The sequence below is a fragment of the Prinia subflava genome, chromosome 10 (assembly GCF_021018805.1).
Source record: "Prinia subflava isolate CZ2003 ecotype Zambia chromosome 10, Cam_Psub_1.2, whole genome shotgun sequence".
Classification (NCBI taxonomy): Eukaryota; Metazoa; Chordata; class Aves; order Passeriformes; family Cisticolidae; genus Prinia; species Prinia subflava.
The window spans coordinates 29,054,089-29,258,043 of NC_086256.1; the positions used below are offsets into that span (position 1 = coordinate 29,054,089).

A 203,955-nucleotide genomic window follows, 5' to 3' on the forward strand; every position below is an offset into this window, starting at 1 on the left:
ACGAAGCCACCGCAAAGGAATGGGCAGGGAGGAATTTTGCTGGAGGTCTGCACTTACTCGTGTGCTGGAGGAGGAGGCGGCCTGCAGACCTGTCCCTGGCACCAGCCACACGGCAGGGAAAGGGGGCTCAGGGCTAGCAAGGGGCTTTGCCTTCCTAGGGACACCCTGGACCAGGGGACCATGGGGAGCACGGCATGCGAACAGCAAGGCAAAAAGAGGGAAGAGCAGTTTAGGATGTCTGGCATCCTACAAGGGCCTTCTGGCACTTGGCTCCCTCCAGGTCACCCCAGGACCCATTTTGCCCCTTGGCACGAAGCATGCTGGAAGGGGAAGGAATGGGATCTGCCAGCCCGGGGCTGTTCAGGGCACCCAGCAGCAGCTGAGGCAGATGCTGACTGAGGTGCAGCCAGCCCTGAGGTATCACGTCTGCAGGAGAAGGAAAGGTTACTCTTGTTAGCTCTGTTTCTTCCTTTGCTCTCAGACACTGCCATATCCATTTATCTCCAGCTGGAGTTTAAGCAAGGGAAAGGATTCTTCCTCTTCCTTATAATAACAACCTTTAAATTATTTTTAAAAGTTGATTTTATTTCCTCCAGTTTCTGCTCTGCATCTGCATGGGAGGACTTGGTAGGGTGCAGTATTGGGAGGACACCATGACATGGATGCACAGCTCTTTATGGGCAGCAGGTGAATCAGATCAGCTCCTGGACTTGGAGTTTACCTGGGAATGGGAACCTAGCATTTGGAAGTGCATCTCCACACAGCAGAACAAATGGATAACCTGCCTGCTGTCAGGAGCAAGGAGGTTTGCAGGCAGTAGTATCAGCATTCTGTATAGCCCATTAGCTGTGGCTTAGGTTTACACACACCTTTTTTATTTTCTCACACTTAAAAAAAAAAAAGAAAACAAGAGATCAGTATTCAGAGTAGGTTCTACTGAGGCAAAAAACCACCAAGCAACTGCAGTCTTGCAGGGGGAATACAAACAGCAGAGATCACTCTTGTGTTTTCTATCTGGCCACGTTTCACGTCTCATTTGTTCTATTGCACAAACATTAATGGCACTGCAGAACTGTTTTTAGAGGAGGAGAGGCAGCTGACTACCAATGCTTACACATCCTTCTCACTGGCCACAAGTTTTGAGCTCTGGGGAAGGGAGACCAAAGGGTTTGATGAGAGCACAACACAGCAACATCTGACAGTGTGGTGCTGTGTCCTGTCCCTCTCCTGTTCAGCTGAGCTTGTGTCCTGTCCCACCACCAACCCGACATACAACGAGGCCATCCCCAGTGAATGTGCTGGGATCAGGCCAGTCCTTCAAGTGTTCACAGCTACATCCAGGTGCAGGAGATGCAGGCACAGCTCCTGTTTCAGTGGAGGCTGCCCCACACTCCACCCTGCCTGATCCAAGTGGCGTCAATCCCAGCAACCACAAGGATTTCTAACCTGTTGGCAAAGTTTGCTGTTTCAGATAACACTGCCTTGCCTCCAGTGCTGTCCTTCAACACCCACGCTGGGGATCCTTGTTAGGGGCAGGAAGCAAACACCAGGCACAAGGGAGGGACACCTCAATGGCAGACACCCAGGGCACTGCTGAGGAACAGGCTGCAAGGCGCCTTGTTTCAATCTCCTGATAGAAAATTGGATTTCTCAGCAGGGCAAGGTTTTTTTCCCTCTGTCACAAGATTGAAAGAAACATTTTTCAATTAAAAAAAAAAAAAAAGCCTAGCAAACAGTCTGCTTTCAAAAGAAGTGATTTTTCACACACACACACTCAATAAGATCCAAAACTTCCACAGCAGACAGGGGCTTTGTGCAGCCCCACACACGACCTGCCACAGAGGGATGTTTCTCTGATCTGGTGTCATGGGACGCTCTGGCACGATGGGAAGCCAGCACCCATGCAGCCGTGCAGTGTGACCTTGCACCCCTGGTGCCCAGGAGCCCACCAGCACTGAGAACTGAGATGCTGCTTTGAGACAAATCCACCCTTGCGCTGGAGTTTTGCCTCCGCCTGCTCGAGTCACGCCTCCCTGCCATGCCAGCCTGGCTTGTCCCTTGCCCTCAGGCTAAACAGGAGGGTTTGTGCTCCTGCCAAGCAGCCGTGGGGCAGAGCAGGGGCAGAGGCAGCTCAGTCCAGCCCTGGCAGCTCTGGGAACAGGGAGGTGTGAGCGGCGAAGCAGCTTTGCGTTCTAAGCACCAGCCGTGCCGAGATTGAGCAGCACCAGTAATTCTTACCCACCCCGCAGGATCTCAGCGGCTTTAATTCCATGCTAATGAAGTTTTAGTAGGGAATTATTTTTATTGATCTGCCCAGAGCAAAGAGCCTGATTTTAGACCAGCTCTGTCAGCACCCCCTTCCCCACAGCTCTTTTCTTTCTTTGGGAGAGGAAAGAAGACAAAACAGCCCTGAGCTCCTTAAAAAGGTTGGCAGTCCCAAGCAGTAAGTGGATTACTTTATTGATTTTTAGCAGATCTGGGTTACTGAGTGCTTAGCACTGCAGAACACATGCACACACAGAGCAACTTCAAGGAAACTCCTCCGGGCCCTTTCCTCAGGCAAATCAAGCGGCAGGCAATTAATTTAGGAGACCACCACGGATTTTGGAGCGTGGAGAAGTTCCAGTCCCTGCACCCAAATCAGTCTGTGACAGACAGACTCCAGGAGCCAGCCCAGCCTCTCTTAAGCAGTACTGCAGGACCTTACAGAGGCAGCCCCTTGGTTTCCTGTGGAATAGCACAATTCACAGCTTCAGAGTACTAAAGTCTTTTTATTCCCTGCCCATCCTCTTTGTTATGTAAAAGAAGAAGACATTACAACTGCCACTGTTAATTCAGGAAGGAAAACCATTGCCACGCTGCAGCCAGATGGGATTCAGTGCTGCCAGAGGGCATCCAGCAGACTGGGGGCACCAGTTAGAGCAGGACTCCTGGCAAAGCAGAACCATTCAAGCCAACCAAGATGCTAACGTTGTGTTGGGATCCCCAGCTCGCTCACTCACTCACTCACTCACTCACTCACTCACTCACTCACTCACTCACTCACTCACTACTCACTCACTCACTCACTCACTCACTCACTCACTCACTCACTACTCACTCACTCACTACTCACTCACTCACTCACTCACTCACTCACTCACTACTCACTCACTCACTCACTCACTCACTCACTCACTACTCACTCACTCACTCACTCACTCACTCACTCACTACTCACTCACTCACTCACTCACTCACTCACTCACTCACTCACTCACTACTCACTCACTCACTCACTCACTCACTCACTCACTCACTCACTCACTCACCTCCCAGTTAACTTTCCAAGGCCACTGTACTGCAGAGAGTGTTTCTGCAGTGTGCTGAGATAGCATCTCAAAGAACTCCTCCACCAGTACTACCCCACCAAGCCTTTTAGGGTGCTGGTCTCTGGAGCCTGACTGCATAAAGGCCTACAGGGGAATAATTTTATCCCGCTCTGTGCCAGAACCAGGAAAGCTGGAAAGCAAATATGGTCCCTTTTCCTTGGAGTAGGGAAAACCCCAAATATGTTCAGGAATTCCATGAAGCCCCACCCCATCTTTGTTTACAGGCAAAGGCAGATGCCATAGATGTGACCAAAGAAAAAGGTTGCAGCTCTTGTAATCCCCCACCTGTGCAGTCATCTTCCTCCTGCCACACTGCTGCAGAGTGACTGAATTCCAGGGAAAACCCTCTTCCCCTGGGGTGCTGGTGTTAGACCTGGGACTCCCTTCACATGGCTAATGAGGTGCAATAAGGGCTACCAGGCTGAGTGCCCCAGGAGCCCAAATGCCCATTCTCCTCCCTGCTGGCCTCTGAGGGTGGCACAGATGCCAAGTGACCTGCTCAGGGCCAAGCAGGAGGTCAGTGCCAGAACAGGGACTTGAAACTGGATTTCTCCAGGCCAGCGAGTGGATTGAGCCCACCTCATCCATCTGCTGCACTGGTCCATAGCATTGGCCTGGAACAGGAAAAAGTCACCAAAAGCAAGTTGTCTCCCTGGAGATGGAGGAAGGGAGCTGCTGCATCGGCCCTTCCCCATCCACCCCTGCCCTTCCTCATGTCCAGCAATAACCACAGACACCAAGCTAATGAAATTAGGCCCAGAGCCGCACCGGGCTAATGCAATTACCGGCAGCAGCACGTTCAAACAGCAGCACCACGAACACACCTGCAGGAGGAACACAGCCTGCCTCTCCTTCTCCCCAGGCCTGCCCTCTCTCTCCCTGAGCCCCACAGCTGCCACCCGGTGTGATTCCCATCCCCAGGGTGTCAGGGCCAGGGCCAGCACCCCCAGTGCCAGGCTGCTCCAGGGAGGGCACTGCCTACCTTGCAGAAAGCCCCGTCCCATGCAGGCAGGCGCAGCCTCCGAGGGCAGACTTAAAGAGGCCTGGAGGAACCTTGGGAGACCTGCAATTACCAGCACCGTAATGAGGCCCTGGACACTAATCAGCGGTGTCACCGAATCCTCTTACGCCTGCCTAAGCACCTCCAGCAGCTTTGCTGGTTGCGGAGCCCAGCTGCCCAGTCCTGCCGGGAATTACCTCCTCAGACAGGCACCACTGGTGGCTCTTACATATTTTGACACAGATGAAGGCAAAGTGCTCCCAGGCATTTGTGCAAGGTGACAGAGATACCTGACAAGGCCTCTGCCCAGCTCAGAAGGCATCTGGGCCAAGCCCACACTGGAGATGCACTGGAGTTGATGTTTTAGGATTTAGATTTTATATTTTCCAGATCCTGCACCACTTCAGTGTATAACTCTAAAACTCCATAACCTGTCAGCTACAGTTCTCCCATTTTATTCAGACAAAACAATTCTTCTCTAGGCCTGAAACTCAAGGACACCTCACTGCCTCAGGCCCTGAGAGGTGTAAACAACAGTGAACTGGGGCAGCAAACTTGGAGTAAATTACTTCATTACCTGAAGCTGTACTTGGAGGATGAACCCCTGATATGTAAGTGGACCAAACTTACAATTGTCTCAAAAACTCCTGACCATTGTCCATCTTGGGTGTAGCCATTCTGTGAGGCTTTTGACTGCCCAAGGTTGAAGGCCTTCAATAAATACCCACTTTTACCCTCTTAATTTCGACTAGCCTCTGTTCTAGGTGGCCACTCCAGGGCATCAGGGTGAGCAAACATTGCTGAGCTGGCAGAGACACTTCCACACTAACACTCCCTGGGATGCAAAGGGCAGATTTGTGCCTGTCAGCCGTACCCATCAAGCCGAGCCGACGCTCTGGGAGGCTCCAGGAGAGTTTGGAGCCCCCGAGCGAGGCTGGCAGGCGACCCCACCCTGGAACACCACACGGGCAGCAGGAACAACAGGTCCACTATAACGCCGAGAATATCCCGAGGCAGAAAACCCATCCGGAGCCCAGCTAGAGAGGGTCGAGTCAATTAGACACTTTCTGGGGCGTCAAGCTGCCAACAATCCCGGCCTTTGTCACAGTGAAGAATCACTGCCTATGTGCTTCCCAGAGACTCCCCCTTGCCAGAGCAGAAAGGTCAGCAGCGGCAGCGTCATGGAGAAATGTGCAGCAGAGCATTCCTGGGAAGGTGGATCCAAAAAAGTGGCCATTTGGATCCTCTGGAAAATAATAATAACTTTGTCAAAAGCATCGATTGCTTTGGGTTGGGAAAAGGGAATGAGCAAGCCCGTGATGCAGGAGATTTGTGCTGTGTCACAAAGGGGTTTGGGCATGCATTGCATACTGAAGCAGTGGGTCAAAAGAGTGGAAGCTCAGAGTTTGGGAGTTCACAGCTCCCTGCTCACTTTCAGACAGGCCACTCCACCTTTTTACCTTTCCTGGAAGAAAGATCAGAGAGACGAAAAAGGAACCACAGTATTCCAGCTGGGAGAGTCCCCCATCCCTCACGCTTCAAGGTAAGCACATTATTTCTCTTGTCCATGGTACAAGACAGCAAACTGTGCTGCAAAACCAGGATTCCAGGTTGGATGAGCACTGAATGAAGTGAGGATTTCTATGTGCAAGTGCTGAAGTCGCTCAGATCCAAAAGCAGGTCTCTGACAAAAGGGCCTTGTGTCCAGAAGAGATTTTGTTGGGAAAAGAGTACTGAGCTCTTAAGTTCATCTTGACAAGTCATTTGGTGTTCAGAAAGGGATATTCAAAGGACAGGTGAAGAAAGGTTCACTTGATACCTCCTTGATACCACCTTGCAAACAAACTTTCCACTCAGAATACCTAAGAACAGAGGTTGCAATTTAAACACAAGCCCATATTTAACCCTGCTGTTCACATGATGTGAAGCTGAGATTTCTGCAAAATGCCTGAAAACAGTTAGGTTATCTTCCTCCAAAGAAAAACTACACCCTGACCAGCATTTTCTCATCTGAAAAAAAAAAAAAACCACCAAAACCGCCCCCAAACAACAACAACAACAATAAAACCACAAAAAACCCAAAACAACAACAACAAAACCACAAAAAACCAAAACAACAACAACAAAAAACCCAAAAAAAACCCACAACCCCCCAACAACAACAAAAAACACAAAAAATAAACAAAAAACAAAACAAAACAAAACCAAAAAGAGAGTTCTCAGAGAAATCTTGAAAGACACAGCCCATGCAATTTCCTAGTTTTACCACAACAACCATTTTTCAGACAAAACTCTCAACAGAAGATGTTCCTTGTCTCGGTTAACCCTCCATTATTGCTTGTAGGGACAAGTGCTTTAAAAAAAATAAAAAGGCGACCCTCAGTCACAAATGAATACTGATTTAGAGGCTTCTTTGACTACTTAGAAACAAACCACCTAAGTGAAACTTGGCCCCACACCTATCTCTGCAGAACTTCTGGAGAACTTTCAACCCCATTTCCCCCCCTTGATCCTGCTCCATTCTTCATTCTCCTTTTTGCTGGGAGACCTGGATTTCTGTGAGCAGAGGTGCTGGCAGGAGGCTGAGCTGGGTGGCACACGAGGCGTGTGCTGGACCTCGCACGGCTCAGCACAGGCTGGGCTCTTGTCACAGGCTCTTGTCACAGCAGTGCCCTGCCCAGGGCCACCAAGGGCCCCCACCTGCCTCCTCCCTGGCAGGTGGCACAGCCTGCTGTGCAGCTGGGGGGCTTTGCCTGCTGCTCTCACGCTGTGCATCCCCACGTTGATGCTTTTACATTTCCTCCTGCTTCAGCAAGTGCAAAACTCCGGAGACAACCTGTCAATCTCCATCACATCTGGCTGCCTCAAGTGGTCTATTTATACCAGACAGGCAAACGTGGCTGTCCTGGAGATCAAGGTAACAGGGGTTATTTCTGCTTGGAGTAGCTCCTTTCTCAGGGGAGGAAGGCTGGAGGCATCCAAGAGGAACAGCTTCACATCAAGGGCCAGCACCATGGCTGAGGGCACAGCCATGGCTCCCCAAGGTCCCAGCCACTGCAGCCAGGCCCCAAAAGCCCAGAAGGTTGATATCTATCACAAGACATCTAATCCCAGGTCCCTCTGTGTCTTGCCACGGGAGAGGGGAGCTCAGCAGATATGTTTGGATTTCTGATTTGTGTTCTCTCCAAGGAAGGGCGCAGCTCCAACCTTGTTCACGCTGGGTTTCTGCACTGAGCTCTGCCTGCATCGGGTGTGAGCATCTGAGTGCACACTGCCAAATTAGTGCCACACTGAGGGCTCCAGCTTTCTCTGAATCACTCCTGTCTCTCCTTACATGTCTCCAGCAGAGTCTGCTCTCTGGCAGCCAGCAGATCTGGTCCAGGATAAAGCCTGCTCTATCAAATTTGCCCCATTACAATAATTTGTAAGGTCTGAGGAAGGAAAGGGCATTTATGCCAGATTAGCACTATGGGTCACATGGCCACAGAGCTTTAGATATGGACTAAGGGCCCAAAAGCTGCAGACACCAAATCACCAAGGCACAGCTCCAGTCAGCACTTCTCATCCAGCTGTGTTTGGAGTTTAGTCCTTGCTCCAGTCAGTGGGGCATTTTCTATTAGCCACAGTGGGATGCTGCCCCTCTCACAGGATGCCTGGAGCCCCTCAGGAACCAGACAGCTCACCTGGATCCCTCCTCCACTTCTGCAGGTGCCTTTGGCTCACTAACCCCTTTAACTGCAGATTTCTTCCTGTCCACTGGGTCCCCTGAGAGCAGGGGAGGAAATCAAATCCCCCTAAAGCCCAAGTGTGTCCTCAAGAAGGAGAGAGAGGCAAATTTCTCAAGGCATTGCTGTCTCCTCTCATGCACAAAGATCTCCTGTTTCTGTAATGACACAGGATTCCTGGGAATGGGTCTCCTGAACTCCACTGAGGAATTTCAAGCAAGCCTTGGAACAAGTTTCCATTGCTCCAAATACCCTGATCCAGCAACCCTGCCCATGCAAGCCCCCAGCTCACACCCGTGATGCCTCTGAGTCATCAGGGAATAAAAGCCCCACACCACAGGCCCCAGCCAGTAAACCAGAGCCCATCTGTGCCATGTCCATGCTCCGGTGCAGATACGCCTGTGCAGCCTCTCCACGAACACTGGATCTGGAGACACGGCCCAGGCATGGCAATTGGAAGAAATGAAGCTCCACCCAAGCAATGAGGCACGAAATTATGTATTTAAGCTGAGCAAACCCAAAGAATCCTTTCATGAACTGGCAGTAAAAGTAAAGGAGAAGGGGGATATAAAGACCTGTCTCTGCCTCCACTGGAGGCTCAAACCACTCCACTCTTGGTAGTTTGTGTCTGTCCTCTAAGCCATGCAGACATTTCCATCTCACAGAAAAGCAACAGGTTTTCCTTGAGGTCAGCCCTTTATAGGTACAGCCAATTTCAGCAGACTCTGCCAGCCCAGTCTGTTTGCAGAGGGCCAAGCCTCCTCTTTGCCCTGCCTGCAAACACAGCTCTCACCTGTCCTGGCAGCTGTCCTTCCCCCAGGACTCACCTTCCAGTGGCAGCCAAAGGGAGACAGACACAACAAGAAACTCCAGCCAAAATGTTCTTCCAAGAGAAGGGTTCCTCTCAATGTTTCCCTGCAGAAGTTGTTTAAATCCCTCCCTGTGCAGCCAAGAGGTGGCTAAAGAGCCAGCTACAGTGAGCATCCCTTTCCTCATCTGTGCCCTCCATGGCCTTTCATGTTGTCCTCCCAAAAGCCACATGTTCCCCTGTACCAAATGGAAAATCCACTGGTATTTAAAGCTGTGCGAGCATGACAAAATTCCTCATGCCCCAAAGAAAGGAACAGCCCCGGATCAAGGCAGGGACAGACCACACACGACAGCCCAGCAGCAAGGAGCAGGCACGTGAAGAATTTGCAGGGATGTGGGATGACATTTGCTGTCAAATATCTGCTCTTTGCCCCTCAACCCCTTCGCAGTAGAAAGAGAGAAAAGAGCACCAGCCACACATTTTGGCCATGTCCTTTAGAGCCTCTGAGCAGAAGGAGCAGCCTCTACACGGCAGAAGCAGAGAAATCACCTGGGATGATGTGGGCATACTCAAGTACTGGCACTGCACTGATGTGCACTGACTTAAGTCAGCTTATTAAATCCAGCCCTGAAGATCAGCTTCTCCACAGAGCTGTCTCCTCTGCCAGCCAGACAGATCCCAGCTGAAAAATCTGGAGCCCAGTCCCTTTTCAGGCCTTCAGTTTTCCAGCAGCACACCCTGAAAGGTTAATAAATTCACCAGTCCCAGGGCACAGTCCCAGGGTCTGTCCTGATGGCTGCAAAGCCTGGCACTTCCCATCAGATAGTTCCCAAGCACGGCTGGGGAGTCAGCACAGGCCCAGGGATGATCCCACAGGGAACTCTGGGCATTTAAGAGCCAAGCCATATCCACACAAATTAGTCTCCATGGCTCATTTAAGTAATGAGGCTTTTAAATCCCACCTATCTACTAAATCTTGCAGCCCTGGCACCTGAAACCCAGGGCAGCAAGGACCCAACACTTCAAGCATGCCATGAACTGTGCAAGATACATCCCTCAGTGCCCCAAGTATTTCCCTGAATCCCCCCAGGCCTCTGTGCCTGGCGGGCAGCTTTCCAGAAAGGAAAGATCCCACGAGCAGAGCAGACCCAGGAAACACATTTACAGTCCAAGCTTTGGCATAACCTCCGGCCTAGGATGACCCAGCAGCAAGGGAAGAGGAGGATTGATGAACCCGTGCTTAGGTGAAATGGGAGAGCTAAAAGAATCAGGGGCCTCAGCTGACTCCAAGAGACACACACCTCTCTGACAAACAAAACAATCCCATTTGGAATGCCCAAGAGCAGCCCTGGTGCCTTTTCCTGGATGGAAACCAAGCAGTCTATGTGGCCTGGCTCCCAGAACCCCAAGCATCGAGACCCAAAAGCAGAATCTCAGTCAGTGTTCTCCACCACTCCCACTCCTTTAGGAATTTGCACCTTTCTGTGCATTCCCATCACCTTCAGGAAAGAATCTCCCAGAACCTCCCCCATCATCTGTAACCCTCCTTGGAGAAGAGCCTTGCTCATGTCTCTGATGAGCACCTTGCACAGCCACTCCCCCAGAGCAGCCACCTGCCTGGCCTTTGCAACAAGTCAGCACTAAGAAAAAAGGTCATTTACATCCCTCACCCTCTGTGTGGCAGTGGATGGGGCCAGGGCTACCAGAGAACAGCCAGGCCAAGGCCAGACATGCTCTGCAGGGATGTCTGTGCAGATATCATTACAGATTTGGGGGCAGCCTGTCCTGGACCCACAAGGTTATCAGTGATGGGAGGTGCTGAGCAGCTCAGGGCAGAGGCTGCTGGTAGGTACCTGCTGGAGGAAGGACACACACTGCTCCTATCTTCCCTGGATGCATCTATCATTTTCAGGATGGATGGACCTTTGGCCTGGCTTTGTCTGAGTGCTTTTTCCATCCAGGACAAGCTCTCACCCGGCCCACACAGCTCTGACCTACGCCAAGTCCAAATCCCTGCCTACACACAGAGGACAAACAAACAAATTCCCAGACCCCAGCATCCCTGGAGAGGAAGGCAGGGAGGGTGCTTGATGCCAGATGTGATGTGCCCCCTCCCTGCCACCCCACCGCAGCCACTGCCCCATCCCCTGCTGCGCGGCCCGCGGGTGCCTGGCGCTGTGCGTGCGGCGGTGACGGCGCTGCCCGGCCAGCACAGCAGCCTCCCCAGGGGCTGAGGCTCTGCACGCCATCCCTGACAGGGACCGGGGACAGGGAGCATCGCCCGGCACAGTGACAGGGCTCAGCTCTCCCCACTCCCCCTCGCCGTGGGCCAGCAGTGTGTGTGTGTCTGTGTGTGTCTGTGTCTGTGCGTGCATGCGTGTGTGTGTCTGTGTGGGTGTGGGTGTGATGTGGGGTTAAGCCCAGACAGGGTGGGACAAGGCCTTTTGCATCTCGAGTGCCCAAGGGGCTGGTGGAGGGGTCTGTGTTGCCCAGCTGGTGATTTGCCAGGGGACAGATCCACAAATGCACCCCCTCCTCCCTCAGCAGCCCTCAGTGCCCTGTTTCCCTACCCAGAGCATTGGGGGGGACAATATTCCCACGCTCCAGGGCCACTCTTGGCTTCTGTGGTCACATACCCTTAAGAAAACCCACCCTGGAGCTTGTGTCAGGCCCAGCCTGCCTGCGAGCTGCCGTCCCCTGAACACAACCCCACATCCTGGCCTGAAAACCTCTGTCCCTGAAACCCTGCTGTCCCCTCCTCGCCCCGTGTATGCCTTTAACAGTTTGCTGGATTACCCATTGCAACTAAAATAACAAAGCTACAAAAGAAGAGGGCAAACAGACGCGATATTCTGCAGCAATTAGGGCTCAACAGGGGAACGGGGAGCAGGGAATGAATGGACAATGGCGAGGGCAGGGACATGGCAGCCCTGGCCCCGACAGGCTGGGCACGAACTGTCCTCAAGAGGCCGGGTCCAAGCCAGGGAGCAGCGAGCTGTACGTCAGGAAAGCAGGGAGATGAAAAGGGTCATTTAAACAAGCACGGGGCAGTCCCCACAGGGCCTCCCTGTCCGCTTGGCTTCACCACAGAGTGTCCAGGGAAGAGCAGCTCCCGCTTTCCCCCCTCTCCCGACCCTTTCAGGTGGCGGGGGACGCTGGCAAGCTGCGGTGGGGTCCGCTTAGAAAGGAAGGAATCCATTAATCTCTCTGGTAATTACTGCCACATATGGATTTGCACAATTACACTTCGTTAATTGGTTATTACAGGCAAGCCAGACCGATTGGGCAGAACGGCTGAGCTTTAACCCCTTCGCTGCCCCCAGGGCCAGCCACACATGCAGGCAGCCTTCCTCCCAAAACTGTGCTGTACTCTCCTGTAACCCTGCTGGCTCCTATGCATAGGACCAGCAAGCACAGCTGTCAGCACCCACACAAGACATCTTTGCTCCCATGCCTTCCTTTCCACTGGGGATCCCAAAGAAATGGACCCAAGGGGAAAGGAGTGAGCCTGCACCTCAAGGCATCCCAACTCCCAGGCAGCCTCTTCTGCTCAGGGTTTGCAGCAGACTCACCATGTACTCCCCAGGGTGCTGAGGGATAGCAGACTCAGATTTTGTTTGTTTTTAGAAGGAGACTGAGGTTCCTTGTGCACTTCGGCTCTGTGCCCTCAAGCCCAGCAGGGTTGGTGCCAACGACTGAAGAATCCACCCTGAGTCTGTCTCAGTCTCTGAACTCAGCTTCTCCTACAGGATTTGTAGTGCAATGCTTTTCTTCCTCCAAACACTGAAAACAGAGGCTTTACTCTAGCAACAAATACATACATAACCAGAGTAATATAAGTTATAACAAAAAATACAGATAAAGCCCTTGTAAGACTCCTGACAGCACAGGACTTCTGCCAGTTGGGAGTGGAGGCAGCCTGGCCTCCCCACAGTGCAGCCCTCACCTCTGCCACCCTCACAGGTAGGTAATGGACCATCCACAACCTGGCCCCAAAATGTGTTGCTCAGGATCCAGCAGTGTTTCTGGAGAAAGCTCAGAAGAGGCAGGCCAAGGTGAGAGCAATTTCTGCCAGAACGGTATCAAAGGCTTCCAGTTTAAAAACTGTAACAAGAAAGGAACTAAGAGCTTTGCAAAATCCCTACAGGGCAGAAGGGCTCATCTGACCAAAGAGCTGTGCTCAGCACCCACCAGCATCAAGGACAGAGCAGGCATTGGCATCCTGGTCCTTCAGAGCTGCTGCACTGCCCCTTGGACACAGGAGAGGGCACAGAGGAACCTACTCCAGGCACCTCCTGTCTCTCCCGAGGGCAGCCCAGTGGGCAGTGCCTTCTGGATATTGCTTAGGCCAGGCAGGGGACTTACAGAGCCAGGCATCACACCAGGCATGTGGTGAAGGCTCTCAGCTCAGCTTCTGAATCACCCCAGCAAGCTACTGCAGCAGCAGCCAGGAAAGAAACCAAGATCGCAGCAAGATGAGAGAACTCTAATTCCAAACCACCCTCTAGCCTCGTCCTTTGGGTAAAAAAAGTCCTTGGGACCTCAGCTGCAGCAGAAAATGTCTGCAACAAACACATTCCCACACTTTCCCCCACTGCTGTCACTGCAGTGATGCCTGCTACAGCACTCTAGGTTTGGCCTAGAAGTAACCTTCTCGTTAGCTAATTAAAGGGCTTTAAATGTTCCTTCTCCACAGCAAGGAGTAGCCGAGCAAGAAAAGTCTTCTCCCTCGGAGCTGTCTGGAGTTACATGAGAGTTGCAGCAGGAGCTGTTCCTGTTGTTCCAGTCACCTGTGGTTTCCCAGCTCCCTGGCTTCACACAGCCATTTTCTACTTGTGCACAAGCCAGCTGCAAGCTCGCTGTCTGCAGGGGACCACGGCAAAGGCAGCATCTCCCAGCTCCCGCCAGCGCTTTCGGGTGTGCGTGAGCTCGTCTCTGAGGAAGGGAGAGGCAGGCCAGCCCAGGAAAGGTTGCAGACCTCTCCCCTAAACCAGCTGCCTCTGCAGCGCTCACAGTGAATCTTCAGAGCTGTCAATGGGAAGATCGGGCAGGACCCGCAACTGAGCTTAAAAAGGTCAGCTGGGAAAAGTCAGGATGGGGAGGATGCTCACATAATTGACAGATGCAGAGGGAAGGGGCCAGCCTGGCAGTACCTGCAACTGGTTTGGGCAGCCAGACTCCATCTCTGGGCTCTGCTGGCTGCAGCTGGTGACAAATCCTCTGTGGATCACTTCCAGACAACAGAGTCTGGGGTCTAAGCCTGAAACTGAGACTGGGGCTGAGCACTGAGCGGGGATCTTGTGCAGCCTTCCTTCATCCTGAGGGGTGAAAGTAGGCTGAGAGTTTTTTAGGGCTCAGAGACAAGAAGATAATTTTCTCTCTGTCCTTTACTTACACATCTGCCCAACACAGGTTGGTTTTGATTCCCAGAGTTCAGAACTGGTGCAAAGGTTACTTTGCATCTGACTGGGTCAGTTCCAGGGTTGTGCCACTGATATATAGAAATCAAGCAGATAGTGTTCCTGCTGATGCTAACTAAACTTGATGTTTGTATGGATATGTGACATATTTACTAATAAAGCAGCAAGAGGGGTAGCTGGTTTATATTTCATGCGACTTGGAAATATATAAAGGCAAGTAAATATATTCTTTTTGGTCAGATTATTGATACACACATATTGCAAAAAGCCCATATGCAGCAGAGGTGGTGAAACACATTGAATCAGGTCAAAACCCAAACCAGGTTCAAAGGGATCTGAGATTAATTAGGCCATTAAGACAGTTTTCCAGTGGAATTCTCTCTCTGTACATACATACACATATTTAATATATTTGACAAAATCAATCTTTATCTAGGGAGAGGTTCAGTTTTTAGCAAACCATCACTTTGTTAAAAGTATTATTCTCATGGAAAACTCTTTACTAGCTCTACGGGTAGCTGCCATCTGTTCTTTTTCACCCTTTGTGAGCTGATCACCAGAACTCCTCCAGTATAAGCCATCAATGAACACAGTACCCCCTCCACACCCTGAAAAATTCTCTTTTCCTCTACTGCAGAAGGGAAACACAGACTCACGGGTCTGGAAGAAACACAGAGGAACAAAATCCTCCTGCCCCAAATCAAAGACCTTCAAGGACAGAGCTGCCACCTCCTTCCCGAGCCCATCTGTCCCATCACACCTGCACCCTTCGTGTTAAACAGCTCTTCCCAGTGTCTGAACTCTCACAGGGTTGGGAGGGTTTCTTTCCAAAACCTGCACCCAAATTCCCGTACAGGCTGTGCTCAGCTGGCACTGGTGGCTAAAGGAGCAGCATGCCCAGGAGGCTGGGCTCACCCCACACTCTTGGCAATGCTGGCAGTGGTGTCCCGTGCAGCCTCCCAGCCCACAGCCGAGCCCGGGGTCAGGGCAGGACTTACAGAAGTGAGGGAAGGATCCCATCTCCAGGGAATAAGGAGCCTGCGTGCCCGGCTGCATTTCCAACCCGTGTCCTGTCTCTTCAGCAGACTCAACCATGAAGGGAGCTTTGGGATCAGCTCCCTCAGCAGCTCTGGGCTGTTGGAGAAAGAAAGGAGTATTTACATATTACAGAGCAGCATCTTCACAATCTGTCCTGGGTTACAAATTTACCTCCCAGACCTTGACCGGGGCTGGGGTTTCCTGTGTTTGCTTTTCAGGCTCCTGTCTCTTTGGAAAGCAGGAGATGTTGCAATGCCAGGGGGAGGGCTGGGGAGGGCTGGGCTGCTTGGGAAGGGCCCTGCCACGTCAAGCAGTCAGTCTGCAGCGGCTCTGCTGAGAAAGTGTCTCCTGGAAGTGACTTCTAATCCCAGCTCCTAAAGGAACAAAACCGAGCCAACCACTGCCATCCATACAGTCTGAGCATCTGTCTCAGTTCTGCTTTCCTCCTTCTCTCTGCCAGTTGACTTCTTTTGCTCATCTGCACCAACTCTATCTGGTAACAAGCATCAGGAAGGTGGCAGTGTCAGCCACATCACCCCTGGAGTCCCGTGGAGACCAAGCACAGCCTGTTTTGCCTCACCGAAGCTGTCTGAGGACAGTGGGCGCAGGTGTGAAGGCAGCAATGTTCTGTACACATTCCTGGGCAGTGTCCCTGGCTCTTGCAGGTGACCTGGACAGACCCTTGTCTCCAGGAGGCTTTCAGAAAACAACCAGCCTGTGCTGTGACCGGTTTTTCTGGTGCTGGAGTTAGAGCCCCTGGCTTTGTTCCTGTTCTCGCTTATCTCTGTTACATTCTCTAACCATGCATAGACATCTTCATGTTTGGATTTTGCCAGTCCTGATGGAGAAGAGCTACAGGCAAACATTCCTCTCCCCTGTCTGAACTGATAATCTTGGTATCTCATCTCCTTTGCATCCCTTCAGGCTGTGTCAACACCGCTGGGGTTGTGAAGGGCAAGATTGCTCTGCCTCCACTGCCCCATGCTGTACACTGTGTGCTGCCCAGCCCAGCACAACTCCACCAAGAATTCCTCTGGGGTGCCAGTCAGGCCTGCAAGGGGCTTTTAACCACCTCTGCTAGATTTCTCCACGTTTACAGCAACAAATCACGTGGGTCTCAAGGCGCAGGGGGGTCTCAAGATATTGCCCTCTAGAGACTTTGAGGATCTGGGGCCTCTGCACAGCTGAGATCAGCAGCCAGAGCACTGCCAAAGCCAAGCTGGGTCACACAGCCCCTTCCACAGCAGTGCCAAATGCCAGGACAGCTCCTGCAGGAGAAGCAGCCACAGGGAGCCCAAGCATGCAGAGCTAGCAAGGGTACCAAATGGCTGGTTTGGTTTTGCTTGCATTTTCAGGAAATTCTTAATCTGAAACTGCAACAAATTCCTCAAATTCAAGTTCTCATGGAGCTGAAACCCTGCACAGTAGTCTGGATTGACACCAAGGAGGTGAGAAAGAGACTCCTCTTTAGAAGCCAAAGAAATCCAGTGTGCTCCATCAGCCACAAGCATTGCTCCTCTTATGTCCTTGCACTGCTGTGGGTGAGATGGATCCAAACTCCTTTTCCTTCTTTATTTTCTTTTTACCCTCACAGGAAGGGTTGTCCAGCAGTCAGACCACTACTCAGGGACTGCAGATCCCCCTGAACCTGCCAGTGACCTTTCAGATCCACTCAGGCTTGCCTCCCCAGTGCCCAAAACCAGCAAAATTTTCTGAGCCCTGAGCCGTGGTGCTCAGATCCCTCTTCCCATCCCTTTCCCTTTCCCAGACCTGACACATTACAGCAGCTGCCAGAGCATGGAGCTGCTCCAGAAATGAATCTCCAGTGTGCCGTGGCACAGCTTTAATTACACGACAGGAGCCGTAAGAAAGGCTGTGAAACACGGCTCTCCCAAAATCTGAAATCTCCACTTGAGGCACTCCATGACGAGCAGAAGCAGCAGGACATGAGCTCTCCAAGCACACAAAAGAGCTGGGTCCTGTCCTGTTGATCCAGTCCAGCCAAACAAACTGCTGATGGACAGGACTGTGGGTTTTCGTGTGAGAGGGGAGGATTTACAGTGATACCAAAGGAATTATTTCAGCCCCGTGGTGACAGCACCCACCGGCTTCCTTACAATATTTTATTGATCTTGCCCTAAATACATGTGGCTGGAGGAAATGATGCATAAATTACTAACAAGTTAATTTCTTGCTCCGACACAGACTCACAACAGCCCTTTGAAGGGGAACCAGGAAAGACAATGTGTGAAAGGATAAAGGCAAGGAGACAAGCTTGGATGTAATAATCCCATGTGAATGATTATTGCCACAACTAATGTAATCTAATAATGAAGAATTTACACCAGATGTCCCCCAGAATATGCCAGGCAGACTCAGGATTCAGCAGTGGATCCATTTCTAAGGAAATCTTGTTAGGAGGGAAAAAAAAAAATGCTGTTGTCTGTTCATCAAATGAGAGGTTGTAGACCTTTATAGTTGGAGCTGTAACAAAAGCCTGCCTTGCAAAGCTTCCTGGAAGGGTGTTCAGCAGATCTGATTGTCCATTTGTTTTCAGGTGAAATTTAAGGTGTTGGGTTTGGCCTAGAAAGCTTCTAACAGTCCAGGAGCAGCCTGTTTCAGGGCTGACACCAGGATCTCCCCTGTCTCTCCCTGGAACTCAGAGGGAGCTTCTGGGACATCAGTCTCCAGGACAGGTGAATAAAGAATGGAGAATCACTTATTTTTATTTATTTTGAACTTGAATCCCTTCAGCTCTCTCAAGTACATCCTTAAAAGAGTGCTCCATCCCTGTCCTGGACATCCCTGTCGGCTACCAACTGGGCATTGATTTCCATGGAATGTTTGGCAATCAGCCAAACCAGAGACCCAACATCCACATCCTCTTCATTCAAAAACCATTGTGAGCTAAGTGTAAAAACAAGCACAAACCACTCTTTTTACTCTCCCTCCTTGCCTCTGTTGCTTATTCATCACGTCTTTGAAGGTATTTTGTACAGGTATTCCAAACACCTCTTCTGGAGCACTTTGGGGTTTGAACTGCTGCTCATAATTCCTCTTTAGTAACCACAGTTCTTTAAGTAGCTCTGTGGGATGAGGGGGGAAGGGAAGCTTTAGCAAGATCCAGATCCACTAAAACACAAACCAGTACATTCAACTTGAAAGATTTGTTTAAGCCCCATTAACTTAATTGGGACTTAACATCTTGTTCATTGGTTGTTCTCACAGAAGACCCAGAGATCTCTGCAGTGAACACGTGTGACACCAGCCCTGAGTCGTGGGCACTGTGTGAGCACAGTGTGACTGTGTCCAAACTGCATCCCCTGTGCTTCTCCTGTGATCCTCCTGTGCCAGGATGGTGGGGGCTGCTTGTCTGTAGAGATCTGTTTCACAGGGGCTCTCTGATCCGAGCCTGGGCGCTGCTGCTCTGTCCTGGCAGGCACACAGCTGCTCCAAAGGACTTTGCAAACAATGACACAAACACAGCTGCACTTAGGACTTGCAAACCCTGATTTTTGCCAGTTTGTGTGTCAGGCATTGCCGTGCCTAGAAAGGACTTGCAAACAGGACCAAAGATCAGGCCTAATTTTAGTAAGCCCTTAGGCTCTGCGTCCCCTGACCCTGCTTGCTTTGATGAAAGACAATCGTAGGATGAAAGAAAGCAAAACCCAGCTGGCACCTGCTGGGAGGGCGGGGAGAGAGAATCTGGCAGGCAGGAGGTTCCTACAGAGATTGCCAACACTACTACACATCTGATTTGCTTTTTTGGGCAGCATGGTGAATCCGAAGGTGATAAACATTTGGCTTGGCTGGCCAGACAAGATGTGCCCACATCAGACACTGCACTCGCTCTCCTCTCTCACTGGCATCTCTGCACCTCTCAAGGCAGCTCCTTCTGCCGTGCTTCACATCTCCAGCCCTGGAGTTTCAGTGAGGATTGAGGCTCCGCTGGAGTGAAACACATGAGTGGGAATAGCTGCTCCCTTGCAAAGAGCCGGCTGGCTGGCTGGCCTGCTGACATCTGGACAGCCAATTCCACATTTCAGTTTGCAGCACAACACAAGGGTTGTTGTTAGAGGGTATTTTGAGCCTCAGGAAACTTAGTTATCTGTAGTATTTTTAGGACAACAGCTTTATTTACAACTCAGTGCCACGGAAAGACAAATGTTTAACCAAACTGGGAATGACTTTGTTCTCCAAATACTTTCAGTGAGGAAAGAGTGACTCTGAAGTGGGAAAAACCTTGCTGTTGTCTGAGCAACAAAAGAGGTTAGTAAAGATCCTTGACTACCTTTTCTCCAGCTCTGAAGTCATGAAGAAAGTGCTGCAGCAGAGCTGTGCTCTTTACCAGAGAGCATTTTGTGCTCCTTTTGCAGCAGTTTCACTCTGTAAATCCCCAGCGGTGTCACTGTGCCGTGGAACACGCAGGTGAGCTGGCTCAGTGCACTCCTGAGCCCAGTGAGTCAGTGCCCTGCAGCAGCAATCAGGCAGCCACCTCCTCTGACACAGGGCGGGCAGACAAGCCACAGCTCCGGGCTGTGATAGCCCCTGTGAGCTCCCCAAACCCAGCCCTGCCCCCAGTGTCTCTCCAGAGAAGCCCACAGCACCGCGCTGGAGGGCTGGGCTGTGGAGAACCTGCACCCTGGGCCCACCAGCTGGGCTTTATGGAGATGCTCTGCCCTGCAGGGGTGGAAGGGGTGCTGGGGGCATTTCTGAGTTCGCTCTCTGTCACTGGGGACCGTGCCTGCCTGCACCGGAAACCACACTAGGAAAACACACAGGCCTTCGTGGAGGCTACAGCAATTAGGTTAATTAAGGGCTGGGGCAGGCCCATATGTTTTCTGATCTGTTGTTTTTTAGGCCCCCTATTGCACCTGTTCCCACAGCATCCAAACACCCTGAAGGCTTAGGTTTTCCCACTGGAGACATGGGAACAGAAGGATGGCTGTCCCAGATCACAGCAAAGGCCTGCCTGGCCTCCCATCAAGCAGCAGAAAGAGAAGGCAGGGGGCTGAGAATAGGAGGGGGTGAGGATAGGACATGTCATTCCCCTGGTACAGGTCCTCTGCTCCTCCTGGGGAGGTCCCAGAGCTCTCCTCTAAGGACTTCTGCATCATCCTGTCACCATCCCTGGAGGTTTTGTAAATGTGGGATGTGGTTCAGTGGGAGTTGGCACCAAACCCCTGGGGTTGCTTGGAACATCCTTTCAGACATGGGGTGCCACTGCAGTGGGAGCCACGCAGATTCCTGTCAGAGAGCCCCTGCTTATTGCCCAGGGTGTACAGCACCAGCTTCCACCTGCAGAATAACTCAGTCTGAGACAGGGGTTTGAAGAGCTTCTCAGGGCTCTTTCAATCCTCCTTTCTAGGATCCCCTGACGAGTTCTTTCCTCAGGTGTGAGCTCAAGGAGAACTCTGCTCTTCAGAGTTAATTTTGCTCATTGAAAAACCTGGGGGAGCCCATGTTCCTAAAACTCCTCCCAATGATCCATCCTTGCACAGTGCATTTCTCTAAGGTAGAATCACTTTCTAGAGCTTCATGGAGGTAGAGTACCTGCTGTTTGCAACCATCTCCATCCCCCCTGCTCATGCAGGAACATGAATAGAGTGCTTTTAAAGCCTGTGGAGTCTCCATCACCCATTTCTGCCACAAAAAGGCTGACCTGCAAGACTTTCTCCCACTTAGGAGGCAGGGAAGGATGTTGTGAGGGTTCATTCACCATTTAATGGGCTGAGAACCAAAATGTGCCCTGTGTTCGTGCAAAGAAACAGGAAGAAAAAGTGTCAAGAAAAAAGCTTTGACTGATCATTGTGAGTGTGTGTGTGTGTTACTAGCTTTGTCTGGCAGCATTTGAAACACTTTTGTCAGCAACTAAAGGAACCACTTCTGGATTTAATGCAGCCAAACTGGACAAATAGCAGTCTGGAGAAAAGGGGGTCTGTGTGTGATTTCTTTTCAGCAGTTATGTGACTTCCACGAGCCCAACAGTTGTAAGTAGTTGCAGAAACTTTACGAGATACTTTGCACATCTGGTAAGTTTTAAAAATATAGATTTTAAACTCAGTTGTAGGACAGGCACAGATTAGAAGACAAAACAGAAAAACTTCTGCTGCATCTGGTTGTTTCCAGGGGTGGCACTGATCAAAAGTGATCTGCTGAGAAGTAACAGAGATCTTCTCCTTGCTCTGACAGTGAGCCAGCAGTTCCTAACTTACCTGCAGAGCTTTCCTCTGCTGCCTTCAGCAGAAATACAGTGAGGACTGGAGAGGGCCCTTTCTCCCTGTCGTAGGATTGGGATTCCAGGACAACCCCCCTGTCTTTCTGCTCAAACTGTATCATTTCCCCACGGGATATCTTGGTTGTCCATGCAATGACAGCATTCCACCATGTCTGATTTTCATGTTATCTGGATTGTTTGCACTGACACGAGGTGAGGTAAAGCAGGGACATCGCTTTTTCTTGCTGTGTAGGCTGTGCTGCATTTTTCCCTTGGTTTGGGCCAGGCTGAACTTGATTTCCCAAGATCCTGAAATGAATACATCCTGCCTGATTGCAGCCCCTCCTTTCCAGAAACCATCCTATGGAATAAGCCCTGAACAAAGCGTTTCCCATCTCCCCTTTAACACTTTTCCTTCCACCCGAGGGCTCCATGGCCCAAGGCTTGCTCCAGAAGGCCTGAATTCACTGTGATTCCCTCATCCTGCCCACTCAGAGGCTGTCAAAAGCCAAAAATGACAGCACTGGAGTGCCAGAAGTGAGCAAGTCACCTGCAATTTCACACCTGCCATCGCTGCTTTCATGGCAGCTGGCGAGGCGAGAAGTTGATGAAGGTCCCACTTGGCCCAGGCTGAAAGTCAAAGCAACTGTTGGGCTTTTCAGGGAATGTCCTTCCCTGAAGTAGGAGGGCAGGTAGAAAACCTGCTGGCAGCTGCCTGGGGGCATCTGCTGGCTTGCTTAGGAGGCATTTGTGCTTTTTGCACGCTGTCGTGTTCTTGGCAGCAGCTTTCCTGAGCTGGGGAAAGCACTGGCCATCATCAGCTGGGGAAACACTTTCTGGGCTGCAGATTTCTTTCTGTGGAGCCACAGCTGAAGTGTATTGGCCGAGTCTGTGTCCCTTCTAAGTGAGGTTTAATAGTGCCAGGTGAGTAGCAAAAACCATCCAGCAGGTTTTGACTCCACTGATCAAATTTAACCTGCAATTTTGATTGTTTCTTCCTACAGGTGTGCAGGAGAGAGGCCATAAACCAGGCTAGGGAGCTCCGCAGGACAACTGTGCAAAGGCTGTGACAGGCTGGGCTCTGGTACCTGCTTTCCTGCTTTCCACCAAGTTCCTGTTGGTCAGTACCAACAGGAACCTGTCCTGCCTGTGGCTGGGCAAGCCCAGGCTGCATTTCTCATTTGATGAGAGTTATGGCTCCCAGGGAGCAGCAAACCTGTGCACTTCTCTGTGCCTGACCAAGAGCTTGTCGCAACAATTTGCTGCTCTGGGTCTGTGGACTGAAAACCCCTCCCCAAGCACCCAGCAGCAGCCACACAAGAGCAGGACGCTCGAGCCAAGGGAAAGGAGCCAGCCCCTTGCAAGAACCAGAGGAATCCACACAGCAGCAAGACCCAGGACAGAAACCAGACCCACAGAGGCCCAGGAATGTTGCATTGCACAGACACTGTGTTCTGCAGTCTGGCCTCCTGGCCCTAATATCCTCTGACAGCTCCCAGAGCAGGTTACAGCGGTTGGATCACGGCACCAGCTCCTGCGGGAGCCGCTGCTCCAGAGGCCCCTCCGCCAGGCCCCAGAGCAGCACGCCAGGAGCTGCAGGGATGTGCAGCCCCGGAGCTCAGAGCAGGGACTTATCCTCACAAGAGAAACACTGCCCAAACGCTGGGTGCAGCCCAGTCCTGAAAAACTGGCCCTGGTAAATGACTGCTTGTTTGGTGGCTCATTGCTTATGAAAACAGAAGGCACAAACCCAATCTGTGTCTTACGCTGTCTGCATCACCAGAGCCCACAGAAACACCCACCCCAAATCAAACACTGCCCGTCTTCTGAGACTTTTAGTGAAATTTTGTTTCTAACTCCCCTTGTGTCAGACTGCAGAAGTGAAGAAGCTGAAGCCACCCCGTGTAGCTGGGTTCATCAGGAATGTGTTAGGTTACACCACCAAATCCATCCCCTTGCCAAGAGCAAACACACAGAGCCGTGAAAGGACAGGCGTGCCTCCCAGCTAATGTCACCTTCACAGCTTCCACAGGTCACAGCACAAGCAGACACCAAGATGCCAGGCAGAACACAGATCCCGTTCTGAACAATGCCACGGGTCCGGAGAGAGATGAGGAATTTGAGAGAACCAGAACAACAGGAAATAAGGGAAGTCCCTCCAGCAAAGATCCTGTGGCCCACCGGTGGCTGCTCAGCACTGCACAGGGAGCAGTGACACAATGGAGTGACTAAAGCACTGCCTGGCAGCCAGCATTCCCATGGCCATTGTTGCCAGCACGGGAACTACACAGATAGCAAACAAGAGCTGTGTTCCCAGGCACTGGCAGAGACACATCCACGACAAATCAAATGACTTCCTGAAGCTCCTCCAGGCCTGGATGCACCATGCCATCATAACTGGCAAATCATATCCTGAGGCAGGAAAAACTGTGCCAGGAGGGGATAAAGAATCAAGCAACCTGGAGGAGCACAGGCTGGGTTTTTGCCTGTGTCCTGGACTAACGTTAATTATGAGGATAGATGTAACTTGAGAGTCACTGCAAGAAGGAGAGTCTTTGTCTGGCCTAGGGGATATATGGGAGGAGCAGAGGATGAATCCCACCCAAATGTGACCTTACTAGAAGAGTGTTGCCTCTAGAAGTCACAAGGCTTGGAGAAAGAGGAGGGATAATTTTATAGTCTTTGTTCTGGCAATAAAGCCCCTGTAATATCCCAGGGAAAACTGCTGGAAGCACCAGCTCTGGTCAGGAAAGGAGAAGCTGGACTGCCCTGGGCAGCGGGGTGGGAGTTGTGCTGGATAAGCAGCTTGTTCCAGAAGATGCTACATGCAGGCCATGCATGTAGAGGACAACAACAAGGGCAGGCCAAGGGATCCGTGTGGTGCTTTAGCTCTGAAAACAGCTCCTGCAGGGATTCAGAGCAGGGCGTTCCGGGCTAATCTCTGCGTCCCCTCAGGGAACCTGAGGATTACTGCTCTGCATCTGCTCACAAGGTTGGGGCCCACCTTGTCAAGGCAGTGGAAGTGCTGACAGCCACTCTCAGCTCTTTAATCGGTTTGGGACAAACAGCAATGGGCTCTGTCCCCTGTGGTGCAGCACCTCTGAAGTGACTCCCTCACCCACAGGCCCGGTGGCTTCTCTTGAGCCTTGGCTGGGGCAGGAATGCATCTCAGAGTTTGTCAGCAAGGGCAGGCTCCTTCAGAGCTACAGTTCAGCTTCCCCGGTTATCCCAGGGGCTGGCAAAGGTGACCCCAGCAGTGTCTGGCCCCCCCGGTACCTCCCCAGCAGCAGCCACGGCAGTGTTGGGCTGCAGCCCAGGCCAGGAGATGGAGGTCCCGAGGCAGCAGTGAGAGCTGTGCTTTCAACCCCATGCTAACTCCTTCACCTTCCCAGTAGAAAGAGCTGCAAAACCCCGGCCGGGCTCAGGGGCTCGTGCTGTTACTTTTGCACTGTTTGCTTCTCTTCCTGCTCTTCTCTCCCCCTGCACATGCCGGAGCTCGCTGCTGGCCCAGGCAGCTGGGACACAGCACTGCTGCTTCTCCTCCCTCCCCGGCCTGGGGATGCAGGTTCGGGATCGGCTCGGCCGCGCCAGTCCCAGGCACTCAGCCCCATCTGCTGGCTGCTCTGCAAACACGGAAAGCTCCAAGGGAAATTTCGGCTGGATGTTAGGAAAAGGGTTTTTATTGAAAGAGTGATAAAGTACTGGAATGGTCTGCCCTGGGAGGCGGTGGAGTCACCATCTCTGGATGTGGTTAAAAACCAGACTGGTTGTGGCACTCGATGCCATGGTTTAATTGAGGTGGTGTTAGGGCTGGGTTGGACTCGATGATCTTAAAGGTCTCTTCCAGCCTGGTGATTCTCCAGTAATGGACAGCCTTGCTTTTAATCAGACTTCTCCCTACCCTCACATTCTTCAGCTGAAGCCACAAGTCACAGGGCTGACCCAAACAATTTAAATTATTCACATTTGCAAATAGGGAGTGTTAAATTGAAAACATTTTATTAAAAAATGCTAAAAATAGGACAATACATATTGGGTTAAATGAGAGATTTTTTAATTTATAATCATAATTTAAATATAAATTAAGAGAGACTCTCATTTGAAGACTTCTAACAGATAAAAAAATCAAATTTTCAATACATAAACATACAAATCTCAGTCTTACATTCCATTTGTAAACATTATGCAGGCATGCAATCCTTACAAACACCTCCAATTTATTTTAAAATAAATTCTGCTCAATTGCTCAACAGACCTACTCAAGAACAAGTGTTTTACAATACATGTACAGTTAGGAGCACAGAAATATCCACAGTAAAAGCTGCACAAATAAATATATATGTATATACACATATTACAGTACACAATCCCACAGGGATGAGATAATTTCAGATCTACCTGCTGTGTTCAGAAACCAGAGTACACTGTGTAAGCACTATGGTTCCTAGTGCTGCTATAGTTTAAAAAAAGGTATCTAAGTTTTCTGGGATATGCAGCAGAAACCCAAATAATTACCCATATCACTCCAGGCATATCTATTGACTGGGACATCTTGAAATAAACTGACTTCCACAAACCAGATCAATAGTTTCAAAGCTGTTCAGTGAATATTTTGTCATCCTGATTCTTCTGCAAGCATAACCCCTGTGACTCCAGAGGAGACACCTCCAGCAGTGTAGTAAGTGATGTGAAATAATGCATGTCTTCACCTCACCTCGGTACCTTTGAGTGGAGCAGAGGAGGAACCAGCCTCCTCTTTAGGCAGCAGTGCACTGTTTGCTCACCATCTGGACAGGAGATGGCAAGCTCCCAGGTCAGGATAACTACATGGCTGAATGTAGGCAGGGCTTGGCCAGAAGGCCAGGGTTTTCTGCTTGTCTTCAATGGAAATGCCAGACAGCTTGAGTTCAAGATTTCTGAATCACACACAAGGTCAATCATCTTGTCAGCAAAAGGTAAAAACATCTGGACAGCTGCTGATTTGCAGGCAGTTTCATTCTCCAGAAATCTGAGACGTAAGTGAAGGTGGCTGCAGGTACTGTGGAGAGAACAAAATTCCTCCATAAATCAGAAAACTGGAAGAGATTACTATTTGCTCTCATCTCAGAGGAATTTTGTGTGCAGCAGGTAGCAGAACTGCACAAAAGTGCTCCTAATACCATATGCAGCTGGACAGAACGCTAAGCACAATCATCCTTGAGGAGCTGAACAACCATTTCTACAGCAGTAAATCCATCAGTCTTGTTAGGAGCTTCCATGCAATGCCAGGATGCATATTAGGTATCCCAAAGCACATATTGCTGTGTCAGCAATTGTACAGCAATTAGCAGCTCTGATTGATTGCTTGTGTGATTAAAAGGAAGAGAATTTGTGAGTGAAGCCATCGCATGTGCTTACCTGAAACGCCTGAGTTAGACATTCTGGCCAGCACTTTGAAAACTACCTTCACTGGCTGTTTCCTGCCAGTTCCTATCAAACAAAAAAGTGAAAAGTACTTTAATGATAACAGGTTTTTATCAAATGGATTTTAGCAAAGTGACGGCAGTGGGTTTTTTAATGTTGCTTTTTGAGACACAACTTACCTGAAAGGAATAAACTTCTTTGCTGCAAGAAGAATAAGAAAAGGTATTAGCATTTCAAGACAAAAGCCTTCACTCTTGTTGTCTAAATATTTGGGGTTTACTATTATTTTTTCCTTTTTCAGATGTTCATCCAAAAGGCAAACATGGCATAGAAGGAGAGTTCTTGAAAACAATTTTGGAATTTATCTAAGTGTGGGAATTACTGCTTTTTCAACAAGCGAAGCATTGGGCTTTGGAGGTTTTGGGGTATTTTTCCTCCACTGAAGATTTTTCAGGAAGATAAATAAAGCCGTGGAGCCAGACCGAGTGCTCACCTTTTCTCCGGAAGCGCCTTGCAAGCCAAAGGAGGAATGATGCTGTGGACAGCAGAGAGGCAGACGTGGCTGCTATGCCCACAGAGATGTAGCTGGCTTGCTCAGAGGCTGAAAGGATGAAAAGGTTTCAGTGAGATCAAGGGGCACTGGTGGTCTTTGAAGCCCTCTCTGCTTCTTCCCTTTCCCTGTGCTCTTCAAGAGGAACCAGAACTGCAGCTTGTAACACTAAAGTTTTCTCTTGATGAAACAGGACAGTTCCTGTACACAAGGCAAAAAGCTGAATACCAAAAATTATCCCATCCATTGCCAAAGTAATGGCACAGCAAGAAGCTCCCTACACCAGGGTCTGTCTCTAACCTCCAGCCCTGCATAGCAATTTGTGCTCCTTTTATTTTTCATGTTGCAGTTCATATTTTAACTCCCTGTGTGCTATCTTCCTCTTTGAGCAATCCTGCTGAGATCAATGAAATGATTCAAGGTTCTAAATTCTGTTCAAGCAAATGAAAGTGGAATTAAGCTTTTAGGACCTTAAGCAAAAGCATTCCAGGCTGGCCAGGGGTGTTCCAGCTGAGGGCAGTGACAGAGCTCTCCCTGCCTTGAATGAGAAGGCAAGGCTGAGCTTTCTGTCCTTTGAAATCACAGCCTCTGAGAGAGGAGCTCTGTGAGGCCTTTTGGCTGAGGAGCTCATCCAAGAAACTATCGGACCAAATTTAAAAAATCTCTAAAATTTTCCACTGAGAAACAGACTTATGGATACAGATTTCCCCACAAGGTTCTGTTTCTCTAGAAAAGCTTTTGTCTCTATTCACATGAAAAAAAGCTCATAGTGAGAAATATTTTCTTTAAAAAACAAACAGAAAGAACTGAAATCTGGTTTCAGGGGGTTTTTTTATACAAAAGAAATCAACATTTCCCACCAAGATCTTTTAGGATTTTCCCCCTCTTCTATTTTGAAGCATAATGAGTGATTTTGTTGGGCTTTTGAATTTTTGGACTTCACTACATGTTCTACTCACTGGTTGCTATTGCCACCACTACCACCCTTCCATGCCTCATCTGACTAAAAACCTCTGTGGCTGCTCACAGGCAAAGTACCTTCACATGTGGGCAGGCTGGCACTCCAGTTTCCTGAAAGGCTGCACTCCAGGACACGAGAGCCATTGAGACTCCATCCTTCAAGGCAGCTGAAGTGGCAGGAGGTGTTGTAGGTGAAGATCCCAGCCCCGTGGGAGCAATCCACAGAGCCTTTCTCAGGAGAACTCAGTGGTTCACACTGTATGACTGAAACAAAAGAAGATAGGTTAAAGTCACTAAGGAATTTCCTGTCTTTGGCCCAATTTTTTGCACTAGTAAGTGTACAATTTATTTGCAAATTAATTTGATTTTGAGATGGGAGATGCTCAGAGCCATTAGCAGGCATTCCAAGTCCCAGCTGAAAACAAGGGAGCAAAGAGTTTAATTTGGAGCCAGGGCCTATAGGAATATGGATTTCTGTGTGTTCCCCAATGACCAGAAAACTGCAGTTTCCAACAGTCTCACCTTTGCATTTGGGCACCGGCTGTGACCACTGTCCCTGTGGCAGGCACTCAGTGCTGGACGAGCCCTCCAGGACATATCCCTCACCGCACTGGAAATCACAGCGGGAGCCAGAGGTGAGCTCTGCAGGAGCGCGGTCACAGCTCACGGAGCCTTCTGCTGGCCGCGGCACAGCCTCACACCTCACAGCTGCAGCACAAGAGCACAGCAGCCATCAGCACAGGCCCCGGGACAGCAGCACGGCAATGCCACAGCCCTGGGGGCTCAGGGGAGCGGGAGAAGGAAATTACCTGCACAGCTTGGCTGCTGCCTGTCCCAGGCCCCGGCAGAGCCGCACTGCAGCGTAGCTGGTCCTGTCAGGGTAAACCCTTCCTCACAGGTGAACTCACAGGTGGTTCCCCAGGTGAGCTGCACAGAGGGGTGGGAGCAGTTCACAGCCCCATGCACAGGCACTTCCAGGGCAGGACAGGTCACAGCTGGAAGGCACAAGAGACAGCACAGAGCTTAGCTTGGAGTAGGTCAGGATGAACACTCTTCTAGGAGCTGGCAAGAAGACATGCCCTGCCTTGAGCTGTCCCCTACAGAGCCATCACACCTCCCTTCAGACCTAGCAGTGTCTCAGGAACAGAGATTTCAGCAGGCTGCACAGTGCAACCAGAACTTTTAAATACCCAAAGCACACAGGTTATCCTGGGAATGGCTCCTGATTACTCTCCACCCTGAACTGCATAAACCGACACTTGCTCCCATTTGGGGATTAAAGAATCCCTGCCAGAAGACTCCACTCTACAAGTGGGTTATTGTATGTGTTCGGGACACTGCCCCAGAGGGCTGTTTGTCACCCTGCACTGCTGCTTCCTCACTAGTACACGAGGCTAAATGACCCCACTCTGAGATCTCTCATGAAAAGTACCACAGATGTGGTGGGGATGAATGTTACTCTTTGATTACAATTGATTAAAAAGTCTGTTCAGATTCCTCAAACTTCAGTCAATGGTTTCCAAGCCAGCAAGTCTCACCTTTGCATTTGGGCACCGGCTCTGACCACTGTCCCTGTGGCAGGCACTCAGTGCTGGGCGAGCCCTCCAGGACATATCCCTCACCGCACTGGAAATCACAGCGGGAGCCAGAGGTGAGCTCTGCAGGAGCGCGGTCACAGCTCACGGAGCCTTCTGCTGGCCGCGGCACAGCCTCACACCTCACAGCTGCAGCACAAGAGCACAGCAGCCATCAGCACAGGCCCCGGGACAGCAGCACGGCAATGCCACAGCCCTGGGGGCTCAGGGGAGCGGGAGAAGGAAATTACCTGCACAGCTTGGCTGCTGCCTGTCCCAGGCCCCGGCAGAGCCGCACTGCAGCATAGCTGGTCCTGTCAGGGTAAACCCTTCCTCACAGGTGAACTCACAGGTGGTTCCCCAGGTGAGCTGCACAGAGGGGTGGGAGCAGTTCACAGCCCCATGGACAGGCACTTCCAGGGCAGGACAGGTCACAGCTGGAAGGCACAAGAGACAGCACAGAGCTTAGCTTGCAACAAACCATAAAAAGTTTTTTTCTGTTCTGAAACTTAGCAACACACTCACTTAAAGAGGAGCAGCTTTAGAAAGGGATCTATTATGCCACCATCTCAGAAAGCAGACAGAAGGGGAAATATTTTAAAATGGGAAACTGGTTCTTGAGGCAAGACTGTTAATTTATTTGCAGCTCATGACAGCAAATTTTACAATGCAAAATTTCTCTATTTTGACTGCTGCTGGGTGATCTTTGATGCTTTTATTTGCTTAGAAAAGCATCCCATTCTAAGCCAAACACCTCAGAAAATGATTCCTACAGTCAGGACTACCTGGCCTGTTGAGAGTAGTCTCACAGTTAGGTCACCTCATTTCCCTGTTCCCACCTAAGAGCTGGAAAAGCCTTTCCCTGCAAGGAACAAGGCCAGAACATTCATCCTACTCATTTCACGTCCTCAGGAGCAGATCTCTGTGCTGAAATAAAATAGCACCTACACCATGTAATTAGTTACAAAGGAATTGGCCAAACTTCCATTTGCACCTGCTGCCCTGTGAGCAGCCCTGTGGTTTACAGGGCCATGTGCAATGCAGAAAGCTCACCTTTGCATGCTGCAAGGGGGGCAGACCAGAGCCCAGCAGAGGTACAGTGAATAGATCCCAGTGCAGTCAGCTCATAGCCCTCCTCACACTGAACTGTGCAGGACGAGTTGTAGCTGAAGTCCCCCAATGGATGGTGGCACTCAAGGCTCCCATGATCAGGTTTCTTCAGTGGATCACAACTCTCAACTTCAAAGAAGCACAGGAAGGTACACAGTCAGTCTCTTTGGCTGAGCAGGTAAACCAAGAAGCCAAACTGAACACTAGCTAGCATGAGTTGGTCAAAAAGCAGGATGAAATAATCTTACCAAACTCGCATTCCGGCCCATAGAACCCAGGGTTGCAGTGGCAGGTGTGGTTGTTGATAGTCTCTATGCATTCTCCATGGCCACTGCAGAGAGATGGGTTGCAAGAAGCTGGGAAAAAAAAAAATAAAGCAAATTATGAAAGAATCAACAACAGCCACTAATGAAACCTGGCTAGCACTTTGTTTATCTTTCTAGCCCTTTGTATACAAAGGAAAATCAGAGGGTTTGGTGTTTAGGATTATCCTGTCATTTCACAGAAGAATTTCTGAAATGCACACCTTTTACAGACTAGCTCACAGTAAAAGGATTCTGCTGGCTGTAAACGCCAAGACCATTTGTTCTGAGGTAAATATTAGATGAAGTTAAACAGCTCATCCCAGCCACCACCTCACCTCCCCAGGGTCACACTGCAATGACCTTTATCACACCATACCTGTGTAGCACAAGGCGACCTTCTTTTTCTCACACTGCTCATCATTCCATTTGCCATCATCCTTCCCTCTTTTGATGTAGATCTCAACGCAGTCCTCGTTGTTCCCTTTGCCATTTGGCTCCCCTGAAGCCCAGTTCCTTGCTTCTTCTGTCAGTTCTTTGTTAGTTCCAGTCCAGGTCCACACGTCATTAATTTTTCTGATTCCAATCCAGTAGTAACCCGGATTGAAGGGTAAGAAGGTATTGAGATGCTTGATTTCCTCCTTGTTCTGGATGGCAACCAGGTTAGTATACTTCTTTCTGCACCACAGCTCTGCTTCCCTGTAGGTCATGTTTGTGTCTGAATAATGGTACGTCCACCCATTCACCCCCTGCAGAACTGTAAGTCCTAGAACGAGAAGATATCCAAAAGTTGGTGTCTGACTTCTCCCCTCCTCTCTCTCCAGAAGAGGACATTTAAGCTCTATAAATATTGCAAACTTGTCAGTATCTGAAAATGCATAGAAACTAGTGGTAATTATTTTATAAATAATCACCTGGCAAGCTTCAAAACAGGCAAGTCAGCTTCAAGTACAGAGACTTCAGCCTATGAAACTATGTCTGACCAGACAAAGCTTTAAGACTGTAGGAGCCAATTATGGCTTTGACAGGCAAGCAGGGAAAACGTGCCATTGCATCCAGAGGTTCTTCTGTGTGAACACAGCCTCAGGTGAATTAGGGCAGGTTCAAAAATTCTGTTTGATGCTGAGCTCAAAGAGAACAGTCACACTAATATTGCCATCCCACTAGTTTTCCACACAGAGAAATACACACTTACCATAGGTAAGAAGAGATAGGAACTGCAAGCAAATCATGTTCCTGAGAGATTTCTCTATCTTGTAAGCAGATGGCTATGAGAAATCAAAGAAACACATTTTTAAAAAACAAATACTGAGATGTCAAATTTCCATATAAACTACTGACCATGCAATTTTGCTACATACGTTTAAACAAGACTTAAGTAGGATTTCCACTTTAAGGAAATTACTAATTTTAAAACAGTTTTTAGTATCAAGAAACTTTAAAATGTAAGCAGCTTTTAAGGAACACGAACACAGATTTCCAGCTGTCCAGTTCTCCTTTAGCTGGGCAATGAAACAGAATAGCAGAGTCCATTTCTACTCACAGTTTGTAGCTGCAGTGTCCAGGTGACAGAATTCCTGTGTGCTGCGTCCCAGAGACTGCTTTCTGTGGCTCAGTGGATGAACTCAGCTGTGCAAATCAAGTTCAGCTTCAAGTGTCTGGACTCTGTAATGCTCTGCCTTTTATTTCCTCAACTAGCCTTCCCTCCACGAGACGGGAAATTCCGTATGGAAAAAAATTTCTTGGAAAATCCCAGGATCTGGCCCTCCCACATACGTCAAGACGGATGTTACCCCTTGCCAGATAAGCCCTCCCAGAAAGACGCACTGTGCTGACAAACTGCCAAGTGCCACATTAAAAACTTTTACTGACAGAAACACACAATTCCAGGATATCAACGAGGAGGATGACAATAAGCTTGAATTAATTGCATGAATAAGCAGATTCCAATTTTTCACTTGGCATAACGTTTTGCAGCAAGGAGGTGTCGGTTCTTCCGGTCTCTCGGTAGGAAAGGCACCAGCACTCAAAGCTGGTTAACCAAGTTGGGGTAAAAATGGAAACTGGAGCTTTGGATGAGCCCTTCCTTGTGGATCTCAGCTGTGCAGAGCTCTCATTTGTGGTCGGTTTGGCAGACCCAGGATTGCTGAAATTCTTCACAATACAGGTTCATCAGTCACTTGTAGCAGTCAAGCTTGGAACGTGGACCTTGCTTTGAAGAGTCCCTTGGACCATATTCTTCAATGTCCTGATCTCAGTAGAGTTACAGCTCCTCAACCGTTGCATACAATATTTCAGACAATACACTAGGAATTAATGCACAATTATTGTGTATATCCTGATTAATTATACTTCTGCATAAAGCTTCACCATTCTGGGTGGATTTAATGAGGGTGAACATGCAAAGGGCTCAACAAGAGCTGGCAGCAGTAGGAGGCCACAGGGTAGCGCCCGCTTCATGTCTGTAAAGCATAGTTAGAGTTTATACAGTGCATGTTGGAGCTCTGATTTTGGAGCCTCAGTCTGTTCTTACAGAAGAAAAATCAGTGGCTTCTGGATTCCAAGCTAACATCAACTGGTATCGCCCAATTTTTTCACCAAAAAAAACCCCAACTGTCAAGTAGCCAAAGATCCCTGCCCATCAAAGAAAAGAGCATGGAATAAAGAGTATATTCTAAAACAGCCTCAGTTACTAACAAATCAGGAGAGTTGACTAGAAATTGCATCAAAGTCTTAAAAAGCAAGTCAGTTACTGAAGAACGAGAGGATTAAAACCAACACACTGAATATTTGTAGGCAGAGAAACACTTTCTAGTAGGTGTGAACTAGCAATGCTAGAAAAACAAATGGACAATCAAGAAACTGCAAAGCTGAGGTTAGCTTTTGGCTGGCCTGGGCAAGCCTTGCTTAGAAGAACCAGACTTCCTGAGGCTTCCAGGCAGCATCAGCTCAGGACTTCTGTTTATTTAGCCTCAGACTGGGAATGAAAACTCCTCCTGTTTGCCAGCCCTTCTCTGTTAGGAGGCTTTACCACCTGAAGAACACAGACAGAAGCTGGTGCTTTAATGCACCTTTACAGCACATTATGCAGCAGGGGTTCTGTAAACATTATTCTACTACAAACTAATGTTGATCATTCTTGATAGGGCAGGGAGTTTTTTTGTTTTGTTTTCTAAAGCATTGATCAGCTGTTATAACTGTATGCACAGAAAATGTATAGACAACTTCAGGACAGTTTTTATGCTCCCAGGCACCAAGAGGCAGAAGATGCTACGCCTTTTCCTGGAGATTCCCTTTTCCAAGTCATTTAATGAGCTTCCTACTGGTAAGCACTCATCCTTGTCATGGCAGAAACTCTGAGGAAAGCTCCGAGGAAACTTTATCAGAATCCCTTTGCCAATGGAATCTCCGGAGGAAGGAAGAGCTTATTGCATAGTTTAGAGTAGTCTTCCTTTGCAGGGGCTGTCTCAGACCTCTTGTCTGCAGTAGATAAAGAAAGCCTCACAAAAAAACCCAAAACACCAAAGCCTACAAGCAATATGCTTGTAAAAACTCCAGCCTAAAAAAAGACTTCTTTTTGTTGGCTGTATTCCCTTGTGCATCACTGACATGGGGCTCTTTTTGGTTTTTCCCAGGGAATTCTGCTATCTACTGATTACATTCTTATTTCCCTGTAATGTACTGGAAGATGAAGGCAAAATTTCAGGAAAAAAGAAAGCCTGAAAAATCATTCTCAAAGCCCTACAATAGAAGTTAAAACCTCATTATTAAAAGTCAAAGGCACTTAAAAACTTCAGGGGGACTGGGATTCCTACAAGCTAAAGCTCATGTTGGATACTAAACCACATATATATTTCAGGAAAAATACCTGTGATACAGTTACTTAAGTTGAACTGCAGACAATCAAGCTAAAAATGCCATGCAGCCTGACCTTAGCTGCTTTCTGTGTTACCTATTTATTCTCTTCTCAAAGTTATTTCACAATCATGCTTTTTTATTCTTTTGCCAATTGATTTGGGAACATAAGATCCTCATTTCTTGTGCTGTACAGAGCTGGATGAAGTTGTTGCTTTCTTCTTATACTACCTGAGCACAGACATAGTTCCTTAAAATTAATACAATTAATAATTAATCATCTCTTCCAGAAAAATAGGAGACTCCAAAGACAAATTTTTAGAAATGCTGAACACTTCTTGTTTCCTACGCACTCCAGACTTTCATTTGCACAAGTGAAAGTCCAGCTTTTTATAGGGAACACTCCAGATCACCTCTTTTCCCTCACAAACAGAGGTGCATTGACAATTATGTAGCCACAACTAATTTTCCAGTTGGAAAGTTCACTTAAGAGGCAACTCTGAGACATAAAGAGTAAGAAGGGGCTATATAAACAAAATATATTTTGGATTAGGAACAAAAATATTAGGAACAAAAATAACAAAATGTAGCCAAGACTGCTATTTAAAGGACAGCAATTGACAGGATATGTCAAATGTCATTTCTTTCTATATAAAGGAAAGTTAACATTCACTGCAGTAGTGTCATGCATTGGGAAAAGAGAACAGGTCAGATTATGGAGTGAAGACTACTTAGGTTGGTTAAAGCCAATCAAGCTACAGTTAAAAGATTCAAACCCTCAGGAATTAACTTGAAGAATATGAGAAAAAGGTGGGAAAAGGTGGACAAAAAGCAAATATTGCCTCTCTGTATCTCAGAAAAGAAGATCAAGGTAATTTGAAGCAGGCCTTCCACATGAACACCTAGAAAAGACACTAGAACACTGAAAAAATGTTAAAGAAAACCATTGAAAAATCAGCAGCAGTCTGCTAAGCTGTCAAGAACAGCTGATATTGATATGATTGATCTGTTCCTGGCAGATCAAGCTGGCTTGTGCCTCAAGGCTGTGTCAGGAATAACAAAACAATAGCGCAGCATGGTTGGCACGATTAAGATTTTTAATATCGTCCCCTGAGACGTTCTTATGAGGAAACAAGTGAAACAATGTTTAGCTGAAATCACCACAAAATGAGCACACAAGGGATGGAATCACTACTCAAAGGGCATTTTTTCAAAGAACCTTATGTGTCCAAGAGAACTGTTTTATTCCTGTCCCACTGTAAAAAAAGAGTGCTGGAGGAAAGAAATCTGTACAATCTTCTAAAACCCAAAAGGTGTTTTAGAGTATTTAGGAGGCACGTGATCAATAATGTTTCACATCCACTTGGTGCATAACAAGCAGTGGTGGATTGATTTGTGTTGCTACAAAGTTTTATTTTAAAAGTTTTCAAAGAGCCCATGAATTACTAAAAAAGGGGTTTTGTAGAGACTGCCTTTCATTGGAAATTTGCAAGATTTGGTTTGAGAAACATTTTTTCAGTATTCTATCAGTATTTCAAGAAAATTTAATGCAGTGGAAAATTATTTTACTTTATCTGAAACTCTGTTGAAGAAATCACAAACCCAAGACAAATACAGAATGTGGTGGGATCCCAGGTAAACAGAGTATATAGATGTACATTTGTACATACAGAAAAAGACAGAGATTAATTTCCCATATCTTTTTCAAAGACTAGTTCTTTAACCACAATATTGCATCTACATTTACATATCAACAGACAAAACCAGAGCCTTAAGTGTCTCTGAGTAATCCAGTTCCGCCTCTCTCCCAGAAAATATTTTTGTCATTCCTAAATTAAAACACTTGATAAGTATTCCTTTTAAAGTGCTTTGTATAATGGACATTTATCCCATGGCAAATAGTCATAGAACCACTTGAAATTTTGAAATAGTGGAAAAACCTCCAGCTTCACCCACAGTAATACTCACTAAGAGAGGAAAAGTAAGCTACTTAGCCAGCTCTGAGGGGGGAAAAGGAGTTTTAGTGCCAGTAGTGAAGGTGTTTCCTGTTTGGAGAGGAGCTTGCAAAATTTAATTATTTAGAAATTAAGAGACAAAGGGTTTAGAGGCACAAATTTTCCCTGAGGTCCAGATGGGAAGAAAAGATAATTTCCGAAAACATACTCATCCCTCAGCCTCTGTGTCTGATTAAGTGTGAATAAGGTAGGCAATGCCACTGCTACAAAGATGCTGGAATTTCTCAAGGCTGCCTAAGGCAGTCTCCACTCTGTCTGGAGTGGAACCCTGGGAGTCAGAAAAATCTTATCTCCACTTCTCATTTCGGGAATGCTGATGTGACTCATAGTGCTCAATTTCCTCCAAACAGGCAAAAAATAACCACTGAAGAATCTAACCTGAGGCTGGAGGCGGGGGGGGGGGGGTCACTTGCACTGGCCTGGTGTGATTCAGAGCAGTGAAAACGTGAGCAGCAGAGGAAACAACAACTCACACCTCGAGTGAAGATAAAAGCAGGACCGGCCTTAACATCACACACTGGCTGCCTGCAGTTGCAGGTGGAACTGATCCCATGCACAACTTGATTATTTCTAATTCCACTGTTGGAAATCACAGAAGAGAAGCTCTTGGAGCCTTGTCACCCTTCATGTACACATAGAAAGAATAAGTATATAATGCATGCATTGACTGTTCATTTACTGTCCCAGCTCTGTTCCACAGCCCATGGTCTCAGCAGGGGACATGTCACAGAAGTGACACTCACAGGGGATGCTGGCTCTGAGGAACAGAATAGCTACAGCTTTTGGCAAGTGAGAGGAGTGAGAGCAAGTTTTGGGGTTAGGAGATTAAGGAGGTGGTTGAGACTGTAAGAGTGGTTATCATGAGATATGACTTTGGTTTTGCAGATTCTTTGCATTGCTTCTGCCCAGCTCTGTTCCTATAAAATATTGGTTTGATTTATCAGAGAGCATGTGACCTTGTCAGCAGCACTGGGGTGCTGACATGACCCACCATTCTTCATTTGCTGTATCAGGAGGAAGAAGATACAAAAAGGAAGATACAGCAGCTTCACCCCCGTATTAATCCATTTCACCATAAATTTATGAATTCCAAGCTTCAGGTCTGTTCTCTTCAGTGCTCAAGTTCAGCTTCAGGTACATCATTTTTATACATCAATGGACACGGTATTTGAGTCCTTAACTACAGCAGTATTCAAGAACAACCATTAAATCATTAAACACAGCATTCATTATAACAAATATAACCATCATGAAAGGTCCAGCACCAAAACTACTGGAATTCTGTGGAATGAGAACTTACCACTGGGTATCTGAAATCTTCAAGACCAAAGCACAAGGAACAACTGCACAGCACTGAGAAGTAAAACCTGACCCAAGAACAGCCATCAAAGTGTGTCATTCATACCACTCATGACTTTTCTCAGTCAACAGACCATGAGAGAACAGAAGTTCTGGAATTAAGAACTCTTTCGGGAGCTTTTTTTGCCACAACCATAACATCTATGAATTATTCAGAGAAAGAATTTATGTCCATCAGCTGGATAAGTAATTACTTTTTAGTAATTTTTAACATAAGATCCATTTTTAACATAAGATCATTAGTGAAGTATACTTTAATTGCTATATATAATTGCTGTTTCAAAAACAAAGAACTCATCACTAACGTTGAAAGCAATGGTGTTAAATTACTTAATTTGATCACTTCCCAGACAAGAAAACCCCAAAAAGCTGGCGCCACAAGACCTTTCAAAGTTCCAGTTAACTGGTACCAAGAAAATTAGGACTTCCCTTAGTTCCAGGGCTTGAAAACAATACTTGAACTTTTCCAGCAAAGATTTTGCACTCCCAACACTTTAAGATTTCTTGACTCATCAGGAAGGATGGTCTGTCACCCATCCTGAAATTGTTGCATGTTTATGTTTGAGCCTACAAAGCGATACACAAAGTCCATTTTCTCAAGTGCTGAGCATGCACCCCAGCCCACAGACCCTGTTAATCACCCTTCTCAGGTAAAGGGTTGCAAGCACTGGAACAGCCTGCCCAGGGAACTGGTGGGGATACTGAGATGCTTAGGGACATGGTTTAGTGGTGAATTTGGCAGTGTTATGTTTCTGTTTGGATTCTGATCTTACAAGGCTTTTCCAAACAAATGATTGATTCTGTATTTATCCTTCCTGGTGCATACTAGTTGTGGGTTTTTTTCCTCTCATTTATCAGTAGGCATTTACCCATGATTTGTTTTCACATGATTGCAATCAGTAGCAGAGTCTGGTTATTTGGCCCAGAAGTAATATCACTTTCATAACAGGTATGTTATCAGCAGGAAGAGAAGGAATTGCCATTTACCAGCTATAAAACAATATTGGGCCTGCATATAACATTCTTACTTCAGGCAGCTAAGAGTTCAGTTAATCTAAATCCCCACAATGAGGATACACAAATACAGTGGGGAAACTACCCTAGTCTCAAAATAAAATGAAAGATTCAGATTTATGCCGACCTGAAGATAAGTAAATTAGGAGTGCAGCTGCTCTATACCCTCTAGAGTCAAATACAGACAAAGGTTTATCTAAAGGTTAAGTCAAAGGACATAACTTCAATTTATATCCAGAATTATGCTTCATACCATAACCATTCCCCATCCATCATCTTCATTCTGATTTTTTCTTAGGAGCTGCAATCCCAGCACCATGACAAAGGAAGGGCATGATTTCCCTGCTGAGTGCCTCCAGCCTTAAATCTACCAATCAAAACCCCCTCATATCTCTACTCCATGAATGCAAATGTGTGAACTTATCTTGAAGAAAAGCAGCTGAAAGGCCCATCCTGATATTCAGGATGTCACATATCCCACATAAATGAACTCTGATCAATTAAACAGCTCATTCACACCGTTTGTCTCTGCAGACCACAAAGGAACAGCTGGGCCTCGGGAATCATCACCTGCACACTGCTTCCACCGTGCCCCCAACAGATGGTGCAAGGCACGGACACCAAGAGCAGGGAAGGACAACCAAAGGACAGCAGAGCCCCGCAAACAAACCTAGAGAGCTGTCTCATTGAACAAGGGGACTCTGGGCAAGCGTTCTCTCACTTCAAACATGAACAATCCTGTGACAAGCAGGTGATATTTATGGTCATTCAGAAGGAGAGCCAGAGAGCGACAGCTCCTGGTAGGAAAGTCCAGGCTTTTCAAGGAATAGATACATGTCATGAGATCCTCGCTAAAGAAATGCCTCTCCAGAAGCCTATTAGAAATTTATGTCTAAGCCTGGGGAAGAGAAAGCAGCGAGGAAGGCTCAGAAAAGTAAAGAAGGGGCTCAGAAGTTTTCTGTATATAAACAGATACAGCTGGTACAAAAAACCCAAACAGATAAAATAAACCTTTTGTGAGTAAATGTAGACCAGAAATTAGAGGGGGTTTTTAGCCAGCAGAGCAATGGGGTTATGAAACTGCCTTCTATGAGGAGCAGAACAAAACTTGGTTTTCCCCAGATGTTGTTCAGTTTCTGAAAGGGATCATTATTTATGAAAGCAAGATATGAGGGGTCCAGAAGAGGCCCCTCACACTCCAGCATACTGGAGGTTGGCCTGGATTCCTAAACTTCAGCACACAAACCAAGCCTCTGGCTCCTGAACTATAAACGCACAGATGACAAAGATGTTAATCCCAGGAGAGATAATGTTACTATCCTGCATTTGTTCTGGCCTCATTCCTAATCTGAGGAGCTGCTAATCAACAGCTATAGAAGAGACTTTATTAAATCCTATTCAATTGAATGGGCCAAGCAGCAAAGAAGACCTGTGATATTTGATGTCCATGGCAGATTTTACAACAGTGGATTTTCTTTGCACAAGTGTATTATGCATTCTTCTGATCAATCCCAGGGTTACTCCTGCTCTGGAATAAAAAATAAGTAAGTAAGTACAGTTAACGTTAGCCTTAATTTTACTTTCTCTGTTGTGTGAGGGTTACATGCAATGGAAAGCACCTACTTCAAAAGGGTTTCCTTAATATTTTCCTGTAATACAAGCATGGGCTAAATGTATCCTTACATCTTGTGCTCTCTGTCAGAGAGCTCAATAAAAGGAAAAATTTATACACCTGGAGTTCAAAGTGATTGCTTCCCTTTTCCTGAATCTAGTAGCCTGAATTGATCCAATGGCTTGAGAGAATCTCACGTTGAGTTTCACTGCAGCACAGTGTACAGTTAACAGCTTTGAAAATAATAATAATTTAATTATAATTTAATAATATAATTTAATAATAATAATTTTCTAGTTACTTATCATTTAGAGTTTAAATCGCTAAATAAATGAAGGTGTTTTGGCATTAGGATACTCCTGGATCACAGGATCTGATGATAGGAAGGACATAAACAGAACAATTTTAGTCACTTGGGTGCAGTCCAAATCCTGCAAACTGCAATGCAAAACAAGACCCAAACAATGTTTTTTAAGACTCCAGTGCAAAGAGACAAGATGTCACTTGACCAAATAAATAAAAAAAACCCTTAATTTTTTCAGAAAATAGTGCCAAGCTCCCTGTCCCAGTTAGCCATAAGGAAGCCCATGACAAAAGGAAAGTCCCTCCGTGCAGTTTTGTTGGAGACAGGCTGTGTCTGGTTGAAGACCCCTGTCACCCCGTGCCATCCTCTCTGTACCCCTGAGGCCCACAAAGTCACACACTAACAATTCCTACCAGCAGTGGGGGATTTTTGTCTGCAGCCTAAAAGCCAACAGGAAGCTCCTATACCTGGGCATGGCACAGGAAACTACTCTTGGATAAGATGGGTGCTTAGGAAGGGAAAAAAGAAAACAGGACAAAGCTCTGCTAGGACTAAGTCACAGAGTTATCTGCTCAAATTCGTGTCGGGTGAAGCCTGATGCCAGTCCTCCTTGTTGTGAGCAAATTCCTTTCCAGTTTAGCTTCTAAGCTATGCCACAAGTATTTCCTTTGCCATCCTTACCACTATTGTTTGTTGCTAGTTCCTTCCGTGCATCATAACTGAAATGGGGCAATAAAGGTTTCCACAGACACGCAACAGACTTCTGTGCTTGAGGAAATGAAGGAAACCGTTCCAGTGAAAAAGAAAAATGGAATTCATGCAAACAGCTTCCATAGTGCTTTGTCAATACAGGATAAATCAGAACATAAGATATTAGGGTAGATTGGTAAACAAAATAGCCAAGGAATAAGCTAAACCCACAAAACCAACCAAAACAAAGCCAGACCTTCCTAGATTATTGGAAACAAATGTAAAGCACTAATCCTGCAGGCCTTTACTACTAGACAAAGCAAGCTTAAGCAACCACCTCAACTCCACAAGACTTTCTAAGCCTCCTTATCCTAACTAGGTGCAGATTTTATCACTTTCTCTGCCTGCCTTGAAAATCCTGAACAGCTGAGGCAGGAGGCTCGATTTCCACTTAAAGCCCTTTACACCTCTTCACCCCTTAAAAGTTACTTAGTAAGGATTTAGCTGCCTTGGGCTCTGGGTTTTTTCCTCCCAGGTTTCCTGTTACTCTGTGCACAGGCAAGGTAACTAACAATAGTCTCTGAAATAACAAAATACTTGATTTTTTTTTAAATTAACTTTTGTTACAGTTAATAAGGTAGCTTAGGAAGCAACTTTAGTTATAGAGTAACATATCTCAAAATAGTCTAACTAACCACCAATTTACATTTACCTTTGTAGTATCTCTAAATACTATATTTAGATTATATGTACTGTTCTCCTGTTTTACTGATGTTTTTCATTATATCTTAGATTATATAGTATATGGTTTGTGTATTCAGAAGAAGTATTCAAGCTCTAGTTTTAGAGTTTAAAACTATTATTGATGGAGAAATTAATTTCAGCAATAACTTAATATTTGTGTGTATGAAAAGAATAAAATAGCTCATTTAGAAGTAATCTACAATGTAACTTTAAAATGTCATTATGTTGAAGTGCCAGATACTTTGAAGTTTTTTTTTAAAAATCTAGTCTTTAAAATATGAAATTTCCATGATTTTGGAGTAAACATTTGATACAAGATCATGCTCTTACTTCAGCACTGCATGAAAACAATTATTTTTCCTTTGGTAAATAATATAGATTTAGTCTTCAATGAAGTGGTAACAAGGGGGGATGGCCTTAAACTGAAAAAAAAATTGGTTTTGATTGTATATCAGGAAGAAATTCTTCATGGTGAGGGTGGTGAGACTCTGGCCCAGGTTGCCCAGGGAAGCTGTGGCTGCCCCATCCCTGGAAGTGTTCAAGGCCAGGTTGGATGGGGCTTGGAGCAACCTGGGATGGTGGAAGGTGCCCTGCCCATAGCAGGGGTTAGGAATAAATGATCTGTGAAAGTCCCTTTCAACCTAAACCATTCAGTGATTCTGTGAAATTATTCATTCTACACATCTGTGACTGTGCCATCAATTTGTGTGGGGCTTGCCTTAATCACCAGGTGCACCTATAAAATAAGAAAACCACGAGTTAGATTTGTATTTCTCAGTCAGCTTCAGTAAACTATAACCTATGGAATATTGGCTATTAGAGCTTCCCTGTGGCCCCCTTCTCTGGCATAAACACCTTGCTTTGTCTTGGCCACAGCTGCAAAGGGAGGAATGCAGGACAAGAGCTCTCTGAAGGGCACTTTAGTGTCGGAGGCAGTGGTCAAATCCTTCTCTTGCAAAATACTTCGTTATTCTGCTTTTGGTGCCTTGATGCTCACAGAGGAGCATCAGGTAAAAGCAGAGTTTTATTGCCATGACGGCTTCTGTGAGGCAGGGACACCGAGGTTCAGATGACCTCAGTCCCAGGTGAGAAGTTAGAATATTGATTATATTGGTTCAGTGCTTCTCTTAACTTGGGTTTTTGTCAGATTCTGTAACAGAATCACCTTGCTGTTTTATTGAAACCAGAAAAATGGTGATTTGCTGCTGTTTAAGCAGATGCTGTGCCGCTATTTTTAAGGCTGTATGTGCTTACCAAGACAAGACTGACCTGCAGCATTGTTGCTTTGCAACTTGACCCAACGCTATAACTCTGTGTGTGTGTTTTTATCGGCGGGCACCTCGAGGGAGCCGCTCCCGTCCCCTCACGGGAGCCACCGCCCACAGCCCGTCCCGCCTCACGGCCGCCCTGGCGCCGCCCCGCCCCGCCCCGCCCGCCCCGCGGCGGCAGCGCCATGGCGGCCGTGCGGGACGTGGAGATCGACCCCGAGGGCACCTTCAAGTACATCCTGGTGCGCCTGCAGCGCCCGGGCGGCGGCGAGCAGCGGGACATCGTCCGCGGCACCAGGGCGGCCGAGTTCCACAGTGCGTGTCAGCCCGCGGGGCGCGGGGGGAGCGGGCGGCGGCCGGAGCGGGGCCCCGCGGCGGCGGCTCTGAGGCGAGCGGGAGCCCCGGCATGGGTAGCTCCAAAGTCCCCTTTTCTCCGCTTTCCGCGTCCCCCGTGTGGTACGAAAACTGGGGCAATAGATCTGTCAGGTGCCATTTCCGAACCCAATTGAAGGGAATGAGGAGGTGTCTTTACGAGCAAACTGCGGGCCTGATGGTAGATAAAGCCAGCCACTGCGAGGTGAGAGAAGCTATGGAGGGAGAACCATAAATTCCGTAGGAATTCCGCTAATTGACACAGATTATTACTCACTCAAGACTGTGCTACATCCCTGCATTTACAGAAGAAGAACAGAGACACAAGGAAAAAGAAAAAAAGTTAAGAGAGTACACATTAGAAAGGGGGTTTTTTTAGGCGATTGGGTCAGTCTGTACTTCTCAAGTACCACAGCCAGTAGGGTAAGATGGAAATACGGCCGGGAAATTAGGATAAAAAGGAGGCTCTAACAATTTGAGAGACTCCACGGGGAATGCCCATGACCTCTCCCTTCATTCCAATAAAGTTAAAGGACTCCTTTATCTCCTTTTTGGACAAAAACCTCTAGTGTTTGTGGATTAATTTTGCTGACACAATCAGCCTCATTTTGGAGAATGCTATATGCTGAGTAAAAAACTAACGGGCTTTAACTGCAGCTCTTCTACACCTCTGAAGAGAAACCTCCCTCCCTTGTAGGTGAAATGAGAAATTAGTTAAAAATGGGTTCTAGACTCTGTAATGCCAGTGCCTGTTCTAATGGCTCTCACCATTCTTCTTGTGCAGATCATATATTTGAAAAAGTAAATCCTGAGATGGAAAAGCTGGGATATGAGTGCAAGTGCCTTGGAGGAGGGAAAATTGAACATAATAGCAAAGACAAGAAAATCAGGGTATTTGGGCTCTCAACAGTAAGTGCATCTCTCCTTTCAAATGCTTCTGTCTCTGGTGCTCTGGGATTTTTGGTTAATAGCGTGGTGGCTTTTGGCAATTTACATCACACTTTAAACATTAACTGGGAAACTTGCCTGGCTCACTTTTAAGATAGATTAGAAAAACACTAGTTTTAGGGCATAAAATTGGTATCACTCGGCATTAGGTTAAGTTAGAATTAAGACTGAAAATGGAAGTTGGCATCCCTTGACTCAATATTTTAGTCTGACTGCTGGAGCAGGAATAGCCCATTTGTAGCCACAGGGGCTGGATCCAGCTATTGTATGATCTTCATATCTGCCAATAAAAGTGTTGGTTGGAAGTCAGCTAAATTGTGAATGTTTTGTGCCTGTGTTGGGTGGGAAGAGTAGATACAGTTTGTGTGTGGTAAATTTTTAGCAGGTGAAAATGTAGTAATGCACTTAGTGATACTAAAAGTAGCTTTTTTTTTTTCCTCTTATTGTTCTGTTTAAATTTGTTTTCTTTGAGAGGCTCAGTAAATGGTCAGAATTTCTCTAATTTAGGGAATGTGCTATAGTCTTTTCTGGTATTGCTCAGTGATGAAGAGTAGCTGCTTCTGTAGTAATAACTGAGTAAAGCTTCTAGGTTTCTAAAGGAGACAGGAAGAAAACAGTTCTATGAAGTTCATTTAATTTTCTATGGAAAGTGAGAGATAACTCCAAATCTGCTTACCTTTGATGAGCAGTGAAGGTTGGGCCTTGAATGTATTAAATGTTTTTAAACAGAACTACCAATTCTGTTAGTGCTGCTTTTGTTCCAAGATGATTCTGGAATCATAAGAAAGAAAAAAAACTCCTTAGGATTTGTGTGAGATGGGAAGGTGCAGTATATTGCATGTTACACTAAATTCTTCTGATGGTTTGTGTTCATCATGATTGCATTTTTAGGTGAGATTTGACACCTGTATTAGTAATCAAGCTGCCAAATTAAGTTTTAGAGGCAGTGTAGGCTTGCAGTCTGAGAAATACACTTTATTCTCTGCTTTTGGTGCCCTGATGCTCACAGAAGAACATCAGGTAAAAGCAGAGCTTTATTGCCATGAGGGCTTCTGTCAGGTAGAGACCCTGAGGCTCAGATGGCCCTCACTCCTAGGTCAAAAGTTAAAATATTATGTAGGTTTAATGCTTCTCTTGACTTGGGGTTTTGTTGTCAGACTCTAAAACAGAACTACCTTGGTGTTTCATGGAAACCACAGAAATAGTCATTAACGTCTTTTGAAGCTGTTCTGCTATTTTTAAGGCTGGATGGGGTCTTCAAAGTGGTTGCCAAGGCAAGAGTGAGCCGTGGATCTGTTGCTTTCCAACTGGCATAACTAGATTATCTGTTATTTTTGAAAAGCTTGCGTTTTATAATGCATGAACTTTAACCTTTTCAGTTTACATTTTTCATTTTTAAAATTTTCAGCTTGTTTATTTAAGCTATTCCTCTTTGGGGCTGTCACTGATGAATAAGAGTATGTTTTGTTTGATAATACAACCTTGGGCCCTTTTTTTTCAGTCTTCTAAGTAAACTTTCATGTGAAATGTTATGGGGAAAAAAAAACCTGTAAATCACAGATTTCTATCAGTATACTGCACTGTGGTTAAGTGTAGTTCAGCAAGAAGAGATCAAGATAATTCTGATCATGTAAGACAATAATGGAAGGGCCACTGACCACAACTGCCTTAAATTTCAGTGCAAGAATAACTCTGTGACCAGTGATCTTTAAATGAGGGTTAAAAATCCCATGGGTGATCTAACCTTACCTTGGAGTTGCAATGGCTGAAGAGCACGGATACTTAAAATTGTGCTATTATCAGCTAAGGCAAGATGGGAAATAAATAAAACATGAACACTATGATTTCTTTAGTGACCAGAATAGTGCTCAAATGCTCACATGTGTTTGCTTATTCCCTTTAGCTGAGCCAAATCAGCTGTTTGTATGCTCACACATTAAAGTGGGTTAATGCAATCTCTGTGGTGTAAAGGATTGTTCCATGAATACAGTGGCTGATGGGTTGGGAACATTTTAAAACAAGCTTTCTGCTGGAGAAATTCTGTGGAAAATGCGTTCTAAATTTGACCCCATCTCATTTATTTTCTAGAACTTGAATTTGGGGAAGGAGGGAATTGAAGAGGATAATAGAAAAATAAAACATGATACTGCAAAAGTAACTTTTTAGAACTTGTTTTTGATTTGCATGGGAACAACTGAATGGTTCTGAAGACCTAATATCCATGTCCAATTTGTTCTGTCTTGCAGGGCTATGGAAAAGCAGATCACTCAGTGACTGTGGAGATACTGAAGAAAGAGTATACAGATTATGAAATCTCATGGTCAGATGACAAGAAATAAACTTGTGAACACAACGAGCAGTTCCAGCCTGGGAACTGTGAGCTGTACTTTGATAAATAAAATTGAATGTGTGTATGTAACCATAAATCTGGAGTAACTGGACTCTGCTGTAGTTTATAATATGGTTGGTAATCCTCAGATATATCTTAATTTTTAGATCATTTCTTTGTGCAGAACCTGAAGTTCCTTTTCCCAATCCTTTTGATGTGCCCTTTAGTTAAATACTCCCACACCATCTTTCTTCTAACTTGTTTTCATCCAGTCCCACTTCACTGATCTGTTGCAGGATACCTCAGGATTTACCATCAGCTTCAAACACCACTGGACCAAACCTGTTCCCTGGTCTTTTGACCACAGTATTTGCAATTTATTTTTTTCTTACTTTTTAGGCTTTTCATCTTTCTTATCCACATTTTAAAAAAACTGGTGTGGAGGGTGGGGTTGACTGTTACAGTTCTTCACCAATGATCCAAATCTTTGATTTACTCAATGATTTTAAAATCTAGTATTCTGCAGAAGTAATGATCAAAATATTTGATTTTCCTGAAAGAACCTTCTGTACAGAAGACTGATGGCAATGTAAAATTCTGCCAATGCTTTTTTCATTCTGATTCCCCTGGACTGCTTTTATTTGTGTGAATTTAGTAATTCTTTCCTTTTTTTTTTCCTAGCAGTAATTATGTTATAGTAAACTACCTCCTCAGTACACCTAGGCAGTATCTGAATTAGTTAACATCACCCTTCTGTTGTGGCAGGATGTTGTTGCCTTTTGTTTGTTGTGAAATTACTTGCTACAATTTTCACTTTTTTGTTTCATGATAGTTTTCATTTAATGCGTTAGTAGATTTATTGACTTGCTTTCTTGAAGGCTTGCTGACTTCCAGAGGTATTTGTATATAAATTTGAATTCTTCCCTTTGCTGTGGTTCCCACTGCACTTAACCAGCAGTATCTGGTGATATAAAGAAGCTTTTCCTATAGGGAAGCTTTTTCAGCATGCAAGTGACTCTTACAGTACAAACCAGGAAATCTGAGAGACTTTAGGCCAGTTTCTATCTCCAAAAATCCTGCTGTTACTCCCTTCTTAGAGATGTGATCCATCTTAAGTCACCTTTCTGTGGCTTTGTTTCAGTTGGGTGTAATTTTCTGTTCTCATTCTCAACCCTTTCAGTCCAGTCCTCATCAGAAGAGTTCCAGGGGTGTCCATCCCAATGATCACCTTGCAGCAGAATCTCCTGAATCTGGTGCTACAGGTCTCTTGGTTAGCTCCAGATTCCCCCACTTGCAGCCTGGATTTTCCCCTCCAGCACCCTTGCCTGCTTTGGCATCTGCTCTTTGTGTTTCTCTTCGAATTCTTGTGCAATGGGTTGTCTGGGTACACTTCAAATACTGTGATAATGATTGCAGGATTGATTTTACTTAACAAGATTTTGATTTCACAGCATGATATAATAACCTGTGCCTAATAACCAAGAATAGCACACAAGTCAGTAACCTGCAAATTGGGCACTTCCCAGTTCCATTATCATGGCCTTTTCTTCCCCTAAGCTTTAGTTAAATAACTCTAGTTGCCAGTATACAAACCTGAGCTTTAAATAGCCTCATTTCCCAAAACTGGCAAAGAGTCTCCAAATGGAAGTCATCAGTTAGGCATAGCTGTGTTAAAACAAACAAGCCTTTCAACTTAGTTTCCTGAGGTATTTAATGAGTGATTTTAATCTCTGTCTCCACAATACTTACAGGAAAGACATCATTTAGACTGGACTTATTATTGTAATGACGTGTTCAAAATGTGAGGGGGAGAAAAAACAGTGATGATTTGGAGTGGGCTGATCAAAATTGAGTTACTAGCTGACCTCTACCTTTTATTTCTTTATAGAAGAAAGATTTTAATGTATCACAAAAAAAAAATACTGTGAGGAACCTCCCAATTCAGTTCTTTTTTTTTTAGTGCAGTGTCATTTGGGGCAATTGAATTTCCCTGGTCATTAAGTAATATGTGTAAGTGTACAAAGGAGTGAAAAGTTTATTTTCTTCTCTTCCAGTCTGTGAGGAGGAGCAAGCCACTGGTCACTAGGGTGGTGAGGAATTCTCAGGTAGAGCAAGCCTTAATGTAGATGAGGGAAATTAGTTTTATTTGAAGTTGAAACAACAGCAACAACCTACAAAACTAAGGGTTGAATTCTGTTTCTTCTCAGCATGTACCTGCTGAATTCTAAGAACAGAACTCCTCTAGAATATGGAAATTCCAATGCTAATTGTGCTGATTCCACTTGAGAAAAAGCATCCTTCATTTTCTAATCAGATTCTGAAATGGGAAGTTAATTATACTGAGGTTACTTGTTTTGCAGGTGTGCAATCACTATAAAATTGTGGCTCTACCATTCATCCCTAGAAGTCCTGAAAATTCTGATTCTGCACTTGTACAAAACCAGCTGTGTTTGAGCCAAATACTGAGTGAAGGAACAGTAATCAAACCAAAGATGGTGAGTTTGATAGTGGAATATCATAAAGAGGAAATACAGTAGAATATTTAAGTACCTTCTTCATTTATTCATCCAAAATGACATGAGATTCTTGTTCCTAATAACCATATTCTTTGTCATAGTGGTCAACATTTCTTATTACCTCAGATATGGTTGTCTGGAACTGCATTACACTGGGAGGTGTAGAACAATCTTTTTGAAACAAGGAGTTTGAAAAATGACAAATGGTAATCCATTTGTTTCCAGCTTCTCTGTTTTGACAGAAAAAAATATAAAGCTATTAACAGTACCTTCTTGATTTGCCAAAACTAAAACTTTTTTTGCTCCTCAGCCTGTAGCCAGCAGCTGTTATTAAGTTTCAGAGCTGGTGCAGAAAAATTCCAAAGCACTGTGGCAGTCATAGCAAAACTGACTTTTTTCCTCCTTCTCCTATCCTGTGAGAAGCTCAATTCAGTAGTTTCCAAAGCATCCCTTTAAAATAGTCTGAAGCAGCAGTGAAGGCTCTTCTGTAAAGTACAGGAAATCCTTTTCAACTCTCTCTTAATAGCAGCAGGTTCAAAATAGGAACCTTGGGATTGATTTTCAGCATCTTCAGTGATGGAAACTTGGTGTAATTAAACTGATTTAGGTCACTGCTGTACTAAGTTTCTTTCCACCACCTCAAACTTGTTCCTTCTGCTCTACACTGAATATCCTTGCATCCAGTTTACTGCAGTGCTCACTGTCTCCAAGTTTGTATTTCTGCAAGGGCACCTGATAAAGCAGTGCATGATGACAACAGCTGTCTAATAGCTTTCTGCCTGGTTTTGGCCAGGGCAAAACATGCAGTGGATTTCCTTTTTTTGTTAGAATTGCTGGTGACAGTGAGTGCTCAAGACCAGGATTTGTAGTTCTTTGGGGGTTTGTTTGCATTTCTGGTAAGGCAATTTCTTCAGCAACATCACTACCTTCAGCCTACGAAAGTGCCTTGTATTGCAGGCTTTTTTCTGAGTGCTTTCAGTCCTGCCAAACTGCTGAGAAAAGATTTAAGAGGTGTGGATGTTCAGTAGTACCCCCAGCAAGTTTTGAAAATGGGGCAATTAATTTCTAGAAAAACCTTGTTAAACCAGTACAGCAATCTATTAAACTGTGCTATTACAGGGGAGTTTATCTCCTTTTCCAATTGTCTCCTAAAGCTCAGTTTTATCATCCTCCAGTATTTCATTTGTAGGCATATTGGCTGGTAGAAGGATCTTATCTTGAGTAGGATATTCTTTCAAGTCAGCTTCTAAAACAGCATGGATTTTTCTAATTCCTTGCTGAAATTTTCTTCGCCTATGACAGAATCTGAATGTGAAAACTTGCAGACCACGGTAATTAATATTGCTGCACTCTTTAGAAGTTGTGAATAAGTCATGTGTGCATTGCACATGGAAATATTACATGGATTTCTGAGATCCCCGGCAGAGCAGAGCACGAGTGATAAATACAATCACATCCCCCTCTGCTGGCAAAGCAGCGGAGCTCAGAGGTGTGTGGGCCCTGCCTGAATCTGGCTGCAGTTATGCTGCCCAACTCTTGAGAAGAGCCTCTTGCACACTAAATTTGTCTTGTTCAGCCACAATATGTCATGCATGTCATTCCCATGTCATCCATGTCATTCCTGTGATGTACAGTTCTGGTGCTGACAGAATGTGGAAGCCTGGCTGCAGACAATGACTTGCTTAATCTTTATATATAAATTAATTATCATAAACAGATGCTGCTTTAAGCAGTGCAAAGTCAACATCAGGAGAGTCCCTCACTTCTAGTCAGACACCAGAATTTGTCAAACATTTCAACAACCACCATCCTTAATTTGTTAAATAAAAATAACAGAGGAAAAAGCGAAGAGACATGTGGATTAAAACATTTTTGAGTTATTTTTGAAGATTAGTAGTTTAATTTTAAGAGGAATTTTTAAAGGCAATTTCCATAATGCATCGCTGCAGACCCTGATCAATTGTTTTAACTACACTGGTTCTAAACACGTTTTTCTCCTCAATGAATTTCTCAAAGAGATAGATACCACCACCAACTCCAAAATAATGCACTTTGCTTGCCAAATACACACGGCCATTTCTCTCCAAGAGCTGAGCCAGTGTATCATGCAGAGCACTGTAGTAGTCAGGATTATAGATGGTCTCAGAGGTGAGAATTACATCGTACTTTGAACAGGGTTGGCTGCTGTTTAACAGGAGCTGGCTGACTTGAGACCACTCTCCAGAAAAAAATCTGCACCTGCTGAGCACATCAGGTGAGCCCTGTGCTTTCCTGGGCCTCTTTGAAGGAGGCTGGCTGGCTTTTGTGTCCTCCCCCCTGCCCACCCTCCTGCCTTCACCGGTGCAGTTGGCCACCACGTTAGGCAAGGTTATTTCATCAATCACGGTGCTGTTGTAGTCCTGAAAATGGACTCTGGCAGCGTCACCCTGTAAAGCCACAATTCCCAGCAATCCAGCTCCGCAGCCAAGATCCAACACAGTCTTGTTGGTAAACTCTACTCCAGCCTCGGAAAAGTAGTCCATGAGATCAAAGGTGCATTCCCAGATTTTCAGCCCCCCTTCGTAAACTCCTGGGATGAGATCGGAGTGAGAAGAAACACTCTTGGACACGATGCCTTCACTGTCAGTGTCACCTGAACACGTCATCTCCACTACAGACAGCTTCACATGAGACAGGTCCAATACTGTTTCCATGACTTTATTTTCCAATACTTTGTTGAGATCTTCTGGAATGCTGTGCTCCTTGGCAGCTTTCACACAGAGGTTTTTCTTGGAAGCTGCCTCATCCCGGTGCTCGGCAGCAGCCAGCTTCGGGCTGCAGTCTGCTGCAGGACCGGCAGTTTCTCTGCTCTTTTCTCTGGACTCCTGCTTGTGGTTTGGAGAATACAGCAGTAAGAAGTCACCATCTGCCTCACTGTTCTCATTTTCATCAACAGCAAAATCAAATCGAAAATCCATTTTCAGGAATAATAGTTTTTTAAAAGCTTAATGTATTACAGCCAGCTTTTATGAAGGTATTGTTGCAGGACAGAGTATTTCGCTGGTGCAGTATCAGATGTCTTGCCAAGAGCCAGGTGCATTGCTGCTGGAAATAAGAGCAAATAGTTTTATGTATCATTAATATCAGCACAAACCGTCTAATTGTAGCATCCTGGTTTTCATTACCGGGCTCCCCCGGGAAGTCGTGGAGTCTCCCTCTCTGGAAACATTCCAAATCCACCTGGGCGCGTCGCTGTGTCACCAGCTCTGGGTGGCGTCGCCTTGGCAGGCGGCTTGGACCAGATGATCTCCAGAGCTCCCTTCCAATCTTAACCGTTCTGTAATTTTTAAAAAACAACCCTCTCTAACCACTAAAGTTTATTAAAACACAGCATCACCGGTGACCCTGCCGTACATACCATAGGTACAGTGAAGGGAGTTAGGACAGCTGCCAACTCCGCTAAAGCTCGCATTTCAGACCCAGCGTTTCAAGGGGCGCAAACCCAGAGGGCCGGGTGAGGGACTCCGGGTGAGGGGTTCCGGGTGAGGGGCTCCGGGAGCGTTTCCCGTGCCGTTTCCCGTGCCGTTTCCCGTGCCGTTTCCCCGCCCCGTGCCCGCACGCACCGCGGCCGCCGCTCCAGCCCTGCTCCGCTTCTCCCACGTGGAGCCGCTTCCGCTTCCTGGGCGCGGGGCCTTGTGGGAGCGCGGCGCTTTCCCGCCGTCCGCGCTGAGGCGGCGCCCCCGCCATGTCCCCGGCGGACCCCGAGCTGCTCCTGCGGGAGCTGGGCGGCTGGGACTGGGAGCTCTGCCGCCGGGAGCTGCCCGCCGTGCTGCCCCGGCTCCTCATATCCTTCCCGGCGGGGCTCTGGGGTGGCTGCGGGAAAGGCACGGGAGTGGTGGTGGGGGAGGTGTGTGCATCCTTCGGGGTTCCACGGTTCAACCAAATCTGTGTGAGGGAGAGCGATGGGACCTTTGTGAGGGGCCGGGGATTCCGCTGCATACGGGTACAGCCTTTCCCTGGAATAAAAGTTTCATAGAATCTGGAAAACGCCTGTGGTTCACTCAGCACTGTAGAAAACCTCCGACACACCTCCCACCTACCCCTCCAAACAAACCCAACCCCGTAAAAAACCCCAAACCACACACCACCAAAAAGAGAAAAAAAAAAGGAAAAGAAAAAACCCTCAATACTTACCTTCTAATACGTTTTGGAAATACTTTGTTGATCCTGCGGGTACTCTGGGCTGTCAGCCTGCATTGATTATGAGCATCCCCACCAATTTCATACGTACGTGAGACAGTGATAGGAGTCGCTGTGGCTTCTGCGGGTGCTTTAAAGATATTCTTTATAGCAGAACAAGTTTGATTTTCTTTAACGTTTTTACTCAATGTATCAAGAGTCTGAAGACTGGACTGAGCATATTCGTAAGTAATGGCTAAGAAGTCCCTCTTCCTGTGGAGCCCTGTATTGCACTTGCAATAAAATCACTGCTGTGCTTAAAATACTTGTGCTGCAACTTTTCAGAGTCTTCAGCAATGCTGCTGGACCTTGCACATTCCACTAACTGCACGTTGAAAAAGCTTTATAAATGCCCCTGTAGAAACTGCTGCTTTTTCCTTTCTGCTACTTCTGATCTTTAAATCCATGAAAGAAAGGTGTTTTTTTATCTAGTGTTTTATTGTCTTTTGGGCTGTTATTTTCCAGGTGGCAAAGCTGATAGTTAAAAGAAAATGAGGCTCACATGTAACTCTGTAGGAGCCTTGCTAAAACTCACTGTTACATTGCATATTATGTTGCACTATAAAATGTGCAAATGTTTGCAGTTTGGAATGTGGCAAATACTGGATCTGTGGGCTGGCAGTTGTGCTCAGCCTTCAGCTAAGTTTAGCCAGGTGTGCTGCTATTTTTGATGGGTTTGTGCATGTTGGAGCTGTTGCAGTTATTTGATTTTTCAGATTATGTATGTGTGTTTTCATGCATTTCAGATAAGGCAGAGTTGCCTCTCTCAAAATCAAGTACCTGATCTGGTTTTGCTTTCTGCAGTTCTTTGTTTCCTCTGGTAGGTTGCTGTATATTTCTGAGAGTTACACATTGTAAATGTTTTTCTTTGCAGGTGTTTTGAGGATTCTGACTGAAATGTTTTTGCCTCATATCAGTCTTGAAGATGTGGAACAAATTTTTTTCTCAAAAGTATTACCTAAGGTGAGAACTTCAGTTAATTGTGGAATTGTCAGTCCAGTGTTAGAACCTGCTTAGATTGCAGTGATTCCTCTTTTGGGGTTGCATGGTATCTATGGGATACAAAACTTGAAATTGAAATATTATCCTTTAGGAGTTTTCACAGTGTTGTGTTGAATTGTTTCTGTGATCGTTCTCATTCTTTACAGTAGGGAGAGAATCAAATATGCAATATTCTGCTTTCTGTATTCAGCAATAGACTTGGGTTTTATTTCTTTCTGAGAAGGTTCTGAAGGTTTTTATAAAATGACTAAGGTGGGGAATTTTTTAATTGAGGGAGCTTCTCAGGACAAGTAAACTGAAGAGCTCAACACTCCCATATCATGAATAAATGTTGAGAAATTTGAGAATTAATACAGTGAATGAATTTTTAGACCGTACTGACCTCACACTTTTTTTTATTATTAAATTATGGAGAATTTTTGCCACAGTAGTATTGAAATCAGTGCTTGTGTTTTAAGTGAAGTGAAACCAACTTAAGTTTCAGGCCTCAGCTTGTCCATTTTAAGAAGCCAGTAAAAATGGCCACTTGCTTTCCCTTTCTCTTATTTTATCTCAAGTGACAAATTTTTGGAGATTACAAGAAAATTGTCTCATGATAGGCATATCCTGAAAAAGGATCACTGTACCACTGTTTATCCTACATGTGCCCAGAAGCACCTCACTGTATTGCAGTCTCAACTGTAACACTCATCAGATATCCAAAAATCACAACTAAAGTAGAAATAGATATTGTTTGTACATCACAGACTTATTTTTTAGTGTGTTCAAAATGTTAATAATCATTCACAACAATCAAATATTTTTTTCTGAGACAAAGTGAAAATCCTTTTTAAATTATGTGTTTTTATCTAAGTAAAAAATCTTTAGTAGAATGATATTTCAAGTAAATTAGCTATGAAGCTTGTTTTAGCAACAGATCTTAGAAAAAATAAAAGCTACAGTATCTTCTATTATATATATATATATATAAATGTGTGTATATATAGATATAAAAATGGTTTTTTGCTTCTTGTTATATCATGCTTTATAACTGAAATGCTGGGAAGTGTTTTCTGCTGTGAGTTCTGTCTGTGCCTCCATGCCAAGGAAACAAGCAGGTATAGAATGGTGTTATTGTTTGCATGTGTACCTTTGTAAGTCAAATGTTTCAGTTTTGTTGTGTTCTGCCAGACTCTGCAGTTCTTTGATAACTTGATGTGTGAATTATCCAGCAAGGCCAAAGGACTGACCAGCCAGAGTACTGAGTTATGCAGTACTGTCAGGAATCTGCTACAGGCAAGTCCCTCCTAAAAGGTTTTTAGAATGTTTTTGCCAGCTAGTGATGGTTAAAATGCAATTTAATCTTCCTTTGTAGTCAGTTAATGTTTTATGAATGATTTGAGTACATCTAGCATGTGATGCTAGTAATAATTTAAAAAATCATCTCAAATTCTGCTTAAGTCCCTCCTGCAGATGGAACGTGACTCCCCATTTTTAGAGTGAACCTGGCACGTGTTTATACAGTCACTTCATTCTGAATTTTGCATTTGTGTAAATTGAGAACAATTGAGAAATAAGGAGTTTTCACAGAGGATGTGGTATCGGAGAAAAGCCCTGGAGCTTCATTCATCTTTAACAAACTATTTATGCCAATAGCAGTGAACTGTAAATGCCATGAAAGCCGGGTGTGTTCCAGCTAAGGAGAGGTGCCTTTGGGGTGCTGCAGGAGGACTGATGTTGTTCCTGTCGCTCTCAGGCCGTGGTGCAGCTGCTGGAGACGCTGACGGGCTGCGTGCGCTGCGTGTGCTCCGTGCAGGAGCTGTCCCTGCAGAGCGTGCGCTCCCTGCCCTCCTCCGTGCTCTGGGTGGTGAAGAGCACCTTCACACACTGCAAGGTAGGGCTCTGCTGGGAGCGCCCTTGTGCTCCTCCGCTGTTGGGAACACTTTAGAACAAGATCTTATTTTGAAATGGTACTGTTGCCAAAGCATTGTTCTTTTAATCTTAGTTGTTCAGTCGTTTTCAGGATGCACTCAGTGCACAAGCACAAAGATGATTTTTCAGCTGTCTGCCCAGCAAATCTGACCTGCTGGTGAGAGGCTCAGACTGGGCTGTTTGCATCCTTTGCATCAGTGTTAACTGAACATCCTGCTCGCCAGCAGAGTGCTCTGAGGGATCTATGCAGTTCTGATGGCTACAGTACTTACAGAGCAACAAATGGCAACTTCCAGAGTGGATTGAAAGCTGAGATTAGCAGGTTTCTGCTGGTTACAGTGAGCAGTGTGTATCAGTTTCAGATATGGACTGATCTGGATTTTCAGGTGCAACAGTAATTCCCTCTAAGCATTGAAAATAAAACAAGATTATCATAAGGATGCACTAACTTTTGGTTGCCTTTCATTTTCAGTTTTGATATTTCTTTCTTATGGAAGGATTTACATCAGTTTTCCATGTCAGGACTCAAACTCAGGTGCCATATCTTTATCTAGTAATTCTGATATGAAAGTATTGGGAAGTCCTTGGAATGCTGCTTCCTTTGCTGCTGACATTGTCCTGTTTGGGTCAGAAATACCATCTTAGGTTCATACATGGAGGCTTATCCAGAGCCCCCTAAACTCACAAGAGCCAGCCAGACCTCATTGGTTTCCCATGAGCTGCAGGTGAACATATTTTATATTGAGTGCTCAGGGGCTGTGTATTGAGTTAAAGCATGTACATGTGTGCCTTGTTCTTTTTTTCTAGAGAAATGTATGGCAAAGCTCTTGGTGTTTTCTGCATGTGAAAAACCAGGCAGTGAGTCCTGAGCTCTTTTACAAACCTCTTCCTCCCCATTTCAGGACAGTGAATCAGTGTACTATGGGCACCTGCACTTAATTTCTGACCTCCTGCAATCCATGTTCAAGGAAACTTACTCCCTTCAGAAACAGCTGATGGAACTGGTGGATCTGATTTCCATAGGCTCTGCTTCCTCTGAAGATGACATCACATGTATGGTGTCAGGTATACACGGATTTGATACTTTTTTAGTCTTACTCAGTCTTTTTTTCCTATGGAGAGTATGTTTGAAATTTTAAAACAGGTTTCTGAGTGTGCACAGTTCCTGCTGTCCTGACCAGCTTTTCAGAAAGCAGCATTTTGAACTCGAAATATTTCCATTTCTCTCCTGGAGCTTCCTCTGTGGGAATGTTGTGTAGGTTTGTAGGAAAGGGCAGCACCTAAACACTGAGCCATTTTCCCAGTCCCTGTCAATGTGCTGGTATTCTCTCAGTCTTCTCTTGGGATTGCTGTGAACTCATAAACCTGATTTAACTGTTGCTGCTGCTGTTGTTTCCTTAGTTATCCACACTGTGCTGGAGATCTGCTCTGTCATTTCCAATATGGACCATGCTCTTCATGCCAATACGTGGAAGTTCATAATCAAGTATGTAACTAAACTCTTTGGGCTTTACTGTGGTGTAATTTTTAATAATTAATGTCTCAATTGCTTTGTGCTCAGAGTTTGTAAAAAAATGGAAATGAGAGAATTCAATGTTGCTATTTAGTAAGGAAATTTAGACATTTAGCTAGGAGGTAATATTAAAGCACTGCCAGTGAAGGTAGGTAGGAATTGGTATGAAAAGTAATAGAAACTTGACTTTTCTGCATTGCAATGCAGAAGAAAATTTGCAACACTGTTGTGTGAGTGATGAACATTAGGAGGTGTGACCTGCAGTTCTGTGGATGTTTTTGGCTTGAGTTGTCTGGAACTTCCATCGTGCCTCTCCCCTGGGTTTCAGCCAAGGCCATGGAGAGAGTTGTCCTCTCTGAGTTTCTGCTTCCAGTGTTCACAGATACTGCACCAGTCACTGCTGTATAAAAGGCTAAAGAGAAGAATTGGTTATTTGGATTGGTAAGAACTCATTGCACTGTCACTGCTGACAATTCAATGCTTGATTGTATTCCTGTCTTTCAGGCAAAGCCTGAAGCATCACTCCCTGCTGCAGTGCCACCTGAAGCACAGGGACATCCTCGCTGGCCTGTGCAAGGACACTCTTCTCTCTTTTGACTCCTGTTTGGAGCTGGCTGAACACATGAAGGTGTCGGAGACACAGGTGAGTTAAAAAGCTCCCAAAGCTGTCAGTAAACTTGAGGAGGAGAAATTCTTTGTATTATTGCTTGGAGTAGTTTGGTTTGGGTTTTTTGGGGTTTTCTTTATTTCATATGGTAGAGAGAATACCTTTGAAACCATATGAAAATGGGGCCCACAGTTTTGTGTAGATTGAGGATGGTTTAGTGAGTTTTCATAAAGTTTTCACCATACTATGTGAGATTTTTTGTATTTCCTCAACTGACAATATCCCGAGGTCAATCAAATCCTTAATATTGCTCTGAAAATGTTGAAGCATACATACTGAATGTTTTTAAAGTCTTCCTCCCTTAGCTTCAGAGTGTGTAGAGAATCAAATGTGAAGTAGGTTTTGAACCCTGTTAGCAATCTGACTTCCTATTTTACTGATTACACTGTATTAACTTTTAGAACTGCTTCTTTTGGACAGGAGGGCACTGACTTCAGGCTGTTCCAGAAAACAGTGAAACTGTGCAGGTTCTTTGCCAACTCCCTTGTACACTACACCAAGGTAGGTTTTAATACTTCAGTTCTATGTTGGTATTAAATTTAAGCCTCTGTCTGTAAATGGAATCATTTTGTACTGTGTGATATCTTAACAATTTATAGCTATCCCATGTGGGCAGTGTAATTAACATCCATACATAACCTGCTTTGGTTCTTCCACAAGCCTGTGCAGGCTTACTGCTGGGATTTCCCAGAATAATAAACTGTAAAAGATTGTTTCATTCAGTGGCACTAAGTAGTTGGTAGGAGAGTAATTCATGTAATTAATCATGGATTTTATTTTAAAAGTATCACTCAAAACTGATGGCTTTTGCAGGAATTTCTCGCCTATTTCTCTGATTCCTGTTCTCAGTTACATCAGCTCTTTCTTCAGATATACAGGTATGTGAAGTACAAATAATTGATTATTGATAGTATCTTAATAAAATTTCCATATGCATTCTTAAATTACAAATATTTTGAGGTGTAAAAATGCAGTTCTCGTTCCAGAGTTGTTGCCATCTTTTTTCATGTACAGAAAGCTAAAATATTTTTTAATAAATTACATGGTTTAGTGTTTTATAGTTAACCCCATTCTTGATCAATACTATGCATGTCACATAATGACAAACCATTAACTTTGTTGCAACTATTTATGGCAAGATGTATTAACAAATTATGTGTAGGATATGCAAAAAAAAATTCTACAACTAAATGCAGGTGTCAGCAGAGCCTTTTGACAGATTGTTTCTACCTTAAGACAAAGTTTGGAAAAATTTGTCCTGGAGAAAGCAGGGATCAGAAACAGAATGTGCTGAAATTTTTCATAACTTTACCGTTGTGTTAATAATCTTGTGGAATCTCACAGAAGGACTCTGGTTCTCCTGGAAGCAGATGCTCTTTTAATGCTACACTTAGATATGTCTGCAAGTGGTTTATATCACTTTCCTTTCAAAAAGTGTTGTTGCTGCAGTGATGGAGAAACAGAAGCCAGACTTTATACTAATAACTCTTTATACTGTGAAATTAGAGGGCTGATTTCAGCCCTTTGTTGGAATTCAAACCAGGTTCTGTGGTGAGATGTGCATCTGAGTTCACTGCATGTTCTACTGCGGGATTGGGTGGATATTTTTTATGAGATTCTTCTTTTAAGTTCACTCACCTTGTAGGTTTTTCTCAAGAGGAAGGTTGTAAACTTTTATTCACTCAGGGAAGCTGAGCAGGATTTTTGAGTAGGAAGGTAGTGTTTTTACAGTTCACTTGATAAGCTGCAAGAGTAGAAGGTTTTCATTTCATGATCTCTTTCTTTATTCTCTTATTGGTTCTTTTTATCTTTTATTGCCCAAGGTGTTTTTTTCCTCTTCAGAGAAACTGTGATACCCTTTTAGGGTCATGTTAAGTTAGTGCTGTGACATTTATGGCTATCAATTTGTGTATAAAGGCGTTTTCTTGGCTTTTCCCTTTCACTTTACTCTATGTGATTTGATATGTTTCTTCTGAGAAATGTATTTTACATGCATTTTCAGTGAGCTTGTAAGGTTTTCTTCAAATGTTCAGTAAAATATTGGATTCTGATGCTTATTTTAAAGGCTGAGTGCAGAGTTGTGATGCTTGGGTTATCACAGGTATTCTAAAATGGGGAGCCTTTTCTTTTATTTCACAGGAACAAGAAAATAATGAATTTGCCTTTTGAGAATATTCAACTTTTTTTTTTTTTTTCCCATTCCCCCTCAGCAAATTTCCTCCCAGTCTTTATGCTCCAGAGATCTTGGAAGCTCATCAAGATGAAATATCCCGGGTTTTTCTTGTGGCTCTGGACCCTCTCATCACCCAGCTCCTTCCCTTTAGTCCTTTCATGGAACGAGTGTTAAGTGAAAATTTAGGTGGGTTGAAAGTACAGCTTTATAACCAGTGCTGTCTGAGGGATCAGCATTGACATTCTGACTTTCTGGACCATAATATTCTGTACTCATTAGCTTGTCTCTGGTTCTTTTGTAAGTACTGGCTAACTTGGATGGATTTTATAACAGATGGTTTGTGTTGTTGCTGAATTAATCTTTTCCAAAGTACTCATAGCCCCTGCACTATTAATCTGGTTAACAGAAATCCTGTCAATTCTGCTCTTTTGCATCATTTCAATCCACATTTGCCACAAACTTTCAAATTAAGATGGATTTTTCCTGCTGTTCTGTTGGTTGGGGAAGACAGATTATTTTCCTTAAAGTAAATATTTTCTCTGAAAAATAGCATGCCTTTAAACATGGGGAAATGTCAACTTTTTGTTTCAACAAGCTCTTCTTGATTTCTGCCCTGACCAACATCTCACAATTCTGAGATAGCTCATCAGTTTGCCCCTCCACTTGCTCAAAAGCCAGTTTCCACACACAGTAAATATATCCAGGCAACTTGTTCCACGTTTGAACCCCAAACTTCTGCAGATCTCCCTCCTGAGCAGCAGCTGCCCCAGTGCCTCCTCCTGCTCACCATAATGGACAAGCTGCCCTCTCAACCTGAGGAAGTGCAAACTCTCTGGAACACAGGAAAAAGGTACTTAAAAGGTTTTTGTCGTAGTTCTTCAGCACAGCAGTTGTTCTATAAAAGCAAACAAAGGGGCTCAGCTGCTGGAGTTGCCTTTGCAACTGAACTTGTAAAATTGTCGCTATGGATTTCCATCCTTGTGCCAAGACAAACAGGATCTGATGTTCATTGCCTTAGGAGTGAAGGAGACTGAGACAGAGATGTCCTTGTTTTTTCAGGGAAGGAGTGGTGTTTAGAGTACTTGTAGGGTAGGAATAAGGCTATATGGATGGAATTTGTTGATACTTCACTAAGTTAAAATCTGACACTTTTATGCCTGAACCCTCTAATAATCACCTGAGTTGATAAAAGAGGAAGGCAGTCAGGAACATAAATCTGGTGTAAAAGCACTGAAGTTATTGCCATCTTTTCTGGCTGAAGACAAAGATTTTGTAATACCAGTGTTGCTTGCAGGATTTGGGACTTACATGTCTGTAACCAAACCGTTTCTCTCTTTGTTTGTTTTTTTCCTTTCCCCCTTGCAGCCTGTGTCTGTTTTCAGCTCTGTTCCTCAGTTTCCAGCAGTGCTGTGGGGAGCTTTCTCTCCCTGTCTGTTTGCCACAGGTGCTCAGTACTGGACAGCCAGCAGTTCCCACCACCCTCTATCACTATGTCTGTGTCCACCTGTGCTCCTTCATTGCTGCCACACTCCCATCACACTTCCCTCAGCTGGTAAGACTGGGGTTTGCTCATTGGTTCTTCAGCTGTCGTGATGTATAGGTGCTATTTAAAAAGAAAGGGTTCTTTCTAATGTGGCTCTGAGAAGAAGCTCAGAGAGAACCATCTCAGAGATGGTTTTGTAGAAATCAGCTGGGGCACAGTTGCATGGCTGGAGTTCAGGGACACAGCAAATATCACTTGTGGGAAAGAGGAAGATAGAGTTCTTGAGGACCTCAGTGGTCTTGGCCATTTTTATTCTCTTTCAGAGGAGGGAAGGTCAAGTTGTTATAAAAGTTTAGTGCTTTCTTTTCTGTGGTATCCAGATTGTGGTAATTTCCTCCTCAGGAGCGTGCCCTGCTGGATGCTGTGCTGGGTTCCAGTATGATCACGTCTCTGCTAGCAATGGACTCGTGGTGCTTCCTTGCCCGGTAAGGTGCTCATAGTACAAGTCAAGCAGCTGTTCCACAGATCAAGTTCATTCTGTTGTTGTACATAATTTGCAATTTGCTTGAGAGAGATTTTTGTAAGACAGAATTGCCCTGGAATTGGATTATTTTCAGATACAGAACATATTTTGAAAATCAGGAGTAGAAATGGCTCAGGCATTTTTATGTTCTTGCAAGCAAGAGGCATGTAGCTTCTCTATTCTCTATTCTAATTCTAGAATTGATTTTTGAAATGGTTGTGTGGTTTGAAATAAATTGTGTCTCTGCAAATAGAGTTTAAATGTGTTAGAGGAAGTGGCAGTTTCTCAGACCAGATGTATGATACTTAGTCTGTAGAAGAACAGGAGAACAGATTCACAAGCTGTTGTCTCTCGTGTTTCAGGTATGGGACAGCAGAGCTGTGTGCTCACCACGTTAATGTGATTGCCCACTTGGTAAGAACCTCAGTGATGTTTGCAGTTTGGCACCAGTTTTTATCTGAGTGCTACCAGCAAAGGTTCAAATGGAGATTGTTTCAGTTCTTCAAATTGGCTTAGTAATTAGCAAAAGCAGTATGGTGAAAACACAAACCAATACTGCTTATTTCATTTATAGTGTTACTGCTGTGATCCCACATAGAAACTCTCAGAACATCCTGTACAGAATTTGTTTGCTCAGTGGTGGTTCTTCCCTCAGTGTGACGAGGTGCTTTATGTTTTTATCCTAATGCAGGTAAAGGCTTGGCCCAGTGACTGCTGCCAGGTCTCTGCCCTGGGTGTGCTGCTGAGGCGGATGCTGTTCCTGATGGCTCCAGAGCATCAGGCAAGTACAGCACCAGCATCTGCTACTGTCAGTAGAAGAGATTTCAGTCAGTGGCCTGAGTTCAAATACTCCCTTTCAGTTCTAGAGAAGTGACAGGATGCTGAGTGCTCACTTTCTGCACTTGTTATTGTACTTGTTATTACTTAGTCTATGTCCTTCAGTCAGTAATTTATTACTTATCCTGTTTTGTGCGGATGTGCACCTTAAAACAAGAAAAGCATATTGACCTTTCTAGGAGTCTTACTGTGTTGCAATGAAGTCTTTTTAATGACAGTGTATGAAAGCAGCACATCTTAGATTTGCTGAAACTGTGCTGTCATTGCGTCTGTGACCAATGTATTCTCGTGACATCAGGTGTCAAGAGGAGTGTCCTGTCCTGTCCTGTCGGTGCCTCCCTCTGTACCCTGGGGGGGCTAAAGCCCTCTCTTCTACTCCCTAGGGCCATTGTTTCAAGAAAGAATCACTTGCTTGATCATTCTGATGTCCTCTATGTGACAAGGGAGGTGGCAGTTTCTAAAAGTTTTTCATATAAAAAGATGGATTTTATTGAAATACTTTGCACAGTTTTTTTCACTTAATAAATCTGAAGCAAACAGTGGTGCATTTTGGGTTCTCATCTCTGGGGCTATCAAATTGTTTTCTGGTCTGTTTAGTTTCCATTACCTTTTGTTTGCAGGTAGAATTTGCTCATAAGTTTCCTCCTGAAGAGGTGGAGAGCTTGGCTGTGTGGCAGCACGTGTCCCTCGGAGCCCTGAATCCTGACCTGAGGGCACAAGTGGCATCTCAGCTGTGCTCAGCAGGGCTCGTGCAGTGCCAGCAGTGGCTGAGCAGCAGCCGGGCCTTGGGAGGGCTCCCACCTGTGGTAAGATCTACCTCTCTGTGGAAAAATGAATGAGCTCTAGTTTTTCAAACTGCAAGGATTCTTTTGCTATCACCCCAATTCTGTTACTCAGTCTGTTGCACAGCTTTTTTCTGCAATATGCATAAGCAAGAAGTCTCATTTTAATATTTTCTTGCATGCAGCACCTTAGGACCTCTGCTGTGCTAGTGGAGGTTCTGTGATTCACTAGTTATTCTAGTTGTTGTTTGCTCTCTGGCTGAGCAGGTGATTTTTTCTTCAGAATTTCTGATTCATGCTGTACCTTAGCATACAATTCCTCTTCAGTTTTGAAGTCCTGGCTGGTTTTACACACCATCAAATCTGAAGGATGCTCACTGGTCTCCTTGATTAGGGAATGTGAGAAACCAGAGGCTTCCACATGAAGTGTCTGCTGCCAGACTTCTCCTGCCAGTGCAGCAAATGATCTGCAGTGTGTGTGAAATTCACAGGAGTAATGGATGGTTTCCCTGCTCTGGAATCTTTGTTGGCTGCTCTCCTGGTGGATTAGCTGTTCTGTACAGCTGAGGCAGCACATTGGGCTTCTTGCCACCTTGTATCATTTCAGATGTTTCATCTGAGCCTGGGGTTTGGGGTTGGTTTACATGTAGTGTGTTTTCGCTGGTCTTACACATTTTCTCCTCCTAGAACACCGCCCTTTCTGTCCTGCTGGTTGCCTGCAGTTCTGCTGATGCCTCTCTGGAGGCGGAACTTAAGACATCTGTCTTGGGAGTGCTCTCTCAGTTCTGGTCTTTTCTCCAGGCTAAGCAGGTAAGAAAATTTGCTACTCCAGCAGTGAAAGCACCTCTTGGAGAGGCTGGTGCTGTTTCCTCAGGTTGTTGTTACTCATTTGTTTTACTTGGATTGGACTGTGTCAGTAAAGCACAGTGTACCTGTGCTGCCCATCTGCTCTCAGCTGGTTTATCTGTAGGGCAGGCATAAGCTCTGGGAAGCTTGAGCTTGAATTTCCTGAATGTTTCATATATGGTTCCTTGTTACTCCATCTGTTACTCAATGTCACATTCAGACTTGCTCCAGGAGAAGCCTGAAATACCTGATTTTGTTTCATACCCGTTATGAATTTGGTGTATTTTAAATATTCACTACAATGTGAACAAAACTCAGGGTGAATTGATTGGAGCACAGCAATGGAGACACACAGGGCCAATCACCCTCCTCCCAAGGGGGTCAGGCGGTGTCCTTGTGATCATGTACCTGTTCATGGCTGCAGCTGCATAAAAAAAGGATTGTCAGGGTTTTCATGCTCCAGATTAAAAAAGAAAGTGTGAGAGTGGGAGTGAAGAGCCAACAATATTCCCCCTCAGAGGTCTTTTCCAACCTCAGCCATTCTGTGATGACATTTGGCAACTGAAAGTGAAAAGAAATAGTTCAGATAACCTTTAGGTGCTTATTTTAGTGAGTGGTGGAAAGGGAGGAGGGTTAAGAAATGTTCTTCAAAAAAAAAATCAAAGAAAATGGTCTCACAAAATATAACTGGCTAGAAGTACTGATATGATTATTTTAATATTTTCTTTGCTGCTTACATTGCAGTGTTTTATATATGTGAAGTCAGGCTAACTGTTTGGAACATTACTGCAACTTGACATTCTCCCCTAAGCAGTTATTCCATGAGCTAAAATTCAATGTTACTGGCATCTTGTGCTCTCTTCAAGGTTTCAGATGAGCCATGTCTCCAGAAGACACTGTGTTTGTTACTTCACCTTTTGGAATTTTTCATCCAAGCATTAGATGCTCAACTGCTGACCCAGGTGAAAAAAATTCCTAAAATCCCCAATACCACCTTATGAATAATTCACTACATGAAAACCAAGTTCTTTGTGATTTGTTGAAATCTCAAATGAGTTATTTCATGGTCTGGCCTTCTCTTAATAAGGAAATAATCTTCCTTGATTACTTTCCTGGCCTTTAAACCAGGCACATGGCATTTTGCTTAACACTGCTTTTGAGAATCCCTTTCCTCTGTAAGATTATTGAGATATATGGATATAGAGAACGCACTGATTTCTGTCCTGGCCAGTTTTATTGGAGGTGCAGCCTATCTCCTTCGGGTTTCTGAGCTCCGCTGTTTGGATTTAAAGAGGAGCCTGCAGAGTTTTCTCGTGCGGTGTGCCTGAGGGGCCTTGCTGGGTTTGCCTCCCGCAGGTGTTTGCACTGCAGTCATCCCTGCTCCAGCTGCAGCCCCCGGATCACGTCCGCCTGGCAATGCTGGGTTTCCTGGCTTCCATGGGAAAGGTCTTTATTCCACAAGAGGCACAGGTAAATGGGATTGTGGCCTTAGCGAAATTGCCTTGTCTTTGCATAAAAAGACTTTTATTTAAATACACAGTTAAAGGATTGAGCTCATTAAATACATACAGGAATGCCAGGACACTTGTCTTGGATTAACAGTCTGCAGCAGGTTTATTTTTCATCAAGATGTGCTGAGTGCATGCAAGATACTTGGAGGTTCAAATGCCAGTCCTTTCTCACTGCTGAGAACCAACAAGAAGTGAGAATAGAATGTCACCTCCCTCACAGTGGTTCTTTAGCCAGACAGGGCAGTAGCACTCTCATATTTCCCAGACCTGTCCTTTGGTCTTAGAGCAATTCTTTAATAAGAAATCATGAGGGTGAGATATGCACAACTAACTCTTGGGAACTGATGGCTGTTTGTCCCTGTTGCAGAGGCAGGTTGTGCCCCAGCTCTCCTGTCTGTTTGCCTCTCTGCTGGCTGACCAGACCTGGCTGATTCACCAGCATGCCCTGGAGGCATTCACACATTTTGCAGAGGTGAGCAGAGCACAGCTCTGGGTGCAGGCATTTGGGTAATTTCTATTGTACACAAATTCTCCTGTCTCAAATGTTTGCTGCTCCTCACTGCACAGCCTGGATCTGAGTTACAGATGCTATTGCACGTTAAAAGTGCCGAGGGCTAGTGCAGTTGGAAGAGATATCAGGAGCTGGAAGTGAAAAAAGGTTGGGCACTGGTTGCTTAGATTGGTTGCAAGAGGGCAGGGACTGTCACAGAAACATCTCCTTTGTTCCTTTGTTAGCATGAATATACTGAACAACCAATAACATTTTTGACAGGAAACAAGACATGAAGATGTTGTTCCTTGGTGCCTTAATTCTGAAGAAGTCAAGAACAAAGTTGTTAATTTTCTGGCCAAGGTATATATATTGTTTAACCATTTCACTGCTGTCTTAGTTGGTGTTGTACATCTGCTATCAGCAATACACAGTGTGGGGCTACACTTGCATTATCTGCATGACCGTTAAATAACTTTAAAAATAAACTAACAGTTGAACTTTTCTGCTTGCTTTAGTCAGCAGAATTAGCAACTGCCATTCCTCTGCACACAGGTCCTCCAGCACTTTCAACTTAAAGCATTTATCCTCCTTAAACAAAAAATACCTACTAACTTGCACTGTTATTTTTGAAAGCAGTTACCTGTTAAAAAGACAGGATTTGATAATTGGATTTCCTTCCCCATTTCTCTTGGATCAGTTTGTGCAATCTAAATGAACATGTATGAAACATCTTAGTGCCTTTTGCATATTAGGAGAAACCCTCCTAGGAGCAGGTGGCTGTTGCTGCAGAACTGGGGAAGAGGAGGCAGTTTGGGGAAGAGGGGCAGCTGTAACCTGAGGCAGGGCTCTCTGCTTGAGCAGCTTTTGGCAAGTAGGTAATTTACCAAAGAACTGACAGCTGCCAGTGCTGCCAACCCAGAGTTGTAGATAACCTCAGTCTTTGATCAGAAGAGTGTGTGAGATATATTACTCTTTGAACTGCACATTAAAATCCCTCCCTCTCTCCCTTTTGTTCTGGCCTATAAACTGAGCCTGTGAAGGCTGGTAATGCTGCCTGGGTTTAGTTGTCTCTCCTGGGGCTTTCTCCCTAGACAAGGCAGGTGGAAGAGACAAGAGAAGCACGAACAGAACGCCTGAAGCAAGAAAGGATTACCTGGAGTGCACAGGTTGTGAAAGTTGTGAAAGTGGATGGAGAACTGGAGTCAACAGGAGAGGTATGTGTGCTTCTTTGAACTGGTAATTTCTCTCCCTTCTGGGGAGTCTCTGAAAGGGCTGAGATGGTCTTGCTGCCCCCCATTTTCTAATCAAAAAGCTCATGTGCACTGCTGGCCCTTAGTATGATACCCTAATGGGCTGTAGTGCCTGCCAGGCAGCAAGAACCCTCACAGGACAAGGACTCCTGCAGCCCTGTTCCATCTAAGGGGTTTCTTGCATTTGAATGAAGACTGACTGCTCAAGTACAACGTTAAATTGACCTTTTGTGTTTACTTAAATCTGCAGCCTGTGGCCAAAAGAGCGTGTCACGCCCCCTCTGAGGAGCAGTACAGGGCAGCAGTAGGCTCGATGGAGGGGGCAGTGGAGGCTGTGAAGCTGCTGCTCCAGAAGGGGTCCCCTCCAGGCTGGCTGGCAGTGAAGCTGGAGGCTCTGCACGCAGCCATAGCCACCCTCAGGGACAGCTTGCGGTAGGTGCTCCGCAGGGCTTGGGGACAATGACCCAGCTCAGCCCCCTGGAGGGAGGGAAGAGGTGCCTCTGTGCCAGGAGTGCTGCAGCAGGAAAAGCTGTGACATGGGGCAGTGCTCTGCAGCACTGCTGGGTCGTCGTTTGCGTGCCAGAATGGACTGAGGGGGCAGTGCCAGCCTCTCCTGCAGAGCCTGGTGGAGGGGAGTGGACACTGCTGGCCATTGGAGCTGTGGGTTTGTATATTGCTTGTTCTTCTTCTATGTGGAGATAAACATTTCATGACATTGTATTCTGAATACTGAGAGCTTTGAATCTGTTGTAAAAGTAGCACTGACCTTGTTCCTGTCACATGCAGGGGCCCAGGCAGTAGATGTTTTTATCTTTATTTTAAAATACACTCAGAAAAAACAATTAAAGGCTCTCCACTGTTCTCTGAGTATACCTCTGCTGCTGGTTCCACTCCACACTAGGATGATCCTTTAAAAATAATCTTTATTGGTCACAGTTAGGAGCAGAAAGAACATGGTGTTTAAGCAGTTTGTGGTGGTTCACTGTATGGTTCCTAGCACCTCTTGTGCCATCCACTGACAGAACTATACAAACAGAAATAAATAAGTTTAATAAACTGTACATTCATCTTAAAATCATCTCTTAGCTGAAAGGTTAAAAGGAGCCATTTCTAAGGGCTTCACTTTTCTGGGATAGGAAAAAAAACCAAGAAAACCAAGGGAAAAAGGCACATTAACCAAGAAACTCAGTGTGACTTTCATTTATTGTCAGCAGTTTTTCAGGGCAGGGGTGAGTTCAGGATCAATCAATCTCCTACACCACTCTTGGCCTCCAGTAGCATGTCAGCACCATCACCACCATCACTGTGTCCTCTCTGGGAGCAGTGGCAGCACCACAGCTGGGCATATTGCTCGAGTGCAGGCTCACCCCTGCAGCTTTTGGCACAGACTGGGAAGGAGCATCCCTGGCAGAGCTCAGGCCCCACAGATCTCGTGGCTGTGCAGCAAGTGCCTGCCTTGTGGCAAAAGCAGCGCTGAGGTACTCAATCCATTGTACTGGGGAAACAGCAACTCCTGTCAGAGGATCCAACACTCTGTACATCGCCTTGGTCTCCTTCACAACTGTCACCAGTTTGTGTCATCTTCCCAGTTCAACTCCTCTTCTTCACCCCAGCCTGTAGCTTCAGCCTAGAATCACATAAAATTACCAAGATTAAGGTATGTGGAATGTACTCGTGCCTAGCACAGCCCTGGGAGCCAGGCAGGAGCCTGTGTGCCTTAGGATGGCAGAGCATTCATCCACAAGGCCAAAAGCCCAAAACTGAAGTGTTTGCAGCCTATGGTCGTACAGAACTTTGAACTACAAGAGGAATCACCTTAAAGACAAGGAGTCTTACTTTTTTTTTTTACTGTTTGTATCAAACCCACTTTCCATTAAGGATGCCATACATTAGATGATTTCCTTCCCCCAGGAAAGAACTGCTTTCTTGTATTCTAACACTAAATTTCATCTCTCCCTCCCACTGACAAAGCACTGACTGCCTTCCCTCCAAAATGAGGTTGGGATCAAGACAGTCACAGGGCACTGCCAACATCATAACATCATAACATCATAAACAACTTCAGTTTACAACCCAGGCTCCTCTCCCCATGCTCCCTGCTATTCCTGGGGTAGCTCTCTCGAGGCTGAATGAGCAAAACAACTTGAAGTCAACACCTATTCCCAAAGGGAACATGTTCAAGTGGGAATGCTGCCTTCCCTCCTAGGAAATAGCACTGGTCTTTGGAGTCTCCCTGATTGAGCCACGGGGATTTATCTGCTTAAAGAAACCCCAGTTTTGTGACACCTGTGTCTCTGAAATAAATGTTTCAACTATTCTTTCCTGAAAGCATCACACCCAAAAAGCTTTACTCTCTAATGCAGAGGTTCAGGTTTCCTGGACTTTAATGTACAATGTTGCTGTGTTTTGCTAGAGGAGTCAGGAAAAACACTTCAGTCCTGAGCCTTCTTTGTGCCTGAAAGCCCCTTCTGTTTGTGCACAGGACCATGTCTGTTCAGCAGCCGGGATTCAGCCCTGTTTTACCTGGCTGACAAACCAAAACTCTCCTTAACAAATCACAGGATTCCTGCATCCAGGATACAGCAGCACAGACTAAAAGCTGGAGCCTAAACTCCTTAGTACTTCTAGTACAAATGGAGTCCATTCCCTGTTTCCTAACAGAGCTCTCTTTGCTGTATCAAGTGCCCACAGCAGTACCTGGTGCCTGCTAAGATGCTGGGCAGCCCCTCAGGGCCGCAGTCACCCAAACCTCCAGCCTCTTACCTCAGTCACATCAGCTGCTGCAAATTTGGATGAAAACAGCACAGTCTGGGAGGCACCTCCTCTGCTGGACACCCCACCCGAGTGAGGTGCTTCTGTCCTTGCCTCAGGTAAAATCAAGAGGGCGGAAGGTTTAATGTCTGGGGTCATGTCAGCAAACCAGTCCAGCTCAGGGTCTTGCACAGGTTTCCTCTTTACTTTGATCGTGAATTCTTCTCCCAGGCCAGACTCTGATGAAGACTTCAACCTTTCCTGAAAGGTTTTTGGCAACACAGTTTCTCCCAGTTGTTCCTCAGGGTCCCACTTGTCATTGCTCCAGCTGTTCCCAGGGCAAGGCTTTGTGGGGGGACTCAGTCTGAGGCTTTTGAATTCTTTGCTCAGTTGATGGGTACCAGGCAGAGGCCTCGGCCTTTCAGCTGCATCAGCCTGAGTCACAGTGGGGCACTTTCCTGAGGACAGTTTAGGACTGGGGCTGCTGGGTTCAAAGTCATCCCAAGGCTTCTCGTCTACATCATGATCAGCAAAATAAGGTCCCGTGCTGCCCCGCAGCTCCCGGGGCTGAATCTGAATGTTCACAGTTTTCTCAGTGTCCGTCTCCTCTGGCTCGCTCCAGTCTGGCCACTCCTCTGCTGGCTTTTCCGAGGTAGTCAGAGAGCTCCTGCTGTTCCCCAGTGCATTAATGCCTCCAGGAATGCCATTCACGGGGGGCTGAGTGCCTTGCTCACCTGTGGAAGACAAAGGTGTTACCTACCCAGTCAGAGAGAGCAAGTGCAGGCAGAGATGGAGTTGTGTCTAAAACCTGACATTACAGGCACCACCTGGCATGGGAACAAAGCAGTAATTGATTGGAAAGCAAGCTCCTCTTGGATTAGCAAGGACACCTTCCTGCTTGCAAAGGAGGGAATTCACCTCAGAGCCCAGGGGCAATACAAGCTGATTGCTGATAAGCAGCAGGTGACTGAGGAAAGGCCATAGAAGGAAACAGAATCAGCTTTGACTGTCAGAAAGAGCTGACCTGTAAATCCAGAGCATCTGCTGGGCTGTGGGAGGGCTAAAAGCACAGCACAGAATCCACCCTAAGAAAACAAATCCAGGTCCAGGCACCCAATCTCTGTATATCAGCTTCCCAAAGAGCTATTTCCCTGGATGTTAAGGATCATGCTCCCCTTCCTTCACTGTTGCCTTCCATGGTTCACTGAATCTTTCAGATCAGCACATGGAGGAAAATGCACATCTTTTCAAGCAACACTTCCTTGGTGAATACTATTTCTGAAGGGAGGCACTAGGGAGGTGTTACCTGTCTTTGAAGCCAGGGCATTGTCTCGTCGCACAGGGAGCTTTTTGCCAGGTGCATTTGCAGAGCTGGGGAATGAGCTGGGACTGCTCTTCAGGGGCCGGGAGGTTTGTTTCCTCTGATTGCTCACACCATGACTGGGGGAACCTGCCAGGATAAAGGGAGAGAAAGGACACGAGCTGAACTGCCTGCAGCACTGGAATGTTCTTTTTGAACAACACTGAGGCCTGACACAGCAATCCAACAGCTGCACCTCCTGATCCATATATAACACAATACTCCTCTGTTCCTGCTGCCTGCAGCTCTTGCCAGTACAAAGTTATGCCAACTGGACATGGTCAGCTTTTGCTGAGATGTTCTTTCAAGAAGTATACAATAAGTAAACTGATTAGAATCAGAGCAGATGCTTTAAAAATGGTGTTTGCCACCTGGCTGGATCCAAGATCCCAACTGCATCACAAATCCCCTGGTACCTGCCTTATACAAAAGCACTGCACTCGCTCACAGCAATGCCAAGCATACACTACACAAACCCCTTTCCATGCCTGGGCATGGGCACAGCAGCTTCCTGGAATGAGTCTCTACTCTGAAGGCTGACTGCCAGCCACCCCCATATCCCAGCCTGAGGTGAGGGGGGTGGTGGGCAGTCAAGGCCCTGCTTTGGAGCTGTGTATTTCCCTGGCCCAGTGCTGACAGCTAGGCAAGCCCCTGGCTGCAGTTCATTTTTGGGAGCTGCAGGGTATGATCAGTACTGGTGATGTTTTGCCAACACCAGCCTCAGCTGTGTGGGACCCTGCTGCCACCACTTCAAACTGGCACAGTTTGGGCCAGTGCTGCACTTCCTCCCACAGGGCTCATGTGTGTTCCCAGCCAGCTGTGCCTGCCCAGGCCAGGGATCACCAGTGCCCACGGGAAAGGACTGCAAGGAACACACAGAACCCACCCCCCTCCCCAGTGCCCTTCAGAAAGGGCACATCCTTTGAGGGGCTTGAGCAAACAGCTTGTTAAGCCTCACGTGCCCAGCCTCTTGTGTTGCCTGTGCAGATCGTCACTCCCTGCTGAGGACAAAGGTGGGGTTTTTGTTGTTCATCAATAGTTAAATCAGACCTAATTTAACTATATTCTGAAAAATAAGCCTGGTTTCAGCCTGCAATCCAAAGTGGTTTATTTACTACGGTCTACTAAAATAAAATAATATAAAGAAACTAACGCAGTGAGCCATCCACAGATTTTAATGAAGAGTGGTAGCTGCCAGTACACACATTAACAGGAAGCAAACACTTAAACTGATCTCTGTCACATATTTCCTTTGGCATCTCTATGTCTAAAGTTGCACAGATGCTGGCTTTTCCCTTGTTATAAACATTCTTAATATCAATATCCAGAGAAGCTTTCCCTTAGCACACTTGGCTCCAAGTTATCTAGCAGGTGCAGGGGCTACTGTCTTCACTTGCATTAGCTGAAAAGCTTCCAGAGAGCTGATAAAATAGGGAAGTTCGTATTCCTTTTCCAATCTATGAACAGAAATTGGGGGAAGAACATGAGATTTACTGTTTTTAAGAACAGGAAGGACAGAGGGAATATTAACTAACTACCTATATAAGTCCTTTAGAAAGGCAATATAGTTTTTCCACAAAAGACACACACACTCTATCTCTTTTACTTAAAGGGTTTCTTAAATTAAGAAAAGGTTTGACTTTTTCCCAATATATTTGGTATATTTAAAATACTTTTATATAACTCTTCTTCTGATAACAATTCTGTATATTCTGCAAATAGCACCTAACTTAAAATCCAAGTTTGGCTGCAAAAGAGCTTTTTTTTCAATTAACTGTTACAGGAACAGATTAATAATCCAAGCAATTCTGCCTGTGCTGCTTGGACAGAACAGGCAAGCATCCCAAGAACACTCTGACTGTATCTTTTACCTTCCGGGGAGAGATCAGCAGTTTTCATGAAACTTGGTGCAGAGCTTTTGAAAATCTTGGTTCTTTCTCCCCCTACAACGACGTCAGGCCCAAGCAGGGAGACGAGGACGGCCAGGCTGTGCAGGGTTATCGCCACGATGGAGTCACTGGTGTCCCGCAGCCCCAGCAACACCTGCACCAACCACAACCCATGTCAGCACAGCACAAAACCCTGCTCTGCCACTGCTCTCCTCTTTGCAGCACCTCCCCTTTCTAATCCACGACAGCTCTCAGTAGAGGCTGGATGTTGTTTCATAGCATATGTTTCATAGCATAAAATCAGCCTTCCACTTTGTGCTACCAATTAAATGGGGTGGCTGACCCTAGTGGGCCAACGGGGCTCTGAGCAACCTGGTGTAGTGGAAGGTGTCCCTGCCACAGGGGTTAGTTAAGATTAGGTGGTCCTTAAAGTCCCTTCCAACCCAGACCATGCAGTGATTGTGTAAAACCCCATATTCCAGGACACACCACCCATTGGTCTGCTGCCTTGACCTGTGGCAGTATGATGTTCTTCAGCTCCTCCCGAGAGAACAGCTCCGCGTAGGCGTGGATGTGAGACAGCAGCACCATCCGCACGTGCTCCTCGTGCACCTCGAACAGCTTCAGCAGCACAGGGATCACGTGGGCCTGGAACAGGGCTGGAGACAGCAGGCAGCTGGTCTGGCTCTCCCCACTTTGCTCTAGGGAACAGAGGGGAGGATGGCAAAAGGCTGCTCCACCCTCGAGAGACAGCTCACCCAGATGCTACTGAGGGCTGACACCGGGATCATTCCTAATTCTGCTCCCAGCATCAGGAGAGCAGTGAAAGGAGGAAGCACAGATAATGTTCCTTTCCAGTTCTGTCTGTTATGTATTTGTTCTGCTTAGGGAAGCACCACTATCGCCTTGATTCAATGAAATAACTGCTCTGAATTCGTTCCAAACTTGTCAGGAATAATTGTGATGAGGAAGTATTTAAAGGTCACCTTTCTTTGGGCCCAGCAGATGAGGAAGAAAACTCTTGACAGCTACAGGTTCTGCAAACACGAGCTGATTGAGTAGGAGAGGCACCAGCCGTGATGCTATCAGCTCCTCCGACAAGCCAGCCACCCTGTCCAGCAGGAATCTGCATTCCAGGAGACAGCAATTAGTATCAAGGCAGCCTTCCATGCATTTATGCCTGTTTCCCTTAACATCATTTTCCCCTTTTCGTGTCTGACTCATCCAGAGTCAGTGTCCCACTGCAGCCTCTCACTCTGCACTCTGACCTACAGAGAGAAGCCTCTGCTCCTGCCTGAGGCAAAGATAGCACAAAGCAGGAGCCACAACCACATCCTGTAAAACCCCACACCAGGATCATGGGCTGGCACAAGCACATCCAGCTGGCACAAGAAGCTGCTGGGGCATCAAACTGCCTCAGAGCTGGCACCTCCCGAGAAGAGCTACAAACAAAACTGCAGCAGAGTTTTCCTCTCACCTCACACCCTGGTCCATCACAAGGATTTTCCTGCTGCTTTGGAAAAGGCTGTTCTACCTACTACACAAGGGAAGTTTCTCTTGCACAAAGGGAATCCCATTTTGAAACCACTTCCATCTACTGAAGCCAACAGAGTACTGATTTGGTTTATCAGGGTTTAGTTTTGTGCAACTGCTCTTGTCTGTCAGATTTTCATTTTTAAAGTATTAATTATCAGTTATTGCTTTTTCTCTACACTTGGAGGAGAATAGAAGGGTGCACGTGAAGGCCCCTCTGCCTGATAAAAGGGCAATACTTTAAGCAAAGTGTTTATCCCCACCCCCAGTAAACACTGCTGACACAGAGATAGTGAGAACCACTCTGAATGTTCCTGCTAAGGATCCCCATTCTCCTCTTACTTCCTCCACTTAAGCCTCAAACTAATGAAAAATAACTGATGTATAAAATAGGCAGGAAAACATCTCTGTGAAAACACCAAGGCTCTTTTATATGGAAAAAGAAAAATTCAGCTTCTCCCCTTTTCAGGCCTAGATAATGCAAAGATTACACAGAAGATTCCCTGACAGAAAAATTCTTGGGGACCACAACAGTGGGATTTACTTAAGATGTTCCACTACTGCAACCAAGACATCCAATACAGGCAACAGCTTTACTCTTGGCACCACATGATTAATTCACCCAACAAGTCTTATTGCAAACTCTTTCATTGGCAGCTGCGTCACTCTGGAGGCGGGGGAGCATCAGGATGATGCAGAGCCCAGCAGGGACTGCTCTTCCCAAACACCAAACCAGCCACAAGGAACTGGGAAACAAGAGGTGAAGAGTTTCCTCTTTGACAGGACTCTTGCTTTGGCACAGAGTGAACAAGGTTCTGCCAAAGCCACCAAATCTGCCACTTGAGGAAATCTCAAATCTACCTCTGTCCTGGAGCCTTCCCAGGTCCCCACACAATCCATTTGCAGAACTGTGCTTTATCATTCTGAAATAAGAAGCTTCCACATTACAGATCCTTCACTTACTTGAAAAATTCAGTTTTCTCCTCCTCAGACTTGAGTGTTAAGGTCTTCAGAAAATTCACAACTTCCAGAAAATCATTCCTAAGCAAAAAACCAAAAGCTGCCAAGTGTAATCCTTACTGACGCTTAAACCACCCACAGTGAAGAGACTGCAACCCCCCACCTTTCCTTTAGCAGAGAGAATGAGACAGAGGGATCCAAGTCAAATGCTGGTGGATCAAGAGTGCCAGCAAGGAGGTGACACCTGAAGGCTGCTGCTCAGCACCTCTTTGGGAGGGCCGGTAACACCTTCTGAATTTAAGGAGCCTCTTTGTCAAAGATCCCATCTGCACTCCCATCCCACCTTCACAAAACTGGTGCTCTGCAAGACACAAACAAGCAGTATCAAGACCAAGAGAGGCCCTGTATTCCTGTCCTTACCTGAAGAACTCGTGAGACAATAAGCTGGACAGCGGTGGGCGACACTTTGGGTCTGGATTCAGCAGTGTACAGTGCAAGGTTTGCTGAAAGCTGGAGAGAGTATCTGCTGAAACTGAAATCCAGAGCACCCACAGTTAGATTTCTCTCTCCACACTGAACAAGATAATTTCAGCAGTCCTCCACTCCCAAAAAAACTTATTTTTAGCTCTAATTGACTACAAAAGGAAGGGGAAAATAGCATTTCCATTTCTCTTCCTAACCTGCCTGGCTACTGAGCCTCCAAGGAGTGCTGCTGTTCTCCCAAGAAACTTCTGCTGCCTCTCTGCTGAAGTGGCAGCCCCTGCTCAGCTGTGGCACTCAAGACCCATGTGCCACATCCATAACCCTTGGTAGGACCAGAGCAGGTTTGGCAGTGCTCGTGTCACACAGGCTGGTGACCTCCAGCCACATCTGACCACGTCCCCACAGGAAAAGGGGAACACAGGAGAAGCCAAGGTCTGCAAACAAGGAACAACACTGGCCACTGAGCCCCCAGCACTCCTGGCAGCTGCAGCAAAAGGTGGAATATTCAGCCACACAAGGAACAAACCACAGGGCCTGTCACCAGCAAAATAAACTGTGTCATTCTCACCCTGGTCATTGAGAACTGTCAGGAGATTCTCAACTGTTGTCCCAAATGCGTAGGCGTCCCTCGCATGCCCATAGCTGCTGGGCAGGATTTTGAAGTCTGCAGACTGAAAACAAAACAAAAAAAGAAACCAGCAAAGCAGGAGCTTATGAGATATGTGGTGTTTTCCATAAGTCTTTATTCTCACCCCCCACTATATACACTCTCCAGTTCTTTTTATAGCACTAAAGCTCCACTGTGTACCCTACAAGTAGAATATTACGCTAAAAAGTCCTCCACTGGGGAATTTATAACCCAAAGGAGCAACTCCATCATGATGGAACAGCTCCCCGATGAATGCAGGTAGTCAACAGCTTTGAGCATTTCTATGGAAACAGGCAGTAATTACAGAGCAGAAGTGTGCTCCTCCAGCACAAGCAGCTCCAAGGAGCCTCAACAGCTAGGAAGGGACTAAAAGGCTGTGCTGAGAGTTACACAGCCATGGGACCACAGTGACCTGGGCAATCTCAGCAACTACTCTGATTTTTGCAAAACTTTGGTGATTTAGAAGCAACACAAAGCATTTGAAAATTAGTATTACCTGTGCCCAACCCCACTGCCAAACCAGGGATGGGGCAGAGGAGGGACAAAAGGAACAGAGGAAACCTCAGATATTATCCAAGAGCCACTTCCATGCCATTTAGGCATGAGGAGATATAAAGTGAATGTAATGTTATTTCCTGACCACCCTGAAGTTTTTCTCTGCTGCCAGCAGGAAGCTCCTCGAGCTGTCACTCACCATCTCCTCGCAAGGGATGCACGACTGGTCTCGCACCGACCTCACGTGACAGAGGAACTGCAAGGACAAGAGGGGGCCCTGAGCTGCCTCCGTGTCCCCTCAGTGCCAAGCAGCAGAGCAGGCTGTGCCCTGGGCAGGGCTGGGGCTGGCAGCAGCTGTGCCCCTGCCCCTTCTGCTGGCACCCAGGGCAGGCTGTGCCTGCTGCTGCAATGACTCTGCACAGCAGGCAGCAGAAATCAAAACAGGAATTGTTCTTTCTGCTACCAAGCAGTGAAAATGCCACCAGCCCAAGCTAAGGAGGCATTTAAATAATTTTCCTTAATGACGCGTTTCAACCTGAATCTTCCTGCTCTTTTTTTATTTTTATATCGGTCCAGAAGGGCAAAGATTTCTCACTCTCCAGCCAGCAGTGTCCCTTAGAAAAGTAGCTGCACTTTGGCTAATGGATAATCAATTTGTGTGGACATTTTAGTTTACAGTTATGGTGTCCTTAGAGCAAAGATTCAGGACAGAGCTGGAAGTGAGCCAAAACATTTAATAGCAAATCCAGCTAAGTGGAAGGACTTGGGCCTTCACATCCATAGATGGCCAGAAATCCTCCCCTGGGCACCCAGGGTGAACTTGGCTTGGCTCTCACCTCTGGGGTAGCTTCACTGAAGTTACACACTGTCTCCATTCCTCCCAGCTTCCAGTGCCCATCCTCACTCACAAACACTGACGATAAACAGACGTTGTTGTGCGTCAGGTTTCCCTAAAACATAAAATCCAAAAAATGGGTAACTGACCTGGGGGATAGATGAAGATGTAAAATCTTAATCAGCACTAATTAGGTGCTGCAGGAGGCTGAGGGAAAGCTGCCAAAAAAAGCACACAGTTCCTCTGGGATTTTGTAGGTGACCAGCAGGTGCCAGGCAGGAGGGCCATGGTTTTAGAACAGGCAAAGCCCTAATTGTCACAGCCCCTGCAATGCAACTGTAAATCCAGGGAAGTTCTCCAGCTGTGAAGACAAAACCCCAGAGCTTCAGTCTGAGCTGGGATTTACCTGCAGTCCTGGGCAAACACAGTGCCCAGACAGGGCAGCATGACACCAATCTCTGGCATGGGCCAACAGCTGTGAACAAACACCAAGGCCAAGCAATCCCATTTCCCTAAAGTACTGCAAGCGGATCCATGAACTGAGAACTGCTTGTTCCCTCATTTCCACAATGTTTTCAATTGCCCTTCCTCCTCCAAAGCAGCCAAGTTGAGCAGTTTCAGCCTACAGGAACTGCGGGGCGCATGTCTGTGTTTTTGGGAGGAACCAGCAAGGAGTCACCCGGACAAGGCCAGGTAACATTTCTGTCCTGTCACACTTCCTCCATCTCCCACCAGGGCCTGACGATGCTGCCAGGGGCACCTACCCTGTCATGGAGGAAGATGAGTGCCAGCAACACGTCGTAGATCCCTGCACAGATTTCTGCGGCCGAGAGCGTCTCCAGGACCGCCTCCAAGGGCCTCACCCGCTCTGTCACCAGGTGGATCCCGTTGGCTTCCACAGTGCAGGAGAGGAAGCGCAGAAGGCAGGGGTGGCGCAAGGTTTTCAGGTGCTTCCAGAAACAAAGATGTCTGTTAGAGCTCCTCTGAGGCATCTCCTCCAGAGGCAGAGCTTAGTCCTGCCCCCTTAGCTATGTTTTCTTATGGAATTCAGGCACCCCATCCTTGCTCCTCACCAAGCACCCAGAAAACTCCTCACTCAGACTGCAGGACTTTTCATAGTACACTGAAACAAAATCATAGAATCATCTGGATTGGAAGGACTTGAAAGACCATCTTGTTCCATCCCCCTCTCATGGGCAGAGACACCTTCCACTATATCTCAGGCTGCTCCAAGCCCTGCCCAGCCGGGCCTTGACACTTCCAGGGATCCAGAGGCAGCTACAGCTTCTCTGGGCAACCTCTCCCAGGGCCTCATCACTCTCACAGAGAAGAATTTCTTCCCAATATCCAATCCAAACCTATTCTCTCTCAGCTTGAAGCCATTTCCCCTTGTCCTGTCACTCCATGTTCTTGTCTCTCCATCTGTCTTGTAAGCTCCCTGCTGGCACTGGATGGAGAAAATCTTACACAGAATAAAAGCCTTACTCATAATAAATAGGGTATTTTGGGTGGGCTTCACCCAAGGAAGACCCTGACTTGCATCTGCAGGAGGAGGCAGCACCCTTAAAGGCAGGCAGGCACTGCTGCCCTCATCATGCAGCATGCAATGAACTCTGCAGCTGCCAATCCCCTTCTGCCCCACGGCCAGGCTGCTTCCACCTTTCCTCCTGCCCTCACTCCCAAGGGTTTACCCCTGTTAACCGATTCCCATCGTGCCAGTAAAAGCTGTGGAGCATGTCCCGGGGCAGGGCAGTACCTTGGCAGCTTTATTGACCTTCTCCTCGTTCTCGCGCCTGTACACGAACACGGAGGCGAGTCTGCCATCCTGCAGCACGGCCGGGTGCACGGTGTGGCCGGAGGGCAGCGTGAACGGCGGCTCCTCCAGTGTGCAGCTCCTCAGAGCGCTGTTCTCCGAGCCCATCCCGCGCACGGCACCCCTCCTCACCACTAACAGCGTGGAGGAGGATTTTCTTTGGACAGATTTAGTTCCAGCGGGTGCCACCCAGTTCACGTTCAGAGCATTTTCTGCAAAGCACAGAACAGCCATGAAGAACCTCCTCCCGCCAGTATCCTCTCCTTGAGTTTAAGGACAAGAACAAAATCCCCAAAGTTGACTTTGTACAGGAAACCCAGTGTCCACAAAAGGGTTTGGATCAACCAGCAGCTCTCAGCAGCTGGGCTTGGACTGCACTGGCACCTACCTGTGTCAGCACCAGCTGTGACACAGTGCAGCACCCACAGCCCAACCCTGACCCGGCTGCCAGCCCAGATCCACCAAAAGCAGGATCCACCAACAGCCCCAGCCACACAGACACACACTCCCAAGGGCTTAACTGACATCAAGCACAGTCAGCAGTTAGGAAGTGTGACTGCCACTCCACAAGGAGCCTCTGGCTTTCTTAAAAACACCGTCCCTCAATTCTCCAAGCCACAGAAGAATCCAGTGAAGGAAGCTGGATTTCAGGAGGTTACCTATGGCCAGGTACCCTTTTCCAGCAGCATGTTTTCCCCTTTGATTACCTCCTCTCCATGTGACAAATATTCCTTCTGCCTGCCAACCGTGCCTTCCTCCCACAGCCCATCAGGAAGAGGCTGACACAGATTTTTGTGCCGTTTCCTCACACACAAGACCAGTAAAACAAACACACTGATTGCAGAGGCTCTTTTGGAAAGCACTGACCCAGCACATGCTCTGTCATCAGGCTTGTGATCACAGACCACGGGCGAGACCTGAACCTGCCTGTACACAGAAGTCAGCAAACCTTCACCAGGAATCAGAAGGAAAGAGCAAACCCTCCATTTTCAGGAAAAGTGGGGGGAAACTGCACACCCCCAAGCATTTTTATTTTTCTTTTGCAACTGGAGAATTGCTTTATTGTGGTTCTTTCCAGCCATGACCTGAGGATTCAGGAAGGCAACAACACAGGATTCTCCCAGCTCCCCAGCAGAGCTGTTCCACCAAAGCTGCTGCTCTGGCCCCTCACCTGTGTCTCCAGTCGGGTCTCCCATGAGCCCTGAGGTCAGAACTGCTCAGGGCCTTTGAAAAAAGAGGTGGTTACAGTTTCTGGCTCCTTTAACCCTCCAGAGGGTACCAAGTGAGGGTACAACAATCCCTGCAGCCTGAAATGGCAGGGAAGAGGGGCTTTTAATTGAGCTTCTGTGTCCTGATCCACCTAAAATCTAAACTGAATTAACTACAGAACTTGCAGCTTCTTCATCCTCTCCCCTCTGGCGTCAGGCATGGATCTGCACCTTTTCAGCACTGATTCCTTAAATGGGACCTTTAAGACATAAATGGAATGTTATGGAAGTCTAAATTGCAGCTTCCCAGCACTACACAGAGGGGCTGACAGGTGAAAAGGAAACAATGCAGCAATAGCACATTGTCTCTAAACTGGATTTTTTTTTTTGTGAACTCCCTGGCACAGAAGCATTCATGCTGCCCCCAGACAGGATACTCTCCTCTCCAGAACGTGGGAGCTCTGCCCTGGCTGCCCCAGGTTATCCCTCCTCACCTCTCTGCAAGGCAACAGCTGCTGCTCCTGGGCACAGGCAGTGCATTTCTCTGCATTCTGCACCTCCCAGCTGTGCCTTGTTTAGTTGTTCTACCTCAGTGATTTCTCACTCAGATTGCACTCAGGACACCTGAAAGCACCTGGGCTGAGCTGATGCCTCAGGTTCCTCCAAACACACATGGCCATATTTGGCTTCAGAGACACACAGAGCTCAGAACAGAGTCATAGAATGGTCTGGGTTGGAAGGGGCTGGAAAAGCTCAGCTCATTCCCACCCCCTGCCATGGGCAGGGACACCTTCCACCATCCCAGGCTGCTCCAAGCCCCATCCAGCCTGACCTTGAACACTTCCAGGGATGGGGGATCTGCAGCTTCCCTGGGCAACCTATGCCAGGGCCTCACCACCCTCACAGGGTTTCTTCCACACACCTCACCTAATTTTCCCCAGGTTTAATGTGCAGCCATTCCCCCCGTGTCCTGTCACACTTCCTGATGAAGAGTCCCTCTCCAGCTTCCCTGTAGCCCCTTCAGATCCTGGAAGGCTGCTATGAGGTCTGCATGCAACCTTCTCCAGGCAGAACAACCCCAACTCTACCAGCCACAGGGGAGGTGCCCCAGTCCCCTTATCAACTTCTCTGGACTTGCTCCAACAGTTCCACGTCCTTCTCATGACGATATTGTAACACCAGAGTCATCCTCCTGCCTGTGATGTCCCTGAGATCTGGTGTGCGACACCAGCTGCAAACACACCTCCCCTCTCCAGGGGAGCTCCTCTCAGGAGGCGCCCGGCAACTCTCAGTGTCAAACGCAGACCAGCCTGTGGCACCCCAAGCTCCCCAGCTTTTTTACGGCTACTGAAGCACCAGCTGGCAAAAGCATCTGCAGAGGTTTATGCCCAGGTGTGGCTCTCCAGAGCCAAAACAAACCATTGCGCAACTATGAGTTAAGAGCATTAACCTTTTTGTATCTTATTTTCAACAAACTGTAAACGTGAACGTCTGATGTAACACACAGAACAGCCTGGGATAGAGAGGAGCCCTGCAGGGAAAGCCAGAGGGATTGGTAGTTAAGGACAATGTGGATTTGCTACCAGAAAGAGGTGGAATTTCCATTTAGCTTCCTCGTGGAGCGAATGACAGCCGCATACAGGGTATGCACCTGATCGCCGAGCCCTGGCGCTCCACAGCTCAGAGAGAGGCAATTCCCGGCTTTCCAGGCGCCCTGCCCGCCACCTCCCACGCCAGCAGAGCCTCCTGAAGTGCTCTCGGCGGTGCCAGGGCTTTGCTCCCACAGGCAGAGGTGTCCCAAGGTGACACCTCCAAACGCCCACCCGGCACCCTGCACAAAGCACACCCTCGCAGGCAGCCGGGCCATCGGCAGGCTCCGTGCGAAGGAAGCCCGATTCTATCGCACTCCCCCAAGGCCGGTCCGACCCTGGGCACCGGGCAGAGCACAGCCTTCCCGGGAACAGCACGGCCAGAGCCGCCACTGCGGGAGCCGTGCCCGGGACCGCAGCCCCGCGCACACGCTGCCCCGGGGCACGCCCGGCCCGGGGGGCGGCACCGCGTCCGCAGCGGGGCTGGCAGGGCCCGGCCCGCCCGCCAGACCCCACGGCGACCCCCACAACATCCTCGCCCCGCGGCCCGCCTGTCCCCGCTCCCCGCTCACCTGTCCCCGCCGGGCCGGGGGTGCCGGTGCCGCTGGGCCCCGCCGGCCGCTCCGTCCGTCCGTCTGTCTGTCCGTCCTTCCGCCGCCCGGCCCGGCAGCGCCGCCCGCCTCGCGCGCCCCCTGCCGGCCGGCGGCCGCAGCGCCCTCCCCGCGCGGGGCGCGGCCCGCGAAGCGCCGGCCGCCATTTCGGGTGAGGGCGAGCGTCCCTGCGGGCACCCCGGGGAGCCGGGACTCGTGGGATCCGCGGGTGGAAGAGACCCTGGGGGTCACCCACCACCCGGCAGTGCCACTGGAACCTCAAACCGCATCACGCGGCGCCGGGTCCGGGCACCTCCTAAACGCGGCCGGGGATGGTGACCCCAGCTCCTCCCTGGCAGCCTGTCCAGTGCCTGAGCACCCTGACTGTGATTTATTTTTTTTCCCCTGATATCTAATCTGCCTCTCCCCGGTCTCAGCTGGGCCGGTTCCTCTTGTCCTCCCGGCAGAGGAGCCCGGCCGGAGGTGCTGCACCCTCCTGTCAGGTGGCTGCAGATCGCGGTGAGCTCCCCGCGCCTCCCCCAGGCTGAGCACCCCCTGCTCCCGCTGCCGCCCCGCACGGGAGGTTTTGTAGACCTTTGTTGCCCTTGGCTGGACACGCTGCTGCCGCACAATGCCCTTTTGCAAAGACATTTTAAAATACCCTTGCCCTCCCCGTGCCCGCTGGGGTCCGCCTGCAGCCCGGTGGTCCGACACTCGGCGTGAGGGGAGCCATTCGCGCCATTAAAACTAATTGCTCTCCGCGCTGCGGCGCAAAGCGGCTCCGGGGAGAGATTCCAGCGAGCGTTTTGGACGGCGGAGCGAAGGTTGAAAGGAACGGCTCCAGAGCGGTGGGAGGTCTGCGCTTTCACACGCTATTTTCATATCGCCGGTGTTATTCCAGTTTCCTGCAGCGCCAGGACGTGAGGATGTGGTTTGCTCAGCCGCTCCGCACAGCAGCACGGCCCGGCCCCGTGGCCTCGTCTAGACGCAGGTTTAATGGCCAGGGCAGTGTTTAACACAGGTGGTCTGAGCTCTGCAAGTGCCTTGGCTTTCTTTAGTAACTCAACTCCACGAGTGTAACCTGCACTGAGTTTTGTGCTGCCAAATGCAGCACGATCTGCATAGAGTGTGTTCTTTAGCAATACGCTTTGCCCCCTCCATTTCTAGGGAAGCCTTGCAGTGCTTGGACAGCACGGATGATCCCAGACACACAGGGCAGCTGGACAGTGGCTCATCAATGCCAGAGTCCCTTGAGCACAGCCAAAGCTCTGCTCCATGGATAGCAAAAGGGATTCCCTCAGATCCACACCCAACCTCAGCTGAGCCTCACCGACTCTTCAGGCGAGTGAGGAGAGGATTTCTCCTGTGACTGTGCATGGGGAGGGCTGTCAGGGTTAACATGGGGACACAGTACTAGAAGGAGTCTGCTCGTCTGGCAGGATATGCTGATAGATGGATGATCTGAGGCTTTTTTAAAAAAGAAGAAGTATGATGGGTGAAGCAGGGTGCAGGAAAGTAAAATGGGCCATAGATAGCATGACACATGTAGTACATCACACATTACAGGGTAATATAATGCACACAGGAACTGAAATTAAATAAAGTTCAGGTACACCACCTCTATCTGTCAAAGGCAGGAAAGATCCAGAGTCTTTGGCCCAAATGGGACAGACACACAAAAAGCTCCTGGCCCCAAAGTGCAAACTAAGGGGAACTGTGAACATTAGTCACCAGTTTATTCAAGGGGCCAAGCATGGGTTTGTGTGTCCTGTGTGTGTTTGTGGCAGGGCAAAGGCAGAAGGTCAGAAGACATGAATAACTGGAGATAAAGATAAAAACTTCTTAATAAGGAACAACTGATTTCTACTCACAGCCCTTGGCTCCACTTCAGGCTGTGGTGAGATTCATGTGGCTGTCAGGAAGAAAAAGCAAACTTTGGCTGTTCTGCTTCATTTTGGGTGTTTCCTTGCTGGGCTGTCCTGTGGAGCAGCATTCCCTCCCTTTACCTGCTTTTCCCGAGCAATTCCATTGTTTCACAAGTGGCACTGAGGGTGTGCCCTGCTCAGGGCCCCTCACCAGGTGCTGCACAAAAACCTCAGCCGGGCTTCTGCCCCCAAACTTCACCCTTTGCCTTTCCCAAGCACAGCCAGCGTGGGCTCCTCCAGAGAACAACCCAGGACCTCATTAGGGAGGTGTGAAGCCTGTCCTTGTCTTTCAGGGGCAGAGATGGAACCAGCAGGATTACAGAGCTCCTAGCAAATGCCTCATTAGGACTGGAACCGGTTCTTTAAGGCAGCTGGGCAAGAGTGGCTTAGTGGAGAGACAGAAAGCTGGTGACTGCAGAGGGGGACAGAGCAAAAATCACTTCAGTGGAGTAGAGCATGTAGGGTCTAAAGGAACAGCTGGGAGCGTTGCCTTAGAATCCCAGAATGGTTTGGGTTGGAAGGGACCTTAAAGCTCACCTCATTTCAACCCTGGGCAGGGTCACCTTCCTCTGTCCCAGGCTGCTCCAAGCCCCGTCCACCCTGGCCTTGCACACCCCAGGGAGCGGCAGCCCCAGCTCCAGTCTGCCCAGCACACGGTGCAGGCTCTCAGTAGTGCTCAGACGTTCCCCAGCTCAGCCTCTCCCAGGCCAGGGCCTTTGGGAAGGGCACAGGGAACAAAGGCTGCAGTGGTGCTCCCTGCTGATGCCTTCTGCAGTGATGTCCCACTCCTGCGTGGCCATGTGAATTACAGCTACAGCACAGCAGCTTTTTGCTCCCAATGATATTTCTCAATTTCTTAATAAACAGAAGTGGGTTACTTTTTCTTTAGGGGGCAGGGACCCCAGCATATTTTTTCCAGCTCAGGAAAAGTCCATTATTCAACTGGGTGTCCAGACCAACTGGCTACAAATACCACCTTGTGACTATGAAGTACCTGCAGGGGAGTGCAGTCCTCCTCTGTTTGTGCACCTCAGAGCTCTTTCAGGAGAAAACCCCAAAACCTTAACCTGGAGGAAAAAATGAGCAGATCACCAGAGCTCCAAGGGTGCCATGAACTGCAGCAGGAAGGCAGCTTTGTGCATTCCATGGGGTTTGAGGACGGTCACGGAAGGGATGGAGGTTGTCACCATTCTCAGCCTCTGGCCACGGTGAGTGGACAGCTGAGCTCAGCAGTGCTGCACTACAGGATTCCATTAAAAAACCTGCCAGAGGGGCCCAGGATCTCTTGTATCTAAACAGAGCTTGTCCTGCTTATTCCAGAGGAAGATACATCTTGTTCCTGTTTCATTTAATCCAGAGTGGATAAAATTAAACAGAATCTCAGCAGTCTGATTTCAGAATGAAATGCACATGTTAAACTGTTAACAGAGACCTCCACAGCCCCCTGGGTATTTGAGAGACCTTGAATCAGGTCCTCAGCTCTCAGGGAGGAGAATATTTGTTTACTTTTGCTTTCCCCCGCCCCGTTGCCTTGGAAAGCTCCTAAATACTGGTGTAGTACAAATAATTGAGCACAAGGTCCTAGGCGGCTGCATGGAGCAGACTGCTCCTAGAAATGAGCCCGTCCATCTGCACAAAGCCTCTCTAATAGCTACCAGACGCAGGAGCTTCTCAGCCATTGCTTATTTCATTGTGCTATTAACTTTACAGCCTAATTATATCTGAAACACTTGCCTAACCAAACTCATTAATTAATTAGCAGCAGGCTGGGAAAGAGGATACTCCTAGAATGGTTCAGGATTGCTGCTGTAGGGAAAGAAAAGAGGAGCTCTACAAAGCCAGGGAGAGAAACCAGGAAAAAGAGGACCAAAGTTGCAGAAGCTGCTAAAAGAACGCAGATCCCCCCTCGCCGTTTTGTGCAGGACACAGTACCCAGGGACTGGATCCATAAAATACAGATAATTAAACAGGTCAGACTCTCCTGTCTTCCTCCGACGCCCACAGGAAATGTGATATAGATTGAAAAGTCTACATGCTCCTATCCTTTCTCCCTTTTCTGGCTCAGGAACTGTAATTAAAGGGAAAATCAGCCTCTCTCCTGCCTTGAAAGTGCATGGCACAGCTGGTTTTCATCTTGGCGAGCAGGCTTGTCCTCAGGCTACTAAGTGCTGAGTAATTTTTACCAAGCTCTGTTTGCAGATAAATGATGTTCTTCTCTTAGCTGCTGCCAGGCAAAGCTACAAATACTTGATCTTTTATTCTTTTCCCATAAACTCCTAACATTGAATACTAAAAATGCAGCCAGAGATTTTTCCACTGCCATTTATTCTCAGCATGGTCACAACTGTATTACAATTACAGGCACCCACCCTTCACTGGAGCTCCACTGCAGCTCCTCGTTAACCTGAAGCTTCCAATTAAAGGCTCCTTCAGTTTCATTGATAGTTTGCATATACTCCAAGGACCCACTTCATTTTGTTTTTCACATTCCATGGGAAGGGCAACTGCTTTAAATAACTTCACACTAATTTCTGGAAAAGCCTGATGAGTGAGTGCCAGTCTCAGAAGAAAAGCCTGAGTGTACAGTTTGGGGAATTTCTCTCACAGCTATAACTATAAAATATCTGAAAGCTTTTGGCTAAATGTGGCACAACCTCTGGGCAAATCCACTGTGGGCTCAGAACAAAGGAAAGAATCTAGAAAGGTACAACACTGGAAACCCGTTAGTGTAGTTCAAGTTTTCTGCCATGTTTCTTAGTGAGATCTCATCTGTTCTAAGAAACTGTGCAAGAATTAGTTTAAAATGGTAGAGAAAATAATTTTAAAAATACTGCTTAATCTTGGCAACACTATTCTTCCACCTACCTCCAGTGAGTGAAGCCCTGAACAAGAAGCCAGCACAGGGAGAAGGCTGAAAGCTGGCATGAAATACCATGGCTAATTTTAGACTCCTTTCCAGTCATGCAGCTTGAAACACAGGGAGTAATGGTGCTTATAAAAGTACTTGCACACTTTGTAAAGATAACACAGGGATTCAAAACAATTTTTATTTCAAAGGTATTTTTGAAGTCTAAGACTAAGAGTTTGTCAGATTCCCCAAACAATCCCAAGCCTTTGAAGATCACCTTCCCAGCACAGACCCCAGTCTTACGGAATTACTGGTGACTGGTTTTGTAGGGCCAGCCCCTGATGCAAGTCAGCTTTCTGTTTAAGCCATAAAGGAGGGAGGAAGGAGGAGAACAGATCTGCAGATCGGTAGGCATTAACAAAAGAGAAAGGATGAGGCTGAGGCTGACTTTTCTTTTAGAAAGTGAAAACTGAACTGCTGCCTTGGTAGCTGTGGCAGAGAGGGCTTTATCATCCCTTTCTTTTGTGTGTTACAGCAGGCATGCACAGCTGAGGAACAGCTTTAGCCTCAATTCCGTTTGCAGGTTGTCTCAAAACATGACATAAAACAATCACCACATTGCAAGTCCAGCGTGAAGGGGTCCTGGCCTGACTCTGCTCAATGAACCCTGCTTAGATCCAGCTTAAACCCCAGAAACAACCAGGACAGGATGGATTTGTGTTTCCAGATAGGGAAGCTGGGGTACAGGCTCTGCCTCTGGATTCTGAACCAAGGTACAGTGCTTCCTGCTCTTGGTGGCCCTCAGGATGGATGTGGCTGTCTTCTCTCAGCCCACAGAACTCTGTTCAAACACCAGGTAAGGGTATTCTGTTGTGCAGTTTCTAATGTTAAGTGTTTTCAAGCATTTAAAATAGACTGTAAATGTCTGAAGCTGCAGGGGACTGAATCTGTGCCATCTTTCCATTATTCAAGTGTTCAGACCCAGGACTGGACTTTGGTCCAAACTATGTGTCAGGGGGTGCCAGGAGCTGCTGGGGCTTACTGGTGTTCTGTGAGTGACGTGTGAGAGGGAAACAGTCCATGTTAAACACGCTGCACACGGAGCACTCCTCTTAAGTGCCTTGTAAAACACACAAAACATCGGTTAGGAACACATTCACCACTGCTGACCACACAGGTTTTTATATTTAATAGAAATTAAATTAGTAGCTTAATATACATAATGTGACACTTTCCAGTCCAGTAGTTTCCACTTCCTGCCTTCAAGTCACAGTTACTGTACAAAAATAATAACAACCAAGAGCAACCAAAGAGCAGACACTGTCACTAACACAGCGGACCGAGGAGGGCTAGATTTCAGTGGAGCTACACATGCCAAGGGTACAGAGTGGGGCCGTGGTGGCACAGTCATGCAGAGCAGGGCAGGGCCGTGGCCGGGCTCACCGCGCTCCGTAGCTGTAGTAGAAGGGCTCGTCCGGCCGGTAGCCGTAGGCGGTCGCTGGGCGCCCCGGAACCGCCGCGCTCTGACCAAATCCGTCCGCTCCAGGGCTACAAAAAAACAAGCAGAGAGAAGCTGCAGGCGTTTGTACACTATGGAAGGAACACCAGTGCTGCTGGCTCCAGCTGCTCCTGCTGATGCCTTTTGGGGCTTACCTAGAAACAGAGGTCAGACACAATTAAGGGAATTAAAAGCAGGCATACTTATTGAAGGGCCTTCAGGTAGGGCAGACAAAGCCCCCCAGGAGCCACACCCAAAACAGAGGACGAGTCACAGGTTTTCACACTTTTATTGGTCCCTTTGAATATTGGGGGTTAATCTTCCAATTACAGCTTCAGGTAATGAAGTAATTTACCCCAAGTTTGCTCCCCACCAACTCACTTTTGTTTGTATTTCCCAGAGACAGTGAGGTGTCCTTGATCCCCAGAGAGGAATTGTTGTGTCTGACCAGAATGGGAGAACAGCAGCTAGCACTGTATATGGAGTTTAGAGTTATACACTAAAGAACTGCAGGATTACAAATAGATGGAAAATATAAAGGCTAAAATCCTAAGGCATCACCGCCTCAGAGATGGTTTTGTGAGGAAACTTTGCCAGCCGTGTTCCCCTTCTGGACACCACTTCCCTGGTGGGAAAAGAAATGCTGTGGAGACATCAGTAAAAGATGGTGCTTCTGGTGGGATACAAGACTGGCAGCCAAATGGCAGAAGGAATTAATAATGTACTGAAAAGCTATGTACTAATGAGACAGAATAATTATTTTTGCATGTAAACCAGCATCTTTTACACCTAAAAAGTCCCACAACAATGAGGTAGATACTAAAACACAAGAACTGCATAGAGAAAAGTGGCACATATTTCATGCTCAACAATAACTCATGCAAAAAATGAGCATTGCCTAAGACACTGGATTACTGCCTATTCATAGCCATGTCACTTCTTAGCTTCCACTTCAGTAGGGGGACAAATGGAAAAGGATCCTGATTTATTGTCTGACTAAAGATGCATTGAAAGGAGTTGAACTTCCCCTCTGAAGAGTGTCAAAACACAAAGAACCGAAGTGCTTTTGGAGTGGGGAAAAGCTGAACCTCATTACTGCCAATTATCCATATGGAACATGGGTTATGCAACAGTCAAGGCTGGGAAAGAATGACCCCTGCAGAAGATGTACAATGGGTGGGCCCCAGGCCCAGGCTCTGCAAGAAGCTGGCACTGCTGAATTGATTGGGCTGAAAGGGCTCAGCTGCATGGGGGGAACCATGTCCATCACCATCCTACAAAGGCACTTTCCTTGGATTATATCTCAGTGATGTCCTAGAAAAGGATCCCTAGTGCCTGGCTTCTCAAAAAACGAGTTCACTCATGGGATATCCTGATAGTCAGGTGAAGGTGGAAGGTCTGAGGCTCAGATTTGTCCTCTGAGATGGAAGGGATACAATCAATAGCCAAGGTGCAGAGAAAAAAAAAATCACTGTTCACTTGGATGTATCTTGAGAAATGCTGTGTCCTGATCTGCATTTCCACATCTGCCCGTGCGTATCTGAATTGGCACCACCATCTCCTAACTCCTGCACAGAGCCATCAGCCAGCCTGCAGGCTGATCAGCCCTTCAGCACAGCAGAGCAGAGTGGCCCTGGTGTACCCTGCAGTGGTGCAGAGCTCTGTGAGTGCACTCCTCTGGCCACTATTCCTTCCTGTATTCACTCCCAAGTCCTCTTACCCTTTTCTCAAGCCCATTAGGAAATGAGCTGGTGACCTCTGAGGTACCTTCCCCAGATGCCTCCATTGTACCTGCAAACCACAGCTTCGGGCATTATCAGGCCTGAGGCTTTGAGACTCCTGAAAGCAGGGATTACGAGAAATCCTCTTACTTTGTGTTTATCTCTCATCTCCAGAAACCCTAAACCCAGCAGTCACCTTAGCCAGTCCCTGCCTCTCCTGTCACTGACTTGCAGTGTGCAGAGGGACTGACAGACAGACAGACAGACCTCACCCGGGCTGCCCTTGGCTGTGGTGTCTCCATATCAGGCCCAAAGCTCTTGTGAACAGGCCAACATGGACAAGCACGAAGCTGAGCAGTTTGTTCAGCACTTCAGAAAACAAACCAGTTAACAAACCTCTATAAACCAGTGCCAATTTCTCAAGGGTTCTTTCAGTACTGCCAGTGCCACGAGTTAACAATGTACTAAAAGAAGGCATAGTGGGAATTGAAAGTGCAGGGTCTGGTTCTGTTGTGCTTCTCCAAATTCCCAGTGCCACCAGACACGTTACACTGCAGATAAGCAGGACCCTTTAAGGCTACCTTTAAACTCAGGAATTTCATTGCTTTCCTCCAAAGCTCCTTAAAACATCTACAGTTGATTGATAATGAAGAGCTGTTTTAACAGAAAACGGTTTTCTGGGTTTATCTTTCCATGATGCTTTCTGTGACTATAACAATGTTAGTTGTGGATGTGTTGTTTTTATTACAAGTGTGGTAGAACAGGGGCTTTTTGCATTTGTGCAAACCACTGCAAAGCCCATTCTGGAATGGTACACAGGTGAGTGAGGAGGCTGGGGGTGCCCAGGGCTGCTGACTGCCAGTCAAGCTCACAGCAACCATGCCCAGGCCCACAGCAGTGCCATCCTCAGGTTTGCTGTGGCAAAGAAGGACACAGCAAAAACAGGAGCCTGAAACCTGAACGCCTTTATACACCCCAAGCTAAACCACCACGGGTTTGGCGGTGAGGTGTAATAACGCCCTGAGCCACGCGGTGGCAATGGGCCTCTATCCCTGCAGGCTGAGCTCTTCCAGCCACTTCCAGCTCAGTAATCCTTATTCAAAGACCTCCTAAATGTATTTAAATTGATAACGAGTGCAGGGAAAATATGGTTTCAATCACATTCTCAACAAATCAGTTTTTTAATTTTTTTTTTTTACAAATGTGTAAGTAATTAGGTAAAGACCCCTAGAGTTTAAACTTTGAGGAGTATCAGTTATTTCCAAATGGTTCAGACATATGTTAGTGTCCTGAAAAAAACTGGAAGAGATGGATCAGCTGATAACTGCTTTGGACAGTCAACCCCCCCCCCAAAAAAAAAAAAAACCCAGAAAATCACATTAAAACACCTTGATCAAATCACTACTCTCTCCTATCTAAATATTTCCCTGAAGTGAGTGAAGTCTTGACCATGCTTGAAACAGACTGGCTGCGTTTTTCCACGTTAGTGCTCTTGAAGCATACCAGCTTTGCCTGCTGGATGTTTGCACTGGCAGCCTGCAGCACGGATCCTCTCGGGGCTGAGGGGAAGGGTCCTGAGCCCGGGAGGGATGGAGGGGCAGGACAACCCCAGAGCCAGCACGCGCCTGGAGACCGGAGCCTGGCTCGCTCCCGAGGCTGCCAGGCCAAGGGCATAACCCACTGAGGTGAAGACAGATTTAAAAACAAATCCTGATGAATCCTTGCCCCTTCTGCCAAGAACAGCAGAAGGGCAGAGCCAGCAGAGATGGCAGTTCTGGGCTGTAAACACTTGCTGGGTAACGACCGGCCTGAGATCATGATCTGTGCCATGTATGCTCAGATTTATACCAGCAATCAACCTCAAGACTTGCTCCTACGAAAAACCTGCTGTTGGCTTCATGCTACAGCATGTCCCAGGAAACTAACTTAGTGCTCAGCACAGCAAGCACCAAGCCTGTCTTCCCATAACTTAGGGACACATAATTATCCACTGGGGCAACAATACTCGTGGCTGAGTCACCATGTTCTCCTCGCAGTGCTCAGTGCTGTGTAAGCGGTACCCAGGAGCGCAGGCACGCCTGCAGCTGCAGAGTGGATATGGGTTCACTGACATGGTGCACCACAGAGCACCACAGCAGCCTCGCATACGTGGCCCAGGCTGCTGCCTCCATCTGCAATCGCTGCAGGCGCTCCTCTCCCAAACCACGCGTGCGCACAGAGCGGCGCTCGCCGCCACCCTGCCACTGCACAACTGTGCTCTTGTGCAGAGCTCAGCCCCACGCCTGGGGCTGATGGAGTTAAACAGGGAACAGCCCAGCTAATTACTATGTACTGCTAACCTCAGTTGCTGGTTCATTTTGAGACCCTTTAAAATATGAACTGTGTATTTTACCCCTATGCACTCTCTTAATGATTTGTTTTTTTTAGACTGAAATCACTTCCAGCCATCAGTTATACTCAAGGTCTCTACACATGCACTTCTCTAAGCACAAATATTTCTTTTTCCTATTGGTCTGCCAGCCCCTGTCAGAGTAAATTTCACTTTAAACTAAATGCTGTGATACTTAAAACCTCTTGGATTACTCAGGCTGCTAGTGTGATCTATGACCTTCCCCAAATGACAGCTGAACTTTCCAATTTGCTTGTACTGCTAGGGAACTGAGGAACACATGCCGAAGAGGAAAATGTTCCTGATGTGCATGAGTGAGGAGAGATTTCTTAACAGCCCTGCTTATTGATGCTTGCTCTGATTCAGAGCATCCACATTAATACACCCCTCTAGGATCTTAGGTGCCCTGACAAAATTCAAGATGTAAAGCCCAGTTGTGTCCTCTCTCCCAAAAGAAAATGGCAGCCAGCATCCTGCTACATCCACAAAATCCTTCTGAACTAGACAGGCTTCGGACTAGATGGGTTTCTGTGGGGTGTGTGGAAGGCTCAGCAGGCTCTGACAGAGAGCACTCCATGGAGAATCCTCTGCTGGGCCTCCCCTCCAGGAGTTTGTGCTGCTTCCCAGGGCAGGGTATCAGGAGAGGCTGGTGAACCTGGGCTGGGCTGAGTAATTAACACCTGGGTAATTAACACCCGGGTGCTGAGCTCCCCTGACACTGCACACCCCCACCCTGTCCACACCAGTGCTCACATTGGGACCAGTGCTGCTGCTGACAGGGGCTCCCAAACCACAGCCTAATGCCCAGGTACTAATTCCTCCAGCAGGGCCTCAGAAAGGCAAGTCCAGCATCACTGGGGACATTCTTGGTCAAAAGCAAACACTTGAAATCCTGCTGAAAGCCCCCCTGTGGATCCATGGATCTTGGAGTGATCCCAGCAGGAAGCACTGCCTGGGACAGGTCTGAAGCAGTTTGGCACACACTGTATCAGAGCGTGCTGTAAGAGACTGTCACTGCCTGTGTAGGTGACAGTGGCCCCAGGAAGGCCTTGCAGGGTGAAATACCAGTTTAGGAGCTCAGACTTTAGGGCCAGTTTCATTCGTTCCTGCCCAAAATTAAAGCACCCTGGAATCACTGCCCCCTGAAAATGAACTGCAAGCTAAACACAAGGAGTGCTTCCACCAGAGCCAAGATTTCATCTCTAATTCTTTTCATTATAAACTTTTTCTAAAATGCTGTCAATCCTCCCTCCTTACTCTGCATAAACAAGCCCTCATGCCTCAGAGGCTCTCAGCCACTCAGTGGGGATACAAGATTTATAAGCTTATTAGAAATAAAATCTATTTTATTTTTTAAAAATCTATAGATTTTAATTATGTAGATCCTCTGACCTTGGTAAGACCAACCAAACACTACTTGCAACTCTCAACTCATCAGCAACCGTCCCAAGTCCTAATGAAGGACTCACACCCGAAGTTCTCCACATGCTCCACTGAGCTGTTGGGAGGGTTTATATGCAGGTGTGAACAGGCAGCCTCTGTTGACACACGTGGCACCTCTGATCACACCTGCAGCTTTCCAAAACTCCTCCTGAGGATCAGAGAAAGGGGTTAGAACCAGAAAGGTTCTGAGCATCTTTCAGAAGCCTGATATCAGTACAGTTCATAGCAGTCCCACTGTTTCCTCTGTCCCTTCTCCCTCTATACACTGGCTATTATTGTCTCTAAAAATCTGTCTCCACTCCCAAGCCATCCCCACCAGGCGTTCAGAATTTCAGCCGCACATCACTGAAGTCAAAAATTTTCTCTTCCAAGAATCTACTCATGTGTGACAGTACAGTTCCCATCCTGTATTCCCTTATAAGCTCTCATGCCATGAACCCCTGTATTCCACAATGCTGGACCAAGTCCCTGTGTGTAACAGACAAAACAAATCACGTTCAGATGAACACTGAAGGCTGTACCTTCCCCTCAGGAGGTGCCAGAGCCACAGCAGTGGCACAGCAGTCCCATCAAGACAAGCACAGCATTGTACAAATGACACGCAGTTCATTATAACCTGTACAAATGACATGCACTTCACTGATTAGAACCCTTGCCAACAAGACACACAGAAGTTTGCCAGCAGCAAAGGCTGTATTTTCTCCTCTCATCTCAGTGGGTGTTTTTGTTTGTTCCTGAGGTGTTGATGAGTGCTGCTCTGAGACAAGGACTGCAGTGCAGGGCAGTGTAGTCACACAGGGGATGCCCAGCCCTGCCAGCCCAATTAGCACACTGGCTGGTGAAAGCTGCAGCTCCCTCCCTTCCTCCCTCCTCAGGCCTCCTAGAGCCCAGGCATGGAAAGGCAGGGGGAGCTGGGGGCATCCAGGCCCTGAGCCATTGCACAAGCAGGGATCAAGGCACAGTGTGCACCCAAGCACAGCAGGTGGGAAAGGGTTTTGAGTCCCACAGAACACACACAGACCCCAGCTTTTACAGCTGTCTGCAGGTATGACACATTTAGCCAATCCTTCACAGGTACCAAGGAACCATCACACCCAAACCAAGGCTCAGAGCCTCGGAGGCCATGGGCTCTGTGGCCTTTCTGCTGATATTCCCTGGCAGCTGAGTACTGGATGGGACCCCACTCTCCCAAATTCAGCCATGGCAGGGTAAAGGGCATCAGAAAGGGGCACAGGCCTGTTGCTTTTGTTCTTGCTTAAAGTCCAGGGATTTAGATGATGATCCCATTTCCTCCTACAAGCCAGTTACCTCTGGTTTGCCTTCACTGACCATAAATTTTCTGTCCTTCAGAGCAACAGGACAAACCATGGGTTATGGAGAAACTCCATACAACTGAGAAGCCTTAGGAAAAAACAATGTTTCTTTATATAATGTCTTGTAACTGTAGATTCTCCCACTACTGGTAATGACGTTAAACTATAAACCACAAGTCTCCTAAATCCTGCCTCTCATGATCCCGAGATTTTCTCCCCTATCTGTGAAGCTTTTTTTTCATGCTTTCTATTCCTCAGGCTCAAGTGGGAGGGGAGATTTTTGGCATTGTCTGTGACTGTGCCCACTGCATCAATCACCCAAGTCCATCTCTACATTAGCATTAAACATTAATGTCTCTTAAATAGTAATATTGTATCTGCTCACAAGACAGAAGGTATCCAAATGAACCTGTGCAATAATGCTTTAGCTCCCTCGTGCATCATAATACAGCTTTTATGGATATGACCGTGTCTCTCCTTCCATCTGATCCAGCTTTCTACAGTGTACTTAATGACTTAAAGTTTCCAACTGCTTCTGGACTTGTTGCCCAGTTGTATCTCAGCACAATACTGCTGTTTCTCCCATTTAATTACAAACAAATGGAAAGCTGACAATGGTGGAGAAATGAGCACTGTGTCTTCTGTGTCAGGCTCCAGCTATGCACCAAGCAATAACCACGCCAAAATCCACTGGGGGAAGGCAGCATTAAAAAAAAAAATTCCCAACTGAATAGTAAGAAAGCACTGAACCAAAAACAAATGACCTTGCTTAGCCAAATTCAGTGTGAGCCTTGCTGTAGCTCCTGCCATCCCTGCTCGGCAAGCACAGCCTGGGATCTGGCCTCAGTTTCTTGCTGTCAGTAACCTGCTGTGTGATCCTGGACAAGCTGCTCCTTTTCTCCATGACCTAAGTTTCCCATGGGAGTATTGGAAGAGAAAACACCCCAGACATTAAAGACAGCCAAATGACAAACTACAGTAATGAGAAGACTCAAATTAGACTGACATAGACAGAAAAGACTTCTGCTTATTCTGTAAGACCCTTTAGGAAAAAAAAGATTATTTCTGTTCTGCTAGAAAAGCAACCAATCCCCAACAGAGCCAGGGGGTAAACCAACAGCTCAAAGGCTGCAGTTGTTTCATGCAGCCACATTGTTCCTTTGAAGGGCAGCAGGAGAGCTCCTGCAGCATTCCTGCAGTCAGGCTCACAGGTCTGCCACAAGGACAGGGAGTTTCTCAGCCGTTCTCTGCAGGATTTCTTAAAAGGTCAAGTGCACAGACAGAGCTGGAACGGAAATCAAGAGCTCTGGCTTTCCATTATGAGCCTGACAGAAACATCTTCTGTGCTCTTGGCCCAACAACTGTCCAAACCCACTGATTAGATACATCAATTTCTTAAGAATTAATTAAGAACTAAAACAAAAAGCCCCGAGGAACAGGCAATGAAAAGCAAGATGTCCTTTCCTCCCCCTCTCTCCTTGCACAGTCCAAAGTGTATGTGTCAACTGCATAAACTGAAAGAGTACATTGCCTTAATCTGAACTAGGAATAGGCCTGGCTTGGGATGCTTTCACGCCTCTCTCTGAACTGTCTCCAGCAAGTTCAGTGTTAGGCTGGGTACAGAAAGCTTCAGGCAACTGCCTGAACAAAGTAAGATGCTGAAGTTTCACAGAGATGACTGGTGTCACTGACCAGATCAGGATCTGCTCCAACTTCCAACAGGCTTCCCATTTCCACACAGGAAGTATTCCTTGCTGTTTGTGCTACAGCAGGTCACTGAAAACTTACTCAGAGATAAGCAGCTGAAGCAAAAACTCAGCTTTCTGGTGGAGAATTTTCTCTTTAAATGTTTATACAAACTCCTCAAGCCCAAGCTTGATGGAGAATTTTGTCTTTAAATGTTACACAAACTCCTCAAGCCCAAGCACAGCCACACAGTTCTGTCCTTCAACACAAAAGTTGCCTGCTGTGCACCACAGCCTGCAGAAGCCAAGGCCTCGGGCACTGGTGACATCGTGCTGTCTGCAGGGCAGCTGTGGAGGAGAATCCAGATGCTGCAGGGAAGGAGGGAGGGAGAATCAAGAAATCTGTTCTGCTCTGACTTCCAGCTGCAGCCAATAAAAGCTTTCAAAGCCTTTTCTGAAAATGAACATTGCTGGGGATTTGCAGCGCTCACTTGAGCACACATAGCAAATGCAGTGTTATTATTGATGAAGAAACTTTAAATATTTTTTTACAACACAGATGACTGTCCTGATTTCAGACACTTTTATAGATCAGCACAGGGCCCTAGTGAAATCTTGTCAAGATCTATCCCAAATCAGCAATGATTTTAGTGAAAATCAAGAAGAAAGCAAATCTCAATGTCTCTCATTTTTTTTTCCTTAGGAATAACACTGGATACATCAGGAAACAAGGCAGATACATATACAGACAAGGAACGTGTTTTTGGAGACCTATATCTTAGAACAGCATTATTACATAAAAAACTCAAATTAAACAAATGAAAAATAAAATGTTTCCAGACCAAAAATATTGATCAGGGAGTACTGGAAAAAATAAAATTTAAAAAGCTCAAAACCCCGAAGGCAAATAAACTCAGTAAGCCAATTTATTGTTTTTTAAATCTCAGAGTTAAAAAACCCATCATCTTAGTTTTCCAGAGGGAAAAGGGTGGGTCAGTCTTTGGAGCTGGATGACTGAGGCTGATAAACACAGAATCAGAATTAAGTTTTAGAATCAAAACAGTTTTAAGTATTTGGCAAAGAAATTAATTTGGTGTATTAATTTTTATGCTAGAGACTTGTTCAGAGCATATGTTCAGTTCAGATAATAACCACAAGAAATATCCCACTGGTATATGGGCCTTTTTAAAACTCCTCATTTTAAGTTTAATTTTGAATCCTGTGAGCATGCTTAAACCCAGCACACAAAACACTCCTCCACTTTATTACAGTTTTAAATCTTTCTTCCAGATCTGGCCTTGCAACCACTTGTCTTGATAAAATAGTTCACTTGAGAAAGGAAAGCTCAATAAAATGAATTACAAAACCAACAAGATTAAACTGATTGTACTGTTTTTGTACAGTGCAGCCGAATTCTGCAAATATGCTGCTGGCTGTGGTTTGGCATTTAACAGCATGTGATCAGTGAGAAGGAGGAAATTTTATTCTCATTAACTGTTGCAGATTTACTGCAGTGAAAAAGGGCTATGTAACCTGAGAAGTGACAGAATGGAAAGATCAAAGCAGCAGTCTGGAAACTAAATAAACCTTCTGGCTACTTCCTGCAAGGAAAATTCACTCTGGCAATGTAAAACAGAGTCCAGTTAAAAACTACTCTCAGTTTTATGAGCTGTCACAGCAGCTTGAGTGGTTTGGACCAGTCAAGTTTAGAACATTATATTTCCTTGTTTTTGTCTCAGATACTTCTGTAAGCAGTTTTATAGTTTCTTTTTCTTTTTTTTTATTTTTAAAGAGAAAAATAAAATTCTTTTCTTTTGGTTGAAATTGAGAAGGTCACAGCTAAACTCATTAAAAACAAGCAGGTCTTCATTTGCACATTCCATTCCCCTTTACTACATTTTAATATTTTACTTTGAGATTTATATGCAATGTACATTTGCTTTAATAACTCTTCCGCATTCTGTTCACTTATTGTTTAATATAAGTGCAAATCAGTTTACAGAGCCCAGATGGCTTGTAACCAGGGAGCCAGTCTACTCCTAGTAGCACATCTGGAGGGTCTGAGCAGCAGACAGAACGTGGGAATTAATTAATGTTACATTTCAGAAGAGACAGACCCAGGTTTGGGGGATTTTTTGGTAAGACATTCCTAAGGACTTGAGCTCACTGCTCCAGCATTTGGGTATTCTTTTAAAATTCTTAATAGCCACTTAAACCATGATGGTTAAATGAGGCCAACTGCAGGTGGAATATAATAAAATAAAAAGCAACTAAAAAATGTAAAAGAAGTGACTGCAAATGAAAGAGGCCCAAGTATCCTGTATTCCAAAAGAGCTGAAGTGCATTAAAACCTCAGTACTTTTTCTCTTCCCAAACAGCATCTGCAACTGGCTGAAAAAACTGTGCTATTTTAACTGTGTTAAAATATTCCCCAGCATGCTATTTCATCTCTCCCATACTGCTGCCATTGTTGGGAGCAATTAAACTTCTCTTACAGTAAATGAAACAAGGGCAACCTGATCCTTCCCGCTCCAGACCACACACCTTGGCGAGGTGGTGTGGTCTGGTCACTGTGGGAGCACTCAGGAGAGCCCTGCCCTGCCCCAGCTCTGGCACCTGGCTCTGGAGCAGTACCTTCCCTTCTCCTGCCCCAGCTCTGGCACCTGGCTCTGGAGCAGTACCTTCCCTTCTCCTGCCCCAGCTCTGGCACCTGGCTCTGGAGGAGTGACCTCCCTTCTCCTGCCCCAGCTCTGGCACCTGGCTCTGGAGGAGTGAATTCCCTTCTGCCCCAGCTCTGGCACCTGGCTCTGGAGGAGTGAATTCCCTTCTCACCTGTGCCTCCCTGCCCACCTTGGCTATCAGCTCCCAAGGACTTGTGGGCATTGGCTGTGTGTGTGGGATACATGGGAAGCTGCTTGGGAGCTTCTCCTGATCCTAAGAACATAGTGAAAACAAAGAAATACCCACGTACATTCAAAGTTGTTGTATATCTAATACTGGATATGAATAATATTGTCCTTTTATGGATATTCCTCGATTACAGCCCTAATCCTTCCGAGGTGCAAAAGTTCTCCAAATTCTGGGAAAATCTCATTGATGAATATGGGCCACAGGGCAAAATCTTCATCCTCTGGAATAGTCAGACCCTTGTCTTCAAAAATGCTCCAGTAACTGTCCACAGCATAACAGCAGATTTTGGTCAGATACTTATTAGTGACATCCAAAGTGGATTATATGATCAAGTTGCAGCATTTCTACAAACAAAGCTTTGAGAAGACAGTATGAAAAAACAATGAAGTGACAGCTAGCAGGAATATGACCACAACTCAAAAAAATCACAGAAAAGGACAGGGAGAGCTCTAGTTTAGTACTGATGCAGAAACAAATTACTGTAAGACACAAAGAAATTCAAGCTCACATTCAAAAGCTTGTAGCAATGAAGCCTCCCTGTTCTGGAAGCACCAGTGCTACATTTCAGTACTGCAGGAGAATAACTACACAGAGAATTTTGGGTCATTTTAGGCCATGATCCAGGCAGGTCCTGAAGCATTCAAATGAAGTCTTTCAATAAGCCCGTCCCAGACTGTGACCAAAACCCTCCAAAGGCAGCAGTTCCCACTTCCTTCTCACATTCTTTTAGATGCAAAAATCTCAGTTCCAGGGGAATGTAGCACCTAGATAGGCACTGAGGAACAAAACTTCTCTGCCACTTACCCAGGAAGTCAGTGCCTTTAACTTGTATAAAACTAAACATGTAGGCACACGTAGGACAACAGAATATGATAAAAAGGTGACTCTGCTGCCACCAACAAGATTTTTGTGGGATTAAAAGAAAAAGAACACATAAACCAATCAAAATAAACTCTCTATTTGTGTCCAGGAACTTGATTGGTTCTGGGCTTTTCTTTAAGGCCTTTTCAAATTCGTTTCAGTGGGATTTACAATTTGCTAATACTGATGTGTGATAAACTAATAAAACCTGCCTGCAAGGTTATAGGCCCAATTTACTAATAAAACCTAATTCAGTTCTCCTGGGAAAGCAAATTAAATAGCGTCCAAATGGTAGAAGCTGAGTACAACTCTGCTGAACACATTACGAAGGCAACTAAGTTGGGTCTCATTTTTAAAATAAAGTTTAATTATGGAAAAGAAGAAGTATTGCACAGAGCCGCAAGAAATATCACTACAGTAAAATGGTTCAAAATAGAATCCTCTTCTAATAGTAATTTATACTCTTTTAGGCTTTCTTTCCATTAATTAAAAGATTTTATACTTCCTGTATGTCTACCTCTAAGACAGGGAAGTATTACTGCCTCTGTTCAAATGAGGATGAAAGGGATGTGGGTACTCTCAGCACAGACCCCACATGAGAACATTTTTTGTCTAAAGGAGCATGAAACACTGTTCTGCCACTGATCCCTGCTGCTGTCTGCTAACAGAGTGGGTTTTCACCCTCAGAGACAGCCTGCAAGACAGTTCTTACCTCCTGAAAGGCTGGGAAGGGAATGTTCCAGCTTCTAAATCAACTGTGCTGAACTTTACTGGAAATACAAGGTGGATGAGACACAGTCCCTGGCAGGGTCACCAAGATCACCGATTCCGTCAGTCCTTTCCTTTAGCAAATCGAATTGAGGATGAGGATCTATATGGAATACAGCTCTAAATGTCAAAGTAGGACGCAAGTTACAGATACAACCATTTAAAAGCATTTTGATAATCATTCACAAGGTGCACATTTGCCAGCACCTGCTGCAGCTCCTGTACCTGACCCAGATGGGAGCTGTTGAGCTGGGACTGGTGACTGGGAATTCATACCACAGTGTAGAAATCAGAGGCAGTGAAGGGCTACAGCTCCAGGTTGTTCCACCATGAAAACTCCCACCTGATTTTCATCAGGATTTCCAAGTGAAAAAAGGCCAGAGATAGGAGCATTCTTGCCATTCATGGTGGACTTTTAGCACACGCAGACATCACACGTGGTTAGCTCAGCTACAGATAAGCCAAGTCACACTGAGAGTGTTGGAGCACCAGGACCTGTGGCCAGGTCCTGTTTGCATCAAGCCCAGACACAAGAGCCCGGCTGTGCACCGTGGAATTTGCCAACAGCAGCCACAGCTCCCCCTGCGAGGGCCTGGCTCCAGACACTGAGCTCACAAAACATCCCAATGACCTGCCATGGCAAAAACAGGACATGCAGCTACAGCTTTAGGCTGTAAATCCAGGCAAGAGGAAAGATGTTCCACCAAGGACAGAGACACACAGTCACCCCATAAAACTGGCTGTGCTTGACATGCCAAACCTCACTGCTTCCTGGGAAGAAGCCTCAGTCAGATCTCTGGGAAGAGCTGGAAGGGCACATGCTGGGAACAGCACACAGAGAAAGGCCTTGTCTCAGAGAAAATGAGGATTGTGCAATGGCAGCCCTGCTGCATTTTATAACAAGGTTAAAGGATCCTGCTCTGGAGAAAACTTCCTCAGGGAAAAAAAGTTCTGGCCAGCTCTAGCATTCCTAGCGATTAATCTTTTCAAAGATACAGACTGAGAAGATTTGAGAACTCTGTTGAAGATATTAACCAAAATTTGGCTTTTGCACTCAAGAGTTTGTACCATTACCTAGCTGTAGCTGAGAAAGGTTAAAAGTGGCCCCAAACGGCAAGAAAAATACTGTGGCTATCTATATTATAAGGTATTTAGCCATCACTATTATGTTTGTGTCTTAAGAAAGTAATTAATCTCCAGAAGGTGATTACAATTTGATAAATGACCAGAGATTCTGGAAGATGTCTTTCAGCTTGTCTTTATCCCCTGCAGATCAGACACTAAGCTGTCATCATATCAGCCAAAGGTGAGGGAATTTTGTTTGCCACAATCATAAAACTTTCACTCAATATTACGCATTATCAGAACCAGAAACCTTGAACTCAGATTTTAATAACAGATGAAAATTTCAAATCTATGCCTAATGCCCATCTGCTTCTGAAAGACAGATGATTCAAAGCTGGTAATCTAATCACAAAAGTCTTTTCCCAGCCAATGAAAAAAACCTGGATAGAAGCTGTCAAAACAACCTCCTCAGCCACGTCTTTTCTGCTGAATGGAAAACATACCTTACAATCTGTCTGCATTCTGCCCCAAACCTTTGAGGAAAACAAGAGATGCTGTTTATGGACTTTATCACTGGTCCTGGGGATGTTACATTCTGAAATAATGCTATTTATAGGTCTCATACGTAACAGTATAACTCCACTCAGAAAATATAGTTCAGGAATAAAGAGCTATAAATGGAAGCTGTGAAACACACAAGCTAGATCCCAGAAACAAAGCATTTCTCAGGGTGGCACTGTCGGAAAAATGGCAGCTGCCCAGGTCTTCACTTTTGTGCTGCTTCTGCTTCATGATGACAAGTACCAGAAATAACAATTATCAGGATGTGAACACGTCCAGAAAAGCAAGTATGCAAGCAAATCTACAAACTGAATGCAGGGCTAGATACTTTTACAATTCCCTTCAAAGCTGTTCTTCACAATACAAGAACTGATCATGTGAGGTGGCATTCTCAACTCCTGAGAGTAGCACTGCTCCAGGTTTCCAAGGAGAAGTCCAAGACATCCCATGAAGGGAAGGCAGTGTCTTTGAAAAAAAGCCTCTAAGACACCTAATTCCCCAGATGAACAGATGTTTTTACTGCTAATGCTGTCACTTCATGTTTCCCTCCCGAAAATGAGAGGGGAGAACAGCCCCAATGTGGTAACCCAGTGAGAGCAGATGCCTGGCCATAATTCAACCATTTTTAATTCCTGTTCTGCTTGACTTCAAGAAAGCACCTCCCTACCCTGCTAAGACTGTGCAGTGTAGGTGTGTAAGTCCAGTAGTGTGTAAGTCTCCTGGGACAGGGACTCCACAGGAGATGCTCGTGGTATCCTTGCTGGACTACAGGAGAGTCAACCACTTCAGCAGCTGCACCTTCAGATCCAGCTGCTGCTCCAATTGCCCTGAATGTTCCCAAATGAAAGAGCGTGGAATTGCAATGGCAGAGGGTGCCCTGGATCTCTGCTAGAACAGCCTCCCCAGCCAAGGAAGTTCACAATATAAACGGAGTAACAACACGACACATGGTAGGTGGTGTGGGCTGAGTTATCAAACATCACTTACACAGAAAATGTTCAAGACAGTCTGAGTTTCATTGTGGTCCTTGACAGCCTCTTCTCACAGACACATTTCTTTGGCTCCAAAAATTAGGACAGTGATCAGAACACATTTAAGCCCTGGTACTGCACTGAGGGCACCAACACCAGTTCAACACGAACTCAGTTTTTCAGTGATGTGCAGCCACTAAAAACATGGGACTTTCTGGCTGCCTATTCAGCTCTCCTGGAGGCAAGGGGAAGTCCTGATCCACTCTGAGCACATTGGAAGGACAGGAAATAGCCTCAGAGAAATTAAAGAGGTAACATATCCTCATTCTTTCTCACAGAAATGCAGAAAGGAGAAGAAAGGATTAAATTATTCAAGGCTGAGTAGCAAGGAGTCAGCTCACAGTTGTTACCTACCTCAAAATTCACAGGGTGGTCTTAAATGGCAAAGAGACTCTCTCTTAAATCTCTGATAGAGACTTCAGAACTCACCCCATTACTTAGCAAAAACTGCTTCTATTACAGAATTGAAAAGCCCAATATAAAAGGCAAAGACCAGAAGACAGAGGCACAACAAATAAATGTATAATAAATAAAGTATAACAAATGAAAAGACAAAACACAAGAATCTACTCATAATTAGCAGTCTCTGAACTTCCAAAGCATGTTACTATTAACTGACTTGCTAATTGTCTATGAAAACCACAGCTCAGCTTTCTTGCTAAAAAAGTTTCGGCAAACATATTCAAATATTAATAATAGAAAAATGAACCATTTTTATAACAAAAATCTTGATTTATTAAAAGCTGGAACTGGTTAAAAATAAATCCTTGACATAAGGTTCTTGTTAGCTTTAAACTGTAAGCATAAAAATACCCCAGAATTATGTTTTGGTATGGCTGAAATGTACACTATATAACACATAAAAAGCGCCTTGACTTGCTGCTATTATTTTTAATTAGGCTCTGTAGCACGTATGGTTTTACCTTCCAACACCAGTTCAAATTGGGAGAAGGGAGCTCCAGACTCATGGGACTGGCAATTGCATGGCTCATGCCTTGGAGCACTAATGCATTTTACATTAGGTCTGAGCATCAGGAAATCCTGGCTGCTGGCGCCAAGCAGCTCCAACCCATAATGACCAACATGTGAAAAGTCGGATTCGCCACTCAGCTGCCAGTATCTATTCTATCAAACAATTCACTCCTGCTCTGCTACAAATAAGACAGAACATTTGCAGCACTCCACACTGTTTCCAATTAGACTGTGTGTCTGGACTGCAGATAAGACCATGGAGCAATAATATTGGAAGACGTCTTCCTAGAAAACAGAATTCTAGTGAGAAATCCCAGTATGTCCAGAGGCCATCATCAGTGTGCCAACCTGCAGTTTTACTGTTTTCATTCTTGAGGTGAGCCTCCAGAATGCCTTGAAACATGCAAGAAAATTCTACAAATACTTAATTTAACTAGGTATACACCAGATGTATTTTGCTGCTCATGTTAGTTGGAATATAATCCAATTAAAAAGCAGGTTCCTATTGGAGCTCCCTGATGAGGGACTGCAATTTGAGGCTGACTGATGTGCCTTCACTTTTAACCAAGGACACTGAACATGGTTTTGTTTCCCAGCTAAGAGCTCTCTGCCAAAACAAGAGTACCTTGACTGGGACTTTCTCTGAGTTTACTGGAAACAAAGGAGTCCTCAAGCTCTACCCTACACCTTTCTGCACACCTCCAGAGGGGCTTGCAGACTGCTGGGAGCACCTCCAGTCTTCTGGTGAACAGAGAAATCCATCCCTTGTTGTGTGGTTGTGTTTCTATTCTGAAGTTAAAACTATGAATCACCCACTGAGACCCCAAGAGCAGCACAGAGCTCACACTCACCTCAGTTTCTCTCTCACCTACAAGCTCTGCACCAAAGGTTGCACATTTGGAAATGATCAGCACAGGCACCAGCATCCCCTTCCCAAACACAGACTCACACTATGCTGAACTTGATGCTTACTGAGTATAAATATTTACTTTTTCTAGAAGATCCATCTCAAATCCTGCTTTTTTCCCCTGAGCATGTTTGTTTTAAGGACAATTTTAATTTGTCCTTAAAAATGTTACCAGCACTCCAACCCTTACTCAATGTTCAGCTTTCTGGTGCATCACAGGTAGAATAAACAAAGGTAACTGTCCACCACCCATTAATTACAAGAAGCCAAAGTAAGGGAGAAAAATCTTTTGTGCTTCAAGTGTACATCTTGTGAATAACTTCCATTTTACAAATGGTGACTGAAGTTGTTAGTGGTGAAAAGAACATTCTTCTTCTGGAAATAAACAGCTTCAGCCCCAGGGCTGGGCATATCCAGATAGCTGGATCCTGTACCTTGACTATCAAGTGTTTGAACTATTTCCTGCTCATGAGTGCACAGAATTCATGCTTTATAAAAGGCACTTCCTAAACTCTATGGCATCAGGATTCATGAAGATTCCATTCTTGGAAATTAGTATTTTCAATTTTGAACTCATAGAAGTTTACTCAGAAGTTCAAACTGGAACAGCTTGCCAACATGGAGAAGGAGAGGTCTTTGACCAGAAGGAAAATTCAAAGATCTCCCAGAATATCAGTGAAAGCTGATGTCTTTTGCTCCTACAGCCCCTTTTCAAAGTGCCCTGGGGAATCTAACTGAGAATACCTTGGGCAGACTTAGGTTAATGGAAAAACGCCAAACAACTCTAGACCCACAGCAGCTGAAAGACTTCCTCTGAATTTAAGAATATTTGAAACAAACATCATCTGGGTAATCAGCATCTCAGTCCTCTCTTTAGATGTTTCTCAGTGTCTGAAGAGTATTTGAGTCATTGTCATAACAGGTGCTGTGTTCTGTGTTATTGTTCTCTTCCAGCTTTTGCAAAGCTGGCATGTATTACAACACAGGGTTAGGGTGTTAAAACAGAGGTGTGATTCAGACAACAGACTAGAATTCCTTGTGCAAATTCCTTGTGTAAATCATTCCTACTGCTATGGGGGCAAAAATTACTGAGCACTACAAATGAAGCCCCATAAAGAAACCTGAAGAGTTATTGTTGGATGATAAGAATTCTTTATTAGGAGCAACTTACTTGCCAGAGAAGGGGTGCTGCCCAATCAGGTCTCCATTCTGAAGCTGGTAATCCCCGAAGATATCCGGACTCACTGCTCCATCAGGGGCTACCAGCCCATCTAGAAAAACAACACACAGTGACTTGTAAAGGAGCAGGACTGAGGGCAACTGGGCAACACCATCTGTCCTGGTTTCTTTTAGCAATTCATCAGGAATTTAACTTACAATATTTCTGAGAGGAACAAAAATCAGCAATAGTACTGAAACCCAGCAACTTCAATTACAAAATAATCCTTACAGGGACTCCAGCCCACTGCCCTGAAAAATGCTGTACTTAAGAAACACTCTCTTAGACCTTCTTCCTTAAGCCTATAAAAATTATTTCATGACAAATCTTGTCTTACCCATCAAAGTAAGCCCAGAGAACAAGTAATCAAAAAGATAAAACACTAATCTCGGCCAGCAGCATAAAAACAAAAAAGCAGCAAAAGTCGTAATTGTTCAGACTCTACCCTGCACCACTGTATCTCTTCAAACTTGTTGAGAAGTTGAGAACAAGAAAGTGACTTCAAATGTATTTCTTTCATCTTGTCCATCTTTTAATATCTCAGAGCTCTTTCCAACAAGGGCAGGCTTTTCACGTGATATCCTCTCAGGAACACAGATTACAGATTTTTTGTGCTTCCTTTACATTACAACACTGGAATATGAAGATGCAGACATTTGTAAAGCCAGAAGTATTCCTTAAAGGCTTCACAGTCTCTGCTTGCTTTATGAGGAAAAGAAAATCAGGAGCTAGCATCTTCCTTCTGTTACATCAATGTAAATCCAGAGAGTGTCTTTGAAGTAGTCACTGAACTGATCCCAGCTGAATGAGAGCCCAGCTCAACTCTTGGCTGTTCCCATTCACAAAACACATTTCTTTTTAATATTAAGGACACAGTTCTCACTTGGTAATTAGTATTAGGCTCTAATCAGATAAAACAAGCTCTGTCATTAAAACAGACCCTACATCAGTTTTTCTCCATTACTGTATGAAAACGATTCCAGACTTGAAGTGCACAAAGCATCCCCATAAAACCAGGGCAGAAACAGGTACATCCAGACTGATACATTAAGGGTTTAAGAGAGGGAAGAAAGAGATTCCTAATGACTAGGAAGTTACAAATGCCATTCCACTTTAAAGAAAGAGAGATAAGATCCAGGGAGTCATAGGCCACTTAGCTTAACCTCTGTGGTTTCAAAACTACTAAAACTGCCTGCACAGGAAGCGATGGAAAGTTACTTACAGACACAAGGGCTTAGAGATGACGACTCTGGCATTCAAACAAATCTCCCTGTGCTTTATGAATTTACCTGATGTTTTTTGAAGATAATATAGTGACAAGTGATAAAAGGAATAGAATTGACACATCTAGATTTTTAACAGACATTTGATGAGGTGCTACAGAGATTCATTTAGAAGATAATACCTCATGGGAAAGCGACTGAATGCAGGGCAGCAGATTGCAAATGAAAAATGCCAGCCATGATCAGATGACATTTTAGCAGCATCAGATTGCCGTACACAGCCTCGTTCTAATTGCAGACATGTGTGTGCAGTGTGTGAAGGGGCATGACTTGACAAGCAGGTGATCTGGCAGGGATCAATATTCCTGTCTCTCAGCATGTTCATGGGACACGGGTGCCCCGTGACATCACACAAATAGAAAATGTCCAAAGAAGTGAAAAGAAAGTTGAAATGGCCTTTATTAAGGCTTGTACTGAATTTTTCTATATCACCTCCTGGTGTGTATGCTCCACTGAACTGAAAGGAAGGGGACTGTAATCACTTTTATACCTGCAGCACTTCAGACCGAAGGCAGTCCATTTAAGTGACTCTGCATTTTAAATAGCCAGGCTAGGTTAAAACTGCTCTTCTTTGAGAGCAGAGAAACTTAAAAATAACGTCTGTCTTTGTATCAATAAAGCAAGCACTACATTTTAACTCCGAGGCTACTGCTACCACTACTTAAAGTGTCTTCAATCAAGAGTGTTAACAGTCAAACCATAACACTCAGAGTTATGGGTCACATGAATTTATAGGAAAATGAAAGCACATGGATAGCATCAGCTGCAGAAAATGTGATTACACAGTTAAAGGACATCTGTTGTTATGTACATTTCAACATAAATTAGGTTATGTACTTTCAGAGGAGGAGAGACACGGAGCTCAGGAAGGTAACTTCAGAGATTCTACCACATTTTTCATGTAGATTTAAATTACTGTGCAAGAGAGAGATTGGCCTGTCTTGAAATAAGGAACTCATCTTGCCATCAGCGAGCTCAGAAATGATTATGGTCAAGGTGGGACTTGTACTGAATGTCAGCCATCAGTGTAGATCACTTCTAAAATTATCAAATTGAAATATACATATTTCATTTCTGACTGCACAAAGACTTGTACTTTTGGTGGGTTTGGGTTTTTTTTCACTAAGTAATGATCTGTCCTTCAGAACTCAAATCCTTGCTCCAATTGGTACCTTAACCTGTTCCCTTTTCAAAGGAATATTATGTCCCATTTGAGATGCCACATTTCCAAAATTGAAGCCTAGGAAATTGCAGAAGCACACAATTACTGACACTTGTTGCAATGAAGCTGAGAAGTGAATCTACCTTTTGAATATAATCACTCTTTAGAAAGGGCTACCTTTAAAAACAAAAGCACATTTCAAACATCTGCAGAACATATCACCACAATTCTACCTTTCCTTCCCAGTCAAGTATAAATTCCAACACAAAAAATTCAAAGGGAAAAAAATTACACTAAAGAGGCAAGTTGCTATGGCAGAAGAAAAAGAAACCTTATGTTCTGATATCCTTTAAGAACAGTATTTGAAATGCTAGTGAGATCTTGCACAATTATTTTCTTGCAGCAACTCTGAGTGAAGACGATGGGGTTTAGTGGTTTTGTTTTTCTAATTACTCTTCCTGCAAACTGAAATGGAGTCACAGAGTTTTGTGACTCATGCTTCATGGCAGAGGACTGGACACTTATGTGGAAAATGAAAAACACAGACTTAAACCCAGCAATTCCAAAAAAAAAGGCAAAAATTCATGCCCTCAGTTTTCCAAGTGTTTGAGAAGGATCTAAACCTGCAAGTTTGAGAGAGTTAGCCAACTCCTAGTTACAAAAAGTTATGAAGACATTTATCTACTGGGTAAATTATTTCATTATTGTCCCCTGCAGGTTTTTTGGACCTTCCTCCTGAACAGCTGGCAACACTGGCTTGGATAAATCAGCATTTACAGAAGAGATTCACATACTTCCCTAGATCCTAGATATACAACAGCAAAAACCATCCAGATAGATTAGTTTGAAGTCATGAAATGATGGCCTCTGCTAAGGAATCTACAGGTTTGCTGTGACTCAACTAAAGTCTTTCATCAACATCTCCAATAAAAATCCCATTATACAACACAATAGTCACAACAAAATTCAGCATAAATTCCACAGCTGTGAATTTAGCAGGGATGAGAGAAGGTTTTTATTTATAGAGGAAACAAACTATGGACACAAGAAATAGGTGGGAAGAACAAGGCTGGGCCGCCTTTCCTTGACTCCATTGTCATGGTCCCTCAGCTCTCCGAGAGAGGTCTGTTCATATTCCTGCAGACCTGTAACATTTCCTAAAATCATGGATATGCAGTACTTGATCCATCACTGACACCTGATGCCTTAGGATTTTAGCTTTTATACTTTCTAGATCCTGTACTGCTTTAGTGTATAACTCTGAACTCCATATAGACTGTTAGCTACTGTCTTCACATTTTGGTGAGACAAAACAATTCCTCCAGGCCTGAAACTCAAGGACACCTCACTGTCTCAGGCCCTGAGAAATGCAAACAACAATGAACTGGGGGAGCAAACTGGGGGTATGTGACTCCATTACCTGAAGCTGTAATTGGAGGATTAACCCCTGATATGTAAATGGACCAAACTTGTCTAAAGAACTCCTGACCATCTTGGGTGCAGCCCCTCTGTGAGGCTTCTGACTGCCCAAGGTGTACTGTTGCCGGGAACCAGCCAGAGTCAAGACAGCACTCAATACGAGTTAAAAATCTTGCTTGTTTATTCAGCTATTTGACGTACATTTATACTGTGCTAAGCATATCATGCACCTAACTCTGAACATCATTGGTTGAACCACAGTGTTCACACGTCCTTGCAGTATATATAATTGGCTTAGAAGCTCTGTCCACACGGCTGGATGCTGTGAGCCTTCTCCAACTTATGGTCAATGCATCCTGTCTAGCATCCTGTTACAGCTATTGCTCCAAATTTACTTCCTCCTTATCCCATCTAAGGAACGGTTCAAGGACGTTTCAGCTTCTACTCATCCTTTAGGCTAAAAGCAGGATTGTGCACATGTCCCTGGTTTTCCAGCCACGCATCCACAATGTACCTATTGAAGGCCTATAATAAATACTCACTTTTACCCTCTTAATCTTGTCTAGCTTCTGTTCTAGGTGGCCACTCCAAGGTATGAACCCCAACAAAGACAAGTCCATCCCTGGCTGGCATCAGTGCTGCTCCCAGTGCCACAAAGCAGGAACTGTCCTGCTGGTTTGAGTCAAGCCCAGCTCATGTTCCCCTGCAAATGCAGAGGTGGCAATCCCAGTGCTAAACAGTGACAGGTGCTGCCTTACCTGCGTTATAGTAGAGGTCAGGTCTCTCCAGAATATCCCTCTCATGGATGTAGGGCTCGATGGGATCGTCCCCGTACTGGTACTGCTCGCTGTCATCCATCTGCCGGCTCTCCACCATCTCCAGCCACTGCGAGTTGTGCCATCGAAACTTCTCCGTCTGGATTTTTTTAGCCCATTCCTCATCGTATTCCTGGTAAAAATCACCACACAGTGGTTTAGGATGAGCTGTAGACAAAGCTGGTGTAACAGGAAATGGCAGGGGAATCCAACATCAGCAAAAGATGCAAGTTCAGGGCCCAGTGATTGAAATGCTCCACTCAGCTGCATGTTTTTGATCAAAGAAGGGATTTTGCAAGCATTGGGCATTATTCTGGTTTGTGATGTAGCAGTACAATCTTCCCTTCATGGTTAGGAACTTTACACCATCCAGAAAAAACTCCTGCTTTGAACAGAACAGCTCTATCATCAGTCTCCTCATTTGGTTTAATTAAGATGACCCAATTACTGCCAATCTTCAGGGCATTTTTAGTAATTAATTATTAACACTGTCCAAATACCCTGCACATCTTCATTAGATGAACATTTCCTAGGACAACTGGTTACTAAAAAAATCTATTAAGAAAAAAGGCTGTGATAAAACCAATAAATTTCTTTTCTTTCATGAGCTCCAGCAAGAATTTAGTTTTCAACTTCATGCCAAATTTTATGCATAATGTTGAACAACCACAAAAATGGTAGGCAAGTAAACTCTGAGGGGAACTTCTCCAAAAAGCTGAGTAAAACAGGATATAGGTTCCAGTCACTATGGAAAAACATGCAGGCATGAAATTCCAGTCTGGATTAGAGCCTAATTGCACTCAAGTGATGTGACACATGTAAAGAACACCAGTATGAGGTGACATAGCCTATGGTCACTGCAATCAGCTTCTAAACAGAGCAGATTTGGGGGGCTGGTGACTTCCACAGAGGCAGCACCAACCCATGGATAACTCTCAGTTCCTCAATCCTGCTGGAAGATAGGCCCAGCTATCTCTATGAAGCTTATCAACATGGGAAATCTGCAGAAAGTATCAATTTGGAATAGTCACAAATAATGCACCATGTGTGCTTTTTTAAAATAAACTATTGTGAGCAAGAATAGCATCCATAACCAGAAGGTTTTTTCTTGTGGGAAGAAATATCCTTAAGAAATACATCACTCCACTGTCTTCTGACATAACTAAAAAGGAGAGAAAAGTTAAAAATAATTTCTTAACTCTCATGGTGGTTAACACATGATCTAGACAGACTTTTCTCAGAGATCTAAGTTGGAGTAGTTTACAGCTTTAAAAATCTGCTTTACTGAGCCCTGAACAGGAAGATGACCCACAATTAGTGACAATACCTTGGTTGTGGAAGGGGGAATTTCTGCTCCTGACAGACATGCCAAAGTAGATCTGTCTACGACCAGAGGCCATTAAATGGCAGAGAAGGCAGAATCAGCTGGATTAGTAGCTCAGGTTCAACTTCTGGAAGTCCTATAGTCTGAACTGAGCTTTTACACTGACTTAATATCCAACCAGCCTTGTTTTCCTTGCTATCATATGTGTTCCACAGGTAACACTCTCTGCCCTGTGCCTTTTCCACCTTTGGACTGGTGGATAACACAAAAGCCAGCTGGCCCTGCCAGTCTGGCAAAGCTTCTCTGACATTGCCAACAAGTACCTAGAACATGAAAGATTTCATTATTCTCAGTTTCTCCAATTCCACCTCTGATTCCTAGACCTTGCTCATTCCACTTCTCACCATCCTGGCACTTCTGTTCAGTGATCCTGTCCAAAACCTGGTGTCTGGCACCACTTCCACACCCAGAGCAGGTATCACCTGTGGGATCTATAGATACCCTCACTGCCCAGGGAAGCAAAATTCCACTTTCTGCCTGTCAGTATTACTGCAGCCTTAGGGAGGGAGAAAAGACAAGACCAAAACCCAACAAACACACACTTACACCTCATACTGTTTGAAAAAGAACACCTCAGGTTATTTCTTGATTTCCCCCCCCTTATTTCCACTCTTGATTAAAAAGAAAAAAAACTAGAAGCAACAGTAAAAACTTGGAAAAGGCAAGCTCACCACTGAGCTTTATAAAATGACCCATATAAATAAGACAAGGCAGGACTTTCAGTGATGACGTTTGCCCAGCACCTTGGAACAGCTCCTTTGTTGCATCTGCCAGAGCTAAACCCTGGGCTGGCTCTTATATCAGCCTCCAGCAGTTGGGAATTACTTGCAAGCTTTAGAGAAATATCTTGTAACTGCCAGAAATCATACTGCAGTCTCAAGAACACTATTCCCAGAAGTCATGATTGCAAAGAAGGAGAGGAAAATAAACAAATTTAACAAACAGCTAATTAGATTAACCTCTGTGAAAGCTTAATGCCTTTTACAATATCCCGTTTACTTGTGTAAGTTCTCAAAAGCCAAAAGGCCATCAGCTAAATCACCTCATTCACATTTACCATCAATGCACTTTGAAAACACTTGAATATTCCCAAAGTTTACAACCCTAAATGTATCCCACTTCCTAATGTCAGAGTTCCATTCACACCACTGTCTGAACATGCTGAATGTCTGTCAGAAACAGACATCACCTTTTACATCCTCCTGCAAAAATCAGTTAACATTTCTCAGATTCTGATTTTGCCCTCAGATGATGACAGCAGGGCAGAATAGTCCTATATATTCTACATTTCCCATCCTATATTAAGAGGTTTAAGACTCCCAGGTATTTTTCCTCAATCATTCATCTAAATTTTGGAAAACAGTATTAGCAATTGAACAGTACATTACTTAAAACCCACAATTTATCCATTCAAGTACTTTAGCAACTTTGTTCTTGTTGTTCATTGCCAGTGAAAAAAGCAAGGTACAAATGTTACAAAGAAGTGACAGCACCAGAACTAGATCAGTGATCAGTTTTGTCAGGAGTTTCATTCTGGCAGCAATCACAGAAAAGGAAGATCTGCAATAATCTAGAATGATTTACATTGCCTCAGCACAAAAAAAAAAAAGTTCATTTAAGCAGTGCTAGATCAGGAATATGTCTGTAGATTTTCCATGGAAATATGCAGAACCACCACTGGGTAAATGATTAATGGAATAACAGCAGAGTGGAAGAAAAGCTGTAAATGCGGGACTACAGCCAAAAGGCACAAAGAAACCAAATTAAAGCCATTTAGAGCAAAACAATTCCCTAAAACACTGCAAGTCTTCCAGTAATTATATTTTGAACTATTAAAACATTTTTATTATTATTTTGTGGGGTGTGGGGTTTTTTTTGTTTTGGTTGGGTTTTGGTTTTTAAACACATGAAGCATTCCTTTACAAGGGAATTTCTGCAAACATGAAACCAGAAAACTAAAAGTAATGGAGATACAGCTATAGCTTTGAGCCCTCCAGTCCTTTCAAATATTAGGCTACTGGAAAAGCACTGCAAGGGAGAATGAAAGGTGAACAGAATATGCCTATTTTCCAACACCAACCCCCTCAAACACCAGTCATGGTCAGAAACTTAAAAGCAGGAATTCTGAAAGCTGATTTTATTCTCTTTGGAGCTCCCTGACATCACTGTTTTTAACATTCGGTTTCCATAAATCCACAAGTGTCATAGAAGATGTATGGCTTGACTCAGGGAGGAATGTGCCATCCTTTTTGAAGTCCTGCTTCCAGCTTTGTTTACTACTGAACCATTGAAATATTATGAAGCGTTAACTGGCCTATTATCAGAGCGTGTCTGTTCCCTATCAGGGTCCCCTTTGTCACTGGCTTCCGTCACACCTTGTATCTGATTAACACACTATAGGATAACACAGAGCTACACAGATCTGCTTTGTGTTCTCTCACAGCTGATGAAAAACAGATTTTCCTTTTCACTTTAATGTGGTTGCCCTTTAATTGGGTCTGTAATAGGGTTCATTTGATGTGATTCTTCAGACTGAACTGAAACTGCAGTACAATAAATAGAGTGCTCATTATGTTCAAGGCTCTACTTAGTGATTTGTTACATTCATCATTAAAAACCTACTGTTTACATGAAAGATTAAATTAACCATTTATTAAGAAAGAAAAGATTTATCTTGTCAAGCTATCAAAAGTTAGGCAAGCCGTTTTAACTCTGTGCCTCTATAAACCAAGGTGAGAAACAGATGTTAGGGATCACGTTCTGCAGGTGTCTACCACACCTACCTTAGGGCAAGCACCACTGCAGGGCAATTCCTTCACAGGCCACGAAAAGAACATCCTTCCACCACTTACACCTGTGCAACCTGGAGTCACTGCCTCACAGTCAGCTTCATTACTATAAATATATTCTGACAGGAAGCTCACAGAAATCTGGGAGCTGAAACTAGTGGCAAAGCAAGAAAAGGTTGATACCCTCTAAATTTCAGTGGCTTCATAAAATGGAGGGCACCCTCAAAGTTCCTCTATTGGCAGTAGCAGACTAGAGAAACCTTTTTCCCTTGCTTGTGGAGGAATGTAAGATATCTCATTGGCAACCTGTTATGTGAGTAACACATCAGTGGTTTGGCTCACCTTCCCAGTCCTACAAATCCAGAGACCAGGCAACAGTGCTGAAAGGGAATCTGTCCAAGGCAGGATTATGTGAAGACAAAGACAATCAGGACACTCTTGCCCTGTCTAAAGCTGCCTGTGGTTACTGTGCTGCAGGCAGAGCCACAAGAAGCAACCAGCACCAAAGCAGACTGCTGGCAAATTGAACAATGAACAGGAAACTCCAGCAGTTCATCTGCAGCCCCTGCCCCTCCTGCCCACCCCTCTGTTTCCATGCTGCTAAAGGATAACAGGGCAACAAGATGCACCACAGAAAGGGGTCCTGTCAAGTGGAGGGAAAACCTTTCTTCCTGGAGTGACTACAGCACCCTTCACGGAAAGAGGACACCAAGCTGGAGTCAAAGGTTATCTATGTTCAGAGCATGCTGCCTATTCAAACAAAGCCCACACCAAATCCCTGTGGCCTGCTCTTCCTTGACTCTAAGGGAGCTGGCCAACATCTCATCCAGCTGGCCCCAAATCCCAGAGCACAGAAGGTTCACGGCACATTCCTGCTGCTTATGTGAAATTCCAGCATTCCCAACTTGGAGGATTTCTATCGGGGAGCTTAGCTAACACGGAGAGATGCAAGCTGTTCATTAACAATGAATTCCCTAAAAGGCAAACATTATTTGCCATTCATTACAAATACCCAGGGCAAAGAACGAGAGCTGGAAAAACACCTCAGGCATGAGGCCCTTGCCAAATGCCATGGACAATGCTGTAACTATCTAAAAGATGTTTTTACTCCTGCAGGAAGTATTGTGAGCCACTCTTAATCATAAGAGAAACAAGATGGTACAGCAGGTCTGGATTGGAAGCTGCAAAGGCACTGAAGAGGAAAACTGGGGGAGAGGGGGAGGGTCAGACTACAGAGTCCTAGGATCTGATGATGGTTAATTAAATATCCTTTGAATAAATGAGGAAAATAGTTTGACTGCAATAAAACTGAGATAGGAGCAGAAAAAGAGTAAGAAACCTGAGAGATTAGCAGCCCCCTTAGCTCTTGATAATGTTGCCTAAGGTGAACAGAATAAAACCATCTCAAGTAAGGTGACATCTCTTTTCACATGCTGGGAGTTGCAGTAGTCCAGGCTTCTGAAGCAGGGGAAAATGGAAATTAATTTCCTTGAGACTCCTATACCAGCTGCTGATTCCAGGCTTTGAACTTAGCCCTGAGAGTTGCCCCACTTTAGGGGTACAACACACTGAACTGGCTGCTTGCTGCCAAAGCTCAGCACATGACTGAGACTGAGGCATTCCTAAATCATCAACTCAGACTTTTTTTTGACAAAAGGGATATCTTGCTTCTTCTCCCAGTGCAAAGCTGAGACTGCCCAGTATATACTGTGCTAAAGCAGCACATCTGTTTCAGTTCATCAGTGGCACAGTCCAGCCAAGCTATATTAAACAAATCATCACTAGTGTAACATATCCATAATTTCTGTGACAATTACTTTACTACAGAAAGCATTTCTCCCCTAAGGCTTATAAGCCATGTGATTTTCTCCAGTGCTATTTCAATCACATTATATACAGCTCATTGATGAGTGAAAGAAGCATTTGTCTCCCTGAGTAGAAATCATTTTCAAATCTACTCCCCACCATTTATTTTCTGATTTCCATCAGAGGACCTATTCCTGTCAGCATGTGTGCAACAAGAGTGAAAAGTGCAGATTTGCTTCTTGTGGATTCAGCACAGATAAGAAGCTCCACCACTCTTGGAGACTATTCAGACACCTCAGCAGGCACTGCTGGTGTAAAACTGCCCCACAGCCAAACACCTCTGTGTTTACAGCCTGCTTTAACATTCCTTTAACACATATCAAGATCTGAGCTTCTGATAACTTCCTCTCTTAAATTTCCTACCATCATTATTTTGAATATGTTGCATTTTTGCTTGTGATTTTTTGTACTGAGAGACACAAGTGCAACCAGATTCCAACATCATTAAGAAAGCAATCAAATAATTAATGGTTCTCTTTGTCTTCCAGAAAGGAGAGCACATTATGTTTTCTGTTCCCCTCTGTTTATGCAACTTATAACCCCAATACCCATATAATAAAGCCAGAAAGAGCTTCTTGGAAAAGGAACTCCTAATTCACCAGCTAACACCATTTTAAGTGTGGCATTGCTCCACAAGCAAAGAAAAATATAATTAACCACCCTGCAAGCTGCTCTCAGTATCTTTGTTGTGTCCTCCTCCACAGTAACATGTCATTTCCTCCCTTTATTCCTCCTCAAGGCCCTGAAAGTCCTGTCCAGTGCTTTTTGCAAGTTGAGAAGTCTTTCCCATCCATTATCTTAGCGCTCCTCACTGACTCATGGTGAGCATAAAGATTTTGTGTTGTCAGGAAGGGAAAAAATGCCAAGTACATTTTACTCAGATGGTAGTATTGACTATGAAGCTGTATTTTGTTATGTTTATTCTTCTAGATTCTATATATTTTGCTTAATAATATTAATAGCAATTTTTCACTAACTAGATTTTACAACACACCTCACTGCAAAGCTTCCCCATACAAACAAACCAACATGTGAGTCACCTGGAAACTGAACTGGCCCCAAGGTAAAACAAGTGTTGGATGCACTCAGATTGTCCACCCTCACTCAGAAGATAAAAAAATCCTTCCACTGCTTCCACTGGAGATTGGAGATATTCCTAGAAATAGCTGATTGTGTTATGCTGAACATGATGCCCATCATAAATAAGTACTCAGTGCAAATTCATCTGAGTTTAAATCTAGTCCTTAATAAATAGCAACAGCAACTCTGCCACTGGAGCAAATCTTCATTCCATACCTCCATGAAGAAAAAACAGAGCCAGATAAAAAGAATTCCAGTTCAGAAAATCTTATGTAATTTTACTGGTTTAAGGGGAGTAATTAATTAGAAGACATTATTAATGAGTATAACAGAAGAGGGTAAACTAGATTATTTCAGTATTTTGCAGTGTAAGTTAGGCTTTACACGTTTCAGAGAACAAGCTGCAATACAGATAATTAAACTGAAAAAGGAACAATGTAGATGACTGAAAAAGCAATAGGAAGACAAAGGTACTGCTGCTCTTGACTTAGTTAAATTGTCTTTGACTACAAAATTTTACTTCATAACAGCTACTCTATACCTAAAGGATGTACAGTCCTTACAATCCTCAACAGCACCTGATAATTTAGTATTCTTCCTTTTTAGCAGTGTAATACAACTGTCCCAAAAGTTTACTGTGATCATGGATAGTTGAACACACTGTGTTACATACCCAAAGGAAACCTATCCAAAAGGTGAAGACAATATTAGAGTCATTGTTCCCCTGGCAGGGAACAGCCAGCATCAGGATCACTGCCACATTTTCTTTTTGAAACAAATACTGGCATCAGGCAATGTAGAGAAGCTGAATAAAGCTGCTGGGTAACAAGAGCCATTTGTCTGGAGAACTAAGAAATAATGAAAGCTAGGCACACTTATGTAATGTGATTAATTTATTGAAGTCTAAAAGCACTTTTAAAAAGTGTCAAATTAACTTGTATGAATTTTCAAAGTACATACACTTCTTAGAAGTTTGATGCACAGCCTAATGATTGTCATTGTGCTCTGAAAATTCATCTTTTATCCATACGATTAGAAAGTTGCACAAGAAAAATACTTTCAAATTGCAATCCATTTAGTTATTTTAGAATTGTCTTGTTAAGAGGCCGTGGAAGGATAAAGAAAGTCAGACCTACCGCGATGATATCCAGAGTGTTGTCACAAACCTTGCGGATCTCAGCATTTTTGTCATGCATCAGGTCTATAAGATATGCTGGGGCTTCTGCAAAGCAACTGTTAAGGAGAAAAAATTTTTCCCCCCCTCACAACCCTGGGTTCTTCAAACTGCAAATCTCACTAAGAAGCAGAGGCAGGAATTTTTCATCTCACGTAGCAAGAAAATATTTTTCAAATGTTGGTGCTTTATAATTCCAGAATTAGCAACTTCTTATTTTCAATTTTTTAAAGCTAGCAACCTAGCAATCCAAACAGGACACAAAGAACAGCCACCCAAATGGCTTCTCAGATATTCCACCGAGAGTAAAGGCAAAAAGAACAAGAAGAAGTATTCTTTGTATTGTTAGCAATGTAATCACTAACTTGCTATCCCTCCCAGGGCTAATTCAAACCCATTCTGAATGCTTCAATAAAATTTAACATTCAGGTAAGGCCATGCAACATATTTGTATAATGGTGCAATGCAAAAAGTTTGCCTATGTTCTACATATGTTCTTCTATGAACAGTGAATTTCATTATGATTTGCAGAACAAACTCAGACAGTAAATCAGACTGGACAGCAACTAATGAGTCAGTGATGCCCCTTCTATTCCCCTCCCTGTGTCAAAGCATACCAAGTTTTAATCTTTACTATTAATCTTACAGTCCCTTTACATGCTTAGGCTGCTTGGGTTTTTTTCAGCTGAAATAAACATTTACAGAGAAACCTCTGAGATCATGAGGTTACTGCAAGAGAAATGGAAGTCAAACACGAGCAATGGCAAATTAAGTGCTGCAATTCTAGATGCTTAATCTGTAAAAAGATACGTGTTTCCTTGATGATGACATCTCTGGTGGCTTGGTGGAACACCATCTGATAAAATACATAGATGATCTGGCAGACAAACTCATCATCTTCCTGCTGAGCTGCAAGGAGAAAAAAATTTCCACCACTATTTCAAATATCAGAAATTAGAATCTTTTGACAGTTAAAGAGTTGTGAAGGTTTGGGAAAATGTATTAGACCACTACTCAGAATCTATCCCTAATGGAGTAACTGCTCCTCCTTCCTCATACAAGCAGCAACCCCTGCCTTGCAAGGAAACAGCAATGCCAGTTCCAGCTCCTGCTGTGCACAGGTCACCTCAAACACGGCCAATTTACCGTTCAGAAGCACGATGAGTGCAGGGATGATTCCAGATTTAGCCAGCAGAGCAGCACAGGAGTCATCCATGGACACGGTCCCAATCATGATCACCACTTCCAAAACAAGGTCATCCTCGGCAGAACCTGCTGGGGCAGAAGGCAGCAAGTAGGAAGGGTTACCTCTCTCAGGAATTCCTAATTTACTGCAGTTGTGGATTTATCTGCAGACATGATTCTGTTCTTCAGTGTTATGCTTTCCTAAACAACCACAAATTATAAAGGTAAATAGACGCTACTCTGAGCACTCTAAATATTCTTTGAGAGACTGTGCTTTAGAGGCCCAACCCAACTTTGTCCAGACCTGGTTTTAGCTTGTCCTTGAGATATGGAACCAGTTTGTATTCCTTCAGCACAAGTTCCCAGTCCAGCTCTGGTAAGGTCAAATTTGCAAGTGTTCCCAGGCATTCAATCACAAATTCTTCTTCTTCATCATTTGATACTTGAGCTGCTAAATCACCAACATATTCCTGAAAAAAATACAGCAACGACCATTACAAAGGAATAGTCTGGGTTTCTGAAGAACTCACGTCTCAGCCAAACTAAAGCTAGCTCCCAAAAGAAAACTAAAGAGACTTTGCTCCTGAAATAAGGACTAAAAAGGCAATTTCAATTCCAGTTGATGAATAATCCAAGAAAACATTCTAGCACTCTTCCTCTCCATCCTTTCACTTTCAAGGGATGTGGATCATTTGTTCCAAAGTTCCAAAAGTAATTACTACAACACAGAATTTAAAGAAGCTCTTAGAAAAAAAGAAAAAAAAGAAGATAGAGAAGACCATCCTGCATTAGTGGCAGTAATGGAGCTCTTTACCTAAATATTTAAATAAGTAACTACAAGATTTTCTGAGGACACGAACAGGGGAATAATGGCTTCTATTTACTCACTTCATTCTGCTTTAGGACAATTTGATATTTGATCCACATTTTAAGAGTATGTTTAAAACATGATTAGAATGGTGTGTTTTCCTCCTTTCTTTTGAAAGGGTGGCTTTACAGGATCAATATTTAAATATTAAATATTTAAAATAAAGTATTGGCACTTTATTAAAATAAATATTAAATAAAGTATTTATATTTAATATTTATTTATAAATAAATAAATATTAAAATAAGTATTAAAATAAAGTGGGGCAGGGCGGGGGAACCACCAGATTTTTCTCTCTAGGTCCAAAAGCAGAAATTTAGGATAATTTAATTGTTATGATGTTCACCCCAGCAGCTGGGCTTGTTTGTTTGTTTGTTTGGGTTTGTGTGTTTGTTTTCAAACTTGCTGGATAAGGCTTAAGATCTGTTTTCCCCATAGTAGGGGAACCAAACTCTGATCTACCAGCTGAGATAGCCTTAGAAAACAAAACAAAAATCACCCCAGGATAGACAAGGAAACTTAAATTGGATGCCCTGCAAAACAAACCATGGCAGCTCTCCGGAGCCAGTCCTTTCCAGAAGGATAAAAAACAGACATCACATTAGGTAAGACCTAATACTTACAATAAACTGGCTTTTAGTTGGTCCATCATGTTGTGAAATATTTCTGATCATCTTCATCAACAACGGGTCCTTAAACTTCAAGGCCCGCTTCATGAGCATTTTCAACCCATTTCCTGAAAAAAAAAACCACCTAGAAAATCCTCCAAAAAAAATTTAAAAAAGAAAAGGAAAGTACTGGCTGATCAAAAATCAATATGCACCCAAAAATATGCTTTAAGCTTTAGAAGTTTACAATGGAAAAGTGCACAGCAGTTAGTCAGGCACAGATTTCTCTCCCCATTCCATGCAATAAATACTTTGTTATGCTTTTAAAAGTTTATTTACCAAAGATCAATGCATGGGAACAGATCTGAAGTACTTGACTGCACAGAGCAAATCCCAGTGTTAACATTATGCTTCCAAAAGATCACCCTGCCTATCTAAAAGGTGCTGCTAGCTTGAGTTTCACCTTTAATATAAAACTGGATCTCCCTGCTCCCCCTTCTGCAGAGCTATGCACAGAATTTTAAAGTGGAATTTCAGGCCACAGAATCTCTTGATTGCAACTGCCCCCTTTGAAGGCCAATAATTGACTGCAGCAGTTCCTAGGGAAAATGTTGAGCACAAGTGAAAGTTGGAGCTACTGAGCAATATTGTTTCATTTAAAACTGCTAATATGAAAATAATGAAATTTTAAAAGCAATCCAGAGCTACTGCAAGAAGTGCTGAACTATCTAGACCATGAATCAAAATATTAGAATGCAAAAGAAGCTCAATTATAATAAAAAAAATTATGGAAAGATGCAACTGAAAGACATCACTGCTGTTCATTTGATACTGGCAGGTGAAACACCCATCAGCCAAAGATGGATTTTAGGCATCAGGCAGAATAAACCCCTGATGTCTCTATACAGTCATAGTTTCCCACAGCAATGTCATCAGCCTGTTTTTCAGAACTGTGTGCAGGTACAAGGGATGAGGGATTCTCCCTCAAGTGTCATTCCTGCCACCAAGGGCAAATGTAAGGAGGGTGTGGCCATTTGCTTGCAATCATTACCCAAACACATGCATTTTATTTTTAAAAACACATATATACATTTATAACTAACTAAAATATACATAATTTACATATGGAAGTATAACAAAAGAAAATATATGAAGTGTTGTTATCTCCAAACCCCCACCAAAATCTCAGTGCAGTTACCTTCACAGATAAGCTGCACATTTCTTTTGTTGGCAGCAAGGTTAATACAGAAAGAAATGAGTTCCAGGTCAACTCGCTCATCAGGACATTCAAAAAGCATCTTCATTAACTGCCAAGAAACACAAGCACACTTGGTTCATTAATCTTTCCAAAACAACAGAAAAGCAGTGTTATGATATCAACTACAGTACCTCTTTTAAAAATTAGTATTCAGAATTTCTACAGGAACAGTGGAAGTTACAAGGGTCAGGGGCATGACATTATTTAGGAATAATAATCCTTATAAAGCGCCAAAAATGGCAATCACTCATCACCTTAAATTAACTTAGTTACATTTTATTGCTACCACTGAAATTTTTGTTTTACTGGTTTTTAGTATTTGTGAATGCATAAATTTGTTTAGAAAACTTAGGTGAATTTAATATATAAAAAAAGCAACCCACAACTTAATTCCGCAGAAAGTCAGATTAATACCTATTAGCTTAATAAAATTATGACTCTAAACAGATACTTCATTGCAAAATAATCCTACTACTATTTTGCTGTGAGTTACTCCATTGAGAGGTAATTTAGCTGTCCCTGCAGCAGTGTCCTTTATCTTTGCAGCTTCCAGCTAGAGCTGAACACTGCCACATCCCACAGACTCCTCAGCAGTAATCCCATTCTTCTGGTAACATTAATGCAAGTAGACAATCACCTACAATCCTGTTCAAACTGTTCAGCCAATGTCAGTGAATTCCCAGGTGATTCCCAAGGCTCCTAACCTATGGATTGCCATCATTTTACACACCTGGCCCTGTATTGTCCATTACATCACAGGCTGCCTATCCTGGCTCATTTGGTTCAACAGGAACAGGTTTTGAAATGGCATTTGGAATATACGAACATGACTAAAATAAACCCGTTTCTTTTCCCTCTGGTTCCAGTCCTGGCAGACAGGCCCTGCACAACTTCAGGGCTGGGGAACATCACCCTGTTTGCTTCTCAAATCCACTCAGTTCATAAGACACGTTTGGATTATAATGCCAGTAATTATAAACCAGTGATGACAAGACTGAGATTACTGGAGGAGGAAACAACTAAGCCTACAGATAAGCAGGACATAAGGTACAAAAACTGTAGCTCAGAAAGGGGTGGGAGGACAAGAAAGCAACAAATAATCATTGAATTTAATGATTAACTAATCGTTAAATATTTGTGTGCTTGCCCCCTGGTGGAAAGACAAGTTTGTAATGCATTAAAAGCTAGGGAAAGTAGGTAAAGAATCCATTTAAAGAGGAGAAAATAAAAAGAAACAATAGGATTGCAGGAATTCCCTCTGAAGTATTTTACTCCAGCCATTCTGTATGTTTACCTATTATCAGATAGAAGGCTGTCATTCCAAAGGGACCCCAAAAAAACCCCAAATAAAAACTAGATTACAGCATAGCTATTTAAGTCTTTCCTGAGACTTTCATGTACTCGTTTAAAAGCTATCATTGATTTCTTCCTCCCTTTCTTAAAAAGCTAGAATCGGATTTCTCTAGGTTGCTTTAAGAACTTATAAAATCCCTGGTTTATTAAATCCTTAAGCCTGACAGTCACATAAGAGGGAATTAACAAAGAAAATTGCTATTTAACAAGTAGAACACGAGCATTCAAAAATCACCCCCTGCAACTCTTCTGTTACAAAACCTTTAAAAACAGATTTTTAAAACCCTTCAAATAATTTGAAGGGAAACATTCCCATTACTTACACAATACAAAATCCATGGAAATTAAATGTTTAACAAGATGGGATTACACTGTTAATTACTGAACTACTTCTCTATAAAAAGAAAAAAATATCCAGTTTCAATTAAAGCCGTTCAAATTTTAAAATAATAGTTTCATACGAGTTCCATGTTTCCCATTATGTCTTCATTTAATTTGATTGTTTCTTGTGCCACTTCAAAAGGAAGAGTAATTGCTGCCAAATAGGAAATATTAAAATTAAATTTGTTCTGCTTTTACTATGTCCATTGTCATCTTTTACTGATTTAACAGGAAGGCAGTAAAAAGACTGCAGCATGTGCAATGAAGAGGCAGTAGTGTTCAATCAGACAAGTCCCATATTGAGTATCAGATACCACAGACCAGCACTGAAATCACTGTGTCTAGACTCTCTGGCACCTGCCTTCACTTATTTACCAGTGACCAGAGGCCAACCCCCACAGCTCTGTGTTCACATACACCTCTGTCCAACCCCCTCCCCGAGCCCAGCTCCAACATCTTTGAATGATTATGCCAGAACTGCATGCCTCAGGAATCTCTCCTGAGCGGCTACTCCCCAACTCTGCTGTTTGAAGTGATGCTCTGGTTTCTGAACTTCAGCAGATAATGGCGGACAGGAGCAAAGGGGGCTGTCAAGAGAGGACGTTTACCAGCATTAAGCTGAAAAGAAGCTTAGAGATCAAAGAGGGGCCAAACAGGACAACCGTGGTGGAAAACATGTGGGCAGCTTTGGAGAACCTTGCACACCGCTCTGCGGTAAAATATTAAATATCACCATGACATCACTGCCTAACCATGCCCTTTGATTGGCCAGGTTATTAGCAATAAAGGCTTTTATAAGCATCTGGATGGCATTTGCACCTATTTAAACAAAACACGCATTGCTGAGGTCTAAACAAGAATGAACTGTTAATACTCACTTTTAACTGTTACTAGAGTAGCACCCACTAACTCCTGCACTCCACAAGGATGTTTACCCGGACAGCACGCGCGAGCCCTCGGCGAGCACTTCACAGCCACAATTACCACTGGGGGCTGCTTTCCCAAGCACTTGCTACAACTGCTAAGCATTAATTATCATTTGCCAGTCTAGATGAACACCTTTCCTCAAAAAGAGACAAACCCACGCAAGGGCATATACCACCACTGGAAAGAGACTGGGGGTTTTCTGGGTAGAATTAGATAGCAGTGAGTCCTTTTAGAACAGTCATTTTCTTTTCCTGGTGCCTTATCCACTTCCTAATGCTTTCTGCTACCTGTCTTCCTTGATAACCATCCTAAATTTGAACATTCATTAGTAAAATTTAAGCTCTGGCTGCTCAGATTCTTTTTGGACAGTGAGCAGATGTGACCTGTGAAGCATCAATAGCCATAGTTATGCTTCCCAATGTTGCTGTTTACTTCACTGAAGCCCAGTGAAGTTGGCAGAATTGTTTGTTGCTCCACCAGTTTGGACACAGCTCTGTATGCACCGGGGGCCTGGGAGTCATACCAAGATTCCCTGAAAGCCATCACAAGCAAGTCCTGGTGCGGGAATTTGAGTTTGGCTGGTAACTGCTAGAACACAGCAGATCCCTTATATCACACAAATGCCTTAAAAAGGAATTGCTTCTTGCAGTAGAAACGACAGCAGGATGCTTACAAGACCACTTTGCAACATATATTAGGTATTCTCAGCAGTTCTCCCCTCTCTGTTGTCCAAAATCATCTTGTACACGGAAAAACTTCTCTGATTTTGCCATAAGATAATGACCAGAAACATTCTGATAACGTCTCATGACAACTTACCATTCTGGAAGTATTCGATGTTAAAAAGCCATTTAGCAGGAAAGAAGTGCACCATGGTGCAATTCTTAAAAAGCTACCAGAGAGCTCTTACACTTAGGCAACACCGGGTTTCTCAACGCCAGCCTCACCAGGGCTGAGAAAAAGGTCAGCAAGACAGGACTTGGTATTTGAGGAACACAAAAAACCCAAACCAAAAACAAACAACAAAACACACACACACACAAGAAACCAAACACACCTACAAACCCCTAAACCCCATGGTATTGTGTCTGCTTAAGTCAACAAATTAACTATGAAAATGCAGCCTGAAAGATCAGTGAAGAGCCTTCCACAGTCATCAAGTCTCCCTTGCTGTACACGCCTGCAGTTGGAAAAGGAATTGTCATGTAGGAACGTAACCCTCCTTGGCTGGTTTCCAGTTCATATCCTGCAATGCAGGAAACACTGAAATTTTGATACCCAATGGGATCAGGCAAGAATGCCTTCTAAAGGAAATACTTTCCACTGCATTCCCTAAGGAGCTGCTCTGCACAAGCTTTAATCTCTCTCAAGCTTTCCGATCTTCTGCAGGAACCCACCGGGTCACCTGTAATTTCAGCGGTTCACTGGTGCAGCTCAGGTGTCGGCAGCAGGGACAGAGCTCGGTCACCTGTGCCTCTGCTGGGGACCGAAAGCCCAGAACAGTCCCCGCCTGAGGAGGAGGTGCCTCCCTGCCGAGCAGCACCGTGGCTGTTCCCCTTGTCACCTGCGGGTGTCAGTGCGAGCTCTGCCATGAGCGGGGACCGAGAGCACGGGGATGGATTTTATCAGCTCATCACATACCTGAGGGATACAGTCTGTGTATGCAAACATCGACTTAAAGCAGTCGTCCATGCTGATGTGATACAGAATGCAAATCGCTACTTTTTTGTTATTTTCGTTTCCTAGAAGGAGAAAAAAATATATTATTAGGAGAATTTTTAGCTGTTGTTAAATGCTCAAAAGAGGAAAATGAGAAGCAGAACAATCCTAGTTAATAGAGGAAAAATTTAAATCAGAAATGACACATTAATGAAAGGGTCTTGGCCTGGCCTAGCCAAATGAACCCCATATTAGTGCAAAGAGGGAACCAGGGCAATGGTAAATATCCCTTCCTCTTCCCAGCATCTCAAAAAACTTCCTTAACCACTTTGCAGGGAATATATTTTGTGAAAGGAATGCTTAATAATGACTGGTGATCCAGAGAAAGGCTTAATCAGTTTTCAGCTAGACAATTAGAGATGATTTAGCTGTGGATATTCCTACTGAAATAACAAGCATGTCTTGAAGTGAAATAATAAAGAATGTACAAATGCCAGAGAGAAAAATAAGAACTACCACTACAACGTGTTGTAGAAGAAATCCACTGCCTTTCAAGCAAATCATATGGTAGTTGTTTTACTCTCCTATATAACAATATTATCCCATTGGTGCCTTTTGTGTTTCATACCCATCAAAACCTACATTAGTGTATTCTCATAGCAGCACTCACCAAAGAGAAAGACTCTCAGGAAAACTGGAGAAGTTGATGTGAGTGGAGTGTGAGGTATTTAACTGAAAGGTTCTATAAAATCATTTTACACAAACACAAATGTTTAAGAACAACACAGACAGATTTGCTTCTGACTCAGTGCTGAAACCCAGACTGGGCATTCTCAAGCTCTCCTCTAGCCCTGCACGAGCAGGATATTGGCTATATATGGGATGAACCCTGCAACTGAATGTGTACGTTAGTTAAACCAGGATGTAATAAAGTCACCAACTCCCAATTCATTCACAGTTCCTACACAACTCATCAGCAATATCCTACCTCCCACTTCTACGTAAGCTAAGTCAGAAAATATCTGTGTAATAATTTGGCAAAGCACAAACACCTCAAACAGCAACCAACACAGTGAAATTTTCCTTCTGCATGCATCACTGGGAGCTGAAATTTCCTTTATTTCCTTTGAGCAGCAAGGATATGATGCCTTTATCCTGAGAATGAGCCTTTTTCAAAACTGAATTATTCAAAGAGACCCATGAAACCCCTTTGGCAGCTGCCATACAAGTGAGTGAAGTATTCTTAGCCACATTAAACCTAAAATCACAGCTGACCTTCCAAATCCTTCTAGAGTCTTACCTGCTTGAAAAAACATAACTGGTATCACAATCTTCCACACATTTAACAGCTGGAGGAAATATAAGGCCCAAATGTGAAAGCTATTCTCATAATTATGAAAATAAAAGCACAGAAGGTACCAGCAAACAAAATGAAGTGGATGTTATCTTTAGTGCTTCTCCTGTGACTGGTCATCTTACCTACCTATTCACCTGCAGAAATATAGGGAAAACTAATTTCATGAAAAAAACTTCCCACACATACAGGCAAAGGTTTCTTCTATACAAATTTAGTAGTTTACAGAAGAAATTATTCCTCGGGTTTAAGGAAAAAAAATCTGTTTACACTGCTCTTTACACTTTACTTCATGCCTGTATTTAGGAGTTAAATACAAGACTCATGTTACAATTACACTTAGCTAGATAATGCAGGAAACTGTGTGTGAAGTAAAAGATAAGCCAGTATAAAAGAGAGAAAAGCTTCCCAAAACATCAACAAGAAAAACTGGAACGAAGTTAGACCAGACCTTCACTGCCAGACCATTAACAAGAATGATGCTAAATTTTACTGTTTAACCTCTGTCTTTTGTGGTTTTTTTCTTCCTCTTTATTTTTCCAAGTTTCATTTGTGCTAACGTAAAGCATCAGCTAAGGTAGAGTTTTACATTTGGTAAGCTCAGCAGCTTCCGGGTATCTGGCAATATTAGTGGCTTATTTTCAGTCATAACAGGCTGACATAACAGTAAAGGCCTCCTGTTTGCTTTTTTAGAAGAAACTCTGCATGACTTTCTAATCCCTTTTTTTTCAAAGGTCCAGCTGGTCACAATAACCCTTCTGATACCTGAACACCACCTTGGGTGTCAGTGCTAAATTACAGCACTACCTTCATTTCAAAACTACCAAAAATAATCAGATACTAAACATAAAGTGTGAAAAATACGTGAAAACCAAATAAACTTATTTTATCTGAACAAACTCCTAAAGAGTTGCTTTATAATGACTGGCACTTAAATAATTCTCTGAAAGTGCATTCCATAAAGTAGATTTCATGACACACAAAAGGCAAAGACAGCTACACTTTCCAAGAGAAGAACTGAATTTAAATTCCTCCTTCCTGTGCATTTATCTGACCAATTTTCCCTGAATTGTCCTGTCCTATTGTCAATAGTGGGAACAGAGAAGGGTTTAAAGCATTTAAGTCACAGACAAATATTGCACAGCCTCAGCAAGGAAGTACTTTTCAACTGTGTGTAAAACACGTGAATTCTACTAAATTTAAACAAAAGTTAACAAATTTAATCAAAAGTTAAGATGACAAAAGTTAACTACAGAACTAAAGCTGAAAGCAAGCAGTCTGCAACTAATCCATCCTTTTAAGTTTAATTTTATTTTAATTTCCCAGAAAGGAAGAGATTTCAGGCTGATGTCTCCAAGTTTCACTGTTCTACTTTCCCTATGGATGCACTTTGGTGAAGGAAAAGCAGAACTTTGTGATTTTTGTCAGTTTTCACACAAAACAGCAGCAACTCCTGATCCACAGAGTCAAAAACTGCAAGCAAATCAAGAGGGGGTGGTTGTCCCTAAGCACATTTAACACAAATGTTCATCTCATGCTCACTTAGAAGCACACAGGCTGCTGGAAAGCTGACTGGAGACCAGGTGAGAAGTAGTTGGTTGAGGATGAGGGAAGAGGACAGACACAACAGCTAAAGCATTTTAAATTCAAAGCATCACCTGCAGGCTGAAGGTTACACAAAAGCAGAAGACATGACAGACTTAAAACCTACCAAGCCAGCTCTCATCCTTTTACATTGGTACTTCACTTCCAAAAATATGAACTGGCAGCTGCTCACTATTACTTGAATATGTCAGTACCAAGCTTCCTTTTTCTAATTATTTTCTACTCATCTGAATGCTAATTAATTAACCCTGAGTCACGCATTGCATAAAGACTTGGCTGTGAAAATTTCAAACCCTGCCCAGCACCTGGCTGGAAAACAGCTTCCAAAGCACCCAGGTGATGACTTTTCTGCTATTTTTGACCACTGCTGAAGGCCACACGTGGAAAAGCAGACATTGCAAGAAGACTTCCTTCTGACTGGGTACAGTAAGGATCAATTATTGCCCTAACTAGAAAAAGCAAGAGGAAAAAAAACCCAAAACCAGATCTCTGCCAAATGTGTTCATAAAAATCACCAAAGTTTTGGTGGGGTGCCAGAAAGTTGTAGCCTACAAATTCTGTGAGTTTTGAGCATCAAGGTTTTTATGACTGAAGGTGGAATAGCCAGAACGCCTAAAGCAGTAAGGGCAGCCCTGGAAAATAATGGCCTAGTCATTACAGATTCTTCTGGTATTTATGGCAATAAAACATGAATCATAATGAACTCATTGGATATTAAACATGGGGGTCACAAGCACTTTGATAGGATTTCCACAAGAATCTACCATTAATTAACCAAATAATTATTTGAAAGTGTAACTGAATTAGCCTTAGTTCTTACACAGCCATTCCTGAGAAATTGGTCATTCCCAGCTGAGTGCAGTTAATGCCTTAACAAACCAGTCATTAACTGCAGTTACTGATTTTGTGGGAATTATTGTGTTATAAAATACACTCAACAGTTTATAGAAACAATACTTAGATTTTTTTTTTTGCAGCTGTAGTTCAGCTGGAGCAGATGGGATGGAAAAATATCAGGTCCCTGGGGCTGTTTTCACAACTAGTTTTCTGCAAATTAGAGAGGGAAATAAATACATGATGGGTTCTGAGTTCAAAACGGCTTCAGATTTTTAGCCTTTGAACATTAATAAGAAGCCATGTGCCAGTTCTGGGGACCAATGCCTGAATTCCATTTAGTTCTTAGTTCTTTAGTTTAGTAAATATGGTTAAAGATCTAAATAGTATTAGTAGCAGAAGCTAAAGAAAAGATATGATTTCTTGGTCACAAGATCAAGTCCTACATTTTGGTTAACTGTGACCTTAAAAGAAAAAATCATCCATTAGCTCCATGACAAAAAGAGAAACCCTAAAGCTGTAAAACTGAATTACCAGTCTTTGTTGCAGCAGCAGCAACCAGCTTTCAAATGCTAAAGTAAAAAGAATATAAATTATAGAGTAAATTATTCAAACATAACACTATCAGTAAATCAAGCAGCCATCACTTCTAATGGAATAATCAATGTCTCCACATTAGATATGAAATAAGCCCTATCACACTCATGTGCAAAACATTAACAACACTAAATCAAAACCAGAACACAAATGAAGATAAATACCTGTTAAAATGGCAGAGTGAATCTTTATTTCAGTTTCAAACTCTAATACCCTAACGTGACGTGCTGCAGAATTAGGCAAGTAAGAAATCTAGATTATTAGGAATGCCACAACCTGAATATCAGATCTATGTGCTGTCTCACCCTAACGTCAGAAAACAGATTAATCAAGAGTTTATTGAAATGTATCACAATTAGCAGTGATTTTAGGAAAAAAATTGATAGAAAGCTATCTCCACATACCTCTATCCCATATCATTCCTCACAAGCAGCTCTGAAACAGTTGGACTGAGTTAGTCCATGTGTGCTTTAGACACATATTGATTTGATTTACATATGTAAATATAAATCATATTGGATATATCAGTTTATTTTATCAAGAGAAACTGAAAGAATTTTCAAATCTGCTCAGACTCAAGGAGACTAGACATTGTAAATAAAACATTATGATAGTAATTACATACTACTAACCCCTCTTGTGCCACCTTTATGTTATTTGAAACTGGCTTCATACCATAAGCCTAATTCAAAACCTCAGTGTTGCCATGGTTGGGTTTGGGGTTTCATTTTCTGAGGTTTTTTTTCCCCTTCACCCAAAGAACTCAGTACATGCCACATCTGAAAGCTGGTTACACTTTTTTTCCTAGGAAACAAAGAAGTTTAATGATGAATCCTAAAGGACTCAAAATTGACTAATTTGAGTTATTTCATGTTGGAGCCCAAGGAAAAAATGAAGCTGCATGTCTGGAACTGCAGGCTCCATTTCTTTGCCTGGAACTCCATGCAAGACAGACTGAAAAACATTCAGTAACCACCTCAGTGAAGCACAGCCACTCAGAAAGACAACACAGCACAGGCACTGGGCAATTAACACACTGCTGTAATTAGGTGTGTCCTTTTTTGAGGCTAAACATACCCCATTTCTGTCCTTAGGAGGGGCTATAACCAGTCATACTTGAACTCATGTGAAACTGGAAGCTGATTAGTTGCAATATCCCATATACCTCACAAAGCAGAAAGAAATAAACTAAAAATTCAGATTAGAGAGAAATCAAGAGGCAATAGGATTATCCCTGGATGATGAAGGTAAAGCTGCCTCTCTTTTCTCCACAAAAGTATTATGTTTTGGGTTAGGCTATGACCAAGAAAGAAAGCAAGAGATTAAAAAAAGAATTAATGACACTTGTTATTATCAGAAACTAGAAATCAGAACAGGTTCTTAGTCTGATTCAAACTAAGGGAACACATACTTCCAAAGTAAGTGGAAAAAATTCTAAGCAAAGATCTTCTAGAAGTCTCCACCACACTACGTAGATTAAATGGAAATGTATAGGACATGTATCATTTTTGCCATATCTGCACTATTATTTCATTAAAATGTATCTACTGCTACAATTAAAATTACTAGAAAATATTGAGACTTTTTGGATCTAAGCACACTCTTTTAATCTAGTTTGGAATTCAATGGGAAAGGAAATAGGTGGAGGTTTTCTGTGCTCCTGGCTCCACAGCAGAGCATCTCAGCTCTGAATGGATGGTGCAGCTGGATTCCAACACACTCCTGCCTGAAGGGGGAACAAACCCAATGCAGGATGCTGCCTCCAGCCCTGAGAAAGGAATGATTCACCACTCTGAAATGGAAACTGCTTTTACCACTGTTCTGAAGATGCTGAATTCCAAAGCTGAGGTTCAAATCTACTAAGCCCAAAAAGTAGAGTTAAATATTGGTTGAGCTTTCGAGTCTTCCAGATAGCAAGAACTGAGCTCTGTATTACTCAAGCACCCATTTAAAAGGATTTGAAGAGAATATTTTCAACTGACAAAGCATTTCTCACCTCAGCAAATGCAGATGTGGGTAATCTACAGTTGGTCTCCTGGACTGCAACAATCATTTAAGAAACTCTTAAGGAAGGAACAAACTTATGAGTTCAGATGCTTCCATATGTCTTGAAGGAAAGCAGATAGTAACCTTGTCCCTTACACCTGAACTTGTAAAATCCTCAGGAGCTCTAGGACTACTCCAGCAGCAAAATTGTTCCATGTGGTCCTTTGAGGCCGGCCCTCTGCAGCCTTCACAACAGCTCTGGAAAAGGTGTGTCACCCTGGTTTTGAAGACTTTTCTAAGCCTTCTGTAATGTTCTTCAAAACCAGACAAAGGTGACAAAGGTGCTCCTCTCTTCCACCCTGGCCCTCTTTATGATGATATCACCACAGATCAGGAAGATTTGCAGAAGTGCCCCACCCCTTCTTTATGGAGATTTTTCCAAGAAACCAGAACTAGTTGTTTGTGTTCTGTCATGCTTCAGGCATTCAAGTTAAGCTCTGTAAAGCTGTCAGATGTCAACAGTTCAGCAGAAGATTAGATTTACTTTTTACTGTTAAGTATTAATTTGCTCTTGCAATAAGCTCAGAAACCATTAAACGCTTTGAATTAATCAGTCACATCTTGTAAGCTCCACAACAGAAATACTGGCTCAGGGGATCCTTTCCATTCGTGACTTCAGTGAATTTCCAACAACTCAGCTCCCTCATCTCTAGACTGCTGCCATCTCTCCACTCCTGTCCTTGCTGCAGCCATGAGCATTTTTATTTTCAGCCTACACACATGAAGTTAGTTTCCTATGTTCCACTCAAGTTATTCTCTTTACTAGAAAAGCCAGTAACACAGGTAAATTCACTGATATGCACTTGTCACCAGCACACCACAGCAAGGAGCTTTCACTCACCTGATACTGATGAGTCTCTACATTCAGTTCATACAGATTTCTCAAAATGAGAAGTCATTTCTTCTTTAAAGTTTGCTGTAGAATCCACATTTAAGGTATCTAAATTTAAATGTTGAGTTCTAAGATATATTGTACACCTCTCCTTAAGTCACTCAGACATGCTTAGGTCTATCTGCACTTCTAATAAGGATTCTGAAAATTATTGTTAAGACATGTTTTTGCTTTGAGGGTTTTTTTATGTTGGGGTTCTTTTTGTTTGTTGTTGAGGGTTTTTCTCTTTTTTTAAGCCTTGGCTATACTCACCACAAATGATAAAAAAACTACCATTAAAATAAATCCCTTAATAATTGCTGCTTGCCAACAGACTGGTCCCTGTAGCTGAACTGTTACTTAATGTGCTTTAGCCAGCCTTTACTATAAAGGAATGGAGACACCCCAGGCAATATTCACACAAGTAGTATTGGAACCAGCTGCTGCAGAACCACCTTAGGAAAAAAAGGTTTCTCAATTTAATTGGGAAAACAGGAGGAAGCATAAATTTTACTGCCATTAATAACTTCAAGCAATCCCGATATGACTTTACCTCACCCTGATGGCTGGACATGTGCTTTTTGTTAGGGTCTTTGCCACATCTGACCCTTATTGTTTGCTCACTTGATCAGGTAAGAAAATGTATGTTTCTTTATAGGATAAACGAGGCCTATTAAAGTCAGAAAAAACACTGCAGTAGCCTATAAGAAGCTCCATTTTTCAACAGATGTGTGAAGCTCCATAATAAGTTCATTACAAAAAGGCCAAGTGAACTCATAAAGAGAGCACATCTACTTTAAGCCTTCTTAAAAGAAACTTTCATAAAAGGAATAGAGCATTAAAAACCCACAGCACTCCGTTAATTAGAGAGCAAAGTACTACTTGGCTTTTAAACAGCAGTCACCACATATAATCCAGCTTGGCTGCATACCATATCAAGCCTTGACTGTTAAGAAGCCCAACATACAACTGTTTGGCAATTCTTTGATTGCTCATTAAACCCAACTTGTAAAGAATGGAAAAATATCAGAGGAATTTCAGCAGTTCCCAGAAAAGATTCTGTCAATGAACCCAGTAAAGACAGGCTCTCCACTGAGGACTAAATGTGACTGTCAGTGCTACTCTCTGCTCTGGCTTCTCCAGCTTAAATGAACAAGTCAGAGAAGTCTGACTGACTTTGGAGTTTGCACAGCCCTTGAATTTTAATCTAAAATTAGGTGGCTACTGCTCCTCCTTGTGCTTATATTAAGTCTTAGAACAGCAAGAAATTAGGACCATCATTCCAGGATGCTCACATTAGTAAGGCAGAGAGACTGGGCACAATCTGTGACTGGCAAGACCATACTGTTGCCGCCTGGGGCTGCCCACACTGTATTTCAGAGTGCTGTGTAACAAACACTCATGTGCTTGGCTGAACACAAATCCACAAAACCAAACTGCTTTGAGCCACTGTACTCAGTGCTGGAAAACATAACCCAGGATGTTCCTTACCACCTGAAATCTTGTTGAGATTGACTACCTTGGCCCTGTGTGGCACTTTCACAGCTGTATGGACAACCCTTTTGCACTCCATGTTCTGTTTGGGCCTGATCTGCGGCTGATCCTCAGGCTGATCCTGAGTTTTGTGACTCACCCACTTTTCAGCTCATCTGTGTTCAATTTTTAAAAGCAGATACTAATTGCAAGCAACTGAATAGATACTTAAGTCTGACTTCCAAGCATAACGGGGTTTCACTCTTTCAGCATGGCTCACACTGGGGAGTGAATGAAAAGAAAATGGCATTTCAAGAAGATATGTATTGAGTACCCCTAAGAACTGTCCAGCAGCTCCAGGAGAAGAACACACACAACACCAAAAAAAAAAAGTTTGTTCCCTGCAGAGTCAGACCTACTCCTTTTACTCTTTGAGCAGCAACACAGTTCCCACTGTAACAGCTTTTGCAACATTCCCTGTAATTTGCATCCTTGGAGAGGGATACCTCACTGATGGAAGGAACCAGAAACGCCAGCACTGCCACGGCACAGGGATGCTGCCAGGAGCTGCTTCTGAGCAGGGATCCACCCTGAGCTGTTCAGGCTGCCTTAACCCCACAGCAGCACTCAGCTGGCTCTGCTGCACAAACTGCCTGCTGTTCTCATGGCAAATGGGGAACTATTTGTCTCACTTCACAAAGGGTAAGAAATAACTCAGACGCAGCATAAAATAGCACCCTTATTAGAAGACTACCAATTACAAGCTGTGCCTATATTTAAGAGAGCTGTACTAAAAATTTTGTATTCAGTTTAGCCATTTAACTGAAAAACAAAGTGGATTTGGTCCAAACAAAAAGTGAGGGGGGTTTATTTTTCCTTGTAGACAATGTTTTGTTCTGTTTGCTGCCAGGGCATTAACTTTAGAAGCCAACCACATATCCAAGAGAAGAATTATGAAAAAGGGTAACATTTCCCTTACGTCCAACAGTGGAAGAGCATTTCCAGGGATCAAGAAAACATACTGGTATCCTGTTTTTAAGTTCAGGTCTATGTTTCCTCTGTTTTCCAAACTCTGTCATACCTGGAGAAAGTCTGCTCCACTCCCCTTGAATTCTGCCATGCAAAACCCAACGAGAGCACTCTAAGAGGGAAGCAAACCTCCACAGAGTAGTGTGCAGCAGGCTGCTTTGGTCTCTCTTTCCAAGGGGATGACTGCAAAACACTGAACCTGTGTTTTCCACATTTCAGGCAAACATCTAGTTTAAACCACTTGGTGAATTCACATGAATTCTCACCTTAGGCAACTGAAGTCATACTTCACATATATTGGCACAGAAAGGAAAGATCGCTCTCAACAAAATGTCTAAGTATTAAAACAAAGCCACACTACAGAAAACCTTCTCTGCAGGGCTCAGGTGGTTCAACATTTAAAAGGTTTTCTTAAAGGATGGAAGTCACACAAAGCAACAAAACCTCTTTCCATAGCTCCTTAACCACCCTATGTATGGAAAAAGCTGAACACAGCAGACTGTATCTTACAGGCCTCCACAGCTCTGCTCCAGCTTCACATCCCAAATGTGAAGCCAAACCTCCCTTAGCTGCACAAAGCTCTTTGAGAATCCCAGCAGAACAAAGATCAGCTGTGGCTGATTAATTTGGGTGCCTGCAGGGAGCAAAGGGAGCCTTGTCATATACATATACAATACTTGAGACTTGTGAAGAGAAGCCACCACAACGAGCGAGTGGTGCTGACTGGCACAGCTCCATGGGGAGGCAGGCATTGGCACTGGTAAAAAGAAAAAGCTAATTAAAATGGAAACCAAGACTTAAGCAGAATTTCTCATGTCCATGCTTTTAACAGCAGCCTCAACACTCTGGAGTGTGATTGAAAGAAAGAAGATGGTCCTTCTCCATTATATCCATGGCACACTTATTCCATTCCTGAGAGCTCAGCTGGAGCCAGTCCATCCCCACTGCTTCAGCCTCTACCTCCATTTAGAGCCCTCCTGGTCCCAAGCAATTCAGTGTCCCTTGGGAAAGCAGTGCATCTTCCAGAACTGCACACTGCATTCACCTCCATGCTCAGCCCTAAACCACTGCCTACCAAATCCTTTAACTCTTTGCCATCTCAACTCTCCCCTTAAACACCCACTGCACTTAATCTGTACCCACCCCAAACCCAGTGCTAGAGACTCAGAGGCCCAGCATGCACAAATGTTAAATTTCAGGAGTTGAGTCAGCACGTTTGACCTCTTGGCATTAAGAGTTGTACAGGGACTTGTCAACAGCTGTTGTGCTGTGTTAGCACTTGGAGAGGACCTGCAAATGTAAACTGAAGGGTACTGACTTGAATAATGTGTGTTTAATACCCAAATAACCTGTATAAATGGGGCATCTGGCACATGGCTCTTTTATTATTCAGCCTGCAGACTTCTTTCAGACAGGATATGCCAAGTGATGCATTTGAGAATTGCTTGAATCACCACACCAAGAAAAGTCCCACAAATCACAATGATGGCTTAAAGAAATAAGAAATAGACCATTTCTCCCTAGGTTTTCTAGTTAGCACATCAAAAGTAAGTATCAACCAATTCTACAGGGAGAAGCAAGGTCAAACAGCACATGCCTCTATGAAAAATTAAAAACAAGAGAAAGAATGGCTGAATACTTCCAAGATGAGAAAAGAAACACACTGTGAATATTCTGGAAGTACCAGCAGAACTTGCAGTAGATTACCCTAACAGCCACTTAAAGAAGAGATTTCAGTTTTAGCAACCAGTTCTTCAGAGCTAAACAGCCTTCACACAGACCTAGTTACAACTCTAAGAGAATGGCATTTGAAAAGCAGTTCTCCTCTCCACATCACAAACAGACTCCAGAATGCAGATCTGAACTGGTGAGTTCTGTCTGACTCTACTGTTAACTGGGAATTTCTGGGAGCAGGGACTTCAGTGATTTGTGTCATGCCATTGCCTGGGGTGACAAATCCCCTGAAGCCCCCCTTTAGATCACCACATTATCTGCTGTATGAACAAAAAGGACAAGTTCCTGCTCCAAAAAGCTTTCAGCCCAAGCTGAACCAAACTAACTAACCAACCAGATCCTCTCTCAAACAAGAGGAAAGAGATTTCCTCATCAGCTTCCATTTCTCAGTTCACTTTACTACCAAATAACATTGTCTTGAGGATAAAAAGATAAAGAAGAGGGATTTCAAATGCCAATTTTCATTGTCCTAGCTCAGACCAGTGCAAACATAGTAGTGGGACAGAAGGTATAAAAGGATGTGAGGCATTTCAGGTTGTACCAGGTAGCTGTGATATAACAATTACCAACAGGATTAAGGCTTCCAAAGCACTCTAAGTTTTCATGGTCTTCACTCAACAGCAATAGGGCCATATAGAGGTTGAAGTAGAACTGAGGAGACAAACAGCCTCAAGAGACTTCAAAGCCAGAGGAGAAAGCCGAGATTCACCACTGCATTGCCCTTGCTCCAGCCAGTATCTGGATACACCCTCTGCACTGGATTTAGCACATCCCAAAGCCAACAGATTTCAGAAGACTTCAGCAATGTCTTGCATGAGTGATTCACACCAGACAAGATCCTCTATTCTCACTCAGCAATCCTTCGAGCCAAAAGCTGCTAAACCTTTCGTGCATCTACCAGAGCAGCCTCCAGGTAGTATCAGCCAAAGAACACACAAAAAGAAATAAAATTCCCTCCTCAGAACTCCAGCATACAACAGTGATCAAACAGAACAATCCTCTGCTTTTTCCAAACTCCTTATTGTTTCCATGGTTTTCCCCTAGAGATAACAAAAAGTTTCACTTGTAACTGATGTACTTACATCATCTTAACACAAGACTGCCAAGCTGAAAGTCTAGAAATCAGTACTGCCTAGACTGAAAATTAACAAAATTGGGAGATTTTCTGACCTATCTGGACAAGTTACAAGAGCCAGCAGGTATATCAAGCTTCATTAAAAACATTTTATATATATATAGTTTGTACCTTCATCAGCTAGGCTCTGTGAAGCTTCTGGCTATTTTTCCTTGCTGCTACCCCAGAATTTCAAACATCATTCATGTCAGCTCATGTGGCTTGATTTTCAGGTAGCCACTGAAGTAATATTGAAAGACTGCAAGATTTATTCTACAGTTTAAGACACCCTAGAAGTAAATCCACTGGAAACATTCTAAACTTCTGTTTAGACCTGTGTGTGACAAGATGATGTGAATGCTGAGAAGCTGGGAGTCGTGAGGAAGTGGCAAAGGCAAAAGTGACACAGCAACTTTTAGGTACACCATACCACGATGCAAACAGCTGCACTGAAATGCTGAAATGTCTGTGTTAGACCAAAAGGAGACGTACCCAGGAGTGCAGTGAGCTTGGGGAGCAAACCAACATGGACCATTTTACTTCTCAGGCCTGTGTCAAAGGAGAGATTCAGTAAGAGTCGAAGAGTGATATTCAGCAGGTCTTCATGCTCACATGGTACCATCTTCACAAGTTTTTCAACAATATCCATTTCAACCTGTATTTCAAAGAAAAAAAAGCGAAAGCCATAATCTATCCAAACTCACTTTGGCTTCAGTATCCAATTTGTAGCCATAATAGTGACTGTTAATGCATTTTCATCTGAAGCAGTTTTGCTTATGCCTCTGTGGTTGCAGTCTTCTAGATTGGGTTACTGGGAAACATTGATTAAAAAAGGTTTTGAACCAACCAGTTCAGAGGTCTTGGAAACATTCCTCACAGTTGGAATACTGCAGGAATGTGGTGAAGACATGACCTGCAAAACTAGATTGGGGTGAGCATACTCATTTAAACTTTAACACATGCAATCCTGCAGCAACAGCCAGTAGAGTCAAAGATAGACTCAACCAAGAAAGACAGAAAATTGGCATCCAGAAAGAATTTGAGACCTTTCATTATGAATTTCAAATGAACCCCTAGACAGAAGTGTGCATGTGCTCTTAGAAGAGGCATGCCATCCTGCATGTTAATTTAATAAAAGCATGAAAGTCATCTTGAAACATGTATCACTTTCCAATTAAAAAGTGGAATCCAGGAACTGAGAAGTGGTATCAGTTCCTGAGATCATGTTCACTTTACCAGCCAGAAAACACATCTGAACTGGCAAGACTTCAGAAAGTTTTTATCATGTTTTAAGCAACATTTCTGTGCTTTTATTTGACATAATCTTTTAAATGCATACATTTTTTTGTTTCCCAGATCCTTCTTTGGCCAGAAGGAGGCACATAAAATTACTTGGCATTCTTCAGACTTCTCCATGTACATTACTACTCTAGTTATAAATAGACACTGAATGAAGAAACTACAGCTCTCCTCACACAACACAGTGCAATAATCTAACAACTGCCTAGACAGCTTTGATCAGAAACAATCAGATAGCAAGAACTCCTACCTCACTGATTTAAATTTAATATGGCCCTGGAATAGCCAAGGAAAGAATGTGCTATAAATACATATGGATTATTCAGTTTTACTTAGAATCAGGTGCTGCACAACTAATCTTGGATCATTTTGTCTTTGACAGTCTTGTATGACTGCCCAACACAAATGTCAGAACACCTTCTCCTTCACTGGGTGCTTTCCTTAAAAAAAACAGGGAGAAAAAAATCATCATATTTATTATCAGTAAGGAATGCTCAGACAGCTGACCTGAATCACACCAACATTTTCAAAACTGTTAGAACGCTCTGAAATAAAACTGATTCAACAACTTTGTTTCATTTGTCTTTCCACTAAATCAGATGGAATGGGGAAAGTGTGCCAGCAAATCAGTGAGCTGCAGAGCTAATTCTTATTTTCCTAACCAAGTCACATATAAAAATAAGGGAGATACTTCTTGTCTGCAGTGCTCAGTGCACATGCATGCAAAGGTCCAGTTAATTCACTACTGCTTTTATACAGAGCTTTTCATCTGAGTCTGTGTACCATTGATCTCAGATTATACCTCTTGGATAAGGAAAATGTATCATTTTCATCCAATAAATTGTAATAGAGGCTCAAAGGTGAAGTCAAGCATCTCTTAAAGCATCAGTAAAGGAAATACTTGGCTAGAGGTTGAAGTCACAAAAAGAAGTATGCTACAATTTCAGAAGTGTAAAAAATCTTATGAAGGATAACTGCCTCCAGTTCTTAGGAGCTAATGGCAGCAGGAAGGAACAGATGTGAAGTGCCCTTCAAAACCAAACTGACACAGGAAACAAGTAAACTAGTCTAGCAAACTCCAGAAGGACAAATACCTCTCTTCCTAAGTCAATGCATGGCAGAAACAATAATATCTTGTCACCAGCATAGTCTGGGGGCAGAGTCATGGGCATCACCAGAAGTGTGGGTATGACAAGACTCTGAGGTGCTGAATTCAAAATTTGGGATTTTGTGGATCATATTTTGGATCATATTCTCTGTTTGGGATGACATTTCCTCAAAACTATTTGCAGTAGGTTTGACAACCAACTGACTGGATGTTGTGCTTTCCTTTCACTCATTTTACTTGTAACAAAATAGGATAATCAGTGCTAGAGATACTCAGCATGAAAGCAGAGATCTCTCCCTCTTCCCTCCAACCACACCAAGTTTTCAGAACTCCAACCTTTCCAGCATGGCAGTGGAGTGCTACAAGCCTCACCATATCATTTTTGTTCTCCATGAAAATGCTGAGTTTCTTCAGGAAGGTTACAACGAGGATGAGCAGCTCAAAATTATCCCGGTCCAGTGCTTTGACCAACATGTGGACAATGTTCTTGTTCCTCATCTTCAGCTCAATGCGCGTATCCTCAGCGAGGTTCAGCAGAAGGTAAATCGCAACTAACAAAGGTCAACACAAATCAACAGATCACAACCAGCACAACTAAACAAGTCTCTATTTACACTTTAGGTGCTGAAGACAAGACTTTCAGAAGCATTATGCTCCCTTTTCAATGCATTTTGAAGGAAATTGCCTGTGAATATTTTTTTGCCTCTTTAAAAAGCATTAAGAAGGTTAATTCTAATCGTGGCCCTGAAAAGAAATTAGAATTATGATCACTAGAAGCTTTTTATGTTGTGTGGTTTGTATTTTTTTTAATTTCAATTCCAACAGGAGCCATTATAAAGCCCCTCTCAGGAAAGGTTTGTAACTCAGATAATTCCAATCTAACATGAAGTGTATTTTAGTACAAAAACTGAGATAGAATGAAATCTATTCTAAGAGTCAGATACAAGCTAAGTTAGGCAAATTCAAAAATCCCAAACACCCAACTCCTCCCAAACCAACATCATGAGCAAAGAAGAATGGATCACTTTTGCTCTTCTTCAGACAAACGGCTTTTAAAATTATTAATAGTGTCAATCTGATAAAGTACTTGTCTTCTCCCTCTTCTTTGGCAACACTCTTCCATATTCATCCACACATTCAGGATGTTTAAGACATCCTGGTTATAACAAAAATCAAACAGGATCCCTCAGCCATGTTTACCACCAACAAAATAATTTGCTATCTGGATTTGGTACCTCTAAGCAGCTGCTCCTGCTTGACAACCAGCCCTTTGTATTTCTTGTAAGTTTTCTCATAGTCCTTTTTCAGGGTTTGATTTTCAGGATCTTCATCAAGTGAATTACAGAAGTTAAGGAGTTCAGAGAAAAGTGATGCAGGCTAGATGACAACTGTCCCCTAAAGTGTGCCTCACTCACTAGTGAAAAGCAAGGGATCTGTGGAATACCCAGTGTCACGACTCTCCCTCAGCACCAGCCTGCTACACCTGCAATCCAGGCCATGGCTCTTCTATCCTTCTAGGTGGGTATATTTTACACCCTAATAAGGAGCACAGATGTTCTAAGACATACCGGTGATAAAATACAAATTTTTTTTTCTTGTGTTGCTTTAGTAGCTTCAGCTTAACCTCTTCCATACCCCAAAATCTTCCCTCTTGGTCTTTCTCCTATCTGCAATTATATTTCGCACTTTTGTGTAAATTCTACTGCTTTTACAGAAGGTGCTGTGTATTCCTCTAGTGTAACCCAACAACACCCATGAAAACAGGTCAGAAGCCATCAGGCTATGCCAGAGCATCAAAAGGATATCAGCTTTCTTCTTTTTAGCAAGTTCTTCCTGCCAAAGCTCATGTCTCTTCAGTTCATGGTCTATGATATTCATACACAGAGCTCCAATTTTGTAATGTGTGATTATCCCATGAAATTGAGAGAAACTACAGTGAAGAAATAATACTTGTGAGGAATAAATGCCAACAACTCCGTAGCTATTTTGACATCTATGGTAGCAATACTGCACCACATGAAATATTGAAAAAGATATTTACAGTGAGCCCCATTACAGCACTTCCCTACTGGAAAATTATTTCAAAATAAGAATAATCCCTGAAAACATGAATATTTTCTCAACCTGTAGAAAGAAAAGGAACAGTCTGTTGTTCCAGATCAAAGTGAAAACATCCCAAATTTCATGCATAAAGGAAAAGGTTTTCCCCTCAGCCCTGCCTTCCATACTGCAAGAGCCCTCTCTCCTCACCAGAAATATAATAGAAACCTAAACTCAAGGTAAATGCAATTTCTGCTTGAAGTATTTCTAGGCAGGGTATGCTGAAATACTGGCATAGCTAAACAAGAGCAAGCACTCACTTCAGTTTTGAACATTGTTTCTTCCCTACAGGAGTACAGATGGAAATTAGAGGTGGCAGCTCAGCCACCTTTCATTTCTGACACAAAGCTGTGAGTCAGAATCTTTACTAGCTTCTTCCCAGATCTCTTACAAACTGCCTCCCCATGAGAGTTCTTTTTGTTATAAGTGACAAAACTGAGGCATAAGCATGTTTCTGTCTGTTTTTCCTGCTTCAGTGAAGTTTTGCAGTGCAGAGCAGAAAACAAATGAAAAGCCACTAAGCAGAGCCAAATTCTTTATGTTCCTAAATCCGGGACTCTGCACTCACCTCGAAAAGCAGAAGAAAATGTAAATTATATTGGTAGCCAGTTCAATGCTTTGTTTCCAGTCTTCCCTCAGCACTCTAGCCAATGCGCCCAGGGCAGTTTCTGAAGTGAAACAAGATTCAGAGAAGCATCAGCATTTTGTGTCCTTCCTTTTCAGCTTGTGAGTGTCAGAGTTTGAATACACCTTATTTTAAATTTTCTAGTGGAACACTTTCACAGGTATCTCACTTTAGCAGGACACGCTGCTCACGAGTTCTGTTTGGAGACAGCACCAGAGAGTACCTGGGTGGTCACCCTGTCACAAACCCCAAGAGGCAACGACATAGAGGGAAAGTGCAACCAAACACCAAAGTTATCTTAAAACCACCACTAACCCTTGGATCTTTTTGGCCTCTGCCAGCTCTGTGTTCCACATCACTTTGTGTCCCCTACCTAAAACACTACAATTTGCACTTTCAAAACCCCTTTAAATTCTACCTTGACAGATAGTATTCCTTATCCATCTTTCTATTTATTTTCCTCCAAATCTAATTAATATTATCTAATAACTTGGTTTCTCCTTGTCTTATTTAACTCACTTTTCCATTCACCTTCCCCTAGCTAGTCTCTCCTCATGTACACCATGTTACTTGATCAGAAAAGCAGCGACAGGGAATACGAAGCACTAAATATTTTCAACAACTCATAGGGACAAGCCATTATTTCATGGCTCACCATTCCCATCCCATTCCACCTTCTGTGGTGACAGTGCAAGATGGGCATGTATTGAAGTCATAATTTACTTAAGGAATGTGAGGCTATAAGAGCTCAGCAAAAGAGACAAAAGGGGCAAGGAAAGAAAATCACAAGATTAACTTATGTCAGCTTGCAAATCCCCTTTTCAAGGCAAGTTTCCTATCTACAGAATACAACAATCCATTCCCATCTCTAGCAGTAATGCCAGCTGAAGTTAATTTAGCATCAAAATAACTGGGATCAGAAAAAAACAGCTGAAGCCTGTAGAGCCTAGGAAGATTGCAGTATTAGGTTCACCTAAGAACAGTCTGAGTAGCATCCATTTGTAGAGAGACCCAACTAGGCTCAGATGGCTACCTTATTATATACAGAGAAATAGAGTCTAGCAAACTACAGAAAATCCTAAATTAAAGGTGAACGACTTTTCCCTGGACACAAATTAACAGCACACAAAGAGAAATTAATATTGGGTTTTAAAATTACCATTTATAAGCAGCTCCTCCAAGTTGTCAGGATTCCTGGCCAGTTGCAGGATGAGGGCAGAGCCACGCACCTTGTCAGGAATGTCCTCGTACAGTAACTCAATGTACTCATCCATGCTATTGATATTGGCAACTTCATCAATCTGAAAGCAGTCAGAAACAAGGGTTTCAGAGAGAGATGGCAATCCAAGGGTTTCAGAGAGAGAGATGGCAATTCAAGGGTTTCCCAGAGAGAGATGGCAATTCAAGGGTTTCCCAGAGAGAGATGGCAATTCAAGGGTTTCACAGAGAGAGACGGCAATTCAAGGGTTTCACAGGAGAGATGGCAATTCAAGGATTTCCCAGAGAGAGATGGCAATTCAAGGATTTCCCAGAGAGAGATGGCAATTCAAGGGTTTCACAGAGAGAGACGGCAATTCAAGGGTTTCACAGGAGAGATGGCAATTCAAGGGTTTCACAGAGAGAGATGGCAATTCAAGGGTTTCACAGAGAGAGATGGCAATTCAAGGGTTTCACAGAGAGAGATGGCAATTCAAGGGTTTCACAGGAGAGATGGCAATTCAAGGGTTTCCCAGAGAGAGATGGCAATTCAAGGGTTTCACAGAGAGAGATGGCAATTCAAGGGTTTCACAGGAGAGATGGCAATTCAAGGGTTTCCCAGAGAGAGATGGCAATTCAACACCAGCAATCACAACGTTATTCAGTCATGACACCAAAGGGCACTCAGCTTCTGAGTACAGATCTTAGGCAAAAATAAAATACAAGTTTAAAAACCCCAACACATGTAGAATCGCTGCCAATGAACAGCAAGAAATCTGAGGAGGTATAATTCCTAAAAATAAAAGGATGCTCAGACACGACTCTGTGTCCTGTCCGATGTTCCAGACCTCACTGGCTGCCCTGCTGTGTGCTATAGCTGGAGGGGCAAGTATGCAAGTCAAATATTTTACCCTTTATGGAGATAATTTTTTTCCATTGTGTAGTATTTCCAAACCAAGTTCTTTGTTTAAAAAAAACAAGAATCAAAAAACCACAACAATTCAGCATTTCCTCTCCCCTCCTCCGTTTGGTAACTGCTTACTGAAGTAGTAAACAAGGTTTTCATTTCTCTTTTAACACCAATATTTACCTCTGTTCCTTCAAAAGGAGGTGGATCTTTTGGCTTGCTGGTTTTCTCTTTCTTTTCTATAAAGAAAAAGACATGAGTGCAGTTAAGTTACACACAAACACAGAGCAAGCACATGAGTGTTCTCATAATGAACACTCTAGTTAAACCAAGGTCAAAGTTCTTTAGTGTCCAGCTGACCTGCCAGACTAATAGAGGTTTCTGAACAGTCTCTAGGAAGTAAAGCAAATCCTCAGCTGCCTTTGACAACTCAGTCTAAATAATCAGTGACAGCCCAATCAGCTGCGGAGACAGAGGGTAATAAATGTCAGAGCAAGCCCAGAATGACAACACTCATTCCCACAGTGAGAGACCTCAGCACTTTGATTCTGCTTGTGCCCTGTGACACACCAAGAACAGAAATGCAGAGTGAAAGAGGGTAAAACATGCAAAGCTCTTACAATCAAACCCCATATATAACATAAATTTTCGTTTTAAATTTGTGTCACTAGCAATCCAGCTTGAGAAGAAAGCTTACCATTTCATGGTTACAAGAAACCTTGATAACTGCAAGGTAATGTGGAATCTAATGATAAATATTCAACTATGCCCTGAGCAAAAAGTTTAAGGTGAACTTAAGACACGAACAGGAGCACCAAGAGGCCAGGAACTTGAGATGAGAGAAATTCCCCAAGCTGTCTGCTACACTGGACCAAAGCTTGTCAGGCTCTGAAAGTCTCCAGCTTTCCACACAGCCCAAATTCAGCCTAGGCACACTGTCTACCCCTGAAAGAGGTGATGGCAGAGGTCTCTCTAGGAAGATCCTCTTAGAGACTTTTGATGTCACTGTAAGTGCAGATTAAATGTGACAAGGCTGCACCCAATAGCAGACTCTGTACCTCTCAAGTCCTGCTAAAGCACAAGGCAGCCATTAAGAAGCATCGAGTGCAACCAAAGTAATAAATTTGGTTGTTAAAAAGGTAATTTCCTCCAATTTCACTTCAAGATCATAACTGTTTCCAAGGGTGATAAAACATACATGTCCCCTACTGTCACCATCCCCTGAGAACTGGTACATCAGACACACTGGGCTCTCAGCTGGAAACCTCAGTATTTGTTCAAGGCTGAGGCAGCCCAGTCCCAACACTTTGTTCCTGTATTTGTTACCTTTTCCTGCTGAAGAATCTCTGCGGTTCTGCAGGTAGTACAGCAGCTGCTCCACTTCTGCGAGTTTGGAGGGGTGAATGAGCTTGCACTCCTCAACAACCTTTCGAGCCAGGGAACAAATGTCTGTATTTGCATTAAGACTCTTCAGCCGAATTCTGCAACACAGACAAGTTTCTTTTCAGTTTTTAAGTTTTTTTATTTTCAGCCCTTTGATTATGTTTACACAGTCATGAATTTCTTCAAGCAGAAATGATCCTGATAAACCCAGTGCCCGTGCCTTTCATGTCAAAGTGGTGTGTCTGAGCTCCAAATGGCAAACAACTGTCAAACAGATTTGGTGGAGCGTAACTGTTCGTGAGCTGACAAGCAGCAACATTAAAGGCAGCTGCACGAACCCATCCCCTACAACCATCTTAGATACAAAGGACAGTAATTGATTTGCAATATACCTCATAAAAAGTGCACAGGACCTCAAAGGCGTATTGCACATTAAAAAGTCCCAAATGAGAGACAGTTCTGGGTGTTGTGTGCACAGGAAGGTTCTTTTGCAGTGCCAGGAGCCTCCCACAGCTCTGGCAGATCTGCAGCCAGATCCACAAGCAATGAGCAATAAGAAATCTCTGTGGGCATTAACAACAGGGTGGAACAAAAAGGAATTCCACCACCTTGAAGATGCAAGTTGCTGATTCATCTGATGACAGAAGAATGCTTCTGGTGTCTTCAAAAATTGAAGGCAATTTAAGGATACTCTTTTCTTTTTCCCCCAATTACTCTTCTAACACGCACACACAGGCAGCCACTTCAGCTCAAATTTTCAAAAAGAAATCAGTACAGAGATAAAACCCTCCTAGAATAGATCCAGCCTTGCAGCTTGAAAACTGAAATTATGATAGTTCTCTGGGCTTTTCCAGTGGGGAGTATTTTAATGGTCTTGAAAGAAATGAACCAGGCAAAAGTAAAATGCAAATAAAGCAGTGAATTCACTGATTGGGCAGGGACAGATCAAAACAACAGGAGAGCCCACAGCTGGCGCTTAAGGCTGTCAGGAGGTTCAGTGGTACTTCCTGCTCCAACATGAACTATCATTTGCCAGGAAACAATCCCTTCACTTTTCTCTGCCTCAATTACCCATCATGTAAAACAGGAGCCATCACTTTTCTCTACAAAACACCTTAAAGGATATGGCTGAAAAGCAATTTACAATGTGTGTTTCAGATGTTAACCTTCCTAGGCATATGTTAGCTTTGAAACCCTCTGGTAGTCCAGCACTAAGCTGCATAAAGATTATAAGCTACAATTTCCCAGAGGTAGGTGGTACTCTGAGTTATTGAATCTATGACTACGAGGATTAAAATAAAACACCAGAGCTTAATATGACCTTACATTTTCTGACATTCCTTGCGCTCCCCCAGCATGGGGTCTCCCATCTCTCCCAGAATCGTCGCTTCCACTTCATAATGGACAATGAGGGCTTTCTCAGATGGATGCACATCTATGTTACCTCCTTTTACCTTCCTGTCATAAAGGGAAAAAAAACTGATTAAATGAGCAGCTCAGAAAACTCACCAGAGCAGAAATCAGTCACCTGCCTCCCGTTCTATGCAAAGCCTAAATCCAAGTAGTGCTCCCCTTCCATCCCACACAGCTGTACCAAAGCCTGGTGCTAGTGGCATGTTCTTGGCTATTACCTGTAGTACAGAAATATCCAAGCCACCAGTCAAGCCTTCCTCACAGAAATCAGGAAAGAAAACAAAGTTGTCCTGTTCCACATCACCACAATGAGTAAAAAGATGTGATTCACCACAGGTGAATTTCCCAGTTGATTCCCCATTATCTTGTCGGTATTGACAAATCTTTGTCTAATGGCCTTCATTTAGTGCAGTCCTCTACAAACAGAATTTTTTTTGTCATTCCCTTCACTAACTCTTAGTAGTTACAACTCTATGAGACTGAGTTACAAATAATTTGTATTTCAGTTTAAATATTCTTACTTGAAACACAAATCTCTTTGCTACTATTCTTCACCTCATTGTGCCTGCTGCCAGGCTTGAGGGATTACAGAAATTAACAGCTGCCATCAAAAGATATAAATTACGTCTACCTGCTTTTCTACAGCTACAGATCCTTGGGAGAAGTATTCTCCAGGGTATGCCAGTGCCAAACGGGCCTGTCCTGCTCTCTCCTCCTTTGTGCCAACAATTGTGTGTCCATGCAGACCCACGGGTCCTGAGGACAGGCTCTGGTGGATGAAGACACACCTCATTTCTGTTTTCAAGCAGTGGCAGAACCACATCCAGAGAATCCAAGGACACATTTTTATTTACTGGTAAAGACAATATTTGTTCCTTTTCCACTTGGTACTGCCAGTCAAATATATACAGTCGTGCCATAAACCAGGCTGCTAAAACACTGCAAATTAAAAACACCACCAAAATGTAGGTTTGGCTTTTGGGATGTGGAGTGGATTTTTTGTTGGGTGTTGAGGTTTTTTAGACAGATCATATCCACAAAGAGAATTAAAGGTGGTTTCACCAGTAGTGATATCAACATCAAGGAGATAGCAGGTAGCCGTGGCATTGGGTCAATTAGATCAGGGAAAAGACTTCAACCTCATAAAGCTGGAAATGCCAGCAAATCCAGATGCAGCCTGTGGTGTAACCACTCTCAGCAGAAAATGTTTGAAATGTGTCTCCATCTACCCAGCTACTCTGGTGTCCACTTTCCCTTCTGCAGAATACAGCTGCAACAAATACCTTTGTCTTGAGATACAGCTGCCCAAAAAACCCTACAAACCACAGAAAGGTCTGCTGTGGGAAATGAAGAGTCCAGTTCAACTACCAGCCTTGCAAGGACATAAAGCTACGCAGAGCAAACAAAAATACCTCCCTGCTAGAGGACAACATTTTCCATGAGAGTATAGCAAAACTCCCTTTATGACTTGAGATTTTTTTAAGAGATTTGGGTTCATTCCCCTTTAAACATTTGTTTCATTACAGTCTGTTCTCACAAGGTCCAGTCTTGCAGGACAGAAAGCTTATGGCAAAGCTATTTCAAAAGAATCCAGCTCTCACTCCCCGCCTCCAAATATATTTCTCCCACACTAAGATCTATCAGGAGATGCCAACTGCAGACACTCAGACTGTCCCTGACAGTCAAAGCTCTGGCTAGTGACAGCTTAGTAATATTTACAGATACAAAGAAAAGGATGGGTACAGAACAGGTTTTAGAATAATAAAGCTGAACTAACAGCTCATTGCCAAAAGGATTAGATCTTCCTGTGTTTTCCCTGCTCCTGGCAGTCACCTTGGAGTTCAACATGAGGGCTCATCAATCCCTGTCACAGGCAATTCCAGCAATCCAACAGAAAACTCTCCATGTTTTGGAGAGAGGAAGTTTTTCAGTGTGTAATAGAACTATGTGCTCTACGGAAAAGGAACAACACTTCCTATTTATCATCAGGGAAAAGAAGGAGTGAAACCTCCTCCTTTTGGCAACAGTAAACCACTGATGAGCTTAGCAACCAGGAGAGCTTTAGCTTAAGACTTCTTAAACAGTTTTAGGACTTTCCATACTTAATTTTTCCTTTCAGAGGGACAGATGGGTAAAACTGAAGACCTTCCAGCTGCAGAGATTTTCTGCCCTTTCACACAAACACCATCTCTGCCTGAGCTATTTCTGAGCTAATGAAGTCACAAATCAATACACAGCCAAGTTCTCTCTAAAAATCCTACCTTGGGAAAAGCTTGAGGACTTACACTAAAATGTACTCCTCAGCCACTGAAGTTGCTTTTCATTTGGAAAACACTGCATTCAGATTGTTAGCATCAGCAGGTAAATCTTTATTTACTGAAAAAATTCCCCTCCTCTCCCAAATCTACAAACATCTTCTTTACTGATTTTCTACACATCTTGAGTCTGTAGATCAGTTCATAAAGCATTTGAAACTGCAAATACTATAATGAGTAGAAGCAGCAATGCACTGGGGAGCTCTCATGTGCATCAGCCTGTCCTTTCACTTCACTGCTTGCTTTGTCAACAAGAACCCAGTTCAGTCCAAGGTTTAAAAGAGGAAGCCTTTCTACAGACAAAAGCTGGGCAAGCTGAGCTCACATAACCAAAGCTGGAGTGTTAATATCTTTTATTAACTAATTCCTTTAGAGGGAAAAAGCAAAAGCAAACTATCCTAATGAAAGGTGGGACAAACGGCGCACGTGGGTAAGGCTGAAAATTCAGTAACAAATCCCTGCAAGTCAGACTTGGTGGGAGGGGGAGGGCCCGTGCAGGATGACAAAGGGAAACAGGGGGCACAGGAGTACCAGACTTGCACACATCAAACAGCACAGCAGGCAGGTTCGGGGTTGTGCTCCCAAAAATGAGAGACAATTACACCTGTTGCAGGGACTACAAAACAAAGATTCCTACAAAATCACAGAAGATGGCAGAAACTGAACAGGTAAGGCTTAAAAAACAGGCACTACTCTGAAGTTAGAGCTGTTGATTTAATTAAAGGTGGCCATTTGATTTTTATCAGTCAGGGCATTGCTATGACAAAACTGATGTTCAAAGATTGTCAAGAGGGTTTTTTCCCCTGTACTGTTTCCAACTGTGGGTCTTAACATGTGGCATATAAGGGGAGAAAAAGCAAAATCTAGGCAGTCTAAACAGGAAATTCAGCAGACACTAAGAAGTGGAAAGGAAGTAAAAAACAAGAGCAGGAACTCCTTAGGATTCATGACGATGGTGGATAAAATCACCAGCATGACAGGAGGAAGTGACACTGTCCACATATCACATCTGAACAGAGGCCTAGATGACCTGGCATCTCTTGGGATTGATTCACTTTTGCTCTGAAACAACTGACAGAGACCCATCAGTTGCCAACTCAGGCCCTGTTCTTCAGCTGACTGGTCTCACTGTCAAACAGACAGATAAAAGGCACCATTCATTTATCACGTCTGCAACTCAAACTCAGATCATACACTTTATACACCACAGTTACCTCCTCCATTCACCTCACTTGTCCTGCCCAATCTGCCTTGCAGATTCTTAAATTCTCTGTATCAGACTCCCAGCTTCGCCCTGAACCTGGCCTTGCTGTCCTTTATCCCATCCCTGATCCCCAAAGCAGCTACCTGCCCCATCCCAGCACCTAATACACAATGATCCTCTGCACTCCTCTCCTAATAGCACCTATTCTCCTCTCAGCCTGCTGTCATTTCAGTGCCTCATCCCAAACACACCACAGAATGCCACCACAGCCATCCTCAGACTAGAGCACCCCTCCAAACCACCACCTTCACCCCAGCAGCACCCACCCCATCTCTCTGCTATCCTGACTTTGTAATCTTCACTCATCTCTAACCCTTCCAGTCCTCATCCAAACCAAGAGACTGGGGCAGGCTGAGGGGGAACGGCCTAAACAAACCTATCTCCTATCCCCCATTCCCAAACCCCTCACCCATCTTACCCACCACACCACATCCTCCAGTCAACTTCCAAACCAGCCACTCCTCACTCGCAATACCTCCACCCACCTCATCATCACCCCTCTCAAACACACTATTCATTGTCACCTCCCCAACTATAATCTCCCATCCATTCCCAAGCCAGTCCTCAATACAACCAGCGACACCACAACCCACCACACCCTCAGCTCCCCTAGATTCCTCCCGCCCATCCACCCCTCTGCAATCAACCCGCAACACCTGTGCCTCCCACCCCATAACCTAACACACTCCATCCCTCGGGACAAGCTGCCGCGCCTCATCCGCCCCGACCCTCCCCTCCCCCGGCTCATCCCCAGCATAAACCACCGCGCCTCATGCCCTTCCTCCCCGGTTACCTCTTGAGGTACCGGGCGTCCTCGCTCTGCATGGTGGCGGTGACGGGCTGTGACGGGCTGTGATGGGCGGTGAGGGGCTGTGAGGGGCTGTGAGGGGATGGGGGGGCGGCGGCCCGGGCAGGGCGCGGCCCCGCGCGCGCGGTGCTCGTTACCAGGGAGAGCGCGAGCCCCGCCCCGCGCACGCGCGCGCGCTCTGAGCACGCGCCGCCGCTCCCCCGCGCACGCGCGCCGCCCTCGCCCCCGCCTTCCCCTCCCCGTTAGCGCCCCCTGCAGGCGCGGGGGAGGCGCTGCCCCTCACGGGCGGTAACAGACCGTCCACCCTCGTTCGCTTGGGAGGGATCAGGAAAAGAAGCTGCGGGGTTTTCCCCCCTAATTATGTACGCAAAAGTCAAGTTTCTGCAATTGAGACGCTGCGTTTCTGGGCGCCAATGTGATCAGCTGCGGTTCAAGCTGATAGAGACTTGGCTGAGAGTGAAAAGTGACCTGACCTCACTACAGTAAAGGCAGGTGGGTTGGTACCCTTTGCTTAGTCTTCTATATTTATTTAATGCTTATTATTTTGAAATTGATATGCATCACTGCCGCCTCCTGACAAATTATGAAATGGTTTTTCAATTAATCAGCAAGTTGTTTTTGGTGAGAGGTGCTTGAGGACACTGCGAGCAGCAGGAGTGAGGGCACTTCTCGTTCCCAGAATCCCAGCATGGCTGGGGTTGGGAGGGAGCTCTGGAGATCATCCTGGCCAACCTCTCTGCCGAGGCACGGTCACCCACAGCAGGTGACACAGGGGTGCATCCAGGTGGGGTTGGAATGCCTCCAGAGAGGGAGAATCCATAACCTTCCTGGACAGCCTCCTCCATCACACTCAGTGCAAAGAACTGCCTCATGTTGAGGTGGAGCTTCTTGTGTTCCAGTTCGTGGCTGTTGCACCTCATCCTGTCACTGGACACCACCGAAAACCATCTGGCACCATCCTCCTGGCACCTGCCTTTGAGATATTTCTATGGATTGATGAGAACCCCTTTCTTCTCCAAAATAAATTGTCCCAGCTCCCACAGTCTCTCCTCATCAGGAGATGCTCCAGACCCTGTGTGCAGTATTTAGAGGAGGATTGAAGAGGGGCTGTTTTTGTGTCCTGCCCCATTATGCCACCTGAGCTGGCCACTGGTCCTCAGCTCTTGGCTAAGCCCAGTCTTAAGGCAGCCTTGCTGTTTTGAAACATAATCCCTCTTTTGGGTCAGCCACTGTCACACAGAGAGCACGGGGATGACACTGCTGTAGCTCCAGACTCAGGCAAAGTGGCTGCAAATCCAAAATCGTGTTGGAAAAGTTAACACATTCAGCCAGCACCTGAATCCTCTGTCCCTTTATCTTGTCTCCAAGCTGCTCTAAAGAACGAGCAAACAGCATCATATCCAAGAGGTCTCAGAAAGGATCTTAGAGGGCTGTAGGTCTCTGGAGTACTCTTTACTGCCCTGTAAAGTACAACTGAAAATTCTCTCAACCCAGACTCATAGGGGTAATGCAGAAATAAATAGTAGACAACAAAGCTTTTGTTTTTCATTGTGGCAAAAAAATAGTAAGCATAAATACTTAATGTCTACTGATTCCATTAAAGACTAAGAATTTTTATGCTTTCATGATCTGTAACTGAGAAGAATAAAATATTTTGTGGAATTCACACAGTGCCTGCCTTTGTTTTAACAGAAAATGGAAAAAGAAAGTACCCTGTGAAATATGAGGTGCTACCTTAGTGCAGTGAATTTACAAAACATTGTTAGAACATAACACCTTTGTTACTAGGCTTATTCTATTTTTATCACAGTAATATCATCATAAAGAAAAAAATACTGCTACCTAATCAGAATGATAATTCTCCAGTGATTTCAGCAGCTCTCCTGATAAGCATAAGCCAAACATTAAACTCTGAAGCCGTATAAATAGTCTGATATTTACTGAGCACTCAGTACCTGACAGTCTCCATTTACTTCACTACGAATTTATCTTGATTATCTGGTCACATATGCCTGTGAATAGAGTAGTTTTAGACACCTATGGAAAATAGGCTAAAGATTATAAGATGAGAATGATACAATAGAATGTGAGAACTGAAGAAAAATATGAGTAAAGGAACATTTATTCCAGTTAAGTGTGCCATGACGTTTGGGCTAAAATTGGCTCTTTGTCAGGACCTGAAGGGAGAGCAGAGCCTGAAAGAGTCCAAGTGAAATATCTCGGCTTTGTAGGTATGGAGCCACCAGCACTGCCAGGATCAGACAATTCTGTTGGTCAGTGACAACCAGCTGATGCTGGGTTTAGAAAACCACATGGCATAAACACCAAAACCCACGTATTGCATGGTAGAGTCTTCTAAAATTAAATTGTAGAGCACATGATGCCTGAGGTTTTGCCTCAACCTTCTGATGTTGTTTTGCACAATTCCTTACATCCCTTTCCTTAGTGTGATGAGGTTTATGGGATGGGACTGGAGATCCCCTCAGCTGCATGGTAGAAGTATATATGAGGAGGAGGAAAGAGAGGGTGGCATTTGAGCAGAAGGGTGATCAAGTTGCAAATAGAAGCTGGAATGTACAAGACTTTTGTGTTTCTACTTTGTTCTTTTGTTTGGGTGATTTGGGGGTGGTTTGGGTTTTTTAGCAGAACAGTTGTAAGAAATACTGTTCTGGAGTCACCTTGAAGAAGAGATTTTTTTGTAGTGAGGGAATATAAAGGAGGGTGTGAAAGAGCGTGGGAGCTGCAGAGAAAATCAGAATAGGAAGAGAATGGGGGAGAAAGTTGCATGAGAAGAGGTTGGGCAAGAGGACTGAAGCAGGTGGGTAAAAAGAGGAAAGACAGCTGCAGAGTCCTCGTATGGTACACGTGTGTATGTGTATATGTATATATATGGTAGAATAAGCACAGATGGAGTAATTAACAACGTTTTTATGGAAAAAACACCCAAATTTATATTTTTACTCAAGCTGCAGGCAGATTTTATTAACTAGATGGACAGAATACACTCAGGTGACATTGGAGCAACAGCACATTGCCTCATTGTAAACTTATTTCTTCCTCTTTGTTCTCTTAGGACTAAAAATTACTGATACTAGCAGTGATTTTTAAGTCAAAAAAGGTGTTTCCATTGCCTTCAATGAGCCTTTGGTGTATGACAAAATTGCATGTTGAAAATGCATTGGAACTGCTTTCTTTTACATCACCATGAAAAAAAATTCAACCAAAATAACCAACACTGGTTTTCTGCAGCAAATGGAATTGTTAAAATGTAATAGACCAATCTCTTCTGTCTTGTGGAGTTGAGAAACCAAAGCAACCCTGAAATTTGTAATCTATCCATCGAAGATTGCATCTTGCTCTCAGGAAAAAAAGAATTCAGTGGTTTTGTCAGGAAAAATCATGAATACGGGGCATTTGCCTAAACTTCATAAAATGAACTGTGCATAAAACTCTTAAGACTCTTTATTGGCTAAAATAGTGGAGCACTCTGAAAGGATGACTTGCAGGGAAACATGCTAGGTGATTAGACTGTGCAGCTCAGTGGGGGATGGAGATGATGTTGTTCTGATGTGCTGTCACACAGTAAGGGATTGAGGAATGGAGGTAATAAACCCTGGGCTTAAAAGTTTATACTGGGAGGAGGAAGTGAGACGAGGCAAAGCAAAATCTGATACGCAGAAGGAAAGTCTGGCTTAACTCTTCTGGATGGAATTAATCTTGGGGCACAGATCAAGGTGATTCTGGAATGCCTTTTTGATCAGCAGTGACAAGGACATCTGTGCAAGAGAAGGGCATTTTCAGTGTGACACTTGATTGTGCTGGCAAATCCTGGATGCTTTTGTTATTCTTGAACATGAGACTTCATAAAAATGAAAATAAGATTGATCTGTATTTTATAATATATTTAATCAAATGCTGAGCTAACTAAATGCATCAATTTGCAACTCATTCAAACTAGGGAAGAAAATCACTTGTAGTTTTCTATTGTTTCAGATGTTAAAAGGAAACATCCAAGGATGTGAAAAGAAGCAGATCTCTCCATAGAGTTCACTGTAGAGCAGAGTGTGCTGTTCTCTCCTTTGGCCTATGGAAGTCAGAATTGCTGCCTTCCATGGGATTGATCTTCTTTGATGGCCTTGTAGCTCCTTCAGGAGCTGGGGTTGTGGTAAAGTAACCATCTACACGGACTTCAGTGCCTGACTCAAGACCAAGCCTTTAAGAGGGGATTTTCCTGGGAGAAACAGAGAACAGCACATTGTATATTGCTGTAGAATCTTAGACTCATGTAGGTTGGACAGACTTTTAAGATTGAGCCCAAGAATAAACCCAACACTGCCAAATCCACCACTAAAGCACATCCCAAAGTGTCCCACCTACCTGCCGGTATGTTCTGGATGTGGGCGTTCAGTATTTGTGCTGCACTAGGATTTCCATTTTCCATTTCTCCTCATTTTCTGGCAAACAGCCTGAAAAGATTAAATATAGAAGTGTCCATACAAGAAGGAACAGATGGCCTCTCTCTGTTTGTGTCATCTCGTGACTCCTAATGACAATGAGGGGGATTTCTCATGCAAAATCCTGGTTCTGCTGAAATCAGTGAGAGTTTATCACTGACCCCAGTGGGGACAGAATCTCACCTCTTAATGTTTATTAGATGCAGCAGGCAGAAAGCAGACTCATAGCTATAAAGGCTGTGACATTTTATGGTTCTGACTCTGCAACCACTCAAGCACATGCTTAATTTTGCCACAGTAATAAAGTTAAGCACTAGCTAAAGTGTTTTCAAGGAGGGGTCTCTTTTACACTTGAACAAGTCTATATTTCATCATAAATCAGGAATTCCTCCCCTTCAAAAGAAAAGGATTCTGCATGTGATCGTCAAATTGTTTCTCCTTTGCACAACAATAATTGCCTTTTTTCAGTTTTTGTCCAAAAAAGGCAAAGGGAGAGCAAGGAATGAGTACCTCAGCTTAAGTGGTGTTGCTCTGGTGACATTTGATTTAACTAAATTCAAATGGATTCAAGAGGGAAATATCAAATTTTCAATATTAATTCTAAATACTTCAGACACTGGCTATTTCCTTTAAAAAGCAAAGATTTTGCACAACACTTTACAGCCAAAATCTTTTAGTTAAGTTTCTAAACTGTTACGGACAACACCAGCATTGTTCTTCCTATCAGGAAAAACTTCTACTTTTACAGATAGCAGTATTTTGTATTTGTTTCCACCTAATTTTAGCCAAAGCACATAAGGAGTGTAGCAGAGTGGAAGTACAACGAGAGGCATTCAAGCTAGCTGAATTTAGATCTGAAATAAAGCATAAAATTTTAGTGGGATAGCACTTAACACATGGAATGACTTACCTTAGGATTTATGAGTTGATGCTTCCCATTATTACCAGTCTTTATATCAGGAGTTTAGGAAAGAGAATGTGGGTGAGTGTAGAGTAAATCCTTTCCCAGGGCCTGTCCTGATGCTAATTTGTTTTATTTCCATCGTGGAAGGAACCAAGCAGAGGCTGGACTTGGGTTTGATTTAGTGCACTTTCCCCTTTGCCCTGCTTGGTGAGGGAAAAGCAGGAGAGCATTTGGGGCACCTGGAAGAGGCTGTCACAGGAGGATGGTGATGGTGTAGGGTGGCAACAAAAGACCTGAGAGGTGGAAGGGAACATGGGGTGAAGAATACTCCTTCACCCTCCCAGCTGTGCTTTCCAGGAGTCTGGAAAGCACTGGGGGAAGGGAAAAACAGGGACTGGTCTGGCTGGTCCATGAGTAAGAAAATACAAGAGCCCAGGATTTCAGCTCTGGAAATTACTGGTTCTCAGGAGCTTCTGGATTACAATAATGGAAGTTTTACAGTGCTGTTGAGCTGTGTGTTGAAAAAACAATCCTTCAGCTTTCAACTAATTTAGTTACCATCTGTAAGCTGTTTAAGCCATTCCCCTCATTTCACTTTCCCCATTTAATTTTGCTCTGTATGCTTTTTCTTCATTCCATCTCCTACACGTGCAGGCACAGAGAAGCACATAGGTGTGTGACTGGGGATTTAATGTGGAGCTGGCAAACACAACTGGCACTGATGTTCTTTGTGGGCAGAGCAGGGTAATGCTACATCACTGTACCCCATCCACAGACTGCTGGCGTTTTGCTGTGGGGACCCATGGCCTATTCCTCACACCAGTGTATTTTATATAGACACAGAAAGAGTGAAATACATTATTTTAAAAGTGCTTTGTGCTACAGAACTCCAACATTGGCATTTGCACAGATACCTGAATTTTATTTTGTACAAAACTCAATTTGCTACTGGATTTCAGATTTCAGAGTTAACATATTAAAGTTGTCCTTAGCTCACCCAGCTGAGCACCTAATACATTTCCTGGGATTGCCCTGGAACCCAGGGGCATGGATCAGTTGTGGTGGCAAAGCATGGTGAGTTAATTAGTAGCATTCCAACATATCCTGGGCTTTATTGGCTAGTAGTGAAGGATCCCAGAAGAAGGAAAACACTGTAATTGTGCCAGATCCATCTTCTCTTTCCTATAGTTTCACTCTAGAATTTTTTTTCATGTTGTCTCAATGCCAGTGCTCGTGGTCTCTGAAATTAAAAGCATTTCTCATAAAGGGGATTATGAGATTAAAAATACTGCTCATAAAGAACGCATTGATCCTCGCTGGGAGGATGACAGACATAAAAACATCAAATTACTGATGTCAGTAAATAAAACTAATTTAGGAGATAACAGTACATTTTTAAACAAATAGTGGGGATGTATTAGATTTACAAACTGCAAGAACTTTCCTTCCCAGTGTGCTCATTCTTCATTTATCATTTTATAAGGAAACCCCTTAAACTAAAAGTTAGTCTCATACAAATGTCACTTGCTAGCTTTCTTGCTAATCCAGAGGAAATATTATCCTAGTGGTCCCTGAGGTCCAATGTCTAGGTGTTGGATACATGATAAACTTACTTGAAGCTTTCTCAGTGAGATATAGTCCTCTGGAGACAGCTGTGGATTTAATTTTTCAAGCTTTAGTACAACCTAACCTCTTAAAAACAAGATTTAAGTTTCCCTTGTCAGGTCAGTTAGGAGTTTCTTCTTTTATTTTACTTTTTCTTTTTTTTTTTTTTTTTTTTTTTTTATTTCCCTCTTCTGCTACTTGCCCAGACTGTTAATCCCCAGCCTCTGGAGGAAACATTTAAGCATCTCAAACCTTTCACGTCTTGATCAGTTCTTGGTTCCAAAGGACAACATGCATACATTTGGCTTTTGAATCGTTCTAGTCTGAGAGTTTATCTAGAAAATACCAATGCAAAGCAAACAATTTCCAGTCTTGATCGTGTAGGTTTCTATGTCAGTTCCGACCAGAGGTGGTTTTTGCAAATTTTGAGCCACTCCTCTGTGTAAGAGCAGTATTTCACACACAGAGGTGTGTTTTTCTCTGTAATCCATCTTCCTGTGTGTTTATGCTGTCCAGGAGTTGAGTTTAATCTAGTTTTCTTGCCCCTTGATAATTATCACTTAGTGTTTCAGAAGCAGTAAATTTAATGTTTCAAGGCTTGCACAGAACTTAACTGGTGAGTTCCTGGTGTTGAGAAACTCCACAGAACTCAGAGACAGATTGAGGATGAAGGCTAATCAAGCCAGCCATGTCACAGACACTGAAATGTATCTGAAATGCAAGGGATATTATACTCCTCATACTTTTACTGATCCACAAAAAATGCTGCTTGCAGCTCCTGACCCCCGCTTATCTCCCTGCTGTGCACACACACACACACACACACACACACACACACACACACACACACACATATTCACTTCTGCCAGACTGTTCCTTCTCAGGAGCTAAAGGTGCCAGAGGTCTTTCGAGGTCACTTGTCATATTTGTTCTCTACAGTCAACTTTTCTTTTTTCCTTTCAGCTCGTTTCGCTTCGACTTCCTGAGGAAATTAGTTTTATCTTGCCTTACCTATCCGTGCATTCATCAGGTTTCTTCTCCATCCGTCTTAACAACCTCGTGACATGTTGGCCAAGTGCAATTACCACTGAAAGATGTGCACGGAGTCTGCAAGTTAATTAAGTTTCTAGAGGTTTGTGTGCTCTGGCTGCCAGGTAGATGAGGGAGAGACCTGTGCTGAGGACTGTACTGAGGGAGAGTTAAGCAGAGTTCAGCTCTTTGGCAGCAGTGAGGTGTCAGTCCCTCCGTGCACACTCTCCAGACAGCATAGAGGAACTGCTGGCCAAGCTGTCCCAGAGCAGCTCCAGACTGGCTGCAGCACAGGCAGTTTCTTGTCCAGGGTGGATCTTTCCCAGCAGATGGCAAGTGAGAAGAGCTATGGGGCTTTTTTCAGATGGAAGCAGAAAAACACACATCTAAAAGAAGCTCTCATGTTGCTCTGTGGCTCACAGAACAATATATTTTCCAGTTTAATTCTAACAGTTCTAACTGAAATGATGTTCACCACTGCTGTGAAATGTGCTGCTGTATCAGATCAGGGAAATCCAGTCTGATGTTTGCCATCCCAGCCAACAGCAGGGAGGGATCCACAGAGCTGCAGATCTGAAAGTCTGGATTTTTACATCCACAGAGCTGCAGATCTGAAAGTCTGGATTTTTACATCTCTGCCTCTGCAAAAAGATATGCAGATTGAAAAGGTTAAATGGTCTCTCTTGTCCGTGGTCTGCACACAGCACTTCTTTCTACAGCTCTGTTGTTTCCCATTGCACTCTCTTCTTTCTCAGGGTGAAGCTTCTCTTTTGTCAGGATGTTCACACGCCACACAAAGGCTGTCCCCTCCTGACATCGCCACTTCCATGTCACATCACCAGCATGTGCCCTGGTTTTCCCACACTGGGGCAGGCTTCATGCCTGGGCCTTCCAAGAGTTCAGGAAAATACCTGGTCTGGCTCTGTGCAGGAGCAGCATGGAAGTGCTAAGAGCTAGCCAAAGCACATTTCCTGCCTAATGGATTTGGGCTGTTCCCTAAATCTGCTGCCAGTGGCTGTCAGACACAGGATAACTGGGCAATAGCTCTGTGGTCTGAGCAGTGGGTCAGTCTCATGCCCTAGGTAGGAAGGATCCAGCTGAGAGGAAGTGGGAAGGCATGTTTTTTCTGGCAGTGTTGTATACAGAAGGAGCTTTGATGGTGTGGGTTGCCATCTTTCTTTTGCTTTGGAATTGAAAATAAATCCTTGAGAGACTTTCCACCAAAGCATTTCTGGCAGTTGCATGCCAGAGCTGAAAGACATTAACACTAACTTATCTCCTGTTTGCCCAGTTCTCCCTGAGGGGTTTCTGCATTGCCTTTTGTGCTGTTTCATGAGTGTGCAACATCCTCTTTATCCCCGCTCACCAAACCACAATCCCTTCTGATCACTCCTTAAAACTTTCTTCTTATGTGCAATCTTGAATGGCCAAACCAGGGCCCCTTCCTCCTTGGTCAGAGCTGTGCCTACATTCTTAAACAGAGCTGTGGGGGCATAGGAGCTGTGCACACTCACATGCACAAGGCTACAGCAGACTTCATCCTGCATTTCCCAAACCCCACAAGCCTCCCCACTCAGCCAGGAGGAGATTTTTGTTAGCTTTCACCTCAGAAAGGAGCTCTACTCTGTGCTTGAGCCAACAGAGGGCAATAGACTCAACATTCAATATTGAAAAGAAATGCTTTTAAAAGATGGCTCTGAGCAGCCCAGCCCTTACCGTATCTGGAGTCACATATCACAGTGAAAGGCAGCATTCCATGCTGGACCTAAAACCTTCTCAGGCTCCATCAATTAAACCACCACATCTGGGGTGGAAGAGACTCAGCAAGGAACTCTCACTAGGGTTCAATGAGAACCAGATGTTGTGGGCACAGCTGTCATGCTTCTTATCAAGAACAACAGAGCAGCCCCTGCTGCAGCTTCATCAGGAACCCTGCCCTTCCTTCCCTTCATCCTCAGCACTACTGAGCGTCCCTAACGAGAACCAAATAAAATCCTCACGACCAAAGCGTCCAGGAGTCCTCCCCAAATACTGCCATTTGTGTTAGCATAGTGTTTGTGGATCTCCAAATAAGGGTCCTGCTGAGACTCTCACTGTGCTTGGGACATGATCTTCAAACTGCCTCTCCTACTCAAGAGCGGCTTCACTCACTCCCTTTATAATGTAATTTAGTGTTGGCACCGGGGCTAGAAGGGTTAGAGGGAAAGCAATGTGTGTTCCCTCCATAGGGATAGAGCTCTGGCCAATTTCAGTTACATTAATTTTAATATATTTACCCACAGGGCTCAGATGCCGTGTTTTGTTGCTTTAGATGGAATTCCAGATTGCTAAATTCCAATTGTATAAACGATAACAGATTGCTGCTGTGACTGCACCCATGAAAGCGCATGGGAATGGTGCAGGATATGCCCTGAAGGCTGTGAGTCATCCTGACCTACAAGCAGTGAATTCTGGTTAGGAAATACGGTTCACAGCAAGAGTTTCTCCTGAGACATCAGAAGTCCTATCCTCCCAATGCTGGGTCTTTGCCCAAGGACTTGCTTTGCTCTGCATTTCTTTGCCACAGAGTGATTTTGCAAGACTGACCAGTCTGCTGGAGACATTATTCTTGTTTGCACTTGTAAATGATAGGCTGAAACCAAATCTACCTGAATCTGATTACAAATAAACAAATAAAAAATTAGAAGGGAAATAGCCCTGCAAACAAACCAAAGCATTTTGTTTGGCCTGACACAGAATTTTTTGTGTGTGTCTGAGAAAAGTGCAGTATTTCAGTTTCTCATCAACCCAACGTGCTTTTTTTTTTTTTCAATTCTACAGTCAACTCAAAACTAAATTATTTACATAGTAATAATTTTGAAAACTGCTAAGTCTGATTGGACCCAGGAGTGGTGTTCAGGATTGTGACTAAGAGTTCTGGACCTCAGCAAGTTTCCATCCACTGCCATATTGCTGTTTTCCAGCCTGACAGCCAAGACAGGGCCGCTCACTGCTGCTCTGAACGAGCCACCAAAGCTGCAGAGCAGTCCAGGCAGCAGGCAGTTGTAAAGGTTACCAGCTGCCACCCAACCTTGCAGCTGTTCTTCACTGCCCTCGGAGCTGCACGTGTGCCCTCTGCCCATGCCTTTTCTGTCGACATCATCCCGTGGCTCTCAGGAACTCCTAAACACCTGTTGTCAAAGATGAAACAATAATTACTTGCTTTAACCACATCTATTCCTGACACCATATGCCAAGCATGAGTGTGAGGGAGAAGAACGACTGCAGAGGCCTTTCTAAGATGAAGAGGAATCTTACAGCAGTCCTGATGACTTGTCTGTGAGGAAATTAGATTGCATACCAGGTGTTTTGTAAGCAGAACACAGTCATTTAAAGGCAACATTGACCCTTTGTGATCTATGGGATACGTGGAGCTTGTGCACGTTTTTATTTTTCTCTTCCGTGCAGTTGATTTGTTTCAGAAGTAGCGTGTACAGCTCAAATCTGCAGGGAGAGGTGGTTACCTACTAATATAAAAGCAAGTCTAACCCCTCTTTGAATATCCTGATGCTCCAACAAGCAGATCTGCCTTGGATCTTGCAGCAACTCATCATAAGCCATCTGATACCTTATTTTAAATGGGCTACTTAGGCAGAGATGAGCTGCAGGTGTTCTAACAAGAAGCTGCTCTAGCTGATCCCTCCTTTTAATTTCTGCTAAACCTCTTGTCGCAGAATTGCCTGATCTCGAAGGAAGGAAGAGGAAGTCACACAGCAGAACTATTTGCTTATCCACATGAATACAAGCACATTCCTATTTTAGACCAAAAGCTGTTCAAGCCAATGACTGTCAGGCATTATGCATGTGTAGACTGTTAGTTTAGTTTCGTTTAGTTTACTCCACTTTATCCATAGCTCTGGATTCTCCGGGGTCCTGACCACCAAGGAAAAGGCTGGGTACCTGGCTTCAACTTCAGAAGGAGTCAAATGGCCATATGGGAAAGAAAACTAAGGCTGAGAGGTGGGTTTGCTCCCATTTCAGCAGTCACACCACAGGTAGTATGGGTGTCATCATGCCCATACTCAAACCCCACACTTCTTATTAATGCAGATGTGGGATGTGTAATAGTGCTTGAATTGTTCACAGCTTCTGGGTAGACTGATACTACTCCTGTTCAGCGTGTGAGTTCAGGAGACAGCGTGAACCACTTGTGAGTTGTTCTTAGCAGAAAATATTAATATGCTGCTGTGGACAAATGGAAAATGAAGCATCCACTTTGTGAAAACAAACAAAAACCCAAACAAACCCCCCCAACCTGCTATTTATGCACTCTTTATCACAGAGTTCTGGGCACAAATCTGATTGATCTAAACTTTAACAGCAGTAGGAAGTGCTTTGAAAGTGCTTTAAAAGGCTCAGTGCTCTTGAGATTCACTTGCTTAGCTGCACTAGGATCTGAATACCAAGGGTGTGTCCACAGCAACTCATAGATTACAGAGCTACAACAGGGATTTGATCACATGCAGGTAAAATAAGAGGAGTTTGTATTTATGCAGCCTTCTGGAGATTTTCACTCTTTTTTGTAGGGCAGGACTACTGTGAGTCAAACCTACCCCTAATTTATCTAAAAGAGTTAAAACCAACATTCACCCTGAAAAACTAACCCTGTTTTTTTCAGAACTGTTTTTTCTGACACATTTGTATTGAGTGAGAACTGTACCACGGAAAGACAAGTGTGGGTGTCACTGTGCCTAACTATTCTTTTGGGATTTATGGTGTCTGGTAAGAGGAAATCTCACTTTGCTGAGTGAAACCAGGATAACCTTTGGCTGTTATGGCACCCCCAGAGCACACCTCTCTGACAGGATGAAGCAGTGAGATCTGCATTATGGATAGGCCACTGCCATCTGAGGTGGCCATTCCAGCCCCCAGACTGTGGCATGTGACAAATCCACACATCATCTGTGAGCTAGACTAGGGAACTGATCCCGCTTAAAGGAAAATTAAGTGTATTTTTCCAGATAAGATTTATTTTCCTTGGTGAAGGCTGGGTCCCCTTTGTGCTGTTCTTAAAAACTTGGTCAGATATTTGTCAGGAGGTTGCAGTGCTGCTGGGAATGTAGGGCAGCCCATAGGTATTGGGAACATCCAATTTCCTGCCTGCGTTTCTGCAGTGCAGCGTACTGATACTGCAGACACCTGGAACAAACAGCTTGAAAAGGGGAAACCTTTGCTTGCTAGAATCACAGTTTATCAGGACTCACACTTTGTGTAGAGGCACATCCATCTTTTGTCCTCTGGCCTTCCTCTTGAGTGCCCTGCACTGAAGAACTAATAGAGGGAGAAACACAGAAACAAAATCACCCTGCAAAATATAAGTGGGAGATTCTGGATAATATCTGAGTTCCTTTGAAGTGAAAGCTGAATAGATTAGGAAAAGTACAATTGCATTAAAGCCACTCCTTTTTGGAACAGATATACTTTTACCCTGGATAAGCCATTTCCTGGTGGATTTTTTTTTTTCCACTTTCCAGCACCTGCTTGTTTCAGAGGGCAACACTCCAGGGATAAGTGTGAGCCAGTGCCAAGAGCCAGCATTTCTCACTCCCTCCTTGCCCGCCTCCTCCCCCTGCCACACACCCCGATATAGAATGACAGCACATTGCCACAATTTAAATGACACTGCCTCTGCCCCCTCGGAAGGACAGGTCCTCCGAAGAACACCAGCCACAGCAGCTGGCCACTCTCCCCAAAAAAATCTTCATCATGGCCTACAAAGCTGCACATTTGGCCTTTAAGTCACGCTGGCACAAGACAGACGAAGAACTCTGTCGGCACAGCATGTCCTTTGTCCTGCACAAGGCGATCCAAAACGACTTCTTCAAGTGTTACCTCTATCTGCTGGAGAAGCTTCCCCTGGGTGAGTAGCCGTGAGCAGGGGTGTCCGTATGTGCTCTGCAAAGAGGGATTGTGTCAGATGGCGCAGGGCAAGCACGTTACTGACAGTGACGAGGAGCAGTTTAGAGAAACCCAGCTCAAGCGACTGCAGTGATCGCTAAGAGCTCCCAGCTCCCACAGACAGAGCCTAGCCTGTTGTTTCACCTAAATACTCCACAGATTCTTAGAGGAGGGCAAGGGAGGGACTGGCTCCCTCCCTTAGTTAGTTTAGTTTCTGGCTGACCATTCTTATTTTTGCCATAATTTGAGTAAAACATGCTTTGACCTGTTTGGAGCTTGGAAGGACAAATGGAAAACTAGCAGATCTGGCAGGTGCTTCTTTGTTTTGCCTGATACCTGTTTTGTTGTCATTCTGGGTGTCCTTAGCTCTGGTGTTTGCATTGTTTTGGACAAGTGCTTGAAAGGAAGTGATTTAAATGTTTTTTCAAGAGTCTTCCTTATGTAGATCTTTGCAGCAGATTTTCTAACCTGCCGTTTGCTCTCTGGGAGGAAAATGCTGCCAAAAGATTATTTATAGACAAATTTCAATGACAGCCTCTGGTACAGAATGCCAAGAGGGTTTTGTGGGTTTTTGTATTTTTTTTAAGATGTAGAAAATGAATGTTCATTTCTTATGAAAACTTGATCCTGAATAAGAAACAAAATTTGCGTTTGAGAATAAAGCTAAAAAGTAGATTTGACTTAAGTCTGTATTACGTTAGCATGCCCTGTTTTAAGCAGAATTATCCAGCCTACACTCAATGTTAGAACTGTAGGAATTTTAAGATGGGAAGGATGAACCTTTGCAATCTGTTTAAGTGAATTCTTGGGGGTTCCTTTCTAATTGAATGATCCATTTAGGCAAAACAAAGATCTTCCCTGTTTGTGTGAACTGAACAGATGCCAATGATAACTCTGCTCAAGAGGGTAGAATTCATTAATCCTGTAAAGAGAAAAAACATTTCCGTGTTATCCTAGTATTTTTAATGTGGCTTTTTAAATGCAGCAATATCTGCAGCTATTTAAAATGAAACATGGCAGATAAATACTCCTATCCCTAGTGGTAGGTAGCTGTGAACAATGGAAAGGAAGGAAAGGTGGAAAGGAAGGGAAATCAATTGCAAGTTGATGGAATCTCATGAAGTCGATGAAAATGTTATTCTTTCATTTGTTTTGAAAATAAACACAACTTACTACAAACTGGGCAGGATTTCCTACAGTGTTAACTGTTAGTGTAAGTACCACTACATCATTTTAAGGTTAGAAAGTATCATTATGAGCATCTAACTTAAAATTGAGTGTAAAAATTCTGGCATCATGCTTGTAGCTTGTCTGGGTCACAGTATGTATTTATGAACACAGAAATACCTTGTTTTAAGGGTTTCAAATGGCTGAGAACCCATCAGTCACCATTCAGCTGTTTCCAGACCTAATTTCTTCACTCATAAAACTATACTTATTTCTTGTCTGAATTTTATTTGAATTTCCATTCCTGGCCACAGGCTTTGAAAAATGTTCCTATCAGACCAAAGGTCCCCTCTGCCAGGTTTTTCATGACCTGACTGATTAAAACTGAACTAATGATCTTACAAGTCTATTGCCAGCTTATCCAAATTACTTTGACTCCCTGGAAGATGGACTGTGAGCCCAGTCTTCACATGAATATGCAGCCTGTCTCTTACTCCATGGTTGTTGTCTTGAAGTGAAAGTGGGCATGAGGACAGGGGGAGTAGTTCATCTGCCGTGAATCCAGGGAACTTCACATTCTGCTGGGTCTGGATAGGGGGAAAGGCAATGTTTGGGTGATTGGCTCAGAGAGTTGTGGTCAAATCTTGAGCTCAGTGGAATCCTACGAGGGTCTGTCCTGGGACCTGTCCTTTTTGGAACCGTGGAATGGTTTGAGCTGGAAGGGACCTTAAAGTTCATCTGGTTTCAACCCCCTGCCATCTTTATCAATAACCTGGAGGAGGTGAAGGATTGTTTTATCATCACATCCAGAGATTGCAGCCAACTGCCAGGACTTGCTCACAAGCTCTAAATCAAGACTGCCATCCAGAGGCACCTAAATAGGCTGGAGGAAAGAGACAGTAACAACCTAGTGCCATTCAAATCCACTGAAATTCCAACCCAAACACCAGGTTGTGTACCTGGATAGGAAAAACCCTGGTAGCAACACAACAGACTGGTCAGTGTCTGGCCAGGGAGTGCCCTTCTGGTGGGGTTTTGGTAGGCAGCAGCTGAGTGTCCTGGAAGCACAGGCAGCCAACAGAATCCCAGGATGAATTAGCAAAAGCATGGCTAATTGGTTGAAGGAAGTGATGATCCCCTTTTCTGCAGCAGTCATTGGACCTACGTGTAGAGCCTTGAACTGCCGGTGCAGGAAATGACATGGAATGAATTGGAAGACCCTCAGTGTGGTGAGGGAACAGGAGCACGTGTCCTGTGAAGACAGACAAAGGGAATGGGGCATGTTCAGCCAGAAGAGAGGCCAAATATCATCCTGTAGTACCTACAGGAAGGTTATGAATAAGATGGAGCTAAGATCTGCACAGCTGTATGCAGCATGAGGACCAGGACTGGTGTTGATAAATCAAAAGTAGTCCAGACTGGCTATAAGGAAAAAAATCTTTTTATGTGAGGATAGTCAAACATTGGAACAGGTTGCTCAAAGAAATTGTGCAACTCTCCATCACTGGAAGCTTTCTTAACCTGGCTGTCTAAACCCTGATGAACCTCATCTGACATTGTGTTTGTCCCTGCTTTGAGCAGCAGTTTGGAGCAGACTTCCTTAGGTCCCTTTCAACTTGAACTATCCTGTGATCCAGTGCTCTCTGTGATGGAGAGGACAGAATGTGGCAGTTCTGAACACCTCTGCATAGTGCCAGTTTCCAGCTCAGTTCAGAGTGGGCCTGAGCAGAAATGAGCTGAACTTCTCAGGCTTCAGGACTAGAGCCACATATCACTGTGTAAACAGTGTCAAAGGGCTAGAGCAACACTGACCTAGCAGGGAAGTTAAGCATGTGCTTGACCCGACTTATGAGTAATAACACTGAAGCCAAGCCTCACACTGAATCCTGCAGTGCTGCCCAGGGTCAGCAAGGTCCAAAGCTTCCCCCAGACTCTGCTAACCCCATGCTCCCCCCACTCCATTGCTGGGTTCAGTGGTGGAGCTCTTCTGGGCGTGTTTACTTAGGAGCTGAGCATATCTGCTATCACAGCCTGTTAAAAGAAACATGTCACTTTTACAGACCAGCCTAACATTTATAAATAAAAGACATGAGTAACTTCAGGCCCCGATCCAACAATGTACTTAAATGTGTGTGAGAGCCCTTAAGCCCAGTGGACTTTATTGGAGCTGCTCAGATGCTGGAAATTATGCACGTGTTTACACGGGCTGTGGGACTCGGTGCCAGTGGGCTGAGATCTGGAGTGGAAAACTGAGAAGATCCATCCCTGGAGACAAATATTCCTGCATGTGAGGCACGTGGCTGTAAGTAAAATCTGCTTTGGGGGCGGGATGATGTTCATCCTCTATAAAACAGAATTTACATGGTACTCAGACCACAGTAGAGAGGTAGATCCTACCATGCACGCAGATAACTATTTTTCAACTGATGCACAAAGCAGATGTTGCATTTAAAAGGGAGCACTCAGCCAAACTGGAATTAGTTCAGTATCTTGCAGAAAGCAATTGGAGCCACAAAATAATGTTCACAAATAAAAACTTCAAAAAAATTACTTGCAACATTTACTTCTGCCAGGGAAATTTAGTTGAGGAAACCCTGAAGTCAAGAACTATAAGTCAGCATACTGCAGGTTGGGATTGCAGTGGGTCTTACCTATTCAGTCATCCATTTCTTCAGAGGTTTAGACCAGATGCCCTGGAAAACAACATTTTTAACTGATCGATAAGAAAATATGAGAGATAATGTTTTGAACTTTGCAGGCAAAAGGCTCAGGTGGATAGTGTCTGTCTAGTCCACATTGGTTGACATTCAGTAGATCAGCACTCTGCATCCAGACTGTGTTTGCACTGACTGAAAATTATTGATGTCTCATGACTGGAGTGACCTTTAGGGAGCCAGTTCATGCCCTCGGCCTGCTTGAGCTGTGGGTTTGCTTCAACCATCTCCACTTGGGGACTTGCCAGCAGGTTCAGGTGGTGAGGGGCAAGTGGGCCATGAAAAAGTTTCTTCTTTACTGGAAACACATTTCTGACTTTCAGTCTTACAAGTTACCTGCCTTAACACTGAAAATCTCATATGTTAGACAGCTGCCTGCCCTGTGATGTCTGAGGAAGCTGCAGCCTGTGCCGTTCTATCCTGCTCGTGCCCTGCTTTACAAAATTCATTGAAGGCAGGCTGTGTAGCCATAGCAGGCCTCACAAGTATTTCATTTCCTGATGCATGAGGCAGTCCCACACAGGTCATGGAAAGGGAGATGCCTCTGGCTAGGCAGGTCCTGTGATGAGGGGGAGGCACGGCTGCAACACTGACAGCCACCAAGGACATGTGGCACTTCCCTTTTGGGGTAGATCCCTGCAAGCTGGCAAACCTCCTCCTCCCTGTGGTGCTGCTGCTGGAGCCTGCCAGGCACAGCTGCAAGGCAGATCAGAGGTGAGGTGGATTGGCTGTGTCTGGAAAACCAGGTTGTGCACTGGGAGAGTTGGCAGTGCTGCAGATTCCTGAGAGGAGCACTGAGCGAGCAAGAGCTGGAAATGACCTCTATAGATTTCACACTGTACAAGCAAGGCTCTGGGTCCACAGGAGAAAACTTTGGGTACAGTGCTCCTCTTTGCACTGGCCCGTGTCCTTTGCATGCCCTGGGGTGGGAGACATGCGTGAAACATCTTTACACAGTGTAATGCATAGAGAAGCCCCTGTGGATGCTCACCCAGAGCTGGTTTTGGATGCCAGCACGTAGGGCAGGGCTCTGGGGCCCCAGATGGCCCAGGAGGAGCTGCAGTCAGCTGGTGTGTGCATGCAAGTCCTGGCAGGAATTCTGTAGGCCTGATATTGGTTCTGAGTGAGAAATGTGAGAGCACACACTCCAGATCTGATATCCTGAACACCATATCGTCCCCATGTGTTGCCGCAGGTCAGGCTCATGTTTTGAGTAGAAGGACTCTGAATATTTGTTGTTCATGCTGTCCTGGTGTGCAGACAGCCTGTAAATGCCTTTCCTTTCAGTCTTGCAAAATGGGATAAATCACTGTCCCTTGACAGGTCCATGAAACAACTCCCGGAATCATCACTCGGCTCATATATGGAAGATCTAACAAAGCCAACATACAGGGATTCAGTTCTGTTCAGCAGAAAGGCTGACCTCTGAAACAGAGCAAAAGGAGACAGAGAAGACAAGATGGTGCCACTTCTGGATAAGGACAGAGATCCCTTACTGGAAAAATCCCAGCCACTGATGGAGTCTTTTTCCCAGGCTCTGGGAGCCACCCTGGCCAGGTTTGCTGGGGATTGGCTGCTGCCCCCTTCATATTAATTTCTTCAGCTGAATGGTTTCTTCTGAGTATGTGAATATAATCAGTGGACTGTGTAAAACTCCCAGGTTTGACCCTTGCTGGGCTCAGTGCTTCTTGTGGTATAAATTTCTCAGGCATAACATAAATGTGTAATGGATTAAAGCTTTAATAGTATCCGTTCAGCAGTTGACTTAAGCAGGTGATGACAAGAGGGGCTGGTAATGCTGCTTTTGTTGGATGAGGGATATGCTGGGCATGCTGCTTATATGTAACCCAATAGCACTATTCTGTTCCGAGTGGTCCTTGGTGGTAATTATTCCCTACTCTACTTCCTTTGTCCCCCCCTCATTTGCCTCCAAAATGTCACTCTCCTGCTGAGGATGGGCAGGCACACACTTATCATTCCCCGCTGAGCTTGCTTGCCCTCAATTAAATACATTCCAGGCTCATATTCAGGGCCTCTGGCCTTACTCTCCTCCTCTGTGTGGAGGGCATAATTCCTGTTCCCTGGCCTGCACAAGCCAATTCAGCCCCTTCCCAGCAGCAGCTGGCAGTGCTCCCATGGAAGTTTGAAGATGCAGTGACAAAGAACTGCTCCCTGGTCCTTCTGTGCAGCTGGCAGGGAGCTCTCCCTCTCCCTTGTCATGAACTCAGAAGGTGTTTGCTACTGGAGCATTTCCAGTTCCCTGAGCGCTGGGAAGCTGCAGCAGAGCTGGTCTCATGCTGCAAGGTGGTGCTTGCAAAGGCTTGTTCCCAGTGTGAGCCGTCCCTGCTCCTTGCTTGGCTTTCACTGCCAGGCTTGGGGTTGTGTTTCTGCTGGAGGGTCTGCCACACACACAGGAGAATGCCCACGCACTTGTGTGCACACACGAGACAGTCAGAGGTGATGGTTTCCAAGCAAAATTCATAGCCTGCTTCAATCCAAACTTTTGAGCTTTGAATCCATACTTTTGACATGCTGATGCACATCAAGTACAGAAAAACCCAGGGTGTGGAGGATAGACCTCACTTTTTAAAGAACAGGGCAAAATAGCCCTTTATCAAGCAAAACTCACAGGTTTTAATAAACATCTTCAAAATACTGATTGCTGTGTATTAGCAGCAATGCAGCCAAGCAATGAAAAGAAATATCCAAGGCTCTGGCACACAGGAACCTTTCAGTATATCATCCACTGATTACCTTGCTCCTTGACCTGTGACAGATGAAAATTTAGGACTGTCTCTCCTAAATTGTGTCCCCCCTGTGTACTCATTTAGGCCTGAGACTACCATCTGCTCCTTGGTTCAGCTTACTTGCACTGCCACAGACCGTACAGTATCACTAAAAATAAACCAGAGCAAGTGCCTCATTCATCCACTCTCTTCCTGGTGCACTCTCCGTGCAGCTGTCAATAGCTGGGAAGCATACCTGGAAATCTGCACAACAGTCAGGTCAGTGATAGCAGAAATGATGATCCTGCATAGTAGTAAATGCTGCCCACAGCTTTTCCAGGAAAAAATCAGACTTGGTGTCCTTGGCATGTGTGTCACTTCAAACCTGAAGTGATTTTTCACTGACACAAAAACATAGTGTGATGATTGAAATTACTTCTGAACCTGGAAAGCACCAAATTTGCCTGAGGAGGGCTGGATCCCTTCAAGGTCTTGTAGGATTCAATCCAACACCTTTCCTTCCACCATTGCCTTAGAAACAGATTTGATATTTTGAAGGCTCAACTTAAATTCACAGGTCTTCATCATCATGCCTCTGGAGTCATTAACTAAGCCAGAAGTATCTGTCACGAACAATAAAATGGTGATTTATCTGCTTGCAGTGAAACTTTATGCTTTGACAAGTCAAGTCATCAATGGGGAGATGCAGTTCTACGCCAGGGCCAAACACTTCTACCGGGAGGTGCCCGCCACAGAAGAGGGAATGATGGGGGACTACATCGAGCTCTCCAACACAGACGTTGAATCCTCCCGGGAATTTCTCAGGAAGTTTGTTGGGGTGAGTCATTTAACCTCATCTTCTGCAAGAAGCAGTGGTGATGTGTCAAAAATGACGTGCACGGTGCCCAGCCACCATGTGTCACATCTGATTTGCAGTCACAGGTCACCACTGTCGTTGGGTCTAGCCATGTGTTCTGCCGGGTCATTCATCAGCATGAATACACATTTTGCCTGGTCTTACATCATTATTTACCTGTTTTACATCCTTTTCTAATGCTCCTAAACGGCAATGAGGATTGTGCAAAGAGTTCTTGTAGATGGGTTTGAGTGAGGGGTTAATTCTGAGTGCAGGACTGGGACCTTTCATGATAAAATCCTTGTTGGCTTCAGTGGCAGATTTGTCTGTGCAAATTCTTGCAGTCCTGTTGGGAAACTGGCTGAGACTAAATGCACAGCTTCTGGTTTGCCTATTTATAGATACTTCTGAGAATCCTGCAGCAAAACCCACCATCTCCCACACATTGGAAGTATATAAAATAAGTTACACATTAGGCAAAATATTTTTCCTTAAACATTCCAGTGTCACTGAACACCTTTTCAGGCAGATTGCTAAAGGTCTGTAAACATCTTGAAAGGTCTGCTTTGGCCTGAGTTGCAAGGAAATGCCAAGTGGGATTTTAAGAGCAGTATCTCTTTGGTCCTTAGGTTTCTGAAAATCCTGTTGAGTCCTAAATCTGTCTTTGGAAATCTGAAAATCTTTAGAAGTGTGGCCTGATGGTTTTCTGACTGCCCTTCCCTCTTCCCAGGGAAGGAGCCCACTAAATCAGCTCAACAACAGTATTAGATGTTAAAGAATCCACAAACAAATTTGTTAAGTTGTCCTGCTGACAAAATTACTAGTTCTACATAATGCTACCATAGATCTTTAATTTTCTGCTCGAATGTACAAATTTGGGATAACCAGATGAACTTTTTTTAGCCCGAGTGATCCACTGTGGGAAGAAAGCTCAATAGGTTAATTAGATGTTGTATATGGGAGGAAAAAAGGGCACAGTTTAAATGGATTGGGCTTGAAAATGAGTGTGGCTTGACAACAGATAGAAATCATGCAGAGCAGTGAAGGGCAAGTGATGGCAAAGGGGTGATGATAGAGGGAGACTTTTGGGGCCGTGAGCCAGCAAAACACAAATGAATAGCTGCATTTTTCTATATCAACAATCATTTGTATTAATGCTGAGGCAAAAAAGGCTTCTCAGAGCCTCCCTGTATCATGCTGACAACAAACACAAAATGAGAAAATGCAAAGGAGGTTCAGTAAGGAGCTGAACCTGATGGTAACATTTCTGAATGACATTTCTGAAAATGGCATTTTCAGAAGAAAAATGAAATGCGGTTGAGGCACATTCCTTAGAGTTTCTTTAAGTCTTGTTTTAAGGACATTTGTGAATTCAAGCAGTGCATAAGTGTGTGCTCAGGGGAAGATGTCACCCTTCCCAGACATCACATAGATGCAGTTTCTTGCAGCAGGTTTTTGTCACACTGTTACACTTTCTCCTCTCCAAGACCCGAAAAGGAAGACGTACAGTCTGTGACAGAGTTTCACATGCCAAAGAGGAATCATACCCAATGCATCAGCTGTGATGACAGATACAAAATACTCCAGAGCAAAATTCCTACTCCTATAATTAGCCAGGGATAGAAAGGATACTCTGAATGGCCAAGATCAAACAAGAAAAAAATAAAGAAGGAGCAGAAAGGAGTCTGCACCTTTTGCTTATTCTGATTTAGTTTGTGAAAGCCTGTCCTTTGTTGAGATGTAGTCAATTGATTATGTTTCCTATGATTTATTTTCCTTTCTTACTACTGAAATTTGAATCCTGCTCAACTAGATACGGATATTTAGTGGCTTTCTGTAGCAGTGACTTTATAATAAAGCTAATGAACTGTCTTACCAAGTTTGTGGCCCTATGAATATTTTTTATAACCCATAAGGTGATCAAGATAGAAAAAAACAGTCTGATTCACCATAATATGCTTTCTCTTTTTTAAGAGAAGTCTAACAAAATTGTAAAATTGGAAAATTTGTTTCAGATCAACTGAACAATTTTTTAATTGTTCCACCCTCTGAAAAACTTTTCCCTTTGTTTTCAAGAGCTCAAGTCAGTTCCAAAATAAAAAATGCTCTTTAGAAATTAAAAGTTGACAAGTTTGGTTTCTTTTTTCCTTGAAAATGACAAAAAAAAAAAAAAGAAGTACTTTGACATTTTCAGCGTTCTTTACCATGTTTTTTTGGCTAAAACCTATTCTCTAGATTTGAAATACCAGTTTCACAGAGAGTTTTATTCATTTAAAACTTTACATTCTGGCAAAGCTGGTGCTCCCTAAAAAAATACCTGCCCGGTTCCACTCAAATTACCCCTCTTGAGTTAGCTTGGCTGGCGTGGAAATGCCACACTGTGACATTTCCCTTCCATGACTGATGTTGCATACCTTCAGGTATGGCATTTCTTAGCATGATCCTTAGCACCACTGTAAGCTGAGCTACAGATTTCTTTACCATTGGAGAATTTATCTTGCCTGGGCACATGGAAGGAATTACAGAAAGGGACTTGAGGGCTTCCCGTATGTTTTAGCCTGTCTCGTTCACGGGCGAGTCGAATGGAGTTGAAAGTGCCACTGTGCTCGAGTTAAGAGGTTTTATGTGTGTGTGGGCAGAACTCAAACCAAGAGCAACATGGCTTGAGCCAACAGTGCTGTGCAGACAAGCTCCAGGCTGTCTCAGCCACAGGGTTATCAGCACAGCTACAGCCCTGCATATTTATGGCAGCGTGCTAATGCCTCGGTGTCCACACAGCCACTGTGTTTCCAAGTGCCTGATCCGGAGGTAGTGAGTAAAAAAGAAAATAAAGAAAACAAAGGAAGCATTAATTCAGCGTCGGTTGTGAGCTCTAGGTGTGTAAAATATTACAGATGGAGATTATATTGACTTTATAGCTCCCTCTCTGCCCTCAACGCTTTCTCCCTCTCTTACCCCCAACTCAGTGCCGTGATTGGTTACTTGCTGAGTGAAAACTTCTTGAAACCGATTTTTCTCCAGTGTGATCAAAGTGATAGAAGAGATGTTGTTGAAAATATGCTCTTTTAAAATTTATTTAAAAAGAAAACCACTGGGATTTTTATCTGTTTCTTGAACTCTGATTCCTTTTTTTGTCCTACATAGCTTCACTGCTTTTCTGCTCTTCCAAGACCTAAGTAGCACCAGGAACGTATCCCACAGCTCTTTTATTCAGAACGAAATTTATGAGTGCCACATTTAGCTTTAGAGAACAATTTTGGGGTGTGTATATGTGTCCTAAAGGACAGCAATTCTGACTAATGGGAAGCAAGTAGTCAGAGGAGCAGTCAGTCTCAAATTTTGAAGCCTGTTCTGGCTTACAGTTTTTACTTATACTATTTTTTTAAATAAGGAGTCTGATTTTCAACTCAATTAGACTTTTGGGAAAATGTTTGCCTTCCAAAGAAAATGTTAATACTCTGTCAAAGCCCTGAGCACTTCCAAACTGAAAATATATTAGCTGAACATGGAATTATGTCAACATTTTCATTACAAATGGAGCCGTGGTGTTTTGCAGGGCTTCTCAACTGACTGCTTGAAGCTCTCACTCCTTTTCAGCAAAGTGTGGGATCAAACTTCATCTTCCAAGACTGTTCCCTTTCCTTCTTCTCGATGGCACACAGAGATGTGTCATCAGAGGTCCTTGCTGTGATGTGTCATGGGAGATGAATTCCCTGTTTTGAGCGAGGAACTGTGACTGTAGATTCTATGAAACACAAGTGTTGACAGAATTAGCTGGCTTTTTGTCGAATTCTGTCGGTGGTTTTGGTAAATCATCCCAGTTTTTGCAGCAGCTTTCTCAAAGATTTTTACTTAATCCCATCAGTGTAGACCTGTATGTATCTGCCAGCCAGCAATATGGAAACCCACCTTGTAAAGATCCAAGACAGTGTTCCTTCTCCATTCCTGAACTCCTCGTTACCTCTTAGTCTGGTCCTCAGTAAAAGCCACGTGCTCCTAAGTGCAGCCTGTGGATGAGGAATGGCTCCCATTTTCTGGCTAACTACAAACAGGTAGTCTCCAGAGCCCAACAGGGTTGAAGGTCTGTGGACTCGTGCACACATCAGGAGATTAATCTTCCTGGGCATACAAATTGGGAGCAGCAGCCCTGGAGACTGGTGAGAGCCCTTGAGGGCCGTGTGCTCTTTCTACAATTACTCCGTGTAATCAGATGCTCGCCTGGGCTATTCATAGTCATGTCATTGACAGTGCTGTCCTTTGACCTTAATAATCTACTGAATTACCCACTGAAGCCAGGCCAAAAAAGTGTGACTTACATGATTTGTGCTTGGTTCATTACAAAGGGGGGGTATCCCAACAAGCAAGAAGAGCAAGACTCTTCCAGTGAGTGCAGTGAAGTTGCAGCAGGGGCTTTGGCCCACAGCTTTCACTTCAACACTCAGTTCCAGAGGACAGGGAAAAGGTGTTTACATTTGCTTTTAATATATTTGTTTAACAGATAACTTTGGCCAAGGGAGCTTCTATCCCACAGTCAGTGCATGTGTAGACTCAGAATTTCTGTTTTACAGAACAGCAGCAGGCTCTTAAGAGCCGTTTTATAGCTAGAATGGAAGCTTTAGGAGTGAAATACAGCTTTCAGTATAAAGCTTCTTTTACAGGGCTTCATTATTTGCTCATAGTCACAGCCTTTGTGCCACATTTTTTCATGTCTGATCTCTGTCCAAAGATGACATTTATGAAGAAAAAAGGAACAGTTAAGCAAAACCTAGTCAAACATCTTTCTTGTCTCTATGCCTAAAAGAGAAATTCTGTATATGCTCCAGCCCAAACTTCTTGAGTTGTTGTAAGTTACCTACCACTACAAAATCTTTGTTCAAACACAATTTGAGAACTGCTCTTTGATCCCAGGGATTCTGTGTATCTGCAGAAATGCCCATGGGCACCTCAGGAGCTCTGTGTTGCAGAAGTTACTGCCTGCATGCAGTATTTGCTGTACACTTCCTTTTTATTAGGCCTTTACAGGGCACAGAATGAGGCTTACCCAGCCACATAGTTGCCTGTGAGGTGTGAACATTTGAAATTGCAAGGACTTTACAAAGAGTAGTGGATCTTCTGAGAAGGCTAGGAGCTTGTGAAAGACTGTCTCTTCTTACACCATGCAAAACCTTCCTGAGGAGCAGTAAATGCAGTGAGAAGTCCCAGCAGCAGCAGCCCAGGAATGTGACAGCCCAGCTCAGCTCAGACAGCACTACCCAAATCTGTGCTGATTCTTACCAATCCCCCAACAGCCCTGCAAAGATAAGGAGAGTAGACACCAGCCTGGCTGGACACCGAGTGAGTGACAGTGTTGCTGTGATTTTTTCAGGTGGTGTTTTTCAGATTTGTAATCATTTTCTTGCATCCCACAGGGGGTGGGGAAAGCTGGCACCAGCCGTGCCCTGGACTGTGGCTCTGGGATAGGCCGGATCAGCAAGCACGTCCTGCTGCCGGTTTTCGAGAGTGTGGAGCTGGTGGATATGATGGAGAATTTCCTGGCTGAGGTCCCGAACTACCTGCAGGGCAAGGAGGACAGAGTGGAGATGTATTACTGCAAAAGCCTCCAGGAATTCACGCCGGCCCCACGAAGATACGATGTCATCTGGATTCAGTGGGTTTCAGGTTAGTTCTGCGGGATCCTTCTGGCCTACATCTCACAGAACAGGCAGCCTGTGCTCAAAGGAGGTTCTCAAATCTTTGGGACTACTTCCTAAAACATCACGAGAGACTTCTGAGAGTTCCCCCAAGCCACATGTACAGTGGGTACAAATCAAGTTGGATTTTTCAGGTCACGTATTGGAGAAAGGACCAGTTCCTGGAGAGCAGCCTGCCTGCAAAGGTGCAGCTGAGGGGAAGGCTTTATATATGGATTTTCTGGAGCAGGAATACTCTTCCTTAGTTGCCTGAGGTGCAGAGAGACACACGGGGCTGACCACATTTGTGAACAATGGTTTCTGAACCTGCTGGTTGTCCAAGCTTGGAGGTATTTCAGGAAACAATCAGGAAAAAAGCCACAGTGGAATCACCAATATCTGTAAATCAGGTCAGGTCTTATTGCATGCACTGATCTTTATCAGACAGGTTCCCTTAGCTGTGTCCCACAGTAGCCCCTCCTATAAGAAACATCTGCTTCTTCTCCTGCAGCCACCCTGGTGAATGTCCTGCTGCATTTAGAGCAATCAGATAATGAAGGCTATGTACCTTACCAAACAAAAATAAAATTCTATGCAGTGGAAAGAAGGTTTTCTCCTAATCTGTGAACCAAAGTGTCCATGGTGCAGTTTCAGAGGGCAGAAGGAATTATTCAAGAGGAGGTCTGAACAAATTGCTTTAGACCAGCATAATTTTCCTTTGTATTTTTGCTTTTCTTTAAAAATGAGTCATTGCAGTCAATGTAGCTGCTGCCTCACCTTTTGAGCAAATTCAAGTCAAAATGAGAAGGAATGAGCTTAGACCTACCTAAGGCTCCTATGGTATGTGGCTCTTAACTAAGGGAGCATATCATATTCTTAGCATAGACACAGATCTGAATCTTCTTTCTCCATCAATGTCAAGGACATGTGGAGTCATCTTAATCATTAATCAGACTTCTATCCCTATCTTGAATTTGGCTGAAATATGCCAACAAATTCATCTGATGGAGCGAGGGCAGGACTGTCTGCTACAGAGAAACACCTTCAAGATCTCATTTTCTTAGGAAACTACACTAAAAGCCAAGTAAAGAGAAGAATAAGTTCCAAAATAGGTGTCAATGAATCTTGCCAGTGAAATCTTGATTTGTCTTATGCATGTGAACCCTGGCAGTCTTGCAGTCATTTTGTAAAAAAAGTGAAAGTGCAAGCTTATATTTCATCCAGAAATTACCATTTTCATTCAATTTGAAAGGTATTCAGCTTCAGCTCTTGGGGCTTTTTAGTTAAATTTTTTTTTTTTTTTTTTTTTTTTTTTTTTTTTTTTTTTTTTTTTTTGGTTAGGAGTGGTAAAGAAACTTGACATGCTATGTCAAAATGTGGTTTTGAAATGACAACTTCAATTTATAAAAGTTTAAATCTTCCATCAAGAAAACGAAATAGTTTAACTAGAAAATACAGGTGATTCTTTTTTCCAAGTTTTTCATTCAGTTTCTGATCACATGTCCTTGTTTATTCTTGTTAGATATTTCACATGTGAGAGTTCTCCTTTTGCTCTTCTCTGAGCTCTACACCACTGTTCTCAGCAGAACTCCTGGTCTTTGAGAAGGAAGGATGAGAAACAGAATCTCAATAACATATTGAAAAAAGCACCATTTGAAAATATATACATATCTGCAAAAATCCCATGGGGTATGGAGTAACATGTGGATTTTAACTGGCATTGTGGAAGGTCTTGCATTCTTTGCTGGACCTTTGATCCAGAACTCCTTTGATGGGTATATAGTGCTACACAAATTTACAGAGATTTCCAGCAGTAAAAGAGGTGACTGGGATTATCTGGTTTGACCTACTCTACATCCCAAGCTGTTCTATTCATTCCTTTACCCTTGTGCTAAGCCAGCAGTTTGTGTTCAATTAAAACATATCTTGAAAGATTCAACCACACTTGGTTTGAGGATTTCAAGAGGTGGTAAACCCCACTTCTGATGGTAGTTTCCAGTGGGTAATTGCTTACACTGTTAAACAGTTGCCACTCTTTCCCTGTATGAATTTGTTTGGCTCCAGCTTCCTGACACTGATTCTTATTATAACTTAAACCACCAGATTAAAGAATCCTTCAGCACCCACTATTTTCTGCACTCTCCTCAGTGGCTTCTGTCCACATCTGTTGCTGCTCCCAGTATGGATGCTAAATATTGATTGGAGTCTGTATTTGTTGATCTCGTTGATTTGCCCAAGATTTCCCAGTTAAATCTGGCAGGACTAGAATAATAATTTTCTGCAATAAACAGGCTATGGAGACTCAGATCAAGGCACCGTTCCAATGTGTCTGAACGGTTACTAGTGACCTATTTTCCATCTTTTCTAGGATATCTGACAGACAAGGATCTCCTGGAGTTTCTCATCCGCTGCCAGGACGGCTTGAAGGACAACGGTGTCATCATCCTGAAGGACAATGTGGCCAGGGAGGGCTGCACGCTGGACTGCCTGGACAGCAGCGTGATCCGAGACCTCAACATCCTGCACAGCCTCATCGCCATGAGCGGGCTCACGGTGCTGCGCGAGGAGAGGCAGGAGGGCTTCCCCGAGCAGTGCGTGCCCGTCTGGATGCTGGCCATGCAGAAAGGCCACTCCTGACTGCCCCCGGAGCCTGCAGACACCGGGCTGGGGATGAGCCATGGCACTGGCAGGGAGAGGAGCACTCCTGGAGTCCTCCTAACCATGCACTGCTCCAGGGCAGCAGCTCCTGAAGGGTCGGGAGAGAATGAGAAAGCTTCCACCAGGAATAGTCTGCTTCTAAATCCTACCTGCTCCATCATTCTTTCCATTTTTAAAATGTTCCTAACCTTTCCTAACCTCCTTGTCAGATTCCTCTTCTGTTAAGCAGTCAATACTGTACAAAACTCATTTAATAGAAAATAATCAGGTCTGAAGTTTCTGTAGTAGTTAATATAGTTTGGGTTGTTCTGTAGGAGGTGGCAACAAGCCTGGTTTTTCCTATGGCACTTAAGTCTTCTGGGGATTTAAGAAGGATCTGTCAGATCACTGAAGCAGGAAATTCAAGTAACTTCTGGAAAACTTCACCCAAACTTTGACTGTCCTCTCTACCTGTATTTTAAAATATTTAAATCAAGAATATAAGGAAAGTTTCATCTTTTTGTTGGCATCAGCTAGGCAGATTTTTTTTGTGGTTGGGTATTTGTTTGGGGGGTTTCTGGTTGTTGGTTTTTTTTTTTTTTGGTGGGGTTTTTTTGGGGGGGGGTTGTTTGTTTTTGGTTTTGTTTTCGTTTTTGCATTTCTGTCAATTTGGACGATAAAACAGCCTGGTTAATTTTCCATTTTTAGGAGCTACTCCATCTTCCTGATGTTTCTCCTGTAGAACAATAGTGGTGCATAAGGGATTTCACACTCCAGGGGAACTTGGCTGACAAATATCTGCATGTTTGCATTGAAATTTTGTGAAAAGCTTGCCCCACATATTACATTCTGGAAAATATATTTTTTTCCAGAATGTTCACAGTGGAAACCACTTGAAAGCCTCTCTTTATTTTTCATACCACTGTACATTTCTCTCTTTCCCACATTCAGAACAAGTCTGGCACCATGTGCAGAGCTAATGGGATTTCACGGAGCGTTAATAGTAAGACTGTAAGAAGAACTAATACAGTATTGTATTAATTAAAAACTGTGCTAAACTGCAGAGAGTGTTAGTGTAACCCAAAAGCTGTGATTTATATTCAAAGAGCAGCTGTATAAGCCTGGATTTGAAGATACTGACATGCAGCCCATCTCCTTAAGGCTCACAGAAATTACACATTAAGCTTCTTGTCCTCTTTGTGGAGGCACAGAAAGTGCTGTGGGAGGACAGAAATTCATTTTGTAAACCAATCCAGAATTTGAATTCTGCTTCATTCTAAAGATGTGAAAGGGGAAGTTTTGAAATTGTTAAGAGGGAAAGCTACACCACCACAGTTTTCCAAGTTGATTAAAATTTTTATCCAGACAAAATCAAATGTTTCTTTTGAATTGAACATGTAACATAATTCATGCTTAAAATGTTACTAAGGCCTGTTCAACATTTTAGAAATTACTGATAACATTAGAAATGTTCTGACTGTCAGAATTTTTATCACATCTTACTTCCCTGAAATGCAGTCCTGGCAAAGCTTTTCAGACTTTGTAAAGAGTTGCACTATGACAAATCTCTCTGTGCTAGTGGAATGGAGTTCTGTAAAACACCCCTCACATGACAGCAGGCACAATTGGCTGTGTCAAATACTGTCAGCTGTGTTAGATTAACTAAAAAAGAAGCCTGAAGATAACAAGATAAGAGAACCTCTCAGCTGGATTTTAGTGCACATTGCTGTTCTTTGATAACAAATCTCCAATTTCGATTTTAATTGTATAACTCATCTTCTCTGGCAATATGTTTGCACATGTTGAGAATTACCAGTTTATGGCAGAAGGCTTTCTGCCATCAGCTCTTATCCAGTAACTCTTCTGTTAATGTTCCATCACTGATTGTAGCATTAAGGAAAACCACACTAGTGATTTCGTGAATATTCTGGCATTTCTTATAGCCTAGAAACCTATGGCTTCCACGACACAGATGCTTCTGGAATGTTTTGACTAATTCTTCAATTCTGATCAGCTGGTATTGGATGGAAATTGAGTAAGTAACATTTTTATCAAGAAAGAGGCATTAGTCCTATAGTTAGCACTGATTAGCGAAAAGAAGGGAATATTTACATATTTTCCTTTACATGGATTACAAATTAATTTGCCCTTCACCATTTTTTTTCTTCCAGCCAGAGACATCTGCCATGGTGCAGAACACTTGGGGACTGCTGGAGATCCTTGTGCAGTGGTGCCTGTGCCAGGCAGGTCTGAGTGGTGTTCTCACTGCCATGGTGAGAGAATGGCATTGTGGAAACAGGGAAATAAAGAATTTTACACAAATCTAAACAGCTGCCACATCTTACAGGGCACACTATATCAGCTGGTCATGTACACAGCAGAGTGGGGGCAGTTCAGTAACAGACCTGGTTCCAAGGTGGGTTTACAATGCAAAGTGGTTCAGGGTGAAAAATGGAATGTAAATGGCTGGTGTGGTTACCAGTGAAAGGCATTTTTCAATGTAAAAATGTTCTTCCTGAGTTTTGTGTATATTTCCTGTTAGAATTTCCAGAATGCATATACATAAATATATAATGAAAATTGGTTCCCTTAACTATGTGAGAAGAGAGAAAAGTGAAATCTTAATTTAGTAGAAAAAAACCATATTTCATGGTTTCCACATTCCTGAAAATTAATGTTTCATGGCTATGTTGCTTCCACAGTAAAATAGTAAAGCTTTTCTGGTGACATAATGAATCTCAAGAGTAAAGAAACAAGTCCTTCAGGAGCTTAAATGCATGAGAAGGCTGCAGACTGAATAATATTTTGGTTTCCTCCCTTTCTGAGGCATATTTTAATTCAAGAACTCCCAGTCATCTGGTACAGGCCACCCTTAAATGTTCCTTAATTCAGGGAAGAGCCAGTCTTGGCTTAGAAATTCGGGGCTGCCTGCATTTTACCAATAGTATATAATAATAAAAAATAATCACAACTGACAAATAGAAGATTTTGCTTAGAAATCATCTATGTATCAGTTGTTCTTTAGTGCTCAAGGACTGAATAGTCAATTCAATGGCTCTGCTTCAACTGCCATGTTATTTAAACCACTCATTTAAGAAGTCTTTAGCTCCTTGAATTGCAGAGGGGGTTTGAATCCCATTTGTTTGGTGCTCCTTTAAGACTTGTTCTCGATCTTGATGTTACCAGAGATTTAATCCAGTATCAAGACCCTTCCTGAGACAAGGTTCCCAGAACACTGAGGGTCCTTCAAACTCCAGTCCTCATTCACCACTGACAGGTGATTAGGGAAATACCCAGCTCATCCTTCAATCAGATCTTTCTCCCAGGCAACCACACCGAGTAAAGGCTTAGCCAAGGCACGGTAAATCCCATTTCTGCCAAGCCACCACCCAAGGTCTGGTGTCTCTGGGTTTCCCCATATCAGGTCCAGTGCTTCTATTCTGTGTGACTGAAGGCCAAGTATTACCTTTGCCATGAGAATGTGAGCCTCAAGCCCTGACCATGGCCTCCAAACGCCACTGCAACCCCACAAAATGTAGAGAAACAATTATTGCAGCATTCTGACCAGCAATCCCAGCCATGCAGCTCCAGCAGCCACCACAGCTCAGGCTGTTCATGTTCCAAAGGCAATCCAGACATTGCAAATGTCCTTTCACTCCTAAATGGAAGAGAGCACCATCATTTTGAAACATACATGTGCTGAAATGCTTTGTTTCAGAAGTACTGAAATGATATCAGATATTTTTAGCTTGGCTTTCTTGTTTGGATGTTTATATAAGCTACTTTGACCTGACATGTTATGTGAGATGACAGTGTAATACATTATGTGGTATTGAAATAGCTGAAGTGAAACACCAGCTTCCTACAGAATACACTAATAAAATCAGCACATTCCCTGTCCTTAAATTTAGTGAAACAAGTCAGCAGTTTCCAGAGGAAACTGATTTCAAGAGGAACAGCCCTGTCAAGATGCATTTCCCCAAGCTCTGTCCAGACCTATCCCATCCACTCAGGCAGCTCAGCATGCCTGGTGTAGGAAGCAGCCAGCGGAGGCTCTTTGACAGGCAAGAAGAGGCAGCTGACACCTGCAGAGCTCTCTGACCAGCTCAGAGCAGGGCTGAAACGAGAGCTTCCCCTCTCCAGAGCCTGTGCAGTGACAGTGCATCCCTGTTACGACCAACTCAGCATCTTCACTGTAAAGTCAAATGGGATTTTCTTTGTGCTGTGTGTTCTGAGAAGCTGTGGCTGTCAAAAAGAAGGCAGGGACTTGGATGACCAAACACCCACTGAAAATCAGTCATGGAACCAGCACTCTGCATTCAAGGGACGGTTTAGCACTGCCTAATGCCAGCTGGCAAAAGCTTTGCCAGTTACTCCACCTCAGCACCTTTGTGCCATTCACTTGGCTTTTTCCAGGCTCCCCAGAGCCCTGGCAATGGAATATCAGACAGCAGGCCTGTCCAGAGGAACTTCACTCGTGTGTGATTAAAACCAGTTGTGCTGTATCCCATCCTTCTCCTTCTTTGATGCTTCTTCCAACTTGCCAAAGAAAATCCTGCCTCCACTCGCCAAAAATGATTTGTTTTCTGTGGACATCACGACATCTCATGGAAGTAAAACAGGTTATCTTTGATTTTAGGAGAAGATAATTCTGTTGTCTGAGAGCAAGAACAACACGCTGCATTTCAAACATCCAGGTCAATTCCTGTCTTTCCCAAATGATGGCAGGTAGGGACCCCCAGACCACTGTATCAAACAAAGCTCACGTTCTCATCACCATAAATAACAGTATTTGTATAACACCATACACCCCTAGGCCATGAAGAATGGGGGGTTTTGTGTTTGGGAGAAGGAAACTGAGGCACAGAAGGGTGATCTGGGCAGCATTACAGCTTTACCTAAGTGGTGAGTGAGTAGCACCTCTACAAACCAGGCCACCAGAGGAACTACAGAATGTTTTGCAGGCAGACATAAACTGATTCTGGCTGTGCTTGGAACAGATTGAAACAGCAGAGTTGCAGTTAGCCTGCTTAACCCAACCGGGAATGTTCTCCAAGGAGAGGGCTCAGGCTGAACATTATGCTCAGGAATATTAACAGCTTCTGTTCCTTTCAAAGTATTGAAACAGCAATGCAGTGTATGCTTTGCAGCAAAAATATAGACACAAAATTGGTGAGAAGTCTCTCTCTTCCTCTCTCCTCTCTCTTCTCTCTTCTCTCTTCTCTCTTCTCTCTTCTCCTTCTTCTCCTCTTCTCTCTTCTCTCTTCTCTCTTCTCTCTTCTCTCTTCTCTCTTCTCTCTTCTCTTTCTCTCTTCTCTCTTCTTCTCTTCTCTCTTCTCTCTTCTCTCTTCTCTCTTCTCTCTTCTCTCTTCTCTCTTCTCTCTCTTCTCTCTTCTCTCTTCTCTCTTCTCTCTTCTCTCTTCTCTCTTCTCTCTTCTCTCTTCTCTCTTCTCTCTTCTCTCTTCTCTCTTCTCTCTTCTCTCTTCTCTCTTCTCTCTTCTCTCTTCTCTCTTCTCCCAAGAAATGTTGAATTTGCAGGCATTTCAACCTGTTGTGGTGTCTTCAGGCTCCTGAGACTGAGGTTTTTAGAAGCATCTCCATTCAACTGTGCCTCTTCACAGTCACCTGAACTAGTTTGTAGGTACATTGTAGGTACATTGCCTGATGGTTCCTCCCTCCCCCACTGAGTCAAAAATCACAGATCCGCTTCAAAATCTTTGGGTTGTCCCCCTCTGTGTGCACACAGGTAACAGTTTCACCTATGCACACACCTCTGTGTGGAATATGTGCAGGTTGTACTGGCCAAGGTAACCTGTGGTCCTGGCAACCTGTGTGGCTTGCCAGCTTTTCACGAGGGGTCTGCTGCAGTGGAACAGGGACTGCTGTGTGATTTGGATCCCCAGCCACACAAAGCAATTCCCTGTTTGCAAGGGAACTGCTGCTGGATCAGCACTGGATGTCATCTGCTCAACCTGGCCCCATCCCAGGACTTCATGGCAAATCTCCTGGGTGACATCTGACATGTCTCGTCTGTAAATCCCACTCAGATCTGTCCCAGCCTCTCTGAATTAATGCTGCTTGTGTCTCAAGCCTCCCAAGTCATGTGAGGATTTCGTAATGTGGGACACAGCATCGGCTGAAGTGACCTGAGCGCCTTGTGGCTGCCTTCTCCATGGCTGCACATGTTCACAGGGCACACCGGGTGCTTCTCACCTGATTTGGACATCTAAGAGAAACTCAGCTGGGGTTAAGGCAATGCCCAAACTTCCCACAGTTGTCATTGGGGAGAGGTCAGGTCCTCCCAGAAAGCTGCTTCCCTCCTATGATGGTTATCCCAAGGTTATCCCATAGACAGCAGGAGAAACCCAGGGGACTGTCTCAGGTGCAGACAAGCCATTCTTTGGTGTCTTAGAGAGGTGGGGTGAATTTCAGCTCCAGTGAATGGAAATTCATGGACCTCACTGTGAGACTTCAGTGCGTTCAAAGCTGTTCTTTCTCCCACAGATGCAAACTTGGATCTGCAGCCCCAGCTGTAAAAATCTTACAGCTCTGAAAGTCTCTCCAGAGGTCTGAAGTAAAGGTTGTTGGAAATTACTCCATCTTGGACCTTTTGGCATTTTCCTTTCAGAAGGTATGGGCACAGAAAGTCCTGAAAACTGAGTGGAGTGCAAATCACACTGATGTTTGGCCAGTACCTCCCTCAGTCACACACGATGAGTTTCCTGAGAGGTGCTTTTTGCATTCTGGATTGATCAGTTTACCAATGAACCAGGGCTGACCTTCTGTTAAGTCTTATTAAATAACACTCTAGTTTTATTTATGGATCAGTATGAGAGTGCACTGCTAAATAAACAAGTGACTCCTCCTAAAATTGGGGTACCATCAGTAAACTCTTAAAAATCCAACCTGTAAAATAAACAGACTCCAGGAGTTACCTCTTACTCCCACCACTGCAGGAACTTCAAGGTAATAGAAGTCAATAAACCCCCAACAACAAAATCCCCACTGGGAACCAGGCAACTGAGGCTCTGAAGCAGCACTCATCAAGAGAAACTAAGTGATCCAGTAAAACATTAGAGTTCCCAGAGGAACCATATTTGCCTTGATTTGAGGCAGCCCTGACCACTCACCAAGGGCAAGGAGGCTCCTGTTGGATGGTGTCTGTAGAGTCCCTCTGCTCCACCTCTAAATGTCTGCATGCCAGCTGAGCAATGAGAGCTTTCTCATCCTACACCAAATCACTTCACTGCCCAGGCAGGGTTCAGCCCCTGTTGCTCTGTTCTCCTCAAGCTGCTGTCTAATAATACCCTCAGTCTGTAACATGAAGCAATTCTGATTTCCATGGGCAGAGCAAGCCTGGCCTTGGCCCTAACACAGCTGAGATCAAGAGTTAATTTCCTCTTTTTCTGGGCTCTTTCAGCACAGACAGCTTCATCCTGCTTCCTCCAACAGACTGCAGTCTCTACAGCAAGGAGAGAAAAGCACCTCCCGAAAGATGGCATGGAGCACCAAGGAGATCCCCATCAGTTATCCAACAGCCAGGACAGGTGCATGTCCCAAACAGAAAGGATTTAGGAATCAATGAACTGCATTCCACCACTGCCTTCTCAGCTAGATCGCTTACAGCCAGGCTCCTGTGGCCTTGAGCATCTCAGCATTAGAGCAGGTTGATCCTAATGATTAGGATCTTCTCCACCTCACTGTCAGGTAGGGAAGGACTAAGTAGCTTCACTGCATGTATGGGAAGCCCAAAAAGCAGAGTACATTCTGCTTGTGTTAATTCAGCTGTTTAGTCCAATGGGTCCAACAATCAGGGAAGCAAGGCCACTTCCTCTGCAAGACTTTTCAGTACATCCAGTGCTCTTGGACAAATCTGACATTAGGAATATCCTCTCTTTCACTGCTGATGCGTGGTTTGGTTTTCAGCTGGAATCAAATGCAAGATGGGTTGAATCTCATCTTGAGGGAAGAGGGGCCTTGGAGATCTGTACGAGTTAGGGCAGGGAACAAACCCAGCTCTCCTTGGTCACAGCCACGTGCTCATGCCACTGAGCCATTTTCTCTCTTATTTGTGTAAACCAAGGGGATTTGGGTTTCCAGCATGGTAAACAAGGATTTAACTACTTCCTCCCTCCTCCCAAATAACTTTCCCTGAAATTACCAGGGTAAACAGAGCCCCTGCTCTCAAAAAGCCCTTTTTGTTTGGTGTTGTTTTTGTAACTGCTCCTCTACTGGAAAACAAGCAACTCGCACTTCTGCTAAAAAAAACCCAAGGGAACCTCTTAATAATGGCATTACAAGCAGCCTTATACCCTGCTCCACTGGGTCCTGTGACAAAAGAAGAGGTACCCACCCATGGATGGGTTTGCAATCCTGTGCAATAAAGAAGCTCTGGGGGAGCTGGCAGCACACAGCACAGAGAGCTCCTCACTCCCCTCCTGCTTTGTACCTTGCTTGGCAGTCAGAGTGGACAGAACAGCGTCTATCCCCTGGCATTAGGAGCCAGAAAGAAAAAGTGGCCTCATGCCATGTGTGAATTGCAAATATGGTGGTGGGAGAGGAGGGGGATGCTTGACGTAGAAAGCCAGAGAGTTGACAGGCTGGAGTATTTTCATCCTCATGGACACTACAGTAATAATGGCTTTCACATAATGACATTTCAGAAAATTATTATCTTGTGTTTGTAGTTAACACCTTTTAAGGCTTAATTCCATGGTGAAGGTTAGAAAACTGTTCTTTCAAAATGAAAGTTCTCACATAACTCGAGAATGCAGAAGTGGATCCAAGTGGCTTTTGCAGACTGTCCTTCCTTTCTGTCCCCTAACTGTGAGTGCACACAAGATGTATCCATAACAGCACAGTGGCAGAAAAATGGGGGAAGAGGCAGTGTCACAGATGTGAAAAACATGTGCTACTCCTTTTACCTGGAGAACAGTGAGAAACCTCCTGTCTATCACACAGTCTAGGAATATGTTTTGGAACTGTGCCTTCTAAATGTCTTTACTTAAGGCTAGGCCTAAAAGTGGTTTCATATATAGGTCCCAAAGGTGCAGTGCAGAGAGAAGCAAAAGGAATCCCTGTTGTGGAAGGGAAAAAGCTGGCCCAGAGCATCAGATCACTGAGCAGCCAAGCTGGAAATCCCTCCTGAATCAATCCTGCCTCCAGACAAAGCTGCTCCTTCCTTATGTGTACCACAGGTGTGTTTCTCACGGGCTAGGCCTGGGGTTTTTTTACACACTATGGAGGTTTCGTTCCCAAAGGAGCTGAAATGAGAGCACACAACCAGCCCTTGGCCACAGCCATGCTGCTGTGGGAGGCACAGCAGGGCCTGCAAGGAGAGTGTCTTGGTATGGTAGGACAGGAGCTTCAGCCAGGACAGCTGAGGTGAAAATCCTGCACAAATCCATACGAGAGACCCTTGCAGCTCAAGACATCCATCAGCTAATCCTCCCTTTGGCAATGTCCCCACTTCCATCAAAGGAGTTTGGGTTACGATGGCTGCTGTCTTAATGAATGTGACTCTGAGGAGGATGACTTCTCCAGGACAAAAATAGAGTACTTTGCACTGCCTTGGTCACCTTGCCTCCTAAGAGGACCAGGCACTTAACAAACTGCTGCTGAGCCTCAGGAGGGAGGTGAGTCCTCGCCCAGGGAGCTGTGCACGCAGAGCTGGGACTGAGGGAAGCCAAGTGCCTGTCCCATGCCTCAAAATAATTCTGACCTGAACTGGGCACAGAATGTGCATGTCCCACCGTGCAGGTTTCTAAGCAGTTTGTGAGGCCAAGGCCCTGGCCCTGGCTGTTCACTGTCACACAGACCTAGCAGTGTTCTTTCTTTGGCAGATGGAATGTGTTAACTCACGTTTCCTGGCCACACTTCAATTTGCCTGGCTGTACTTTTACTTTCTGATATTCCTGCTCCACCCAACCAACCAGTTTTGACCATTTGCTGGTTCCCCCCATCCCTTGTCCCCGATGGTTGTGGAGTGGTTCCTCTTTCAGCCTGCAACTCACTGCACTGTGCTGCATAAATGATCTCAGGTTCTAAGCTCACCCACAGAGACATTCCCTGTTCTGGAGAAGTGAATTTGCCAGATGGGTTCCCCCCACTCCTTTCCAACCCTTCGAAGTACAGCTGTCACAAGAAGTGTGGTGGAATGGGGTGCCCTCATGTTCTGTCACAAAGCTGATGTTCTTCAGGAGGGCTTTCTAGCTTCTCATTCCTTTTTTCCCCTGTAACTCTTGGAACAAACTGGCCATGCCCCTCTAATCAAAGAAATGTGAGGTTAGCAAGAGGCTCCAAATACATTTCCTGGCAACAAGACAAAAGTAAGTCTACTGAGAAGTTTATGCAGAGGGAATATTTCTTGTATATACAGTTGTGTCTTGTTCTCAGATGCCCATACCAGAGCAATTACTGTATGGGAGATGCCGACTGGCTGGAAGAACCTGTTCATTCTGGGTCTGTAATGGAGTCTGGGAGGAGCTCAGCTGCCTGGGGTGGAAGGAGGTGTGTGTGAGGAAAGGAGGCTGGGACATGTTTATTTGGGAGGGTTACCTTTCTGGGCTGGGAGCCTACTTTTTAATTTATTTGGTGGTCCGGGAAAATTTGTCACATCACATTCTTCAGCTCCCATTTGCACTGAGGTGGTTACATCACCCCAGAGCCTTAGGCAGCTAACAGGGCTGCAGCTGTATAAAGTGCAGGCTGGCCCTCCCATGATGGCAGGAGTGCCATTTGTCCCTAAGACAAACAAAGTTGCACAGGAGAGGTAGAAGTGTGTGCCCAGCCAGGGAAATGCAGATCCAAGGCCAGCTCTGAACTTTGAGCCAGCCCATGGGCTGGTATTTTCCATGTGTGCTTTTACCCCACCCATGAGCTCCTCACATCAGAGAGGCCTCACATTGTGGCCTCTATGTTTCCTGCAAGCACAAGGGCTGTCATTTCTGGGTTCCTGGAAGTACCTAGCAACAGTACCAAGGATTTCCAAAAGGTAGCTCCAATGGTCTGAGCAGCATTTTGATGGTCTGGAGTTGCAAGGCATTTTGTCTTCTTTACAACAGTGTTTTGCAAAGCAAGAGTGAAGGCTCAAGGTCCACGGAAGTTGGGGCAAAACCAATCACAGGGTTGTGGAAAAGTGCTGAGGGCTGAGGAGGGTGGAAAGTGAGAGCTCCAGAGTGTGGAATTTCCATGGCAGAGAATCAGTGGATCTCCCATCACACACTCCCTTTTTGGTGCCACCCCATACACAAGAGTGAATACAGAACATTTTGTTTTCTTGGGTCACAAGTCCTTGCTTTGGCAAGATCAGCCTCAGTGTTCAAAGGGACATCGGGGCATTTACTCATGGAATCTCACAGCACATCTGAGAGGTGTCCAAGTATTTCACCCCTGTTTTGCTCACAGCTAATTACGTCTTTTTCTGGTGGTAAGGCAGTGCAGGGAATCGCCTTTCACAGCAGAGTGCAGCAGTCTCAGAGCCAGGCTGCTGCATGCTCAGCTCACTGTGTTCTCCAGATCCTCTGCTTCCTCTGCAGAACACTCCATCTGCTTCTGTACCCCATGTCTCATGTTTCTGGTCTATCTCAACACCAAAATCTTAACTGCTGCATAAAACTGGCATAACTGGTTTTGATACCTGCAAGTTCTTGCAGGCAGGGATTCTGTCTCCAAAAGCTGGACCATTCCTCTTGCCATAAAATGCAATCATACTTCTAGAGAGTTAATAAATCCATGCGAGCTCTTTAAAAGAAATCAGGGGGATTTTTTTAGATATTTTTAGGCAAAGGTCCTTTTTTTTTTTCTCTCCATTTTTTTCCCCATTTTTTCCATGCAGCCTCCTTGGTAACCAGTTAAAACAAATTCCTCCAGACTGTAAACTAGAGATAATGGAGTGCGCCTTTAATCTCCGTCCGCTACAGATCAAGTTACCTCTTAGAAATTACTTATCCTGGCCAAGCAAATGAATTGGAATTGATGTTCTTAATTGTTTTCTAAATTGCTGTTCCCCACTCCCTTCCTCCCCTTCTCTGCACACAGCTGGTTTGCATCAGAGTCTAGTCTAATGGGTACTGTCACTCACACGAGGGGGCGAAGCCATGTGGTCATAAAAGAGAAAGATTGGGGGGGAGAGAGGGAAATACCACCCAGTGCATTATCTGGCTGGGACACTCACAAACTGAATAGAACTAATTCCTCCTAGGGGGCTAATCCCAACAATGGGCACAGTGCTGTCATGGGCTAGAAAAATGTGGGGACTCACTGTGTTCTCTGATACTTGTTTCTCTCTCACAGAGAAGGAAGATGATTAAAGTCCTGGTTTGGGACACAGGAAACCTGAGTTGAAACTGCTGACTCTGTGGCAGCTCCCTCTGTCTGGTTTTGTGCAAGTTGCTTTGTTTATGCCTTAGTGGCTGCAATTGTAATGCATAAATAATACAATTCCCTTCCATTCTCCTCGGGGCAACAATGGTCTTTCATTAGCTGTATCTTACAAAACAGCTTAACCTGCTCGACCTATCCAAAAAGTGCTCCAGTACTCCCTGTGCTTACATGTATCAATCTCCAGCTCACTCAGAACCTGCACTGCAAAGCCTTTGGGCTCTGGGACCATCAGGCCAGGACTTAACACCAGAATCCCATTCCTCTGTATCCCCTAAAGTGGGCACAGGTCTCAAGTCTTAAGCAGGACCCATCCCCTGAAGACATTTTGCTACTATAAAATTCATTCTTGCATGTGAAATGCCTGCAAATCATTCCACCAACCTCTCTGTCCTGCCACTATGTTCCCTCCCAACCTATAAATGACCAATAATTCCAGTTTTGCTGCCAGCAGTTTTCCAGAATGCAGCTGCTCCCTTTTAGACCATGCAATTCCATGGACTTTGGATGATGTAATTCCATGGACCAGCAACTGTTTGCATGGCCTGGCAACCCTCTGCTCATCAGTCCATTCGGAGTGGAAGCACAAGGAACGGTGGTTGTCCTCTTTCTAACATCTCCCAGAAGGTCTTTCTTGACAAACAACAGTCTAACAGTCTTGTTATAATGTCAGATCAGTTTTCTGAGAGAGATCAGAGATTCAGAGAATTTGCTGCCCACATGAAGTCCTGAAGTGCCTGCTGGAAAAGCAGCAGACTCTTGGATACCTGCTTGTAACATCTGAGAGCAGTGTGTAGGATAAATCCAAGATAAAATGGCAGGAAAGAAGGAGTTTTATACAGAATGAGTTAAAAATCATGCTAACTGCTGCTAATGGTGAAGAAACCTGACTATTGTAAGTGAGAAGTTAGTTCCCCTCCTTTTCAGTAAGGAAAACATGGATTTCTGAGCTGGTCACTGTGCTGGAAGGGAGGGAATGAAATGTGCAGGTGTTGGGTGTTGGGAGTGAGATTTTCAAAAGACTGAATACGAGTTAGGAGCACAGCTTCCAAGTCATGTGAATGAGGTACACCTGATTGTCTAAATGTGGGATTCATTCAGCTGCCCAGTAGTTTAACTGCCCAGTTCAAAGCTAGGAGGAGAAGCAGACAAATGCTCAGGAAGGAACTCTGACCTTCTCATCACAGCTTCCTTTTATCACAGGAGGATTTTTGTACATGTTGGAGCTGTCAGCTGGGCTCCTGTACCTCTTGCATCTCATCACACTAGCAGTAAGGAAGAATCTGCAATCAGCATTTTGCTGGAGAGGTGCCCGGAGGAAGGGAACCCAACGTGCTTTGTCTGCAGCAGAGTGTGCTAATAGAGAAAAAACTCATTTATGCCAATGGAGCAAACGGCTGTGAGCCTTAGATGGGGCTGCCCTTGCTGACATGAGGTACTTGCTGACTCCTTGAATAGCTCCATTGCAGTCAATAGAGCTGCTCTTGGAGTGAGTTCTGCTCAGTGTTAATGAAGATGTCAGAATCTGGCCCATGGGGAATAAATGCATTGAGCAAGAAGGAGCTCTTTTATAAGCTCTTTCCTAGAACATGTTTGGAGGCCTACATTTGCAGCTGGTTCCTATCTCAAAAGCAGGCCAAACCAAGCTCCCCCTCACCAGAAGAGGCAAGCGTGCCCAGACTTTGGGAAGTTCAGCTCCAGATCCAAACGTAGGCCTGATCCAAAGCTGATAGACTCCCACTGACCTAAACAGACACTTGGCCCCAGTCCCCATGGCTTGGGCCCATCCTGCCACAAAGCAATACACCACACACCAACACTACTGGCATGTCTGGGCCATGTCTGTATGAATATGATCCCTTTTCTCTTTTTTCCCCTCTTGCTTCTCTTTTTTTTTTTTAGGGAAGGGATTAGTCTCAGGGAGGCATAAACTCCCTTCTTTTCCATCCCTGCCTGAGTATCAAACTCCTCCGCTGAGATTTCTCCATGGAGACATTGGGTTTTCCTGGCAGGCAGGGTTGCAAACTACTCAGAGGAATGTCTACAGCTCTGCAGCTCGAGAGGAGCCAGGAGGCTGGGCACCCCAGCCAAGGGAAATACTGCTGTCGTCCCAAGAACACTTTCATGGAGACTGAGGTGCATGCTGGATTAGAGGCGGCTGAGCTGGGCTCCTGTGTTTTTTTCATGGTTTCCTCTTCCCCCTTGAAAACCTAAAGCACAGGGAAGAGAAGTGCACAGATGAGAAATCTGGGGATCCTGGTGGATGTTGAAAAATGTGGTTTGTTAATGGATCTTTTTACTTCTGGTGCTTCTGGCTTGTTCGATGCATACACACACAAACACACACGCGGAGAATAACTTGGCAAGCTTGTGTTTTCGTGGCACAGCACCAGGAAATGGGAGTTCCCCTCCCAACAGGGAAGATCAGGGCAATGAGGCAAAGGTGGGGAATCAGACCCAGCCTGAGTCTCAGTGGAGCTCTGGCCCGGACAACTCTTACACAAATAATCTCCAGGAGCTCTGAACCCATGCTTCATTGTGGACACAGACAGTGCTGTAGAAAAAACAGACTGATGTTGCTTCTTTTTCATGGCATCTGTAG

General features: G+C 44.5%; 7 protein-coding genes across 21 annotated transcripts; 3 read left to right on the forward strand and 4 right to left on the reverse strand.

Annotated features, from left to right (window-relative positions):
- Positions 1 to 25,607: 25,607 nt before the first annotated feature.
- On the reverse strand, positions 25,608 to 33,187 carry SELE (selectin E). Of its 3 annotated transcripts, XM_063406642.1 has the most exons (14): positions 33,025 to 33,182; positions 32,677 to 32,749; positions 31,861 to 32,247; positions 31,428 to 31,535; positions 31,123 to 31,308; positions 30,321 to 30,506; positions 30,034 to 30,219; positions 29,305 to 29,490; positions 29,018 to 29,203; positions 28,574 to 28,759; positions 27,479 to 27,586; positions 27,165 to 27,186; positions 26,980 to 27,051; positions 25,608 to 26,620 (listed from the first exon to the last, which is right to left on the reverse strand). In XM_063406642.1, exons 2-13 carry the CDS (start codon positions 32,711 to 32,713, stop codon positions 26,994 to 26,996), a joined length of 1,836 nt encoding a protein of 611 aa, XP_063262712.1. In that variant the 5' UTR covers positions 32,714 to 32,749; positions 33,025 to 33,182; the 3' UTR covers positions 25,608 to 26,620; positions 26,980 to 26,993. The 3 variants fall into 3 exon arrangements, with proteins under 3 accessions (XP_063262712.1, XP_063262715.1, XP_063262714.1); XM_063406645.1 differs by lacking the exons at positions 30,034 to 30,219; positions 30,321 to 30,506 and having other exon boundaries at positions 33,025 to 33,187; XM_063406644.1 differs by lacking the exons at positions 29,018 to 29,203; positions 29,305 to 29,490 and having other exon boundaries at positions 33,025 to 33,186.
- Positions 33,188 to 44,483: 11,296 nt separating this feature from the next.
- LOC134555226 (14 kDa phosphohistidine phosphatase-like) lies at positions 44,484 to 48,088 on the forward strand. Its single transcript, XM_063406660.1, has 3 exons — positions 44,484 to 44,657; positions 45,499 to 45,623; positions 47,909 to 48,088. Exons 1-3 carry the CDS (start codon positions 44,528 to 44,530, stop codon positions 47,999 to 48,001), a joined length of 348 nt encoding a protein of 115 aa, XP_063262730.1. The 5' UTR covers positions 44,484 to 44,527; the 3' UTR covers positions 48,002 to 48,088.
- A 2,442-nt stretch (positions 48,089 to 50,530) lies between these two features.
- METTL18 (methyltransferase 18, RPL3 N3(tau)-histidine) lies at positions 50,531 to 54,844 on the reverse strand. 5 transcript variants are annotated; one of them, XM_063406650.1, is made up of 3 exons: positions 54,681 to 54,844; positions 53,905 to 54,502; positions 50,531 to 53,588 (listed from the first exon to the last, which is right to left on the reverse strand). In XM_063406650.1, exon 3 carries the CDS (start codon positions 53,462 to 53,464, stop codon positions 52,412 to 52,414), a length of 1,053 nt encoding a protein of 350 aa, XP_063262720.1. In that variant the 5' UTR covers positions 53,465 to 53,588; positions 53,905 to 54,502; positions 54,681 to 54,844; the 3' UTR covers positions 50,531 to 52,411. The 5 variants fall into 5 exon arrangements, with proteins under 5 accessions (XP_063262720.1, XP_063262721.1, XP_063262722.1 ...); XM_063406651.1 differs by adding an exon at positions 53,672 to 53,823 and having other exon boundaries at positions 53,905 to 54,844; XM_063406652.1 differs by adding an exon at positions 53,672 to 53,823 and having other exon boundaries at positions 50,531 to 53,591; positions 53,905 to 54,844.
- Positions 54,845 to 54,870: 26 nt separating this feature from the next.
- FIRRM (FIGNL1 interacting regulator of recombination and mitosis) lies at positions 54,871 to 81,538 on the forward strand. 2 transcript variants are annotated; one of them, XM_063406662.1, is made up of 24 exons: positions 54,871 to 54,910; positions 55,600 to 55,688; positions 56,898 to 57,002; positions 57,463 to 57,600; positions 58,541 to 58,703; positions 59,040 to 59,124; positions 59,656 to 59,794; positions 60,239 to 60,319; positions 60,632 to 60,696; positions 62,029 to 62,177; positions 62,733 to 62,841; positions 63,357 to 63,543; positions 63,877 to 63,959; positions 64,360 to 64,411; positions 64,689 to 64,778; positions 65,455 to 65,640; positions 66,304 to 66,426; positions 67,329 to 67,424; positions 67,819 to 67,932; positions 68,341 to 68,445; positions 68,746 to 68,826; positions 69,558 to 69,680; positions 69,967 to 70,148; positions 81,407 to 81,538. In XM_063406662.1, exons 1-24 carry the CDS (start codon positions 54,874 to 54,876, stop codon positions 81,411 to 81,413), a joined length of 2,589 nt encoding a protein of 862 aa, XP_063262732.1. In that variant the 5' UTR covers positions 54,871 to 54,873; the 3' UTR covers positions 81,414 to 81,538. The 2 variants fall into 2 exon arrangements, with proteins under 2 accessions (XP_063262732.1, XP_063262731.1); XM_063406661.1 differs by lacking the exon at positions 81,407 to 81,538 and having other exon boundaries at positions 69,967 to 70,443.
- SCYL3 (SCY1 like pseudokinase 3) lies at positions 70,623 to 86,008 on the reverse strand. 3 transcript variants are annotated; one of them, XM_063406639.1, is made up of 14 exons: positions 85,854 to 86,008; positions 82,428 to 82,696; positions 81,436 to 81,621; positions 80,673 to 80,786; positions 80,036 to 80,092; positions 79,261 to 79,363; positions 78,630 to 78,741; positions 78,213 to 78,290; positions 76,703 to 76,842; positions 76,230 to 76,417; positions 75,699 to 75,870; positions 73,774 to 73,917; positions 72,480 to 73,201; positions 70,623 to 71,343 (listed from the first exon to the last, which is right to left on the reverse strand). In XM_063406639.1, exons 2-14 carry the CDS (start codon positions 82,590 to 82,592, stop codon positions 71,281 to 71,283), a joined length of 2,244 nt encoding a protein of 747 aa, XP_063262709.1. In that variant the 5' UTR covers positions 82,593 to 82,696; positions 85,854 to 86,008; the 3' UTR covers positions 70,623 to 71,280. The 3 variants fall into 3 exon arrangements, with proteins under 3 accessions (XP_063262709.1, XP_063262710.1, XP_063262711.1); XM_063406640.1 differs by lacking the exon at positions 85,854 to 86,008 and adding an exon at positions 83,192 to 83,216; XM_063406641.1 differs by lacking the exon at positions 80,036 to 80,092.
- Positions 86,009 to 91,810: 5,802 nt separating this feature from the next.
- Positions 91,811 to 159,416, reverse strand: KIFAP3 (kinesin associated protein 3). Of its 3 annotated transcripts, none has more exons than XM_063406637.1 (20): positions 159,260 to 159,416; positions 154,801 to 154,932; positions 153,418 to 153,572; positions 152,275 to 152,330; positions 151,147 to 151,288; positions 149,931 to 150,030; positions 149,068 to 149,192; positions 148,498 to 148,596; positions 147,635 to 147,813; positions 145,348 to 145,510; positions 132,181 to 132,281; positions 127,819 to 127,927; positions 126,636 to 126,748; positions 125,449 to 125,614; positions 125,106 to 125,231; positions 124,770 to 124,868; positions 123,922 to 124,007; positions 115,610 to 115,799; positions 110,940 to 111,039; positions 91,811 to 92,192 (listed from the first exon to the last, which is right to left on the reverse strand). In XM_063406637.1, the coding sequence occupies exons 1-20, from the start codon at positions 159,289 to 159,291 to the stop codon at positions 92,084 to 92,086; spliced, it is 2,382 nt and encodes a 793-aa protein (XP_063262707.1). In that variant the 5' UTR covers positions 159,292 to 159,416; the 3' UTR covers positions 91,811 to 92,083. The 3 variants fall into 3 exon arrangements, with proteins under 3 accessions (XP_063262707.1, XP_063262706.1, XP_063262708.1); XM_063406636.1 differs by having other exon boundaries at positions 125,106 to 125,234; XM_063406638.1 differs by having other exon boundaries at positions 92,157 to 92,297; positions 125,106 to 125,234.
- A 134-nt stretch (positions 159,417 to 159,550) lies between these two features.
- On the forward strand, positions 159,551 to 189,493 carry NTMT2 (N-terminal Xaa-Pro-Lys N-methyltransferase 2). Of its 4 annotated transcripts, none has more exons than XM_063406655.1 (5): positions 159,551 to 159,766; positions 172,949 to 173,165; positions 180,473 to 180,648; positions 186,075 to 186,324; positions 188,704 to 189,493. In XM_063406655.1, exons 2-5 carry the CDS (start codon positions 173,012 to 173,014, stop codon positions 188,970 to 188,972), a joined length of 849 nt encoding a protein of 282 aa, XP_063262725.1. In that variant the 5' UTR covers positions 159,551 to 159,766; positions 172,949 to 173,011; the 3' UTR covers positions 188,973 to 189,493. The 4 variants fall into 4 exon arrangements, with proteins under 4 accessions (XP_063262725.1, XP_063262726.1, XP_063262728.1 ...); XM_063406656.1 differs by having other exon boundaries at positions 172,954 to 173,165; XM_063406658.1 differs by lacking the exon at positions 172,949 to 173,165.
- Positions 189,494 to 203,955: the final 14,462 nt, after the last annotated feature.

Bases quoted from the DNA above. Each gene is read 5' to 3' on its own strand.
- SELE (XM_063406642.1), bottom strand. From the start codon at position 32,713: ATGATTTGCTTGCAGTTCCTATCTCTTCTTACCTATG. The intron at 31,536-31,860 runs GTATGGTGTGAT...TTTTTTTCCCAG, and splicing joins GGTCGCCTTGTGCTACACAG to CTTCTTGCAACCCATCTCTC. The intron at 29,491-30,033 runs GTGAGACTTGCT...TGTGCCTTCCAG, and splicing joins GCCGGTGCCCAAATGCAAAG to CTGTGACCTGTCCTGCCCTG.
- LOC134555226 (XM_063406660.1), top strand. From the start codon at position 44,528: ATGGCGGCCGTGCGGGACGTGGAGATCGACCCCGAGGGCACCTTCAAG. The intron at 44,658-45,498 runs GTGCGTGTCAGC...CTTCTTGTGCAG, and splicing joins CAGGGCGGCCGAGTTCCACA to ATCATATATTTGAAAAAGTA. The intron at 45,624-47,908 runs GTAAGTGCATCT...TCTGTCTTGCAG, and splicing joins GGGTATTTGGGCTCTCAACA to GGCTATGGAAAAGCAGATCA.
- METTL18 (XM_063406650.1), bottom strand. From the start codon at position 53,464: ATGGATTTTCGATTTGATTTTGCTGTTGATGAAAATGAGAACAGTGAG.
- FIRRM (XM_063406662.1), top strand. From the start codon at position 54,874: ATGTATCAAGAGTCTGAAGACTGGACTGAGCATATTC. The intron at 63,960-64,359 runs GTAAGGTGCTCA...CTCGTGTTTCAG, and splicing joins TCGTGGTGCTTCCTTGCCCG to GTATGGGACAGCAGAGCTGT. The intron at 65,641-66,303 runs GTAAGATCTACC...TTCTCCTCCTAG, and splicing joins TGGGAGGGCTCCCACCTGTG to AACACCGCCCTTTCTGTCCT.
- SCYL3 (XM_063406639.1), bottom strand. From the start codon at position 82,592: ATGGGCTCGGAGAACAGCGCTCTGAGGAGCTGCACACTGGAGGAGCCG. The intron at 78,291-78,629 runs GTAAGGACAGGA...TTTTTTGCTTAG, and splicing joins TTGTCTCACGAGTTCTTCAG to GAATGATTTTCTGGAAGTTG. The intron at 73,202-73,773 runs GTAACACCTCCC...TGTCTTCCACAG, and splicing joins TGCCCTGGCTTCAAAGACAG to GTGAGCAAGGCACTCAGCCC.
- KIFAP3 (XM_063406636.1), bottom strand. From the start codon at position 159,291: ATGCAGAGCGAGGACGCCCGGTACCTCAAGAG. The intron at 150,031-151,146 runs GTAATTTTAAAA...GTTTCACTTCAG, and splicing joins GGAGGAGCTGCTTATAAATG to AAACTGCCCTGGGCGCATTG. The intron at 132,282-145,347 runs GTACGTCTCCTT...TTCTCCTTCTAG, and splicing joins CAAGCTCACTGCACTCCTGG to GAAACGAAAATAACAAAAAA.
- NTMT2 (XM_063406654.1), top strand. From the start codon at position 172,922: ATGACACTGCCTCTGCCCCCTCGGAAGGACAGGTCCTCCGAAGAACAC. The intron at 180,649-186,074 runs GTGAGTCATTTA...TGCATCCCACAG, and splicing joins TTCTCAGGAAGTTTGTTGGG to GGGGTGGGGAAAGCTGGCAC. The intron at 186,325-188,703 runs GTTAGTTCTGCG...CATCTTTTCTAG, and splicing joins CTGGATTCAGTGGGTTTCAG to GATATCTGACAGACAAGGAT.